Genomic DNA, 288,358 nt, shown 5'->3' with positions numbered 1-288,358 from the left:
GGGCCCGATACGGAACCAATTCCTATTATCCGGCAGGAGCAGGAAGTGAATCCCGATGGTACCTACCGGTGGAGCTATGAAACTGGTAACGGGATAACGGCGGAAGAGCAAGGTTTTCTCAAAAATCCTGGAACCGAACAGGAAGCGCAGGTATGTCATTGGAATTCAACGAGACATTTATCCGATAGACGGTAAAATTTGTCTGTTACAGTTTTGAAATTTGCTTTCACGCATTAAAAGTATATTATAGTAACATAAAATCTCATAAAGCGGTGCTCCATTCTCAATCTAAAAACAGAAAAGCGTTAAGTACCTACTTTTAAAGTTTCAGAAATGAAAAAGTACCATCTTTACATAACAAATTTATATCTTAGAGATTGTTCAGGAATGAACATTCTACATAAAACGTCCCAGGAATGTAACTATTAACGTATATAGAAAAGTAATTTGTGTTATTCTTTTATTGACAATAGTTTATGCTTTTAGAAAAAACTAAAAGGGTATAAAATATATCTCCCAAATTGTTGACTTGAGTTTATCAATTTGTTGATTTGACTAACCATTGATAAAAGTGATTTCTGCCGCAGTTCAGCAATAAAAGTTTACTTTTATAATTTTCACTACAGCTAAATTTTCGAACAGAAGCTTAATAGCTTTTAAAGTAACAACAAAAATAATCTACTCTGAGGAATAAGGCCATTATAAATATTTTATAAAGTTTTTGTCCTTCCGGTGTTCGGCCACTTGAGGGGGGGGGTGACAAAAACTTTAAATATGATTTGCAATGGCCTAAGGCCATTTTGTTGCATAAAAATATTAGGCTTTGTTAACAACAAAGGTTCTGCCCTAACTAAGAATTTTGTAACAAGCTATCATTTTTTATTAATTTTAACCCATTACTTTTGTGATAAACATACTAAAAAAGTAATAAGCTGTTGCTCTCGCTCAATAAGCTGACCTTCTCGTTCAATTCTGTGCGTAGATAATTACTGAACAACATTTATATTTTCAATAGAAACTACTCTTGTATAACAATGGCGGAGATCATTCGAATTTTCAGAAATCTGAAGAGCAAACCATCTGCCCAATTCCTTCCATTTAATGTGAAAGACTAGATCACACCGATGGGTGAAGTGAAACAGGTTTCAACATGAATGAAGGTCCGTAATGTGCGATACTGATTGCCATCTGTCTTGTTTAAAGTCAACATTTGAACCCACCGAAAGGGTCAAGCTGGTAATGTTTCTGTAAAGATTACCTTCACCTATTTTACTGCAGTCAGCAGCGTTGATGCGTGCTCCATGTGTGTGTGTGGGTGCTCACACTTGGTTTGAATATCATCTCATCTGTCACTTGCCCAATTCAAACTACACCAAAGGATTAACGTACGTAGCAAGCTTCATTTAAGCAATTAACATAAGCTTCAACGACTCGCTTAGAGGAAAGAAATTTTCCAAAAGCTGCACAGCACAAAAGACCATCGCAACGGCTCGTGGGATGCAGATAGTTGCTCAAATTTCGCAACCAAGCCACCAAGACACCGCCGCGTCAGAAGATGCGCGAGATGAAATATTAACCGTGCATTCGCAACGGGCAGATTACACACAGGCCGACAGGAGACGCCGGCCAAGAATATTATTACAGAGGGCCAAAAAGGCCAACCGGTAAGTAATGTCGTCTTTACCAGCCCGACCGGTAACAAGCGCACAAGTGATCCGATCGCAACAGATCGATTGCAAAAGAAATGTTTATTTAATCTCTAGCCTCGCCGGACAATTGGTCACCGTTCCACGCCCGCCCCTCCCCCCAATTCGTCGTCCTGCTCGAAGATCGTCCGGTTGGTAACGATATTCTGAGCAGCAAAATTGTTTTGAAATAAGCGTGAAAATGTGACTGTAATTAATCGAACGTAGCTGCTTTGGGGCACCGGGTGACCCATGAACTGTCGATCGAAGACACACTCGCTGGGTGGAGACGATGCGACACACCAAAACAAGAATGGATAGGCGTGGAACGAGTTTCGATGACCAAGCGGTTCATATTAACACCGAACCGGGTGGTGGTGAATATCTAAAGGTCAAGATTGACATATTTTCTAGATGGCGCATAAATTTATAGAATTTATCAACGGTCACGCACGGTGCCTTTATTTTGTGCATCGCGCGGGCTTACGATGGGAAGCAATAAATATAGCTCCTTGTATGCTTCCAAAATATTTCTACGCTTAGCCGTGGATTAGAATGATCAATACCTTGATGACGAAACAGGGCTGGTTTGGCCGCATGAATGGAAAAGAATTCTTTGATGGTCAGCATCATTTTAATTTATGATAACATTGATTTTATCTCAAGAATTCATAGTCACTGCTTATTATATATCCATCATACGCTGCACTGTAGGCTGTTATTTTAACACTGAATGGCCGTAGATTGACTAGCGATAAGACGATGTTTTGGTAGTGGCTCAAAATAGCTTTACAACATATTGCGTGACAAAGAGTACTATCAAATTTTTTATCAAATTTGTATGCCTTTTGAAACTATCCTAAAATAACTGAATGGATTTGAGGTATAGTGACGGGAGTACATATAAGTTTTTTAATGACCAAGTAGTCACCCAGTTTAGTCATGATGCTTCGCGCATCCTAATACGTGAAACTGAATGCTTGGTGGCATAAATTCTGTATTGAGTCCTGAGAAATTGGTCTGCTCCAAGGTTTATTACGAATACGTTTTACTTGCCGAATGTCCAACCTTGTTTCTTGATTCAACATTATTCTGAGTTTATGTGCTCATTATCTATACCTATAAAAATGGATTTCTGTCTGTCTGCCCGTATGAAGCAGTTTCACGCCAAATCGTCCAAAAAAAGCTGAAATCTGTAATGAACCTCTTTTAATTGGATGAAACTTTACAAACATGTTTGATAGGAGGAAATATGCACCTTCCACAGGTTGCGGAACCACAAATGCCAGCATGGTAGTTGCGCAATCAAGCACAACCCAATATTTCGATTCAGGATGTGGCCAAAACAGGCTAAATTTTTGGTTTATTTTGTGCAAAAACCAATGACATGTTGTGGACTGCACGTGTACAAAGTTCGGATGGCACCGAACTGGACTGACAAACAGAACACACCCTACTAGCACGGTTGTTACAAAATTGTTATGGTAACCGAAATGTGACTAATTTCAGTCGTAATCCGGTTGTTTCAACTAAATGGACCCAAAATGTGCTACTTGGGCGGTGGCCAAAACTCGCGGAAGAAAGCTGTTCACAAAATTGTTCTGTATTGTGATGAATGATGAAACCTACCAGACCCGGTGCCGTGTTTCCTACCGCTACCATCCTTCTGCTTGGTAGTCTGATGCTTCTTGAACGTCTGATTACTTGGGATATGGTCGAATGTTTGATTTCGAATTGTTTACCGCTCTATCGATGAAAAGCATTTGGATTTCGAAGAATATGCTCTTGTTCCACAGATATCACTGTAATCTCTTAATCTATTTTGGTAAAATTCTACCGATATAAACAACATACTTTCAACTATTTTTAATCAAAATTTCTGTTATGTTTAGTCACGTGGCAAAAAGTTACTAACTAATCAGTTTGTCCAGTTTTTTTGAATACATTTTTCAAAATACCCACAACTCAAAAGCGAAACGTTGAATCAATAAGATGTATTCGGATAAGTTATAGGAAATTAAATGTAGTTATTAGAAATTTTATACAAACAGTGGAGCAACTGGAGTAACATACGAAAAAGACATGTTTAATATAAAAAATTAAAATAAATCTACTTTTTTCTCCAAATATCTCGAAAACGGTTGCATTTAGAAAAATAATTGTTATGACCAATTTTGTTGTAAATGACATAAAGAATTGTTATTTGTATTACTAATTCATATATTACTTGAAAAATCCCAAGTTGGAAAAAAATCATGAAAGTCGTTGTCCTACGAAATCCATGAAAGTTGCTCCATCTCAGGATAACTTTTAAAAGCTTGCAAATTATTTCTATTTTTTCCAAAAAAAATTAAAAATGTTCAAAAATGGTATATTTTTGATATTTTATTTCAAGTTTTATTTTCTAAATTTTTGAAAAATTGGTAAAATATTTTTTTCACTGCATATTTTTTCATGTTCAGAAATCAATTTTCTACAACTTGTGCTTAGTCGCTATCAAGGGAGAGATCCAAATAAGCAAACGGGTTGCGTTTCTCCTGAACGTAGACCGATTGCAGTACTGGGAGATAAAAAAGCGAGGTGTTATGGAGGAGGGGGGGGGGAAGAGGCGTAAGGAGTATTATATGAAAAAAGGTTTCGTTTCTGTTCCGTTCTAGGGATTTTCAACGAGCAAACAGATGCATAACTGTTTACGTGGCAGAAGGGGGAGCTGATTGGGATGGCGCCAACAGGGGAGGCGATGATGAACGTGAGTATGAATGTATACCCAACAAACATTTTTGTTGAAAAACAGCTTACAAAGCGCTTGTTACCCAGTAATTAGCTGGACAATGGTTGAATAAACTACTATTCAGAAAAAATGTTTGTTAGGTATTCTGCCATAACTCCGAAACGTCTGGACGGTTGTTCATCAAACTTAGCGTAGATGGTAGACATAGGGGGAGTAGTCGCCAACAAGGGGGGGGTTGGATCTGAACAAGTAAAAAGGGTCACGTTTCTTTTGCATTTAGAACAATAGTACAACTTCTATCGTACAAATAAATGAATAGACAAGTGGCTGAACTACAAGAGAGGATTTATGAAAGGGAGGAATAGGATGGCCATTGACAAGGCGGAGGTTCAAAAATGTAAATAAAGCTTTGTCACGCTTTATAGGGATCACAGAAAAGAAGACAGATATACAAGTGGCCGAGAGTCAACAGGGGAGCTGACAAAGTGTAGACATATTCAAATGAAGAAAAAGAGTTTTGTTTCTTGCATTATGAGATTTTTCGTTACAATAACAGATGTACGAGTTACTGAGAGTCAAAGGGCCCCGAGTAAGATCAAGCAATCAGCTAGCTAGTACAATATAAATGTACTTTGCGTTATTTTGGCAGTATATAAACACTATATGGGTCATTCCATGTCAAGTGACCGAGAAAAAGTTCAAACGTGTAATCAACTTTCACGGATTTGAACCAAATTTCGCCAGATTGTTCGTTTTCGATCAGAAAGCAAAAATCGTAAATTTGGTGCCGATCGGACATTCCCTCGATTAATGGGAGCAACTTCATTTTTAAGGAAAATACCCTTTTTTATCAAAACCTCTTATTTTCTTTTGCTTATACCTCCGGAAATATTGAGTTAATAAAGACACTATTTTCACATTTTCAAAGGAAATCATCCAAGAAATTCGAAAAAGATAATATTTGTGAGCCCCAGTGCTGCCAAACATTTTTAAACTCAATTTGAAAACAAAATTTTCATATTTTTTTGAAACGATGATTCTACAATTGATGAAGGGGCGGTAAGGGAAAGTAATGAAGAAGGATTTTTTTCCGGGAATGAAGGGGAAGGGTGGAAAGGAAGGGGGAGGGGTAAAAGGTAGCTATGCTTAACTAGTTGTCGTTGTGACTCCTATCTTTTGTCCAATGCTGGAAGGTGCATGGGTCGAACCAAGCTGTAATCAGAGATTATAACCGGATTTGAACCCACAACACCTGCCAGGGCGTGTCGCTCACTGGTACCCGTGTACCTTTGAACCACAGAGGCGCTGGACAAAAGAAGTCTGCACAACCCCCCTTATTAACCATAGCGACATGGGTTGGTCTATTTTTAGACACAAATTGTGCCTCTTACTCCACCTACTGTAGAAACCACCGACCGAGAAGTTTTAATCTAACGTGTTTTTACTTTCAGGACGACGACACTATGCAGGCCCTTACGACTTGCAAGGTACTGCGTGTGACGCTGTTCGTCCGAAAGCGTATTAGTCCGCGGTTCTCAGTGCGGTTCTTCGGAGAAAGGCTCCGTTCCTATGACAATTGACCAAACTCGTGACTTTAGTCATGACCTTGAAATGCGGTCAGGTGAAATGTAGGTCATAACTAAAGTTACGAGTTTGGTCAATTGTCATAGGAACGGAGCCTTTCTCCGAAGAACCGTGCTGAGAACCGCGGACTAACACGCTTTCGGACGAACAGCGTCACACGCAGTACCTTGCAAGTCGTAAGGGCCTGCATAGTGTCGTCGTCCTGAAAGTAAAAACACGTTAGATTAAAACTTCTCGGTCGGTGGTTTCTACAGTAGGTGGAGGAAGAGGCACAATTTGTGTCTAAAAATAGACCAACCCATGTCGCTATGGTTAATAAGGGGGGTTGTGCAGACTTCTTTTGTCCAGCGCCTCTGTGGTTCAAAGGTACACGGGTACCAGTGAGCGACACGCCCTGGCAGGTGTTGTGGGTTCAAATCCGGTTATAATCTCTGATTACAGCTTGGTTCGACCCATGCACCTTCCAGCATTGGACAAAAGATAGGAGTCACAACGACAACTAGTTAAGCATAGCTACCTTTTACCCCTCCCCCTTCCTTTCCACCCTTCCCCTTCATTCCCGGAAAAAAATCCTTCTTCATTACTTTCCCTTACCGCCCCTTCATCAATTGTAGAATCATCATTTCAAAAAAATATTAATATATGCCTGACCGCATTTCAAGGTCATGACTAAAGTCACGAGTTTGGTCAAAATTTTCATGTTTCTCTCCATGAAGACAATTTTATCTCAATAATTTCAACTTAATCGTGTTCCGCAGATATTTTTACATAAAAATCACTCAGGTATTCTTTGCCGAACCCGAGATACAGCGTTTTAAAGCAAGCATTTTCCCATTTTTAATGTAAAGCTAAGTGCAGAATAACTATTGTTTTGAAGCAGTAATTCTCTACGCAACGTAAAAATACTTTGGCATTTCGGAAAAGTATTTATACAGTATAACGGGTGGCAACTAAAATTTTGCAATTTTTTCGCGGCCCTTATGCTCAACAACAAACAAGCTCAGAGAGAAATGAGAGTATGTATGTGTTAGCTTTCTTTCTCCTTTTTTTTGTTAATATTTCTTGTTGTGTTTATAGTTGCCCAGTTTTGCTAGAAACGGCGTCGAAACAAGAAGCATTTCGGGAGCGCGTTGTACACTTTTACGAACTGCAACAGAAATCTCGGTAAAAAGTATACGGTACAACATTTAAAAAGCATATATATTGCGGCTTCGACTGTTTACCATATCCTAAGATGCCCAACAACTATTCGCAAGCAAGGTAGTGAAAGATCAGGTAAAATTATGGACGCAGAAGGACATCGTTCTCTTTTTCGTTTCTTAAACAACAAGCCCTCTGGTTTGGCTATCAATTAAGATGCACCAGACGAATGTTTGAAGAAAATTTTGATCCCGTTTCTACAAAAACATCATGCAAATGGACAATACGTGTTTTGGCCGGATAGAGCATCATCGCATTACGCCAGAAAAACACAATCGTTCCTGAATACCCATTCGATCCCATTTTTACCCAAAAACCACGACCCGAAAAATCTGTCTCAGTGCGCCCAATCGAAGATTTGTTCGGGATTTTGAGTTCCTTGGTGTACAAAAATAACTGGAGAGCCACGAATTGCAAACAGTTGATTGTTAGAATCAAGAGATGCATTCGCAAAGTTGACATAACGGCCGTACAACGCTCCTGTTTCGATGTCAAACGAAAGCTTCGCCGAACAGCCGATTACGGACCGTTTTGAAATGTTCACTAATTTTTTTTTTCAACAATGGATAATGTATCTTTAATTTTGGTAAATCAGATCTTTTTCATGTATCTTTGTCTTTTTTTGACAGCTTGAGAAAAAAATTCCAAATTTTAGTTGCCACCCATTATAAAAAGGTTTTTCCTAACACTGTTGCCAACTTTTTAGTTTCCCGCAAGATTTCATTCGCCCTCCCCCCCCCCCCCACCTTTCCACTCTTTCCCCTCCAATCCCAAAAATTTTCATTACTTTCCCCTACCGTCCCGCCATCAATTGTAGAACCATCGTTTCAAAAAAAAAATACCAAGCATTGGACCCAACCGAAAACTGAAAAGTTTTTCGTATGCTTAGCCGTTCTCCACCATACTTGACAAACGTAATTCCTGGCATGAGGGGATGGTCATACCCAGTAACAATTTGGGTTTTATTACACTCTTATGATAGTTTCATAACCAAAATTTGTCATGAAAACCATAATAATAGTACAATAAAATTTACATTTTTGCTTGGGTAAGGGAGATAAAAAGGGGGTCGGCACCAGTCAATGAATGGAGACCCAAATAAGTAAAGTTTTTTGCATTCGAACCGATAACAGTTATACGAGTGACTGAAAAACAAGAAAGTGGGAAGGTCCGAAAAGGAAAAGGGGTACCCAGCCAGCACCAATATGTGTATCATTGCACGAGAATTATCGTAAACATCTCTTAACAAATTCGGAACCGTAAATAGGGCCTAATAAAGCCCACACAACTTGATATTCTATCGTTTATAATGATAGTAGTTGACAAACAGGACTCTCAGCACAAAGTTGTATAGCCGTATGAAGCTGGTCGCGCTTAATTGGATCTTATCGTATAGAAATATCTATATAAGTGTATCGCTTAAAATTATTCCTCAATACGTATTGCGGAGATTCCACCTATTTAGACTCCCACGCGAAAATTATTAGCGTGGTTATTTTCTGCGTGCCCCACACATGTTTGCAATTTAGCGATTTGACTCATCAGTTTTTCATTATTGCCTATCCATTGCACTCCTCCTTTGCTTGACAAGTATATTTTCAATGTATTTGGTAAGTGGAGGATAATTATTATTGAAACTCGTAAAATTGCTGCATGGCACAATATACCACCTTCAAAATGGTACGGATAAGCGGGTTTTGCGCGTCGAATACGATTTTGTTGGATACATGCCAGTACAAGATTCTCATTAGTAATTTAATATACATATGAAATATTATCAATATACATATGAAAATGCCAGCTGGGCAGTAGGGTAGGGGATCCATATTTCGCCATGAGCCATATTTTGCCTGTTTGATGAACCCAAAACCTTATTGCATATTTTTGGTAGACCTAAAAGAAATTATTTGACGAATTGGTAAAATTGATATCCCGTTATCGAAACTTGATCTTCTGTTTTTATACGACCGACTTCGCAGCCAGCTGTTAGAGTACAGAACAATTGCAGGGCCAGTTGCTACGATCCTGTTGACTATAACAGCCTGTCCTAGTCGAGATTCGAACATACGACGACTGGCTCATTAGACCAGTGTCATACCTCAAAGCCAACTGGGAGGTAGGCTCTGCTTAAAATATGGAACAGAAAAAGGCATCCCTTAAATTAATTAACATTAAAATAGATATGGTTTTAAAAGTGCAATACCGATACTAACGCGATATGATACTAACACACATCAAAAACGTTATATTCTAATGCAATAATATTACAACATTCTTTCAAATACTTTAGAAAGGTAAAATAATTCTTAGATGACAAATTATATCCTTTCTTTCGTGAAAGGCGAAAACAAAATCATTATTAATTAAAGAAATGTAGACCTTCCAAGAAAAATCAGACTAAAATTGACATTTTCGCAGTGCTTATGAAGGCTGCTCGTCCAGAACCAATATATATTAATGAAGTGGTGGACGAAGAGGATTCTCTTTATGGAAAAAAAATCGACATGCAAATTTCATGCAGTTCGGTGTTCACGTCACTATCAGCTTGTATTAATTAGCCATATCTTCCTAAATCTATTGTCTATGTCTGAATGAAGCGAGACTGGTATTTTCCTATATTAGGTTGATTGGCAAAGATCGTATCGAAAATGTAGAAGCCTGCCGAAAACGCTATCCCATGTCCTAATATCGAATTAAAATGTCAAGACGCTTGTGACATAGAACTAGGTTATTTTTGAATTTTTGAAAATTCACTGAAAAACGAATAAGTATATTACTAATGAGCCTCCCAGTTGGCTTCGAGGTATAACTCTGGCCTAATAAGCCATCAGGCGTCGTATGTTCGAATCTCAGCTGGGAGAGGCTGTTAGAATCAATAGGATCGAGCAACTGGCCCTGCAACTGTCCTGTACTCTAACAGCCGGCTGCGAAGTCGGTCGTATAAAAACAGAAGGTCAAGTTTCGATAACGGAATGTAGCACCTAGGTTTTACTTTTGGCTTTTCCTTATTATTTTGATTTGGCTGATTGTCAAAAATAGCTGTTACAACAATTTAATGTGCTCAAATCATAGATGTTTGCAGATACTAGAATGATGAGAAAAACAATTAAACATCTAAACAGAAAACCTCTTCTTTCGTAACTTCCAGGTGGCGCAAGGAGAATATTCGTACACCGCACCGGACGGTCAGCTGATTCGGGTGCAGTACATTGCGGACGAGAACGGCTTCCAGCCGATCGGTGACCATCTACCCACGCCGCCGCCCATTCCGCCGGCAATCCAGCGAGCACTGGAGTATCTCGCTAGCCAACCGCCGAGTGACGATGGCTCGAGAAGGTTTTAGCCGTCCCATCGGAAGAACCGCCAGGCAGAAGCATTTAAAAGTGTTCAACTCGTGACATCCATCATAGTCACGATTCTTTCCCGCTTCGGGCACTGGGTTTGCTTGCACCCTTTCCCGCCATGGTTGATTGGTCTGTGCAATCCAGGCCTGCCGATGTTTTTAGACTTAGCAAAAGTGAGAATTCCCTAAATAGAATGACAATAAACCAGATCGAAATTGACACACAAAAGTTGTTGGCGAAATTTCGCCCTTTTGGTAAAGCTCTTAATTCTTGGCCTGGGGCACAACAACGGGATACCATCATCACCGAAAGCAGGTGAAACTTGGTAGCTGGTTTCGAGGATGGATAACCTTCTGCTAAATGTCAGCTGCATGCATTGCTAAACGAAAGACGCTCCCTGCGAGCAACTGTAATTTGGCCGGTTTAACATACGTATGTGATGATACATGTATCCTCATGATGATACATGAGATGACCTTCTCGAACAGTCTGTCGAAATCTTAAAAAGATCTAACTTACGCGCCCTAAAAATTCTGAAAACAAAGAAATAACATCTCCGATTTCACATTATCTTTCCAACCATTTGATCAATTGATATAAAAATTATAATATGCTGTTTCTTGATTATCACAATGTGGGATGGACATTTGCATGTTTAATTTTCTTACCGGCGAATATTTTCAATAACGACAATGACGTGGTTAGATTTATAATGATTTGTCGAAAAAATTTTCTCCTCGTCACTATCACAAATTGATGGGAAGAAAAGAAATTTAATTAAAATATCAATTAGCTTTTCAATATTAGCTTATTTTAATTAGTTTTTTCCGAATTAGGTAACAATTTCTAACGTAACTTTAAATAACCAAGCAAATTTGAAACTGTAGCGAACGAATTTAAATTCAACACAGAGCCCAGGTGTGAAATCGAAAACACGCTCTCAACGCAACAGAAAAAACATATGCTACTGACATTTTATGATCGGACCTGCTGCTGTATCTGATAGGCTTAGAGCATCGATACCCCCACCGCGTGGTCACTATCTGCAGTGTAAATCAGAGTCCCAGTGTTTCGAGCAGAACAAACAAACGACGACGAGAGATTCTGCCAATATGAAAGTATAAGCATACAATTTAAATATCAGACCAATAAAGATGCTAAAATCAAGGTGAGTCTTTTCATCATCAAAATTCTAGCGTTTGCTTCCTCGCGACATCCCACAGTCGCGCTGCCGGCCGTCGCCGTCGCCGCGCCGGTTGTGGCGCTTGAACTCGCGCACAGGTGCAGAGTTGTTCCGCATCGCATCCAAATGTCTCGAACCGAGAAAGAGCTCTCGCATAATCGGGCAGAAACCGCCCGCGTCACACACCACACGTTCATGACACCGGTTGTCTAGCTGATGTCATGCTGGTGAAATAATAATACATGCCTACCTACATGTGTGTTCTGTTGTATCATGAATATAGATTTCGGCAAATTTACAAGAAAACCCAGTGATGTGATGTATGGTACCGGAAACGGAATTGTCTGACGCGATAGATCAATGAAACATCACTAATTGATGGTTGATTTATTTTGACACGTCAGGGGCGAATTGACAAATTGAGCTACCAATTGTGATTTCGATGAATAGTACACTAAAAGGCTGGATTTAGACTAACCAATCAGTGTTGCTTTAACTTATATTTTTTGGGATGGGTCGGCTTTGACCCATCAACCGACTAAAAAGGCGAAAATCCATCCCAAAAAATATAGTTTCATAGTCGATAAGCATTTAAGATTTAACTTTAATTGTGGATCTTTAGTTAGTTTAATCTCTGTTTTCACACCAGATTGATTCTCTTCAGTATCAAAAAACCAGAAGCCACTTTTCATACGCTGGAGTGTACACAAACTACAAGTTGACCCGTCAGGTATCACAGTTTATGGGTTGTATTATTTCGAAACACCGATGGCATTGATCCTTAGTAGTTTTGGTTATAATACGATGTCCATCTTAGATGATCGTGCCATTTCACGTATTACGCTCGTTAAATGTTCACACTTTTTGATATTTGCACCACTTTAACAGCTCTGAACGGGTTTTGCATTTAGTTTAATTAACCATTGGATTATTAATCTGAAAAAAATAAGACTTTGATGTAATGCTGGTGCCACTTTGATGTTTGTTCTCTGTTTAGTTCATAATACAGCAATTCCACAGAAAAAAATTGCTCCGATTTTGTTTATAATAGCTGCAATAGCTGAGTTTTAAAACTATTTAGAAACGGAATGTTTTATTCGGTCCCTAGGGTTCTTAAGACTGAGTTAAATTGATCCCAAAAAACGCGATTTTCACCTACCTTCCCAGTTTTGAATATCTTAACTTTTGAACCTCTTTTGAAGGTATTTTAATGGTATTTTGAAAAAGTTGCTTTCTACGACAAATACTGAGACCAAACTAAAAATTATGCATCAATGCTAACACATTAAAAATACAGTAATGACCCGATTTGGTCACCCCCAGGATGAATTTAGGGATGACACGGACCCGTGACAAAATCGGGTACTTTTTCAATTTTTATTTTTTTGCAGATAACTTAGAACGAACTACATATATTTCATTCTGATCACTTTTAGGACATTTCGCACTTCCTTCTAGCTCTCTGTGGATATTTGTCACCTGTTCACAGCACAGGTCCCACAGGTATGAAAACACGCGTTTGTTAATTGCGCCGAAATGGTTGATTATACTGGTTAACTATGTTCAGAGAAATTTCACAGCCTAAAACGCTCTTTCTTATGGCATGAACGATTCTTTGATTGACCCCCATAAAAGTAAGATAGAAAATTTATTTTTCAAGTAGTAAGAGGTAGAGCAAAACAATGTTCTACAAATTTTTTGAGAAGATTATTATAAAGAACTTTGCCAAAGAAAGTACCGTCTAGCTATTATAGTTGTGGAGATAAGAAACAACTTTTGTGGAAACTCCACGATAATCAACACAATTCTTTTCACAGTGTTTTAACATATTTGACATGTTTGAAAATAATTTTCAAACTAAGCTTTTGATAAGTCAAAAGCGTGACAAAATCGGGTAAAAAACGTGACAAAACCGGGGGTGACAAAATCGGGTCAAAAACGTGACAAAATCGGGGGTGACAAAATCGGGGAGTGACAAAACCGGGTTACCACTGTATTCATATTTTTTGTGTTTTCATGGTAAACACTTCAAATCTCCTGTCTTATTATTGTTTTTTTTAAACCTGAGTGTTTTATGTATAAAAAATAGAGACCTATAATTTTTTTTGGTTTTTAGGGTACCCCGAGCAGAAGCGAAGAGCAAAATAATATAAAAACAATATCAAACTATACTTCAGTTGCAATATTTTGTTATTGAACAGCTATGGAGATACATTGATAACACATTTTGTTATTGAGTAGATATTTAAAACATTGGTTGTAAGTTGAGTGTAATAACTGATTTTGTTATCATATCTTATTATGACCTTAAAATGACATTCGATATATTTAATAAAAAAAATTTTGTTGATTAAAGAGATTTTAAATTATGAATATTTTATGAAATGATTTTTTGATATGTCATATGCTACTGCATTTGTTATTCAATACCTTAATAATACTAAAATATGTTATTCCAAACTCTGAATACAGTTTGCTTTGTTATTCAAATAACATAAGTAATTATTCTTTTGGCCTTAAAGGAGCAAAATTTTGATATTATTTTTTGTTATTTTACCAACTATGTCAGCCAAAACAAGACCAAATTTTGATACGAGTTATTCGATTTCCATAACACATTGTGATATTATTTTGCTCTTCGCTCCTGCTCCGGACATTTTGTAAAGAAAAAGAGTTGCGAAACTGCAATGGAGACGCATGGTGTGTGTGTGTTTACTTACAATGAAACGAATGTTTCTGTCAATAAACCAGATATTTTTGGTTCATATTTGCCAAAAATATCCATTGTCTTTATTGCAAAACACCATGCGTCTTCATTGCATGTCCGCAACTTCTTTCGTTAATAAAAATTTCTCACAAAACCAAAAGAATTATAGGTTTCTGATTTTCAGATATGCATAGAAGAATACTTTCAAAACAAATTATCAAAAAATAGTATTTATGTCTTTATATATGAAAACACAAAAAAGAACCAAATAACGGGTTTATTTATTTTCAAAAAGAAAAGGTACAGCAAGTTTGCACATAATAGAAGTTTTTCTTGTCATAGCGCTCTGTGTTGTATGTGAGAATTACGAACTAGTATGGTGCACCGAGAGATCACCAAAGAGCAATTGATAGACTTCAGTAGATTTTCGGAATGAGAACGCTTATTAAGATTTGTGGGCTATGTTATAGAGTAGGGCGGGTCATAAGTGCGATGTTTTAAGTTGTCATCAATTTTCGTGAGATATAAAGAAGGACAACAACATAATATATTTTATAGTGATGCAGTAACTCAATGTCTTCACATTCAACTATAAATCATCTGCGGTAATAGTGTTTTGCAAAATAAATTCTTCTTTCTTCTGATCAAGTGCAGATTCGCACTTTTACTCCACTAGCGGGGCAAAAGTGCGAATACCGCGGGGCAAAAGTTCGAAGCTAGAATCTACGAAATTAGCCCAGCAGTAGCTAACAAAAGCATATAATCTTCAATCTGCGTTATGTTTCGGTAACGGATATTCTCAATTTGCACTTTTTCTATTTTGCGCTGGTGTATTGCAGCCTCCGTTAGATCGAAACTTTTCCAAACGTTTGTTTTTTGTTTCATCAGCGGAAACACATTGTTTTTCTTCGGCCAACATCTGTAGAGCACACAGTTTTGTGCAGATATTTCATTTCTAGTATCTGTAATATAGTGCCCAAAGCTGTATATAATTAGCTATACATTTTTGCCTCGTCGTCCATGAATCGCACTTTTGCCCCGTCCGTGAATCGAACTTTTACCCCGCTAGGCGCATGACGGGGTTAGAATAAATTACGGAAAAGCGAAATATATTTTGTAAATTATTTTCGACGTATTTTCATAACAGATATGTGAGTGATGTAAAACGCTGCTACAAATTTTCAACAAGTAATTTCCTCCTGTTGATATCGTATTTGCCGTATAACGAAAAATTACATTAAAACCGCCCTAAAATAACATTTGCATATAACTCAGCAACTATGCTTCGTAAGCAACCAAAGTTTACGTTAGATTCAAACTGTCAAAGTAGGTACCCATCCATGCGAATGTAGAAAATTTACTCGGAATCTGCACCGATAAATCATGAAATCGCACTTTTACCCGCATCGCACTTTTACCCCTCAGTTCTCTATGCTTTTTCTGCAGCACATACCATCGGCTCTTGAATCAGCAGTGGAATTTAGAGAGACATCTAGGCCGGTGACAAGAAGAGTTTAAATGAGCTGAGAGCTATTTGTGGTCTTCGGTGCAGGCAGAATCGTACCAGTAAAATCTACAGATTATCTCCGTTCCTGGACGACCAAGAAGTTCTACGCATGAACAGCCGCTTGTGATGGCACCATGTGCAATCTACAACCTTAAATATCCCATAGTTCTGCCGTGTGAGCACCATTTGACGGATTTGCTTATAGATGCCTACCATCACAAGTTTTTACATGGAAACCGAGAAACCGTTGTGAACGAGCTCAAGCAGCGGTTCCGTCGCTGAGAAGTATCAATATTGCAAGATTAGGAAGTGTCTAGGGGACCAGGATAAGTTCGAATTGGGCGAAGTGTCGTAAAAGGGTAGACAGTTCTATTTACTTGTTTGTCCATACGAGCAGTCCACCTGAAGGTCTCCTGGACAGCCTGGATAATATATTGTCGAAGTCCTACAAGCTGGTGATCCATCGCTTCATCGCTCGCCGAGGGGCCTTGTGAGAAATCAGCACCGACAATGGCACGAATATCCTGGGTGCTAGCCGTGAGTTGCGAGCAGAATTCTAAGACATGCATCAGAATCTGGCCGACACATTCACCAATGCGAATACTAAGTGGGTTTTCAACTCGTCGTCAGCTCCACACTTCGGAGGGAGTTGGGAGCTACTAGTGCGGAGTGTCAAAACAGAGCTCAACTGCCTGTCCAGATCACGGAATCCAGACGACGAGACGCCATCGACGATTCTCGTAGAAACAGAGTCAATCGTGAACTCACGACCTTTGATATGCGTCTCGGTTCTACCTAGCGATCAAGAGGCACTCACCTCTAATCACTTCATCCTTTTGTGCTGTGATTGAGTACAGCCAGGGCTTGTTGAGCGAGTGATGTGCTACGTGCGCGTTTCGTCCTTTCGAATCGCGCGAGAGTCCTCTCGAATCGCGCAGACGGTTGCGGCAAGGGGATGGACTGTCCTGTATGCTATTCAATATCGTTTTTGAAGGTGTGATCCGGCGAGCGGGCATCGAAACGAGAGGAACGATCTTCAGCAAGAGTAGCCAACTCCTAGCCTTCGCAGACGACCTCGACATCATTACTAGAAATCTTGGGACGGCGGAGGCAATCTACGCCAGATTAAAAACGGAGGCTAGGATGATAGGATTACAAATCAATGTGTCGAAAACCAAATATATGGTAGGAAGAGGCTCCAGAGAAAACATCCTTTGCCTCGCACGGACAGTGACTATGAGTGGTTGATGAGTTCGTATATTTGGGATCTCTGGTAACCGCCGAGTAAGGAGATCCAACGACGCATTCAAGCTGGAAATTGAGTCTACTTTTCCCTCCGCAGGATGCTTCGATCTGGAAGCATGCTCCGCCGCACAAAGCTGATGATGTGCAAAAGGCTAATCAGACCAGTAATACTCTACGGACTTAGGACAGTAATTTTGCTTACGGAGGACGCACGTGCGCCAGCCGTATTTGAACGAAAGGTGTTGCGGACTATTTTTGGCGGAGTACAAACGAAAACCCGAGTGAATGATTATAACAAACATATAACAAAAAAATATCTCAATTAGATAGAAATAACACAATTTGTTATATTTTTGATCAGACCAAATAATGAGACTAACAGAATTATTACAAGTTTTGTTCTTATATCAAAATTTGTTATTATTTTGTTACAGAGCAATTTCAGCTTGTTCCAGCTTGCAAACTGTTTGTCTCGACTATTTTTGATTGCAATGAAGTTTATTAATACATTACAATCACGCACCGAATCATTTTACATGAAATATATTTTTTCGTCAAGAGTAACTTTTAAAAAGAGCGTATTTAGAAATGAGATTATTTTGTTCAAAAAATTATATCTCGAAAACTATTTATTTTATGAAAATGACGTCAAAGGAAAAGTTGTAGTAAATTCAGTGTATTTTCAGTAAACAATTACACTGAAAGAAAAAGCTTTGCAAATACGTAATAAAAATAATAAATTGTGAATTATCTCAAAACATGTCTTTTTTTGAAGATTTTTTAAAGCGCAAATAATGCTCTAAAATCTGGTAAAGAGCTCAAATTATGTCATATAAACTATTTTCTTAGGTCGTTCTCAAATTATTGCAAATTTAAAAGCTAAAAATCACGTATTGGGGTACGCGAAGTGTTTGAGATATATTCGACCTTCACGGATTTGAACCAAATTTTGTCAGATTGTTTGTTTTAGGTCAGAATGTAAAAATCCTAAGTGGTGCTGGTTGGTCCTACCCATGATTATGCGAACAACAACTAGCAACATGTCGCATTCTACATATTGCTAAAAAATTGTCTAATCTAAATGCACCTGAAGAAAGATACTCAATGCAGTAACACGCCGCTCCTGTCAAGTCACGCTTGGGGAACCTCTTGCAGTTTATTACTAGAAAGTAAAGAACGTATTGACAGAAGTCTTTATATAAATAACCTAAAGAGTTATTTTTGAATGTCATTGTAGAATTTCATATATGAGAGAACCAGTTTGTTTAGTTAATGGCATGTAGTTGGAGAATGTCTCGTTTAGTCACACTTATATTTTATTGCTAGATGCTTGAAACTGAACATAACTGAGCAAAACAACATATAAAATATGGATGGACGTTAAAATAAAATCTTATCTTTTATAATCTCGGTATATGTATGTTTACAAAGTTCAAAAGTAGTAAAAATTTTCTCCAAACCTTTGCCAACAAAACAAAAAAATTGTCTAAATAAGTCGCATAATTACTGAGAAACAGTTTCTTCTACACATCATTTATTTATTTATTTATTTATTTACTTTATAATGGGGCTTTCAGCCGTACACATCATTTAAATAATTAAGTTCATGGTTGTTTTTAAACTTTTCTGTGGTTGAATTCTGCTAAAATGAGCAGAAAAGTCTACAGACTCGAAAACTGAAACATAAGAGTCATTGCAAAAAATCTTGATAGCATTATTTTCTTATATGGTCGGTGTTAAATCACACCGGACTAAGCTACATTTTACTCTAATCAGATTACATGACTGTTGCAAACAGCTAAAGATATGGAATGATTTCGAATGATTGATAGCTGTAAACTACACAGCAGCAGCAAACTTTGAATGCGTTTTTCTCGAAATCAGAGTTTGTCAGTTGGTTTGGTCTGACATAACACCGATCATATATGGACGTTTTTAAGTCAAACCGAACATAGCGACAAAACGCGTTCCAAGTTTGTTGCTCTGTATGGTTAATACCTATCAATCGTTCGAAATCATCTGATAACTGTGGCTGTTTGCAACATTTATGTATGTAGTCTGATAAAAGTAAAATGCAGCTTAGAAAATTGTTGAATGCTAGCTGTCATTAACTCATTTTTTTGAATTTGCGACTTGGTCCAGTCTGATTTAACACCGACCATATTTGATGGCAATTCGTGCAACATTCTTAAAGTGGCGCAACACTGATAAAACGGATTCGATTTCTTCGTCTTCTTGATATCGGCTTTGGAGTGAACGCTTATAATCTATTTATAGACACCTCGCAGCAAAAACTGACAACCCCGAATGAGCTATCGGCCAAATCATATAAGCATTTAACCTTCCTTCATTTAAGAGTAGTTCTGGCACAAAGGTTAAGACTGTTGCATTCTGTGCGATGTGTCGTGAGTTCAATCCCGGTCGAGGCCGGAGCGATTTTTGAAAGTGTATGAAAGTTTTTTTCTGTGCTATTTGTGAATGTTCCTGATAATAGTTGTGCTATTTTTGGCAATTTAGCCGAAATAAAATGTCGATATAGCAGATAAAGGCAAAGAAGTTTTTGTTACGTTTTAACAAAATTATAACAAAACCTGTTACAAACATCGTAACAAATTTTGATATAATTTTGTTCAAAATATAACAAATTTTGTTACATTTTTGCTACTGCTGCTAAGAAGTTCTGATAGAATTTTTGATATTTTAACTACTTACGAGACCAAAATTATAACAAATCATGTTAAAAATACCGTCATAACATAATATCATGATTTGTTATAATTTTGTTATGTTTGTCTGATCGGGAAGCGGAGAGTGGCGGAGGCGTATGAATCACGAGCTACAGGCACTGCTTGGAGAGATTCCCATTGTACACCTGGTGAAACTTGGGAGACTACAGTGGGCCGGCCACGTCGCAAGGATGCCGGACGACTGTGCAATGAAATCCGTTCTTTTCAAGAACCCCACCGGCATCAGGAATAGAGGGGCTTAACGTGCTAGATGGCTCGACCAGGTTGAAGCCGACTTGCGTGTGTCGAGACGCGCAACAAATTGGCGATGAGTAGTCCAAGACTGAGTACAATGGAGAGGAATTTTTGAAACGGCAAGAGCCACCCCGGCTCTCGGCTGCTAAAGTAAGTAAAGTAAGGGTTTTCAAAGGAAATGACAAAAATTAGCCGCTAGCATAGATTTAGTTGCCATATTGGACTTTATCATAACATCGCCTTTCTCGCTTTAAACACCCCAACCGATTTTAAATTCAAAATCACCATTGCAAGGTTGTGAAAAATGCTATATGAAACATTCTTCAAATTAAGCGTGTACGAAACAAACAGTTTCTGTAGCAAAGTTTACAATTTTAGTATAATAGGGAATTAATTGGTTAATCGGGTTAAATCCTCCGCACATAAAAAGTGATGAACGTTTTTCACAGCATTCTTTCTCAGCGTTCAGTTGGTGGGCTCATGCTGAAAACGGCGCTTCACTATACATAACACAGCACAAAATTTTCACTGCTCAAACATTTCGTAAATACAGGGATTTCGATTGTCACTTATAATTTTTTTTTCGTGAATTCACTATCAATAGTAGAATTAAACGGAAAAATGTCCGCTTTACTCATCCAATAGATATTTAATCACAGATGACGAAAAGCGCATTAAAAATTATCAAACACGTATACGAACTTAAGCTAGTGGTTAAAACAAACGCATTGAAATATTAACTTGAAAAGGTTTCCAAAAACTTGTTTGGCAATTTTTATGATCTTAGTTTCCAAAAAATACAGGTTTTATTTTTTCTCAAGTAGTTTGAATTTGAGCAGGGATCCTAATAAGAATTTTTCAAATGAGAAAATTGCAAATGATTACCAATACGTCACAAAATATTTCTTATGCTTTGATTTACTTGTCTTCTTACCACACTCTCTATCTGAGCACTATTTGATGGGTCTTGTCTTCTTCTGCTGCGGGATACTGCCCATTATTTCCTTCGCTATTGCTAGACTCTATTTAATAAAAGTAGCTAGGATATCGTTTCCCGTACCCACTAAATAAAAGTGTATAACCTTTTTAGCTTAAAAAATAACAGATAGTTTTGGTCCTGGGCATCACAATAACAATATGATATTTGTTTAATTTTCATATCCAAACCATAGCAGTCCCGATTTATTCGAATTTACGCGATTCATGCAAGAAGTACTGTTCAATTATATAGACCATAGTATACTTAAGAATTATACATTATACAGTCGAAATATGTCGGAAAACGGTAAGTTGATTACACAATGAATCCAGTAGGAAATACCCTAAATCCTAATTCCTAGCAGTGTTACAAATTATTAAAGTATCTAACGCAATACGTTTAAAAACATCATCTTGAAAAATACCTCCAAACGTCCAATTTTTCGAAAGGAGAATTGCAAAATTATATCCGAGAATGGCCAATATTTTATTCAATCTGAATTGCACCACCACGCCGGCGAAAATTGAAAAAAATCCTTCACGCACCGTTTGCCGTACAGTTTTAAAGGTGAATATATTCCGAATTCGCCACAACAAGCCGGCTGAAAGAACTTCGGATTCGGACTCTTCTGTTTAATAACGACTGAAGCCGACAGTCGCGTCGCCGGAGAAATCATCTAAGCAGCTTCTTCAGTTTTTTCGACATCAAGGCAAAATCATCGTATTTTCACTGATTCGTCGGTCCAGTGGTGTGTTGTTCTTCGACAAAGCTTTCTGTTTTGCACATTTATAACTTCATACGTGCTTGCTTCTGTTCGTCACAACCGATCAAGAACAACAGGAACAAAATGGTGAAGGAGGACACAAACGAGTTAGACATCCGTCAACGAACCAGACCGACAGAAGAGATAAGTTTTCATCTAGCCGGTTTACCATGTACAAATCATCTTCCAAATCGTGTCTTTGGAGCACGGGATTGATATAAATAGTGCATTCTTGGGAATCATTTTTCAGTAACGCTGCTATCAACGTCCCGAAAACTGTGTTCCTCGTGCCACAAAACAGTGCTCTCTATAAACATGAACCAAGTGGGTATTTCCGGTTGAATTAGGACTGCATATCAATTTAGTGTTTTAAACGTGTTCAATAATGCTGTTATCGGTCTTATTGCAGATTGTGTGTGCTTTAGTGCTGGCGCTGGTCTGCGTCGTGTCCGCTAACAAGGATGCTGCCGTAGTACGAAACGATGCTGAAATCAACGTCGATGGATCGTATCAATATGCCTATGAAACCTCAAACGGAATCACTGCCGAGGAACAGGGTAGCCTTAAGAATGTCGGTTCTGAACAAGCTCAGGTAAGCTAGTGCATTGAAAGTGGCAAGATAAATTCTGCAGGAAAATCTCCCTCCGTAGGTCGCCCAGGGTCAATTCTCTTACACCGCCCCAGAGGGAACCAAAATCACCCTGCGTTATGTTGCCGATGAAAACGGATTCCAACCCCAAGGTGATCATTTGCCCACTCCACCACCAATCCCAGAACAGATCCTCAAAGCACTGCGAGTTCTAGCGGCAAACCGAAAGTAAACATAGGTTCATAATTAAAAACCACAAATTTCTGTACAAAATCAAAAATCCTAGTCGCTTAATGTGAGTCATCTGAACTTTGAAATACAACAACATATAGCATAAACAAGCAACAAAAGCGGTTCGTTACTTTTCCCTTGCCCAGCTCTTTTGATTCCAGCCATTCATCCATCCATAAACTCCATAAGCATCGCGTGAGATGCACATAATGAAAAAGAGATAAAAAATTGTTGTCACTTTTGCTTTCGTTCGAAATGTTCGTCACACAACTCCGAGCACCCGTTAGGGCGGCATTCGCTCGAGGCTATGAACTTGACTTTGAGCATCGTCTGTGCCCTGCTCTGCTGAGCCCGTTGAACCGGTCTTGGTCGCAAAGCAATGTGATGCAGATTTTTTCTCCTCTGGCCGGCATACGGTGGATTATGTATCGCACGCCGACCTATACAGAGTAGCAATAGGTAGCAGGTACGAATCGCAGAATACAGATACAATGGTTCATCAGCGTTACGTAATATGATGCTGCAGAAGGGTAAGAGATGCCATGGGCGATTTGGATACCGGTAATAATTTTCGGAAGACCTGTTAGTTTAGTTGGGATGTACGTTAATTAGTAATTTTTGGACCCAGATTTTAATCCGCTTGTTTGTTGTTAATGTTAATGTGTTTAACACATTTGGCGGATATTTTCTGCACCTGAGTTTTAATGCAGTTTTAGAAACGTAAAAATTATTTTACTTACACATAGCCCCACTGAAAATTGGAGCAAGAATGAGACACAATGACTGTGAAAAAACTAATAATATCCGCTTTAGATTGCAAACTTTCTTTCAACCCAGTCCAAATAATATAAAACTCTTTTACTTACTTTTCCCGAAACAAAATTGAGAATTCACACAAAACAGGTTTTTGTGAAATTGAAACAGTGAAAAGAAGTATTTGGTACAGTTGTATAATCTATTCTGACAACCATTTAATTGCATTTCATTCGTTAATCAAGAATTTAGATTAAAATTTCCATCTCAATCAGGTTTTCTGATTTTTAATCGACAACGACTCAATAGCAGAATCCATAGTGAACGAAATACCTCCACTGATTCTGAAGGAAAGGGAAACGCATGGTTATTTTCTAATTTATTTTATGTATGAAAAATACTGAACTCACGGAGTGATTTCATATTCAAAACGATTTCCATCATTGGTTCTACACTTCACCTTCCGAACTAGGCACCCAATTTCAACTTCGCAGTATCTTCAATTAAACAAAATAAAAGTGAAGGACTGCCTTTAACCTTCATGACAGATCTAAAATAATTATAGCAATTTAGCTGACATACTGCCTACTGAGCACTATTCTTAAGCTCGATAATGTATATTAACTTGTCACCAAGACGTTTAGTGAGGTATGTATATCATCAACATTTAATGTTTTATTATCGCAGCATTTTTATTGAACTTAAATTAGTGATGTTCTCGGCACGACCATCTCGTCTAAGGAAGGTATAGCATATATTCATTCGAGTTCTCAGAAGCGCTTTTAGCTCAGTGAATACAATAAATTTTCCAAAATCATTATCCAGAAACATTTGCAACACAATCCATATGCTCCAATCAACCTTGATCCGATCTATATAGCAGCCTTATATAGATCCGTGTTCGTTTGTTCGCTCGCTTTCCAGATGCAAATATGCTGGATCGGGATCTCCACCCGCGGGAGAACGAAACTTACCGAAAACCTGATTTTTATAACCACAAAGTCGACGTAAATTTCACCCGTCTTGGAATCAATTCATGCATTTTGCTATTTATACGCGTAAGCATAATGATACATAAGAGGATTTTGGGGTTTTTATTGACGAAACGGCAAAATGAAACACGAAATGAATGAAATCCGTGCCTGCTGCTAAGAACGTCAGACCGACTGAGAGAAACACGAAATACTGCGCTAACTGGTTGGAATCAACTTTTTTTCTGCGAAAGTTCAAAGTTGTCATGTGGAAAACAGGTTGCATCCTGCGAAAATATATCACTTTTGTTTATAAACTTGATTGAGACTTCGTTTACTCACTTACACGTCCTATGTTTACATATTTGCGTATCGAATGCAAATTTTTTCGATGCATCAGAAATGCTCAGTTTATTTGCAGTATAGTACAGAACCTATCTATTTTTTCTAAGAAAATTACATGCCATGCAATTACCTGAAATTATATTGTCTTCTCCATTGCATTGGAAGAACCAGCGAGTATTTCTAGGAAGGGCTCATTTATGAGCCCCTCATTTTTACGATTATTTTATTTGTCTAGCATATTCTAATTAAATGCAATTTACTACATGTAATCTTGTTGAAGTGATGCAAATGAATATTGTACTCGAATCCGTGACGCATTGCCAATCAAAAGGCTAAAGAATTGAAAATATTGAATTGAAAATATCATAGAATCTGCCGTACATTAAAAAATGAGCTCAAGGTCAAACCACAGACAAACAGACATAACTCTTGGAAGAAAAATCAACAAACATTATCGTACCTCACATTTAGCCTGAACACTAGCACCATCTATGATCGACATTCCCAAATATCAAATAGCAACATGGGTATCCCTCGAAGTAGCAAGTATTTTTAATGGGGAATTCCCCTTCTTTCGTCAAAAAGCGCCACTTTGACCAAAACGGAGACATTCCCAACTAAGCGCAAATTTGAAATGACGGTTTAATTGGTACGAAGAATGGAAAACGAATGTTATGTCTGCTTGTCTGTGATCAAACCTTACAAGTTCCAAAAGGCACATGAGCATTTCCAGCTCAACTAGCAAAACGGGTTGTCTGGACTATTTTTGACAAAAAAAGGTGGCTAAACAGTGAGGATCCGGCAAAAGACACCCGAAACGAATCTAATGGAGAATACACTTTGTTACCGTTGTCAAACGATAATTTATGCAATTTAGGAATCACTGATTCGAGCAATTCCAAAACCCAGAAAGTCCTTGACACCTTGACTAGGATCTCCGAGCACACCGTAAATCTGCACTACGCGATCAGAAATATTTACGCGATACATTCCCCTAAACAAATCATAAGCAGCAATCTCGTTCACTTGCTTAACGATCTTGACTCGTCTTGAAACTGGATATCTAAAATTTCGGTTGCGGCTCTCCGATGTAGCTTGCTCTCTCGAGAAATTTGCTTAAGATCCAAAGGTTTTAATTTGGGCAGGAAAACACAACCCACGGTTTGGTCGACTTCTCTGGGGAGAGCTTGACGCAAGGGACTGGCTCTTGTGACGTGAGTTTTTATATCTGTACTTGTACCAAAGTGCGAGTTGGATTAACCAGAGTAATGAGAGTAATCAAATACTTATGGCAGATCGGAAAGATCCATTTGACTCATATTGAATGCGAAACACATACACGAGGAAGTTAAATATACCCACCAGCACAACTGCAAAAAAGATACTTAACTGAATGAGCATCCGCTGGGACGTGCTACGTCTACCTCTTACTTGTGCGAAACCAGATTAAGCGTCCGAGTCACAGCAAACTAAACACCAGTTTAGTACTCGTTACAGCACAAATAACAGAGAACTGTAACTTCTTATAGCAACAGCAAATGCTCATCAATCTAATCTAATCTAATCTAATTCAAAATTAATTTTGTGCTCTGCTGATTGTCTAGAAAGTTGCGGTCTTCGGGAAAGTTACTCAAATGACCGTCAGTTTCCAGGTGGTATGCAAAATAGTGTGAAATTGACTCCCTACGTAGCGCTAGCATATATGTAATACAGTAATGTTCCGATTTTGTCAGCCCCATGTTGAATTTTGGGCTGACAAAATCGGGAAATATTTTTTTTTTTCGAACATTTTTTCAAAATTCAAGACTTAAGACCTTGCAATATCGAAGACTTCTACTAAAAATTAAATTTTAACCCTCAATTGATCAACCGATTGCTCAACGCAATCTAATTAACTGGGCACAGCACACTGGTCCAGACCATTTTTGGGGCGCATTAGAGCTTTGAGACGGAAAGCTGGGTTTTAGGTTTATGGAACCTTCGGAAGAGAGTCTTAAAATCAAAAGCTCTATCGCCCAGCGAAATTCAAATTTTGATTAATCCCCCTAAAAGTGCACTAAAAAATTTATTTTTCTTTAACTTTTATTTTGTTTAACTTTTGTGCTTTTAAGCATAATTTATAAAACTTTTCAACCTGCTTGAAACTATTCTGATTCTCTGGGGAGAGTTTTTGAATAAAATAATGCCTTGCGAGTGATTTGGGGTAAAAATTTGGGCACCCAGGTAACCAATAAGCATTACCAATGCTATTTACATGCAAACCAATAAGCATTTAAGTAACCTTAATTGCTACTTAAATGCTACTTTGGCAAAATATACAATTACTTTACTGCTAACCCTCTTATAATGCTGACAGTGCTTGTTACCAGCTGATTACCGTCAAGAAGATTTAAAATAGAATTTTGCATGCTAATTTACAATAGCTACGCATTCAAAAAGCAAATATACAGCAGCGTGCTGTATAAAACGCCAGATATGCTAATAAACGATTGATTTACTGCTTATGGTAATGCTTATTGGTTACCTGGGCATTTTTAAAGTAAAAGTTCTATAGTTCCTAAACAAGCAAAGATAGTGGTATACTATATTCAGCAATGTTGTGTATTTTTACTATTTGTACAACTTTGTAAAACAGGAAAAAGTCATACAAAAACAGCTAAAATAGAAAAACTGATTTTATTGTCAATTGCAAGGAAAATTGTACCATCCAAAGTGCGATATCGCTCATAAAAGTGCTATCTTAGCTTAAATTATTTCGGTATCTTCGGCGCACTTTTTCGTTATCTTCCAAGCAACAAGTGCGCCGAAGAGACCGAAACGATTTAAGCTAAAATAGCACTTTTATGAGCGATTGCGCACTTATTGATTGGACAATTTTCCTTGCAATTGACACTAATGATTTTTCATTTATGAGAAATACGATTTTTCTATCTCTGCTTAGGAGCTACAAGGTTACTGTCTTCAGCAAAATTGCTTGTAATAATATGCTGTAAAACTCTGCAAAACACTTCAATGTGTTATTTTGAAACTGAAGATAAATAAATTTTTTATTGCACTTTTAGGCGGATTAATCAAAATTTGAATTGCGCTGGACGATAGAACTTTTAATTTTAAGAAACTCTTCCGAAGGTTCCATAACCCTAAAGCCAAATTTTCTCGCTCAAAGCTAATGCGTACCATAAAAGGTTCAGGACCAGTATGCTGTGCCCGGTTCATTGAGCTTTCGGTTGACCAATTGAGGGTTAAAATTTAATTTTAAGTAGAAGCTTTCGATATTGCAAGATCATGAGTCTTGAATTTTGAAATAAAAACTTTGAAAAAATAATTTCCCTATTTTGTCAGCCCAAAATTCAACGTGGGGCTGACAAAATCGGAACATTACTGTATACCTCTATCTTCGCTTACTTAGGAACTGCAGAACTTTTAATATAAAAATAACCTAATTTTGACCCCGAATTACTCGCACGAAGGCATAATTTTATTCAAAAACTCTCCCAGGGAATCAGAATAGCTTCAAGCAGACTGAAAAGTTTTAAATCACATGAATTAAGAGCACAAAAGTTAAACAAAATTTATAGGCTGATAAAATCGGGATAAAAAACTGATAAAATCGCGGGTAGACAAAATCGAGAGCTGACAAAATCGGAACAATCCTGTATTCTTACACAGGCTGTATCTTGCGCTGCTGACTATCTAGAAAGTTGCGGTCTTCGGGAAGGTTATTCAAATGACTATCATCTTCAAGATGGTATGAATTGTCGCACTACGTATATATAATATTCTTATACAGGCCTCACTATACTCCGCAGCCCAAAAACAGTCTCTATAAGAATATTGCATATACGCTAGCGCCTGATCAAATACATAGATAGATCAAAATAATGGTCGCAGTGGTCAAACCTTTCGACAAAAAAAATACGCTAGCGCCACGTAGTGAGACAATTCTGCACTATTTCCATACCATCCTGAAGGTGGCAGTCATTTGAATGACCTTACCGAAGACCGCAACTTTCTAGATAATCAACAGCGCAAGACATAGCTTAGACAGGAATATTACATGTACGCTACGCCACGTACTGAGAAAATTTCGAAATACTTCAATCCAACGAAAAACCCTTGATATACTGCACAAGTTTGTCGAAGAGAACAACGTTCTATACCGTCAGGATCACGAGTTATACCATGTTGGAACCAATTAAAATTCCCGTATGAGCCGTTCCGAGTTATAATGGTCTATTGACCATTTAAATCAAAAATGACATTTTTGGATAAATCGTATCTTTTTGCACAGATGTACTCTGAAAACTACGAAAATTTCAAAAAAGTAGGTTTTCAACCTGCTTTTTGTCATGTTGAATTTTTGGTTTGCAACAGAATGATCTTTCTGTTCCGCATTATAGTGGTCTATGTACATGAGACTTGTTAATAATCGATATTCAACCATTTTTGATATCAAAACTACGTTGGAATACAATATTTGACTTCTGCTCGTTAAACCCTTTCATCTGATGCCCATATTGTGGGAATTTTGCAATATTTCCATTTTCATTTTCAAAAAAAAAAACGGAAGTCGCCATCTTTTAGTCCAAATTGGCGTCGGGACACCATATTCCTTATCCAGACGTCATATTCTTACACCAATACCCTTTTTATAAGGGTTGGTATCACATTTACAAATCTCATTGACCACTATGTTGCGGAACGTTTTGGGGATCGCAGATCAATTATATATGAATTCAGAGTGGTCTATGTACATTGGTGTGAATAAATCGCATATTTTGACAAAAGTTGGGATTTTTATGCATTCTCAAGGTGAATCACTTTATACCCTGCACATTAGAATACTTGGTTTGGAGAAAATAATTGAGTTGATTTTTTTATATAGTTTTTTAGACAAATGCGTCTCCTGTAAAATTTACTAAATGGTCAATAGACCACTGTAATTCGGAACGGCTCATATACTACCTAGACTCCATTAAGACGGTTTCCATTAAGACCGTCCCTATTAGTGTTCTTATTGGAGTAATTGCTGTATTTAAGAAGTATTTAATATTTTGTAGGCATATCCTACAAGGATTTATTTCCCAAAATACCAAATGGCGGAGGTTGAGTACTAAAGGATTAATGTTTCTCCAAAAATAACTCTTTGCATGCTCTAGAAAGTCGATTATATTCGATTCAGTCACGATTATATTTGTAACTATTGTCACCACTCATTGCATATCAATATTAATATCCTCCCGACTGGATTAAATAGACCTACGGATTCGCCATCATCTTGAGAACAACTTAATTGAATCATATTTTCCACGATAAAATTAGCATTGCTCGGTGACAAATTGCCCATCTGTTTTTCAAGCCGGTTCTCGGATCTGTTGGTGGAATGGAGGTATAGTGCTGACATCAAGACCTCACCACCGTATGTTCGAACCGTCACCAGTAAGAGTATCAAGATTATCGGACTATCCTAGACATTTTTTCCATTTAGCTGTTATATTTAATTAAACATTTCTGATTGACAAAAACAAGTGTCGAGTGCCATAACACACATCGTTTACCCGTCGTTAAAATTAAGCAAGATGCGTACACCGGAGACTGGATGCACATTACACCATGTGTTAATTCTGTAACAGTAGTACACACCCAAAGATGTCGGTACGGATCTTCAATTAACCAGTAGCGCTGTGCGATAGAGTAATGATTTGCAATTGCTGCTACTCCATGACGAGTATATAAAAGAAAGACATTTCTACAGGAAATTACAATCAGTCTGGCTATTGATTAGAAACGACTTTAATTTGACCGAATTCTAACGTCATCGTGCGCTTAGTGATAGACAGTGATTCGATAGTGAAAATGAAGCTGGTTTCGGTAAGATTTTTTTGCTATACAACGACTGAGCTGAACATAAAGTGTGAATTCAATTGCAGGCTGCTTTTCTGATTACGGTTGCTCTCTCTGTAGTGCTGGCGCAAAATGATGGAAGATATAGACCACCAACGACAACTTCTACCGTGCGTCCGTTTACCAGATACAGACCATATCGACCGTACGATCCTTTTAATCAGCTAGGTCGCTATCAGGGTCGAAACGATGGTCGCTACGTGGGTGGGAATGATGGGCGCTATTACGGGGGTAACGATGGGCGCTACATTCCCGGAAATGATGGAAGGTATGTACACTTGGACGGAAAATATCAGCATGTAGGTGATGGGGATCGCGGCAAGTATAAACACGTAGTGGGTCCTTCCGGGTCTAACGCTGGGAAACAAGGCTCCTCCGGAGGTGGAAATGGGGCGGCAGCTAGCGGTGATGGTGCCAATATAAGCCCAGCTCCAACTTCTGCTGCACCTCCTGTTCCAACAACAGCGTTCATTGCCACCACTCCAGTACCAGTGTTGGCAAAACGAGTTCAGCAAAAAATAACTCCTCGCTTGGGTGACGCAGATGGGTGGAAAATCATTCGATTGGAAAATAATGTTCGCAAGGATGGTTACAATTACGTGTAAGTAAACTAATTAAAAATTGTAACACTTGAAACATACTTATATCTTATTAGATTTGAAACCGAGAATGGCATCAACGCCGAAGAATCGGGCCGAATCGAAAGTGACGGCCAAGGATCCGAGGGACTGCGCTCGCAGGGATTCTATGAGTACGTTGGCGACGATGGGCAGGTGTATCGGGTAGACTACGTTGCTGATACTAACGGATTTTTACCACAAGGCGATCACATTCCAAAGGTGCCACCGGCGATCGAAAAACTGCTACAATATTTGGCCAGTCAACCGAAGAAATAGTGAATTAGTGAATTAACGAAAAATGAAAAAAGTGCATGCTTTCAAACAGACTTGTTCTCAACTAACCGGTGTAGAGTAGTATAACAGTTATAAGAGTAACGCTACTCACAGAAAATCCCTGAAAGTAGGCAGAAAAGTGTATACTACATTAAACATCGCTTTTGTTTATCCTTCAGCACTTCATTTTCCAAAACGATAAAATGAAAATATTTTTTGTAAAAATATGTTAAAAGAGAACTAATTTGTAATCCAGTACCATTTGTATAATATTACAAATGTTTATGGACGAGTATACGAAGTATATTATCTATGAATATTACTGTCAATTATACAAGCATAAAAAATAGTATGAGAGAAAATTTATTTCATCGACACCAAATTCGATTACTTTGTATTTTATGCCAATCAGCCGCAGTGAATTCTAAGCCGGTTTAGAACGTAAATCACCCAATTATATTTACAAAAACACATGTAACATAATCATCAGTAATTCAATTACAATAAACTAAAATTGTCTTTATTTTTACAGAATCACATTTATAGATTCAAAATCGTTTCAAAACAAAAATTTACTAAAATGGAAGACTTTCTAGTTTTTTTTTAATAAAATGTTTATGCTCTTAAATTATGCCGAAAATAAACGTTTCTATGTATTAACGATATAATAATGTTTTACAACAATATTTCTAACATCCTTACATTTATCCTTAGTGAACTGTTCGTGTAACAATCCGGATAAAATAACCCAAAAAGTATGTACTCGAAGGATAACAAAACAAAACAACCATAACGTTTCTATCCAGTCTATCTTTAGGCGCAAAGCATTGTAAGCTGCTATAGTTTTTGATGAATTAAAATGCATTTCACTTTTGACTCGTCAAGCGCTCGGCGTAAGCATAACCGCGCGTAGTGACAGGAAAACCGGATACACGCTTCATCCCATAGCAGCATTTTTCCGTCGCATTTAGTGGTAGTAACTCAACTAGGACCTGGTCATTAACAGGTTGTAGTGGATAAAACTGTGCTGCTTAGGTGAGTTTGCTGACTAAATGAAACAAAAGAAAATGATTGGAAAGTTTACGATCAGTTTAGTATTGGACTGGTCAGTTTGTTGACGTTTGTTAACGGCTATATAATAAACTGTCTTACATTAAGTGGGTTTTAGAGTTGATAAGCTGAGTTGATTAGTCGTGATGTGCGCTTCAGGGTTGTCAAGCCGCTCTTTAGAGGTACGAAGCCATCGACTTCTGAACCCTTAATAACTATTGCCAGTAGTTAAAATTATCAGTTGATACTCATAGAATTGAATATCAACTCGCTCCCTATGTAGCTGATATTTATCAGCATGAAAATCAATTTCAATATCCAGTCACGATATTATTGGAACAGATAATCATTATTCCATCTCTAAAACTGAATATCAAATATCAGTATCAATGAATTCGAAAAGAAAAATGATAGTATCAAAAATATCAGTTACATCTCGAGGTGTTGATATTTTCACTAAGCGTTGTTTTCACCATAAACGTTTGATTTCAACGCAAACCGCACAAACAGTTATCTCAACTTTAAAGTAAATTGTCATCACAGAGCCTACTGCAATCTGTTGCGTCCCAGTTCACTAGAATATAAATATTCAGTGCAAGGCGTTGAAACTGATATTCATATTCACTGCCGCGTAACTGAAAATGATATTCAGCTCTGACTTTTTTGTAACGTATTATGAATTTTTCGAAACGAATATACAGCAACATCGAAACTCAGCGGCTTGGTTTATCAATGAATTTTTATTCCAGTGATATTCATATTCTTTCTGGAAAAAAGAGTTTTGATATTACATTGACTTAAAATCAATCATTTTGAGTTTCGATAAAGTGATTTTTTCCGGCACTGACTATTGCACCTCCGAAGGAATGATTCTGGCTGTGCATGTCTAGAATTCCTGCTAGCGTCAAAACGGGAGCTATAACTGGTCTGGTAAAGGAATGTTTGCAGCGCGATGGACCGTTTAAGGCCATTGCTTTGACCAACTTGGATACAGACTCGTCTGTTATTACGTTTGTTTTAAACTCGGGATGGATATAAAACTGCGAGACTCTGCACTGAATACGGGGACCTGGCCGCAAGGTCTTCTCTTTAGAGAGTTTGAAGATGTCGTCCCAAAAAAACTATTAGGCACCTTCAAACGCTCTCTCGTCACCTATTACCCCACGAATCAGACTAACTCCTGCGATGACTTCGGATCCAGTTGTAGCTCCAGGTTAACCCTGGCAAGTATTAATGTGATCAGTTTCTCACAATCGCTGATAAACATTCTGTTTCCAGTAACCTAAACGTCGCCTCACACGTTGATCTCTCCATCAATCATGGCCCGCTTGACATAGCATACCACTCTAGGCAACTCACCGCATCTCTACCGACATCTGAGGCTATACCGGAATGCAATGATTTAACTAACTAATGGGTTCACTTACGGCTAGACTCGAGCATGCAGACTTACCAGAAATCCCAGGGGGCGGCCTATCTCACCGATTTTAACGATCGTGGCTTTCCCTGGATGCGCGTTTGGCTAAACACGTGACCGTAGCACTGTGGGAGGATGACTTTTGGAGGCGCATCTATAATAGCACCGGATCGCGGCTCGACGGGAGGACGCTTGTCGGTGCCTTTGGACGTTTATCAACGGTTCACACTACGAAACAGCACATCGACGAGAGGATTTCACGAGAGGCGTATACGGCTTACATTCGTGGATTGGCACACCGGAAGATAAACGGATGCTTTGCTTATGGACACTCGGATGGGGGGGATTTAACCGTCGCGCACTACATGGCCACACGGCGTACGAAGGCTCATTTCACTGTACAGGACTTCCACGTACCTCGTCCGGAATGACGGATCGAAGGAAGGGGGGGGGGGGGGGGGCTTTAAACACTTCCAATTTAACTTTTTCACGGGATGATTATGATTATATAAACTTCTAACGAGTTTATCTTGCGGCCACGCACGGCACTCCACGATATAACTATAGCAGGCTTCTCAACCACACTTTACGACCGAAAAGGTAACCGCGTGGCACTTCGAAGCATAGCAGAACAGTGGAGACACGTCCGATCGCTTCGACTAACCGAACAAAAAGCCCCGACTCCTTCCAATAGGCAGGCAACGCCCTCTCGCAGGCTTAGGCAGGACTTCCCAGCGTTACACATCTCCTCTGCTCTCGGTCGACCCGTGTGTTACAGCCAATGGCAACCGCGGCGTCTCGATCGGGAATTTTATCTTAAAAACTAACAATTTTTTTCCTACCTCCTGATATGCAACACAAATACAATTTTTGATGTATTTACTTTACTATGGGACATGGTCACATGTTACAGGGTACGAAACGGGGCTTCCAGGATTCCAGACCAGGCAAGTACAACAATTCCAATAACAATACTTCCGATCACACAGTCCTCGTTTAAAGCTCTGCGCCTGACCCGCATCAGAACTCCAATCCGCTGCCAATTTACTACCAGTACGTGCGTGGACTTCGAGCTAAAATCGATGACTTTTTTATTGCTGTAACAGAGTCGAACTTCGATATAATCGTTTAAACGGAAACCTAGCTTGATGATTAGATTCACTCGCAACAGCCTTTCAGGAGCGCATTTTCCGTCTTTAGAAGTGATCGCAACCAGCAGAACAGCAGAAAATCTCGCGGCGGCGGCGTGTCGATCGCGATCTCCAATAAGCGGATTTTTTTTAGATTATAGTCACTTTAACAGCTTGGGTTTTTTGCAGGGTTGGGATTTGAAACCGGGTCCCCAACATGAGAGGTGCGAATGCTAACCACTACGCCGGGACTGACCCCAATGAGCTGAGTTGCTCCATCGACCCCAACACTCAACCCCAAGCATTTTCAAAATGCTTGAGCAACTATGAACAAAAGTGCTAGTGCCCGGTCATTCTCTGAGCATCGGTCTAATCTATTTAGCCCCCCAGCCGTAAAGACAAGCCCGCCGGTTAGCTCCGGGGTACGATGCTGGCCTAACAAGTCAGTCGTCGTTTGTTCGAATCTCGACTGGGCGGTGTCGCTGTAGAGTTAATAGGATCTTTACACTAGCCCCGCAATTTTCCTCTACTCTAATAACCGGCTGCGAAGTTTGTCGATAAGGAAGGGTCAAGTTCTGAAGGACGTTTATATCCATGGCTTTACTCTGGACGACGCTAGTAGTGTTAGTGAATATATCGAATCAGCTGTAAGTGTGTACTGTGAGCTAGCGTCGAATAACCTAGCGCTGCTGTTCGGTGATTACAACCAGTCCGGTTTGCTTTGGAATGTTCCTGTAAACTTTGCTCTAGCTTCGATTACCAACGCACTCACGTTTCCGCAGTTTGTACTTTGCAGCTCTTTGCAACACCCGTTTTTTAATCGTTTCCTGCTTCCTTGGAACAAATTGCCTCTGCTGTTAGAAACACTCTCAGCGAAGTCGTCAACCTCAACGTTTTTCGTGTAACTGAGGAGAATTCCGAGACTGCCGAAGACTGCCGACTGTCGGTATTCCATCTTGCATCCTGAAAAACTTCTCTACTGTTCTCGTTAGACCTCTTTCTCTATTGTTTAATGCTTCAATCCAGCAGTGTAAGTTTCCTACCCAATGGAGAGATTCAGTTATGTTCCTTGTACATAAAAAGGGGGATATGCGCAACGTCAGAAATTTTCGAGGGATTACATCGTTATACTCTAAAGCACTCGAAATAACCGTGAACGACGCTTTGTTCGCTTGCTGTCAACACTACATTTCTTCAGACTAGCATTATTTATTTCCAAAATGTTCAGTCTCTACAAATCTTGTTGATTTCGTCTCGATCTGTCTGCGAAACATTAATGAAGAAGTGCAAATTGACGCAGTGTACACCGGCCTAAAAGCAGCGTTTGATCGGGTCGATCACAGTATCCTCCTTGCAAGGCTTGAGAACCTGGGAGTTTCTGTACCGTACTGCAAGTGGCTACACCTAACATACCGTGGGATGAGTGTGAGAATCGGGTCAGAGTTTGCCGACTCGTTCTTCAATATCTGCGGCGTACCACAGGAGAGTAACCTTGGACCACTGCTCTTTTCTTTCTTTATAATTGAACTGTCAGCCCTCTTACCACCTGGCTGTCGGCGTTTCTATGTCGACGATGTAAAAAGGTAATCAAAATGGATTCCGACTATGTTAAACTGCAACGCCTAGTGGACAAATTTGCAGATTGGTGCTCCAGCCAATAATCAACTTAGATATATATTTTAAAATCGCTAAGCAGATCCGTGACTCGAACTGTTTTCGTTCATTGATACTATTCACTTGCAAGGTCTATTTTGGAATTCGAATCTGTGATGTGGTATTTTTATCATCAAATTTGGATCGCCAAAATCGAAGCAGTACAGTAAAAAATTGCGGTATACTTTACGCAGTCTTCCATGGCGTGATCCCAGAAACCTACCATCCGTATGAGGAACGTTACCGTTTACATAATTTAGAGACTTATTTAGAGACGTGCCAACAAGTCACGTTCTTGACCAGAATGATTTTGGGAGATATTGAAGAGAAATTATCCGTAAACGTATAAAATTATTCCAAATTACAGCTAAATCGCCGAAACATGCTATTCACCCCTTTGACCTTGGGGTTAATTTGACTCAAAAATTCAAACTGCTATATCTCAGCGTAAACTTGAAACGGATTTCCGAGTTTTTAGATGTTTCAGAAAGATAATTTAATGGACTAAATGATAAAATGTTGAATGGCGACTTGGGGGAGGGGGACTTCTAACAAGGAGGGAAGTAAAAAAAAATCAGAAAAATCGATTTTTTTTTCAAATTTGTGACATTTATACTACCAGTACGCTAACCACCTAGAACGATGACTCCAGGCAACGTAAGTATTTTTTTGTACAGACAGAAGGTCAGTGAAAATGATCGAAATTTGAAAAAAAATCCAAATCATCGCTTTACATCGCCGTAAAACAAAAAGCAATATTCAAATATTTTTCAATCGAATACTACTACATAGTTTGAAAAATCCTGTATATTTACGTCTTTTGACATGCACATAAATGGAGCATCGCAAATCACATAAAATAACGTGTTATTTTACAAAATAAAATATCGTAGCGTGTGTTGCATACCTGTAGGCTAATTTATTACATTTGATTTGATTTGATTTTTGTTACGTGTTCATTAATTTGTTTGCATGTCAGTTAACGTCGAATGTGAGAATTCTTTTTTCGTTCTGTGTATAAATAATAAAATATAGCGGGTTTAAAACTCAAACCGAATAATACTGGATTCGTACCGGTACGCAAAGGACTATCCAAAGACCAGTCGAGAAATGAAGTGGAATTTGATGACTGAATTGGCATAAAAAAACGATGCCAAGAAGCATAATGTCGTTTTGCACACAGTTATATTTCTTTGTTACGGTCCGAATCTAGACTTTTCCGTAGTATGACCTTAACTAAACTTATCTTGCAGCAACTATCGATTTGATTGAAATCTCTCATAACGAATAATCGGAACACAGCTGTTCTCATCGAACTCGAGTTACACCGCTTATCATAGAACTAAAAAACGATATTATTGGCAACCTCAATTTCGTTACTTCTTCATTCTTCTACCACATTATTCGTTTATAGTAAAGAATCTCGTTATGAAAAAAATATGACAAAAATTATTTTACTCGAAAATAAATTGGAAATTTTATGTACATATAAAACTTTTATAATAAAAGCAATCGAAAAATCAAAATACGCTAAAAATAAATGGAACATCTCATCGAATTCCGATCAAACATCACAGTAGGCAATAAATTTATATATGGCAAATTTTATGTAACAAAGAGCATTCCGGGCCGAATGCTTTGAGCTAGCGACCCACCATCGAACTCCGGCGACGAAATTATGTCTAGGTTGTTTGGCCAAGATAAAAATCTACAGTCGTATACCGTTTATCAAGATAATTTCGGATTGATGTTGACCCTTGAAGCTTGTGAGATCAATTTCTCATTTTAACTTCGTAATCTTTTCATAGTGGCTGTTTTCATCACGTAGACGTGTTGATACTGAGTTTTTCGAATATTCGCTATCTGTCGTTTTTTTTGCAAAATCGATGACGAATTTTTCTAGACGCGATAACTTGTCGAATATTTTTTTAAATTGAGAGGATCGCCTATTCGCTGCGCCATGGAGAAATATGACACTCATACTAAGTTGCAATATGACTGAAGGCTTAAGGTTGAAAAACGATGAAGTGCAAAAGCATACAAAACAGCGAAAACGCAGGGAGTTTTTACGATAGAATTTAATTTAAAATATTATTTAAATTCTAAATTAAAAAATGTTTTCTTATATTTTTATGGTAGTATTTACGCCACCCAACCTATTAACCAGGAAATATAGCACATGAAGGTCGCCAGTATAATCACTAAATAAATTATTCAAATAGAGACAAGAAATTGTTATTTCGAAAGTGGCATTTTATGCGTTTTAAGCAATGCACCCGGTGCATGTCTCTCACTGAAATCAATAAAATCGCTCACAGCTCACTTAAATTTAATAATCAAACCATAAAACTGCAGGATCGAACTTCGGTCATTCAAATCAAAACCAATAAAAACGAAGGCATCCATTAAGCGTCAGCTTTCTCGGACTGCAGCAGAAGAAAATTTATTTTAACGACCGATGGTGATATGTCATCGGCTGCGTTGCGAACTTGATCTTGGAAGCGACTTTAGTGAGTGACTACCGCTTCATCGCTCCGCAATGCAGCATCCGGTGAATAATCGAATTCATCCTTCAACTCGTACCCGGAGCAGACCATCCGAAATTGAAAGCGCAGCGCAGCCTTGAGATAAACGTTCTACTGCTGGTCCTATTTGGTAAAAATCGATAAACACCATGTCGAAAGTGATTCCGATCTCCTCTGTGTCGATGCATGGTACCATATGAATTGCATTCTGTGTAGTTCCCAAAGCAAGAGTGAACGACTTTACTAAATTCATGTCCTCCCCGGATGGGCAAACCAAGTGAAGCTCCCACCGTAAAATAAAACGTTAATGTAGTTTTTCAACTACGATATCGATTGGCCGGTGTTGCTGTTTTAAAGTGGTGCGTCGCCAGCATCCAATGCAACTCCGTTGCCAACGTCACGCTGCCTCGACAACTCGTCGTACTCGCCGCTGGAGCAGTACAGTATTTAATAAGAATTTTGCTGCAATCTCAGTTTAGTTTGATTGAAATTACAACAGAATTCAGTAGTAACCAGACCAGACGGTCAGAGAAACGTCCTCGACAGGGTCGCCGAGTGGAATACACGTCAGCAGTAGTTAGAACCTCGCGTCTTCAACGACAAATCAATGATGAAATCCTTACTGGCAACACCTCTGGTGAGTCAAAGCTAATAACGATGGTTGAGTTATGCCTGCGTAGGCTCCCGAATGTCAGAGGTATGCGTTTGATTGAGAAGCGGGATTCCAGATGGATTAGACAGTGCCCGGCCTGTGTGTACGTCTTCGATTGCAAGTTATAGGCTGTTGTGACTCAGTGGAGGAGGAAAGTGCAAAGATAAATTTACTATAGTGAAAGAATCCCGCGAGATTTATTTTACGAGTGAATCCAAGATATGGACAGTTCGCGGGATGCAAATGTGCTGCTAGTGCTGCTGTTACCAAGAGAGTTGTGTGTAACTAGCATAGAAGATACGATAGAAGAGGATAACAAACCGGTGTAAAATGGAAAATACTGTAACTACGCGAGGGGGTGACGCACATCGTTGAATAAGTTGAATCTAGTGTTTCTATATGTCACGAAAAGTGCCCTTCGAAATCATTTATGATTCTATTACTCGAAGTTATGAGTATGATCCGTAATCTATGTGTACAAGGGATAAAGAGTTCCGTATTCTAGGATGTAAGGGAGCAGCAAAACGATCTTTATATTCCAATGAATGTCACTTGATGCTGTATTTAAACAATGATGGACTTGAACTAAGTTTGTTTTTCTATTTTAAATAACACGATAGCCTTAAGCGAGAATTAAACGAGAGCCACTCCTTTCAACAACATTTTCAGCCAAAAAGCCTAAACTAAACTAGTTGCTGCAGCTTACAATTTTTATCTTCTCCTTCACAGCTGAGGCCTTGCTAAATTGATGAGGCCGATAATATTTACGAAGATATACTAATGCATTTGAAAATGCTAACAATTAAATTTAGTTTTCATAAGTGCTGATTATAACAGAATGTCTGCTAACTGGTTTATAGGATACTTAAGATGGATGCGAATCATGAATGCAATTGCATTAAAAACAGTTGAACTCTAGTCAATGCTATGGGAACACTGATGCATGATATAATTTAAAGAGAGCCTTTAGACTAGCTTAGCTATCGATAAGAAACCATTACAACCTTACTGACTAGGTGCCTCCATTGATTCTAATGAAAATGGGGACGCAAGGTTGTTTTACATATCATGTGCTACTCTTTTAATGAACGCAACGATAAAAATATTTATAATCCTAAACGTTCTTTTTTAAATTACTAGATATGTGCCCGAACTTACTCGCGCCTCTTTGTTTCCCAGTGACTTGCATACTTGCTATCGTAACGTAAATTACTATATTGTTGTAAATAAATCCCTCTTTCCTCATTTGGACGATCCTTCTTGTTTGTCAACTACCTAGTTTTGTCCTCAGCCACTTGTAGGGGAAGGGCGGTAAAGACGGACACCCTAAGGTAAAGACTCAATATCTACTCAAATATAACTGTATTGATCCCAATTTTCGTATAAACTGAACCTTTAAGTCTCTGTCTAATAAAGTTACAACGTGTGCTGGAAAATTTCTTCCAAAATTTATGCATTTTTTAATATTATAAACATCATGTATAAATAAGAGTTTCTGCGCATGGGCGGGAAAGACGGACACTTGATATGGGAAAGACGGACACTCGCAAAAAGGTGTCGCGCGTCGTTGAATTATCAGTATTAAGAAAAATTAACATATTTCATAATGTATTTAGGAAAGAATTGGTTTGGGAAACCCCCTTCCCGATCCCCCCTTTGAGCGAGAAAATAGAATGGTTCCCTTCAATATTTTAATTGGTGACGAATTAATCGTTTCTAAAAGTTGGCTCATTCCAACTGTTATATGACTTCTGGTTATTTTTACATATATAATATGGAAGTATTTGCAATGTTAAATCGTTGTTGGGCGTTGTTGTGAACCCATTTTGTTCAAAATCTGTGTGTCCGTCTTTCCCTACCGTTGGGTGTCCGCCTTTCCCGACATGGATACCATTTTTTCAAACTTCAATAACTTTTTACTGAATATTCAAAAATTCACTAGGTTTCCAATGGATATTCAGTGAAAGATCAAACTAACGCAATGTCGTCGGTTTAGCATGAATATGTTGTTTTTTAACGATTTACCAGCTATTTTCTTCACGCACAAAATTACATCGGTTAGCGTATATACGCATTTTTTCTTTGTTTTGCTTATAAATTTGTCAGCTACGCTGCTAAAAATCGGCAGTTTATTTCAAAAGTGTTAATTCAATCTATAGAAACATTTCCCATCATTCATTTGCTTCAAAAAATTATTGTTTATGAAATATGACAAGTGTCCGTCTTTCCCGCAGTGTCCGTCTTTACCGCCCTTCCCCTACATACAGTTGGATTTCGAATTTGGCAACAAATGCGTGTCGCCTATGTCGCCTAAAATCGAGACCCTTTTTCTATATGAAAAAATTTAATGTAAATGCTTTAGAAGTTGACTAAATATCATTAATCAACGATTGCAACCATTTTATGTTTAAAAAGTCCGACAAGAGCTATCCGTCCGGTGCAAATAAGTTATTGACACCCTGCAGTAGGACGGCAATAAAAATATTATTGTTCGAAACCACATAACTTTTTTTCATGAACAGACTCAGGGCATCATTTTTTCGTCATTTAAAGCATGTATGCGGAAACTGTTTGATATTTAAGCATATTTTTGGAAGTGAAATATCTTGTGTTGCCAAAAACGAATACTTTTGTTGCCAAAATCGAGGCATGCCAAAATCGAACAATGCCAAAATCGAACCATGCCAAAATCGAAATCCAACTGTAATATGTTTTCTTTCTGGAAATCCCAATAAAAAAGATACAACAAAAAACAACAAATTTAAATCAACAAGAAAATCAATATCAGCAGATACACTGTGTAGAAATCAATACAAAACCAGTTCCAGATTATAGAAAACAATATACATAAATCTCCAGTAATATGTAATTTTTCTGTAGTATTTTTACATTATTTCTGTAATTTTGGTGCCATTTTAATGTTCTTTTCATATTATTTTTGTAAATTTTTGTCATTGTATTATTTTAAAGTAATTTTAACGTAATTTGTATAATCTTTGTGAATCATTTTTGTACCTTTTTTTCTATTTATCATCTCTGTGCCTTGCGCCATTTTATTGCTATTTTAATAGTATTTTCTCATCATTTCTTTTATTTGTTTTTAGTTTTATGTAGTTTTCATGCCAATTTTACGTTACCATTTTTGTCTCATTTTTGTACCACATTTTTATTTGTATATTGTTTGTGTCATTTTATGAATCATTTTAGTTCTTTAGTATGGTCCCCTTTATATGTTATTTTTATTATTAAATTCATTTAAATATCATAATTTAAAAGCTCGACTATTTCCTGCAATGAAACGAATATTATTAGTTCGCCTTTGCCAAAACTATTCGTTTCATTACAGATAAATTCAAAACGTCTCACTTTACTTTACTTACTGGGAGCAAAATTGACTTTTCCCAGTATTGACAAACATATAGATCAACAGTATTCGCTGTTTTTGACTATAATTGTAATTTGTTTTCAGTAAAACGAAAAAACGTGCACAGAAAATCAGTATACAGAAATCGAAGCTCTATGATTCTGATATATTGCATAACGCTTTTGATCCAGCAAGACAAATCGAAAAAGTTCGAGAAGTTGCAAGGGATCACAATCTACCGTACAGTACAGTTCCGCGTTATTTTTGGAAACCACCCAAAACTAATAATCAAGGATCAAATACTTTTCTTCTTCCTGAATTTACTTACTGTACTTAGTTGGCTTGGCTGGTAAATGGCTTGGTAATGCGTACCATCGGTGCCTTGTGCACTGGGCATAAAATAGACCCCACAGTGGTTCATAGCCTCTTACCTAGCAACTCCTACCCCAACCTCCTCGTGGTACCAGCCGGGATACGAGCAACCTCGGGTGGAGATCGGGTAACCAACCCCGGTGGAAACCAAGGTCGTATGCTGACAGGGGGGGGGAGGGCTCCTTCGAGCTACGTTGGCCCTCCGGCGATACTGTGGGGTTTGTTGCGGGCTTTGCAAGCCTGAACCACTAAAAAAACCAAAGCAATGGACTCCGTAAGTAATAATAATAACTCTAATCGGAACAATCGGCAAAGACCCAGGCGACGAAAACGGACTAACGATTGGAAATTAGGAACATGGAACTGTCGGTCTCTAAATTTCCTCGGAAGTACCCACGTGCTTTCTAAAGAAGTGAAGAGCCGCAAGTTCGACATCGTAGCGCTGCAGGAGGTATGCTGGAAAGGAACGATGGTACGTACGTATAGAGATGGTCATACCATCTACCAGAGCTGCGGCAATACACACGAGCTGGGCACAGCTTTTATAGTGATGGGCGAGATGCAGAAGCGGGTGATCGGGTGGTGGCCGATCAACCCCCGAATGTGCAGATTAAGAATCAAGGGCCGATTCTTCAATATAAGCATAATTAACGTGCACAGCCCTCACCTCGGAAGTACCGATAATGACAAAGACGAATTCTACGCGCAGTTGGAGCGTGAATACGACCGCTGCCCAAGACATGATGTCAAAATTATCATCGGGGACTGTAATGCTCAGGTTGGTCAGGAGGAGGAATTCAAACCGGTGATTGGACGGTTCAGCGCTCACCCGCAAACGAACGAAAACGGCCTAAGACTTGTCGACTTCGCCGCCTCCAAGAACATGGCCATACGTAGTACCTTCTTCCAGCATAACCTCTACCATCGGTACACCTGGAGATCACCCAACCAAACAGAATCACAAATCGACCACGTTCTGATAGATGGTCGGCACTTTTCAGACATTATCGACGTCAGAACCTATCCGGGCGCTAACATTGATTCGGACCACTACCTAGTGATGGTAAGGATACGTCAAAAACTATCGGTTGTGAACAACATACGATACCGCCGCCCGCCACGGTATAATCTAGCGCGACTGAAGCAACCAGAGGTCGCCGAAAACTACGCGTTATCTCTCGAAACCGCGCTGCCGGAAGAGGGAGAGCTGGATGAAGCCCCTCTTGAAGACTGTTGGAATGCCGTGAAAACAGCCATTAACAGCGTAGCGGAGAACGTCCTAGGCAGTGTGGCACCGAATCGACGTAACGAATGGTTTGACGAGGAATGCCAGCAGATATTGGATGAGAAGAACGCAGCGCGGGTACAAATGCTGCGTAGAGCCACCCGTCAGAATGTGGAGCGATACAAACAGAAGCGGAGGCAGCAAACCCGACTCTTCAAGGAAAAGAAGCGCCACCAAGAGGAGAAGGAGTGCGAAGAACTCGAACAGCTGTACCGCTTTCACGACACACGGAAGTTCTATCAGAAACTCAACGGATCTCGCAAAGGCTTCGTGCCGCGGGCCGAAATGTGCAGAGATAAAGATGGAGGTATCTTGACTGATGACCGTGCGGTGATCGAAAGGTGGAAGCAGCACTACGATGAACACCTGAATGGCGTGCAGGCGGAAGACCATGATAGCGGAGGAAGTGACCACATTGGTGCAGCAAGCGACGAAGATGTGCCACCCCCATCGATAAGGGAAGTTAAAGAAGCCATCCAGCGGCTGAAGAACAACAAAGCAGCGGGAAAGGATGGCATTGGAGCGGAACTTATTAAAATGGGCCCGGACAAGTTGGCCGGCTGTCTGCATCAATTGATTGTCAAGATTTGGGATACGGAACGACTACCGGAGGAGTGGAAAGACGGGGTTATCTGCCCTATCTACAAGAAAGGTGATAAGCTGGATTGTGAGAACTACCGAGCCATCACTATCCTGAATGCCGCCTACAAAGTGCTGTCCCAAGTCCTCTTTCATCGACTATCGCCAATAGCCAATAGATTTGTGGGAAGTTACCAGGCCGGCTTCATGGAGGGTCGGTCTACAACAGACCAAATCTTCACCCTGCGGCAGATCCTCCAGAAGTGCCGCGAATTCCGAGTCCCCACGCACCACCTGTTCATCGATTTCAAAGCCGCATATGATAGCGTAAACCGACAAGAGCTATGGAAAATTTTGGACGAAAACGGCTTTCCGGGTAAGCTTACTAGACTTATCATGGCTACGATGGATGGGATCCAGTGCTGTGTGAGAATCTCGGGTGGATTGTCGGACCCATTCGAATCTCGCAGGGGACTTCGACAAGGAGATGGTCTTTCCTGCCTGCTATTCAACATTGCGCTTGAAGGTGTTATAAGGCGAGCGGCGATCGAAATGCGGGGCACGATTTTCAACAAATCCAGTCAATTTATCTGCTTTGCTGACGACGTGGATGCTGTCGGCAGAACATTTGAGGCGGTGGAAGATCAGTACACCAGACTGAAACGCGAAGCAGAGAAGATTGGATTGCAGATAAATACGTCTAAAACGAAGTATATGCTGGCGGGCGGGACCGAGCGCGACAGGGCTCGCTTGGGCAGCACCGTGGTAATCGACGGGGATGAGTTCGAGGTAGTCGACGAGTTCGTATACCTTGGCTCGCTGGCAACAGAGGACAACAATACCAGCCGTGAGATTAAAAGACGTATTATCAGCGGAAGTCGGGCCTACTACGGACTCCACAAACACTTGCGGTCGAACAATCTGAGCCCCCGTACAAAGTGCACACTGTACAAAACGCTAATTAGACCGGTTGTCCTCTACGGGCACGAAACGTGGACATTGCTAGAAGAGGACCTACGAGCACTCGGAGTTTTCGAACGGCGGGTGCTAAGAACCATCTTTGGCGGAGTGCAAGAGAACGGTGTATGGAGGCGAAGAATGAACCACGAGCTCGCGCGTCTCTACGGCGAACCAAGTATTCAGAAAGTGGTTAAAGCTGGACGGATACGTTGGGCAGGACATGTTGCTAGAATGCCGGACAACTATCCTGCAAAAATGGTTTTCGCATCAAATCCGGTAGGAACAAGACGAAGAGGGGCACAGCGAGCGAGGTGGCAAGACCAGGTGGAGCGAGATCTGGCGAGCACTGGGTGCCCGCGGAACTGGAGATCAGTTGCCATGGACCGAAACAGATGGAGAAATTATACTGCGCAGGCCTTGTCATAAGACGTTAGGCCAATTAAGTAAGTACTTAGTTGGCTTGCTGTTCTAAGATAAAGCCTGATGATCAATGTTTCTCCAATGCACTCGGTTGTGGGCCAACGCTCTTCAATTTCTCAGACTCGCTCCACCTAATCTAACCATCTTGCTCGCTGCGCCCTTATTCCTACCGGATGTGAGCCAAATACCAGCTTTGTAGGGTAGTTGTCCGGCATTCTTGCAACATGCCCTGCCTATCGTATCCGTTTAGCTTAGGCCGCCTTTTGCATACTTGGTTTGCCATAGAGACCATCACTTTGATGAAGCCCTCTGCGTGACTCGAATGAACTTGACATTCCACTCGAAATCCGAACACAGCACTGAGTACCATCCATCTTCCATTGAGTCAGTTTAATGAGCTTCCTGAAGAAGAAGCTAAAATTGAATCTAAACTCAACTCACTCAGACACACACACACACACACACACACACACACACACACACACACACACACACACACACACACACACACACACACACACACACACACACACACACACACACACACACACACACACACACACACACACACACACACACACACACACACACACACACACACACACACACACACACACACACACACACACACACACACACACACACACACACACACACACACACACACACACACACACACACACACACAAATAAAACCTATGTTGTTTTACTGACCCATAATACTGGGAACATTGGCCCATAATTCTGACCAGGTTTAAAAGTGGCCCATAATACTGGGAATGGAATATGCTCACATTTGGTTGTTCTGCAAAAAAGTGTGTAATTTTTGAACAAGATTGCCTACAGAACATCAAACTATGGTATATTTATAACCAATTAAGTTATAAATAATCTGTAAATTATTTAAATCTGTGTTTCTACCGATAATTTTGTAGCAGCATCATGCTTAACTGGTCCGTAATACTGGTATGACTGTATAAGACTTTATTGTGATGATAGTCACCTTTCTTTCCACGTTTGCTCTTCGTATTGCACCTTCCAAGGTAATGTTGAGTAGCAGGTTAGGCGTGGTACACTAATTACGAAACGCAAAAATTTTTTGACCCCCTTCCTCCCCTATGTAACAATAAGTAACGCTGGCATAGTCCCCCTTTAAATTAAGTAACGTTAACTAAACCTACCCCCCCCCCCCCCCCCATATTAAGTTTGAGTTTTGCAAACTCAAGAAACGCATCGATTCTACATTCCTATCAAAACTACTATGATCAGAATGTCAATTCTGAATTCTGATCAAACTGTATGATTTAACACAACCAAGTCTGAGTTCAGAACAAAATTTATGATCAAAATGGATTCGATCAAGTGGAAATCAAGAGTAAAATAGAGTTACACAGCTGAAACAGCAATTAGGTATCACCCCATGTTGCATGTTGGGCCAAACGGTTTTCAACTGCTCAGATTTATTCAGAATTTTTTCAATTTGATAAATTTGTTACGTAACTCTTCTTAAGACTCCCCCTCCCCCCTACGTAACAAAAAGTAACGCTAGCTTGTCCTCCCCACCCTCCGCTCTGAGCGTTACGTAATTTGTGCACGAAGCCTTGGTGAGTGCATCCCCGTGCTTCAATCCTTCCAACGTCATGAAAGCGGCTGAGGTCTCACCCGCTATATTCAGCGTCACATGAATCAGCGTAATTAGTTTCTTTGGAAAACCATGCTCTAGCATTATCTGTCACAACTAATTTCGTTTGAATGAATCGTACGCCGCCTTAAAATCCACAAACAGAGGAGTGTGCATGTTGTACTCCCGCCTACCACCTTTCTCGCAGATGTTTCAATGGCACCATAGAGGCGCCTTCACTACCCACTTATATCTTCCCTTTCTTCCAGTTATTCTACGATTCGTTTATCAGGGTTTCTGGCGTATTTCGTTGGCACTTCATCTTCAGTCAACCGCAGAATGTCCTCTTAGAGCGAGCATTTGTTCGATAACCTTACGCGAATCTTACAAACGACGAGACAGTGGTCAGAGTCAATATTTGGTCCCCGGCCATACAACGACGACAACTGAAAAGTGTCGACCGTCAATCAAGGACCGATCTGAGAGCTAGAATCACCGCGGCGAAATTTATGAGTCTTAGACCGTTATCATTGTTCGACGGATGAAGGCTGTCTTCCAATGACAGGACGGAATAATTCCTCCCTTCCGATAGGCGCATTGGCATCTCCGATGACGATTTTAATGTCATATTTTAACCTTTCGTTACTCGCGCCAGCTAACTTTTTCCATCGATTAAAAGATATGGGTCTGCGGATCAACTTTGCTGAAAATAGTTATTTTCTTTTTTGCTGGAATCCCGAGTTATACCGAGATAAAGTTAACGGTTCACAGACATTGTACAAAATACAACAGCGCGAATAACGGAGGGTCAAGCACTCTCCATAGGTCTTCTCGAGTCTGTCGTAGAACTCGTTCTTCATCATCGAATTTATCATTTGTTGGTGCGTTAGCGTTTATTAGGCTGTAGTTGAAGAATTTCCCCCAATTCTCAACACACATATATGGTCACCTACGAGCCTCTACCGGATAACTCGTTGCTTTTGCTTTTCCAACACGACGAAACCGACTCCATGTTCTGCTTTTCTACTGCCACTGCAGTAGATGTGGTACTTGAGAGAAATGTTTGCAAACAGGGTTTACTGCGCGAAACTCCTCTTCTCCGGTATTTGGCCATCGAACTTCCTGAATAGCAGCGATATCCACTCCAAGTTCATGTAGCTCTCAGGCTAGCAAGCCAGCTCGTACCGGATCATGTAGAGTTCGAACATTCCAGGTACCAAATTCCCAATCGTTATCCGTAAATCGTTTATTTTTTCTTAGCCGTGTCTTAGCTATGCCGATTGATCCGTTCCATTTGCATTTTTCGTGGGAAACGAGAGTTTCGATATACACCTACATCCTGGGTCTTCCATCTTAGGTATAACTTGCAGGATACAGCATTTCATATGCAGCAGCTCGCTCCGAGACAGACGCTGTTCGAGCCGCCCCTCACCCGTGGAATAGGTGTTCAAGTATAAATGTGAAGAAAGCCGCGTATTTGGGAATTTCGGATAGAAAGCCACACATCTCATCTTATTTCTTAAAATACTCATTACCCAAGCTTCGATCAGCGGATCACCCAGCTGAAGATTCTTATTAGTTTTGCTTTATTCGGTGATTATTCTGATTTATATACCTTTATTCAGATTTTCATATACCGTAAGCGCACCTAATTCTGCGCATGGTTCTTACTTCTGCGCACCGTATGATTTTCCTCAAAAATCATTGCATTCTCAAATGAATAGCTCTATGTATACAATGTGACACATATATATTCGAACAAAAATCATTTTATGCTTGCAGCGACATATACAATTAATACAATAAAATTAAGACAATGTGTGTGTGGCATCATGACTTAAGTCAAGTAAGTAGTATCATTTTCGTATTTTGTCTCGTTCGGTGTGCACGTACCAGAGTTTGAGTTACGGTCGTTGATAATAAATAAATTGTTAAACAGTGCTACATGCGGCACTATTTTTCGTGACCTCAACCATCACGGTATAAAAAGAAGATATGTATGCTATACACTAAAAGGATTTGGCGAGATGGAATCTGTTGAAACCCGTAAAAAACCGAAAGAAAAGAAAGTGTTTGAACTGCAGAGGTCAAAAAGGTTGTTCGAGAATGAATTCGTCGTAGTTGCGACCGGTCCGCACGGAAAATATCAGTTCAGCTGAATATCAAAAGGAACACTCTTCGTCGAATTTTGAAAATGGATCTGGATATGAAAGCATTCCAAAAAAATAAAATCCATGGTTTAACGGCAGCAACAAAACAAAAACGGCAGAAAAAATGAAAACTGCTGCTCTGTCGGCACGGTATTTCAGAAGTGATCTATTCTGAAGAGAAATTGTTTGCTCTTCAAACACCGCATCATGCTCAAAATGATCGGTTGTGGTCGGTTTCGATCATGGACGTTCCAAAGCATAAACGGAATGTACCAAAATTACCAAAATTCATCAACGGTCATGGTATGGGGAATCAAAAAAGGGAAACTTCCTCTTGTATTTATTGACAGAGGTGTGAAAGTTAATGCAAAATACTATCTGGAAATGGTCTTGGAACAAAATTTAATACCTTACGTTCGGGGAATGTATTCGATTCGTATCCCATTCGATTTTTGTAAATGGGGTACATGCAGCAGAAGCTTAAGGGTTATAAATATCATAATTTGGATGAATTTAAGTTAGTTAGGTCATTGCAAATCATATTTAAAGTTTTTGTCACCCCCCCCCCCCCTTTTCCCAGAAATGGAAATTCGAACAATGGAATTTCCGAAAATAGTCCAAAAAAGTTTTTCTTCGTTTTTGTCTTTTTTCGTATATTTTTGTATAGAAAATAATAACGTGTATATTATAAGCAAGAATAGATTCGGTTTTCACGTTTAAACCTTAAATGAAAATTCTTAAAATCCATGTTTTTTTTTTGCTCGATTAAAAAATTCACTTTGTTTTTTTCGCTCCCCCCCCCCCTTCAGTGGCCGAACACCGCACTATGGGGGATTTCCATACAACCAGGCGGACAAAAATATTTTCGAATTTTTTCTAGGATTTTTGATGTTTGTCTAGTTGATATGATTAAAATATGTTGTTAGAGTACATTTGCAAACATTTCACGAACATATTTTGAAAAGGGTTTAACTGTTTACCTTTGTCATATGTGAAAAATTAATATGGGTCATTCCATCTCAAACGTACACAAGGTTTGGATTCGACCATCAGCGATTTCAACCAAAATTGGCATAATTGTTCATTCCGACCCCACAGCCAATTTCCCTAAGTTTTACACCGATTGACCAATCCCCCTAGCAGTGGCGCTAATTCCTTTTTACAGATTTTCAAAAAAAGTTTTAAATATCTATGCAATAGTTTGATGTGAAGACATGCCAATATACTTTTTCTATGGGGGTTTGCCCGCGCAATCGAATAATGTTATCAGTTTTTATCTAGTTTGTCAACATCATACATTCTTATGCAATTTAAAACGAAAAATGCGAATATCTCAAAACATCCCAATTTTATTTTCAAATAAATATACTTGAAATGTTCGCCAGAAAATTCTACATAAGAATCATTTAACTAGAAAAAACAATATTGGTAGTTTGGGAGATATGGCGTTTTAAATATCTGGGGCATGCGTTATTCTATCTGAATTGTTAGTAAAAGTATGTTTAAACACGTTTACCAGAAGCTTTCGGACATTTTCATGACTAAATAATGTATTTTAATGAAAAAGACGCATTTTCAACATAGAATCAACATAATAAATTTTGATATTGTTAATGTTGATGTTGAATATAATGCATTGTCATGTCGACTAATGTGGTATTTCACTTTTGAGATTATTCGAAAGTTCGAAGTAATTTCGAAACTTGAAAATTGCTTTATTAACACTTCAATGCACTACGGGAGAAACTAATTGCTTAATTGTCATCGGAAATTATCAAGTTTTGCTGATTTTCCCCTATTTTTAACAATATTTTAACTTATCAGGTCAGTTAAGTTATTCATTCGTCCCACATAAGCTTTGTAAGATTTACCGAAATTGGTCCATAAGTTCAGCAGATCTAGAACATATGTTGGCCACACTGGCCATCATGAACGCACCTTTCGTTAATCATGTAGCTTAATTGACAGTACACTGAGAGGTATGCGTCACAAATCGGTGAGTAAACAATAACAAAGAAAACTAAGTGTAAAACAGCAAAAGGAATTTACTACGATTACCTTGTGAATAGTTAAACTAGGTCTATTTAATTACTATTTAATACCTGAAACTTACGACTAAGCTAAAAAGGTATTCTATTTCGCAGAGTGGCGCATGGTGGCACGTAATTCTTTCATAAATTGATAGTATATACCTTAGATTTAACCCAGAAGGAGGAATTAATCTGGAGATATTTGGATAAAAAAAGTTCTCGACAAACAAAGCAGAAATTTCTCTTATTTTTTCATATTTTTCTTCTTCTCATGCTTTTTATCACTATTATTTTTACACTAGCCGTCTAAACCATCTATTTTCGGAAAGCTCATTTCATTACCTTTCTAATGATATATAATACATAAGATTTAATTTTGGAAATAGTGTTCAAAAATTGATTTGAAACTAAACGTATTTTAATGGCAAAAAGCGTATATATCATATCGTTTTTCAACTTTGACAGCCTCTATCTCAGAAACAAAATCGACTAGAGACTTGCTATTTTGGATTTTTCTTAATTAAAGTGTTTGCTATCAATAGAAAATTTCATTAGGCGGATTAGTGAAAGTCAGTTTTCTGATTTTTGTCCGCCTGATATCTCATAGTGCACCGGAAGGGCAAAAACTTTATAAAATATTTGTAATGGCCTTATCTATAAGATATGGGATGATATTCGGATGGAAATAGTGCGTGCCGCGTGTAACGACTTTAAAAAATGTTTGAAGTGTGTTATCCAGGCAAAAGATGATTCAATAGAGTGTTTGTTGCGTTCTGTATCTATGGGTACACAATTTCTAAAAGTAAAATTCGAAATTCAGCCTTTATTTATAAAAATATATCACTTTGTTTTTATTCGAATACATATGTGTCACACTGTACATAAAGATAGGATTATATTCCTAAATGTCTTAATTATGATAAAAATTTACAGAAAATAGTAAATTTTGACTGAAATGTGGACTGCGCAGAATCTGGTGTGTTTACGGTACTGGTTTCCCAATAATTGCCAGGTTGTGTAGTAGGAAATAGAGAAAATGCAACTACCACGCAGGTTCGTCTATTTGGCTCCATTAGAAGACCGATGACTTAGGATTTTCGCTCATAAAACTTTGTTGGATATTTCTAAAATGTTCTAGTTCAAGTAAATGGACTGAAGAAAAAAACTTGAGTTTTGAAATTCGATACGGAAACAAATCGATTAATTTATTACGATTTATATGTTAAAACTGGTAAAATGTCTTTGTTGTTTTCAGTGGCGACTCGTGGGGGTTTAGCTTACCTGTTCAACCAGTGAAAAATACAAATTAATACGCAGCTTTTTTATTATCGCATTTCTATATTTTAATCATAAAACAAACATTACGGGTTTTCACCGTAGCGCTTGCCATGTTTCGTAAACGGTGTATTTCGTGTATATACTCCCGCAATTCGCATTGCAGTTCCAGTTTCTATGGAGATAGAACTGTTATGCGAGTAGTGGCAGTATTAGTATGCAATACTCCGTATTCGCAACATAGCAAGCGCTACGTGAATATCCCTATTTATTTAAATAGCAACGGAATACGACGGTTTACTTTACCAGCAAACTCGTCTCTGAATTTTAATGACGAACCGAAAACTTTTCATTCAATTTACCTATTGAACCAAATTCAAGAATTACCACCTTACTGCGATGCGCGCACATCACACGCACCACAAGCAATATACGTAAGTTGTTCAATGCTAAAAATGAACGAGTTAATGAGAAAATTTTGCGAATAATGCATGCCAAATCGCCAACCGCGCTCTATTTTCAAATCCCCTTCGTACCAACACATTATTCCTGGTGCTAATCTCTAAAGCAACGTTCAAACGTCGTGTTGAAGGTTTGGTTCATTAGCTTCCTAACTAAATAACATATGGAATCAAAGCGCGTGGCATGAGGATATGTGGTAGTAAGTTGTTCAATGCTGAAGATGAACGAGACAATAAAGCGCCCGCGCTTTCGAGTAAAAGCTGTGTCACATTCTCTTTTTATCTCCTTCGTACCAACACATTGTTCCTGGTACTAATTCAGTATCAAGAATCAATACCAGGAATAATGCGTTGGTATGCTTGTGCTTTGAGATCTCGACAGAAACGTTCAAATGTCGTGTTGAACGGTTTGCTCATCAGCTTCGTAACTAAACTAAATTCGTATTGCATTGCATATGCGTCGGTGCAAACGAAATTTGGTCGGGCTGAATTTTGTTTGCCTGTCCTATGAACAGGTTGAACATGCGGACGAGTCGCCACTGGTTGTTTTTGTTTAGAGCAGAACATCATAATCAAACATGATTTATATGACATTTCGAACCAACCGCACCGGTCATTAGAGGCAACGAAAACCGCATCACCGAGGATATCCCTTTGAAACGAATCATCGCCTTTTGTTCCATGAGAAATAAAAAGATTCATCGGAAGATGAACATTTATTTTAATTTGACCTCTACCTCTGCATATGAATAAGGCAATCAATTATCGGTAAAATGGTTCGAACGGCACGTTATTCTCGTTAACAAAAAGATTTGTGCTTTCCAGATTCACGTTTGTCGTTCACTCAGATATTATTGTATTTGTTACTGAAACTGAATCTACAATATAGTCGTTACAGTTTGACTCACAAACGATTACGCAATGATTCTATAAGAGAAATTCTTTCTGCAAGATATTTAATGAAACTTTGACATGTGATCTTTGCAGCTTGCTGCATTTATACTCGCAACGGCACCACAAACCGCAGCACGAGCAGCAGATGATGGAAAGTACAACAAACGAAAGTATGTTAGTGGAAACCATGGGAAATATGTGCGCACCAACGAAGGTAGGTTACCAGCTCGCAGTACGATTAATGTAGCTAAACACACACGCTGAATTGGTCAGCACTACATTAACTGTGTGAATTGGATGTTCTCTGATTGGCGCTATGTAGGTATGAATTTTCTTACAATGCATTGTCTTGTTGTTCTGCAAAAATTGGACAAATCTTTTCGGAGAATTCTGGAGAAACAAACACAGACAAAAATTAAATGTTAATACGAACTGCAAATTATACAAATTACCACCCGGTTTTGACACAGGAAACCATTAATCACATCACTGGCAAATTTTTTTATTGGAGAGTCAAACGAGATTTATGTCGACCACTTTTTTAACATTTGCCATTGTGCCGTTGCAGGTGACTATGTAGAAGATTTGGATCGCTACCGCTATGTTCACTACGACGATGGCGACCGGGGGCGCTACATCCATGTGCACATCCCGTACGACGGTGGATACGGTAACTACGAAGGGGGGCACGAACCCTTCCGTAATCCTCCGTACGATGCCACAGGGTTGTACGCGTATGTGCAAAGACCGAAAAATGACACTTGCCTGCGGATGATAGAACAATACTTTAACACTTGCAGCGATTTCAACGTAGACGGAAATCCGTTCAGGGCCAGCGAGTACGACATCAAGAAACCCTCTCTGTACCTGGAGTATGGGACGCCATATGCGGAGTTCAACTACGGAGCATCGACACGCCGGGAAAAGCAGTCGGCACGCTCGGCAGAACCAGACCCGCGTGTGTCCAAATTTCCGGGCCTAACGTACCTTCCAGCCTTAGAATCTCCCACTGAGCATAAAAATCCGAACGAATTTGTTAGAAAACAGCAAAAACTTGTCCCACCAGTTGGCAGTTTACCAGTAACGAGTCCTCGTACGGACGAAACAAAGCTTCGCCTTATCACGGAAGCTTCCGAGTCCACTTTCAGCACCACATCGGCATATCGTGGTAGTGCAACCCCTGCGTCAATCACGTTTACGTCACTTGCCGGGGCAAAACAATCCACCGAACAGCAGTTACAGCAATGTCGAGCAGAACTGGAGGAAACCCGACGAACATTAGACCGCAGCGTAGCATAGGGCGATCTCGATAAGAAATTTTTAAGTCAAAACACAGGTTTGAATGTGAACTAGAAAATGGAATGTTTGTGGAAAAGTTCGAACAAAAGAAAACGATTAATTTATGTTCATGTAGGTTGACAGTTTTGTCTGCAAGTTTCGAAAGTATTAATAGTAGAGTAGATGTATTTATTCCCTACCATGTACTTATTAAATAAACAATGACGATATTTGTGTTAATTTTTACGGCCGAAACGCACAAATCATAGTTTACATTAAAATTAAGTTTTAAAAATGTTCACCGGTACCAAAATTCGAATTTTTAACAACTAAACAAAAAAGCTTATCAAGACTGCAACAGGACTGCAACGACTTTAGCAAACGATACTAAATTGTTGCAAGTTCCTGTCATACTCCACTCACGATTATAATACTTAAAAAACTGAAAGATCATTTCTATTTCAACATTAGGACATGCTTCGTGGAAGTAAACTATCCATCCACCACCATTCATAATTAGCTACTCACGACATGCACGATTTTTTGAGGCACGATAATTACAAATAACCGCGTGTTTCTTCAATCAGCATTGATAAGAATCAAACTGTAAGGAATCATCCTTCATTTTATTCCGGTACAATATTTTGCATTGATTAAATTGTACTTCATTTAAGAGTTTTTTTATTGGTTAAATTGCATTTAATTTCCAATCAGATTCTGTAACTTATATAGCGCCTATCAAAAAAAATGGAATCCAGACGTCCTTATGCACTTCTAGGTCTTCAAAAGGTACTCTAACAGCATGTACTGGTAAACAAAAATAGACATTCGAGCGATAAGGGCTAGACATACGTAAAACACAACACGATAAATTGCACCTTCAACCCGTTAAATCAAAAACACCACGCGGCACCCGATATAGCCGAAAATCTTCAGTCCTTTCCCTTGAGAACGTGTTAACTTAATATTTAATATATGCACCTTCAAAGATATTTTTACTCATCTCGTCTTCTGCAGCGAATATTTCATTATTGTCCCTTTATATTGTATTTCATCGCATTGCCCAGTGCCAAACAAACGGTTATTGTTCAAAATACCGGTTAGGTGCAAGCGTGATGCTTACTTTTAATTCCATTCCATTAGCGCTATCGCTCAAATTACTGCTAATCTAAACGTTTTACACATTTTCGATTTCAAACTAAATACCCCATCATCTTCGCATGCCTGCTATTGGAATGCAAAAGAATGGAAAAGAAATTAGTCTGACTGATAGGTATGGTATGGTGTTTGGACCGGTTTTCGGTCCTTAGGTTTCAACCCTGAAAAATGTCATCACATTACACACTCTGCCTTTACTATACCATAAGAGTAGGTAACAGAAAGTCGATCCACGTTTTCCACACTAATACAACGCGATCAACTATCCGGGATGTAACCCTGACGCGGAAGACGCCCAAACGCCAGGTGAAAATTTTTCAAGGTAGACTAGACTGGAGAGTTTGTGCGATTTTTGCATATATAGGTAGTTATACGTATTATCAATTTTACGTCAGCCAATTTACAGTCAATTAAAAGTTCAACAGCGGACCAACAAATCCTGCAGAATCATTCCATCAATCTCGTTCTACCCACCAACCTAAACAATGCAACCTGATATGGTGACAGAAGCGAAACTGTTTCATAAACAAAACTTTTATTGTTCTAAACTATAGCACTAATCCGTTTCATACGTGTAGGTATAACCGGACCAAAAGTTTCATGGTCAATTGGGGAGTTTCTAGCTCGGCTAGAATTCTGATTTTTTGTGTGATTTAGTTTTTCGAAAACGACAGGAGGGCGAATGAACGGAGATTCTATTAGCATAATTTATGCTCCAGTAAATCGATGCAAAGTCGGTAAGCTTTGGTATGCATCGGGAGTTTTCGATTCAGATTATCGATTCCCTCCCTCATCAGGTTTTTAAAGATCAACCAATAAACTAGTTGCGGTGTTGTCCGAATGATTTGTGGTGTTATTTTCATATATCATTTTTCCACGTGAGCTTTACCGGTTCTACCGACGTGCCACGCGTTAGTTTTTATGGGTAGCTGTTTGCGTTTATTTTTTACTTTAGATTTGTATACCTACTTGATACTTTATCAAAATCCTATTTTTATAACGATATCCTCTTGATTTAATGAACTGCCGGTCGTGGACGCAGACGATTTTTGTGTAAAATAGATCCAATTGAACCCGCAAAAATATAATAGGGAAGAGCAAGGAAAGGTTGCTCAAATTGCACAAAGAATCTTCAAAATTATAGTAAGAATTAGATGCGGACTACGTCCATTGCGAGTCAATTTGGGGGAGGAATGTTTGTCCGACACGGCCTTCAAATACGACCACCAAAGGAAAATTGGTTGTTTTTGCAACGAGCGAGGCACTACAGCAAACGATGCTGAACTACCATAGGAAACCACAGTCGGTATATAAGCAACCCGCTTAAATTTATTTGGCTGGTAACCGGCTGGGTAATACGTACCATCGGTGCCTTGCGCACTGGGCATAAAATAGACCCCACAGTGGTTCACAGCCTCTTACCCAGCAAATCCTACCCCTACCTCCTCATGGTACCAGCCGGGATACGAGCAACGTCGATGAAGATCGGGTAACCAACCCCGGTGGCACTCAAGGTCGTATGCTGATAGGGGACGAGGGCTCCTTCGAGCTACGTTGGCCCTTCGGCGATACTGAGAAGCTGGTTGCGGGCTTGGCAAGCCTGAACCACTAGAAAATCAAACCAATGGACTCCGTAAGTAATAATAACTCTAACCGGAACAATTCGCAAAGACCCAGCTGACGAAAACGGACTAACGATTGGCAATTTTAGGAACATGAAACTGTCGGTCTCTAAATTACCTCGGAAGTACCCACGTGCTTTCTTAAGAAGTGAAGAGCCGCAAGTTCGACATCGTAGCACTGCAGGAGGTATGCTAGAAAGGAACGATGGTCATACCATCTACCAGGGCTGCAGCAATACACACGAACTGGGCACAGCTTTTATAGTGATGGGCGAGATGCAGAGGCGGTGGCCAATCAACCTCCGAATGTAGGGAATGTTAGCCAAATGACAAAAACGGGTGTAAAGTTTTCTAAAAAGCTGTAAATGCACAAAACGTAAACAAGATTGGAACACATAAAAATACGACACGTGTTTTTATGAATTGCTGTTGATAATAACTGTTTCATTTAGTTCATCATGATGAAAACGGCGATTTTTGATAAATTCCAACATGGCGACCAAATTCAAGATAGCCTCACAGCACAGATAATAAACAGTTTGCTCACTTTATAGCCGATATTGCAAAAATAAAAACAAAGAACAGAATACGGACACGTGGACAAAAGATATCTTGATGATACCACAATAGATCAACATACTGGTCGCAGTGGTAATGTCCATTCAAAAAAGGTTAATCAGTTTAAAATTGCTTGTACCGCCATCCGGGGTGAGATTGTGCCACGGGGGTGAGATTGTGCCAAAAACCAAAAATGTTTATTTGTGAAAATTTATTATATCTATAGAAAGTGGTGACCTAAATGATGATGAACATAACATATTTATTCATAACTTAGAATGGAACACAGATAATATTAGCAAACTATTTAGCCTAAACAGGGTTTCAAAGTTCGCGTTCAAAAATACTCGGAAATAACGCTTGTAAATAATGTCCCGCATAAACCAACCCAAACAAGAAATCGCATCAACTTGCTATTTTGAAGGTATATAAACTAATCATTTACAATGTATTGAAAGATTATTATGCGTTGGATAAGTTTTGATTACGAAAATAATATTTTTCGAAACTTTGTACTTTTCGAGCTTCACGGGGGTGAGATTGTGCCAAACCATAATGATCGATCCAATTTGTGGATTTCACATACACAACAAAAATACGTCAATATACAGCAGTACACTCACATTCATTACTATTGAGCACAAGGTTTTGACAGATTAGATTGCATCATCCATTTTGGAGCAAATAGCATCGTAGGTCTGCTAAATAATTTAAACTAATTTTTACTTTTTCTTTGAAATTTTCAGATGCTTTGAATACACACTCTAATATAAGACGAATATATTATACTGTCTATAAACTGCCAGTTTTAAGGATGGGGGAGGGGGTGGTATAGGCCATAAGTTCTTCGGCCGCGGGTTCTCGAACGAAGTAATGGTATCTTTGGTTAAATAATCAAATAGGTATGCCCCCCTTAGGACACACCCCTTCATATATCTCCCCCTTGTTACCCCTAGAAACGCTACTGGCTATATAAAGGCTGTTCATTGACTACGAGCTCAGTTTTAGTTATTTCAGACCTCCCCGGGTTATTTTCGTTCATACTTTTTGTATGATGCGTTGTTTTTGTCCGACCCCCTGCCTCTAATAATCCACTTAGTTCATGGACGGCTTCATATGAACTATTTTATACTGATATTTATGTGTATTGTTCATAAACATGCTAATGTTCATTGTTTATGTTTTTAGCTTAACTTTATGTTTGTGGCACAATGTCACCCCCTAGATGGGGTGAGATTGTGCCAAAGTTCATGCACTTCCAGTAAATTTAGGTTTCATTGTAACTAAACCATCTCTACGGTAGTTGTTAATTGAACAATACTACTAATATTGACAGGTTTGAAATCAACTTAGTTCCTAAATTGTATGTATACTGAGCTAAAGAACAAAACCATATGCTTTTTTGGCACAATCTCGCCCCGAATGACGGTACCTAAAGCTAGTAGGTACTCTTTTCAACGGCAAAAAAACCTATGCCTATGTGCCTATGTGTTACCCTTTTTTGAAACAAAAAAGGGTATCATATAGGCCAAAATTGACAATTTATGTTGTCATTTCTGTTATTTTCTTGCAGGATTATACATACTAATTCCGTATCTTGATTGATGAATATGCCAGACTAAATCCTGGAAGAGAATTTCATGGCTGCAATCTTGATATTGAAAACAGATATAAACGGATGACACTGTCATTGATTACAATCGACGAAAATGCTGGTATAAGCAGAGTTAAACCAGAATGAAAAGATTGTGAATTGTGATAGATTTAAGTCACAAGCAGCAAAACTGCGCTCGAAAGATGCTGCTAAAAGAATCAGTCTTTATTGTGTTTGCTGATTCATATTAGTATTATGGTTAAAAGCTTTAAAATTCAGAATGTCAAATAACCGCATCAATTATATATGAATAAATTACCGTACGTTCCATAAAGCAGAGCAGATACAGGTCATCTTCCGGCTTGTATGCGATATAGAACCAAGGTGATACCACAGACAACCAGACCGAAGTGTTGAAGAGAATCCGGCAAAAGGTATCCCAACACATTTCGAATATACGTTGTGCTCGCGGGAGCTCATAATTGAAAAAAAAAGTTTTGAACTACTTTATAGTGACAGTCAAGAATGCAAAGATTTTTTCCCTAAACTGAAATATTACTTGTGCAACTTTTTACAAGTTAAGAGGTTATATACAGTTAGGAGGCTAAAAAAGTGGATTTTTCTAGAATTTTTCTAGAAAAAACTCTTTAATTGATTAAAGTAAAAATTTGTATACATCTTACAGCAGCTTTTGGGTGTATTTTAACATATTTTGTTTTTGAAAAAAGTTATTTAAATAGCTGCTATAGTTAATCTCCTAGAACTCTTCTAAAATAATGAGTCTTGCGGTGAGCACGATATCTTTGGACTGAATCATCGCAAATCGAAAAACCAAAAAGGAATCGGTGATAAAATATATTATCCATAGATTGATCGAAGGATTTAGCAATCTAATCATTTTTGACGAAATGGCGGCTTGTTAAACATAAAAAATCGATTTTTGGGGCAAATTTTGCCCCTAAATCTATACCTATAAAGAAGGATTTCTGTCTGTCTGTCCGTATGTTCCTTATAGAATCGAAAACTACTGAACCAATCGGCATGAAAATATGCATGTAGAGGTTTTTTGGGGCCAGGAAAGGTTTTAGTGATGGTTAGAAACCCCTCCCCCCACTAAGAGGGGGGGCTCCCATACAAATGAAACACAAATTTCTGCATAATTCGACAACAAGCATAATTTAAACAAGCAAATAGAACAAAATTTGGCATGTGAGTATTTTCGGTGACAAGAATTTATTCTATGGTCAATTGAGACCCCTCCCCTCTTTATAAGGGGAATTATAACTCCTCTCCTCTTTAAAAGGGGGGGCTTCCATACAAATTTCCTCATAACTCGAGAACTAATCGAGCAAATGGAACCAAATTTGGCATGTGAAGGTTTTCGAGGGCAAGAATATTTTCTATAGTAAATTAGGATCCCTCCCCACTTTAAGAGGGGGGGCTCCTGTACCAAAGAAACACAATTTTCCTCATAACTCGAGAAGTAATTAAGCAAATGGAACCAAATTTGGCATGTGGGTGTTTTTGGAGACAACAATTTTTTCTATGATAAATTGGGACCCCTCCCCGTTTTAGGAGGGGGGGATCCTATACACATGAAATACAAATTTCCTCATAACTGAAGAACTAATCAAGCAAATGGAACAAAATTTGGCATGTGAAAGTTTTCGAGGGCAAGAATGTTTTCTATGGTAAATAAGGACCCCTCCCTACTTTAAGAGGGGGGGGGGGGGCTCCTATACAAACGAAATACAAAATTCCGCATAACTCGAGAACTAATCAAGCAAATGGAACAAAATTTAGCACGTGGGTGTATTTGGAGACAAAATTTTTTTCTATGATGAATTGGGACCCCTCCCCACTTTAGGAAGGGGGGCTCCTATACAAATGAAATGCAAATTTCCTCATAACTCGAGAATTAATCAAGCAAATGGAACCAAATTCGGCATGTGAAAGTTTTCTAGGGCATGAATATTTTCTATGGTGAATTAGAACCCCTCCCTACTTTAAAAGGAGGGGCTCCTATACAAACGAAATACAAATTTCCTCATAATTCGAGAACTAATCGAGCAAATGGAACCAAATTTGACACTTGGGTGTTTTTGGAGACAAAATTTTTTTCTATGATGAACTGGGACCCCTCCTCACTTTAGGAGGGGGGGCTCCTATACAAATGAAATACAAATTTCCTCATAACTCGAGAGCTAATCAAGCAAATGAAACCAAATTCGGCATGTGAAAGTTTTCTAGGGCATGAATATTTTCTATGGTGAATTAGAACCCCTCCCTACTTTAAAAGGAGGGGCTCCTATACAAACGAAATACGAATTTCCTCATAATTCGAGAACTAATCAAACAAATGGAACCAAATTTGACACGTGGGTGTTTTTAGAGACAAAATTTTTTTCTATGATGAACTGGGACCCCTACCCAGTTTAGAAGGGGGGGCTCCGATACAAATGAAATACAAATTTCCTCATAACTCGAGAACTAATCAAGCAAATGGAACCAAATTTGGCACGTGGGTGTTTTTGGAGACAAAAATTTTTTCTATGATGAATTGGGACCCCTACCCAGTTTAGGAGGGGGGGCTCCGATACAAATGAAATACAAATTTCCTCATAACTCGAGAACTAATCAAGCAAATAGAACCAAATTTGGCATGTGGAGGTTTTTGGAGGTAAAAATATTTTCTATGGTGAATTAGGACCCCTCTCCGCTTTAAGCGAGTGGGCTTCTACACAAATGAAACACAAATTTCCTCATAATTCGAGAACTAATCAAGCAAATGGAACCAAATTTGGCATGTGGGAGTTTTAGATGGCAGAAATTTTGTCTATGGTGAATTACGACCCCTTCCCCTTTTAAGAGGGGAGCTCCCATACAAATGAAATTCAAATTTCCTTATAACTTGAGAACTAATCAAGCAAATGGAACCAAATTTGGCATGTGGGAGATTTTGGAGTCTTGAATTTATTTTACGATAGTTAGAGACCTCTCACCCCTGTGGTAGGGGGATATTGACTCTCATACAAATAAAACAGAAATTTTTACGAAACTCAAAAACTAATCGAACTCGAGAAATTCGAGACTTCCATAAAACATTAGTCAATACAAGACCACAAAAATTATCTATAGTAACACTAGATCATTCAGGACGAGACGGTCGCGAGTGTTGCCGCTGACCCGCCGTCGGAAGCGCCCCCAGTGGGCTTGCAAAACTCGAGATTGTGACAAAGATCATCCGAGATTCATGATTTATGTACAACACAGGTTAATTTGTGGCAATACGAAGTTTGTCGGGTTAGCTAGTTGTCCATAAAATAAAAAAAATATCAATCGGTAAGGAAAAACTTTCGATTAATCTGTAGAATATATCCTTAGAATACTTCTGTCAAAATTTGAAGTGATTCGGTTCAGCCGTTTTCGAGAAATCTTGCTCACCAACTTTTAAAACACGGTTTTGAGAAACGCGCGTTCAAAGTTTCGCGTTTCTTCTGCAATCGCTCTGACACGTCTTTACAAATATGCGTTTAACTTCGTTAATATTTGCCGGATTGGTATGAAATTTTCTGTGTGCATACTTAAATATATATGCACTACGAAAATGATATAAACAGAAAATCGAATTTTCGAAAATTCTAACTGTATATAACCCCTTAAATAAATAACAAAAACATACACTGAAGTCGCTTTTTACGCGGTTTGTTTTTTACGCGTCTATGTTTACGCGAATTTCGGAATTTACACGGTTTTTTACGCGAATTTTGGAATTCACGCGGTTTTTTTACGCGGAACATATCCTTCGCGTAAAAAGCGACTTGAGCGTAATTTACAAAAAATCGCTTGAAATCGATATCATCTGAATAATATGCATGTACGTTATAAATGAATCAAATTGCAGTGTATACATAAGGGGCGTTCCCAGCAAATATTTGTAGAGGAGTGGGGCTTCTCAAAAAAAATCTGACATAACCAAACTTTAATAAGTTAATTTAAAAAATTGGGATCTACTGTTAATCGAAAGCTTTTTCAGTCGAAATTGAGAATAAATAAATAAATAAATCAACAACACATAAACAAACATTTAAATTTTAATTTGCGGGTACGGTTTACTGTTGGGCTTGGACTTGCCCTTAGACTAGGGTTTGCCTTAGTTTTGGCTTGGGCTTCAGATCTGGCGTTACTTGATTTGAGCCTCACCTTGGATCTGAAGTTCAGCTTAAATATGGATTTAGTTTTGGACTTAGACTTAGACGTAGACTTAACCTTGGTTATGCGGTTAATGGTCGATCTCCATCCGTTCAGCCAGGCGCATAATATAGCAAAATCAAATGTGTCGCTTATACGAATGTCTTCCCAGCAACAACATCTAGGCACATTACCTCTGATGGGGGTCCAACTTAGATTAAGGAAAAACAACTACTGAAGAGATGAGACTATAACGTAGACCTTGTTCGATGAATTCCAAATTCAGAACATTCCATTCTTGTCGAAATGTCACCTATATGAGATAATTATTTATTCACATCAACGCTTGCTACATTTGCATGCGTCTGTCTCGAAACAGATGTCGATTAAAAATTTAAAAAAACCATTTTTGAAAGTAGCTTGACGAAATAAAACACTGTCTTTGCAGAAATTGTAGATTAATGATGGGTCTGTTTCCAAAAAAAGTGTATAGAGATCGAATCATGTAAACTCAATTTTCCCAAAAAGAACATTTTTTATATTTTTATTGTTCAAGAACTTAAAGTTCAGGTAATTTGAAAACTTTTGTGGTATTTCTCGTCTGGGTGTTTGAAAACCAACAATATTTGAAAGTATCTACTGCAACATTGTAATTTTTTAATGATCAAATTTTTCAAATAATTCAAATTTTGTATAGATCAGATACTTTTGTATTTGTTTTAGAGTAAATAATATTTGCATAAAGACATCTTATGTACAACTCTTTCTTAGAAGTCCTGAAGAAGTCCAAACATGGATCGAAACGTTGGTGTGAATAGATACAAATACGTCCAGTAAAATTCCTTGACTGTATAGCCAAAATACCAAGCAGTTGATGTAAAACACCAGTCGACAAAGGACAAATGATCAACATAAACTTTTAAGTTCCTCGTTGCAACAAATTTTTATGGAGCAATCTTGATGACGCCGGTTTTGGATATGTGTACATACTTACAACAAATTAATTCTCTCACAAATTATATCTCTATTTGTTACTTACAACAACCTATAATACATTTAAGATATCCGTTTGGACTAGTCGATAACTATTTAAGATATCTACAAACTAGATCGATTTGTAACAAAACTAGATATATTCCTGAAGTGTTCGACGCGAGTTTGTTATAAATAATTTCACCCACTACCGAAACAAAATTAATACGTTACTTTGTTTTGCCTTTCCCCTATTTTTAGCATGATATATCCTGGCCAATGTCCGAACAATTTTTATTACCTTTCATTTTTTAGCTAACAGTCTCCTTGCTGAGTTTGGATGGTAGTAAAAAACCGGAAGAAATATGGGTGTCGTAATCGAGAGTATTAAAATATCAATAATACTAAGATTTTCGGTCTTTAATAAGAGCAAAATTAAATCACACAGTTTCGGAACACAAACAAGTCGGATTGCAAAAAGTAAAGTGAAAATTTCATTTACTGCTGCAACTTTCTCACATACTCAAGCGCTCGCAAAATGGCCTCTGGGATTGGTGGAGGGGTGGGCAGATGGGCACCTTGTGGAACGAATCCGTTCTCATCGGCGGTGTAATCGACGCGGTATTTCACGCCGTCAGTGCCAACGTATTCGTAGAAACCCTTGGCACGGAGCAGCTCATTGTCAGTATCGCGATTTTCGATACGTCCAGATTCGGCGATCTGAGATTCCTGCTCGGTCAGATACCGGTAGAAGTAACCATCCTGATTGTACTGCTTAACTTGCTCCTTGATGCGATCCCATCCCAAGCCGCTGCCCGAGGAGGATTTGCTGGGCGAGAGTGATCCACTGCTTGATCCCAGCTTGGGAGCTACTAAACCGGATCCTAGTCCTGCTACTGAGAGAGTTTTTCAATGATTATGCTCCGGAAAACACATTTTAAATAAACTTACCATTAACAGATCCAGATCCAGCTCCTAACCGAGAGCCCACTCCTGAACCTGTGGCTAATTAAAAACTAGTCAAATGAATTGTTTAGGTACAATTTGCTTAACTTACCTGATACTTTTCCGGCTCCCGAACCAGCTCCTTTTCCTGCTCCTGATCCACCACCAAATCCGGATCCCTTTCCTGCACCTGATCCGAATCCAGAACCTAGGGAAGAGAGATCTGTATATTTTTTTGTCATTGAATTTATTGTGGCTACTCGAATTACCACTGCCGACTCCTCCACCGGATCCAGCTCCACCGCGACCACCGCTACCACCGACACGTCCTCCTTGGCCGCCGAAGCCTCCAGCTCCTCCTTGTCCACCCACACCATATTTGCTATCTCTGCATTTCAATTTTTTATACACTTCAGTACACAAACTAAAAATTCGAATGATTGCAGATTACTCACACGTAAGGAACATATTTGCCGCTATATTGTCCTGATCCATCAGGACGATATGCTCCACTGTTATCTGGCCGATACTTTCCATCATTCCATTTGCCTTGGTAGAGCTCCGGGTAATAACGCCCGTCGCTCCCTCGCAGCTCTTGCCCCTGGGCGAGCGCACAACCCAAAACCGCCAACTGTAATACACACAATTTCGCTTTGCATAAGTATCACATCCTGCCATATATCCTTCACAATCACAAATTGACACTTCAATGTTCGAATATTACTTCACTAAATTATTAACTTTTTAACTGATTTTTTTTCCTCCTGGTTTATTACATTCACTATCGATACTCACCAAAATTACAAATTTCATCGTTTTGTTAGTTGATATCGTTAGCAGTACAAACTAGAATATTCGATCTCTGCCGAAAGCTTGATCCAAGCTCCACCAAGGCAGAACTAAATGCAGTATCCTCTCAACTACGTAACGGCTTTTATAGTGCGACATTAGAACACTGTAATCGCGAGCTCCTTCCTTTCCGTTCGGAAAGTCTTCGGCATGGATCGTCGCTTCTTCCTGCTCATCCTATGCACAAACAACCCGAAAAAAACTTGTTTAGCCCCGTCGCACGTTCAATGCTAAAACATCACGCGAGAAGGTTCACGCGGCTAAACAGTGGAGTGACAACTTTCAGCTTGAATGCGGATGATATAATTTAGAGAGAAAAAAACATACTGATCTGCTTCTAGATCCCATTCGGCTTAACCCCATCGTCACCCGTGGCAAGCATTCTATGCCTACCAATAAAACCGAAGTATGGACTAACGAAGCGGCTTCTTCGGTTCATTTTTCTTATTTATTTCCAAATGGTAATTTTTGAATTTTGCATATTATCAGAAGTCTTGCTCTAGAAGTTCGTGACAAAACATGGCAAAAATTAGGATGACAAGAAAAACTAATCAATTAAATGAAACTGTTGAAAAGCCTATTGGCAATGTAAATAAGACTGTCAGAGTCAGATATGAGCGATCATCAATTTCGTTGGTTTTTGAAATCATTTTAGAAATTGGGATGACGCTTTTTTGGTATTTTCGTGGCATCGATCTGAGAGGCCACATCTAAATCATTTTAAGTCCGTGCTGTCCGTGGGCGGCAATTTGGCGATCTTCGGAATAGATTAGGTTTGTGAATAACTTAAAACCTTGGACTGAAAGCTGTAGTGAAACCATCGAATAAATCGTTTTCCAAGAGCTGTGAACTTTAATATTTTTAACCATTGTATTCCGTTATTTACATTGATTCAAAACTTGATAATAAAAGCAACTTTGAGGTTACTCATAAATTATTGCTTAACTCTTCGCAACAAATACAATTTTCCATTCATGATTCATTCATAGAGCCAGTCTAGAAAGGGTATTGCCTCTGCGTAAAATATTTCTCGAAAGCAGCATCCCACATTGAGCACATAAAGTTCTAAATACAAGGATTAACTTTCGTCATCGGGTACCAATTGTCTACTCTACATTGTTTGCAGGATGCTCATCTTTTTTCGTCGCTTTGTCGTTTGTATTGGGTCAAAGCCACCTCGCCCTCGACGGGCGATGAAAACCTGTTCCTTCTGAGCAGTCAAACCTGATCTCATTTCAATCATCATAAATGATGCTGACCATCAACACACAGATGCTGTCATTCGTCAAAAATTAAATCGAAATGCGATACATCCGATACGGATACACGATGGGTGGCTGGTGTGACGGATAGGAGTGGGTGTTTGAGGACGAGCTTAACAACGCCTGCTGGTCTGAAGAGCAAATATTCGCTTGGGGCATAAATTTTAGGATAGCTCAGACTCGCCCAACCAGTATTATTTAGCTTCGAAGTCCCCAACACGATGTTAGTCTATGTGTTACAGTAAAGTTCGACATCGGAATATTCAAAAGGTAGGTAGGCGAAGCAAAAACTGAGTGGCGGGATAAGACCGGCGACCATCGGTCTAAATAGAATAAATTTTAAACTGGTAATTTTGGACCACTCTACCGAAACTCTACAGGCAGTGCATAGTAACAAACTATCAAAATAATCATAAAAAAAATCTTATTTTTTCGCGAATCAGACGATGGCACGATTCAGCTCGTGACGATCTAATTCATTTCTGAATAGAAAATCACATTCTGGTGCCACCGCAGCGAGCGCAGCGATAACGTTTCCATTGACTGAATTGTTTTCCTTGGGAAAAATGCGGATTAAGGAAGGCGACGTTGATAATAGTGTGCAAAAAAGGCTATAAAATGAAAATCATCAGTCTGGGGTAGGACCGTTCATTTTGGGCATAGCACAAATTGCGCCATTCATCGGGTGCGCAGAATGATTATTAATTTTTCGAACAATCATTCTTCGCCTTTCAATGAACATATTTCCATTGCCCATTTGAAATCCTTTGAAAAATATTATAATTATTACAATTTATTTTAAAGCACGATAAAAATATGAAAACTGTAAAATTAAATGTTAAAAAAATAGTAGGTTGGACTGAAGCAATATAGCCACGTACAAATTGTCGTAATTATTAAATTAGAAGATATATGTGGATGAGTTTCCAAATGTGGTGAAAAAATATTGAAAAATACAAAAAATACGGTACTAAAAATGATACAGACAATCTAGGGGTTAAAATATTCTCTCATAAAACCGGAATTCAATTATTAAAAGAGACGAAAATTTACTTCTAATTCTACTTTGCTAGTAGAGTAAACTAAACCCAGCCAACGTTTTCGTACGTATATCAAAGTAACAAATAAGAAATATGTACCGATATATATCTAAAAAATTGCATTAGTTGCACCAGCATATGCGTACTACTTTGGAGGCGATATACGTACTGCAGATTATGTGTAAACAATTCACATTCGTTAGTACATATTTGTATACGATGAGATTCGACTTAACATGATTAGCGCCATAATGCTATGCAACTCTATGATGAAATTAATTATTTTAATCCAAAACATCCCGATCAGATGATTGTAACAACAATATTAAAGAATTGTAGCTCAAGTTGATACTTCTATCAAACTTTGTTATAAATGTGATAGAAAAACTTACGACACACAAAATGTTCTACCAAGATTCTATCTCGTTACTTATAACATGCTTTATTACAATTTGGTTACAGCAGGACAAAATACTGATTTTTGTAACTCATTTTGATATAAACTAGATCAAATTATATCATAACTTGATATATTTGTGATATGCCTAGAGCAAATTTTGTTACAATTTTTGTTATTTTAACTACTAATGAGACCAAGTTTATAACAAAACAGAAAGAAGATTTTGTTAGAAAAAACTTGTTGTTTAGAACTTATCCTGTTATAAATTTGATATTTTTATTTGATCGGGATGTTTTGTAAAGTGGATTAATTTTAAAATAAGGGACTAAATTTGAAATCATTGCTTATAAACTGAGAATTGATCATAAAAAATAAAAGTATTTCAAGTTTATTTTAGAACATAAAGGTTGTTACGATAAAATTTGGTAAACGTAAATTGATTAAAGTAATGAGGCTCTGTAGGTGTTCTTGGGCACCACCTGAACCTTGTTGGCGGTAATCCATGGCTTTTGTTCCGTAAGGACAGAATGCCAAATCCAACCAAAACAGCACGGAACAAACGTGTCAGGAAAGGCAGCGACTGCTTTTGCAGATACTCCTTCCCATATATTTTCTGCTTGACAAGACAGTCCCAATTGTAACGAAAATGTCGCTTTTGAAGTACATGTGCAGACAGCTTGTCAAACCAGACATTTCTTAGCGAACTTTAACAGTTTCATATGCTTGAACATATCTGCCACCTTTTTGTTCTTCTATTTGGCTTATGAAACTTCTGTCCAAAACGCTGCTTGTAAGTAGTATTTGAAGGATATAAATATTTGGTTGAATCCAATCTCGACTTTTGTTCTTGCTCTTTCATCATTTGATATTAGTTTTTGTTTTTCCGTCTTTGATCTTTCATTTTTCATGTTTTGGTTGGTTCGTCTATTGTTTTTAGTTTTACTCTGTTCTCTGTCACCTTTTCCTGTCGCCATCTTATCGTTTATCGTTGTCTAAAACAACTAACATGTATTAGTTGTTTCTCGTTTATTTAATGTCTACCTTTCTGGCATCTTTACATCATCGTCTTGTCTTTTTGTCTCGTTTAGCGATTTGTTGTCATTTGTGCCGTTTCTCTTGATGGCGCCTTTTTGTTGCCATTTTCACGTATCTTGTGAAAAAGGCTTATGTGCAAATAAGAGATTCTCTTCGTGTCTCCTCTTTTACGCCTATCACATCGAAATAATGCATTCGAATGCAATTTTTCTTAATCACTAGCTAGCTAATAATGCCAGCAACCGTTTTATGCAAAATTATTCCAATCAAGTACATTTGCATCGCCATGATAAGCGGAAGAGAGAAGATACGAAGGGAATCTTTCATTTACAGATAAGCCCTTTTCGCATGTTGCTCTAAAATTGAATTCTTTTTTGCCATTTTTTATCGTTGGTTTGCTTTTTTCATTTTCTCTTCATCGAGTGTATCCCATTAGGCACACGGACGGTAGGCATACAAACGTTAGACATAATGGACATTAGGCATAATGAACGTTAAGCTTAATGGACAACCGGCATAATGGACAACCGGCATAATGGACGATAGGTATAACGGATGATAGACATAATGGACGCTAGGTATAATGGGCGGCAGGTATAATGGACAATAGACATAATGGGCGGTAGGCATAATGGACGTTAGGCATAATGGACGTTAGGTACAGTGGATGACAGGCATAATGGAAAATTGGTATAATGTGCCGAAAGCATAATGTATGGTAGGCATAATGGAAGTTACCCAAGCAACAATGTATGTTTTATTATACTTTTATGGCAGTTTCCAAGACCAATTTTGGTTTTAAATGCCATGACAAGAGTGTAATAAAACTCAAATTGTAACTTTGGTAGGCAACCTACTGTTGGCTTGCAACAGTTTCAATCGACTTAGTTTAAAAAAGCATTAATTATGTGGTGAATCGGATTACCTACGAATCAATGGCCGAATCACGCATAACCTAAACTCAATTGGATGGAATATTAAATGATAAATGGTATAGCAGATCTAATAGAATCACAATAGCCGAGTGTTCGACCTACGCAAATGTTGGATATATACTGCCTTTACTCGCTGTCGCTCGGTCGGACTCAACTAAGGAATACCCCTACTATTCAGTAAACCTAGAAAAATGCATGCACCACAATAGAGGTGATTTCTTCGGGAGACTCATCAATCATATATGCTTTACTATTTGCACTACAAATAAATACGGCGCCAGAATAAAATGCTTTTTTTCTTTTATCATTTGATATTGACCAAACTCGTGATTTTAGTCATGACCTTGAAATGCGGTCAGGCATGTATTAATATTTTTTTTGAAATGATGATTCTACAATTGATGAAGGCCTCTATGGTTTAAAGGTACACGGGTACCAGCGAGCCACACGCCCTGGCAGGTGTTGTAGGTTCAAATCCGGTTATAATCTCTGATTATAGCTTGGTTCGACCCATGCACCTTCCAGCATTGGACAAAAGATAAGAGTCACAACGACAACTTGTTAAGCGTAGCTACCTATTACCCCCCCCCCCTCCTTTCCACTCTTTCCCCTCCATACCCAAAAAATGCTTCATTACTTTCCCTTACCGTCCCTTCATCAATTGTAGAATCATCGTTTCAAAAAAAATATCATTTGATAGTTTTCTCAAACATACGTTAATATCTTTTAATTATTTTGATAATAGCTTAACCAGTTTAACTTTGACCGTAAAAACATTATTTTTATCATTTTTTATCATTCATTATTTGAGAAAATACTTTTCGGCGAGATCTAGCCAAAATTTGGCTTTTCGAGATTCTGCCAAATACAAATTTGGTCTTCGGCGAGCTGTTGAAATCCGGCCATTTGTATTTAGGCTATTTGTTATTCGGCCGGTATCAGCCCGGCGAGTGAATGCGAGGGCTAGGCAAAACTAGCAAGAATCGGTAAACCTAGGAAAGCGAATAAACCCGGACCGATGTGGGTTTTACGGGGGAGGGCTGTCCTCCACAGTAGAGATGGTCGGGTAGCGGAAAATTTGCCCGAAACCCGCACCCGTACCCGTACCCGCCGGGTTCGGGTCGGGTTCGGGTATTGAAAAAAAATAATTTGCGGGTTCGGGTCGGGTACGGGTTCTTAATTTTTGTTTTTGAAACCGGGTATGGGTCGGGTCGGGTATCTCTATTGACGACATTTAACACTAAAGATGGTCGGGTACCCGGGCCCGTCCCGTACCCGTCGGGTTGCGGTCGGGTTTGGGTATCAAAAATAATAAACTTGCGGGTTCGGGTCGGGTACGGGTTTTCAATTTTTTCCTTGATCGGGTACGGGTCGGGTTCGGGTATTCAAATATTCATACCCGACCATCTCTACTCCACAGTGGCCGGCACTTTCAACGGCGGGTCGCACTGGCAACATTCGCGGGCTGGGGCCGTCTCGCCCTGAATCATCTCTGAAAAGTCATTAAACATTTGGGTTATTCCACGGGAAATTTACAGTCAAATTTTTTTTTCTCTTCGGAATATTTTTTTACATTCTTTGTTCAAAAAAAATCGACACGTATTTTTGTATTTCGATGTTACTGTTGGAATTCGCAAGATATGATTTTTTAAAGTATTGTAATCCGAAAAAATCACTATTTTTTAAATACTGATTGTAAACATAGTTTGTAATATCAAAAAATGACTTTCTACCAGTTGTGTTCACTATTCCACAAGCTTTCAAAATTGGTATACCATACCTCCTCTCGATTGTTTTTCAATAGTTAAATAGTGCATTTTTATAAACAATTGCAATTTTTTCAAAGTTGGAACTTTTTTTTCTCGATTTTTTTTACTTTAAAATATTTGTTCATCTTTCTCGAAGAAATACGCAAAATTTGGAAATGGAGAAATGAAAACTCTAGAAGCTATGAATTTTTATATCGATGCGCGCACGTTAATGCAAACGAGCGGACGAACGCGCGTGCTTCAACGACACGTTACACTTAATAGCATCAAAGGCGGCCTCGTTATGAAGCTGCCCGTGGTTTAGAACATCGATTGAGCATCACCGCTCGCTTCACATTAACACACGCGCTGAGTCTTTTTTCAACGTCTTTTCATCATATTTTTATCGTCTCTTGTTTTTTCATCGTTTCGCCGTTTTTTCTTTTGTTGTCTTTTTATATTTTTTTTTTGCCATTTCATCGTCGTCCTCTTAGTTGTCAAGACAACAACAATTTAATCATTTTACTGCCTTTCCATCGTTCTTTTGATGCCTTTCTGTCGTATATGCGTCATCTAGTCATCTTCTTTTTTCCATAATCTTCAGTTAGCAGTTGTTGTCTTTTTAATGCTTTCAAACGTCGTTTAATTAAACTTACGATAGTTTTGTCTTTTTACCTTTGTTATACAATATAACAAAGGTTTAGGAATTGGTCGAAAAACACGAAGTCGATCTGAGGCCCGGAGGGCCGTGTCACATATACCAATCGATCAGGTTCGACGAATGAGCAATGTCTGTGTGTGTGTGTGTGTGTGTGTGTGTGTGTGTGTGTGTGTGTGTGTGTGTGTGTGTGTGTGTGTGTGTGTGTGTGTGTGTGTGTGTGTGTGTGTGTGTGTGTGTGTGTGTGTGTGTGTGTGTGTGTGTGTGTGTGTGTGTGTGTGTGTGTGTGTGTGTGTGTGTGTGTGTGTGTGTGTGTGTGTGTGTGTGTGTGTGTGTGTGTGTGTGTGTGTGTGTGTGTGTGTGTGTGTGTGTGTGTGTGTGTGTGTGTGTGTGTGTGTGTGTGTGTGTGTATGTGTGTATGTGTGTGCGCTTCAATTTTCAATCGCCTATTTCTCGGAGATGGCTGAACCGATTCGTCTGCTATAACTTTTGTTTGAAAGGTATTTTTACCTAGTATATCACTATTAAATGGTTTCGTGGTCTGACTTTTAGTTTGAAAGTTATAAGCAAAAATGTGAAAATTACGTGACACGATTTTCTCCGGAACCACATAACCGATTTCATCGATCTTAATACCAAATAAAAGCTCTTACTATTGCTAAACTTCACACCAATTTTTATTGAAAACAAACAAGTGATTTAAAAGTTATGCTTAAAAAACCAGTTTGACAAGGTTCAAATGATCGCCTGTTTCTCAGAGATGGCCAAACCGATTTACGTGCTATTAGTTTCATTTGGCAGGTAATATAGCCGGATAGATCACTATTGAATGGTTTTTTGATTGGATGTTTAATTTGAAAGTTATGAGTAATTCAATACACCACACCAATATTAACAATAATTTATAATGATTTTAACCAAGAAAAATAACCTAATTTCAATTATTTTAATATCAAACGAGAGGTTTTCACACTACGAATATATATGCAAAATTTCATAAGAATTGGTTTTACCGGTCAAAAGATATTAACCCTCGAACACTCGCGCCAACTTTTATAACACAGTTACTCGCGCGCACAATAGCCCAAAACCAAAGAAAACGTGCGCACTAGAGTTTTGACTAGGAAAACTTGGTTTTAAGTTTATCGAACCTTTGGAAGAGTTTCTTGAAATTGAAAGCTCTATCGTCTGGTAGAATTTGAATTTTGATTAATCCCCCTAAAAGTGAAATAAAAAAATTATTTTCCTTCAGTTTCAATATAACACATTGATGTGTTCTGCAAAGTTTAGAGCATATTATTACAAGAAATTTTGCTGAAGACAGTAACCTTCTATCTCTTCAACGAAGAGATCTTATTTATTGTATATGAATTTGAAAAATCAGTTTTTCTATTTTAGCTCTTTTTGTAGTTGTTGTATGACTTTTTCATGTATTACAAAGTTGTATAAATAATGAAAATACACAACTTTGCTGAACATAGTATAGGGTATTGTCGTTATCGTCGGGCCACTGTTATGGTCGGACCATCTCGATTTTACAGTTCTAGTAACTCATGATATCTATGATACTACCATTGTAAAACTTCTTACTGTGATAGCTAACTTTTCACAATATTGTGAGTTTCAATTGTGTATTCAAAACTCTCGTACTGAATTCAGTAACTAAATCTTACAAAAAAAGTTTTCCAGGCGCAATGAACTTTTCTTCAAGAAATGATTCATAAAATGCAATTATCGAGATTAATTTTGAAAATGTATGAAGTGTGTTGTGCTGCACACGAAGACCATAGAAAAATCCCCTTCAGTAAGGTTTTGGGAAGGTTAAGGTGAAATACTAGAAAAGCGCTATTTGTAAAGGTCGGGCCACTTGAGTAATCATGCTTAGGCCACCATAATTTTAAGCGCAGAAGCGCAATAATCGCTAGAGAATGTCAGTCACGTAAAATGTGATGGAATAAAGCAAAATTAATACGATAAAAACCTAGACTTTTGTTGATTTTTTCATTATAGTTGTACACTTCGGAAAAGGCGATTGTAACAATATTGATTTTACAAGATCGCCGAAATTTCGCAAAAATGCAATTAAAAATAGGATTGGCGAATAAGGTAAATGCTTATTTTATTTTGTAAGAACAACAAGTGATAGTGTCCAGTATATACATTACATTATTAGTAAAAATAGGATATTTGTACCTATATGAGCCGTTGTTCACGGAATTCATTCTTTCTATGTCTCTATATAGAATTTCAATACATAAGACATTAGTTATAAGATTTTCTGCGGTGGCCAAACCTGTACAACATGGCCCGACTATGACAACATTTTTTGTCTTTACGTAAATGTCTATAACTTTTTTATTTTTCACGTAATCAGTTCAAAACTTTCCATAAATATACCTTATTCTTAGACCTTTGCAACGATGTATTTTGATTTCCAAAATTCTTTTTGAAACGAAATTTATGGGCGAATTCCAAAACGTGGCCCAACCACGACGACACTCCCCTACCTCTATGTTTCCTTGTTTACGAACTGTAGAACTTTGATTATAAAAAATACCCTGATTTTGACCCCGAATTACTCGACTACCAACAGACGGATACATTTTAAACATTTTACATTTGCTGGTAGTTTTGCTGCACACAGACACCATTTTTCCATATGAAGAAACGAAAGAAAATTCCAGTTGGGGCCAATTGCGGTACACCTCACATGCTACTTGCTTCGTTTCTGTGATGTCGGTTTATGCTAATCTATTTTCCTAACAATTTAAAGTAATAATGCATTGAATAATTCTGACATTTTGCTCATAACAAGTTTATTGAAGAATATACGTTAGTATATACGTAATATACGATTTGTAACTATATAACAATATGGCATTCAAAAACCTACATATGGTGTACAAAATACAACAACGTGAGTAACCGCAGGTTAATAAAAATTGATGAAATTTATTCGAGAAAACTTTATTGTTGTGAATCAAATAGAATGGCAATACAGGAAATTATGCATAGTTCAAAAACCTATAAACTAGACCTTTACTACGCAATGTATATGTTAAAGAATAATATTTCATCTTACAACTTACTTTTACTTGCACTTACCCTCATTAGTAACAACTTACACAACAATTTCATGAGAAAAGGAACTATCAAAATTTATAAGTGCTTCTATTTGGTTCAAATTTTGTAAACTTATTCAATTTCCAAACATTTCATGTAAACCAAACGTGTCGATTTCTATCTCAAATAGCAAGTAAGACCGTATAACAAAGGTTCCTTTCACCACTAGGTGGATTAAATCAGGTTTTTTGGTGCTGTTTTGGAATTTTTTCCTTGCCTTTTCATTGTTTTTTCATGTTATATCCATCACTTGTTAATCTGCTTGGTATCCTTTCGCCGTCTCTTTATTGTCTGTCTTCATATTTTAGAACTGTCGAAATTACGGATCATGGTAACTCCCTTTATTTCTCCATTTTAGTTGCTAACAATGGTATTTTAAAAGTTTTTTCAATAAGAAAACCGGTTGATTATGTTGTAAAGCGCAAACATTAATGAGTGACAAAAGTTTAAAAGTTGGTAGGTTCTTCGTCAGCATTCTAGCATCAATCTGAATACGGTGGAAGGTCCTTAGAATTACGTCATGGTAGCTGTCGTCGTAAAGCACTTGTTTGTTTTGAAATCAAACATACAAGTCACGTCCCACTTTACATGAGTATGATTAATTTCAAACATTTTTGATTGTTCAGTTTTTCGCAGGTGCTTTTACTCCGTTTGCATTCGGCTTAACTCGTCCAGAAAAAACAAGTGAGTGTTTCTTAAATAAAGACTTAAAACATCAAAGTATAGACTAAACATAAGCAAACAATTTGTAGTCGAAGAAAAATTGTTGCTGAGTGATACAATAATTGTCTCCAGTACTTCTTTGTGCACTATTTAATCACTCATTTTCAGACTACATGTGGCGATCTTACTCCGTGTCACCCCTAGAGAACGAGCTGTTTTGCATTTTTCATTCGAATACTAAACAGATGATTCGAATGGCGTTTAAAAACGCATGAAAAATCGAAGCCTGTCGGTTCGAGATCGCATTCTTTTCCAGCGAATTTGCATAAGTATTTGTGGATGAATTGATTCGGTCGGATTTTAGATCGTCCGGACCGGGCAAGTTTGCGCTGCCTGCGGCACATGGCCGGCAGAGAATCTAGTTTAGAGTGGCGAAATTTAAAATTAAAATTTTCAAGATTCACTTTCATCACGAACCTTCAACCCGGAAGATAACGCAAAACTCGTTTCTCTAAGGTGACTGAGTATTCCAATTTCCAACCGTTCTGAACAGTCGCCATCCAGCCAGCAGCGAAGACAATCGACGGCGTCTAACGAACCGGGAGGGGACATAATACCATATTTTATGGTCCAAGGGCACAGCATTAGAATAGCTATGAATGCAAATTGTGGAGTTCATACATATGAATGAAAAATGTAGAGTTTTCACACAAAAGAAAGCAGGTTTGTACCTCATTAGTACAAACGGATAATACTTAACTTGATTGTAACTTTGAATTCAGGTTTTATTTTACAGAAATATATGTCTTTTAACAAAGGCACAATATTGTGTTTCAAAAGAAGAATAGCTTTAAAAAATACTGTTACAGTTAACAACAAACAAATAAACATTGGAATTTCTTTGTCATTACTTTTTTATGTCAACAACCTTTTCCTTTGCAGGTTCATGTTGCACTACTTAATGCCGATTTATTGACTATATGTATGCGGATTGGTTTTAATAGACATTTTAAAATGATTTAATAGGATATTGCAGCAAGGCCTAGGTTGTTAACGTTTAGCTTAGGGGAAACGTGGAACTACTGATTTTAATTCAACGGACTTCGCAGCCAGCTGTTAGAATGCTGTACAATTTTGTGGATTTTTTTGACTTTAACTGCCTTTCCCTGTGCCGTACTTGGAGGACAACTAGTAGGATACATAACCAATGTTGGCGATGCTCATCAATAGACATTACCATGATTTTTTTCGTTTGATCCTGTTCAATACCTACCCAGAATAAGTATTTTATCTATTCAAGCTTCGAAACAATTCAAACTAATATTTATAGTCACGTAAATAACGAATTTACTCTCCACCAAACCACTCATTGGTACAAAGTACAGTCCTCGAACAACATACCGCGAGCGTTAAAAAATCACCAGCCTCAGTCAGATATGCTTCAATGGTACGGTAAAGCGTAATAAAATGCAAAGCTTTCAACGTTAAATGCATGTACGAAACAATGCAAATTTAGTTATAAGGTTCGCCTTTTCGGCGCTTGAATATATTAGAAAGCCTTCCATGTAGAGAAGCGCATACCTATTACTCCCGCCATATTCTTCGGCGATAATAAACTGGAATTTTGTCGCAGCGCGATCATGACCTACACAAACCTAATAGCGCCCTTTACCCTGAACAACAGATGTAGATATCTGAATGAAGTCCCCTCGAAGTGTATAATTAAATTAACACGAAAACGGCTAAGAGGTCTCTCTTCGACAATGTCGTGCAAGAAAAAAAAGTTGTCAAGGTTTATATATTCCGAAAACTAGGTTTCAGTAAACTTTGGTTCTGAATTCTTATTTTTATTCAAATTGTAGAATGGAAACCCAACATTTTGATTAAATACATACCAGATTTCTATCTCTTTGTACTATTATTCAGTATCAAAAATTCATTTTGAATCGTGGGTTATATGGTTTAACATTACTATGGCGGCCAAGTAAAAAAAACTGAAATAATATGCATGCATTTTTAAGATAAAGCAACCAGAAAGTTAGTTTAAAATTGTCGATTCTTCGAATAAAATTTTCATTTTTTTGTGGATCTTTCATCTACTAACGTTCACGATTTGAAAAGGGAAATGATGCCTAGTCATAAACATTATCATCCTCTGGAATTTAAAGATCGAGTTCATTGTAAAACATTCACACCGCGTTATTTGTTTTATATTAAGTTTGTTACCATTGTATATATCTTCCACTAATTTTATCTTGCAGTACATATTTCGTTCCAGAACTGGCACACACTTCGGTTGAAGACACTAAATCAATCGAACGTATTCTTTGTTCGCAATAAATTTATTTTTAGTTTATTGGAAACTTCATTTGCATACTAATTGTGCCCACGACGGAAGCGACTTCTCCCAGGACTCCGTCGACCCGGTTGGCTAATGAACCGGCGCCACTGGTTGTGATTAGTTGCGACAGAAGGCGGAACTCAGAGTTTTTTTAAACTTAGAAAACCTTTTCGATGTCAGCTGGAATTCAAAAGTGTGAGACGATAGAATGATGCTCATTCTACAGTCATCGAATTAAAATCATTGCTTGTGAGTTTCTCAAAGCTTTAGAACAGATGGATTTTCCTCTATCGTGCAAGCTGTTGTTAAGGTGAAATTAGTCGTCATCGATTCTGCCAAGTTCAAAAGCAGTTTTATTGTTTAAAACAAAAATTCTGTTCATGATAATATATTTGCTGTGTTCAGATTGGCAAGAAGAATGTAGTATTTACATTTTTATAAACAGAATCCCGCTTTGGCCCGAAAAACTGCTTCCGAAATTGGGCTTTCCGACAAAAGTGTAGTGACTGCTATTTTCCCGTTAAAGCAATCAGCGGGGTTGTGTACAAGACACGACCGCATGGTTGACGTACAACTGCGTTGGTCTCGGAGCGAAAATTATAATGGCAGCAGCTAACGTACGACCAAGCTGCGCACACCCAACTCTTCAATGCAAATATTTTGAGAAAACAATGCCAAATATTTTAGCTTTAGGGCAAAAGAAATTTACGATTCGCTGTAGGGTAACCAAATGCAAGTATCCAAATTATGTACGGCTGCTGATGGGGTCCAAAATAGGTTGGTTACCCTATTCCACTAGATTCATAGAAATATATCCAATCGATTGCAACAAAAACCTTCAAAATAAATTGGGAAATTACCAAATCAAAATTTAAAAGGTTTCATCTGTGATTTTTCAATTCGAATATGTCGATTCAATTCTTCAATGAAAAATTTTAACAATACTGATTATGACTGATTGACCTTGAAATGCTTAGTGGTGGCGATGAAATTAGCATAAACCTAATTTTTGACGATCGAACCAGCCTAATATGTGCCCTTTGATTTGGGAATTTCGTTTGAACTCTTCCATGACAAATTTTGATAGCCCTAATTGACTAACCGATTTTGGACCCCATCTGTAGCTATACATAATTTGGACACTCAAATACAGCAAAATCAAATGAAAGTGTCTAAATTATGGTGGTGATTGGTGAAAGACTAGATTATGCATAATGTCATACCTACGCGTACCTGTGAAAATAAAGTAAACCCCATAGTGGTTCCCAGCCTTTTATCCAGGAACTCCTATCCCTACCTCCTCGTGGTACCAGCAGGAACCTTAGCGGAGATCGGGTGATCAACACCGGTGGAAAATAAGGTCGTATTCCGACAGGGAAGGAGGAACTCATGCCATGCGTCTTGAGCGTCTTTTCCCATGACTCTTGATGGCTTGACGATTCCGCAACCCAGCCCACGAATGTAGGAGCGGTTCACGACAGCGTCTGATCCGAAGCGGGCGGATGAATTAAGACATGTGTTGTCGTGGCACTACAGATGAGATGGGAGCTCCATCACGAGACTTGGTAACGAGGCCCTTGCAAGGGAACCCACGAACTACGAACTTACTACTACGAACAATCAAGGAACAATCCTACGAACAATCAAGGAAATCCGACTCGGAGCAATCGGCATGGACGAAATAAGGACATGGAATGGATGCTTGTCACCTGGTACTACAAAACATTGAGTTTTGTGGGTTAGAACCCCGAGAGATCTGCACCATGGCACTAAAGGAGATCTGTCGCAAAGGCAAAAAAGTGCGAAAGATCGCTGACGCAAGGCCCAATTTTACCACAACGGTGGAGCAACCAACGAGCTAAAAATTGACTTTGTAGTTATGGGCAGAAGGCAGGATCGCGTGATGGACTGGAAGGCCATAAACGAGAGGATGTGTATGTTGAGAATAAAAGGCCGTTGCTTCAACTACAGCTGTTCGCCACCTGACACCACGATCGTCATCGGCAATATGAACCCCCAGCTCAAAATGGAAGTGTTGTATACACCAGTGATTGAGTCCCATAACCTGTACAACGACACGAACGATAACGGACAGCGATGCATCATTTTTATTTCGAATGTTTGGATCATCGTTCAATTGTATGTCTGGATTTAGTTGATTTTTTTTCGGTGAAGGAATGAAACAGTATCAGATTTTCTGCGCTACGCGTTTCAGCCTACTATGTATATTGCATTCAACCATCTTCGAACGCAAGAAAACACGTCTTAATCCTACGAGTGTTTCATACTACTTTGCATCAGCTTTGCGGCTTTCCAAGGCCTGGTGATTAGAAACACTTTCTTTCTCTGCAAAGATATCCATAAAACCACTTGGAGATCATCTGACAAACCCAAATGAACATTGTCAGCACTATAATGTTATATATTCTTTCGATCAGTTAGCCGAACCCTTTAATATAAATTGTATAACTCACCGCTTGACGGTACTCAATCTATGCTAGATCTCATTGGAGAGTTTCTATTGTATAAAACGAGTTAGAATAAAGAACTGGTAGTTTATTCCAGTTAGTGTTACCGTAACTGCAGCATCTCTTATATTACTCTTCACGTTGAAGATTCCCCCGATTAATCATACATAACAGTGACGACGATAAGGATATAATTTTTTTAAAAGTGATTACAAAAGTGCGTGCAAAGAAAAAGTGATACCGGCAAAATTTTGTAGAAAAGCTAATTCGCGCCCAGTGAGATTTTTATCAAAAGCGGTTATTGTCTGGGTCGCGTGAATTCAACGATATTGTGTGATATAAAACAAAGCGTTTTTATTCAATAATACAATAGGGATTATTAATTGCGCTTTGTTTAAACATTTATTAACCTTTGTTAAGTAAAATCCATTTTGTACTAAAGCGTGGGTTGACTAAGCTTTGTATAGTCGCTTTTAAAGGTTTAATAGTCATCATTTAGTTCGATCTCACCCCGAAAGTTAATTCGCTACTTGAGTAATACCGAAAATCAAAAATAATCGCGTGAAATTTATTCACAGTGCGAAAGGTAGCGTGCTGAGTAGCTATATGTAATTCCGGTGGCCAATAATTCCGAGTGAAAGCTAGTAAAAAAAAAATAAGTAGTGAAATCTGGTAAAAACGCAGTGAAAATTTTAAAAGAGCAGATAATTACAGTGACACGCGGCAAGATTTTTTTTAACGCCATCGCCAAGTACAGTATAATTCTATAAGCCGATATAGTGAATCCGCAAAGGAGGTGAAATCGCTCACCAGCATTTTTGGTATTCGTTTTCGCTGGAGAAGCAGCAGTTGGAGAGGCAGCAGATTGCTATCAATATTCGCCAGAGGAAAGAGCGAACAGCACAGAACAGTAAGCAATCAAGGTCACGTAAGTCGTTCCAATTTTATTAATTGTTTTTTTTTCCTTTTCACCTCTCACATAAGTTAATATTTCGCTATAAAATGTCTTTGATTGGGTCTGTTGATCACTATATCAGAGGATCAAGCTTCAGTAGCTATTTAGAGCGTTTAGGTTTTCTTTATCAATTAAACAATGTGCCAGAAGAAAGGAAACGCAGTTTGTTCATTACTCTTAGTGGAACAGTGGTATTCGATGAACTTAAATTGCTTTATCCCGGACAAGATTTAAACACAATCAGCTATGATGAAATGGTCAACCGGCTCAAAGAGCGTTTTGATAAGACAGAGCCAAATATGATGTATCGATATAAGTTTCACAATAGAGATCAGGGCATCGAGGAATCGGCGGAAAACTATATCCTTGCTATTAAGCTTCTTGGTGAAAATTGTGGCTTTGGGGAACATAAAACAGAGGCGATAAAAGATAGAATTATATTAGGTTTGCGTAATGAAGAGTTAAAGAAAAAATTACTTATGAAAGATGGCTTAACGTTGGAAGAGGTTGAACAAGTGGTAGTGAGAACCGAATTGGCTAATTTGAGAGCAAGATTTCTAGGCGATGATGCTGGGCGAGTTTTGTCTGTGAGGCATAGATTGGGCGGCAGATCGACTGAGTATCGCAATAACGGCGGTCAACGATGCAGACCGTATGTCAGGTTTCGGGATCGAAGTCGGAGTCGTAGTCGCAGTGGTAATAGGAATTATAATTTCAACCGACATTCGCATAACATAAAAACAAACATAAAAGTTAATTTTATGAAATGCAAATTTTTTGTAAATATACTACCTTATTTGGGTTATTTATTAACTGACAAAGGCATTTTACCCTCACCTGATAAATTACAAACAATTAAAGAAGCAAAAACTCCAAACAATACTTCTGAACTTAAGGCATATCTAGGGTTAATTAATTTTTATGGAAAATTTGTCCCTCACTTATCTACCAAGCTAGTTCCATTGTATAGATTATTGAAAAAGAATGTTAAATTCGTGTGGGACGATAGTTGCCAAAAATGTTTTGAGGATAGCAAAGAGTCTTTACTGAAAGCAAATCTATTGGAATATTACGATCCTTTAAAGCCATTGATAGTCGTTTCTGATGCTTGCAATTATGGCTTGGGTGGAGTTTTAGCCCATGTCATTGATGGCAAAGAACGACCTATTAGTTTCACATCATTTTCCTTAAACAATGCACAAAAATCGTATCCCATTTTACACCTTGAGGCCTTAGCTTTAGTGTCGACGGTAAAGAAATTTCATAAATATTTGTTCGGTCAGAAGTTTACTGTATTTACTGACCATAAACCGTTACTAGGGATTTTCGGAAAAGAGGGCAAAAATCAATTGTGTGTAACTAGATTGCAAAGGTACACAATGGAATTATCTATTTACCAATTTGATATAAAATACAGACCTGCATCTCAGATGGGAAACGCAGACTTTTGCTCCCGTTTTCCCCTGAGTGACCCTGTTCCAAAAGGCTTAGATTTTTGTGAAATAAACAACATTAATTTCTTTAATGAAATTCCTTTGGATTATTTAGCTATTGCTAAAGAGACGATGAATGACGAGCTTCTTGCGAAAATTAAGCATTTCATAGAAAATGGTTGGTCGGATAAACCTGATAAACGTTGGAAGACTATTTATTCTCTAAAAGATGGTTTAGAGTTATTGAATGGGTGTTTGTTATACCAAGATAGAGTTTTCATACCATTTTCTATGCGCAATCGTGTTCTCAATCTTCTCCATGCCAATCATAGCGGCATCGTGAAGATGAAGCAGATGGCCAGACGATGTTTGTTTTGGTTAGGGATTAACGGTGATATAGAGAAATTCGTAAAACAATGTCAAGTTTGTATGACAACGACTGTAAACCCAAGAAAGTGCACACCTTCTTCTTGGATACCTACTACACGTCCTTTTAGCAGGATTCATGCGGATTTTTTTTATTTCGACCATAAGCATTTTTTACTTGTGGTTGATAGTTATTCCAAATGGCTTGAGATTGATTTGATGAAATATGGCACTGATGCAAGCAAGGTAATTAGGAAATTTACAATGATTTTCGCAAGGTTTGGTCTTCCGGACGTATTAGTCTCGGACGGAGGACCCCCGTTTAATTCAGGAATCTTTATTTCATTTATGGAAAGGCAGGGAAATCAGGTTATGAAAAGTCCTGCTTATAATCCTAATAGTAACGGACAAGCAGAACGAATGGTAAGGGTAGTAAAGGAGGTATTTAAAAAGTTTATTTTAGACTCTCAGACGAAATCATTACCGATTGAAGATAGAATAACATATTTTTTGATTAATTACCGTAATACTTACTCAACTTCCAAGGACGGTTTACCTTCGGAGAAAATTTTAAGTTACAAACCCAAAATACTGCTAGACTTGCTACATCCAAAGAGTAATTTTAGGTATTTTTTAGAAAAGCCTCATGATAAGAGCAAATCCACAAATTTAGGTCCAGTTTACGATGCGCCTGTTAACGATCCATTTTCTAATTTAACTTTAGGTGATAAAATATTGTACAAAAATCCTAACAAAACAGACAGTCAAAGATGGATCGAAGCTAAATTTGTGAAAAGGATCTCTGTTAATGTTTTCTCAATATCTCTTTCAAGATCAACTGTTAACGCGCACAGAAGTCAACTTAAATTGGTGGAGAGGAACAAACCTAGTACGGCGATAAGTATACCAATGCAGCGCAGTAAACGTCTACGAGAAATTTCTGATACAGAAGCAGAAGCTTCCAATGCTCGAGGCATGGACGGTGAAATTACTAACAACCGCAAGCGTTTAAAGCGCAGATTACGACGTCCTCGGAGTCCTATCGTCACGCGATCTAAATCGCGATCGAATTATCCAGTTGTACAGTGAATTTACGGAATATTATACAAGCAAAATAATTTAATATGAAATGTTAAATTTTCGGAATATTGTATGTGCAAAATATTTAATTTAAAAATGTTAAATTTTCAATTATTATTGTACGATTAGCTGAATCAGAATATACTCTGCGTTAATATTAATTGTAATTGAAAAAATAATTACGTTATGTTAATTCTTACAATAGAGAAGATAGAAAGGTTGTCATCGACTAAAAGGGGGAGAATTGTTATATATTCTTTCGATCAGTTAGCCGAACCCTTTAATATAAATTGTATAACTCACCGCTTGACGGTACTCAATCTATGCTAGATCTCATTGGAGAGTTTCTATTGTATAAAACGAGTTAGAATAAAGAACTGGTAGTTTATTCCAGTTAGTGTTACCGTAACTGCAGCATCTCTTATATTACTCTTCACGTTGAAGATTCCCCCGATTAATCATACATAACATATAAGAGGATGAGCAATAAAGTAGCTGTATATTTTCCCAAAGTAGTTTTTAAGTAGCATTTAAGGTGAATTAAACGCTATTGGCTTGCATTTGAATAGCATTGGTAATGTTTATTGGTTACCTGGGAAGGTGACGGTTTATGCTGCATGCTGTTCAACATCGCTTTTGACGGGGTGATCTGAGGAGCGGGCATCGAAACGACAGACACGATTTCCCCAAAGGAAATCAACTCCTAGACTTTGCAGGTGTCTTTGATATTATAACCAGGAACTTTGCGTCGGTGTATGCATTCAACGCCAGACTGAAAGTGAAGGCTAGGATAATTGGACTTGGAATTCGAAGTATTTAGTTTTATTCATCGAAGACCAAATACATGAAAGGAAAAGGTTCGCAGGAGACAAATGCGCGCCAACCACGGATGCTTCAGTCATCATTGACGGCGACGAACTAGAAGTGGTAGATGAGTTCGTGTATTTGGAATCGGTGGAGACCGCGGACAGCGGACTAATAAGGAGATCCAGCGGCGCATTCAAGCTGGAAGTCGAGCCTACTTTCTCCTCCGCAACACGCTTCACAGGAGCATACGCTGCCACACAAAACTGACTTTGTACAGAACGCTAATCATACCGGTAGACCTCTACGGACTTGAAACAGTAACTTTGCTTACGGAGAACACACGTGCACTTGCCGTATTTGAACGAAAAATTTTACGTACTATGTTTGGCCGTTTACAGACGGATAGCGGAGAGTGGCATAGGCGTATGAACCACGAGTTACAGGCACTACTTAGAGAAATTCCCATCGTACACCTGGCGAAAGTTGAACGACTATGGTGGGCCGGCCGGTCGCAAGGATGCTGGACGACTGTGCAGTGAAATACGTTCTCTTCACCTACCCTGGTTCTGTGCTGGTGAAGTAAGTAAGTTGAGGACCTTGGTCGTGGACCAGAATGGTTTTGACTGAGGTAGAATCTATTGGAGCTTTTGCTGAAATTCTTTGTTCTTCAGTTCTTGAATTCGCTTCTGGATTACCCTAGAGAGGTTTGTCATGGTCTTTGTTTGCCGCTCGCCAGTTCGTTGGTATTGGCACCGGAGTATATTGCACTACCACACCAGACGATTGATAGTAGAATCCATTTGGAGAAAGGTGCACACCTGACGTTGTTGAACAGGGACCGCACATTTCTGGACTACAGCAATCGCTCGCTGGCGGGATTCCAGGCTTTGGTCGATCTGATCCGGCGTATCCAGAGGTTATTCGGAATCGATTTTGTCGTCGATGATTCACTGTAACTCAATCCAGTTGGCATGATAGTAGTTTCGCCGAGACCGATTGTCCACCAAAATGGTAAAGGCAGTAAGCTTCTACACCGCTGGGTAGTGGTTGAAAGACAGTTCTTCTTAGACTTTCGGTACTGGTGAGCCACGTTAGTTAGAAAGGAGTGCATAATAGAGGGATATAGTGGTGGGCAGCTTCGAAATCTTCCGCCAGGATGGTTCCGTAGTGATTTATTCTTCGTTTGCCCCACACTTCATGCAGAGATTGAGGTCACCGACAATAATGTACTTCGCCCGCTGGCGCGTCAGCTTGACCAAATTGGATGGTAGTGTCCTTTCGTACCAGTTTACAGATTTCTTCTCGTTTGACCAATATAAACCTCTTTGCAATGTGTACGACTGATTTCACAAATCCTTGTTTTTCTGTGTTCCTCAATCGGGTCCATAATTGCTCCCAACTTGCTTTTGGGCTGGTTGTTTTCGCTGGTATAAACTGACCTCGATTCCGATTTTTTTTCAATTTTTTGGTGGACAAGGCTTGTAATGTTTTCATCGTATTCTACTGCCACTCTCTTTAGTTCTGGTGTCGTTAGTGATTTTTGTAATACTAATCTTTGATCCAGGAGATCTCTCTTCCGATGTGCTGATGCACCCAAAAACATTTTCGGATTTGCTTCGAAATCTACAAAAATTGTAATACTCAGTAAGGTATCGTAGATCCAGAAAATAGCAAATGGCAGAAAAATTAATTTCAGCAACAAAACTATACAAACCATCACTTTCCAAGCACAGATTACTGCTCCTCCGCTTATGTCACGGAAATGATTTTTGTGTTATTATGATAAGGTATAATCAGATGTGGATCCACTCTGGTAAATGCGATCAGGTTATATCATCGAAATACAATGCAAATATGTCCAATCCATATACTTTAATCCACGTATTCACGTAGAACATTTCTAACCTCACAATTTTAATATAATTCTATCGTGCTATTTTAAAATGCGTTCATGATCATTCATGCAAAAATTTAAATTTTTGTACACGAAAAAAGTTGAGAACTTTTTCCCATTGGTATCAAATGCAGTAAAATACTCAAGATTACTTGCCTTGACTTGTTACCTAATCACAAATCAGGTCTTCAACAGACTATGCAGGCAATTGTTAGTATATAGAACTACAGCGAGCCCAACGCTACCATTATATTGGCTCCACTTCCCTTCGCTAAGACAAGCATAAACTGTCCAAAAAAAATCATAGGATTCCAACTTTTATCGTATACAAATATATTTATTTTTAGTCCGTGATCGGGTTAAAATGTTAGCCACATTTTTCATGTGGTCTGTATGTATCAAAAATACAGCATTCACGCGGTAGCTGAAAGCGCCATTCTCTAGAAATAAGCTAACAAATAGCAGAAAAATGCAAATTCTCTAATCGTCTTCTGCGGTAGATCAGCTAAAGAATGGTAGAGAAAAATCGTCGACAAAAAACTATCGACGATGTGATCTGTCGACGAGGACGACTCCAATCGGAAACTAATAGCCACTTTAATGCACGCGATGCACGAAACTCTTGCTCTGCTGTGTGGTGATCTGCCCAAAACGATGTGATTTCGGTTTTGCTATTTGCTCCATTCCAAATCGGATGTCTCGTAAAATGATGACCCATTGAAAAAAAATTGGACCACAACCCCTCAAAATAAAAAAACGCAGCAGATGCCGACTCATGCCCAAATTTGGGACCTAAAACACAAAAAACGATGACGAATGATTTATTTCCTTTCAATTATTACGATGATAGTGTAAGTGGGTCCATTCCTTGTTTAGTAATATGAACTCTTCTCGTGTTTTTTACAACCACGAGCACCAATAAACTTTAGTTGCTTCAAAATTAGCTCTCGTTAACCCAAAACATAATCACGTTATGTCTACGTTTTGGATTGACCAAATTGGCAACGGATTTTTTTCCGATGCTGCGTCAATATATTCTAATATAGTATAGTATTGAAACAATTTAAAGTACCCAACTTCTCTGAACCCTCTTGTCTGACCACCAGGTACATATCTACTCATATCGAATTTCACGGGCTCCAGATTTTTTACTGTTCCTTTTGAAATATCGTTAAAAGGCTTCAGATGCTCGTTATTTTTTACGTAAGTTAAAACGTTTATATAGACATTTTTATCTTTATTACCGGGTATTGAGGCTGCTCGAATTTAACCGGATTTTTGGTCAGTCAATCTAGGGTTAAACATATGGAAATCACAAAACTTCCAAATTCGCATTTTGCGCCAATGATCGTTAAATCCTTTTGAATAGCCTGAATTGGCGAGGATCATTCCCCTTCTCTATAATCGTCTGACATTTATTTCTTAAGAACCAGTCGTCGCATGCGCTGTTCTTAGTAAGTTATATTCACTAATTAATGTCAGCGGAAGCAGCCAACCCAGTGAAACCAGCCAATATTTTATACCCACTCTTCTATAATTCATATATTTCGATAGCTGTTCAACCTGCAGAGTTCCAATCGAAATCTCTTAACGTTAGTGCAACCAATAAGGTCATAAATAATACATAGATCCTCAGTCCTCGAACGAATAGCTCTAGCTTACTGGCAATTTGCAATTTTGTTGATAACATTTGGTAATGGCTCGAACCCGCCCGCCTTTAGCCTCTATTGATAAGGAACCACATCAATGGGAGCTGCTGCGAACGAGAAAAGGAGCAGCAAGAAAAAAATACTCGCGAAATCAGCGGAAGGTCAACGAGCGTGAGAAATACCTGTTGGCTCGGTCGTATCAAAAGTTGGTCCAGCGCAGCGCATCGGCCAATTTTAATATCCTAGCGGAGAGGCGATATTGGGCACAATCTTACCATCGTAAATTCACACCGAGCGGTCGATCTGTGCCGCGAATGACGGTCACATGTTGGTTTAATGGTCTTTCTTCTGCCGACAGTGTAAATGTTATTTTCGATCACTTTTATAGGATTTTTCTCTTTTCGGTTATTTTGTCAACCGAACACACTAATCTGAATAAACGAGTGACTTTTTGTTTATCGGTCATAAAAGAAAAATAACTAATCTGAATTAGTTTATATTTCTGTATAAGAAACTCGTTCGATTCTAAATGCCAAGGTCGACCGCTTTTCTGATACGGTTTTCTGACTTTGTGTTTGAAGGAAAACCGAAACGGTGTGATATCGACTATTTTGGCTAGAAGATGGAAACGAATTTTGCCAAGCAGAGACTCCAGCGTGTGCGAAGACACGGAACTGCCAGAAGATGAGCTTCGACGTTCACCACGCCAAGATGTTCTAATATTTCTTGTAGAGTTGTCTGCTTAACGCATTGTTGTACCTGCTTTTTACAATACGATTAGTTATACGACGCCCGGATTGGCTGACCTAATACTAAATTTATAGTTTCGAAGCAATTTAACTGTGCATAATTGGATTCAAAAATCTTCAGCGCTCATCTTTAGCGTATACAACATATGTCCGCACCGGCCCTTATTTGAATTGTAAAATAGTTTATGCAAATTTTTCATCCGGTTGAAGTCGTTTTCCTACTCCGTAAGGTTTTCTAGTTTAGCTAGCAGCTTAGCTTTGAAAATTTCGGTTTCATCGGATGGAAGCTGGCTGCTAAACTGTATCGCTACATACGCTATAACCGGTGCACACTGGGAACCAAGATAAAGGTGGTCGAAACTAAATAATTCCACTGGTTTCAAATTGAACATTGCTTCTTCTGAAATACTGTATTGCTGTTACTTATTTCACACTTAACAGGCTATTCTTTGAAACTATGTAATTATTTTATGATAATATAATTTTTAGTTAGTACCGGATTTTGCCCGCACCGGCACCACCGTGCGCAGCACGCATCGACGAGCAATGTCATCGAGATGAATTTATCATGTTCAAACTATGCATCTGCTAATGAAACTATCACAAAATATTCATTATTCAAATTGTATGCTGAAACGAAACCCAAATTGCTATCGCTGCTATTAATGTTCTGTGAAGTTCGCGATGGTGTATCAAAAATGTATGGATCCCGCGGCGGCATAATCGATAACCTTTTCGAACCCTTTTAACTATTTACATCAAGTTTCCGTTATCGATTTGTTGACCCTTGTCGTATATGGTAGAGCACACTTCAATCAATCCGTAGCTGTTTTACCCGGTTTCGCTCTCTGCTCTGTTTTTGCTTTTCCGCAATTCATTCTATCGCTCGCTTTGAAATTCCATAGACAATGGGGCAAACGTATCGAGTTTCGTTGAATGCTTTAAACTAAAAATAGAAAATAGATACATTATTTAAAAAACTCTTCCATTAGTGAACGGAGCCATGAAAAAAAAACTCTGCGGTTAACCGCAGCTTAGTCCCGTTTGTGAAAAAACGAACATTAGGATTCGGTTTCTATTGTTATTTTGAGCTTTATCTCAATTAGAGTGCTCATTTTAGTTGTATTATTCTCATTGCCGAAATATAGGCTTTCTCACAGATTTGATATATATTTTAGACCACATTGATAAAACCTCTCTGATCATTGGTTTTATGTCAGAATCGTGAGTGAAACTGGTTTTTGGGTGCATTCTACGAAAAAAGCAACTGCAAGATAGTTACACTATAACATTTTCAGAAACTTGAGCGATAGTCGACAAGGCCGGAATGTGGCCTAAATAAATTTCAAGGAATTCTTCTGTGCTGCTACTAATATCAACCAGAACCTGATTAAGAAATGGAGGCAGCCACCGTGCTTAGGAAAATCTGCATCAGGCATATCGTTTCTAAGGCAGAAAGCTGCGATATTCGTCGATGCTTTATATGTAGGGGGATTAGGGACATAATGAGCACCCTAACTTGTTGACTGATTTAAGCACCCAAAATGACAGAATTTTTAAAGTGTCGTCATTGCAAAACATACATTCACTATCGATAATTAAAGGCATACTGTTAATGATGTTACAAAATGGGTACTTTCGTAGAAAAGAGAGGTGCCCATTTCGCCCCGTGTGCTCATTATGCCCCCAATCCCCCCATATTGATATGAAGCGAGCCAGTTTATTTTCGACAACTGACGTAGATTCTGATTAAGATTGACTGTATTCAATAAAGTATGAGAACTGAAATAACTAAAAGAATAAAAGCAGTTTTGCTTAAAATTGTTCTACGGGCTTTTGGAGAAAACAACAGTATTTTTATACGTGAGCTTTGATAATGCTTAGAAACGGATAAAACATTATTGTTATATTTTCGATTGCTTAGAAACATATTTCCCGAAACCGGCCGGTTTAAAAGGTAAACTATCCATTTTGTAAGAACTAAGTATTGGTGTTGTGTCCCGTTCACTAAATATTGAGTTACCGGTTCTTACGTTAGCATAAAAAAAGTTTTTGTAGTGTTATCAAAATTTTATTTGATACATATCCGCTTTAGGTTATTCAGCCGAGAGCCGGGGTGGCTCTTGCCGTATCAAGAATTCCTCTCCATTGTACTCGGTCCTGGGCTACTCGTCGCCAATTCGTTGCGCGTCTCGACACACGCAAGTCGACTTCAACCTGGTCGAGCCATCTAGCACGTTGAGCCCCTCTATTCCTGGTGCCGGTGGGGTTCTTGAAGAGAACGGATTTCACGTGGCCGGCCCACCATAGTCTCCCAACTTTCACCAGGTGTACGATGGGAATCTCTCCAAGCAGTGCCTGTAGCTCGTGATTCATACGCCTCCGCCACTCTCCGCTTTCCGTCTGTATTCCGCCAAAAATAGTCCGCAACACCTTTCGTTCCAAAACGGCAAGTGCACGTATGTCTTCCGTAAGTAAAGTTACTGTCTCAAGTCCGTAGAGGACTACCGGTCTGATTAGCGTTTTGTACATCGTCAGCTTTGTGCGGCGGCGTATGCTCCTTGATCGAAACGTCTTGCGAAGGGAAAAGTAGCCTCGATTTCCAGCTTGAATGCGTCGTTGGATCTTCTTGCTCGTATTATTGTCGGCGGTGACCAGAGAGCCCAAATATAAGAACTCATCAACCACTTCCAGTTCATTGCCGTCAATAGTCACTGTCCGTGGGAGGCAAACGTTACTTTCTCGGGAGCCTCTTCCTACCATATATTTGGTTTTCAACGCATTAATTTGTAACCCTATCTTCCTAGCCTCCGTTTTTAGTCTGGCGTAGATTACCTCCGCCGTCCCACGGTTTCTAGTGATGATGTCGAGGTCGTCTGCAAAGGCTAGGAGTTGGCTACTCTTACTGAAGATCGTTCCCCTCGTTTCGATGCCCGCTCGCCGGATCACACTTTCAATAGCGATATTGAATAACATACAGGACAGTCCATCCCCTTGCCGTAACCCTCTGCGCGATTCGAACGGGCTTGAGAGTGTCCCCGAAACGTGCATGTAGCACATCACTCGTTCCAGAGTAACTTTGATCAGCCGCGTCAGTTTGTCCGGAAAACCGTACTCGTGCATTATCTGCCATAGCTGTTCGCGTTCAACGGTATCGTATGCTGCTCTGAAATCCACGAAAATATGATGCGTGGGCACGTTGTACTCTCGACATTTCTGAAGGATTTGTCGGAGAGTAAAAATTTGATCCGTAGTAACACGGGCCCCCATGAAGCCCGGCTGATACTGCCCTACGAATTCTCTTGCTATTGGGGATAGACGACGCAGCAAAATCTGGGAGAGCACCTTGTAGGCGGCGTTGACCAGCGTAATGCCGCGGTAGTTACAGCAGTCTAGCCGGTCGCCCTTTTTGTAGATGTATCCGCTTTAGCGTCACGGATTTTTCTGGGCTTTCGTCAGATTTTTTCTTTATGATTTTTTTAAATTTCTTTGACTCTCAATCATCGTGTTTCTATGCACTGTGACATAACAACGAACGCAAAATTTTTCACTTTCTAACCAACGCAACTGTATTGCACTGTATTGCATTACTGAATTAAACAACTGATAACTGATAAAAATATAGATGTTGATTACTTGCCATAATTTTGTTGTTTTTAATTTTGACATAGAACTACGTCTTGCAGAAAGAAAGCAGAAAATTACAATCTAAAAGATGAAAAGCTTTCAAGTTTTAAAAGCTTATCGCTCATTCATTTCCTGACGAATTCTCAAGATTTTCACTCAGAATTGATCAGAATGTTTTCAATTAATTGATTTGCAAGGAAAAGAAAATCGTATAGTTGCCAGGTGATGAAATTTGATGATAAGTGAAAAGGTGTAAATATCTAATCGTTTTTGACCATTGACTTCTTAAACACAGATGTTGAAATATACGAACAAACTTCACACGTGAGATGATATACAAACAGATATATAGGGTCATTCTTCTTATGACACGGTTCCCTGCATGGCGCGGTTGCAACTCGCAATAAGGAAACAAATAGCATGGACCACCATAGAACGGAACCGATCAGGATTGGGCAGCATCAAAACGTTGGAATTAGTTCCAATTGTAAGCCAAAGCAGACAAATATATATGTAATGAAGAATTATTTGGAAGTAACTTTTTACGTGATTCATACGCCGTGAAACGCTGAAAGAAGAGCTTGATTGTAGCCCTTTGCGAAGAGTAAAGTAGGCCCGATTTCCCACTTGAATGTGTCGCTGGATTTCCTTACTAGTGTTGTTGTTCGCAGTTACCAGCGATCCGTAATACACGAACTCATCTACTACTCCTAGTTCGTCGCCATCCATGGGAGGCGCGCGTTTGTTTCTGTTGGACCTCTTTCTGTCATGTATTTGGTCTTCATCGCATTTATTTTTAGTTCAAGCCTCCTAGACTTCGCTTTCAGTCTGGCATAGGTTGCCTCCGCCGTCGCAATGCTTCTGGCTATCAAAGTCACCTGCAAATCCTAGAATTTGGCTACCCTTAGTGAAAATCGTGCCTCTCGTTTCGATGCCCGCTCGTCGGATCACGCCCTCAATGTTGAGCGATGCTGAGCAGCATGCAGGATCAGCCCATCACCTTGTCTCAAAGGGACTCGAGAGTGTCCCCAAAATGCGCACGAAACACATCACTCGATCCAATGTAACTCGGATCAGTCGCGTCAGTTTATCTGGAAAACGGTGTTCGTGCATTATCTGCATTCGCTGATCTAGATCGACTGTATCGTATACTGCTTTGAAATCAATAAAGATGTGTTGCGTGGGCACGTTGTACTCCCGACATTTCTGCAAGATCTACCGGTGACAGCCGGCGGTGACAGCTATCGGTGACAGCCGGCGTAACAGGATCAGTGTAGAGCCGTTGCCCGCGTTTCTCGATCATATTTATAAAGGTCTGCCGGTAGGAGGTCCTTACCCGTTCTCAATTTTCGTTTGACTACTTGGAGATCAGGTGCTAGGACATTATTATCTTACATGGGCAATCCCATGTTATCTTACGTTTCGCGTTCTTGTGCAATTTCGCCATTAAGATGATCATCGAAGAACTGCTTCTATCTCGCGCTCGTTGGTGATTAGATCCTCTCCCTCGTCCGTACACCCCTGGTGAATGACCAATTAGTAAAAACTACATAAAAAAATAATAATAATAGTCGTCCCTACACATATCAGGTTTTAGTGTGTAACCCTTACGAGATTAGTTCACATTCTTGTAAAACTTGCACCTGTCATTAGCTCAAAACAGTTGTTCTAATTCTTCACGATCTCTGTCCTTCTTTTTTCGCGTGATCTACTGGTTCCTAGCTCTTCGGCATTTGGTCAAGTTCTTCCTAGTGGCAATGTTCAGATGATAATTTTTTCAAGCAATTTACTATCTCTCCACCGCTTGTTGTATTTTCCGAGGTTCTTCACCAAATGCCTCCGATGACCAAACGTATTCTGCCGCAACCGTCTACGAGGCTTAAATCACCTGACTTCTCGGAAGAAGGCAGTGCCTTATCTAATATTCGCGTGTATATCTCGGCAGAATGCGGGTTATATGGCTGCCTGATATTCAGCCGAGGAGGACGGCTTTGACGTGTCTGGTATACGGTTGACTGTTGAGAGCGCACATGCACTGCTACTAGGTGATGGTTAGAGTTACTATACGCACCCCGTAGGGGACATTGGTTAATTCTACGTTGGTCAGGTGATTTCCAAGTGGCTGTATCGATATCTTTGCGTGGGAAAAAGGTACCACGGATCACCAGGCCTTGAGAAACTGCAAAGTTTATACATCGTTGGCCCTTATCGTTCGTGTCGTTGTGCAGGCTATGGAATCCTTTCACCGGTCTATACATTTCTTTCCTACCGACCTGGGCGTTCCCCAGCTAGCACCAACTCGTATATCAATATACGAAAATTATCGTAAATATCTCTTAACAAATTCGAAATCGTAACTAAAGCTTGATAAAGTGGGCCCAACTTGATTTTCTATCGTATATAATGATAATAACTGACATTCATACGTTTTTCAGTACAAAATTGTATAGCAGTACGAAGCGAGTAGCGCTTAATCGGATATCATCGTGTATAAATACTTATATAGTCGTAACGCTTAAAATTATTCCTAATCACGGATATCGCCTCGAAAATTATTCGCGATCTAGGAGTTATAATCGACTCGAAGCTGAGGTTTAACAAGCACATAAGCCTAATTACTGCCAAAGCTTACATAGTTCTTGGTTTCGTGCGGCGACATGCTTCTGGATTCACGGACGTTTATTGCCTCAAGACACTGTATTGCTCGCATATCCGAAGCATTTTGGAGTATGCATCCCCTGTTTGGGCGCCTTCGCAAATAACGTAATCCCTTGTGATTGAGCGTATCCAGAAGAAATTTTTGCGATTCGCCTTGCGTCAGCTGCCTTGGAATGACCCAATTAACCTTCCAAGTTATCCAGAACGTTGTCAGTTGATTAACCTGGAGATACTCTCAGCCAGTCGAGTCAAACAGAGGCGGCTTTTTGTCGTTGATCTCATAACAGGAAACGTTAAATGCTCCTGGGGCAGATGCGATGGAATGTACCTCCTCGGCGGCTTCGTAATCCGCCATTATTTGTAATTCCGTTTCACAGAACAAACTACGGCTATGGTAATTGTTTTAGTTTTTGTTTATTGTCCCTTTTATGACTATTTAGACTACTGTGATAATCATTGAGTGCACCGTACCGCATTTTGCACTGTTAATCTGACACTAGAGTGGCTATTAGTTTGATCTACTAATGTGTTTGACTTCTTTTTCCTTCTTCCTCTTCTTTTTCACTTCATTTTCTTTGAGCGAAATCGTGTGCGAGATTCGACTGTGATAATCGTGTAAATCGGGTTAGTCTAAATAGGGGTAAATGTCACAATATGGTCTTTCAATGATGTTTGTAATGTGTTTGATTTCACGATGTCTAGAAATGTGTTTAGTGTTAGAACGTGGTACGACGTAGTCGGAGATGGTACATAAATATAAAAAAAATATAAAAATAGTACGGGCATATTTTGCCCGTACTATTTTTATATTTCTGTATATCTGTACGTAATGCTGATTTTTATCTTTTATCTATACCTATAAAAATGAATTTCTGTCTGTCTGTCTGTCCGTATGTCCATTATAGACTCGGAAACTACTGAACCGATCGGCGTGGCCCCCTAAAGGGGGGCTCCTACCCAAATGAAACACAAATTTCAGCATAACTCGAACTAATCAAGCAAATGGAACCAAATTTGGCATGTGGGGGTTTTTGAAGGCAAGATTTTTTTTCTATGGTGAATTGATACCTTTCCCCTTTTTAGAAGGGGGGGCTCCCATTCAAATGAAAAACAAATTTCCTCATAACTCGAGAACTAATCAAGCAAATGAAGCCAAATTTGGCATGTGGGGTTTGTAGGAGGCAGGAATTTTTTCTATGGCGAATTATGAACGATCTCCCCTTTAAAAAATTCAAATAAAATACAAATTTCCTCATAACTCGAGAGCTAATCAAGCAAATGGAACCAAATTTGGTATGTAAGGGAATTTGGAGGCATGAATTTATTTTTTGATGGTTTGAGATCCCTCACCCCTGTGGTAGGGGGAAAAGGATCTCAAACAAAAAAAAACATAAAGTTTTACTGAACTCAAAAACTAATCAAACTCGAGAAATTTTAGACTCTTTCATAAAATATTAGTCAATAACAAGTCCACCAAAAACTATCTATAGTAACACTAGATGATGAAGGACGAGACGGCCACAGGCACCCCCCGCAGAAAACACCACTGTATAGGTCAGTTTGTGTTCCTAGGTGTACTGACCTCTATTACTTTCCTTCAGTTGAGTCCAAACAAGCGACTGCGAGTGACACGAGGATCACCCCTGCGAAATGGTACATTCCACAAAAAGGTTTTCCGTGAAATGGTACATTCCGCGAGGTCCGGTAGAACCGATTCCGGATGTTCCGGAACTTCCAGATCGGCTCATAGTACATCTAAATGTGAATTAAACAGCTCGTGTTGAAAAATCCTGTCATTTGATACCCCAGTTGCCATATTTTCGAAGAGAATTCCAAATGACCACTTTTGAGTTCCGATAGAACCGACGGATGTTTCAAAGTGTGGGGGGTAAACCAGCGCTCTACAGGATAGTATAAAAGTCATTATTAGTGACTACAAATAAAATGGATAACTTTTGCGCTGCTAGACTAGATTTCTAGATTTCAAGATAAAACTAGATTTCTAGTTTTATTTCATCTGAATCTAGATCTAGATCTAGATCATCTAGAAAGGCCAAAAAAGTCCAAGAGAGAAAATGACTATTAAACTCAGAATCGCTCCAAGCTCCTTAGAATGGTCAAAGAAGACCAAAAAAGAAAGTGATTCCAAATTAAGTTCAGAATCGCTCTAGTCCCGTTAGAAAGGCCAAAAAGTCCAAAAGAGAAAATGAAAATTAAACTCAGAATCGCTCTAAACCCCTTGAAACACTTTCTCACTAACTGTGAGACTGAGGACTCCTGCATTAATACATTGGCATCTGATATGTCTTGAGCGAGCGAGTGGGCGGAAATGTGACATTATCAAATGACAAGTGTAACGCGTTTGCGCTAAATTTGCGTTTCGTGTGATGACTCTGGAGCTATAATAATTTAGGGTGCAACCTCCTATTGTTGTCTCTGGTTTCCGCCTAATTTTGTTTATTGTAACACCCTTAGAAAGGCCAAAAATGTCCATAAGAAAAAATGATCCCAAATAGCAGAATAGCACTAAACCCCTCCGAAAGACCCGCCCGCACAGTTGCTTCGTGGTACGATGCTAGCCTAACACGTCAGTCGAAGTATGTCCGATTCTCGGCTGGGCGGTGCTGCTCCAGAGTTAATTGGATTTTTGCACTAGCCCCGAAGTTTTCCTGTACTCTAATAACCGGCTGCGAAGTCTGTCGATAAAGAAGGGTTAAGTTCTGAAGGATATTTATACCCACGACTTTGCGTTGCCCTTCGAAAGACACGAAAAGAAAATGTTCCCAAATTAAGCTCAGAATCGCTGTCTGAAGTTTTTAGAGCGTCTTAGTAGAATACGAAACCTAAAATTAAAAAAGGAGAAAACTTATCCAATTTAATTCTACTATGTATATTTTATTCACGACAGATACGTATTTCGCCTAAGACTTGCAGGCTTCCTCAGTGTCTGTTTCCGAACTACGAAAAGTTGGATAAGTTTTCTACTTTTTTAATTTCAGGTCAGAATCGCTCTAAATCCCTTAGAAAGGCCAGAAACTACCACATGCAACTTGGTAGTGCCACCGCTCTGGTAAAACTGGGCCTTTGCGCCGTGGATCTTGCAATCCTTTTCTCCTTTGCGATGCCAAACCAAATTTTATCTCCTGCAGAACTGCGATGCCGAGTTCCGAGCAGCACCCGATCCCCACCTGCGAAATTTATAAACTTACAGTTCCATGTACCGAGTGTCCATTCGTCGTCCTTGTTTCGTCGCCTCGATCGATGCCGAATATTCCGATTATTTGCTTCTACCCGATCCGATCCTTATTTGGTTACCCATTATTCACTAAAATTGCTTGTATCCCGTGACGGTAGAATGGGGATACAAAATTTGAACAAAATCGAATTTGAACAAATTTCTATAAAGTATTATTTAGGGAGCCACTTAGTTTATGGAAAAATAGAGAAAAATTCATATAAAATGAATTTGACGCGATGTTTTTAAGAAGTTTTCTGTCATACTTTCTTGTTTTGAATATGAAGTCTTGAGTTTCCCATACATTTTGTATGGAAGACAAAAAATTAATCTTCAACACTTCAATTGTGCGAAATTAGAAAAATAACACAACACAAATAATTTTTACCAAATGAGCTTCTACAAATTGTCAGACTAATTCAGACAGCAGCTTGAAATATTTCATTATTGTATAGAAATTTTCCTTCTTATAAAACATAGATAAGGTGCATAAAGCATAGTTCAAACTACGAAGAAATATTCGCAGCAATAAAAAAAACTAGAAAAAAAGCAAAACCCTGTCGTTCCGTAGCATCATAGTTCAAAGCTATGTTGGCTGAAACTCATAAATTATTTAAAAAATATAAGTGATGCCCTTCAAATTTTCAACAAAAGGGCTAATAACCTAATACCAGGTTTACCACTTAGTTGACCACACAGCAACATCTGCTAAAAAAAAATAAGCATTTCCAGCTGAGGCAGGGCACGATTCAATAAATTCAGCTCAAATCCTTATTGAAACAAAATACCTGCCAATATATTCCGTCTGCATCGGTTTCCGGTTTTGGACTGTGATGCGGATAGAGCGCAGCCAAAGCTTGCCTAATGGCGGTTCATTTTGAATACTCAGAATTAAACAATGATGTAATTCGACACGGTCTATCATGGTGTTATGAGATGCTTAGCGCCTAATTTATTATGAACGCCATTATTAGTATTATGTTTTAATAACGATCGTATTCACATACTAATGAACGACAGAAGCGATCACCGGCTAAGTACCTGCATTAGACATTTTCAAATCAAGCTATGATAAATCGCTTCTCATATGCTTTGCTTTATTAAGCATATTTTATGCTGCTACTCAGCGTAGTAAATTACAGAAATTAATTATAATCGTATCCGAATGTAGCACTGCTGTAGCAAGAAAATTTATTACTTACCAATTTGTTCAGAAGTTTCTTCTTATTCTTCTTTTGGAAGCAGGCTTCAGCGCCAAGATCGATCGTAGATTTTAACTCATTAACAACTGTCGCGAGCAGCAACGTCACGTTACATGCTTTCGAACAGGTCCGGCGGCGGTGCCATCAGCGGCCGCTCTGATTTGTTTTATCACCTAAAGATGCTTCGCGCCACCGCCCGGTGACCTTGATCCAGGCACGATCCAACACTGCCGCGTAGGCCCCACTACGCGTGTTGCTGATACTGCGAATTGGACAGGAGGGGGTTTCTTTCGTATGCCATGCTTCGCTGATACTGCATCTAAGCTACTGATTTTTGGTGGAACCGGCCGAATATATCGCCCCTTTACTGTTTCAAGGTATAATGGTGGTGCTTCTTCTGTGAAATGTCCTGACTACAACCTACCGTTAGCTAGAAGAGTTACAGCGGTACCGTTTTAATTCAACTAGCAGTGCTCTCTGTTTAGTTCTCTCAGTTTTACTAACAACCATCTATCGAATTTGTAGGAAGAACACTCTATCATATAGACCTTTCAATTTAAAACCTACACAGTTAAAAACGATCTCAACGACCGGAGAAGAATCGTTTGCCTAATCTGGTTCAACTTGGATTATAGCGCTTTTCTTCACTAACGAAAAACAGATTTATGGCAAAACTAAATCTAGAGAGAGGAGTAGGATGTTGAATTTTAAACTTCTTAAGCTTTCCATTTTTCCAGCTATATAAAGTGGAGCATTCTTCAAGTAGCATACATCATTTGACCGACTTCCATCGGAACGGTGAATCTTCAAGTTCTAGAAGTGCGCGGTTATCCAAGAACAAAAATTCGCTACTCAAGTGTTTCAAAAATGAAGAGTTTAATTGTGGTAAGCAGAGTTTCTAATTATTAGTGAAGCCTATTGCATAAACTGTGTGACCAGTCACAGCAGGATAACAAAGAACAATTCTAAAATTAAATAGCTGTTAAAACTGGTGTATTCTTAGTGGAAGTTATCAACCAATTTAACAAAAATATTACACAAACTGTTTCGAAGCAAAGTGTTAAGTGGCTGACACCAAATAAGTTGTTGTTAAATTCTATGGACAAATTCAGCGAAAACAGTGCGAATATATCCAGGATTCAGAACCGTATCGTCTTTTCAGTTCTCGTTGCTTTGCGGTAGCTGCATTCTCGCTCAGAACTTCAATGATGGAAAGTATTACCCGGAACTGTATGCGAGCAAATTCGACGATGGCAAATATCGAGGAGATAACACTGGCGCCTACAAGGGCGGACAATTCACCGGAGCTGGCGGTTCAGGCGGCAAAGGTAGCTCCGGCTTCGGAAGCGGCAGCGGTCTAGGAGGCGGCAGCAGCTTTGGAGGTATGGTAGCCATGATTCTGTTTTCTTATTTCAAGTATAAAACTTAGGAAATTGTGTATTCTAATTCTTAAAAAGACACCCCCATATGACATTAACTAACTGGCTTTAATAAAAACTTACAGGATCCAGCTTTGGCGGTAGTGGCTTCGGAGGCGGCAGTGGTGGATCAGGTAAGACATGTTATTATTCTATACATTTGTACAATCAAAAGTTTAAAATTTTTACAAAGTTTCAAATTTTAATTTTTGAAGTTTCACAATTCTAAACGAGGGTTGTATTTTTCTATAGTTACAGTACTTGGATCTGGCCAAGGAGGCGGTTTCAGCGCCACCGCAGGAGCAGGTAAGACATCTAAAGAATTGATTTTTGATAAATTCACTTGCAACGACATTGTTGTTTAATATTGCATGATTTTAAAATATTTTCAACTCTTACAATGAATAATTTCAGGATTTGGTTCAGGAGGCAGTGGATTCGGAGCTGGTAAGTCCTTCATATTTTTCTAAATCTGTGCTGTTAGTTTAATATTGTTGAAATAATTCGCAAAATCGTCAAATTAAAATTTCAATAGATGTACAAAATTTCTCCATTTTTTTTTTAATTTAAGGATCCGGCAGTGGTGGATTTGGCGGTGGCAACGCCTTCGGAAGCGGAGGATCCGGTACGTGCCCGACTTTAGTTTTAAGTTTATTATAAAATATGATTTTTTCCCGTATTATAAATGAATATCTCTTTGATCTAAAATTGCAGCATTTGGTGCTGGAGGTGCTGGTGGTGCTGGTAGCCGTTTCGGAGGTAGCAGTGGTAGCTCTGCCGGTCAAATTCAAACCCTGGTTGATGAACGGGACCTGAACGAAAATGGATACAAGTACAAGTTCCAAACCGAAAATGACATCAATGTCGAACAGACCGGTGTCGTCGATGCCAGCCAACCCGACAGCCCGCTGCTGCGTGTGACCGGTTTCTACGAATTTACCGCCGATGATGGTGTCAAATACCGCGTGGATTACACTGCCGATGAAAATGGATTCGTCGGTACTGGTGCCCATCTGCCAACACCTCCTCCAATTCCAGAGGAAATCCTGCGGTCGCTGCAACTGCTGAGTCAGGGCAAAAAGTAGATCAGCAAAAGTTTTACATTTAGTATAGCACATGTGACCAAACTCTGTGTTCTTAATTGCTAAGAGCAACAAACGAATAATATATCTGGAAAATATGTACTCTCGAAACAGTATAGACGTGCCATTTACAATATCCAAGCAATAAAGCGACAGATATAAAAAGACAGTAATCAGAGTGTTTCTATTTGGCGGGATTATTTTTAATTTTTATCTTCAGAGCCGAAGGCGCGTGATTTCTGATCACCGCACCGTTAGAAAGCTCAAACCACTTTGAAAGCTACAGTTCCCGGTTGTTTCACTGATTTGCTACTAGGTGGCTCCAGCCAAACTGTTATATTGATCGAAGCCGGTAATAGTAACAAAGCTTTAATAACATAAGCGAAAGATCACTCGTATTCCAGTCTCCAAAACCAAATGGATTAGAATATTCGTGAATTATTTGATCGAAAACAATGTGAAGTATGAAAATCAAACTTATCAAATACATTGAAAATGTGCTTATCAAGCAAGAAGGGATATAGTTGGGAGGCAACGACGAAAAACTGATGGTTGAAATTTCTGAATTGCAAACGTCTATGGGACACGCAGAGAATAATCAAGCCAATAAATAAATTTTCGCGTGGGAGTCTCTGCAATACTGCCTAGATCCTTAAATTTATACTCGCTGGATATAATTTTGATATGTAATCTCAAGTGTAATCTTACGAGAGTGAGATACGGTGGCAACTTTTCTATTAACGCTCTAACGGGTAAGAACGTCTGTAGACGGCCTTAGCTTTTGGAGCTCCAGAGCCACATACGAAATTTGTCTTGAATTGACAATATGAGAAATATGTTCAGAACAGATTTCCTGACATTTTGATATCAATATCACAACATGCGTTTAAAAGTTATCACTTGTCAAAAACAAAAATTCCGAAAAATTCCGAAAAATTATGGTGCGAATATAGTAATGTTCCGATTTTGTCTGCCCCAGATTTTGTCAGCTCCCGATTTTATCAGCTTTTTATCCCGATTTTGTCAGCCGATATATTTTGTTTAACTTTTGTGCTTTTAAACATGATTTATAAAACTTTCCAGCCTGCTTGAAACTATTCTGATTCTCTGGGTATTGTTTTCTGAATAAAATGATGCCTTCTTGCCAAGGGCGTAGCGACGGGGGGGGGGGGTTTGGGGGTTCAAACCCTCCCCCAGGAGAAAATTTGTTATACTTTTAAGCTTGAATTTTCACAGCCAGCTGTTGCTTAGAGCACAGGAAAATGTACGGGGCTGATTGTACGATCCCCGTCGGCGTCGTGAACTTAGAGCCGGGGTGGTTTGTGCTGTTTTAAGCCCCATTTAATGCGATCTTGGGTTACTCGTCGCCCATTTTCCAGGTATCTCTAAAGTCGCAGTTTTTTACTTAAAAAATAAAAAAATGTCGCTTTAGACCTGGACGAGCCATCTCGCACGTTGAGTCGCTCTGTGCCAGTGTCGGTGGGGTTGTTGTATAGAACCATTTTCCTTACGACGTGACTGGTTCACTGTAGTTTACTGACTTTCGCCAAATGTACGTTGGTAACCTTCCCGAGCAGTGTATGTTGCCCTTGATTCATGCACCTCCGCTACTCTTCGCTTTCAGCTTGTACTTCGTCAAATGTCGTCCGTAAAGGCGCGTAAGTCCTCCGTGAGCATGGTCTATCGGTCTAATAGGGGGTTTGTACATTGTCAGGTTCCTAAGGTGGCTTTGCGCAGCGTTTGGCGAAGCTCAAAGTAGGCCCGTTGTCCTGCTTGAATATGCCGCTGGATCTCCTTTTTTGTATTGTTATCCGTGGCTACCAGCGATCTCACATACACGAGCTCATCTACGACTTCTGGTTCGTCGCCGTCAACGATTACCGTTCGCGAAAAAAGCACGTTCGTCTCATTTGGTCCGCGTTGAATCAGACCAGACTAAATCGCAAAATTTAAAAGAATGAGTTTATGACAGCAAACGTTCAAGAATTTTCTAAACTACATTTTACTCTAATAAGACTACATAAATGGTGCAAACAGTAAGTGTTATGAGATGATTTCGAACAATTGATAGCTACAAACCATACAGAGCAGCAAACTTTGAACGCATTTTTCTCGAAATAAGATTTTTGTCACTTGGCTCGGTCTGACTTAACAGCGATCATTTGAGCTATTATCATTCATGTATTAGGTATTCGACGCGTTGATTTAAAGCCCAATCCTGCTAGGCTCCGCCGTCAGTCTAGCACAGATGGTCGGTGCTAAGTCAGACCGAACCAAGTGACAAAAATCTGATTTCGTGAAAAACGAAGTGAAAGTTTGCTGCTGCTGTGTAGTATAAAGCTATCGATCGTTCGAAACCATTTCAAATCTCTGGCTGTTTGCAACGTTTGTTTGATCTTATTAGAGTAAAATGTAGCTTACGAAATTCTTAATCGTTTGCTGTCATTAACTTATTATTTTAAATTTTGCGACTTTGTCCGGTCTGATTTAACACCAACCAGATGGCCTTCGTCGTGGCAAAGTTTCTGTCACCTGCTTAGCCACCTGGCAAAGTCATCTGCTTAGCCAAGAAGTTTGCTACATTTACTGAGAATCATACCTCTCTTTTCGAAATCTGATCGTTAGATCACCTTTCGAGCGATGTTGAGATTCATACAGCATAAGTTGTTCTTCAGCACTCTCGCTGCATTTTGAAGAGACTCAGTTCTATGGATTTTAACAGCCTCTTCCAGCCGAGATTCGAACATACTACGTACCTCAATGCCAGCTGGGAAGCCATAACTTTAACTCTGTTATTTCAATTTGATTTTTTGTGATGAGCAAAGCAAAGCCGTGGGATTAAACGTCCTTTCTAAGACTTGATCCCTCTTCATCGACAGACTTCGCAGTCGGCTACTACAGTACAGGACAGTTACCGAGTTAGTACAAAAATCCTACTGACTCTATCTAGCAGCACCGCCTAGCCGAGATTCGAACATGCGATGACTGGTTTGTTAGACCAGCATCGTACCTCGAAACCAACTAAGCGGCATTTGTCTGATGCAGAACACTCAATTTCAACCAAAATAGTTTTTAACTGAAAATAATACTCCATTTCCTGAATAAGCTGCTTACGGTTAGGCTATGTCAGATTTGTTTTGGTAAACCCCCCCCCCCCCCCCAAGAACTTTTCTGGCTACGCCCATGCTTCTTGCGAGTAATCCGGGGTCAAAATTAGGGTATTTTTTATAGAAAAAGTTCCATAGTTCCTAAACAAGTAAAGATAGAGGTATACTATTTCCAGCAATGTTGTGTATTTTTACTATTTATACAACTTTGTAAAACACAAAAAAGTCATACAACAACTACAAAAACAGCTAAAATAGAAAAACTGATTTTAACGATTTCTCATTTATAACAAATAGGATTTTTCTATATTTGCTGAAGAAATGGAAGGTTACTATTTTAGGCAAAATTTCTTGTAAGAATATGCTGTGAAACTTTACAAAACACATCAATGTGTTATATTGAAACTGAAGAAAAATAATTATTTTATTGCACTTTTAGGGGGATTAATCAAAATTTTAATTCCGCTGGATGATAGAACTTTTAATTTTAAGAAAGTCTTCCAAAGGTTCCATAAACCTAAAACTAAAATTTCTAGTAGAAGTCTTCGATATTGCAAGGTCTTAAGTCTTGAATTTTGAAGTTTCCCCATTTTGTCAGCCCAAAATTCAACACGGGGCTGACTAAATCGGAACATTACTGTATTCCCTTTTTTACTTTTGAGGAAAAAGAACATCTAGCACAAAATGTTCTACCACAAATGTTGTCTATAAATGCTTTATTTCAATTTTGTGATAAATTTGAACTGAAAAAATATTTGGGTAGAGCGTTAGGTATTAAAAACAAAAAAGAGAAATTGGACTTTTTCATACCTGACGGTCCTCCAGATATTTTTCAATATTTTTCAATTCAGATATTTTTCAATGAAAATCAACACTCGAGTTTCTTTTGAGTGTACTTTTATGCCAAGGTAGTGATTTGCATGATCGCATCGCTTTTACGATGTTGCCCGTTAGAGGGTTAAGCTAAATAACCTTAAGTAAAAGAATTGTTAAACTCGACATTTTCAACAAGTTAGGGTCCATTTTATGGTTAACAATGCGATATGACGCCATTAGTGAACCCTTTTCATGCAAAATACACTAGAATTCGTTATCCTATTGGAAACCACATTAAAGAAAAACGGACTACTACTACTACTACTACTACTACTACTACTACTACTACTACTACTACTACTACTACTACTACTACTACTACTACTACTACTACTACTACTACTACTACTACTACTACTACTACTACTACTACTACTACTACTACTACTACTACTACTACTACTACTACTACTACTACTACTACTACTACTACTACTACTACTACTACTACTACTACTACTACTACTACTACTACTACTACTACTACTACTACTACTACTACTACTACTACTACTACTACTACTACTACTACTACTACTACTACTACTACTACTACTACTACTACTACTACTACTACTACTACTACTACTACTACTACTACTACTACTACTACTACTACTACTACTACTACTACTACTACTACTACTACTACTACTACTACTACTACTACTACTACTACTACTACTACTACTACTACTACTACTACTACTACTACTACTACTACTACTACTACTACTACTACTACTACTACTACTACTACTACTACTACTACTACTACTACTACTACTACTACTACTACTACTACTACTACTACTACTACTACTACTACTACTACTACTACTACTACTACTACTACTACTACTACTACTACTACTACTACTACTACTACTACTACTACTACTACTACTACTACTACTACTACTACTACTACTACTACTACTACTACTACTACTACTACTACTACTACTACTACTACTACTACTACTACTACTACTACTACTACTACTACTACTACTACTACTACTACTACTACTACTACTACTACTACTACTACTACTACTACTACTACTACTACTACTACTACTACTACTACTACTACTACTACTACTACTACTACTACTACTACTACTACTACTACTACTACTACTACTACTACTACTACTACTACTACTACTACTACTACTACTACTACTACTACTACTACTACTACTACTACTACTACTACTACTACTACTACTACTACTACTACTACTACTACTACTACTACTACTACTACTACTACTACTACTACTACTACTACTACTACTACTACTACTACTACTACTACTACTACTACTACTACTACTACTACTACGTGTAAAAAGAGACTTGATTGTACAATATTAGGACACATGCAGCAAAATCAAATGGAAGTCACCAAATTATGTACAACTGCACTTTGGTTGATTACCCTACAGGTCAAAAATTATTTGGGAATAGTGACTGGGAAGTTTTGTTCTGCCAGCCACATTCACAAATGTTGGTGCCGTTCGATTACGATTCATTGCGATCGATTCAAATATTCTTATCCGGCATCCGAGCATGAGAAAACAAATTTGTTTGACACATTCTTGGCCTAGGAAAGCCAACCTCATTTCCGATACGAAATTTATGAGCTTCCAGAAAGATGGTAAAAAGTAGTTTCTAGCGATTGCCAACGTTAAAAATACCAAAATTTCGAAATAATATTGACTAATTTAAATGAAAATTCACATACTTATCTTGATGATAGCTCAGTTCAGTAAAACTGACAAAACATCAGACTCAGAAGAGAAATTGATTGCGCACTTACAAAATTTCATTACTATCATATTTTCCCCCTATTCATTTCTGCGTACCATCTGTTTGTTGAAATCAAAACATGGCACTCGGTTGATCCAGTTGAAAATGCGTCTCAATTTCAATAACGCCTAAAATCTTTTTAACTAGTTAGGTCGTTTATAAAGGATTCGGAGCGGATGTGAGTTACTAGAATCACGTCGTTCGATGCCAAGTGACTTCAGCATGGAATTATTCTCAGAAAAACTAACAGCGATAAAGATAGAGTTTAAACAATACACTATAAACTATTTCTACCCAAATTTTCAAGAGAAAATACTTAGGGGGTAATTTTCTACAGTATTTTTTCCGTGATGCAATGTGATGTGGGACACCTTTTAGATGCCCTTACATTTTATGACAAGGCCTGCATAGCGTAATTCCTCTATCTAATTCGGTCCATGGCACCTGATCTTCAGTTCTGCGAGCGCCCAGTGCTCCACGGAGCCGGCCTGATAACTTCCCATGAATTCGCAAGGGCTATTGGCGACAGCGAACGGAAGATGATTTGGGAAAGCAAAGCTCTTTGTAGGTGTCACTCAGGATAGTGATCGCTTATCGTTTTTAAAAACAAATAATAGAAATAAAAAGGAAATTTTCATCTTCCTCAATTTACAGATTCTATTAGGATTTGCATAGAGGAAACATGAGCTAAAAACCAAGCACAGTCTGAAATGCTAAGCTGGCAACGTTAAAAGATATAAGCGCTTAGTCATAATGAAAATACATCTAAATTTTCAGTCAAATCGAAAAAGGTCGCTTCAGCTAGATATGCTTACAAAAATTAACTTTGCAGTGCGGTGCCCGGCCAACAATTTATAATAGACATGAATTGTTGTTACTACATGCGAAATATAGTTAGCTGAGCGGAATATAGTTAGCTGAGCGGAATATAGTTAGCTTTTAGTCCATCTCTTTTGAAAGAGAGTTTCTTCACTTTGTTGATGCTCGTCACCTAAGCCAACGGCGTAAACACTCCATTAAGTGGTAATAATCGCCAGAAGCGATTCTCACCGGCTACAGATTAAACAGGAGATTCAGTCAGAGACTGTCAAATTAGCAAATTGAGCTCTTGCTTCACAAAGATAGGAGAGGTAACTGTGAGAAAATAGGGGTTTTGGTTGGTTGGTTGACTGGTTGACATTTTGGAAAGCTGCAATTCTATTTTATTTTATTTATAGGTACAAAGCTTGGAAATTCTTGTACTCGTGTACCGTCACGCAATATATGAACCTGCTGTTAATACAAATGACGGAGGTTGTTACGTTGTCACCGGCGCCAATGAAAGTGAAACTGATAGTGCTAATGAATGGAATGAACGAATGAAATATGATCCATATACATATGGAATATGTGGTTAGAATTCAAGTCATGTGATGCACTGAAAAATAAACGTGTATTTTTTATTCTACAAATAGGTATAGGTAAGCTCTGTTATCAACAAAAATTATCTTGACGAGCAACAATGTTCATACTCTACTCTTTTAACGATCTGAAACCTCGCAAAATTGTGTTCGGATAACCGCGCACGGTAATAAATTTCCTTACTTTAGTGTCCACTTTAATTTGATTATTCCTTCCAACTATAGGTCAAAATGCTACACAACAGTGTAATCATCCAACGCGCAGATGTCAAACTTAATGTCAGGTTTCTAGCTCGTGCCTGAGCGGTGCATCTATTCGATAAACGGCCGGCGACGCGCAGATAGGTCAGTTCTGCAACAACACACAATAAAACTTAAACGATGATGATGAATCAAAGGATAGCAAGATAGATCCCACAGAGGGAATAGAAAAGTTACCGACAATTAAATTTTCATCACTTTCCTCTGCCTTACTGCTCTTTTATGAGCGGGGGGAGTTGGACACAGTGCCAGAATATAAAGCAAACTATTATTTAATTGATTAGGATCAATTTTTATTTTTTATTTTTTGTCATTCTAACAGATTTGACTTCTCTAAACAATGAACTACAATATAGGAAATTCTCCGATACTAGAACAAACCCAGACCCAGACTTCTTTTTCACAGCAGTGAGTCTGCGGTCCAAAAACCAGTTCGCTATTTAGTACTGTTACCGGTAGCCGCAACAGTGCGCGAGTGCTAAATCATACTGAATAGGGCTACCACACCGGCGGCGGCGCGGCTGATGTATGGAAATTCGTCTTGAAATGGTTACATTTGTATATTATATTACTGATGAATAAGTACTGCACTGCGCAACAGGAAGGGGACGGGAGGGTAGCGAGAGAAAAGTCTCAGTCTAGTCGCGTGGCCTGCCTATCATCGCGGATCGGATCATCTCATACGGCGGACGGTTGGCGCAGGGAACTCGAAACGCCGCGCCGACGAGGCAGATGGGAACTCGAACGTCTATAAATACAGTAGATAAAGTTCTATTCTTTCATTAGATTTTACTATCAGCTGGCGTTTGGAAGAGCACAGAAGCTGTGCCGGAAACGAGCAGGAAACGCGGGTGTTGATTGAAAGTAGTAATAGTGATTTTTTAGCAACAGTCAAATTATCAACAATATGAAATTTGTAAGTAAAAGCGGCTTAGTGATACATTGAGTGGGACTGAAAGTGAAAGTATTTTTTGATGTTTTGGAAAATATAACTAAAATACGCGAATTTCATCGATATTAATTACGGGTGATAGTGTTGGGGACCCCGAACGAAAAAAAACAATAAATATGCATATTTCCTATAGTAAAAGTATGTAAGTGATGCGTAATATTGTCATTCAAAACAAGTTTTAACTGCGTTCCGCAAAAATTTGTTAGAATTACTGACTGAGTCAATTTTGCTGATACATCTTGATGACTGAATATAAGCAGAATCATACATATATTGTACTTCAATGCTGATCAACAAAACTATTATACCAAAATCTTCGAACTAATCTGGAATCAAACTCATCGTTTTTATAAGTGTATAAATTATTCAGCCGAAACGGTTTTCTGTCAATATTTGGACAGCAACGTGGAGCCTCAAAAGATTATGGTTGTGATATAAATTTTCCGAATGTGATATTAAGAAGAAAATTATATTAGTTAGTTATTTAACATCCTGAATGAAATGTATAAAACACTCACAGTGTTACTTTAATTAGTTGAAATACGGAACACTTTTCAGAAATATTATGTCCAAGAAATACAAATGAGAAATGATAAATGTCTGCATTCAATGCATTCCCTTAAACGTTTTATAATTTTCTTATAGGACGATTTTCCCTTATACTGAAATACTGTGGTGAAGTAGCTGTTAAACGCTAAACGTGCGCGTGTCGTAACAAGAACTCATATGAAATTCACTCAGTCCTAGGCTACTCATCGTAAATCCCTTGAGCGAACACTCAATAACCAGCTTCGATCTGGTCGTACCTCCAGCAGGTTGAATTCCTCTATTTCTAGTGCCGGTTAGGTCTGATATTTTCGCGACGTAGCTGGCCTACCGTAGCGAAATCAGACTTTTGTCAAGTGTACGATGGAAATCTCTTCAAGGAATGCCAGCAGCTCGTGGTTCATACGCCTGCTTGCGCCACTCTTTGCTTCCCGTTTGAACTATGTCTTCTGTAGACAAAGTAATAGTCTCTATTTTGTTGCATTCCGTAATTTTCCGCATTGAAGAAGGTAAGAAGTACCTTAAACCTTAGTGGTGGTGACCTTCTTTAATCTGAACCCCAGTATTTTGAATGTGTTCAAATTTGCTGGTGTGCCCAGGCGTGGGGCCAATTTCCAGTTTAAAGTTCAGCTTCAAGCAAAATTTGAAAATTTTATTTTTAGTCCAATTTGAGGTATAATTGCAAGCAAACTAACGGGACTAACGTCATACCCAACTCCAAGTCTAAGTTCGAGCCCATCTTAAGTACATTTTCAAGTTCTAATTTCAGTCCGGTTCCTAGTTCAAATTGAAGTAATATTTTAGGCTCAAATTAAGTCGAATACCAAGTCCAATTTCAGGTTCAATTTTATGCCTGGTTTCAAGTTTAGTTTAGTTTAGAAAAATTTTGAGCTTTGATTTTTGAATTATAAAGTTCAACATTTTGTTTACAAATTTTGACATTTGATTTGCGGCTTGCGACTCTTGACATTTTACTTTTGACCTTTGAATATTAACTTTTAACTTTTGACTTCTGTTCTGACTTAGACTTTTGGCTTTTGAAACTTACCTTTTATCTTTTGAAATTCGTCTATTGACTTTGACATTTAAATTTTGACTTTTGGCTTTTGAATTTTTACTCTTAATTTTCGATTTTTAGTTTTTAACTTCGACTCTTAAACTCTTGATTTTTAATCTTAGACTTTTGTCTTCCACCTTTTGATTACTCATTTTTGACTTAAGAAGGTCTCATTACAGACAGCGTGACATTCCCTCCCAGTATGTTCTCGTTTTTATGATCATGGGTGTGGGGATTGAATGCCCCTGGTACAGAATATCGGTTATCCCAGCTTCAGAACATGCCTCGCGCAATATACCATCTCGGCAGCGATACACTGTGCGGCCGATGCGACGAACTGTCTGAACAGCTCGGTGCATCATCGTGTCGGAAATCATCGGCGTCGTCTAACTAGATTCCGACAGCGTTCAAAGACCTGACTGCTGAGCACCACAGTCGCATTCAGTTGGCTAAACAATCAAGACTTGGGCGATTCTTTGTGGCTGCAATTTAGACTTTGCACAATAGGGATAAATCGCATTATAAGATTGAGATAAACTCGATTTGTTATTTGGGTTGCTTCGAGATCTTTTCTATTGATTGTATCAGTCGCTCCCAGTTTCCGCCAAAGTACAGAGTAGCTGGCGGGTTTTATGTCCACTTAACATACGACTCCACAAATTATTCAATTGATTTTACGCTTAATACTGGCTACACTTATTGACAGCCGTGGTTCTCGTTTCAATGCCTGGTCGACGAAACACACTCTCTATGGCGATTTTAGATAAAATACAAGATAGCCCATCCCCTTGCCGCAGCCCTTAGCGCGATTCTAAAAGACTCGATAGTGCCCCTGAAACGCACACGTAGCATTCGTTCCGGAGCAGAAATCCTTTTTCGCGCATTATCTGCCATAGCTATTCACAATCAACTGTATCATATGCTGCTCTGAAATCTACAAAAATATGATGCGTTGGCACCTTATACTATCAACATTTCCGAAGAATTTAGCGAAATATGATGATAATTCACTTGGTAGTCAAAACCCTAGCGCAATATTTTTGCGCCCTTGGCGAAGACCCGGTTAAGCACACCCTTGTTTCTTAAATCGGCGTATTCCAGATTCTGAACCTGCGCTAAATTCTGTACCACAGTTTTATCAGATTTCGTTGCAAATTTTGTTCCAAATTTTGTAACAAATTTTGAAACAGATTGGGACTAGATTCTGCACCAGATTTTGGACCACATATTTGAACAGATTTTTGGCCACATTTTCTGCACCAGATTCTTGGTCCAAAATCTGGTGCAGAAGATGTGGCCAAAAATCTGTTTGAACCAGTTTTCGGACCTGAACCATATTTTGGACCTGGATTGCAAGCTGCATTTTTTATCGACTTTTTTTTGAGATTTTAAGACAGATTTGGTTTTGATTCTTGACCAAATTTTGATCCACATTTTTGATCAGATTCTTTTACCAGGTCTGAAATTAGATTTTAGATCCAGATTCTAGGCCTGGGCTAGACCACGTTCTGGACGAGATTCTGGACCTGGATCAGATTATGGACCTAGACTAGATTGCTTTCATTTATATCAACTTTTGTTCCAGAATTCCAACATTTTGTTCTATAATAGCTTATCAAGCATTTGTTCCACGGGAATTAGCTGTACAATATAAGTTATTCTTAAACAAAACTGTTTGCAGGGTAGATTCTGTGCCAGACTTGGGAGCACATTTTTGATTAGATTTTGGCCATATTTTCGTCCAGATTCTGAATCTGAACCAAATTTTGAACATCCAACAAAGTCTGGGCCAGATTTTGGACCACATTTCTATCTTTTGTTCAGATTTTTGATCAAAAGTGGGACCCGATTTTGAACCACACACTGGATCAAGATCAGATTTAGAGCCTGGGCCAGATTCTGAAGCATATCTTTTAACAGATTTTAGATCAAATTTTAGACCAGATTCTCAAATTGGACCAAATTATAAACCAGATTTTGGACAATATTTATGATCAGATTTTAAACCAGCAACCAAATCTTGGATCAGACTCTGAACCTGGACTATATCGTGAATCACATTTTTGATGAAATTTTGTTTCAGATTTTGAAACGGATTTGGGCTAGATGGTGGACTATGTTTCGGACCACATTTTTTCAGGTTTAAGATCAGATTCTAGACCTGGTACCAGATCATCGTAGCGTAACACTGTTGCGGCCTTGGCAAAGACGCGATTCGGTGTCCTCCCCTCGTTTCTTAAAACAGTCATACATGATCCGTATAACTCCCCAATATTTCGCTCCACCCGAGTATCTTACTTTTGGCGCCCCTTAGAGCTGTTGCCCTTAGGAGGGTGACAATTGCACGCTACGGCACTGTTTGTAGTAACACGGACCCCCGTAAAGCTCGCTCGATATTATCCTACGAGTTCTTTTACTATTAGAAACAGACGATGTAATAAGATCTGGGAGAGCGGTGTTGGCGGTGTTGATTAGCGTAATGCCTCGGTAATTACAGCTAAACGATCTCCTTTCTTGTAGATGGAATAAACCACTCCTTCGATCTACCATGCGGTAATGTCTCTTGTAGCCAAATTCTGGAAATTATCCACTGGAGTACGTCGCTGTTGGTCGCTTTTCCTAGTTAGAGAGATCTGCCACGGCATGCTGGAAGGCGATCAGTTGCTGCGAAACTCTTCGAAACTGGAAACCGTGATGCTGCACTCGTTTTGCGGGTTCTCCCAAGTTATCTTTCGTTCCGTTCCAGATCGTATCGATCTGTCGACCACCGCATGCTGGCTTAGGTGATCAGGTTTCCTTTCTCGTCCCCAGCACATATTAGATTTCAGTGCATAGTCCTTACGAGATAGGTTCAGCAAAGCCTAGGTGCTACATTCCGTTATCGAAACTTGACCTTCTGTTTTTACACGACAGACTTCGCAGCCAGCTGTTAGAGTACAGCACAATTGCAGGGCCAGTTACTACGATCTTATTGACTCTAACAGCCTCTCCCAGCCGAGGTTCGAACATACGACGACTGGTTTATTAGGCCAGCGGCATACCTCGAAGCCAACTGGGAGGCAGCCTGGAATAGTTATTCCAATTCTTCAGGATCTGATACTTTTTCCATCACTAGAACGCAATCAACTCGTTCCGCGCTCGACGATACATAGCTCCATCGTTCACTGGTATCCCCCATTAAACCAGTCATTTTGCGCACTCGGAATACCTTCAATTCAATTCCTGCTCTGTGAACTGAGATCATTAGTGGAGTCCTTCGTCGGCGAGTTACTCAACAAGCTGCGGTAGTACAACTTGGAGACTCCTTACGTGTTTATGAGCTTTACGGCTGCGTACGATTCAGTCAAACGAAATGCGCTAGATAATGCTAGAGCATGGTTTTCCGACCAAACTAGTTAAGCTGATTCGTGAGACGGTGAAAGGATCCAAATCATGTGTCAGAATAACGGGAGAGACCTCAGCCGCTCTCGTGACGTTGGATGGAGGAAAGGAATGCATACTCTAACATTCTATTCCTTGGAAGCCTTGGAAGGTATATTTCGAAGAGCAAACGTGGAAAGAAACGGAACTACCATCACGAAATTTCACATGCTTCTTAGTTTTACGAATAACGAGGATTATCGAAAACAACTGTAGAGTAGTGGAAGAATAAGCTTAAAATTGGAAGCGGCGAGATTGGGACTTACCATTAACTCCGCCAAAACGAAATATATGGTTGCTGGCAGAGAACGTGGGATTCCAAATAATGTAGATTACAAATTCGCTCAAAACTGCAGCCTTCAGATTCTTCCGGTGCACATTTATGGATATAAATCATGGATACTAAAGGAAGCTGATCGACGAGTATTTGGGGTGTTTAAGCATAGAATTTTATGATCAACACTTGATATCAAAATGGAAGATGGAATGTGGCGCAGTCGCATGAACCACGAGCTATATCAAGTATACAAATATGCTGATATAGTGAAGGTAGTACGATGTGAGCTGCGATGTGCACAGTCCAACGTAGTGGGCAAAGTGCCCAATAAAAGAGTTGCCAAAACTATTTTCAGCATAGAACCCCCCCGGTCTGGAAAGATGCACGTTCAGCTGATTTGCGAGGGGGTTGAAAAACGGCAGCCCAAAGGCCTACATGAATACTGATTGCTTATAAAAGATTGCGAATAATTCTTCCACTTTCGAAAATGTTCACTCGTGAGATACGGTGACTGATCTTAGATTACGTTGCGAAGTGTGAAAGTCCACAAGCGACCCCTCTTTAACCCTAGAGCGGTCGCGCTAGTGTACTGAGTACACGCGTTTTCGAAAAACGCGAAAAAATCATCGAAATTGTAATCAAATCACTCCAGGTTTTGGTTGTATTCGAAGATCTACTCTTCCTCTTTCTAATGATGCCAAAATATAGAAAAAAGAAATAAAAAAAGTGGTCGAAAGATGCTTGTAAAAATGGTGTGTCCGCGCGCGTGTACTCAGTACACCAGCGCGACCACTAACGTAACTTTTTTGAAATGAAAAAAGTTACGCAAGCGGTCGCGTCGTGTACTGAGTACACGGCGGGCAATAACTCAAGTTTGTGAATAGTTAGAAGGTTGCGACTTTCGACAAAGTTGTTTATCTAGTTAAGACACATCCCGTGATATACAACAAAATTCGGAACTGATTCGCTAGATGGCGCTAGATGAAGCAATTAAATTCATTTAAGAATATTTTAAAACCGTAATGAGCTAAAAGGTTACTATTTACTACAAAGTTGTTTGTAAAGCCAAGACGCATTTGGTAACGAACTCTGAAGTTTGGAACTAGTCCGCTAGATGGAGTATACGGTGAAATTTAATTCATTTGGCGATATTTCCGAACCATGACGAGATAGAAGGTTGATGTTTTCTATAAAGTTTTTATAAGATACTTCCGATGATAGTCAATAAAACTCGGAATTAAGTCAATAGTAGGTGGAGATGATGAGAAAATCAAATTCTTTTCGGAATATTGCGGAACCATGATGACATAGAACACTGCTGTTCGCTACAAAGTGGTTTCTGTAGTCAAAACACGTTAGATAACGTATCGTTGTCCTTTTCATCATCGATTGCGTTGTCAATTCCAGTCAATCAACAGCTATTTTTATGGTTTCCTGAAAGAAGCAATTGATACGTATTGCTTCAACTTTTATCAAAAGACAAGATGAAGAGCACAGACTGATCAAAATGCTTTTGACGAAGTAATTTCGTCGTCTGCATCGTCTATATAGAAATATCACCAGACAAGATTCCTGGAAACCCGTGCTGCGTTTCCATCACATTCTTAAAAAAATATTTTAGAGTGTTTGAGTCCCTATTCTTCCCAGGGTCGCTAATAGGTTTATTCGAAAACCTGGCAAACACGAATAAATGTCAAAATCTGGCGATCAATTTGACCGATGGGGAGGACTTTTTCGGGAAATGTCTTGCCAGTTTTGATCAACGCCGGTACAAAATGTTGTCTGAAATTAGGAGCGATGACTCCTTTGCAGAACGGAGAAACAAAAATCTGGCAAAAATCTGGGACATTACCAAATATCTGGAAGATTTAGAACTTTGTCTGGCATGCAATAAAAAATCTGGTAAAATCTAGATTTATCAGCAAAGCAAAACCATGCATGGATATAAACGTCCTTCAGAACTTGATCCTTCTTTATCGATAGATATCGCTGCCGGTTATTAGAGTACAGGAAAATCACTGGGCTAGTGCAAAGATCCTATTAACTCTGAAGCGGCACCGCTCAGTCGAGACTCGAACATACGACGAGTGGCTTGTTGGGCCAGCAACGTATCCCGGAGTTAACTTGGCAGACAGGCATAATGGCAACGTTGATGCTTGCAATTATTAACGTGTGCGTGATGATAAAACCAAAGCTATTTGTTTTGCTAACGCGACAACACGACTGAAGTGCACTCTCTTGATACTCATTTCAAAACAGCTTGCTTTTTTCATTGGGCTCGAATTCTTTACTCTTTCCTTGTATTACGTGTGTGTTATTTCCTGTATGATATAAGTAACCGTAATAAGGATATTATAGAATTGTTAGGAATCTAATGTACATTTTTCATTCTCATTATCATAGCAGGAAATAAAACAAACAAATGCTCGTTTTGTATTGTTTTGTGGTAAGTGTCAACATAATTCTAACATTCTAATGTTTAAAGCATTACCTCAACATACCATAGCAAGCTTCCCTAATAACATACTCATTATAAAACTGTACAACTAATTGTTATACAACTAATGTGAGTCATTAATAAATTGATTTAAATAAAAGTATCGTAAGTTTGCTACTTGGGTAAGTTGAATAAGTATCATGTATCCCTAGGTGATATGTGCATTATTCAGTTTGTCAACATTGTCGATGATTCACAAACTCTGTTTTGGGAAAATCGTCAAAAGAATACTATTTACAAACATTTTGGTGTTCTTTTCCAGACCAGATAAGCCATTTTACCGTTTATTCGACATAAGCTGAGATATCGCAAAAAGAAATATGATTTTACCAACTGCGACATCTAGCGGGACAGTTCTGAATTTGACCGATCATTTTCAAATTCGTCTTGTCTAGACACACAACTTTGTCAAAAACCGCCACTTTCTATCGTATCATGGTCATGAGATATCATCATAAGATTATAATTTGACCACGCACGCCACCTACTGAGACAGTTTCAAACTTTGTTATGAATTTCCAAATGTGTCTTGTTCGAACAAATAACTTTGTAGAACACAATAACAGTCTATCTCGTCACGACTCTGATATATTCCAAAAAAAACTCAATATGCTCGTTATAAGCGCCATCTACCGTATCAGTTCCGAATTTTGTTATCCGCAGTCAGATTGATCTCGTCCAGATAAACAACTTTGCCAAAGACAGCAATCGTCTATCTCTTCTCAGTCCCGAGATATTAGAGATTCTAGTATCGAGATTCTAGAATCATTTGTTTTGGTCGCCATTTGCGCCATCTAGCGGATCAGTTTTCAAACTTTATTGTTCGTTTCCAGATGCGTCTTAAATTGATAAACAACTTTTTCGAAAACCGCAACCTTCTATTTCATGTCAGTCCTGAGATATAGGCAGTATTATTCGCCGTGTACTCAGTACACGACGCGACCGCTTATGTAACTTTTTTTAACGCGACCGCTCTAAGGTTAACAGAATCGACTTTAGCATTAATGACTTTACCATTTACCGATTTTACTTGACTACTAAACGGTACTTTACCGATTTTTCCATTTACCACAAACTCCGCTTGGTGAATTTTACGTTTTGATATTCTATTGAATCGAGGTCAAATAGATGGTACCGATCCGAGTGCGATGGGAACTTCCCAGAATTACGCCATGGCAGATGTCGCAAAACAAGCCGGATTAATTTTATCTGCATTCGTTCAATGCGCAGGTTTCACGTTAGTTGCTCAGAACACCAGTCCTCAAGCAGCGGTCGAACAAGTTTGCAATATAATGATTTCAGGCAGATGTAGTTCTTTGAAGTCCCGTTAAATATTTTAAATTATATGCTTATTCTTTGCTGTTTAAAAATAACATAAAATGTTTACAAACATCATCGAAAGTCATCGATATTACGAAATTTGCAGCCAATAGTAAACCTTAAAACTTCTCTTGTAATTCTCGATACAGCCACAAAAGTGAACACAGAAATCCACATCTTCCCAGTAAATACCGAAAAATCATCCTTTATTACTCGAAAGTTGGCCAAGTTGAAAGTAAAATGAAGCTTGATGAATATTATGACAAAAATATTTTACAGCCTTACTATAATTATTATATTGCTCATATACTTCTTCGACACCAAACAAAATATTTACACGGTTATCATTTTTCAGAAACTAATCATACTGATGGCATGCATGTCAGCCGCCTTCGCAGCACCACAGCGGACAGAAGCCGAAGCTGAAATTGTGGCCCAAGACAGCAATATCGATCCGGATGGTTCTTATCAGTACAGGTGCGAAGTAACAACGTAAAATCGACAAAATGCTGATCACTAGTTAGCTATCTATGAGTACCTAGTAACTATGATGACTGCGGGCGGGTCAGCCAACCCAGAGTCAATTATCATGCAAATTAGATACGAACGTTGCTTTTCTCATGTAGCCTGAACTATACTGAGATAAACGCATGAGCTCAGCAAACGCGCATTCGTTATCATCTTCCACATCGCATAAAAAAAACAAAACACTCTTCAATTTCAATAGCCTAGAGACAAGGCGGTAGCTAACAACTCTCATCTATTAATTATCTCAGGAAACTCATAAATTATCTATTGTTTTTATTTAAAGTGTCGGTTGCTCAACCCAGCAATTATCCAATCTCGGTCGATGGAACAAATTGAACAATATTAGAAATTAGTTTAGACATTTGCCGACATTGACCTATATTATCTACATTTTCTAGCTACGAAACTGCCAACGGAATTCGGGGCCAGGAGCAGGGAACGCTGAAGCGGGCAAGCAGTGCGGACACAAGTGATGTTATCATTGCGTCCGGTTCCATCAGCTACACCGCCCCCGACGGTCAGGTCATTACGCTGAACTATTCCGCCGACGATGAGAATGGTTTCCAACCTCAAGGAGACCACTTACCGACACCGCCACCGATTCCGCCGCAGATTCAGAAAGCTCTGGACTATTTGGCCAGCCTACCGCCGGCGAATCGAAAACGACGTTAGACGGCCGACCGTTACGAAGACCCCCCGCCACCGAAAACTGATCGTAGGACCTCACCCACCTGGGCCAAGCTCTAGCAAACGCAAGCGATGGCTAATACTCAAATACTAGTTATATTGTTTAGGATAATTACCGATAAATCACTAACTGTTTGTTGAATGCAAGGCGAACTTATCTGGAACTAGATAATAATGTCGCAACAAGTGAAATTTCGTGTTCAAAGTGCTTTTGCCAAATATGTAGCTCATGTTAATTATTGAGAAGAACGAAGAATATTATTGTTGCATTACCACTGATCAAAGGCGTTAATAAAATCGCATCTGAAAAAGTAGAGGTTTGTCTGTTTATACATTTGGTACACTCATATCTATTTGGGTGGTATTACAATTGCTTCTATTGCAGTTGTTGTTTGAAGTTCAGTCTCATTCTGTCATGTTTAAAAAATTTGCCAAACTAGGAATCTATACAGCAATTCCACCAAAAAGGGAGTTACTAAATTTTTAAAGTGCTCCCAATTTATTAAAACTTTGTGTAGGGGAGCAACGGCTACGATGAGACACAACGTATTGGAACCAGGGCCTTTAATTATCACCGAATTTCAAACAAAACAGAAAATCTTTTTTCTTAGCATACATTGTTTTTTGTGCCTCTGAGTTTCGTATGTACAACTGCACAGTGATTTTCATCATAGCATACAAGTTCAATATATCGTGAAAATAGAACGGGAGTAAGTGATTTTCAAACCCAGAAGGTGATATTCACTTCAGGAAAAAAACAATTTTAAATGCAGTAAATGAAAAGAAAAATCTTATGTCCAACAGGTGAACGCAATAGATGCTAAATAACAACATAAATTTTTTTATTGATTTTCACTGCTCAAACGTGAATATCAGTTTGTTACAATATCACAGGGCGTTGATATTCTATATTCTCGTGCATGAAGTTCATGCTTGCTGTATATAGTTATTATGTACGTTTGATCAAAGCAAGCAGATTTTCAACGTAAGGTAGACTGATAATCCAGAAGTTTGAACGTTATGCTGATGAATATTAACAGTACTGATTGGAACAAAAATTTTTTTGTTTTGTTGATAGTAGCTTGGTAAAGACTTTTATAATTTTTGAGGTTTGTAAACGAAACACAGCTTGAGAAAAACGAAAAAGATGGCTGAAAAAATAAAATCCTGTCTTATTTTTCTTTTTTCTCTGGCTGTGTTACGTTTACAAACCTCAAAAGTTATAAAAGTCTTTGCCAAGCTACTACCAACAAAACAAAAAAAAAGTTTGTTCCAATACGTTGTATAGTTGCCGAGAAAAGGTACATACAGTTTGAAAATCGTGGTTTTCCAGGAGCGGCGTTTTATTCCGCCGAAGTTGTTCCACGCCGCACTGAAATGCTTATGTGTATGATCGTGGTCGGATCATTACAAATTTAGTATCAAAATAAGCCCCCTTGTGTCCCCTTAAACCATATTTTTGGGTAATAAAGAATAATTTAGAAGTCGTGCTATTTATTGTATCTATAAAGCAAACCATACATTATTGTTGGGTATGATTGAAAGTTCCGATTATTTTCATATATACATTTATACTCATATAAAAGACAAATCCTGGACATCTGACTTTTAACTTACACTTCAGAATTCATTTACAATCAATCCCTATGGATTAATTTGCAATTGAACACAACAAAAATTTCAAAACAATCTGCATGGCGCAAGATTTGTCTCAGTGTCACTCACGTCTCTGGGTCTCACCGTAGCCAATAGGAATGTTTTTTGAAAAATAGTGAACTAGCGGAGTTAACAAACAGTTCTATTGTCACATTTTTTCATATGTAAACTGTTATTACTATGTGATGCAATGCAGTAATTTAAATTTAATGTGTATTTTGCTGTTGAAAATCACTTGAAAATGATTGCAAAAGAATTTACTTTGACCCCCTAAAACTAATTTTTATTGATCAATATATTAAAAAATCAACAAAAAATTTTCAAACTACATTATGCGATGTAAGTACACAAACTTTACTTTTCATGAAAATATCATGGATCTTGAATGTTTTATGTATCTTGTATGTTTTATGTATCTTGAATGTTTTCAATGGGAATATTGACTCACTGTTCCTGTTGTCTCACTGTTGATTACTCTCAGAGCCATGAGCGCTTTGGCACTCCCTCGTTTCTTAAATCGGTGTTGTTTCCGATAAGATTTTAAGCCACCAACCAGATTCTGAACCTTCACTAAAATCTGGACCACATTTTTTATCAGATTTTGTTCCAAATTTTGTAACAGATTTGAACTAGATTTAGGACTACACTTTTTGACTTTTTGATCAGATTTTGAGTCAAATTGTGAACCTGGAGCAGATTTTAGGCTACAGTTTTTTAATCAGTTTTTAAACCACCAGCCAGATCAGAGTTTTGAACCAGATTCCAGACCCGTACTAAATTGCGAACCGCATTTTTTTTATCAACTTTACTTTCAGATTTTAGAATAGATTTTGAACCACTTTTTAGATCAGATTTGAACCTGATTTTAAATAAGATTTTTGACCACACTTTTTATCACTTTTTGGGCCTCATTTTTTATCGGATTTTGGATCAGATTCTGGTCGTGAACAAGATCTTGGAGCTGCACCAAATTCTAGATCAGATTTTGGACCATATTTTTATCAGATTTGGGCTAAATTTTGGATGATGTTTCGGAAAACATTTTTCATCAAATTTTAAACTAGATTCTAAACCAGGACCAGTTTTTGGACCCTTACCCGATTTTGGACCAATTTATTATCAGACTTTGGACCAGATTTAGCCAGACCAAATTTGGGTCAAGATTTCGGAATTGGAAGGGATTATAAACCAGATTTTGGGGCACATTTTTTATCAGATTTTAATCTACTAACCATATTTTAGATTACGTTCTGCCATAGATTCTGGTCTTAGACTGTATTTTGGACCTGGACTACTTTGCGGACCACATTTTTTATCAAATTTTATACTAGATGTGTAACAATTTTTGGAACAGATTTGAACTAGATTTTGGACCAGATTTTGAGCCACATTTTTAATGAGATTTTGGCCATATTTTGGACTTGAACTAGATGTTGGATCTCCATCAGATTCTGGGCCAGATTTTTGACCAAATTTTTATCAAATCTGGACCAGATTTTGGATCATATTTTGGACCACATTGTTTATCAGATTTTGAATCAGATGTGGAACCAGATTTTGAACCACATACTAGACCAAGACCAGATTCTGGAGCACATTTTTAATCCGATTTTGGTCCAAATTTTAGATCAAACTTGGAACCAGATTCTCAAACTGGGCCAGATTATAAACTAGATTTTGAATTACATATTTGATCAGACTTTGGACCACATTTTTGACCAGATTTTGAGCCCGCAACCGGATTTTGGATCAGATTTTAAACGAGGTTCTGGACCTGGACCATATTTTGAAACTACTATATCGACCATATCGTGTACTACTTTTTTAATCAAATTTTGTTTCAGATTTTGGAACAGATTTGTATTAGATTGTGGACCATATTTGGGTCCACATTTTTATTAGGTTTTGGATTAGATTGTAGATTGGGGCGAACCAACCAACGGTTGAAAGCCCCTTCAAATAGTAAATGAATAAATAAATACAGTCAACTTTCGCTAATTGCACTAAGCTCTTAGCCCACTTAGTAAAAGACTTTCGTTAATTGGGCTGAGCTGTCGAAACCGAGGGATACATCGTTTGTTTTTGTCGAAATCGTCGCAGAAAGGTTTATAAAAAATATATACCCTTATTAAACACAGAGCCAAAGTGAAACTTTATCTTTTCGCTGTTGAAATTTATTTCTAGATTTTTAACAAGCAAACAGTAGAATTTCATACTACAATGTTAACATATATTAGCATTTTTAACTGTTTCGCCGTGAATGAATGGGACGGTCAAGCTTAAAAATGATCAGATAACGATATGATGCAACTGTATTCCATTTAATTAATTTTAATATTTTCTCTATAAATTATTTTCTGTATTTGAAATAATGCATTCAAGAGCCCCACGGAAGCAAAAATACACTGTCAGAAATGACGTTTGACTTCGTTTTAGGTGGGATATAGGCCAATTAACGGGAGCCCGATTAAAACGTAGCCCACTTAAAGATAGCCCAACGAACGAAAGTTGACTGTAGATTGTAGACCTGGATCCAGTGCGTCGTAGCGTGACATTGTGGCGGCTTTAGCGAAGACACGATTGGTTCGTACAATTCTCAGTATCCAGTACTCGCTACACTCGAGAGTGCCTTACTGAGGTTCAGACCGTTTTTCGCGCCCCTAGTGCTAGCACCCTTGGCGGGACCAGTCTGGCCAACTGCACGCTACGGCGGTGACAACACTCCCCTACTTGTAACTTCTCTGAAAATTTTGGACCTGTATTTTAATATTTGATGCTCGGGATGCTTCTGTCTAAGTGAGGGTAGTCTGAGAAGTCGGGATTTTTGTTTTTCTTTTTTAGAAACGTATAACTTTTGAACCACTGAACCAATTCTAATGATTTTTTCAGAGACGAACTAGCAGCAGGCTGAAAGCTTCTGAAAACGTTTTGCAACCAAATAAAAAACATTTTAATAAGCTTTTTTGGAGAAATATAGAACTGAAACTTCAAATTATAATGATGACAAAAATACAGAAAATGTTCATTTTTTGTGTTTGTAGACCAAAAGGAGGTCTCATATTCTAGAAAAGTATAATTTTTAGTTAACAAGATATAAGTTACTCCGGGGTAAGTGGGACCTAAAAATTGTATAGTTACGGTTTATTCGTCCGTATAACCTACACCTATGATTATTTTAAAATTCCACATGTGTGTATAATGTGTAATGTGTAATGTGTGTAATTCCACAAATATGTAGTTCAAAATCTAGTGCAGCAAAGAAACTCTTCAGTAGTATCACCTTCAAGGTTTAATTACAAAAAAGGACAATCGATTTACGTCAAATAAACAACGTGAAAATCCCAACAACGAACGATGGTCAAAAATTAAATAGTCCCAAATCATGTACAAAATCGGTTCTAAAAGTTATCTTCTAAAACTTATTATCATCATCATCATCATTATTATGCAATCTGTCTTCAATCGACACCATCGATTCAATCGACTCAGAGATAAGTATATTTGGCTTTCATTTGTAAATTACTGGCAGGATCGCTGCTATTTACTCTTGTCTTAATACTTGCGCCAATAAGTAATAATTTCATTTTCGCGAGTACTAAAAAACTTGTGCCAACTGGAACACTAACTTCGTATCTTTCATTCTTTCAACAAGAGTTCTATTCAAAGAGAAAATTTCTGAATCTTTGCACTTCAGAGATGGTAAATTATACCAAAATTCTGTCTAATTGATACTCTGTGTAACTTCAGCAGCTCAAATTGATCACAAAGGTGCTGTGTATAGTCGTTAATACTTATTTCAAAATATCTTAAAATTTCGAATTTCGAATATTTACACTTTTAACTCAAATATATCACACATTATAGAATCTTTGGTTCATCGAACCTGAAATTATAGTTCATAATCACAGACATTTCATATTTTATAGTTGTTAAACAGAAACAAGACCATGGAGAAGCATAATGAAGATCAGACGTATCACACACAAATTACGCGCACATCCTTTATTTCTAAACAACATCACTAATAGAACCTAAGCATTTAATGTATGCACTTTTCAGCTAAAACTTTCGCTTGTTCTCTTTCTGCGGTGGCAGTGTTGCAAGATATGCCAACGCCCTGGCAATTGGCGCAGGCACGGGTGGTGGTGTTGGAAGATGTTCCGCTGACGGGCGATATCCGTTTTCATCTGCCGTGTACGACACACTGTAAGTCTTTCCATCATCACCCTGTAAAAATATTCGAATAGCTATCATGTGAAAATAATTTTTTTAACTTGTTTTTTCAATGGGACCTGATAGGTATACTGTCCTTGCGACGCGGTACCGGCTTGGTTATTCACAAAAATTTGCTGGCCATCCTGGGCTGCTCGCGTTCCATCACCACCTTCGTAACTACAATTCAAAAGCATGATAAAGCGCAATCTTTCCAGCTAAGACACTTTTGATACCTGTATCTAAACTTTCCGTCCACTTCTAAAACATTTTCATGTGCAATTATAGGAATATCTTTGAACTTTGGAGTAGGTCTTGTTTGGCCATTAACGATTAGTATCATAGCGAGCAAAATTAGCACTTTGGTCATTGTAAATCCTTTCACTTTTCCTGTAATTGCTTTTTCGGAATGTGACCTATCTTCAATTATCCACTTTGCCGTAGTTTTAGTACCGAACAGTTAAAAACTCAACTCCAAACTGTGCCCCGCGATGGACTTAATTCATATTTATATATAACCGACATGCCAAAACATGCCACATAAAAGGGAGTTTTACAGTCCATGCCCAGACAAATTTCAATTCCGAAGGGCTCCGGACAAATGGCAGCTCATTCGTGAGTTCTATTTGATTACCAAGTCGAGATTTTTCGCCATCGAAGCCGTTGCAAATTCATCGGAGGTACCATTGCCTGTGTCTGTATACTGATCGTGAGGCTGCACAGCTAGAGATTTCTGTATGATTACCTGGCAAACTCTCCCACCCAATTAGTCGCGATTTTCATTTCGTTTTATTAGCTATCCCTCCGTTATGGGCTGTTGAATGCCCGTGCCCTACTAGTACCCAGCTGGTGGTCGACAGATTTTGCGCAATCCTGCTGGACAAACCCTGCTTCCACGTTACAACCTGAGCAGTCCGGCGCTGTTTGTGTTCCAAATGTTAAATTTCCAAAAATACTCAACCTCGAACAAATCAATTCGCAAAGTTTGCCTATGCTAATCTCCTCTACATTCGAATATTTCATGCCTCGATGCAGTCAATTGAGATGCACATAGCGAAATTAAGTCACCAGTTTGGAGCGAAGATTTCCTTATCGTATTTTCGAACCCGCAGCCTCAGCTGAGCTGTACATGCGCATCGAAATGTGGAGGCCACCCGGTTTATGTTTGTAGATTGACATCTACCTGCACACCGTTTACGGGTTGCTCCTACAAAAATGCTTTGCCGAAGTTCGGAAACCGAGAAGTTTATCAAAAATCTGCTAAAATATTGAACTATTTTATTCCCTTTTTTTATTGTACTGGCAATGGTTTAGAAATAGTGCGACACTTCTAGTTAACGGAACACTTAGCGACTCTTGCAGTACCACCCTAACAGTTAAAACCTTTTCAACGAAATATTGCGCCTCAGCAGTTCATGTACCGATATCACTGACCCATCCTCAATTGCCGCGGGTTCGGTAGATCGCTTTTCTCGAACCGCTATTGACCGCCACCGACGCCACCACCACCGCTGCTAGGGGAAGACTGTCCAGAACGCACCGGGGTGGGGTAGAATGGCCCATGCTATTAATTGTTTAAAAACGCGGAAACTATTTGGCAAATTTTTGAATGCGCATTTTATTTTGGTGTAAAACAAGCTAATTCATAATTGTGTAGAATGTAAATGCATCAAACATAGCCACATCCAATAAAATCAAGCGATTATTCGCGATCTCATTCCACATGTAAGAAATCACGGTTTTCTCTTAAGCTTTTACCACTAGTTGGTATGCACATTTCATAATAAATACAGTCTATCTAATTGATATACTGTCATACTCGACGATTCATCACAAAAAAGGCATTAACTAGGCATGTTTTTCACATATATTGCAAAAAACTTCAAAATACAAAACAGGGGTAGAATGCATCACAGCGGGATCGAACAGTTATAAAATATTTTTAATTTGCAGTACATCTTTTGTTTCGGATTATTTATTAAAAATGTAGCAATAATATGTATTGTATAGGACTTAGAATTTGCCTTAAACCTAATTGTACATTGTTTAACTTACAATATTTCATCACACATCAGTTGGAGAAAAGTAGATGATTAAATTTTATTGCCAATTATGTGGAGATATGAACCCATTATATCCCAGCAAACAACCGTATGTAACAAACGCTATAACGAACGCTTCCACTATTTCGGCAGCCTAGTTTTAGGAGTTTATACAACACGTGATTAAATGTAAATTTTCTGGTTGCGTATAACGCCTAGCTGGGCAAACTTGGTGCGTTTTGTCCACGGGCTTTGGCGTTCTGCCCCACATAATGATTTTGACTCTTGCCAAAAATCGTCAAAAATAACAAAAAATACTGGTTTTTGTTAGGAAATTTCACCTGGAGTAAGTGTAAAAAAGATCCCAAAGGCTTCTATAAGTTGAAAAACGTGGAACAAACACGCCGTTGCTCTGCAAAATGATGTTTTGCTTAAGCGGTGCATTCTGCATCACTTTACCCTACGCTTTATTGACAATCTCGGCAGTCCACCACCGGTCGGTCGGTGGTGCTTTGGGATGATGCCTAGAGAGATCGGAGGTAAACAGAGGACGCTTACTAAATATGTGTGAACTGAATGACGAAAATCCAAACAAATATCGCATATTCCACCTTACTATTATCGTACCGACTACTATAGTAGACCGGGTGACACTCCGTAGCTTGGGATTTTTTGTGACTCCTGGCTCAATCGCTAGACAAGTGTACATACGCACCCGTCATATATAAAGCAAACCAAAACCGATCCGAAGTCACAGTGTACCATTTGGGTTATCTAAGAAACATTCGTGCCATAAACGTAGTTTAGAACCACAATAAACAAACATGAAAGTGATCATTGCAGTTCTAATTCTAGCGGTAGCTTTCTCCCAAGCCGCACCTCAAGGCCGTACCGCCGATGCCGACACTCCAATCGTTAGTCAAACGTCCGATATTCAACCAGATGGAAGCTTTAGCTATGCGTAAGCATAAACCTACAATCGTAAAATGTAAACAGCTTATCAAATGTGCTTTTATTGCAGATTCGAGACTGGTAACGGCATCAAGGTCGAAGACCAGGGTACCATCAAACGGGTACGTGTTCCAAAGACGGACGAAACGGGACGTCAGCTCGGCGAGGAAGAGGTTCCTGTTTCGGTACAAACCGGCTCGTTCCAATACACCGCTCCGGACGGCCAAATCTACACACTCAGGTACCTACACCCCATCAGGGGACCTCCAATCAGGTCCAATGTTATCATATTTCAGACACGAGATCCATGCAGCACAGCTAACTAACGGTGTTTGGTTTTCCTTGTATGCTTTGATAGGTACATTGCCGACGAAAACGGATTCCAGCCGCAGGGTGATCATCTTCCAGTAGCGCCAGTTGCCTAGTTTAATTAGCTCCATGACAATGACAACATAATCCACCTGTATGGTGTACAGCAAACTAAACCGCAAACTGTATCACAACGGAAAGTATATTTATTACTGCAAATAAAACATATACGGTGGAAATCGATCCTTCGTCGTCATCGTTTGCATAATGTCTCACTCAACATTCAGAACTCAAGCATATGCGTGCCATACGAGCAGGTGACAATTAATCCGAGAGTGGATTATGCTACTTCAATTATATGAAAACGAGCCTTCAACAGACCAATGAAGCACAGAAAAACATATTGCCGTCATAGATAAACCACTCGACCATAACGAGCTAATTTCGAGCAGTTTTGCAGTTAGTTCCCATAAGAAAATTATTGATTTAAAGATATTTTGAATGATTTTTGCAACATTTCGTTAACTTATCATGCAACATTTTAGAATAATTGTGTGTCACCAAACCTAAAGCCTTTGTTACTGGTTCGTTGCGAGAGTATTTTTCTCATGTTTTAAACTGGTAAAAATTAACATAACAAAATTGCGAAAGTTAGTTACTTCACCTTAATTCATGCAAAAAAAATAGTACATAAAAAACGGCATGATTCATTTCAATATTAATTATTTTTGGAGATACGTGAGAAGTAAAAATTACTGTATCCCACGTAAAGGAAAGCAAAAGGTTAGGAAAACCAAAGATCAGACAATTTCAAGCTTAGCAGCTACTAGCACGGTTGTTACAATGCAGTTGTAGTAACCGAATTATGGCTAATTTCAGTCGTAATCCGGTTGCTTCAACTGAATGGACCTAAAGTGTGCTACTTGGGTTAGTCGTCATCAATTCTGCCTATTTCAAAACCAGTTTTTTTATTTGTGACAAAGATTCTGTTCATGAAAATATATTTGCTGTGTTCAGATTGGTAAGAAGAATGCAGTATTTACATTTTAAAAACAGAATTCCGCTTTTGAGCCTAAAAACTGCTTCCGAAATTAGGCTTTCTGACGTAAAGTTAATGACTGCTAATTTCTTGTTAAAATGATTCTATGATTGTTGTGTTATGATTCGTCTGATTTTAAACGCCTTTCAGACTTGATCCTTCTTCGTCCTCGTTCGACAGACTTGGTAGCCTGTTGTTAGGGAGCAGAATAATTACGGGGCTAATGCAACAATCCTACTTAACTCAGGCAGCATCACCCGGCCTGGATTTGAACATACGACGATTGGCTTATTAGACCATTGTGCATCCTTGCATACCTATCAATGCCGACGCCGGCCACGTCCGAATGCGGGTCCTGGCAGAATGGGTTGGGAAGGAATGTTAGTCCAATACTTGTTGCTATTCAAGACCAGGCAATCTTGTGCATCTTCACAAGTATTTCGGGAAAGGAATGGTTGTTAGTAGAAGGGGCGCTAGATAAAGAACCATCTTAATGGATGATGTAATCTGTTGAAAGCTACGCGTGATTTCGGTGTGGTTTGGTTGAAACAAGTACCGAAGTTTCTTAGCACCGACTAACTCGAACGTTCGATTATTTCATTCAAGTACATGCTACAGATATCGAAAACTGTTTAGACGAAACAACCACTGCAACTACCACGAACTGTATCAATATGCTTCAATACAGCATCATGTAAAACACAAATGGAAAACCAACTACTTGTCTTAGGCTCCCGCTTACTTTACTTTTTCGACGACAATCCACCAAACGAATCTGGGCCGTATTTAGGGGTCGTCTCCACGCTGCTCGGTCTTAGGCTACCACTCTCCAGTTACATCCCCAGTTCCATCCCCAGGAAATGGGATCTGCCTCGATGTCGACGGCCTTTATCGGGTTAGTCTCTGAGATTTGAAATACGAATAATTTGTTTAAAATGTTCAGTCCATTGTTAGAGTTGTTCTGCACGGTCATGCAAGAGCTGGCTCTGTTCTTTGGTGGCATCTTAGAATTCATATTGATACCGCAAAGGCGACGATAAATGTCGCACAACAGGCAGATACCACCATTGTCGGAGATGAGGGTGAGTTAGTTGGTTCCGTTAGATAACCATACTCAATCATATTCCGCTATAACCCGTTTCGCTTTATTGAATCATACGCTGCCTTGAAGCCTATAAGCAGATGCTGGGTTTGCCAGAGAATTCGTTTGTAATCTTGTAAGCGAACCAGCCACAAGTTGAAAGTTTCTTTATTAGAGATTCCAAATAGGTCTACATTAGAAACAAAAAGATGACCAAGGAAGTGTCTTCATTTTACTTCCCGCAGCACTGTTTTATAGTTTTTTATCAAACGTGGGCTTAAGGGGACATAAACCACTAAAACTTTTGAAAATTCCATTTTTTTATTTCAGATTTTGATTCTGTGGTCTTTTCCGCCTATTTTGATACTAGTTTTGTAATGATCCGACCACGGGAAGTGGCCCAAAAACGATCATACACATAAGCATTACAGTGCGGCGTAGAACAACCTCGACGGAATGAAATGCCGCTCCTGAAAAACCACGATTTTCAAACTTTATGTACCTACCTTTTTCCCTGAAACTACATAACGTATTGGAACAATTTTTTTTTGTTTTGTTGGTAAGAGCTCGGTAAAGACTTTTATAACTTTTGAGTTTTGTAAACGAAAAAAGAAAATGAAGATTGAGTTTTGCTTGAGGAAAAAGAAAATGAAGAGAAAATTTTATTTTTTTAGCCATCTTTTTTTCTGTTTCGTTTTTCTCAAGTTGTACTTCGTTTCCAAAACTCAAAAGTTATAAAAGTCTTCGCCAAGCTCTTACCAACAAAACAAAAAAAGTTTGTCCCAATATGTTGTGTAGTTTCTGAGAAAAAGGTACATAAAGATTGTAAATCGTGGTTTTTCAGAAGCGACATTTTATTCCGTCGAGGTTGTTCCACGCCGCACTGGAATGCTTAGGTGTATGATCGTTTTTCGGCCACTTCCCGTGGTCGGATCATTACAAAATTAGTATCAAAATACGCGAAAAAGACCGCAGAATCAAAATCTGAAATAAAAAATTAGTGAGTCCTTCAAAAATTTTAGTCGTTTATGTCTCCTTAAAAGATTTAAGGGTAATTTTTCAGAAACAAAATATTTTCAGCTCGAATTTCGAATGTGTGAAATATGCTAAAAATGTTTATTTCAGAATTCAACTTAATTCGAGGGAGACACTTCGCAATAGACCAAATGTTTACCTTAATACAAATTTTGCATAAATTCCGAGAATTCTCTGAAATAGGAAGAAAAACTATAAAGCAGCGCTGTCGAGAAAAAATTGAAATCAGTTTCTTGCTCCAATGTAAGGACAATCAACATGGAATTGGAATCTCTAATAAAAAGGCTTTAGGGTTAATAAACTAGTGTAATTGGTTACACGAGCGAGCGAAAAGGCGTTCAACAACGACTTAATTGGATTGAACGGCTCGTTGAAAGTAATTTGTAAAATAACACATCGTCCAGCAAGATTAATTTCAATTGCGTCATAACTCGTATGACAAGTATAATGGCCTTACATTACATATGTATACCTCATGCTACTTGCGGCATCATGCTGGACACTGACGCAACGGATTTCCGTTCCCCTCTGCTACTCATGGGGCTTCGAAATTAATCTCTTTATTAAAAAAATATAAAACTACCGGAAATAACACAGTTAGAGGCAGCGATGCCACTATTGCCAGATATCTAACATGCTTAAAATGGAGCTATTATTTTCTCCGGAGTATTTTATTTTATTTTACATAACATCTATGGAGTACTTTAAATTTCAGAAACATTAGTAGAACCAGAACTCATAGGAACTAAAATAATTGGTTAATCCCAAATTTATGCGTGTCAAATACCTGGCAATAGCGGCATCTCCGGTCAAAGGTCTTCCCGGCGTGCGAAACGGATCAATTAACTGAAGAACTGAAGAAAATTTGCCGAACCTTAACTTTGCACTATGCTAGCCTGGACTCTAGGAAAGGATGATGGTTTGTTGGAAAAGACGAAAAAGCGCAGAAAAAGCGGATGAAGTGATATCTTCTAGGATGCATTAAAAATTCTTGTCTCCTGGTGCCCGGATGCCCTGAAATAACACGCTAAGATTTTAATAAAGGTTATTTCTTGGACAATAAATTTTCCGAAAACGCTCACTATTCTTGCCTTAAACTCTAATTTTGCCCGACTACAGTAAAGGATTTTGTTACGAGCTTATGCTTATGAACGGAAAAGTAGAAAGACAGGTAATGTTTCTATCAGCGATAGATTTGCACATATATACTAACTGGTTTACATGAGTTCATTGTTCTCAATAGCGCAAAATAGTTTTTAAGCTACCTAGCTACATATATGACGATACCGAAAAGCTTGCACTAGTTCATTCAGAACCGTTACAGTTCCTTGCGAACCATAACAGTTCCTCCTACATAATTTGAGGTATTTTTCCCACTTCCTCAAAAATTTGTTAATTTCCCGGCAGTATTTGTTTCTTTTTCCTGAATTATTCTTTAGTTTAAACAACGCTCTAATTGAAATAAGCAATTTGAATAAGCATCTTGATCCGTGCACAATTTCTACACACATCTGTAAATCCAAATACTGTCTTTAGGACTTTTCTGTCCTTTATTCTAGTTGTAATTTCGAATTCGCCCAAATTACATTACAGTACCACCAACGATTAACGCAGCAGTATTAGATCACTACTACGTTATACGTTCCTTTCCATTTCACTTGGTTACAACACCCATAGTCATCGTTCACTGACCGAGTAGCTTATGTATAGACCTAAAGGAAAGACCTACCGCCAAGAAAAAACATAACCTTGGAGGAGAAACACCACGACCCACCGCACCGGTGCGGCCAACTATTTAGCCATGATGATAGCTCTCTTCTAAATATCGTGTATGCCATAAGGTCTGATCAATATCCAAAGAGCCAGCAGCTAGTTCGGGTGTGTACGAATTTATGTAACGCTCTGATGATTTTCCCGGAATGCAGCAGTGGAAATCAACCGCGCGAGCCCTGCTGGATACTAGGTATAAGATTTATTACCAACCATACAATTCGCACTTTTTCAGCATACCAGCAAACAGGTTGGCCGATCTTCCGTGCATCGACACAGATACTGACAGAGAGGTGTGATAATCGATGACCGAATCGAAGCATCGATTATACAACCATTTGTTATGCCTGATTTGTTTACATTTATGTGCGAAACATCTCTTACCAGATCAGACAGAAACGATTATCGATACGCGAAAGCATGCGCAAAAAATACGCTGTAAACCGCTGCCAATATTCAAGTTCATCGTTTTGTGCCATCCCAAAACCGCAAAATAACCAGTTTAGGGTGGTGAATATGCCCATTATGTTATGACTGAACCGGGTTGAAAACATTTCTTGTCGATTTGTGTATGATGATGGGACCTACTCTAACGCCAGAGTCAGACGTCCGCAATCTTCTGCGCGCGGTCAGCAGTCACGAAGTTTCCTTCGTGAAGTGGGCTAATTTTGCAAAACGCCATAACGTGTAAAAAAGGCAACTGACTGCATTCATTTTTCTTAATCATACCGTTGAACCGCCTTGCTTTTGATGGAAAATTTTATTCGAAGGGGTGCCATTCTGCTTTCATCATTTCCCATACTTGCAATTCATTACGAATGACTCGGGATTGCCGTTGCTTGTAATCTGTGCAGTTGTATCTTACAACCGTCGTAGTATCTCGCAAAGGCTTTGTTCCAATTTCCCAGCCACAAGTAATCAGTCATCGGAGTCAACCGGCCCAGTTAAGCACCATCAACAGTGCAACGACATCAATCTCTAGACTCGTGGTGGGCGGCGAACCTGTTTTTCTCAGCCAGCCAAAGCCGTTGATGGACGCTGCTGAAGCGGTCTCAAGCGGCGGCGTTGTTGGTCGCATTCATAACATTCTACACTGTGCCGTGGCTCGTAGATCGTGCTGATGCTGCTGTCGTCGTCGTCGCCGTTGGGAGACCAGCAATTTGGGAAGCGCAAATGTCAGCAGGAATCGACAACGCCAATCAGAAAAGGTTACATTGTCAAACATCATCTCGACATGAAATCAAAACGAGATTATTCGATTGTCGATCGTCGGAAGATGGCAAGGTCCATCTTGCAGCTCTTTCTCGGTGCGATGCGACCACTTGAGCCCGCAAACAATGAACGTAAAATCATCGACCCGTTCAATGTATGATCCTAATCAAATCTAAAACGCATTTGTCGCACACAACCGGTACTTATGTGGGTACCTACCTATTAGATGACTATGCCACTGCTGAAGGCACCTTGAAGGCGTATGAAGCAAATGCTTTTGGAGGACTGCAGCAGTCGTCTTAGATGGTTAAGATGTAACTTTTTCAGTTGCTTAGTTCTAGGTAAAACGGCAATATTTACCAATCACCAGTTCGGCAAGTCCGAAAGAAGCGTCTGTTTTTTTCATATCGACGGATGGCGGAGTAGAAATCGTAACGCGGTGCTCCAAAGTTGAAGCTTACTTGAATATGGCTCTTTCCTAAGTTACGTGACGCAAAAGTTGTGAATTCTGTTTTGATCAAAACAATCAGTGATAATTTTGATTATTGCCTGCTGGTCCAGCAAACCACTCAACAGGAGGGTCACGGAAGAATAACTGATTGTAAACTGGAACAGGATTCTTCTGAATTTCGATTAGGTTAAATTTATGTAAACAAGTGTTAACCGATTAAGTTGAAGTTTATGTAAACAAGTGTGTTATTTTTGCGATAAGTTAACTATTGCGTACTGATCCAAATCTAATGTCAAGTCCAATCATGATCAACTTAAGCTCAGTTTCAAGTTCAAATTCAAAACCGGTTTTAAGTCCAATTTCCAATTCAATTTGATTTTCCATTTCAATCTAAAATTTCAAGTCAAAATTAGGCCAAATTTAAGTACAGCTTCAAATTTTTAAGTCCAACTTCAACTCCGTTTCCAAGACCAACTCATCCAATTGCAAATCCATTTACAAATCCAATTTCAAGTTTATTTCAAGTCCAATTTAAGTACATTTTCGAGTCCGATATTAAATTCGGTTTCAAGTCAAATTTTTAGTTTAAATGGAAATCTATTCAATTCTAATTTCTAGTGCATTTTCAGTCCAATTTCTAGCTCACTTTCATGCCCAAATGTTAGTACAATTTGAAGTCTAGTTTTCACGTCTAGTTTTAAGTCCAATTTAAAATTCAATTTCAATCAAATTTAAAGTCCTGTTTCAAGTAAAACCTCAATTTAATTACGACTGTTATATTTTCGATTCTGACATTCAACTTTTGAGTTGCAAATTTTAATATATGATTAGCGATATTTGAGTCTTGACATTGTGTTTTTGACTGTTGACTTTTGACATTGTATTTTAGACTTTTGAATACAGTTGGATTTCGATTTTGGCATGGTTCGATTTAGGCATGCCTCGAATTTGGCAACAAAAGTATCCGTTTTTGGCAACACAAGATATTTTTACTTCCAAAAATATGCTTAAATATCAATCAGTTTCTGCATACAATCAAGGTGTTTTTTAATCGAGCACAAAAAATATGGATTTTAGGCATTTTTACTTTACTAGTTTTTTTACACGGTTTGTTTTTTCGATTATTAAGAACCGGGCAACTCAGGGGACCATTCATTTAGGCCATTGCAAATTGGCTTTAAAAATCGGGGGGCAAAAAAATAATTTGTAGGACACGAGTTAATTTTTTTTTTATAAAGTCAATCGTCTGTGGGCTCTATAGCCTGCTAAACTCGAAAAATGAGTGAACGATGTGAGTTTACACTTCTAGCATGAAATAGAAATGGAAATTCAAACAGCGGAATTTCCGAAAATCGGCCAAAAAAATTATCTTTCGTTTTTGCCTTTTTTTTCGTAGATTTTTGCATGGAAATTAATGACGTATATATTAAAAGCAAGAATAGAGTTGGTTTTCACGTTTGAACTTAAAATAAAAATGCCTGAAATCCAAATTTTTTTTGCTCGATTAAAAAATTCACTTTGTTTTTTTTTCGCCCCCCCCCCTTTCAGTGGCCCACCATCGGAGGGACAGAAACTTTTTAAAATATTTGTAATGGCTTAATCTTCGATTTTGGGGTTTCTCCTAAATATCGAAATTGTTTACTTTTGAATTTCGCATTTGATTTTGATTTTAACCTTAACAATTGATTTAAGACTTCAAACTTTTGTCTTTTGATCTTTTACGTATGACTTACTTTGGATTTTACACTGCGAACTTTTGATTTTTGACTTTAAACTTTGGACTTCGGACTTTGGGCTTTTGACTTTTGACTTTTGACTATTGACTTTTGACTTTTGACTTTTGACTTTTGACTTTTGACTTTTGACTTTTGACTTTTGATTTTTGACTTTTGACTTTTGACTTTTGACTTTTGACTTTTGACTTTTGACTTTTGACTTTTGACTTTTGACTTTTGACTTTTGACTTTTGACTTTTGACTTTTGACTTTTGACTTTTGACTTTTGACTTTTGACTTTTGACTTTTGACTTTTGACTTTTGACTTTTGACTTTTGACTTTTGACTTTTGACTTTTGACTTTTGACTTTTGACTTTTGACTTTTGACTTTTGACTTTTGACTTTTGACTTTTGACTTTTAACTTTTGACTTTTGACTTTTGACTTTTGACTTTTGACTTTTGACTTTTGACTTTTGACTTTTGACTTTTGACTTTTGACTTTTGACTTTTGACTTTTGACTTTTGACCAGGGATTGAAAAAAATCGCTTCTAGCGATCAAGATCATAGGAGCGATCAGATTCAGATTCATTGACATCACTACTTACAAGCGACAAACACTTTGTCGCGATACGCACAGATTATGACAAACCTCATGTCAGATCATGTTCATTGCATGATTGCGTCGAGAAATATAACAGATACAGACGATTGGTTGTGTGCATCGCATGAATCGCAGTACAAACAACATGTGTGACCTTTTTTCTCGCAGCTAGGTAAAATGTAGCACTATGATCGACTGCTGAGACTGTTTAGAGAACAAAATCTTGTGACCAACGCTAAAGATTCACTGTTTGTCATGGTCTGTACGGATCGTGATCTGTGCGTGTGGCGATAACTCATAGATTTTATCAAAATCACTGATCTTCCATCCCTGCTTTTGACTTTTGACTTTTGACTTTTGACTTTTGACTTTGGCTTTTGACTTTTGACTTTTGACTTTTGACTTTTGACTTTTGACTTTTGACTTTTGACTTTTGACTTTTAACTTTTAACTTTTAACTTTTAACTTTTAACTTTTAACTTTTAACTTTTAACTTTTGACTTTCGACTTTCGACTTTCGACTTTTGACTTTTGACTTTTGACTTTCGACTTTTGACTTTTGACTTTTGACTTTTGACTTTTGACTTTTGACTTTTAACTTTTGAATTTTGACTTTTGACTTTTGATTATTGACTTTTGACTTTTGGCTTTTGACTTTTGCTTTTGACTTTTAGACTTTTTTTGATTTTTATATTTTTAGTTTTGACTTTCGATTTTTGGCTTTCAAACTTTGACTCTGGCTGTTGATTTTTAAGTGTTAACTTTCGTCTTTAGTATTTGATTTTTGACTTTTCTTTTTCTATTTTTGATATTTTTATTTTAGTTTTGGCGTTTGGTTTTTGACTTTTGACGTTTGGTTTTTGACTTTTGACGTTTGGTTTTTGACTTTTGACGTTTGGTTTTTGACTTTTGACGTTTGGTTTTTGACTTTTGACGTTTTACTTTTAAATTGAAACTTTTCAATTTGATTCTGACTTGACTGTTAATGTCTAATTGCCCTTTTGTCTATTCAATACATACTGCCATTTAATTTGACTTTTGGTTCTCTACTTTTAATGTTTAATTTTTCACTTCTGTCTTTCAACTAAAATTCTGACTTTTTAGTTTTCAGCATTGAAGCATTTCGAAGCCTAGTTCATGTTCCATTTTCAATCCTAAATCATGCCCACTTATTAGATCAATTTAAAGCCTCAATTCGAGCCCGATTTCACAGTTCATGAGTCAAATTCGAGTTTTGATTCCAATTCGAGTCTAATGTCAAGTTCAATTTTAGGTCCAACTAGCTGAGTGCCCGATCTTACTCGAGGCCCCTTTGTCTCCCAATAAAAAAAATCCATTTCTTGCAAGAAACAAACCCACTTTTTCTCATTTGGTTTGAATGTCAAGCCCTTTTTATAATTTGGACCTATCCCTCCCACTTGGTAGAGGCCGTCCGTTTTACTAATCTTATGACCAACCTCTTAAGCCAACAAACGTGAATGCCAAGTTTGATGGAGAAAGGTTCATACCTTCCGGAGTTATGGTGGAACATACATACTCAGTCACGTTCACATTTATATACCTAGAACAACATTTCAATAAATTCTAATTTCAAGTCCACTGATGAGTGCAGGGTGGGGCGGGTGTCCCAAAATTTCAATACAATTTAATGTAAAAAAATTCTCTTGATGTAACTCAGAAATTCGTAGTTCTTAATCTAATCGGTCAGCAGGTTTGCAATTGGTAAATTAGCAAAACAATAGAGCAAAAATAAATCCGTCATCACTACAATCACTTGACTTCTCCAGAATAAAACATGCTTTAAAAAGGTTGGTATTTATCCCACCATTGATTTATGTCTGGGCTTTTTTATTTTAGCGTTTACGTGCTTTTCATCCCCTCCCCCCTCTTTTATCAATGGCCACCCCCACCCCTTCGTCAACCCCCGCTCTTGTCATCCCAGCGACAGGCACATCTGTTATCGAACCGGACATTCGCATAATGCATCCTGTTTTCTTTATCTGGACCTCCCCTGCGTTTCAATTTATTTCCTCAATTCTTCAAAAATGCTTCAAATTTTTGAATTCGTTGTTGTTGTTTAATTTTATCCCAGTGTTTTATCAAAATTTTTCAAATTTCTCTCCAGAAGTCTCAAATTTGCTTTACAATTTTCAAAAGTATAGGAATATAAAAATAAAAGCAACATAAACTAAACTTGGATTAAATTTATAAAAATAAAGCAGATATCAGTAAGTCAGAAACTTTGAAATAGAATAAGAGTAAGTCAGAAATATAATCTACGAATCAATATTTGAAGATTTTCTTCATTTTGTTTAAATTTTTCCAGATTTCGATTTGATAGAAAAGATTCAGTGCAGGACAACCTTATTCAAAGACTATCATTAAACCATTTGTTTCTATTCCACTAACCCACTTCACAAAAATAAAAAAACGATCGTAAATGTTATTTATTTCAATAGCGAACATAAAATTAACCGCTCGTAATGTAATTTACTCTAAATAGTAGTAAAACTTTCCATACTTTCTAAACTGTTATGCAGTAATTTGCGTAGAATCGTGTTCCATATTGTGTATATAACTCTCTATGTTACGAAAGCTATGATAGCAAGAGATTTCACTGGAAAGTTGAGACAGTATTTTTATGCTATTGTGCAGTATTGCTACATTTTATACGCAACATAATATGGTATGCCCCTACGCCTCATAGAATCATACAATCTGTCCCAACATGAGCATTGAAACTCGATTCTAACTTGTCACCGCTAGCTAGCAACCAACGCAATTGCAGCACCGTACCGAAAGTTTTTTATTACCTATCGATTTTCCCCGTAAAAACACTTGTAAACAAAACGACATATCGAAAGAATATCAAATGTGAATCCAATCAATTTTCAAAATGATCACCACTGTAAACACCGAGTCGCAGCCTCGCACAACATGGCATAACGCCACACAGCTGACTCACGCCGATGGAGCCCAACGGAACAGAGGGAGCGGCGGCAATGGCACACAACCCGCTGCAGAAACATAAAAAAATATCATCTCCGCTAGATTGACCAGCATAAGCCAGGCGAAAAAGCATCCAACCGGCTCGAGCAATGCCGGGAAATGGCTCCTCTGGGGTGGCTGGCTGGCTGCCTCTGCTTGCTAGGCTGGCTGGTTTGGTCTCGGAGTGAGGGAAAGGAAGCTTACAGTACCTACCTATGGCGCACTATCCAAACGAGTAGAGACTCGGGTGCCCATACCAATCACTCGGCGGTCCGTCCGACCTAGAGAGGTAAAAAAAATCAAAAACTGCATCACTTTTAGACGCTTGCTATATAAAGACCCATCATCGGGGATCTCTGGTCGCAGTTTGGATCTTACTTTCTTTCCCTGTACATAGTGTTTAAGTTCGCTACGGTTTTTTTTTGTTATTAGCGCGAAAAGTGACATTTTGAAAACGTGATCCGCTAGATAAGACAAACCAAAGGTGCGTGATCTCAAGGAAAAATACCGACCATGAAGTTTCTGGTAAGTGCAGTTACATAAGATTTGTGTTCAGTGCAATTTACTGTGAATGACCTTTAAGAGTGACCTGGAAATTCTATAGAAGAAGGCATGGTAAACGACGGTACCTTTGCCGCAGTGGTCTTGAACTGCAATATATCATACTGCTCCAGCACACAAAAGCCGTCAAGTAGTTGAACGCCTGTCTGTGTTTTCGGTTGAGCTTGGTGTGCAACGGGTTTGTCGCTGTCGTTGGTGCCTTCGAAGTTCTGCGGTATCTTTCTTTTTGCATCAATGGGCTAGGCCCTCCGCGCAGTCTCGTGATTCATGATTTAGCAATACAAAAGCTCCACCAGCCAACGATTACCTAATACCCAGCCCAGTCGTCGGCCGAAAGCCGAGGGCGGCTTATAGTGTGGCATGGATGACTTCTAGATGGGCGCTGTTCAGAAAATATCAAATGTCGGTATCTTTCAAGGTGCGGTCGGGCGGTAGAAGACGCGCGCGAGCGCGGTTAGTTGATGATGGTAATTCAAACCAAGCGTCAATACTGGTTTTACCTTTGCAGTCGTTGTCGAAGTAGTACGTATTTACTACTCCTAAGAGGGGACGAAGGATGCGTGTGCACTGAAAGAGAATGGTTGAAATCAAAAGGCACGAATGTATGTGATAAATGGGCCATAAAGTAAGAAGCTTCAATGAGTGTTCGCTTTCCTTTTCAACCGTACGTTGCTGTTGATCTCAGTATTGGGAGTTGGAAATGCTGATTGCCACCCTATCTGCGGGAGGAAGAAAGATAGAGTTCTAAGAAACTTGTGTACGTACGGAGAGAATGTGTTCATTTGAGTGAGTAATGACTTGGGATCGAATGCAATTGTTAATCGTTTTACGGATCATGAAAGCGTTTTCGTTGTACAAACAGTTTCCATTGAAGCTGTATTTATTGGTACATAAATTTTGGATAAAATATTGAGAGAGAATGTCAGGTGAATTAATTACGAAATACACTTTTAATCGCTCAGATGTGCACACACGTCTATTTGCTCACTATTTCAAAGCTAACAGATCGATGTTTGTGATTTTATTCTAAAAAAATAATAGAAGAGTAAAGTATAGGCGTGGTAGATGAGCCAATCCTCGATAAGCCGCACAGAGGTTAGCTATTTGGATTTCACATATCGCCAGGAGAGATTCACATCCGTTCCAATATGATTTAGCAAAATTCTGATTACGATTACACATTCAGAAGTTGAAACGGGACTATAAATGGGACATATAATGGATCAGGCAATGGAACATAAAATGGGACAGGAAATGTGACTTAAAACCGGACATGAAATTGGACTAGAAATTATACTTAAAATGGGACTTAAATGAGATTTGAAATTAGATAGGGTTTATTTCTAATTCCCGTCGTAATAAGTAAAGCCATTCTAATTTTCATCATTTGTTGGATGGATTTAATGAATACTCCAAAAGTTCTTGTGCTGATTTGACTAAAACACACTTACCTTCCGATCCGTGAACTTTGAAATCACTGAAAAGCGATTATTAAAGCAAATTATTGAAATTACGCAAATTACTTCATTTCTAAAATTCGTCGTACCGTTTTAAAATCCGTCCATCAAAATTTTTCATCGTCCGAACTAAAAATCACAACAATGTTTACGAAACTCATGTGCATTTATTTGTGTAGGGCGGCATGACAAATGTTCTTCTGCAAAATTTCTGCAGGTCAGGCAAGTTTTCCTGGCTGTAGAATAACGACAATGCCTTGCGTGAGTTATTTTCATTTATGAATGACGGAAATTAAAACGATTAGTCGACATTTTCTTCTTCGTCGCACGAAAAAACGTAGGAAATTTGGCTGGTAGGACTTCTTTAATGATAAAAAGCATTTAAATAGATCTCAGCTCACTTTGATTGATCGCGTATGATAGACAGCAAACTAAAATATTAGGGAATAACTAGTTTTGCATTGTGTGTCATAAAAATGCTGATATGTTTAATAATTTGTGTTGGATAGGACGCGAATAGGCAATTACGACGAAGCAGTAACATACCCTACGTAAATTAACCTGAATTTGGAATAATTGGGACAGGATTTACTTTAAATTGAATCAGAAATTTTTCTTCAAATTGAACTTGGAATTGAAGTTGAAATGGGACACGACTTTGTAAATTTGGAGTTCAAATTGAACGTGAAAAATGTCATAGAATTTAACCTTAATTATGCTGAAGTTAAAATATAACTTGAAATTAATTTTAATCATCAGTGTCTGTTTCTAGGGCAGTGTCGGAGTTCAAAAACAGACACTGATGATGCCTGCAAGTCGTAGGTGAAATACGTATCTGTTGTGAATAAAGTTAATAGTGGAATTCAATCGTGAAAAAGTTTTTCTTAGATTTTAATAGATGCCATTGGTCAATCTGTATCTGGAATCAACGTTTAGGCCTCTTTTCTCAGCATCTTGCCTAGTATATCCACCCAGATAACACAAGATCGTAATAGAAAGTGCACATTAAGTCGTATGCATGTCAATTTTACATTGGAATTGCATAATGATTAGAGTATGTCAAGGCGAAGTGTAAAATAAGTTGTTTTGCGATCGTGCGTGTCGTCATATACAACTTATTGCTGTGAGTTGTATAGCAGTATTGATGACTGTAACATTTAGTTATATCTTAATAGTATATTGAGGATTATTAAGTTGCGTGTTCCAAAAATTGTTGTATAGAATGCAAGATAGAATTATCAAAATTTTTGCACGTATATTGCCTCCACTTTGGTACTTATATTTTGTTATGTGGTGTGAAATATAACTTTTTCGTGCGGATATGATTTCGTATCTCTCAGTTGCAACCGAAATATACAAACCAAATTGTTAACTGGGCGCCTGCCCGGTAAAATCTTGGTCGCACGCTGACGGAAAAGAAAGAATCATCAACATTGTGCCAATGTCGCGTTTAACAAATAGGGCACACTAAGTTACAGGAGTCAAAAATTTAGCACGCAGAAAAATAGCACACGGAATTTGATCATGGAATTTTTGGATCAAAAAAGGTTTGGAACATAGCTTGATGAACAAAATGACTCCAATTAATTCGGCTGAGGGCTGCCACTCTCCAATTAATTAAAGAGAGGGTATTCGCCGCGCCAATTGGTCTAGCAATCCTCCTCGCTGTGCCGCTAGTAGTCTTTCGCCTACCGGATTTGAAGTGTGACGACCCCCTGGTCGACGCGCCTCACTTTCTGTGGCGGCTCAACATATCTGGCAACTCAGGCGTAGCAAGTGTCATCATCGGCAAGAAAGTAAACAATCGGCAGGAAAATAGTGGAAAGTGAATAACATGCGGTGCAGATAATTTTACTTATAACTAAATAATATTTGGTGGCTACATGCTAGAACTAAAATACTTATCTATTAATGCTTAAAGTGCTTAAAACTACTTAGATACTAAATTACATTCTAGTGCTTAAATGCTAGGTAAATATACTAACTTATCATGCAAACTAAATCGAACCTAATGAAAAATCGTTCTCTAGGTTACGTATATTCTATGTAATGATTGCAGTAGGCTAGTGTTGATGCTTAACCGAATTAACTTGTGCATACAACTAGTACCGGTAGGACATTTGACCATAACATGCAAGATTGAAATAAATATATTAAAATTATTTATATAGAATGCAAGATAGAGGACGCGAAAGATAGTGAACAGATTGTAGCAAAACGGGATAGAAAGACGTCAGAAGAGGAAGAATCATAAGAGAGAAGAAGTAAATTAGAAACACTAAACGTAAGTGGAAACAATTAAATTAAAATAATCCTATATATTTTCTATATAAACTGTATTTGCATATATAGGAAGTTTTTATCGTCGTAGTCAATATAATACACGATTAAAAACTTGGAATTTGGTTTCATTCGTTGATTGTACATCAACATTGAAGCCAACGCGTTTCTCTCAGGATAATTGTTTACACTGTAAAGTTTTACACAGTAAAATTCAAGGTCACCATATAATGATTTCGGCGACTTCAATTTCCCACATAGATCTTTAATAAACAAAACGAATAGCAAAGGCCCCAAGATGCTGCCTTACGGTACACCGGACTGAATCTGGAACGATTCATGTTACCTGAAGTTGCGCCAAATCATACTGAGCTGTACTAAAAGCGCGCAGTCTTATGAAAAAGAGCTCAGTCAAGGACTTCTGCAAAAGCGTTAAGCAGCGCAGGGGAAGATGCCAAGTACCATTAAATTGGTTGAGAGGAATCGACGTAATGAGAGGTTTATGGTTTAACAAAGAATACGAGACGGTTTAGGAGTGCCCAGGTATAGACATGGTGCGGGCCAAATCATATCGACCAAATCCACAACATGCTCGAAGCATTACAACTAAACTGAGTGACCTCTGTGTCATCAAAAAATTTACTCATAAGTCCACCATTCCTCAAATCAGTCCACGGGCCCCACGAACGGTCTCGAAGGGCCACAGTTTAGACATCACTTTTTAGACAATAAAAACGCAACACGGGCGTTGACAGGGGAGTCGTCAAACGTAATGACAGAAACGAAGACAGCGAATCCACTTTTTACGACAAACAAAACCTAGAAGAAATTTAATGCAAGAGAATGGAATTGCTGTATTATTCACAGTTCCGCAAAAATGATGTTTACCTCGAATCCGTCCGATGTTGCATGAGGCAATGATGCATAGCGGATTATAAGGTTAGACCAAGTGGAACAATATCTACGAGTTGTGGGGCATTCAAGACGACTCATACTCTCACGCGTGAGTAGAATCGAGAGCGAAGATGACGAAGAAAAGAAAAAGTAATGCAAAATTTGTATCCCAATGCGCCACCAGCCTCAAAGGCAGCTGATTCCTCACGAGTTTTTGACACACGAATAAGCTATGCAGAAAGACGATGTGAGGATGTGCGTGCGCGAGTGGGTGGGTAGCAGAATGTCAAGAAAACGTAAAAAATGAAGTTTTGGGTTGTAAAATGTTAATTTTCACTTCAATATTTAAAATGGTCTGGCAAAAAAGGGCCGACCTGGACCGATGTGATCTCAATGAATTTCGGTGGCTAATATATTACTAAATATCTATACAAAATTTGATTTGCTGCTTTTGAACAGTTTCTACGTAATTGATATTTGAAAAAGCATAATGTTTTAGAAAAAATGCCTTTAGCTTCAGAACCCAAGGAGATAGCGAGTTGATTTCTTCAAACAAAATTTGTGTTTTTGATGGATGTAAAAATTCTCAGAAAGCATGGTTTGTGAGAAATAAACACGAAAGGAGATAAAGAGGAAAAACCGATTTTTTAGGTCCACCACGAGTAAAAAACTTTAAATTGCTCCAGCTCTCAACGAAAAAAGGTAGGATTGTAATTTCTTCGGCAAAGTTGCTTAAAATTTAATGTTATTTATTTTTGCTTAACATTTTACTCAGCTAACTTAAGTCATAAAAAAGTTTATATTTTGAACTCACTAACTATGATGGCCACCTTAATGTCATATACACCAAAACATACGAAAGTTGAAATAATATTCTAACTAACTAACTAGACCTACTACCTAGAACTAACGGTTTCAACGTAATTACTTTTGCCTATCTGAATTTGGGTTTCATCCCACAACCTGCGTGTGCGGTGTAAGCGTTGAATGTTATGTTTCTCATATTCTTTCGCATGTGAGTAGCCATCGCTGACATCTCGCTGGATTCGCAACATTAAGCAAAACGTTGTAACACAGGTGAAATCCGTGAAATCCTGTCGGTCAGCTCATCCACATAAGTAAATATGAGCAAAATCAAACGTTAACTGAAAACTCCGGTTTGAACATCACATCTTTCGCAAACCTACAAAATCATACCTCACCATCTTGAAACGCTTGGTTATATCGGTCTTGGTACCATCATCCAACGTTGTCTGGCTGCCAAGATGTTGAAAGGGTATGGGTCCAGGAAAATCAAGAATCTATAAATTACGCCGTTTCTATAATCTATGATCTATCTAGCAAGTGACTTTGAAGATGTATAATAATTAAAAGCTTTTAAGGTGTACAATAATCCAAACTTCATTTTTTAATTCATTTCAGATCATTACAATACTACTCGCCTCCGCTTACGCATATCCCCAGCACAATAACAACAACAACAACAACAATATCAATCATAACCAGAACAATAACTACGATCAGCAACAGTTCGACAAACGGATCGGATCACATGAAACTACAACGTGGATTCCTATTTTGAAATACAACAAAGAACAAGGAGAGGATGGAAGCTACAAAACTGAGTAAGTGTTCTCTATATAGGGTGAATGATTTGTTTTCTGTCCTTCCTGACAATTCAATTCATTTCATTTCTAGATACCAAACCGGCAACAATATTGTCCACGAAGAGTCCGGATACCTGAAAGATTTCTCCGAGGCCCATCCGAACGGAGTGCTGGTCCAGCAGGGTGCCTACTCGTACGAGGCACCGGACGGTCAGATCATTCACGTGCAGTACACCGCCGACGAGCGAGGTTTCCGGGTGACCGGAGACCACCTGCCGACCGAACCGCCGATTCCGGAGGGAATCCGCAAGGGTCTGGAGGAGATTTACGCTGGCATCAAGCGTCGTGAGGAAGAATACAAGTCAAATCCGAAGTATGCGGAAACAGCCGCACAGCGGGCCGAACTCGATTACAACGGACAGTATTATCAGCAGTAGCGAATTAACAACTTAACAGCATGACTCAGCGACAGGAGCTAGTAATTAGTGGCAAACATAGTCTTATTGCTAAAGTGCATTTTTGTATGTATTTATACTAATTTTAATCCGCCCAATACTCCACCTGATCTTAAAGTTAGAGCCGACCTGTTCTCGGAAGCTGTTCCGAGAGCGTAACGATTAGAAGATGTTGCGTAAAAAGACTGTGATTTTCCATTGTCCGGCTTTATATTCATCTGGTAGCTAAATGTAAGAGAATGGAATAAATGTTTGATAACAAGCATCAGATGGTGACCAGCCTTCAGTTTTTATCAAACTTCACATTACTTCACAAAGAATAATTCCGATCTTATCGATTCTAGCCCATTTCTCCCAGCTTTGTTGAAGCGACGTATTTTTTTATTAAGCAACGAAAACTTACTCAAGTTCGAAACACGATTCTGAAAATTAAAACTCCGATTTTGCTTCAAGCTCTAAAGGGCAGCCATACTCCCACTGGAAATGTGTGTGGCAATAAATGTTTACGGATGAGAATCTTGGTGTGGCCCAGAAAATGCTGTGTGTCTCTGTAGCGTGTGCAACTCACGCAACTGGGTATACGAATGATATAGCAGACAGCATATTGAAGGTTACGGTAAGTAGCACAAACGACGGCGTGGTACAATGCAATAACCATATTCGGCATATTCATAAAGGTTGTATCCCTCTTAACAAATCCGGAACAAGTAAGATGCGAGCATTGATGAAATCACCAGATCAACTAGATATGACTCATTTGCTCAAGCAACGTACCGATTGTACAGCATCCGTAGTAACTGTAATATTTAGAGTCAGACGCATTCGAACAGTCAGTGGTAATCTAGGATCAAATTAAACTCCAACCGACTTTTCAAATCCATTTTCCCATCAAGTATTGAACACAGAATTTTACGCACAAAAACCCCAAAACACTCGTCAATCAGTGATCTCCAGAACAAACTACGAGACTTTAGTTGGCTACGTAAAAAGCCCAGTTCGGGGCTGGGTAGCTCCCAGTCTCACTGCTTCCCAATTAAACGACCTAAATGCCTCTTCTTTGTGGTTGATTCTGACGATATCGATATCTTCCGCAAAACCAAGAAGCATGTGAAATTTTGTGATTAAAGTTCCGTGTCTTCCACATTTGCTCTTCTTATTGCACCTTCCAAGGCAATGTTGAATTGCAAATTAGAAAGTGCATCCCCTTGCTTCAGTCTACCCAACGTCACGAAAGCGGTTGAAGTCTCATCTGCTATTCTAAAATATGACTTTGGCCCATCCAGCTTTGCACGGATCAGCTCAACTAACTTCGTTAGAAAATCACGTATTGAAACAGAACCTATAGAATTACTTTTCTCGGCTCATTTCGTTTGAATGAATCGTATGCCGCCTTGAAGTCCACAAACAGATGATTAGTCTGGATATTGTACTCCCGGAACTTGTCTAGTAACTGACGCAAGTTAAATATATCATCCGTTGTGGAGTAACTATTAGCTTGATACTCGCCAACGAAGAACTCCGTTAACGCTGTCAGTCTACAGAACATGCTACACTCGTCAGTTTTAAACAATATGGCAAATAAGGTCATCCAACCACCAAATCCTGACCATGATCCGGTGGATTGCTTCATACAGCCACTCACTTATCATTTCTAGAAGTTCAACAGATATACCGTCCTTCATAGCAGCTTTGCCATTTTTCAGCTCACGAATTGCCTTTTTAAACTCCTCCTGTGTTGGTGTTGGTGGCCCTACAGTTTAGCCATTGCTCACGTGTGGCCATAGTGAACATGCGACTCCTGGTATGATTGTTCTCATCTGTCCATCTCTAGAATTCGGATTCAAACCACTGTCATCCTCGCGTCGTGCCTACCACGACTCTCATAGTTGTTTCAATGGCACAATGGACCGCTAAACGTTGAAAGGCAACTGTCAAAGCGAGCCTTCGTCCCATTTGAAAGCCTTGCCGCCACGACGAGTTAATTGTCAAATTCAATATTTGGCCCCTGAAAAGATCGCACTTTCCAAATATTCAGATATGGAAAGGAGGTGCTCAAAATGGCCATACTCCTAAGCACTTAAAAGTTTGTGAGTCTCAGACCGAAATAATGATTATCGACATATGAAAGCTCCATCTTCCAGTGATAGGACGGAAGAATTCTACCCTCCCGTCCTGCGCACTTGCAACTCCGATGATAATTTTCCATTTTATTTTAGGCATTCTCCGCTCGAGCCAAGCGTAGAAATTGTTCCTAACATCATGGAATTTACCATTTGTCGGTACGTAAAAACGTGATTAGACTGTAGTTGAAGAGCTTGCCATTAATTCTCAACACAAATTTACGGTCACCTACCGCCTTTACCGGATAACATACTGCCTGTTTTTCAACACTGCGAAATCGACTCTACGTTCTGCCTTTCTACCGCCATTGTACTAAAAAGAAGTGCATGCTTTAGGTTTTACTGCAAGCGAACTTACTGAATAGCTGTAATCTCCACTCCGGGTCGGTGTAGCTCTCGAGCAAGCAAGCCAGCTTGTACCGATTCACGGAGAGCTCGACCATTCCTAGTACCGAGTTTCCAATTGTTATCCATTAGTCGTTTCCTTTTTCTTTGCCGTGTCCTATACCGATTGATCCGATCCTTAATTCCATTTCGTGTAGTATCGGTATGTATATGAGAGCATCGGTACACTACCTTACCAGTGTCGTGATACCTACATCCCGCTGAATGATCTGCCATCTTAGGTATAGCACGTGGGATAAAGCATTTTATATTTAGCTAGCTCGATTGGGCCGGCCCTCACCCGGGGAACAGGCGCTCTAATTCGTACCCTTAGTTTAGCTAATCCATCTATTAGTATAACCAGGTTTGGCCATCAATCATCATCGTTTGATTTAAATCTGCAAGAAGGTTTGAGGGTAGGGGCTTGAGAAAGCTATATTTAACGGTCCTTCCAAGTAACTCAATTTTATGGTGAGAAGTTTACATTTGAATGAAATAGAGCAATCATTTTTACCAGCAATCGACACACTGCACTATGTGTACGACTAAAACTTAATTTTCAGAAACGCAATACAGGGATACCTCGATATAAGACAATTTATAATTTCAAAAAGTTATCTTGTATCGAAATAGAGCTTACTAATTTGCGATTGTGTTGGTGGTTTGTTTTCCCCCCGTTTGAAAAACGTCATGGAAAAACCAACAGCAGCAGCAACAAATCGCGTGTACGTATACGCGGCATAGTGTGCGTACGGTAGCTGTCAGCAAACTCAATTGTCTTATATCGAAACATGATTTAAAAAAAATTGCATTAGTAGTCGCCAATTTTGCTCTGTGTTGTGTGTTTACGTTTTTGAAACTATTTATTATAGTTTGAGCTATTTTGAGTTTTTTTTAGAATTTTTAGGGTTATTTTGAAACAATGAACATCTTCATGGCGCCGATGGAAGTTAGCTCTGGTATCGTTATTAGCTATGTCAAAGGGATTTGTTCGATATAAGACAAAAATTATCGTATATCGAATTGTCTGATATCGAGGTTATCTTATATTGAGGTATTCCTGTAATAACATTAGGAGGAATATTAAGATGTGTAGTATATTAACAGAAAACAACGTTTATCGAGTCGGTTACTTTTATTCTTCTGCATCTTTCCTCTACATTTTCTCTACAGTGCTGCCAAGTTATCAAGATTACAACATATCTCCCTTATTTTACAGAAAAGTTATTTAGTAAATATTATTTAGTGTTACAAATTCAATCGAGGCAGTAATCGTCGAATCGCTTGGGTCGCATTGAGGGTCGTTGTGGTCTCATCATCTTGGTAACTTCTCCGCGGGGTTCTCCTTCTACAGTCGAGTTGAGCCGACCTACTGATGTGAAAGCCGGTGTTTCTTGTAGCTCGTCCTCAGTTACAGATGGTCGTATCAAAGGTCTCACATGGGAAGTATTTCGCTTATATGTTTGACCTTCTGGTGTCTCCAAGGTTAGGCTATTACCATGTCTTTCGATCACTTTTGCTGGCACAGGAAGAAATTTTGCTGCAAGTTTATTCTGAGGTATCATGTTCTTCACTAAGACATCGTCTCCAACCGCTACTAATGATTCTCTTGCACCGACCTTAAGATCTCGATATTGTTTTGTATTGTATTTTGTTGTTCTATCCCTATCGCGCATTTCTTCATCCTCTAAACAGTCCATTTGTAGATGGGGGATCAGATCGCGAAACCTTCTCCCAAACATTAACTGCGCTGGTGGAATTCCTGTCACAGTATGTGGAGTTAGAGAATACATATAAAGATATTCCTGGATTGCTTCATGCCAGTTTGTACCTTTTTGTTTACTTATTTTTAGAATTTTCATCAACGGACGATTCTGTCTTTCGACTTCCCCATTAGCGCTGGGATAATAAGGCGTAGTATGAGTCAGTTTGATTCCATGATCGACACAGTAGTCCACCATTTCTTGGCTTGAAAAGTTCCTTGCATTATCAAATGTCAGTACCTGTGGAAGACCCATTCTTGTGAAGGTTTGTCTCAAGAACCGAATCACATCATGCGAGGTAGTTCTTTTCATGGGTTCTGCCAAAACGTATCTGCTGTAGTGGTCGATCAATACGAATATGTAGCTATCATCCGGTAACGGCCCAAGGAAATCTCCAGAAAGGTGAACCCAAGGAGCAGCAGGCAAATCTCGAATACATAACGGTTCTGGCTTCTCGAATGGTGCAACTAATTGACAATCGAAACACTGTTTGCATATTTTCTCCGCGTCAGTATCCATACCAGGCCACCAAACAGCAACTCTCATTCTACGCTTCATTTTTTCACGGCCTGGGTGTCCAATATGAGCTAACGTAAGAACTGTTTGTCGCAGTTGAACTGGAACAACAATTCTGGATCCTCTCAACAATACTTCGTTTGCAAAGCATAATTCACTTTTGAATGGAGCGTACCGTTTTAATTCACCTTCCCATTTGTCGTCCTGCAATGCCTGCTTCACTTGTTGTATCTCTTTGTCCTCCCGAGAAAACTGTATAACTTCACTCATAGTGGTTGCTGTTGGTCTGCTAACCTCCACGATAGCACAGAGAGCCGCTTCTGATCTTTTATCATACGTCTTGTCCTCTGTTTGTTTTGGAAGCCGTGATAACGGGTCTGCCACATTGTTGTTTCCTGGAATGTGTACCATTCGATAACGGTAACTCTGCATTCTTAATACCCAGCGTTCCTGTCGCTTGTTTGGTGTCGATTTTTCGTTAAATATATTTAACAATGGCTTATGATCAGTTAGTATTGTAAACTGAAGACCCGTCAAATACATCTGAAACCTGTCACAAGCCCAAGCAACGCCTAAAGCCTCTTTATCAATAGTCGAGTATTTTCGCTCTGTCTGGGATAAAGTCTTGCTTGCATAACTAATCACACGGGGCTCGTTGTGTGTGACTTGTACCAGCACGGCACCTAATCCGTTATCGCTCGCGTCAGTGATTAGTATCGTTTTGTTCCGCGGATTGTAGTATCCCAGATGCTGAGGATTAGCAAGCGCTGCTTTGAGTCTTTCAAATGCCCGCAGTCTCTCTGTTGTCCACTTAAATTTAGCACCTTTAACAGTCATTTGTCGCAACGATGTTGATATTTCCGAAAGGTTTGGAATGAACTTGCCTACGTAGTTCACTAAACCGAGAAAACTTCGCATTTCGCTCGCAGATTGTGGCTGCCTAAACGACTGTATCGCATTAACCTTATTGTTCATCGGGAGTATACCATGTTCCGATAATGTGTGACCCATGAAATCTACAGATTTCCTTCCAAACTCGCATTTCTTGATATTCACCGTTAATCCATATTCGGCGAGCCGCTGCAAAACTAGTTTTACGCTGATATCATGCTCCTGCCTCGTCGTTGCGAAAACGAGAATATCGTCGATAAAAACACGCACGTTTTTCAATCCCTTCAATACTCGTTCTATTTCTCGCTGAAATATTTCAGCGGCACAGTTCATACCAAACATGAGCCTCTTGTATCTGTAATATGCATTCGGAGTCACGAAGGTAGTTATTTCGCGAGAGTCGGGGTCTAATTCGATTTGGTGAAACGCCTTTACCAGGTCGATTTTGCTAAAGAACTTGCACCCGCTCAGGTGAGGCATTATCTCATCGAATGTTGGTAACGGATGTCTCTCGGGGATTATAGCTTTATTGGCCATGCGCATATCAACACATAGCCGAACATTTTTTCCACAGTCCTTCGGAGTAACTACTAAAGGTGATGCCCATGTAATCTTAAGGGGCGCGGGCTCAATTATATCCTGCTGTAGCAGGTCATTCAGTTTTTCTTCGACAATATCTAGTAACGGAATTGGTAAACGTCTTGCAGGCTGCTGAACAGGCAGAACATCAGTGTTGATTTTTAATTTTACTTGTAGATTCTTCAGTTTTCCCACTTCCAGGTCTGCCTTATCCCGAACGCAAAATACTTCACCGTATATCTTTAAAACATTTAATTCTAAAGCCGTGGATTTGCTCAGCAAGCTGGCGCCTTCCATATTTTTAACGACGTATATTTCATGAAATACCTTTTTTGCTCGGGTCGCTATATCCGCCTTGAATATTTTATGAACTTTTATCTTACCGTCACCATATACCCGAAGAAATTTACGCGTTTTCCGAACCTCGCTATATTTGCATCCTTGTAGTTTTAGCCGGCGCCATGTACCCCGGCTGATAACATTAACGTGGGCTCCAGAATCTACGATCCAGTCAATTTTAACTCCACCTGTATAGCACGTTATCTTGTCGTGTTTAGTGCCCGTAGCGTAAACTTGTTGTACATCGTCGTCACTATCGTCACTACTGAGATCGCCGCCTTTAGCACCAACCTCGTCTCCGGAATCCTGGCATTGCCATACTCTTTTCGCTTTCTGCTGTTTTGTTTTACGGTTTTCTGGTTTTGTTCTGCACATTTTTCTAAAATGTCCCACTATTTTACAAGAATCACAAATTTTATTCTTGGCGGGGCAATTTTTATCATTTGCAAAGTGCCCGATATTTCCACATCGAAAACATTTTTCATTCTTTTTCGCTTTTCTGATTTGATTCACACTACTTTGTTCCACTGGATCAAAACTTTTTTTCATGTCTGCTCTGTTTCTATTTACTGTTTCCAAAACGCGTGCCTCTTGTACGATCTCTTCTACTGTCATGAGTTTCTTTTTAATAATCGCCTCCCGCAGATTGTCAGAGAGACTATTATCGAACACTTGCTCAGTAATCCTCATATCCAGTGCATTACCGTACTCACACAAACGTCCTTGTTCGCGGAGACGAGCGACAAACTTCTCTACGGATTCGTCTTCTGCTTGTTTGATTTTTCGAAAAAGATAACGATCGTAGGGAGTATTGGAGAAGGGTGCGAAATGAGCATCAAGTAACTTTATTGCCTCACGGAAAATATCTGACCCAGCCGGTGGCGCTTCATCGTTTCCTGGTATATCGTAAAAAATATCTTGTATATGCGCTCCGCCGTAATGCAACAAATATGCCTTTTTTCTGGAAGCAAGAGCAACGCAATTCACTTCGAGGTATAATTCTAATGATCGCTTCCACTTTTTCCAGCGTGTTCCTATAGATGAGGTATCAGTAGTGTCAAATGGTAGTAACGTTGGCTTGTTGTTTTCCATTTTGCTTCGATTTTGGTACACTCTCTGTAAACTGACGCAATATCACGAACAATCTTCTTTTCCGGATTTGCTTTGTTCCCCTTTTTCAGCACCACTCCTGCTGTCCTTGTCACCTGACTAAAAGTGATGCACGAACGAACTCGCCAAATTTTGTCCGCTTGATTTCCTACGAGAAAATCACGTCTTCGTCCCGGAAATCCACATATATTGACTCAAATCTACTTCCATTCGATTTACAGAGTCTTTTACACGAGTTTATACACTTTTCCCAGCTTCTCGTCGCCAAAAATGTAGTATATTAACAGAAAACAACGTTTATCGAGTCGGTTACTTTTATTCTTCTGCATCTTTCCTCTACATTTTCTCTACAGTGCTGCCAAGTTATCAAGATTACAACAAGATGAATTAAAGTTAAAAATTGATAATAATATCAAAGATGTATTTTTTTTTTCAAAAGTTTAATGAATGACATGTTCATGTGGTTATTTATTGAAAACTTTACCTTATTTCGAAGTGAAATATTTCAGAACCGACCGTACCAGTCGTACCTTTGGCGGTAAAGTGCTCTAGTAGGATTTACAGTACATCTGAAAATTTATTGATTAATTAATGATTATAGAACGTGTTGGTGCTTGATTATTTTATGTAATTTATGTTTAATTTCCTCCGAAATGACGTACTGGTGAACTGCTTATCCTCGCGGCACTGATTCACACTGATTTCTGATTCACGCAAGCAAAGCACGTTCACGAAGGTTTTCAAACCAACTGACAGCCTGTCAGCGTCATCAAGCATAACCGGTAGGTGATGCGAGATCTTCTAATTTATCTGCAAATGTAACAACTTTTACAAAGCTTACAATACTTTAAAAAATTAAGATATTCCACGTTAAGAATGAATGGAATGATGACTCAAACTCTAGTTATTTTAGTTACAGATGTTTTAAAAGTTTCCGTCACTTAATGCATCACGACCATTAATAAGTTTTGGTCATCACCGTCAGCACAGTAATCGATGTCGATTTTCTAGTAGTTCGACAATCTGGCATCACTGAGCGACACGCTCCTCGTGCTGCAATTTTTTTCGCTTATGTCTAGTAGTCTCTTCCGTCATCGAAATCAGACGCGAATGTTTCGCTAGTTCGTTATGTAGTTTGTTTCTAGTCCTTATATAATATGTTAAGCGAACTTGACCCATTTAGTGACAGTAAGTTGTTCGTCAACGCTCGAAAATGTTGTTCTTGACGAGAAGCACCGTAAGTGGTCTGAAACTGTGTTCCTGTGCTGCAACCAAAGTATTATATGGACGATTCCTCAGTAATCAACAAGCAACGATAGTTACGGAAGTAGGCAAAAGGTCTCCACTCGATTTGGTGGAGGACAAAATTGCTCGGCAGGAAATCCAACCCGATCCTCATCAAAAACGGATCACCGAGGCCTTGCAGATTGTGTACGACAGTATTCAAAGGTACAGCCCTCCTGAACCAGTCAGCGGATTTGGAAAATGGTTCAGTTTCAAGAATTCGGAAAAAGTTCAAGCACCCAAGGGCTTATACATCTATGGTAGTGTTGGTGGAGGTAAAACCATGCTGATGGATTTGTTCTACGATTGCTGTGAGGTGAGCGATGCTTCTGGTTTGGGAGCGGGAGGGGATGTAATCAAACAGCGTCGCATGACACGCGTGATGACGGAACACAGCTGATGACGCGCGCTCTTTTTTTATCATCAACAGATAAATCGCAAAAGAAGAGTACACTTTAATTCATTCATGACGGACGTTCATACGAAAATACACGAGATCAAATCGAAACAAGTTCGTGATGTTAGCAGTACTAAGCCGCAGCCGTTCGATCCTATCAAACCGGTAGCAGAACTTATCAGTGCAGATTCCTGGTTGATTTGTTTTGACGAGTTTCAGGTAAGAATTCCACAAGGGGAGTGTCTTTCAATTTGCTTTGCTGAGATATCTGCTAAGTCATGATGATCATTTAATTACAAAATTTGGACGTAAAAGTAGTAAAGAGATTAACAACTCGTAGTTAATAAGAATAAATTACAACTGATTTCGTCAAAGTTAGGAATATTCTTTATTTACGCTAACAATTTGAAGGATGCTCTCTTTCGGTTCTATTTGCGCTGATTAAATTCACCCGAGTTAATAAACACCTATCACGCGAAATGTTTATCAACTTGAATAAAAGTGCATCTTTCCTTGGCACAGGTCACCGACATAGCAGATGCAATGATCCTGAAGCGGCTGTTTACGTACCTTTTCGATAGCGGAGTAATCGTGGTAGCAACAAGCAACCGGGCTCCCGATGATCTATATAAAAACGGTTTACAGCGGAGTAATTTTGTCCCCTTTATTGGAGTCCTGAAGTCGCACTGTAATGTGATCACTCTAGATAGTGGAGTCGATTACCGGACGGCGACTTTAAAGGGCGAAGGGACGCACTACTTCGTGTATGTTATATTTGCATAGTGTAATATAGTTTAATTAACAAGCTCAAATTCTAGCAAAACTCAAATGGATGCAACTGCAGCTATGGACAAGCTGTTTAAAGTTCTGTGCTCACAGGAAAATGATATGATCCGACCGAAGACTTTCACTCACTTTGGGCGAAACATAACATTTGCCAAAACCTGTGGACAGGTTTTGGATAGTACTTTTGCGGAATTATGTGATAGGGTAATGTGCTATCGCTTTTAATAAAGTTTATTTATTATTTTATTTCTATTTCCTTTAGCCTCTGGGTGCGTCGGACTACCTTCAAATAGCGCAGTTCTTCCACACTGTACTGATACGAGATATTCCGCAGCTAAATTTGAAACTGAAATCACAAACTAGACGATTTATTACTCTGATCGATACGCTGTATGATAATCGGATTAGGGTAGGTTTAAATTTGAAATTTATCATTACAGTATGCTGCTTATGTGCTGAGAGTAGAGTCAGTTATAGTATAGTTAACATAGGTTGCGTCACCGTAGAATTTATTGCTTAATTAGTTGGTATTTTGAAAGCAGCTTGTCAGAATCTTAACTTAGCGTAAACATTTTAAACAAGATTTTAATTTCTTACGTCATTTTCAGCTGGTAGTGTCATCGGACGTACCGTACAAACATCTATTTTCTAACGAAGTTCCCGACGACTTACATACCTCCGACGAGCATCGCATGTTGATGGATGATCTAAAAATCACCAAAGATTCCCATGATGCTAGCTCGAACATATTCACCGGTGAAGAGGAATTGTTTGCATTCGAGAGAACAGTGTCACGTCTTGCCGAAATGCAATCTGCCGAATATTGGTCTCTATGGGAAAAGCACCGGTAAAGATCCGCTGTTGTAGTAAATAGATGTTAAGACGTACTTAAACACAGCAAAAAAACTAGGTGCACAAATTAAATTTCGCTTGTTAATGAAGATAAATCAAATCGACTTAGATAGATGCATGTAAATATATTTATTTGAAACACGAAATACATTACATTTTAAAAATGAAGTTTTGCGATTTGAAATATTTCACTCCACATCATCCTATTTTGTTAAGAAGCTAGCAGCACTGCCAATCTGACAGCATATTTCTATCCACGAATCCGAAAGAAATCGGTTTTGTTTCTTCCTTTCTTCTGTTTTGCGTGCGTTGTGCAGTTGTGCTGTGTACTGTGTTGCGGTGCAGGTGATTGTTATCAATTGTTATCAGTACTTACTCGGTAGAACCTGGTAGCTGGCAGAACAACATTCCATATTTTAGTACAAATAAACTACCTCGAAGGACAGAATATCATGATTGTTAACCAAGAAATACCATTTGGTAAGCGTTCTTTTATTGCAAAAGTTTAAAAACCTTTATTCTACCGCAACGATTTCCAGATGCGTCATGCCTCGAAAAAGTTTACGTTAATCTACGCAGCGTCGAACGTTCGGTTGACCTGCTAACATCTTCGCTTATCAAACGGCAATCGTCGGCTGAGTTGCTAAAGTGGACACTGAAAGCACTCAGCCTGACGGACCTGACAACACTCAGCGGCGATGATACAAGGGCAAATGTGGAACGATTATGTTTCCGAGCTGCCTATCCGTTTCCGGAAAGGCTAACGGATCCGAAGTTGTACGGCAAGATTCACACGGCTGCCGTTTGTGTGTATCCTAGCAGAGTAGGTGATGCACACGAATCACTCAAGACATTGGAGAAATTGGACGAAATTCAAATCGCGGCAGGTAAGTTTCCACAAGTAAATATTACCATCGGGAGTACAAAGAGGCCAATGAATGAAACAATACTTACGGACAGAAATGTTCAACAACAAACAACTCGTTTATTGACTACTCATAAAAAAGATTTGGTAGTAGCACGCTGTTCCGAGGTGGGAGGATGACAGGCGTTTCTATTTATCAACTTATTTTGATTTTATTCGTGTAATTCTCGCGCGTTTTATATCTTGATGTAGTAATCTCCCGGTGAGGTAGGGATGCAAAATCCAAATATGAAAAGTGAAAAAGTGGTCAGTTTTTGGACGCGTATAACTTTATTTCCTAATACCTAGATTAACAGAATGTTGACATCAATGTATCAGAAATTCTATGTGTTTCGCATCATGCGTCTAAAAGGACGGAGAACGGAATATTTTTGTTTGGTTAACCTGGGGCTAACATCGACTATGAATAGCTCCCGTGAGGTAAACTAGTTTGACTTGAATTTTTTTCAAGACTTGAAGCAAAAAATTGTATTGATTGTATTGTATAAATTGTATTGGTCCGGATGAAGTTCCAGCGTTATTTATCAAATTTAACACAATGTTTTTTCTGTTTCGTTACGAAATATCTTCAACTATGCATTCGCTACGGTGCGGATAATTTTCCTGTGATTGTAAAAGTTATCCCACAAGCTTGATGATACAACGTAGGTCAGTAGTTACAGACCAATATCTACTTTTTTTTTGTCGGAAGATTTGACCACTGCGACCATTATTTTGATCCATTGTGGTAACTTATCTATATCTACTTTATCAGTGCTAAGCAAAGTACTCGAAAAACTTGATAAGCAGAAAGAGAAAGTTTTTAACCCTTTATAAGGCAGTGGCAACTATATTGCCACCAACGAAAAACATTGTTTTTGCTTTTCTAACAATATCGTTTTAGCATATTATGTACTCAATATGTTCTGATAGCCTTTGGCAACATTCTCAATGTTTTTAAATCGCTGAATTTGTAAAAATGGTAATTTACGAACCACTTTTATGAAAACAAGTCTTGGTTTTTGAGTGTCAACAGTAAATTTGGTTTAAATTCGTAGAAAAACCATTAAATTGGAAACTTTTTGGATGGTAATATTCAGTTTACGGCGTTTTGTAATAGATTATGTGGATTTATCCAAAAACTTAGAACCAATATTCGAGAACATGTTTTTTGGGCTTAACGGGCAGCGGCAAACATATTGCCACCAACGTTTTGCGCTAGACGGGCAGTGGCAACTATATTGCCACCAATTTTTTCAAGTTTTCCAGCAATTTTTCCAGCAAAAAAAGCTAAATGTTAATGAATACTTCGTATAGTTGTAGATTTAAATGGTAGCTCTTGATCAGTTTCTTAAAAGTGATCCTGCGAGAGGTTGGCAAAAATATTGCCACCAACGTTTTACACCAGACAGGCAGCGGCAACTATGTTGCCACCAATGTTTTGCTCTAAACAGGCAGTGGCAACTATATTGCCACCAACGTTTTGCACCAGACGGGCAGTGGCAAACATATTGCCACCAACATTTTGCGCTAGACGGGCAGTGGCAACTATATTGCCACCAATTTTTTCAAGTTTTTCAGCAATTTTCTCATCAAAAAGAATATAAATGGGTTCTACCGAATGTTAACATTGTGTTTCGCTAAAGTTTGTGTTAATTCCACGCGTAGTTGCCACGGCCTTATAAAGGGTTAAAAGTCATGGGGTTTTATGTAGTCATCAATATGGTCTCCGCTTCGGGTCACACTGAATTCAAATAATACGAACATGCATTATGCCGGCCGACGGTATAGTAGGTCGTAAAAAGTTGGATGCAGTGCTAAAAGCAGCATTCGATCGAGTTAATTGCGACATCCTGCTTGCTTAAATTTTACGCTAAAAAGTGAAATCGTTCTTGTGTGACATAGTTTTACAAGTGAAGCGTGGATCGGACTTTTCATCTGTATTTTCAAACAAATCTGGGGTACCCTCTAACCATTATATTTTTCAATGACACCTACTCCCTTCGAATACGCCTTTAATCGGCTAGTGTTAAGCAAAGTTGAATACGTTAATGAGCTTGGTGTTATCTTGGACCGAAAGATGGCATTTGACAGGCACCGAACGGCATTGTGTCAAGAACAAATAAACAACTTGGATTCATCGCCAAAATAGAACGGAACTTCAAGGATCCTTGGTCCCTAAAAACCTTGAACACGTCGTATACTCGAAAATGTTTGCATGGTTTGGACTCCGCATTAACTCGTATGGAACTTGCGAATTGATTGTGTACAGAGATTTGACGGGGCTGCCTTAGCGTGCCTTGCCACCTTATCTGGATCGTTGCCGTTTACTTGGACTAGACACATTCGAACGAACTACAAAAGGCCTTACTGGTGGTAAAAGTGCCCAACGGTGAAAAAGATTCTCTGAAGCTGATCTATTATGAACTTTCGCACATCATAACGTATACTGAGACCCTCTTTGATGCTTGTAAACAGTTTCACCGGATAACCTTGGGCTCTTTTTAACTTGATCAATAGATTCGCTAGAACCAGTTCATTTCAATTATATTATTAAGACTCTTTGTCAGATGATTTATAACAAACAAATAAACAAAATTACCTTCGAAATGGTTTGGAAAGTGGAAACCTTCAAGTATCTTGGTCTTCATTCGCGCTGATTTATTCAAGCCAGAATTTTCTTGATATGCTAACTCTGCAATAACGTACTAGTATCACCAGTATCTGACTCCAACCAAAAATAGATAAAGTTCAGTGCACTAAGCTAAATCGCACTTTTCAGTTGCGACCGGTTTTCCTTCCGGGCAATATCCTCTGCATTCTCGACTGCAGGAAATCGAATATGCCATCGGGCAGGGTGCAACCGAAATCGACATCGTTGTTGACCGAAGTCTTGTACTGCGGAACGATTGGGCACAACTATACGATGAAATCGTCAGCATGCGGAAAGCTTGCGGTGATAAGGCACATTTGAAAACTATCCTGGGCATAGGAGAATGCGGAACTATGGTTAATGTAAGATGCCGTTTAGGTTTTCAACTAGTTCCTTCCAATTAATAATTTGTTTGTTGTAGGTCTACAAGGCATCGATGGTGGCAATGATGGCTGGTTCGGATTTCATTAAAACTTCAACCGGTAAGGAGGCCGTCAATGCTACATTACCCGTAGGATTGGTGATGATTCGTGCCATCCAGGAGTTCTATAGATTAACCGGCAAGAAAATTGGCCTCAAACCGGCCGGTGGTGTTCGCACGGTCAAGGATGCTGTAGCTTGGATAATAATGATTCAGGAAACTTTGGGTGATGAATGGTTAACACCGGAACTGTTTCGTTTCGGGGCGTCCGGTTTGCTGGACGATATTGAAAAACAATATTACAATCTCTCGAAAAAATCAAAATAATAGTTGTTTAAAGATTTAGTATAAACAGTGTCTTTATTCGAATTTGTACAATACAATAAAAATAAATAACTAGAAGAGTACACACGCTCAATTCTCGATCCGAAAGCCTTTCTCAGGTGATGAACTGTATTTCACGATACGGAGCTTTCCATTTTTCATAACGTAACCATAATGACCTTGTACGTTCCCGTCATTGTCCCGTTCTTCTACGTGAAACTGCCGATTCTTCCTGTGAGGAATAAATAATAATGGAATGAAGTTCGTTGAAATTGTCTATTAGCTCGAAATACCAGCATGCCACAAATTGCTACCAAACACCACATACACCATCGTGCCACCATTAGTATCACAATGCAAGCCACCTTTACCCTTTACCCGTGTCATATCCATACGCATAACTGGTTGGACCTTTATGGCCATGCAGTTGAAAATCAACACGAGCACCTTCATTTTCACTCGGCAGTCTCCTGGTATTTTCGTCCATCCGTCGTTGATTGCTGGGAAAGAATTCCCCGGTGTTCAGCTTGAGTTTCTTAGGTGCTCCAGTCGCTTCCTTATCGGCATCAGCTTGCGTTAACCACGCCGAAGCCAGCAGCTTATCCAGATCTAGTCCATCCAAGAAATATTCTTCGTCGATTTCTCCCTGTTCGCTATTTAGTTTAGACTTATCATTTTCAATCTTTTCCACGTTTTCGTAGTTTTTAATGTTAACTAGTTTCTGATTGGGGATGTATTTCTTTCCCTTAGTTTTCTTTGGTTTTTCAGCGTAGTAATTCGGTTCCTTCTGCTCTACGGGCGGCGGAAGCAGCGGTTCGGTTAGATCATCCTGTCGGGGGCTATAGGAGCCGTATGATGTCTTTTGGGGAGATTCTGCTGACCCGCCGGGCGAATCGATCTCCCCAGCTGCGAAAAAATCCAACAGTTTTTCAAACTCGTCCTGCTCCTGGGGAACAACACGTATCCGGTACTGAGACTTGCCGGCATCCTTCTGTGCCGGGGTGGCTTCCGTAGTGGAGCTCGATGCAGCACCGAACACGCGCTCGTCACGGCCCGCAGTCAGAGCTTTCGGTTTGCTAACCTTCACCGGCTGCGCGTGGGATTGTAGAATGGCACTAAAGAGGCATAATGCCAGCTGCAATGATGGAATGAAGAGAGAAATGTTGTGAAAGTTGTATTTAAATTGTTTATTGTTTTGCAGTTCGAATAGCGTATTTCACAAATTAGAATGTCGGGAATTAAAATAGAAATGAAAAGTAATGAACCAGCATCGTGGTACTAGTCGAGATAGACGAGTAACCTCAATGGAGATCGGATAAGCAACTCAGGAGGAAACCAGGATCGTACGCTGATAGAGAACGAGAGCTCATTCGATCATTGTTGGTTCTCCGGCTTATCACCTCCCAGTTAGCTGCGTTAGTTGGCAAGGAATGCTGCTAATGTAACAAGCCAGTCGTCATTTGTTCGAATCGGCGCTGTTGCCTAGATTCAATAAGATCGTTGCATCAGCCTCGTAATCGTCCTATGCTCTACAGTCGGTTGCGAAGTCTGTCGATAAAGAAGGGTCAATTCTTAAAATGCGAGACAGGTTGTTGGTGCCGCAGGCCTTGCAAGCTACATCCATGAAAAATCAATGTATGCAATGAACAAAGGATAAGAAAATTCGGACTAGAACCATCGGAATAGACTCATGCGACGAAAACGGACCGCGGATTGGAAACTCGGGACGTAGAACTACCGGTCTTTCAACTCGTAAGGGCACACTCTAGTGCTTTGTATTGAAGAACCGCAAGTACAACGTAGCGCGTAGCACTGCAAGAGACGTGCTGAGAAGGCTCAACGATACGATACGATAGCGTTGGCTCGGACCAGTACCTAGTGATGGTTAAGACGCGCCTAGAACTCTCCGTTGTGAAAAACATTTGAAGCCTTGATTAAATCCCACGCAACTCGCTGTAACTTGCCTTGCCGGTAGACTAGACGAAGCCCCTCTCGAGCACTGTTGGTATACCACCGAAACAGTTATTAACAGTGAGTGTAGCAGAGAGCATTTTGGACACGTGGCGCGGTCAACGAAACATCTGTCATGACAATGAGTTTAAGAGAATGGTCGGCGAGGAAGAGATGCGCATTGTCACTCGTCAGAACGTGGAAAGACAAAGACAGAAGGTGATGAAGCGAACCCAAATCATTCGAGAGAAAAAGCGCAGTATGGAAAAACAGGAGTATTAGAGTTGGTGCCGCTACAACGTTCTCAGGAAACGTGAAAATTCTACCAGAAACTGTGTGCATCCCGCCAAGACTTTGTGCCACGAGCTGAAATGTGTCGGGGTAAGAATGGCAGCATCGTGACGGACGATCGTGACGTGACCGATAGGTGTCAGTGCTTCGATGAACACCTGAATAGCACCCGAGATGAGAACTATAGCGCTGGAGACAGCAATTTCGATGGAAGAGACACCAGCCCCAACAATAATGTTAACAATAAAAGATAATGGCGTCCTCAAGCAGCTGAAGATAACAATAAATCGACTGGGAAAGATGGCATCGGAGCGGATCTTATTGTGTGGGACCAGAAAAATTGATCACTTGTTTACACTGGGTACCGAGTGAATACAGACTTTTCATGCAACGTTGCAAATCGTAAGAGAAGCAAACGATGCCCATTGTTACGCGAGCTAGTGTGAGAAGCATAGCATCCATCGCTCACTTCACTGACGCAAGCGTACGACAAGCAACTGCTGACGCTGTATGCATACATTCTGCTTCCTACACACTCTTGAGCGCACAGCTTCATAGCGTCTTTCTAAACAGCCCGTTCACGAGACCAACAGCCCTTGAGTGCGAGCGGTGAACAAGGATATATGGATACAAATTTTTTTCTTTGTCTTACACCCTCGCTTACACATGCGGGAAAGAGTACGGAGCCTCACGAGCGATGAGCTATTACCTGCTGACATGCAGTGACGAGCGAGAGCGACGACCGTGGCTAATAGCTTAGTCGAAAAACTCGTCGAAGTGCATGAGAAAATTTGAAAGAAAGCCCAAAAGAGATTATCATGCAAGTGTGTTCGTTAGAACGAGAACGCGCGTGTAAGAAAATTTGACCACACGAGTACGGGCCTCGCAACACTGACTATTTGTTCGTTGACTTCAAAGTTGCATATGACCACCATAGACCATCGACCGAAAAAGCTATCGGAAATTCAAAATAGCACTACAAAGTGTTTTGAACCGACCGGATATTAACACGCGGAGTACAATCTTAAACAAATCTGGTCGATTTGTCTGCCTTACCGATTACATAGACATTATCGGCACAACATCTATGGCGATGGCTGAAACAGTACGTGAAGCAATGTTGTGAATCGAGCGAGAAGTCAACCATGTATACTTACACGCGAAAGAGTATGAGAAACATAGCATTCAACGTTTACGCCACACACGCAGGCGTAAAAGAAACAGCCGCCGGTGCTGTGTGCAGACATTCTGCCACTCACACAGTCGCGCACGCGCATCCTTACTTCGTCTTTCTGCATAGCTTCTTCCCGAGTCAAAAAAAAAACTCGCGGGCTGCCCGTGAGGCTGGTGGCGCACTGGGATACAAATTTTTCATTACTGTTTCTTCTTCATGTTCGCCCTCAATTCTACTCACGGGCGGGAGTGCGAGCCGTCGTGGGTAATCGGTATCAGCAGATCGGGCTGCAACGACAAGCGACGACTGGAGCTGTTAGCTAAATACAGACTCGCAAAAATTCGCTGCAATGCATGAAGAAACAAGAGCGGGAGTTTTAAAGCGAATGCTTACGCCGTCGTATTCGTCAGAATAAGTTCGCGTGTATGAGAAAATTAGACCACACGAGTGGATTAACCCCCCCTAGTTACGCCAATGGTTATTTTTACTCGCGAGCAATTTATCTGCTGGGTACATAATTCAAAGAGTTTCGAAATTCATAATTTGATGAATGTGCGACCCTGACCCTCTATTAGACAACGTTTCTCCACAGCAGCTGGATCGATTTGATCTATTTTGGATTCAATTGGAAGTGCTGATGTAACTCAATTTAATGAGATCATTATCAATATTTTTTAATCTTTCGTTATTGATCTGATATTTAGTTTAAAACAAAAACTTCCTCTGTTTTTTCTGCGACCAACTTAGCAACTATTCAGTGGGTCGTTGGAGTTGATGTTTAGAAAAATACCAACACTTACAACTGAAAAATTTTGCATCCAGACAATTTCTGATTTCCGGACCAAAATTGAACTGTAACCAGAACAAACACAAATCATACTGAACCACAATTCGACTTTGAAAATAGTTTTGGTTCTAATGTCGTTAAACCTAAATAAACCTACGTTTAATTCGTTTTCGGAGGAGAGACCATCAATACCCTGAATTTTTACCGAAATAATTGCATACTAGTCTAATAAACTAATTATTTAAAGAAACTCGACTGACTACGTTCGGTAGCAACACCGCCCGATAACGCGAATTTCTGTTTTATAGCAGGCGTCAAGAATTATCGAGGTGTATTTATCCGGATCAGCGAAAATTTTTAGAATCATTATGTTCCATGAATGGAATGCGTCTATATAGTACAGTCAACTTTCGTTCGTTGGGCTATCTTTAACTGGGCTACGTTTTAATCGGGCTCCAGTTAATTGGGCTATAGCCCATCTAAAACGAAGTCAAACGTCATTTCTGACAGCGTATTTTTTCTTCCGAGGGGCTCTTGAATATAGTTCTTTTAAGTGTGGAAAATAATTTATATAGCAAAATATTAAAATTAATTGAATGGAACACAATTGCATCATATCGTTTCTGATCCCTTATGAACTTGATCCTCCTATTTTTAGCATCACGGTGAAACAGTTCAAAATGCCAATATATATTAACATTGTAGCATGAAATTCAGCTATTTACTTGTTAAACAATCTAGAACTAAATTTCAACAATGAAAATACTGGGTTCCACTTTGATTCTGTATTTAATATAAGTGTATATTTTTATAAAACTTTCTGCGACGATTTCGACAAAAACAATCAATATATCCCTCGGTTTTGACATCTCAGCCCAATTAACGAAAGTCTTTCACTAAACGCTAAGAGCTTAGTGCAATTAGCAAAAGTTGACTGTAATCGCAAACCACATAACCGAAATGCTTTGGCAGAAAGCCTGCATTTACTAGGAAAATTCGTAGGATACTAGCAATAGCAATTGTTACAATGCAAAAACCAATCAGAATATAAAAAGAGCGATACAATATAATTTTTATCCATGACAGTGAAATGTAATCTATCTTACTCATAAAAATTATTTTTTTGTTCATACCGAAGCTCGAGCGTTATAACACTTTCGGTCACCAAACACTGTCAAAAATTAATGCAATTGTCTAATGATGCCGCAGAGGCCACCCGGTTCAATATTCGATATTCAATATTGACAATTAACCTAGTTTCAGCATCTTTCATTCAAAACAACGGCAAAACGTTGCCGGACTCGTTTTGCAGCCATTTGAATCGATTTCCTTTTCACTATTCGGCACCAATTGCCAATCAACAATCCACCGTACGAAAATTACATCATTAAAACCTTGCAATCGCTGTTTGTTTTTCGTCGAACATTAGAAGCATATTTTGTTGTCTATTACAATGAAATCCATTCAATTACCAGAAGTAAAAACTTCATCTTGCGATTCAGCATCCACTGTTTTCCTTATTACCGCACAATTTCGCCCGCCGTGATACAAATGATTCAACTTCCTGAGCACTGCTGTGTTGTTGTTAAATAAAAGCAATAAACCACACTTAAGCACACTCTAACAACAGCCCCTTTTGAAATGAACCCCGACTACACGTGATCCAATCAGTGAGTGATCAGGCGCTTCCTAGCGCTGCTTGGGGCAGAGAAAATTGTATCCAATATCACTGGCACCGTTCAGTTTTCCAAGTCACAGTCGAATCAGTTCACGAAGCAAACGTCCATCACATTTCACTGGAGACATGTAAATAATCGCACCGATCGTTCATTCTATCCTTCTTATATAGATTAAAAGCCCCACGCGCCGACATCAGTGCCTGCCAGCGCTGCCACTTAGCTCAATGTGCTCGTTGGGTTGGCTAGGCTGGGCTGGGCTGGCTGGGGGAGGTTCGCCTCTTGGCTTACCGTACCCGCTCAGCTCGGTTGAAGCTTTTCGCGGGCGCTACTCATGCCCCTAGTAGAGGAAGCAGAGGTACAAGCGGCTACACTTGAGCCGATTATTTTGATGTTTTTCGCACGCTCCGAGAAAAATGCATGCCTCTTAAGAGCAGTAGAGGTAGAGCAAGAGAAAGAGAGAAAATGGTACTAGTTTTCGAGACAGAAAAATAAATTGTTAGATGAATTTTGTTTGGAAAACACGCACCGGGATGTTGTTTCCTGTTTACAGATAGTTGTGCTTGGTCCTAAACCAAATGAGAATAATCCGTTGAAATCTAATCTTTTTAGACAAAATTCATATAATCTGAGAAAGATTAGCATCGTTTTTTACGCTTGGCTGGACCGGCAAGAGAAATGTCGTGTTCGACGACAGTTACAACAAGGATGCTTCGGCTTTGAAAATTACGGGTTTTCATTTTATCCCATTTTTGGAGCCTAATCTTCATCCCGTTAATATCTCCACCCCCTTTCTATATTCTCAACCGTCTCAAAAAGCAACGTTTTATATTTTTCCCATATTAGCATTACCATCATATTTTTCCATAGTGCGAAAAAGAAAACATATTCAACTAAAACCAGCAACAAATCTGTGATGCAATCTAACTCGCTGGATTTATCATCTAAATCAACCCAAAACCCGTTCGAGCTGATTGAGAAATAAAACCATGCGCCTGTCATGTGTCATCCTGAGGAAGCTTTTGGTGATAACGAGCATGAATATCTTTTCCTCCCGTGCCAGTGACTGCATCGAACCATTCGCTAAGCAGTAAGCACCTAGCTGTTGCTCCATGATGCAGCTGCATCACACATGGGGCGATACGTCATTCGCGGCGAACGCGAACGAATGTGCAAGCATCTGATCTCAGCACGGAAGGCTGGCCAGGAAAATGCGGTTACCGATGATTACACCGGTTAACAAGCTGGTGAAAATAAAAGTAATGAGAAAAATGAATGCAATCGCTGCTTTTACTCTCTTTTCCCCAATTGCATAATCGTGATCGTTGTCGTCGATGTCTTTTACGACGACGCGAGTGCCGTGCGGGTCTGCTACCGGCAGGGCGTTTAATTGCAACGGATCAATCCGCTATGGTGGCTGCCCGTTGGAGTAGAGTTTTTCCGGCGACATATCTAGGCCATTATGTCGACGCTCTGGGAACAGGATTTGTTCAACCGAATAAATTACAGGTGAACACCATAGCTCTTCAGTCTAAGACCTACCTGTAAGGCGAGCAAAGTTGTAGGCTGTACCTATCCTAGCTAAGGAAGTACTTTGCAGGGTAGCAGCAGTCGGTGGCTGACGAGTTTGAAAACAGGTTCAGGGTTTGCAATGATAGGTTTTTCACGCGATGTGGAAATAGGTGGCCTGCTTACAACGAAGAGAGCAAGCCGTTGCGCAATACGCAGACTTTTACCAGATTAGGAGTCGTCATACTCTAGGTTTACTGTTATTACTGCTACGATTTCAACGAACCAACCGGCAACGGCGGGCGGAGGTGTGTAATGAAGCTATAAACACATAGGCAAGTTAGTTGGTCAGAAGAAATGGGGTACTTTTACTTTTCTCAGCGGTAGGTTGCCTCGTATTTGGTGCAACACAAGAAATGTAAAGAATGCTGTATTGCACAGATAGCAGATAGTATCATAATTACATGTGTTGTAATAATATTTTATCTGCCAATCACATTTTAGATGATATGTAATTTCTTGGTGGTTATACAACCGCATGATGCTGCGTGCGTAAATTTCTACACCACATAATAATTTAACATTTTTTAATGTTATCGTCGAGCAAAAAAAATTCACTAGAGGCAACGCAAGGTAAACGAATTAAATTACTTTCGTTTACGCAGCCTAACCTCTTAGTTTGTTGTGTAGAAAAGAAATAATTTCTGAACCCTACTTAGACTCCTTCGCTGAAGTGAGTCTAAATACGCGATTTAATGTTACACAATGTTTTAGACGCCATGCCTCTTATTCATACTTCTTATTAAAGTAACTTTAACCCGTATTAACATTAAGGTATAAGAATAGAAAAGAAAATGCTTTCTATTTACTCTATTTTCTGTACTTGATATTTAGAATACGCGCATGGATATCATTACTAATTAGTCACGTCACCAATGCATTCTTTGGACGGACGTCGTCCGATAATTCGCAAAACCAACCTTTTACGACTGCACGACGTTGCGCGTTAATTTTTTGTTGAGAAATTGTTCACCTTGTATACCAGAGATGGTATACAAAATCCGAGAATTCAACTTGCAAGTTCGCCATCACAGACTTAAAGGCGACGTACGATTTAGTTGAGCGAAATGTCATCAGAACACCAATTCTTAATTCTTTTTTTTCATGTGTGGACTCATTACTGCGACCTGTATAGTTGATCTGTTGTGATACCGCCCGGGTGTTTGCTGTATGACCTGCACTGCATTTCTTTTTGCTATAATCGCTATTGAGTGAGCGATATGCTTATTTTAAATTGTATGCGTGCTTGCGTGTATTGGGGTTTACCCTTCCTTCAAAGCTTGATCAACTTTACCCGCTTATTCCTCGCTGCCAGTACTATCCCATATTATAGCCGTCCCTGGCGAGGACTCGTACCTCTGACCAGTACACTTGACTATAGGAGGGACATTTGCACTGTCAGGAGGTTTCAGTGGATAAATATAAAGAATTCAGCATGAAGGAAGGATATATGGAGGGGCCTGAGAATAAACCCATGCTAAAGTCACTTGACATCGAATGGCTTGATTCTACAAAGATTCGAACTCACGACCACTCGCTTGTCAAAGCAGAGTCGGTGACCTTGCGGCTACGGAGCCCCCCCCCCCGCAGTTTCCTTAATAGCTGTGCAGGTTCTGTACTAACTATTATCGAGAGGTGTTGGCATAGTGTCGTCGCTTCAAGCCGCTGTGCGTAGTTAAGCCACAGAGAACAGACTACCAGGTAATTGACGAGAAGTGTGTAAAAGGTTTTTATGTAACTAACGAGTAATTCTACGCTGAACCAACCCTCGAGCTGTAGTAGTAGTAGTAGTAGTAGTAGTAGTAGTAGTAGTAGTAGTAGTAGTAGTAGTAGTAGTAGTAGTAGTAGTAGTAGTAGTAGTAGTAGTAGTAGTAGTAGTAGTAGTAGTAGTAGTAGTAGTAGTAGTAGTAGTAGTAGTAGTAGTAGTAGTAGTAGTAGTAGTAGTAGTAGTAGTAGTAGTAGTAGTAGTAGTAGTAGTAGTAGTAGTAGTAGTAGTAGTAGTAGTAGTAGTAGTAGTAGTAGTAGTAGTAGTAGTAGTAGTAGTAGTAGTAGTAGTAGTAGTAGTAGTAGTAGTAGTAGTAGTAGTAGTAGTAGTAGTAGTAGTAGTAGTAGTAGTAGTAGTAGTAGTAGTAGTAGTAGTAGTAGTAGTAGTAGTAGTAGTAGTAGTAGTAGTAGTAGTAGTAGTAGTAGTAGTAGTAGTAGTAGTAGTAGTAGTAGTAGTAGTAGTAGTAGTAGTAGTAGTAGTAGTAGTAGTAGTAGTAGTAGTAGTAGTAGTAGTAGTAGTAGTAGTAGTAGTAGTAGTAGTAGTAGTAGTAGTAGTAGTAGTAGTAGTAGTAGTAGTAGTAGTAGTAGTAGTAGTAGTAGTAGTAGTAGTAGTAGTAGTAGTAGTAGTAGTAGTAGTAGTAGTAGTAGTAGTAGTAGTAGTAGTAGTAGTAGTAGTAGTAGTAGTAGTAGTAGTAGTAGTAGTAGTAGTAGTAGTAGTAGTAGTAGTAGTAGTAGTAGTAGTAGTAGTAGTAGTAGTAGTAGTAGTAGTAGTAGTAGTAGTAGTAGTAGTAGTAGTAGTAGTAGTAGTAGTAGTAGTAGTAGTAGTAGTAGTAGTAGTAGTAGTAGTAGTAGTAGTAGTAGTAGTAGTAGTAGTAGTAGTAGTAGTAGTAGTAGTAGTAGTAGTAGTAGTAGTAGTAGTAGTAGTAGTAGTAGTAGTAGTAGTAGTAGTAGTAGTAGTAGTAGTAGTAGTAGTAGTAGTAGTAGTAGTAGTAGTAGTAGTAGTAGTAGTAGTAGTAGTAGTAGTAGTAGTAGTAGTAGTAGTAGTAGTAGTAGTAGTAGTAGTAGTAGTAGTAGTAGTAGTAGTAGTAGTAGTAGTAGTAGTAGTAGTAGTAGTAGTAGTAGTAGTAGTAGTAGTAGTAGTAGTAGTAGTAGTAGTAGTAGTAGTAGTAGTAGTAGTAGTAGTAGTAGTAGTAGTAGTAGTAGTAGTAGTAGTAGGCACTTGTGCGCATTCCGGGGTTATAAGAGTCGCCTTCCAGCATTAGGATCCTTCCATGTAATAATCAATTTCGCTGTACCAACTTTAACCCACGTGATGATTTGTTTGTTTTGAATTGAGAAGTGCCATATTTGCTTCAGACCTTAAGGATTCAGGTTGGCAATCCACTCCATCATCCAGCCTTCCACATTTATGATATCAATAATAATACTGTCAACAATATGATATTGAAATGAAATGCGGTATATATGGTAAAAATAGAACAATCTCACCAGCAGTCCTTCGTATGGAATAGAGTAGCGTCCTTTGAGGTTCCGTAAGTGCTTCTAATAGTTAATTTCATTTTTCATTCTGGTATTCATGTGCAGTATTAAGATTCGTTTTGGTCAAAGTTTTTACTATATATCAGGAGATGCTTGATAAGCTAAAACGAAAAACTACAAGCCCTAAGGGTTGTACGAAAGGGTGACGTAGGACTATATCAGATCATTAGATCAAGGACTAATGTAAACTGCACTTATGGCATATGTATGTTTATAAGAATCTGTTAGTGTCATTGTTTAATTGAATTTTTAAAAGAGAAGAATGAAATATTTAAATTCAATTCTTTATTGATTGCAATGGTCGCTTTGAAAATACGTGGACGGGGGTTCATAAGTACAAGGCCTGCAACCAATCAGGCATAGAGATTTCTTTTAAAAATCACTTGTGTGCATCATAGAGTTTGAAATGGCAATGAATGAGCAGCCCGCAGATTATTGTATTGAATACGATTATGCGTAGTTTGGCATGTTTCAATAGTCTTACTTTAACTCGCTTGTGGCCTTTAAAAGGGCCATTGGTTACAAATAACATTAAAGCCAAAGCACGTTCATCGCAAATATGATGTGCCATTCGAATGTCCTTCTCATGTGACATGAATGGCAACAGGCACGTAAGTTAACGGCGTCGATTCACTGTCTTTTGTTCCGAAAATGTTTTACTACTTTTACAGCTTACTGCTTGTTACATAGCAGAAAATATGGCTCATGCGCAAAAACGTCTGTTTTATTTGTATGAGCGTCCTTATCCTCATCCAATAACCCCATGTCAAATTTGGTTCCATTTGCTTGATTAGTTCTCGAGTTATGAGGAAATTTGGGTTTCATTTATGTGGGAGTCCCCCCTCTTAGAAGTAGAAGGGGTCTCAGTACACCATAGAAAGAAATTTTACCTCCAAAAACCCCCACATGCCAAATTTGGTTTCTTTTGCTTGATTAATGCTTGAGTTATGAAGAAATTTGTATATTATTTGTATGGGAGCCACCCCCTCCTAAAGAAGGGAGGGGCTCAATACACAATAGAAAAAATTCTTGCCTTCTGAAACCACCACATGCCAATGCCAAATTTGGTTCCATTTGCTTGGTTAGTTCTAGAGTTATGAAGAAATTTGTATTTCATTTGCATGGAAGTCCCACCCCCCTCTTAGAAAGGGAAAGGGTCTCAGTACACCATAGAAAAAAAATCCTGCCTTCTGAAACCTCCACACGCCAAATTTGGTTCCATTTGCTTGATTAGTTCTCGAGTTTTGAGGGAATTTGTCTCTCATTTGTATGGGAGCCCCCCCTCTTATGCCCTCCTTAAAATTGGTCTCTAGCTCCCCCCATAAAATTGCTGGTCATTCTATCTATCCAACGAGATATAAATTGTTCAGTTTCGTTCAGTAGTTTAGTAGTTATTAGCATTTGAAATCTTTCATTCCAACGTTACACTTCTATTTTCATTTTCACAAAGTGCTACCCAGTCCCAGTATAGTAAACAAAGACGTAGTCCTACGTCAAAAAATAATTAAAATAGCCTATTAGCTAGGCTGTGTGGCTCCGTCGTCTGCCCAAAACCGCGGTTTTGAGACCAGGCAGCCGGGAACCACCCAGCATCGCACCTCCTAGCTTGGCTACTCAATAGAGTATTACCAGGTATTGCCACGTGGAGGCGCTAGGTAGGGGCTTGGGATGGCTAGAGCTATATTGGACGCTCCTCATTTGCCTTCCCCATTTCATACCCTGAACCACCCCTCGAGCTGTAAGTGGCAAACTAAAACTTAAAAACGCTACTATGTAACTCCAGCACAAAGTAATATTGGTAACGGTGCATGCATATTTTTTTATGCGTTTGGCAAACTATACATGGAGGGCGCCACCGGCAGATTTTACACACAAAAAATCGATTGCTTTCTTCGAGCCTGTTAATCTGTTCTCTGTAGTTAAGCCATTGAACTTTGCTGGCTCTGCCACGTCTGACATACAATAGACAGTTCAGTTTTGAACGCATGCATATCGCCACTAACCGTGGACCCCCGTTCGTTTGACCGTTTTTAAACTGAACACTTTTTAATTTGAACCCCGCTGGTTTGCACGATGTGCAAATTAAAAATGGTTCAAATGTCATTCTCAATATGGCATCATTTGCTTTCGCAGACAATGCACATAAACACGATTTGTTTGTACTGATCTAGCTTGTTTAATCCTAGTTTAATCAGTTGCACATTTCGTTTCCCAACGATTACGATAGAAATCCGATCGGAGAATAACATATTCGCTGCTTGGACTAAATCAAACCACCAAAACAATAACAAAGAGCAGGGCGGCCAATTCATACAAGTTTTAGCATATTTAGGGTTGCTAGTTGTTCAAATGAAAAACGAACCCCGTTAGTTTGCATGAGGAATCGTTCAAACGAACGGGGGTCCAGTGTAGTGATCCAAATGGCTGTTTAGATATCATTGCGACGGAAGCAGGTCCTTCGGGCTACCAGTCTTCAAAAACTTGCATATATTTGCCAGGGCAAGTACTAGAGAGTGATAATGGCCTGACGTACGAAGCTCGTTAGAAGCTAGAAAGGACAATTCGAGTACCTAATAGGCTAAGGAAAACTACAGATATTTGAAAGCAAGAAAGAGATAATTAGCTTGGCGTTAAAACACAGACGCAGAAGTGGAAAAGAACAATCAGGGTAGTAAACTTTCAAAAAAGTAAATAAGACAAAAAATGTAAGACAGAATAAGTTAAAAATTGGCTACATAAATCTATAAGAATTTGTTTGTTGTTGGATAATAGCATATTGAGCGTTTGTTCCACGCTAATTAACTGTACAATTGTTGAATCAGAGGTACAACCCAAGCAGCAACCCAACAAATATTCTTGTTGAATAACAGCTTATCAAGCGCTTGTTATCCGGTAATTAGCTATACAAGGGTTAAATAAGCTACAAATCAACAAAAATGTTTGTTGGGAAGACGCACCGAGTACACGTAGATTTTTGCATTACGACTCCCAAATATCTGTCAATATATCGTCGGAGTTGGAAATAGATTCTTCGAGTTACATTTTTTGGAATGTACACATTCAGGTATTAGTTGTTAATGGGGGTGTTGACGCAAACGACTAAAAGAGCTGTTCATCTAATCTTCGCAAATCTCTTTATAATTTGTACTGCTGGAGACAAATTGGGTCGGCATAACATAGTTGCAGTTGGATAATTAAATCATACCATTTTCACCAGCTTTTTACCAACTTCATTGCAGTTGAATTGGTGTAGATATTTTTGACTACGTCGCAATAAATATTACAATACCATTGTGCATTAATTCATATTACTCTACTACCCACAAACCAACATTAACGCGGCATAGCATTCCTAATAAGGTACAACGAATTTCCATCGCACATCGCGCGTGATTTCCCGTTTACCCATAGAGAACCAACAGTTGAGAAATTAGTACAAAATATCGAATACAATCCGGTAGAAAGATGTTCGCTGGTCTGTTTCAGATGCAGCTGCACACTGTTCCGTCGACTGCGTAGCTAATTATGATACCGAATTGCAATGATCTGGTTGCACAATATATTTTCTGCAACGTAATATTAACGCCGCTGCATTCGTTTTGTTTCCTGCTTCTTGGATCTTACCTTGCCCATAACTGGCTGACCGACTGAATGCCGCACGAGCGCCCACGAGTCAACGATTTTTTTTTATCGCCGAAAGGGGGGCGAGTTGCATCTGCAGCTTCACAACACAACTGGCGGGTCAGACAGCACCGGCTGGAGAATAAGCAATTCATTCGCGCATAAACTGAGAAGAAATTTAATCAGCTGATTCCGACTCGAGCTTTTCCCGTGTTTCTTTGAACATGACAATCGCACTATGGTTAGCGCATGATATGCATTTTCGCTTTTCTGCTCTACCCGGTAGAGTTAGTGATACCTGACAACGATCTGTGCATAATGGCAGTCATCTGGAAACTGTGTAGTTGAATATCAAGATCAAGTTTATGTCATTTTTATCAACTCTTGTACGTCGTGAACAATAGGGACGTACGAGCTGAATTAGGCAAATATCCGGAAAATAAAAAGCTATTCCTCCTTAGATCGTTACAGAGCCAAAAAAAAAATTCAAACATCGAAAATGACTCAAGATCTAAGGCGGAAAATCTACCTCTAAATACGGCACTGATCATAGGATGCAAATCTGACTATCAATGGTTCAGTAATTTTGCAAGGTGCCGGATAATGGTTACATTACGTTGAGCATTTTGCTGCCGTGTTAACTCACATCAAAGGTAGAGATGTAATTAAACTTACTCTTACTTTCTTTGTTAGTGTAAGCTATATGACAATTACGATCAATTTCGACATCACGATTAATATCTGCTTGCTATTCATCACGATTAATATCTGCTTGCTATTATTATCCACGGCGGATTTCAATTTTGCAATAGATTCACCCAAGGTTTCAAAGAAACTGTTGTACAATGAACACTAACGCTCATTTAACTGGATTTATGGTTGAACATATGGGCAAACAAGCGTATTACTTAGCTTAGACCTGCGCTGAAAACCAGCGAACCGAACACAAGCAAATTGTCTCAATGGGCTTAATTTTGATTATGGTTCAGCTTACATAAGGACGCCAACCTGTGACCCTTTCGGAGAAGTACTGTCGGTTGATTGTGAAATTTGTTCAAATTTTGCTATTATCAAATGAAATAATAGATAAAGCTGCTCGACTACATGAATTAAATTAAAAAGTTTTTTTTTTCTATTTAGCGACTTGCATGCATCTTCTTGTGAGTTTTAACATAGTGTCCAAAGCATCTTTTTAAGCGCTTCTAAACTTAATGTTTAGACGTTTGCCAATAGTCATAAAACAGCAGACAAACAGCTTTTCGTGTTTATGGATCGTACCGAAACTGGAGCACGCACTGTTTATTCCATGACCGAATCGGTTTCATAAGCCCATCACACCCCGTGGTGTGAAGCCTCACTTTATAGGGCAGCTGACTTAATGGCTAGGCAGTTGTGTATAACACGAGCATTTACACAGCTGATTGCAAAATTCAACAGCTTCGCCTTGGCAAGGGCGATGTCCAAACATGAACTATATCAATTATTAATTGGCGTAAGTTACTGTAATGTATGCCTGATCGATTATAGCACAGTGCTTGCACTTGAAAACACGTAATGATTACATTCTTCTGTGCCATCAAAAGAAAAAGATACATAGTTGAGCCGAGTGTCAAGCAAAAAAGTCTTAGCGGTACATTCCAGCGAAAGATGGCCTTTGCTGTTTTGTTTGACAGACCTCGCAACCAACTGTTAGTGTTCAGGACAATTGCGGGGCTAGTGTTACGATTCATTGCTATTGACTCCAACAGTCTCTCCCCTCGAGGCTAACTGAGAAGTCGAATATCATTTTAGTCGAGTCTTCTAGTTTCGCAATTTAATAATAACGGGTAAGGCCAGTAGACGGCCTTCACTTCTAGAGTCTCAAAGCCACACCTGAAATTTGTTTTTAATGGACAAGATGAAGAATGTGTTTATTGCCTGGTCAGAGCACATTAAATGTTTTTGACATTTTGCCACCTAAACTGTAATATTCAAAAGCAATTATTATGATCAAAATATTGCTAAATGCAAGAGAATTTTTACCATCGAAAATAGACAATCGCTCATAAAAGTTCTATTTTAGAGTGAATCGTTTCGGTGTAATTGGCGCACTTATTGTTAGGAATGTAACGAAAAAGCGCACAGAAGATATCGAAACGAACCAATCTAAAATAGCACTTGTATAAGCGATTGAGTACTTTTGATGGTAAAATTTTTCTTGCAACTAGCAATAAAAGTTACGAAAACATATTCATTGTGTTCTAATAAGCGGAATGAACGAAGTGAAAATAGTTTCATGAATAAAATATTTATTTGGAACATAAAAACTGCTCTTCCAAAAAATGAACGACGCCTATTTGTATCTTAAAGAGTCTGTAACAATACTTGACATTACTTACATATCCTTGCGAAATTTCCCCAATTTACTCGGTTGTGCCTTTTGAATGCTGGGTTCGCCATAGAGTTGGGCGAGTTCAAGGTCCTCTGCCTCCACAATCCGTTTGCTTGACGGGAACTCCGCCGAAAATCGTTCTTAGCATTCATCTTTCGAAAACTCCGAGCATTCGCAGGTGCTCCTTGAGCATTGTCGACGTTTTATGCCCGTAGAGAACAACCGGTCTAAAGAACGTCTTGTACAGGGTACACTTTGAACGGGGGCTTAGTTTGTTCAACCGCAATTACTTGTGAAGCCCGATTTCTAGTGAGCACGACTTCCGCCGATAATACGCCGCTGGTATCATCCGCTGTTACCAGTGAGCCAAGGTAGACAAATCCGTCAACTACCTCAAACTCATCGCCGTCAATCGTTACACTACTGCCCAAGCGGCGTCGATCCGTCTTGGGTTCTCCATCCAGCATGTAGTTTGTTTTAGATGTATTTACCTTCAACCTACGCACTTTAATCTGGTGTACTGTTCAGCCCTTACCACAGTTTTTCTACCGGTAACATCCATGCCATAGGCAAAGCAGACGAATTGACTAGATTTGTTGAAGATCATGCCCAACATGTTGATATCCGTTCGATTCATAACGCTTTGTAGCGCGATTTAGAACAGCAGGCAGGACAGACCATCAACTTGATGAAACCGTCTGTGTGATTCAGGGGAACTCGACAACCCACCCAAAATCCGAACACAGCGCTGTGTTCCATAGTACATTGAATCAGATTAATCAGTTTTCTAGAGAAGCCGTTCTCGATCATGGTTTTCCATAGATTTCTGCGGTCGATGATATCATATGTAGCTTTGAAGTCAACTAACAAATGGTTCGTGGGAATTGTGCATTCACGGCCATTTTGGAGGATATGTGCAGTTTACATATTTGATTCTGTGCTGATCACTCGTCAACGTAGCTGAGTTGATAAATTCCCAGAAATCTGTTCGTAATTGGTGATAGTTGGAAAAAACTGATTTGAGATAGCTTTTTGTAGGGGCATTGAGAACGGCAATCGCACGATAGTTCTTACAGACTAACCTTTCTTTTAAATCGGACATCTTTCCACTCCGGTAACTGTTCTGTATCTAAAATTCCAATCTAAAATTCTAGTTGGGGCTGGCACTTCTTCCATGCTTGTTACTCCATCGTCCGAGTCAACGTTAGCGCTTTGATAGGATGTGTTTATGATGCCTGATCATTCGAAAATGGATTGGCCACCACCCAATGACCCGTTTCCGCATCTCTCATTATGAAAGCAATATCCAGCACATATTGCCGCAGCTCTGGTAGTAGTTAGCATATCCATCGCTGAACGTACCTACTGTTGAGCTCTATTCTATCAGCAAACCTTCTGCAGAGCTACGACGTCGAATTTTCGGCTCCTTAATACGTCAGAGAGCATTCGATAGAAATTGGCAGTTCCACGTCCCAAAATTTCCAATCCATATAGTCCTTCATCGTCGAATGGGTCTATTCCGATTGTTCCAGTCCGAATTTTTTGTTCCTTATTCATGCGTCGCCGTCACCCCATCGTATCGCCGAAGGGTTAATGATGCTCCTAGCTTCTAGACCGTTATGAGTCTTAAATCAAAATCATCATTCTGTAGTGCTTATTGATATTTATTAAAGCAGCATATCAGAATGTTACAAAAATATAAATACTCCTAGTATTATCATTTCCCCTTGCACAGTGGCAAAGTACCTATAAGCCAAGCTGAAGTCTTTTGGTTATAGTTTGCAATATTAACACCTCCACACTTAATTCTAGACAATCAAAAGCACGCCATATTATTCCTAATCTCCTCAAACAGCTTTCGTTCGATTGCTGGTCGAATGATTCGATCATTCGGAACGTTAACACTAACGTACACCTGTTTCTTCAGCTTCCTGGCTAGCTTTTGAGCAAGTTCCTCCGATCCACAGCCGACCAGCGAGCCCAGGATTGAGGTAGTTAGGATTTCGCTGTCCGCAGACATAGGCATAGCCATTGCCAGTTCGTCGAAGTTTTCAGCGTTATTCTCACCAATGTAGATGAATACCGAGTTGTTCATTTTTAAAACACGAACGTTGTAGCTGTTGTCGCAAACCTCCACGCTGCACAAATGTGTGGTAAAGTTTGATGGTATGGCAGAAGTCATGGCGAAGCTAAAAATAATACACATTTTATTAAAAGATGAAGATTCTTGAACGCATTACAACTCACAATGAACACAAACCAAATCCAAACACATCCAAAGCTAATTTAAAGAGTTAATTGCAAAACCGACAAAACCCAATGGTTGTAACAAAATAGTTACTTCTTCTTCTTTAGTTGTGGACCCTAAAGCACCACTTCGCTGGATCGGTAACCAGGACCATAATATTCAACCAAAATAGTTACAATAAATGTAATGTAAACATAAATTCAGTCTTGTCCAGAGATGCCATATTTTCTAAAAAAAATGTCTGCAACTGCTCGAAACCCGAAAAAATCGAGCAGTTTTCCGGCTACTCGAATTTTCTGGTTTAAAAATAATCTGCGAAAATCTGCACACTTTTTTAGGAAGTCTGTGAAAGTTTAAAGAGCTTCGAACAAAAATCTGCACCAAAACAATAAAAGTCAGAAAAACTGCAAATATCTGCAAATTTATAATGATCTGCAAGACCGTTCCAAAAATCTGCAATTTGCAGACAAATCTGCAAATCTGGTATCCCTGGTCTTGTCGAAAACCAAACGTCAAATACAGTTAGTGACTTGACAGTGACAGTAACAGAATCGACAGAAGGCTAGTACATATAACCGACACCAATAACCATTTGGCGCTGTTCTCTGTTAAGAGGGAGGCCTTTACCTTTGTTATGGCTGAATTTATAAATCAGTATTGTTATCTATGAAACTCAGGCCGACTGGTTTTGTTCAGATTAGTCACAAGCTTCGAGACGAATTCGTTTGACCATTCAAAATTTGATTGAAATATAAATTAACAGTATAATGTGTTTCAACTCCTTTGAAAGCATAGCTCTAAATTATGTTTCGGTGCGTTTCTAAAAACAGTTGATAGTATTTTGAACTGAAACATCGAAACTTTTTACCACAGAGAACAGACATCCATTCAGGAACAAATTTTTCGGGAATTCTTGGATAAAATTTCAAATTAAAATCACCTAATATGCTAGCAACACCACCACTATAGTTTCCCAACTAAATGGTTCTTTTGATTTGCACACTGACAACCTTTGGCTCCTCTGGCACTAGTATATATGGGCTATATGCGTTATGCTAGCGCCAGAAGCTAGCTGTTGTGAGTTTAGTGTAGAAATTTATGCGCCTTTAGCGACACCATCACTATAGTTTCCCAACTAATTTGGCATAAGTTTTCTCCAAGTGGGGACCTTTCGCTTGGATGTCTGTTCTCTGTGTTTTTACTTTGAAAGTGCAAAACATGAAATCAGATATTTTAACGATGTTTAAGGCAGAAAAGATTAAAACCAAGTTTAGCATTTTATGATTACAAAGCCGAAAAATGCTCCATTGAGTGAACTATCAGTCTTTGAAAAAGTTTGGTTTTCAAAACACTTTAGGCACTAGCTCAAACAATTCTGTAAGTGAATACTTTCGCTACAAATTCTATCTAGAATCCATTTCCATGTGACTCACAAAATACAAAAAATGAGCAATGTTAGATCTTGTTTCGTAGATGAAGTTACATCTTATTTCGTAGAAATTAAATACGTTCCACGAGTAGTTGTTGTTTTATAGTGACGCTTTTCCGGAAAATTTCGATAAACGAGCCGCCCTTAAAGAGTTAAACTAGAATATTATGCCTTTCTTCCCACGTAACATTTTTGTTGTATAATAGCTTATCAAGCACTCGTTCCACGGGAATTAGCTGTACAATAGTTTAATAAGCTTTTAGACAACAAAAATGTTACTTGGGTGGACAAAGACAGAATTATGAATTCTATTATTTGATAGTGCTCCAAAATATTTTTCAATCCATTTTAAAACATTGAAATTTAAATCGTAATCTTTACAATCATTAACTTAATGTGGCAATAAAAAGCGGTTGATGTTTTATTTGGATTAGGTTATTATTTTATGTCAAGTTAAATCAATTACATCAACTAATCATGATATTCTTTTCGAACGACATCAATGAAAATCAACTGTTAAAGTAACGGACAATTGCAAGGCTCGTTCTACAATGACATGCGATGAGTAGTTTGTTAGACCAGGGTCGTACCTCGAGACCAACCAAAAGGCTTGGTTTGGTAAGCAAACTAAAAATTAGAATGTAACTGAATTTATCTTCTCAATCACAGTCACTTCAAACGGAATCTGAATTGACTCCAACCAAATATAAATTTATTCCATTGTAAATACATTTCATTAAATCAATTATTTCTCAATTGAATGAAAGAGTGAAATTTCGCCAACAAAGAGAATGAAGTAGGTAATTTTCCGCGAAACGTTGGTTAATAAAACGCATTTTCCTCCTTGGCCGATTCCGCGGAAACGTTCAGCTCCGCATGTGGAAGGCGCTGTTGTTGACGATGGATCCTTTCTTCAACAATTTCACCATTCATCTCGGCCCCAAACTCAACCGTCATCTTTATTACGCCGCTTTTCAATTGAATCGATCCGAATCGCGCCGAATTATGGCATCTACCTTCGCAGGTTCATTTGAGCATACATCCTGATGGAGCACAGCCGAGAAAGCGACGAGCAAAATACGGTCTCCTTTCGGGGGAAAGGCGCGTTTTCAAGCGAATCCTTTTAATTTTCCTCATCTCGTAGCGCACAAACCGGCACCAAAGGGAAAAGTTGCTTTCGCTGTGGACAGCCTCCTTGCAAGTACAATAGCATGATTCTCTGTTCGTTCTATGTTAAAGTAAAATGGCTTTTCATAGCAATGGTAAACTTTTCCCGCTCTAAGGAAGGAGTTGGTATTATTGTATTTGCTTCAACAGAAGATGTCTTGCAGTGAAAGAATTCAATCTTGCTTCTTGAACTGTACTCCTCTGTTCTTAGAAGCTGGCAGGGTAGTGAATCGAAAATTGGGGTTCAGCTTGTGGAATGTAGAGAATTTCCTTTCAGCATAATTTGAATAAAGATGGAGGTTTATAAATTACCTAACCTGTTCAAGCGAACGAACAGCATGGAATTACTGAAAAGTACAATTGCTGTTGTGCTTGAATATTGCTTGAATCATCAAAATTATTTTAGAATATGTTAAGAATTCGAACCTAAATGTGTTTATTTGGAAATAACCATTGCATTTCACGTCAAGCAATTATTGTAATTAGAAATTTGAAGAGACTCAACGGAACAAGATTGTTCCAGAGTGCAACCAACAGTGTAAAATCTGAACAAACACGTTTTCTACCGGTACCAATCATTGCGAATTACTAATCAATAGCGGTTAACTTGAAAGTGCCTCCAGTTTCATTACCCCGTACACTAAATGTAATAAACGCAGAATCATTCCTAACCGTAAGGCGGTGACATTGCTTGCTCGAATAAAACAATTAAATGCAAATTGAGCGGTTTACGTTGTTCTGTAAAAAAGTTATCGATTTTTAAACACAGCCATCTATCATTCGAGCACGGTAAACATTCCTTGTCGAGAAGCAGCGGGCCGACAGTAGTGCATGAAACGAGTGGAAGAAGGATTTTCGCTTAATGGAGTCCTGCTTAAAGAAGACGACCGTCTCGTTTCACGAATCCAATTGAAAACGCCGGTCATGTCTTCGTAACAACCGCAGCAGCAGCAGCAGCAAGCAAGCAAATAGACATGATGCGGTGAGATAAACGACGCACAGAGTAAAAGAAAAGACGGATGTAATCAAAAGGATTGTCTCCAAGAAATAAACGGTAGTAAATGACTGCTGCAAAAATTAGTTGGGGAAATGTCCAGCACGAATAGCGCTCGTAAATAGTTGGTGGTTTATTTCATTAATTGAGCAAACCAATGACGAGTTGGTAATCGATGAATCAGTACGTAATTTGTTAATAAATTTTCAAATCTTTACAAAATAACAAATTTATACATGTCTAACATTACCCGGGAGATTGTATTATGCGCATTTTTGTACTTCAAAAAGTTAAATTAAATACTACTTCTTCTCTTCTCTTCTTCTGTTTCAAGTTACTTGAAATCCTGTGAAATAGGTAATATGTTAAAATGTTGAATTTAGTCTATATGCTTGATTCTTAAACCAAACTATAGAGAAATATGAAGTACAGTTGGATTTCGAATTTGGTACGATTCGATTTTGGTATGCCTCGATTGATTGTGGCAACAAAAGTATTCGTTTTTGGCAACACAAGATATTTCACTTTCAAAAATATGCTTAAATATCAATCAGTTTCCGCATACATCCTTTAAATGACGAAAAAATGATGCCCTCAGTATATTCATGAAAAAAAGTTATGTGATTTCGAACAATACAATTTTTATTGCCGTAGGACTACGTCTTACCGCATGGTGTCAATGACTTATTTGTACCGGACGGATTGCTCTTGGCGGACTTTTTAAACAACAAATGATTTCAATCGTTGATTAATGATATTTAGTCAATTTCTAAAGCATTTACATTCAATTTTTCACATAAAAAAGGGTCTCGATTTTGGCAACATAGGTGACACGCATTTGTTGCCAAATTCGAAATCCTACTGTACAATTAATTTTTAGAGCAAATTTAAGAGTGCTGTGATTGGTTTCCCTGAACTTAACTTGGGTAAACTCAGAGTCTGTACAAAGGTTTTTTTCTGTTACACAAGCTTACAGGCACCTTCCAGTCTAACACTTTTCTGGCAGACCCAGAGATTGTTCTACCAGCTTTCGGGAACCGTTAATATCCCCACTCTATTTTAATGTAGTCAATTTTATACACAAAGTTATTTGTGTTTTATATTTCGGAAACATTAAAAAGCATTAAGCGGAAACATTAAGAGCTTAAAACATTCGTCAATTCGGAAATAATTTCCTAAAACAATGTCCAATTTCATTTTTATACACGAAGTTATTTGTGTTTTTTATCTTGGAAACATAACCTTGAACTTGATACATTCGTTAAATTGTAAATAATTTCCTGAGACGCTAATTTTTCAATGATCACAAATAATTTGCATAATTTGTTCAATAATGACTCGCAACTTGTCAGTTTATTAAAAGAATCGAATTTTGCATAAACTTCAAAAATGGGAAGCTTATTTATATTTTAACTAGCGACCTAGAGCCACTACGATTGTGGGCTAGGAAATTATGAGGGCTCTTCCAATGTTTTCAGCCACGCAGATATTCAATCTACCTCGGCAACTCTAACGTGCCTCTTCATCAACTCTTCATTGCACGCCCGTTAATACACAAGGAACTTCTGCACAGCATCTTCTCGATGTTCGGTTAGTTGATAGCCCAAGTAACAATTTTGTTATATAATAGCTTATTAAACTATTGCACAGCTAATTCCCGTGGTACAAGTGCTTGATAAGCTATTATACAACAAAAATGTTACTTGGGAGAGGCTTTAAAAATTTCCGAACACCAAGATATTTTATCTCGAGAACCCGTTCAATGATTTAACCGTGAATTTCTACATCAACGTGTTGTTTTAAACGGTTGCGCGATATTATCATATATTTGGTTTTGCCAGTAATCATTCTACAGTTGTTTGAAATTTTACCATCTACTCAAAGAGCGCAATTCTAGTGTATTATGGCATTATCGAGATTTCTAGCTGCAATGCACCATAAAGTATAGCGAAAAACGATTGATGTCCCAGAAACGTAAGACTTGTTTCATGTCATTAATGTACATAATAAATTAAATGGGCCTTATACACTACCCTGAAGTGCACCTAGAGTATTTCTCGCGGGACCTGGGATGAAATCATAAAAAAATGTCTTTTAAAATCTGTCACATGACTCATCTTCTATTATTTATATCGTTCGTTGCTTCGTTTTTTTATTGGTGCTGGCTTCCCACTGTATCACCGTAGGACCAACGTAGCTCGAAAAAACCCTGTCAGTATACGATTATTCCTGTCAGTATACAACCTTGGTTTCCAGCGGGGTGGGTTATCCGATCTTCATCAATGTTGCACGTAGGTGCGGATAGGAGCTGCAAGATAAGAGTTTGACGAAAAATGTTTTGGCAAAGCCATGGGTATAAACGTCTTTTAGAATATGACCCTTCTTCATCGACAGACCTCACAGCCGGTTATTAGAGTACTGGCCAATTACGGGGCTAGTGCAATAATCCTACTGACTCTATAGCAGCACCGCCCAATCGAGATTCGAACATACGACGACTTGCTTATTGGGCTAGCATCATACTCCGAAGCTGGGTGGGCCTAAAAAATAGTTGAATTCGAATTTTTCTAAGACTTTCTAAATGCGGGCAGCTTTTTAAATAGTCTTCGTCGGGGTTTGGAAAGTAATTCACACTTCAAAAAAAATCTGTAGATTTACGTCTTGTGACATGCATATGAATGGAACATCGCATATAAAATAATGTGTTATTTCACAATATGAAATATCGTAGCGTGTGTTGCCTACATGTAGGTTTATTTATTACATTTACTGCCATAAACGCATAACAGTCCCATATTACTTTTCACCATTTTTGAGATAAACCTGGGAATCATCTTTAAATTACTTATTTCAATACTTGTTTCAATATTTCAAACAGAAAAGCTATGTTTGTTCCCAAAATGTTGAAAAAAATATTAAACTATGTCAGTACCATATTACAAATAAACGCATAACAGTCACAGTAGCGAAAATATATGAATAAGCAATAGATTTTAGAAATTCCTGAACCGATTTAACTGCAACAACTACCAAACGACAATTTTATGGCCTACAAGAACACTGTTGAAGAAAATTTGGAGCGGATAGACGGTTCCGAAGCTATAGTCGGAACAAGTTCCGGAATATATGGAACTTGAACCACCTTGAAACACAATAATTCCATTGAACGACACCTCTAAGTACTCGAATTTGCAAAACTAGACCATTGGTAGTTATATAAATTGTTCAAGACGTCATTGACCATATCTAACCACATATCCGGAAATGCTCCGGATACGCCTACCGGGATCAGTTTCTGAATAGAACTAAAATACAACATGTGACATCTCTAAGTACGCGAGAGTGCAAAACTAGCTCAAAATAGTTCATTTGTCGTCATATAATATGTCCAGGATCACATTGGTCACACTCGGACACGTTCTGGGAGTGTTTCTGACACAGGAAAGCGACCAGTTTCTGAGTTGAACAAAACCCCTTATGCGACCCCACGATGGCAAATTGCAAATAAAAGCAGAAAATGCTAGGAACTGGAAATTTATCTTCAGAGTTATCCTTGCTCCCGTAAAATTTCAAATAGTTCTGTACAGACATTTGAAGCAGTTGAATTAAACGTGCACGTGAATTATCAAAACAACAACGGCACGTGGTCGTGAAAATACTCCACCGGCAGTCACCGGTTCACCGGCAATGCAAGGATCAAGGCATGCTGTGAGTGTGACTGTTATGCGTTTATTCTTGCTTATTCAAGCACAAATAAACACATATCAGTAACTTCGGTAGTTTTTATAAGTTTTGGAACAAATTGTAGGTCACTTGTGAACAAATTGCTTGTAAAAGTATTCTATAGTGTACATTCAAGTAATATTATGATGATTTGGACGATTTGTTTCCAAAATTTACTCAATATTAAAGAAAAAATGTAGCGGTTTCAAATGCGTTTTTCACCGCTGCAAGTTTTTGCATAGGTGACTGTCTTCCATTAATGGGCAGTTTAGCTGACGCAAAAATTTTACTTAATATCTTAAACTGTTTAAATTATTTACGTTTTATTTAATGGATAAATATATGTGATTTTTTTTACTTGTTCATTAATTTACATCCGTTTCAGTTTACGTCAAATTTGAGATTCATTTTCTCGTTCAGTGTATAGCTGCCCATAGAACGAAAAATTGAATTTGATATTAGAAATAAACTGAAATGCATATAAATTAACGAACACGCAACAAAAATTACATACATTTTTCCATTAAATAAAACGTAAATAGCCTAAACCGTTTTTAAGATATATTTTAACATCAAGCCAAATGTAATAAAAGAAGCCTATGTGTATGCAACACACGTGATAAAATTGTATATTGAAAAATAACACGTAATATTATATAATTTGCGATGTTCCATTTATGTGCATGTCTGAAGACGTAGGGTAAAGTGGTGCAGAATGCACCGCTTAAGCAAAACATCATTTTGCAACGGCATGTTTGTTCCACGTTTTTCAACTTCTAGAAGACTTTGGTATCTTTTTTACACTTACTCCTGGTGAAATTTCCTAACAAAAACCAGTATTTTTTGTTATTTTTGACGATTTTTGGCAAGAGACAAATCATTATGTGAGGCAGAACGCCAAAGCCCGTGGACAAAACGCACCAAGTTTGCCCAGCTAGGCGTTAAACGCAACCAAAACATTTACATTCAATAACGTGTTGTATAAACTCCTAAAACTAGGCTGCCGAAATGGCGGAAGCGTTCGTTATAGCGTTTGTTACAAACGCTTGTTTGCTGAGATACAATGGGTTCATAGCTCAACATAATTGGCAAAATATTTTATAACTGTTCGATCCCGCTGTGATGCATTGTACCCCTGTTTTGTATTTTGAAGTTTTTTGCAATATATGTGAAAAACATGCCTAGTTAATGCCGTTTTTGTGATGAATCATCGAGTATGACAGTATATCAATTAGATAGACTGTATTTATTATGAAATTTTCATACCGACTAGTGGTAAAAGCTTACCACTAGCTTAAAAGAAAACCGTGATTTCTTACATGTGGAATGAGATCGCGGATAATCGCTTGATTTTATTGGATGTGGCTATGTTTGATGCTTTTACATTCTACACAATTATGAATTAGCTTGTTTTACACCAAAATAAAATGCGCATTCATAATTTTACCAAATAGTTGATGGGTTTTTTACGTATATTCCCCATCTCTGGGTAATGATGATATTCTGTCTGTGATCTGTGAACGATAGTATTATTTATTAGGTCAGCTGCAACCAGTTGACGAAACGATAAAGTTAAAGTTTTAATTAGTCAACATAATGTTTTTGACGCTAGGTTCCTTTTGGCTGGGCTCCAGTCACATGTAGAGTGCGAAATGTCTTTAAAATGGTCCTTAAATGCAAAATTATATCACGGTAGATTATGTTGAACTTGCACGGTAAATGATCATTGCATCGAGAATTCTACAAAAACGGTAATTTTGTATGCTCAGTTCCAATAGATTATTCTTAGTCCCGATAATTGTCAAAAAAAATTAGCGAATAGGACGGTATTCCATGGACCGCCGCGGCGCGCCGCTATCAGCAACAGTAAATACCTTTTTAACGGCAGAACATTCGTTTTATCGAGGGCCTGTAAAATTTATTTGATAAATAACAATTACAGATTCTTGCGAAAGAAATTTGTTTTGACTAATCACTTTAAGTTAACTTTTGTTGATCAATCGATGAAGTTTACTGAGGTCATTCGTTGAGCATTTTGACGCAAGGCAGCTTCAACCTGGTCAACCTGGACCTGGTTCTTGAAGAGAAAGGATTTTACTGAACAGTCGTCCGGCACCCTTGCGACGTGGATGGTCCAACGTAGTCTCCCAACTTTTGCCAGGTTTACGTTGGGCATCTCTTCAAATAGTGCATGCAACCCGTTCCGTTCAACACCTTTCGTTCAAATACGGCTAATGTACGTATGTTCTCGTAAGCAAGGCTGCTGTACCCAGTTAGCATTTTCATATGTATAAAAAAAGTAAAAATCAGCATTACGTACAGATATACGTGCTAAATAAATCGTATTTCATGCGCAAAATTGGCATATCCGTACTATTTTGGAGGCGATATACGTGATTACGAATAATTTTGAGCGTTACGACTATATAAGTATTTATGTACGATAATATCCGAGTCGCTCCGTACTACTCTGCGATTTTGTGCTGAAATTCGTATGTATGTCAGTCATTATCATTATATATGACAGAAAATCAACTTGATCCCACTTTATCCAGCTTTAGTTACGATTTTGAGTTTGTTAGGAGATATTTACGATAGTTTTCGTACATTGATATACGAGTTGGTGCTAGCTGGGTATCAAGTCCATAGAGGACTACAGGTTTGATTAGCCTTTGTACATCTTCAGCTTTGTGCGGCGGCGTATGCTCATTGATCAAAGCGACTTGTGGAGGAAAAAGTAGGCTCGACTTCCAGCTTGAATGTGTCGTTTAATCTCCTTACTATTATTGTTATCTGCGGTGAATAGAGATCCCAAATGAATGAACTCATCAACCATTTCCAGTTCATCGCCGTCAATAGTCACTGACCGACTTGGTATTCGACGCCTCGATTTGAAACCCAATCCTCCAAGCATCCGTTTTTAATCTAGCGTAGATTGCCTCCGCCGTCCCAAGGCTTCCCAAGCCTTGGGGGTCCCAAGTAATGATGTCGAGGTTGTCTGCAAAGGCTAGAAGTTGGGTACTTTTGCTGAAGATCGTTCCTCTCGTTTCGATGCCCGCTCGCCAGATCACACCTTCAATAACAATGATAAATAACATACAGGACAGTCCATCCCTTGCCGCAACCCGCTGCGCGATTAGAAGGCAGTCGAAAGTTCTCCGGAAACACGCATGAAGTACATCACTCATCAGTTAGTACAGCCGCATCAGTTAGTCTGGGAAATTGTTCTCGTGCATTATTTGCCATAGCCGTTCGCGCTCGACTGTATCATGTGCTGCTCTGAAATCTTCGAAAATTTGATGGGTGGGCACGTTATACTCTCGACACTTCTGGTGGATTTGTCGAAGATTCAAAATTTGATTCCCAGTAGCATATGCCCCCACAAAGCCCGCCTGATACTGTTCTACCAATTTTCTTACTATCGGGGATAGACGACGTAACAAAATCTGGTAAAGCACCCTACAGGCGGCGTTGACCAGCAATTACAGCAATCGAACCGTTCTCCATTTTTTGTAGATGGGACAAACCTCACCTTCCATCCACTTGCTAGCTGTTCTTGGTCATTTTGGTAGCATTCTGCTCGAAGTCGGTCGTTTCCGGTGGCTATGTTGTTCTTCCGCTGACCGATTTCTCGCCGGAAATCTTCGGGATCGGGAATCGGCACGCTGTTATCATTTGTAGACACTCCTAAGTTAACTTCCGTTGCGTCTCCTTCGCCGTTGAGATATTCATCGCAGAACTGCTTCCACCTGTTGACCAGCTCGCGCTCGTTTGTGACCAGATTTCCCTCCTCGTCCTTACATATATCAGACACTTTTTCCTCCTCAGGGTCGTGGTCAACTCATTCTGCGTTCGTCACCTATTGAAAACAGCTTTAATGTGTCGCGAATAGCAAATTAAGTCGTAATTTTATGACTTTTTACCAGACCGTTTTGATCGGGAAAACTGGTCAGTTTTTTAATTTTTTCACTATCGCGTGGTCCTGCCGGTTAGTTTGCTGCAGTTACCTACCACCCGGTCCTGAATACCCGGATTTTTTTTATCATAAACCAACTTACTTTTTAAGCACATATTTTGGTGCTAAAGTAAAATGTAAAATGGACAGACATGAAGTAAAATGGCATAAGAATCTGTGTGGTTTATATGCCCATTGTAAGAAATAGGTTATATGTTGTGGTTTTTATGTTCATTTTATATTAATATGTTTTCTCCTCACTTTTCTTAGCAGTCTATTGAATAAAAAACCAGGAGCAGAGATGCACATATATTTCGAGCCGCTATCTATATTACTGTGATTTGTATAATTTTTCAAATAGCAGCATATTGACAACTAATCAAGAATCATCAATAAACTAGGTCACAATGAAAACATCGATTTATACCGCAGAATTTTCAACAGTTTTCATCGATTTTCCAGCAGCATTTTTTATTGACTTTCCTAAAATTCCACCGATCACCATTGGTTTTTTTCTCTCTTTTCATCCCAGACAGACGCGTTTCACATACCAGAAAAATCAACACACGTAGTGTTCTAGTATTTTGCCGTTAAGGGAAAAATCTATAATCACACAAATGGGAGCAAAGACTACCCACAGTAAGGAGAAACAAATAGAAAAAATTCGAACCTTGCACAAAACCTTTTTAATAGAGTTTGAAAATAGTAAAAGAGCGAGCAATCAGCGAAAGTACATAAACCGAAAATAATCTTCCATTGCAATTTTCTTCCACCCTTCAATTCACCCAATAACTCCCACTTGCGGCATCGGCGGCAACAGCCATTGCCAAATACCACACATTGGCTTGCATCAGTGGAGCGGGGCAGCACTCTAGGTTGCAATGAAACGAACACAAAAAAAAAGTAATAATAAAGGTTGTACTACTGCTCACTGAATGACGCGATATCTGCAACTTACTTATCCACCCAAACCTAACCTATGCAGACACACATACACAATTACATTCATTGCCTAACGCTGAACGCTCTGGCAGTTTAACTCGATAAACTCGATCTCTCAGTTCACGACGACTCAATCAAGTCGATTTCAGTCTAAGTTCACTGCGAGGAAACAAGCACCGTGCCACCGTGACCGTGATTTCACTACTACCAGCAAGCACACCAAGAAGCACACAAAGAAGCATAACGTGGAAAACCAACCTTTCGAAAATGCGCATGAGCAGAGCTGTGTGTACAGGAAAATTGGATCTAGGGTGGGTGAAAAACATGGCAAATTTAGTTTTCATTGGTTCAATTTCATTATTTCAACAGCAATCGTAAATTTTGAGTAGAACATTTTGTTCTTTTACTCTTTTACTACTCTCATTCTTCTGTGTTCTTCCATCTGCTATTCTACCCTTGTGCTCTTCCACTTTTGTACTGTTTTACTCTTGTGTTCTTCTACTCTTCTACTCTACTTGTGCTCTTGACTCTTGTGCTTGTTCACTTTTGTGCTTTTCGATTCTTGTACTTTTCGAGTCTTGCGCTCATCTAATGCTCATCTATTTCTGTGATCTTCAACTCTTGAGCACCACTACTCTTATACTTTCCCACTCTTGTGCTTTTCTATTCTTATGACATCGGCTCTTGTACTCCTCTACTCTAGTGCTTTTCGACTCTTTTGCTTTTCAATTCTTGCGCTTTCCTACTCTTGCGCTCTCTCACGCTTGTGCTCTGGTATTCATGTGATCTTAGACTCTTGTGCTCTGCTACTCTTGAGCTCTTCTACTCTTGTGCTCTCCCTCTCTTGTGCTCTTCTATTCTTGTGATCTTCGCCCCTTGTTCTTTTCTACTTTTGTGCTTTTCGAGTCTTGCGCTCTTCTACTCTTGTGCTTTACCAGACTTGTGGTTCTTCTATTCTTGTGCTTCTTGTACTATTGTTCTTTTCTAGTCTCGTGGTCGTCTACTTTTGTGGTCTACTATTCTTATGCTGTTCAGCTCTTGTGCACTTTTACTTTTGCACTGCTCTACTCTTGTACTGTTCTGTTCTTGTACTCTTTGAATTTTGTACTACTCTACTCCAACACTTGTACTCTTCCACTCCTGTATTCTTAGACTATTGTGCTCTTGGATTCTTGTGCTCTTCTATTTTCGTACACGTCAACCCTTGTGACATTTTGATTTTGATCCTTATATTTTCCTATTCTTTCGTTCTAAATGTCTTCCTCATTTTTCAAATAAATAAGGAAAAACAATATTAGTCAGGCTATATCATTTTTATTAAACCACCCTAGTGTAACAAATCCCTCATAGAGTATCGCAAATGCACTTTTCATTCAGTTTTAATTCTTCTTCATTTTCGTTGTCGGCACAGTTTGTCAGAGTGTTAGTACAACTGCAGCAACAGAAGCAGCAGCAGCTTGAAAGGAATTGAAATAACTTCATTTTCCAACACGTATCAAACAAACTGTATATCTGTATATCAGCAATATAATGTAGGTAGGCGGAGCTTGCAATCATTACTCGCTCTAGCAGGCCACGCCTTCCACTGACTGCATGCACCGTATAGCTTTTCGAACCGGTTTCGGTTTCGATTACACTAACACATGACAAATCCGACAGGAAAATCCCCTTCCTCGCGCTTTGGTTGGCTGGCTGGTTGGCTGTGTGTCGCTGAATAGCTGCACGAACTGGTTTAGCGAGAATCTCCAACCTAAAGCAGACAGCTCGAAATTCTTCTGTTTCAGTTGATTTTTCGGTTCAGCAACACGCGCGCGTTCGGGCTAACGTGGTGTTACTACGCACCGACCAAGTGGCTGAATTTGTATTGTTATTATCGGTGTCGTCGTCGATATTCATCCTGCCGTTTTGCGGATGCAGTTTTTTTATCGGTTTTTTGACAGTTGACCAAAAATTCCGTTCATGTCGGAACTGGCGTTCGATTGTACGTTTTTTGTTCGGATGATCGGACGTTCGGGGCGCAGCCGGCTCGCTTGAAAGAAAATGGTGTCATTGCGCTAGTGACGGAATCAACCCGAACCCGAAAGGCTTATGCTTAATTGAGAAGCGAAAAAGTTATGCGGTGTTGAGACTGAGAAAAGTTTCACTGTAAGATCATGCCACGATGAGTGATTAATGGTGTGTTTGACATTGAGCCAGGTGCTAAAGTATATGCCATGAAAATTTTCCAGTTTATATTCGCATAGTGACTTCAACGTGCTCTAACATAAAATCAGTGATTTATGGTCAGTTGTTTGTCGAGTGGTTTTCACATTTACTCCATATACGTTTAAGCCAAACAGAATCATAGCGACAACGTTGGCAACACCCTGCTTATAAATAAGGTTCTCTTCGGATTCAATTACAAGTGATCATGACAAATTCAAACACCTTCCGTCGTATTAAAAGGGATTTCCGATTGATTGAAGCGAGAGTGGTTCAATACTCGGTAATTAAATTTAGAACAGAGTCGACTTGAATAGCGTGCGTTCGACGTAACGCTACTGCTGTGGTTGTCAGAGGATAAACTGTGATAGCATTTGGTTGCGCAATAAAGATGTAATTTAAAAGACATCAAAAACATCATTTTAGGAGGAACGCGCGAAGCTTTCTTCGTCATTAGTGAAACGTATCCCCGCTTGACCTGGCGTTAACTCGTGTTTGAATACGTGTGTGCGTGTATGTTTGTGTGGATCGTGAGAAATGTGCTAGAAATGCTGCGAATTTCAATTACTGCTTGTGGACCGTTTTTTTTGTAAACCCAACATTCTGCGACTATTCGAAGATCGTCAACACTGCAAAGCAGCATCTCAGCGAAGAAATATAACACGTCCGGCGGACGGCAGGTCATAACTCAATTAAGATAATTGGATTTCGGAATGCACGACCGTCGAATGAGAATCTGCCGGCAGACACAGAAATGTCGGAAAGGTGACCCGTTGATCTTTAGATGGCATGTTTGAAATAGTGGAAGTTTTTTCACCGTGTCTACAGTTCGAATACGACACCCTGACGAACCTAGCTTCCGAGCTGACCCTTTATCGTTCCTTTCTGTCACGAAAACTACGCACAAGTCGGTGGATTGGAATTGTTTGATGAGATTCGTCTATTTTCTGCGTTCGATTTTTTTCGCATGATTGACATTCACCAAATTTCGGTTAGATAATATGATTCACAGTTTAGAAATATCAGACTTGTGTCCAAACTCTAATCTGTGACTGTGACTAATCTGTGTGGATCACTTGGAAGAAAAGGCGTGAAGAGAAAAGAGCGAAAAGTTGAGCAAGAGAGATCACCGAAGCAACGCTTATTAAGTTTGTATAAAAAGTAAAGCGGATAAACAGGCACGTTATACAAACTTTATTTTATGTGACTTCTGCGGGGTTGGGATTTGAACCCAGGTCCTCGGCGTGAGAGGTGTGAATGCTAACCACTACGCCGGGACTGACCCCATTTATACAAACTTAATAAGCGTTGCTTCAAAGACCCTCCCTTACCCAAATCCTTTGTTTCATTACTTTATTTTGCCGTTTTTTCCGTCGATTGTAAAAATCTGCCCTGACAGTGTGGTAAAAAGCTTAAAAATTAGAAGTTTTATTTCTGATAATAGAAGGACGTGTAGAAAAACAATTTCATTCTCGTTTTGTTATTATTAAATTGGAAACAAAACACAAATTGAGCCAAAATTTAAGTTTAAGAGATAAGCATTCGATTAAAAAAAACCCGAAATAACAAGCCTAAAAATAAAAACTTAAATGAAGTAAAATAACATACGACATCATTGAGAGAACACTGCAACAATATAAAGGTATTTTGAAAAATAGAGATAAAATATAGCGGAAAGTTCAACCCGAAAAACGTCGATAAAATCGAATAAACGTTGTGGTGGCGGCGATTATCCCAAATCAACATAACTGAGATAAGAAATTTAAAAAAAATGACAAAAAACAGATGCAAAATGCAAGCACAAAGTCTAGCTAAACTATCAACACAAAATTAGCTAAAAAATTAAAAACAAAAAGACTGAAATGACGATAAGATCAAATTTACTATCTGTAGATTCACTTGTTTTATATCAAAAAGTGGTTGATAATCTTTTTCATAAATTTTATCTTTTGATAATGATAATTTAATTACTTCTAGATGGGTTGGGCATCGAAAATATTCAATCAATTACACCAATTTCCACCGGGCAAGTGACTCATTCAAACGTTTCCTCGGTATGATTTATCAGCATGCTCAGGGGCTGATTCCCGAAGCACGTACCTACGCTCTAAGCACTTGGTAATAATGCCACCACCGCAGCCACCGTCGGCGTGCGTTGTCGTCATCTACCGTCGGTGTGGTGCGGTGCGTGGTGGCCGTCAGCAGGTTGTGATTCCTACTAATTAGTATTCACCTCCCGTCGCAGTACGATTTCCGTTAAAGACAGCACCACTTGCGTTCGACTGGGTTCGTATTGCGAACGTCACCGGGCGAGCAGCCCGGTACACACGACGTGTAATCGGTGTAATATCCCGCTGCTGCTGTCCTGCTTGCAGAGGCTGTTGGGTTTTGTTGTCTGGAAATGGTTTTTCCCTTCGCATGTCACAGGCGATGCTGTTTTGCTTAGGTTTTTTTACTCAGTCTTGTTCGCTTCGCAAATGATGCTCCAACTAGGACACAAACAAAAACGAAACAATTTCTTTCACCGAGATTCAAACCACTACTGCTGAGAAATTGTCGGTTCAAAAAAAAAAACATCGAAACAAGACAACATGATTGCGGGTTCTAATTAGCATATACAATTTTATGCGAGTTTAATTGTTCTATATTTTACCCACTTTCAACGTAGCCGGCTGCCGGGTGTTGTGTTAAGTCGTCCTCATGATTCTGTTGGGCTAATTACAATGGACACAGCGATCATTATATCCCACAAAGTAGACGCGTTACGACGCCGTCAATGGCATTATAAACTGTTTTATTAAACAGCTTTATTCCATCGTAGCTCGCCTTGATACGGATCAACTGACTCAGAATAACTGCCGTAACATTGTGTTTATCAGAAGAACCGTGACCAGTGACAGCAAAAAGTGTTAAAATTAATCTTTTCGCATAACCAGCAACAAAAAGCTTAATACAGTGCTTCATTAATCAACTAAATAATATAAAGTTGTGAGAACACGCGTGATTTGCTCCAGCAAACGGCAGCGCACCGTCTCTGGAAAACGCTGCCAAGGAAAACGAGAAGAAATTAAAAACCGCCGAGCTTGCCCATCATGCCCCCAGAGCCGCGAACCGCAGCTGGACGAAGAAACGCAGAAGAAACGATTTGAAATTTTAAATCAGAACTCGTTTTTCAAAGTAATATTTTTTATACGGCCATTCCGCGGTTCACCATCGGCCACGGAAGCTTACCGCAGAACGTGTTGAGAAGTGTGAATAAATAAAACTGCCAAGCCAGCGACGATCGTCGACGGTTGATGGTTTTGAGTGATTTGAAGACCCCTTGGCGGTGACAGCTGTTGAAAAGTGCGCGAATTGTGATTGCCGGTAACGAAAGAGGAAAAACACCATTGCTAATTAGTGCTGTGCTAGTAGGTACTGTGTGCAGTACGATAGCGCAAACATTCACTTGCCCGGCGAAGAGGCCCTCCTCGGTGCAAGCTGAAAATCTGCGACCGACCGAAGCTTGCTCAGCTCGGTTGCTCGGGTCGTTCGGTTCGCGACAATGGCAGTGTCCTGCCCGGAAGTTATGTACGGAGCATACTACCCATACCTGTACGGCCGTGCCGGACCTAGTCGACCCTTCTACCAGTATGAGCGGGTAAGTTCCATAAGTAAAATTACAGGATTAGGAGTAAACAAATTCCAATGTCTGAAAAGTTGAAACTTTTCCGTTGGAATTGATTAACCCCATTTACCAGACACCACGACTAAAATATACATATGTACATACCTATATTTAAGAGATGACCATACATTGCGTATTTTCTTTTAAGTGAATAATCAAACCAAAATGCAGTGGCGACTCGTAGGGGTTTAGCTTACCTGTTCAACCAGCGAAAAATACAAATTAATACGCAACCTTTTTTATTATCGCATTTCTATATTTTAATCATAAAACAAACAATAGGGACATTCACGTAGCGCTTGCTATGTTGCGTAAACGGTGTATATTGTATATGTACTGCCGCAATTTGCATTGCAGTTCCGGTTTCTATGGAGATGGAACTGTTATGCAAGTAGCGGCAGTATAAATACATACTCCGTATACGCAACATAGCAAGCGCTACTATTTACATAACAATGGAATACGACGGTTTACTTTACCAGCAAATTTGTCTCTGAATTTTAACTACGAACCGAATACTTTTCGTTCAATTTACCTATTGAACCAAATTCAAGAATAACCACCTTACTGCGATGCGCGCACAAGCCCACACCACATGCACTACAAGCAATACGCGTAATTTTTTATCTCCTTCGTACCAACACATTGTTCCTGGTGCTAATTCAGTATCAAGAACCAACACCAGGAATAATGTGTTGGTAGGCTTGTGCATTGAGATCTCTAAAGCAACGTTCAAACGTTGTGTTGAACGTTTTGCTCATCAGCTTCGTAACTAAGCTAAATTCGTATTGCATATTCATCGGTGAAAACGAAATCATGAACGAGTGATGAAAACAATTTTGTCGGGCTGAATTTTGTTGCCTGTCCTATGAACAGATTGAACATGCGGACGAGTCGCCACTGCCAAAATGTCGTTGATTCTGCCAGTGAAAAAGTAACATTTTTCGCATTCTAACTACATAATTCTAACAAGATAATGATGAAGAATTTTCGAAAAAAAATGATAATCACTGTAACAAACTAAAGAATAATTTATTGGCATAACCATAGACCAGCTGTATAAGAAAACGAAACTAAATTCAAATAGTTCCGCTTAGCCTTTGACCAGAAATACAAAAATGGATTTTTTTTATTATAGTCAGTTTTACAGCTTGGGATATTCGTGACTTCTGCGGGGTTGGGTTTTGAACCCGGGTCCTCGACGTGAGAGGCGATTGATCCCAAGGAAAATCTTATTACTGCTGATTGTAAGCAAAATTGTACCATCCAAAGTGCGCAATCGCTCATAAAAGTGCGCTATTTAGCTTAAATCGTTTCGGTCTTTTTGGCGCACTTATTGCTTGGAATGTAACGAAAAAGTGCGCCGAAGATACCGAAACGATTTAATGTAAAATAGCACTTTTATGAGTGATTGCTCACTTTGGATGGTACAATTTTCCTTGCAATCAGCAATATTGCCCCATTGGCAAATCCATGATCCAATCCATGATCAATGAGATACATACAAGAGTGGTGATGTAAAAGAAGCAGACATTTTTAATAGTGTTAACAGAATGGAAAATCGACCGGCCACGACCAAGCGTGCCAAAAAAAACTCCATTATTTGATGCGGTTTGTTTTGTTTGTTAGGTAGTTTGACGTGTATTTCTGATTTTTCACTCTTCTTCTTCTACACATTTTGATACTCCATTGGGATAGTGTCACTGGCTTCTGGTTGTAGGACAAAATACACCAACAAATTCAATTGTGCAGTGCCAACACATTCAATGCATTATAACGCTAATATTACATAGGTACTCAGACTGAATATTATTTCTTGGTGAAAACATTCTGCGAATTATGACCTTCAGTGTCCCTTTTTTCCCTAAGTTGGCAACCACACCGTGGTAGAGTTTAAGGTGAAATTAGTCGTCATCGATTCTGCCAATTTCACAAGCAGTTTTTTTGTTTGACACAAAAATTCTGTTCATGAGAATATATTCGCTGTGTTCAGATTGGCAAGAAAAATGTAGTACATTTACATTTTTTATAAGCAGAATCCCGCTTTTGGGCCTAAAAACTGCTTCCGAATTTGGGCTTTCCGACGAAAAGTTAATGACTGCTAGTTTCCCGTTAATAGTCAGTCAAAGAGATAAATCGAAATTGATGGGACAATTGGAAGCTCTATTGCAACAAAATAGATCTCACTAGCAGCCTTTATTGATATTGAAGAATCATTTGACAATACTTCGCATTATTTAATTGAAAAAGCCACGAGAAAACACTGGGTTGAATTACAAAGCAATCAGTTGAATTTTACCATGTTTGCTAATCGAGAAATTGCTGTCCAGGTTGGAAGCACGCCCCAAACGAGGAAAACAACTACAGTTGGATTTCGAATTTGGCAACAAATGCGTGTCGCCTATGTTGCCAAAAACGAAACCGTGCCAAAATCGAGACCCTTTTTTGATATGAAAAAATTGAATGTAAATGCGTTAGAAATTGAGTAAATATTATTAATCAACTATTGCAATCGTTTTATGCTTGAAAAGTCCCCCAAGAGCCATCCGTCCGGTGCAAGTAAGTTTTTCGCAACCAGCGGTAAGACGTAGTCCTACGGCAATAAAAATATTATTGTTCGAAACATTCTATAACAGCATACTTTTGTTCATGAACACACTGAGGGCATCATTTTTCCGTCATTTAAAGCATGTATGCGGAAATTGACTGATATTCAAGCATATTTTTGTAAGGGAAATATTTTGTGTTGCCAAAAACGGATACTTTTGTTGCCAAAATCGAGGCATGCCAAAAACGAACCATGCCAAATTCGAAACCCTACTGGATTCCTTCGCCCAAGAGGAAATATATTAATTCGGAATTACAGAAGTACAAAAATACAAATGTCCGCTGGGGTAAAGCAATTGGGCATAATATTAGGTTAAATGCACATATTGAGTACGTAATAAATAACGCCGCTAGTGCTCTATAAGTGTGTAACCAATCCAATGCTAAAAACCGGTACCTTAGGCCCAACATTATACACTGGATGTAGAATAATTCATCTATTTTGGCCAGTGCATTTCGTGTACTCTATTTCGGATATTTACTGCAAAATCAAATGAAAGTGTTTAAAATAAAGTACACGTTACGCACCGTCCAAAATAGGTAGACCACCCTATCTAACGGTAATCAGAGAGGGTATGCTATGCTTCTCTAGTATGGTGCCCTAAAACGTCAGAAAATTTAATACAAATCCAGCTTGACTAAGTGCACAGACAGATCTGTGCGATGTGGAGCTATGAGAAATAGTCCAACAAAAAGCTTCAGATGAAATTTTACACCTCCTTCCTTACACTTTATCAGATAATAGAGTGAACCACCTATTTTGGACAGTCAGTTACGCATACTTTATTCTGGACTTTCACGACAAGTTCAATTGAAGTGTTCAAAATGAAATACGTGTCAAAATGGATGAATTAAGTGAAAATAAATGGACATTTCAGGCAAACTAAACAATTATGTATTCATATATGTTATTCTTGTTGACTTTTTCGTTGAGAAATAAGAACTAAAATGTTTTCAGCGGACATTTCGACTTACTAGGGTAACCAACCTATTTTGGACCCCTTCAGCAGCTGTACATAATTTGGACACTTCCATTTGATTTTGCTGTAAGTGTCTAAATTATGTACAGCTGTTGAGGGGGTTCAAAATACGTTGGTTACCCTATGCTTTAATCATTTACTACGCGTTGAACATCTATTTTCACTGGAGTAGATAAGGAGAATTTGGGACATTGTAAAAGCGACCAGACCCCTCTCCACTTAACAACTTTTTCCCAATTAGTTCTGTTAAAACGTCACGGCAGTAGAATATGTTCGGTTCAACTATCGACTCGACTGAACAAGTCTCCATTTTGTTTATTCAGCGTCGAACATGTTGATATGTGTTAGTATGATTGCTAGTTTGTCAGTTACTCGTATTCTTTTGCTGCGTATGGCCATACTACCAAGCAAACGAATGTACGAACTACGATAAAGGAGATCTCAAAACACGCAACGACAAGATATTTTGGAATACAAAAAATTAAATAAGGTGGAGAGGGTACTACAAAAAGCTAATATCGAAAATGATCGAGAGACATACCAAAAAATATACAAAGATGTCCAAAAATAGACCGAAAACAGACACTGATGAAACCTGTAAGTCGTAGGCGAAATACGTATCTGTCGCGAATAAATATAAATAGACACATTCCAGCGTTACGGGACACCATGCCCACCACGCAAATCAGTTCTTTTTTATTTAACCAAATCCAAGTAAAGTTCCCTTAGGTCACCAATTTTACAAGCTATTTGTCAAAAATTTGTTTAAACAGGAACCAATTTGCACAGTAAAAATAGTTACTAATTGTGTCCCGTAACGCTGAAATGTGTCAATAGTAGAATTTAATTTGGAAAAGTTTTCTTTTTATTTAATTTCAAAGCAAATGGTGTCATCTTTGCAATGAGAGATGACTCCTAAAACCGAATAAATTTGTTAATCCATCAAAAACATATGAATGCATTAAAGCAGGTATTATAAAATACTAGCTGACCCGACAAACTTCGTATTGCCACAAATTAACCTGTTTTGTACATAAATCATGAATCTCGGATGATCTTTGTCACTATCTCGAGTTTTGCAAGCCCCCCAGTGGGCGGCGCTTCCGACGGCGGGTCACCGGCAACTCGCGACCGGCTCGTCCTGAATGATCTAGTGTTACTATAGATAGTTTTTGTGGTCTTGTTATTGATTAATGTTTTATGGAAGAGTCTCGAATTTCTCGAGTTGGATTAGTTTTTGAGTTTCGCAAAAATTTCTGTTTTATTTGTATGAGAGTCCATATCCCCCTACCACAGGGGTGAGAGGTCTCTAACTATCATAAAATAAATTCAAGACTCAAAAATCTCCTACATGCTAAATTTGGTTCCATTTGCTTGATTAGTACTCAAATTATAAGGAAATTTGTATTTCATTTGTATGGGAGCCCACCCTCTTAAAAGGGAAAGGGGTCGTAATACACCACAGAAAAAAAATTCTGCCATCTAAAACTCTCACATGCCAAATTTGGTTCCATTTGCTTGATTAGTTCTAAAGTTATGAGCAAATTTGTATTTCGTTTGAATGGGAGCCCCCCCCCTCCTAAAAAGGTAAGAAGTCCTAATTCATAATGGGAAAAATGGTTGCCTCCAAATCACCCACATGCCAAATATGGTTCCATTTGCTTGATTAGTTCTCGAATTATGAGGAAATTTGTATTTCATTTGTGTAGAAGCCCCCCCCTCTTGAAGTGTGGAAGGATCCTAATTCACCGTAGAAAATATTTTTGCCTACAAAAACCTCCACATGCCGAATTTGGTTCTATTTGCTTGATTAGTTCTCGAGTTATGGGGAAATTTGTATTTCATTTGTATTGGAGCCCCCCCTCCTAATGTGGGAAGAGGTCCTAATTCATCACAGAAAAAATTCTTGCCTCCAAAAACACCTACACGCCAAATTTGGTTCCATTTGCTGGATTAGTTCTCGAGTTATGAGGAAATTTGTATTTCGTTTGTATAGGACCCCCCCTCCTAAAGTGGGGAGGGGTCTCAATTCATCATTGAAAAAAAAATTGTCTCCAAAAACACACATGTGCCAAATTTGGTTCAATTCGCTTGATTAGTTCTCGAGTTATGCAGAAATTTGTGTTTCATTTGTATGGGAGCCCCCCCTCTTAGTGGGGGGAGGGGTCTCTAACCATCACTAAAACCTTTCCTGGCCCCAAAAACCTCTACATGCAAATTTTCACGCCGATTGGTTCAGTAGTTTTTGATTCTATAAGGAACACAGGACAGACAGACAGACAGACAGACAGACAGACAGACAGACAGACAGACAGACAGAAATCCTTCTTTATAGGTATAGATTTATAAGGCCATTACAAATATTTTATAAAGTTTTTGTCCTTCCGGTGTTCGGCCACTGAAGGGGGGGGGGGGGGGGCGAAAAAAAAACAAAGTGAATTTTTTAATCGAGCAAAAAAAACATGGATTTTAAGAATTTTTATTTAAGGAGACTCATTTTTCGAGTTTTTCAGACTGTAGAGCCCACAAACAATTGATTTTATAAAAAGAAATTTGACTCATATCCTACAAATTATTTTTTTGGCCTCCGATTTTTCAAGTCAATTTCCAATTGGAATATCGAATATTCAAAACACAAAAAAGCGGATATTTCCTTATGATTAGGCTTATACAAATTTGAAAAAAAGTTTATGTCCTGGTCTCAAAACATTGTTGAAGGGGGGGGGGGGGGTCAAGAAAAAAATAATAACATTAAACCTTCAATAACCAAACAAAAGGGAAGAAACCAGCGTTTATTATTCCATATTATTAAAATTTTAATACAAATATTTTGTACAGTACTTAAATTTTAGTTCAAGCCTTTCAAACTTCAAAATTTTCCGACCCAAGCACATAAAGTAAGCATCCTGGTAGAGATGAAGCAGTTTGATAATAGTGGAGCGCCACAGGATCACCTTAGAGAGCCACAAACGTATAACTTGATCTTCATTTGAATTTTGTTTTGAACCAGGGGCGGACTGGCCCACCGGGCAACCGGGCAAATACCCGGTGGGCCCCAGTAAAAATTTCGTTGTTACACAAAATGAGATTTTCCAAATTTTTTATTTCAGCTAAACTCTTTCTACGACTCACGAATGTTCAATTCCTGGGGCCCCATGATTCATGAAATCAACCGATTTGATGATTGAAAATTCAGCTTCAAATGGGACTGTTGGGGCCCCGAACTTTAAACCAAAATTTATACTTCAATTAAACTTTTTCTATGACTCACGAATGTTCGATTGCTGGGGCCCCATGATTCATGAAATCATTTAAGTTGAGCTGTTGGGGTCCAAGCTCCGAAAATATTACCAGCTTCAATTCTGAGTATTTAAAAGTAGAATTAGTATTTCATCCGCAGTTATTTGACTACTTATAAATATTGAACTGTCGGCTTAAGCTCCATACTCAGTTTACTTCAGTGGCGACGGTCCATTATCGATCCTGTGCCGAATGAATATTGGTCCTACCTTTCTTCAAACCCCTCGAACACCAGCTGAACGCGCATCATCCTCGATAGCGCACATCTATAAGTACGATGTCTACTCCGAAGTCTACGGCCTCTTCTTGATTCTCTGCTTAAAATAATTTTGGCTACTCTTTCGACGGGCCTTCTAGACCATCCTTTACAGCAACCTTACCGTTTTTCAGCTCACTGATTGCTCTTTTGACCTCCTCCTGTGTTGGTGGCTCCACAGTTTGGCCTTCGCTCAAAATTCTTATCCTGTAGCTGCTGATCTTCGTGTTTACTTCTCTATTCAACAGCGTCTGAAAATACTCTTCCACCTGGCTGCTACCGTCGTTTGGTCAGTAAGCAGGTTGCCAGCACTATCATTGCACATCACAGGCATGGCAAAATTCTTGCACCTGACCGTTTTGTGGAAACTCCGTGTGTCGTTGCTGACGAACCTCTCCTCTGGACTGGCGAGCACGTGCTCTTCGTACTGGCGTCTTTAGACGGTGGGTTCTTTTTTCCGCAGCACTACCAGGATGAACCAAAAAGATTCGCGCAGAGTCTCGGGCATTCCTCACATTGCAATCGTGTGAAAAAATTCTAGGATTCGCACAGAATACCTTGCTTATAGAAGCATGATTCTTATAGGAGAATCCAAGAGTTGAATCCCAGGGATAGCTATAACTCGGCACGGGAATCGCCTGCACTATGAACTGTTCTGTTCTGACGTGTAGACGCAGTAAGCTACTCATATATATTGAACTATTGACATCATATCATTTATCACGCAAATCAAATCAAATGTTCACGCTGCGGCAGATCCTCCAAAAGGTCCATGAATAGAGAATTCAACGGATAATTATTTCATTGATTTCAAAGTTGCGTATGATACATTCGACCGTAAAATCATGGCCATTCTAACCTCGCAGGGGACTTTATCAACGTAATGGTTCCTCATGTGGGCTGTTCAACATGCCGTTACAGGATGTTATCAAAGGAGCAACACACAGGCACAATCTTCAGCAAATCTAGTTAGTTCGTCTGTTTTCCCAATAAAATGGATATTGTCGATAGAACAGCATCTGGGGTGGTGGCTGAACAAACTAAAACTCAAAGCAGCGAAGATTGGGTTGAAGAAAAATGCGTCAAAACTAAAGTACCGTGAACCGCTAATATGACGCACATGCTAAAAGCTGGTAACTCGGTCCTAATAACGACTGAGTTTGTTTTGTTTCGAGCATCGAGCCGCTATGCTGTCCGTTCTCCCGATACTCGACACTCGACAGTGCCTGAGTCGAGTTGAGTTGCACGACATGACTTACAAAATAGAACCCATATTCATTCGATTTACTGTCCTTGTAACGCTGATGTCTTTTGAGTAGATGTCTTTTTGTGTGTTAATTTACTATCATGAGAATATTGCAAACTGGGGCCCCTAATATCAAAGGTCCGGTGGGCCCTTTGGCTCCCAGCCCCCCCCCCCTGTTTTGAATCTCTGTGCCACTCGGTTAGTTACCTTGCTTTTTTAATAATCGAAATCCTGGTCACTTACTAGTTCAGAACTCGGTAACCACGACATAGTATCGTAATCTAACCATAGTGTGAAAATGGCAGTTTAGGACCCTGCCACTTTATTACTTGGAACACTTATGCTGTGCTATCAACATGTTTTAAGAAAACAAATCTCTGAAGCTATTCACGTTTCTTGGTTAACCTTTTAGCCATGAATATCAGGACTCTCCTTTGTATATTAAGGATGCATACCGTTTCGAATATTTCAAATTTCGAACAGTTCAGTGACATCCTGCATGCTGCATGCGTCCAATGAATGGTAAAAACTGTATCGTTGAGTTTTACGTCCTCTACCTCCAAAATTAGAGTAGTTACTTGGACATTACGGAGTAAAACGACCAATTTTAAGCCCCGAAAAATTGTGTTTCTATTTTTATCTTATCTAGTACCTTTGATGGAAAAAAATAATCCCACTGCAATTCAAAAATCGGAATCTCCGTCAAAAGCGGTACCAAATTTCACTAACATATTGTTTAATTGATTGTTGCCTCCATCTAATTCTTTTAAAACAAGGTAAATTAAAATGGAATCAAGCCGAAAGTCTGATTGCAAGCACCCCAATTTTAGACGTCGGGAGATTCAGCACAATAGTTGCCTGTGACTTGCAGCAGAATCAGAAAGCTTAGTTGGTGAAAGAAAGTTGATCGAGACTAACGAGATAACTATAACTTGGCACATATTGGATAATTTAGAGATGTAAACTCATTGAACTGTGAAAAAAATTCGCTTGTTACTAAAAAATGCAACAGACTAATATGACACTTTATTTTTTGCCCCTTCACATTTCGAATATTTTCAAAGGGGGGGGGGGGGGGGGGTGACATAAACTTTTGTTCAAATTTGTATAAGCCTTATTGTGAAACAAAATAAAAGCTAAAAAAATTCGTAGTACCTATTCAACACACTTGTCTCTGTGACAGAATCAGTGAATTTATCCATTTGGACTAGAATTAATCTAATTCTAAACGCATTTCATTGTGCCCGTTAACACTATTGCCAAATCGACTCAATCGAAGTAAGCCACAATCAACTCCATCAAAAGTTTTCACTCTGCAATTCAAGATGTCCTCCCAGGAAGATGAGTCCTCGAAACGAACAGTTTCTGAAGAATCTGTATCGCAAGTGCAGCAGTTCGAAGAATTGAAGGCGAAATTTCTTGCCATACTGGAGGACCGGTTTTTCGGAAATCTAAAACATGATTGGCGACGAAGCACGGCGGACGATGAACAACGAACTGATTCGCTACCTTCATACCATAGCTTAAGCAGCGGCAGTGGTAGTTATCTAATTCTAGATGGCAAAAGAGTATCCTTCGATTGGTTCCGGATGGCATTAGGGAAACCACTCCCGAAGCTAGAAACAAAAATTGAGCCCGTTTCAATCGCTCCGGAAGAACGAATATCCGAAATCTTCGATAATCCCTACACAGTTAGAGCTCCAGAGGAAATGACAGCCAAAGCTGAGGCTGGTGATCGGTTTCACACTCACAAATCCCGAGCCAGGGAAGGAATGCGCAGTAGATTACTGGTGAAAGATGTTGCATTCGAAGAGGAAACGTTAGGTTACAAAAGAAAGCACCAATCAAAGCTCGCTACCCAAATGGATGCTCACTATCGCAACGAGATAAGCTATCGACCACGCATCCGCAATTTTATGCGCGTTGACGCCATTCATAGGCTACGGGACAACTCTAGAAAACAATTCGAGACGTATTATCGAAAGGAGTATTTATTGAAGAAAACGGAAGTTGAAAAAGTGGAAAAACAGTGTCACAAAGATCTACACGAACGATGCGCGGAATTGATTCAGGCCATCAGAGTATTTCGTCAGCAACGCTTCAGTTCATCAATGCGAGTTCTGGATAAAGTTAAGCCCTGCTACGAAGAGACCGCACGCTGGGAGGCGAAGTACCGAGAATGGCAACAGAAAATGGTGGCGCTATGGAACAAAGTTATACAGTTGGAAAGTATATGGAGCAGACGAATTAAATATCAAAATTTCTTATATTTGATAATGCCGAAGTCGTGGCGAGAGAAATACGATTGGATACATATGGATGAGGAAGGAAAATTGGAAGGATATCCGGAATCTATAGCGAAACGTGATAGTGTTAATCTAAGAAAACTAGAAGCTAAAAATGATATTTGGGCGGTGAAGGAATTTTTCGAAAAAGAATATCGGGAAAAAGAAAAACCAGTACATGCAGCCTATGAAGATGTCGAAAGTTTGATGAAAGGTATCGCTGAGTTAGACGTCAACTCGTTAACCTTGCTCAGTCGACTTAATCTGCTCAGTTGGATAAAAATTGAAGCTGCCAAAAAGGCCGAAGAAGTACGACAACAGTATGAGAAAACAATTCAGAATTTGCGATATTCTATAGCAGACCTGGTGCAGAAAGAATCAAGCTATCATAAGCGTTCAGCTGAATTGAAGCAACAGTGTATTGGACTTTCCGGAGAGCCACTTAGAGTATGTGTAGGAAACCAACGAAGCCGATCGATTGAAACTCTCCTTTTCGTACTATATAAACAACTTCTACCACCAGGACAACGCGAAAATGCATTGAAATTTTCCGGTACTGAAAGTTTCAGCTACGTATTTAATGCAATAATACAGCTACTGGGTAGTTTCGATAGGATTCCACCTAAACTATTGGCTTCTGTGGAAAAACAGGTTCGATTCAAGCGCAAAGTACAACTCCGTATTGCTCAACGCGCAGCTGAGGAAGATCATCGACACCAACTGATGGCCGTACAATTGAAGAGAAGTCTTGCTCCAAGATATGTGCGACCGCCAAGAACTGGTAAACTGCCTCGATCCAGACTCAAGAAAAAGCCAGTGCAGGTGGTGATGATACCACCGGTCGTGACTAAATTAGATAAAGTTTTTAAAAAGGCATTCGGAGCGGATGCCGTCATGACACAGAAGGAACGAAATAATTTGGAAATTGATTTAGCTTTTCGAAATTACGGTGCTGTTCAGTTTGATCATTTTCTGCGAAGCATTGGTTACGAACCGGAGCGCGATTTCGTTGCGCAAGTACAGCAGCGCGATGGACCGGAAACTAACTTCTTCAAACGGGTGGAACTAATCCCGAAAGTGATGCAACGGATGACCAGATGGGACGCTATACAGGCAAAAGTGAAGGAAAGGTTGATTCAACGGATTTCCGAAACGTTCGAGCCGTAAGGCTTAATGCATTTTTTAAATAATAAATGATTTTCTATTAAATATGCTATATTTTTCATTTCCAAGTATTTTTCTTCGACTATCGATGATTTATTTTTTTCTGATTGGAAATTTGGGCTTCAACAACAAAAGTAACATAGAATAATTGTAATTTGTAGTACATATGTTAATCATGCGCTTGTGTAGAAATACTGAAAACGGTGGTGTGGAACTTTAAAAAAATCCAACACCAACCGTTACATTCAGTTACTCACAAGTTTTTAATCAACCAAGCACATCTTTACACAATTCCTAGAATCAAAGATTGTAATTTTCCACCCAAATGCACACTGCATATCGTAATCGACACATTAGCAAACAATAAACCATTGTAAGCAAGTAAGTCCGTTTTGTGCTGTTATCGTCTAGGCCTGCCACGCCACTGCTGCAGAGGTGGTTGGAAAGAAAAATGCACACTTTCGGAAGACTATCCGTCATAATTAGCAGCAATTATGCCGTTCGCCGGTACAACCTTTACGTTGCACTCACCATTTATCGGTGTAATGAGAGCATAAATATAGTCAGTCGTCCCTCTAGGAAAAATGGCTTCCATCAGTCAAAATGGCGATTTCAACCCGTCATTTGTACCTGTTTTACCAGGGGGAATATACACTCCCATCTCATCACCATCAGCCGATGGAAATATTAATATTAAATATGCTCATTAAATATTAATTACTGCGCAGCTAACAACGCATAGCTACCCGCAAAGGTGAGAAAAGTAAGCCCCTGAAAATTCTACTTTGGATTATGATTCGGATTCGTTGAACAAACAGTTGGACTGCCCTACCTAACAGCCAATTTAATCACGTTTTAATTCAGCACCGCTGAATAAAATTATGAACTCCAGAATTAATTGATCTCGTTCAATTTCCCATCAGGTGCCCGGTGGAGTGAAATTAATTAAATTTAATGAACGACTCTTGGGGACGCAAAATTCTCTCATCGCACACCGACCGCAAAAGCCAACTCAACTCCAACAGCCAGTGCCGTGGGCTCCGCGTGAAGTCGATCCAACTCCGAAAAGTGAAAAATCAACACGCGAACAGAAGATGCCGCAAATAGCACGTTCGCATTAGTGACGCTGATTTACGTGAAATTATAGCTCTCGAAATAGCGTACTCGATCGACGTTTATAGATAAAATAATTACTGCACACCCCAGCAGAACGGCGATGCGGAGCTGCTGCGGCGTGATGCTCGACCGAGTCAGTAAAACAACATTTATTAAATTTTTCGTTTCGTTATAGTATTTCAATAAAAATTCCTTCGACTGCAAATAAAGTATCGCTCGAACACGAATACGCATACACACTCGCACTCGCACACCCAGCCTCGCTGGTGGTTGATGCAGTGCAGCAGTACTGCCTCATTGCGCCAGACACTCCACTGACTGACCAAAAAGTGCATGCTGCCTGCAGTGTGCATTACATATACCTACACCGCAAGTTCACCGGAGTAACCGTAAGAAGTGTTGTTTTGAAAAACATAGAAATGCCAAGCATGATATAGAGCCACTTGCGTTTCACTTTTTGCGTTAACTTATTGTTATATAACAATATTAATAGTCATATTATTGAATTTTTTGCGCAATTTACAGCTGTCAGGATGTCTGTTTAATTTTTTTATTTATATTTTTATATTCATGATATTCATTTTTTCATTAATTTATCACTCATTATTTATCAATTCATTCATTTGAATCGATATATCGACCAACATTTTAATGTTTTAGTGAGCACTCACAGGTGATATACGAACTGTTAATGCATCCAGAAAAATGTCTTGTTTTGGTGCCGTTTTGTAGTCGAGTTTGCAACCTAGGTCGTGTAATTTGGCACCTCTAAACTACTCTTGACGTTGGAAGCTATGGATGTAAAGGACAGTTACGGGCTAGTGCAACAATCCTACTGGCTCTATATAGCAGCAGCACGTAGCCGAGTGGAACATACGACGACTGGCCTGTTAGACCAGGATTGTACCACAAAGCTAACTGGGCGGAAGGAGAGGGATTACTTCAAGCTTAATCCGAAGCTTTCGACTCGGGACGTGGCCAAGAAGGTCAATTTTTCCGTCTGGTTCGTCCAACAGACAATGAAGCGGACCGGACAGCATGTCTTCAAGGTAAGGAATGCGCCTGACCGAACCTATAAACATAATGCGGTGGCCAAATCCCGCGCCAGAAAGCTGTACCGCGAGTAGTTGGTGCAGCCAAAATACATCGTAATGGACGACAAGACGTATATTAAAACATACTCCAAGCAGATCCCCGCCCTGGAGTTTTTCGTCGCTAAGTCCCGACTCGATGCTGCTGAGAAGTTCCAGAAGAAGAAGGTTAATAAATTTGCTAGAAGTACCTACTTGGTGTGGCAGGCGATCTGTGGGCGCGACAAATTTAGTAAGCAGTACATAACGACCGGCACCATCAACGGTCAAATATATAAAAAAGAATGCTTACAGAAGGCTCAAAGGTACATTAGTACCAGTGAACCACATGCCCTGGCGGGTGTTGTAGGTTCAAATCCGGTTATAATCTCAGATTATAGCGTGGTTCGACCCATGCACCTTCCAGCATTGGACAAAAAGTAGGAGTCACAACGACTACTTGTTAAGCGTAGCTACTAATAGACCCCCTCCCCCCCCCCCTGCCGCCTTCCGGCTCTTTCTCCTTCACTCTAAAATTTCATTACTTTCTTCTACCATTCCTTCGTCCATTGTAAAAGAACTACCGTTCCAAAAAAATTTATTTTATATGCCTGACCTTATTTCAAGGTCAAAACTAAAACACGAGGTTGATTTTCCAGAAGCGCCTGTTGCCCTTCCTCCGGTCATATGATGGAGACAATCTGTTTTGGCCAAATCTGGCATTGTATCATTACGCGAAACCACTGATGAAGTGGTACGAAGTCAACAATGTTGTGTTTGACCGAAAAAAGTTCATTTTTTTAATGCATACGTTACTGCATACGTGCCTCCCAGTTGGCTTCGAGGTATGACGCTGGCCTTATAAGCCAGTCGTCGTATTTTCGAATCTCGGCTGGGAGAGGCTGTTGGAATCAATAGGATCGTAGCAACTGGCCCTGCAAATGTCCTGTATTCTAACAGCTGGCTGCGAAGTCTGTCGTATAAAAACAGAAAGTCAAGTTTCGATAACGGAATGTAGCACCTAGGCTTTACGTTACTGCAATTAACCAAGGATATAGCGCCTTATTTTGCCCTCTGAAACTAGATTAGTCTTCCAAAAATATTGCGGTCGAGCAGACTAAGTCCCCGTGCAAAGTGCACCTTGTACAAGACGCTTATAAGACCGGTTGTCCACTACCGGCATGAAACATGGACAATGCTCAAGGAGAACCTACAAGTGCTTGGAGTTTTCGAACGCCGCGTCCTAAGAACGATCTTCGGCGGCGTACAGGAGAACGGTGTATGGAGGCGGAGGATGAACCATGAACTCGCACAGCTCTATGGCGAACCCAGTATCCAAAAGGTGGCTAAAGCCGGACGGATACGATGGGTAGGTCATGTTGCACGAATGCCGGACAACTACCCTGCAAAGATGGTGTTTGTCTCAAATCCACTAAAAACAAGACGGCCAGGAGCGCAGCGAGCAAGATGGTTAGACCAGGTTGAGCGAGATCTGGCGGAGAGTGTTCGGTATCCAAGGAATTGGAGAGCCCACAACCGAGTTATATGGAGAAACCTTGTTCAACAGGCTTTGTCTTAGGACGGTAAGCCATTTAAGTAAGTAGGTAACTACCAAAAATATTAGTTGAATATAACACTTGACAACAATCGTGTGGTTCAATGATTGCCTAAAACTACAGTTGAAAGGTTAAGAACTGAAAACCACACGCACCTCTTAACTTGGTTACTCAATTATACAAATTGAAGTATTTCCAGGTATAACCACTTGGAGGCACTTAGAAGGGGCTTGGGATGGCTAGAGCAAGGGATGTTTCGATCACTTTGACTGAGTTTTGTTTCATTTGAGAGTACCGCCTCAGCCGAGCAAAACTTGCTAAAGTAATGTATGGGACATTTGTAAAACTGGTTATTATCTACAATTTTGCTAAATGAAGTTTTGCTGTATCTTTTGTAGTTACAGCACTACAATGCTAGTCACTCTTTAGTGACTAAATAAACGTTCATTTAGTTACAAAAGAGGTACTAGCATTGTAGAACCGTAACTACAAAGATACAGCAAAACTTTATTCAGCAAAATTGAAGATAATAACTAGTTCTACAAATATCCAATATATCACTTTAACAAATTTTGCTCGGCTGAGACGGTACTGTCAAATTATAAGCTTTTGCCTCGGAAAGCCGCAGCAACCCAGAAGGGGAAGCTGCCAAAGCTCCGACTCCTGGTCTGGGAGTCAAGGAGTGGGCACGGAAGGCCTCTTTTGCTTCCGAGTCCCAGGGCGTTGTGGTTACGGAGGAGATTTCGGGTGTGTGGACTGACCTGACAAAACGTACCTTTCCGAAATTTGATTCACTCGAAATATGGACGGCGGGGCTGGTGAGTCGGCGGTGTTCTAGCCGGTTATCCGGACGGGCTGCGAGGTTAAAAAGTCTCGTATCGTGGTTCGTCTTCGAAGAGGCCGGACATAACGTGGCGGCCTGAGGGCGTCTGTGGAAATTGGATACGGTATGCTGCAGGATGATCTCCAACCGGTCGTAAACCGGATGGCGTACGATGACAACTCGCTGAATTATGGGTATATGCGTGCAGACTGGAGATTCGCAAATGAAAGATCACACTAGGCATCCGAACAGGACCAAGCTGCCGAATTACTGGTGAATGCCGGGGCAACATCGATAAATGATGATGATGACGGAATGACGTTTTCCGGGACCTCGTGCTGACTACGTGATTCACAATGGAGGATCACACTTTTCATTCCGTCGACTGGCTGGCTTTCGATTCGCCGTAGGACAACTATACCAGCTCGTGTGACTAACTGCTCGTTTCACTAGATGTCAAACGATCTGTTCGCTATTGCGACTCGATCAGCACTCCCGAGCTGCGCCTCGTTTCGCCAGCTCGAGATCGGCTTTTCGGTAAAACTCTCCACACAGCCGACTTCCTGGCTCAATTCAACAGTTCAGTGGAATGGTTCGCCGCCGCGCCCTCTGCATGTCGAAATGCCAAACGTGTCGTATTGACCACCCAATCCAATCCGATATTAAGTTATCTGTACATAATTAGGGCCCTACATTGCCACACAAAATAAAGTTACCGACGAACGGTAACAGAATGAATAAAAATTGAGTCAAAGTGATCGAACCATCCTTGGCTAGAGCTATGTTGGGCGCTTTTTATTAGTTGCCATCCCCATTTCATACGCTTAACGGCCCGATCAGCCCGATTTAGCAAAACTCAAATTGTTTACGGAAAACTAGCAGTCATTAACTTTTCGTCGGAGAGTCCAATTTCGGAAGCAGTTTTTGGGCCCAAAAGCTCCTTGCCAATCTGAACACAGCGAATGTATATTCACGAACAAAATTTTTGTTTCAAACAAAAAAACTGCTTTTAAATTTTGCAGAATCAATGACGACTAATTTCACCTTAACCAAATTGCTAAGACAATCAAATGAGTATTTAAATCCAATTTATAGAAGACACCTAGCCTCTAGGAGGCCGTTTTGAAATTTTTGTCAGCTTTTTTGATTTCGGACCACTCTGCGCTGTGCAATTTATTGGTACATTCTACCCCTCTTTTGTGTTTTAAAGTTCTTGGCAATTTATGTGAAAAATATGCGTAGTCAATACTGTTTTTGTGATGTATAATGGATAGTACTCCAAAAAATTGACAGCCCTGCATGAAGGAGAATATAAAATGCATTCAGCGCATACATTTTTACCCCTAATGGTATTCTTTTATCTGTCAGCCCATGGACATGACTACTGAGCGGCTGACAGTGTTTATCTTTCTCAGTTTTCTATTCTTCAAAACAATTCATTCATTGTAGTGCTGAATGATTGCTCGACTAACGTGTTTGTCAATTTTCTTGCTCTTGTCTGATATTTTAAATCTCAAAGTTTAGTTTTTAAAAAGCTTTTTAAAATGAACCAAAGCCTGGCTGACGAAAATTGATTAAATTTCGGAGCAATGTTTACGTTTATTGTGATTTAGTTTGCCGTTGTCGAAATGATTCACATTTGATTTCATTCACTATTATCGAGAATGGATGAATGTAGAGAACAACACGAACACGAACGCAAGTGTTTGCACAAATTGAATATGAGATTTCTAAGCACTGATCATGGAATATGATAGTCTTTTAATTAGATAGGGTGTATTTATTTTTTGAAATTTGCATACTGGCTGGTGCTAAATGTTTATGACAAAATCATAATTTTTTACTTGTGGAATACTGTGAAATAAATTGGCTTACGCATACGTTTCATCGTCGAGCAAGTTACATCCCTTGCGTTTCGTCAGTACCTGGTCGTATAGTTGAGATAATCCGGATTTTGGCCACTGTTTATTGTTTGAGGCTTCGATTGGGTTATCTGCTTGCTCGGTAACACTTGTTGCCTTACCGGAGAAGGTTTCGCCGCACAGCACAGCGGTCAGCAACCACGATTGACGATCAAGGGTTGCACTCCGACGCTTGGATTATACTTTACGGGCAGTCATCTGGGACGAAACAAAAAGATTTGAACGGAAACTGCGGGTTTCCTCGCATAGGAATTGTGAGCAATAATTCTGCAAAAGATATGGACAGAAGGCCTTGCTTATACCACCAGGATTCTTATATGAGAATCCAACAGTTGAATCCTCGGGGTACATAGGTACATTCGGCAAAGGAATCGCCTTCATTATAAATCAAGAATCCTTTGGATTGTAAAAGCAGAAATCTTAGGTGTGTTAGTATGGGGTGTGTTTTTCCTTGTAATCCTCAATCCCTTGTGCCAATGTACCTTTACACATCTGTTTACCAGGTACTTGTTTACAAACAAAACCCCGATAGCGGCGATGCCCAAGTAACAAAGTTCATTTTAAGATGCACTTGAAGAGGTTTCCAGCATTTTCTTCTTAAAACCGATCATAAATCTTATAATTCTACAAAATTGCGATAAAACAGTCATAAAACCCTTATAAAACTAGGGAGGCCCACACTAAAGAAGGTTCTCAAGAATAATTCCAAAGGTCCTTTTAAAACTTGTAATTTTTATCGATACCTATTTATAGTGACTTTCAAGAGTCGCTTGAAACTAAAAGAAAACCGCCACAAGTGTTGCTGATTTTATGGTTGTCTTCTCAAAGAACGCTTGCAAGACAACATACACTTTTTGCAGCATTAAAGTTTTTAATTGACTGATAGCTATAAGAAAAAAAAGCATTCACAGATATTACTTTTCCAAAATGGATATAAATGAAAATTGAAAATAAAAATGGTAACAAAAGCAGCTGCTTTGTTATTCATAAATAAAAAAAAATTCATGCCACGCTCAGTTTGTCGATGTTTTGTGACATGAAAGTTATAAAATTTTAACGCGGCGCTTATTTTTGCTAGATTATTGAAAAATATAATTAATAAAAAAAATTCAATAGTTTCATCAAAAAGTTGATAGCTACCAAATTTTTAACAAATTGCGGCGAAAAGCCTTTTATATGTTCAAACATTTATTTAAAAAGATAAGATCACTTATGGTATTGCAAAACACTATATTTATAAACGCCCATATGCAATTGGCTACAATTTCAAAAGCAGTCAAAACAGTCCTGTTCGCCATTTTTTCAATGGTTTTATCTAAATCAACCAGAAAGCGATTCTTAGACTAACATTTCTTGCACAAGACAAAGAAAACTTTTCCAAGAGGGCAAAAAGTTCATCTATACTTATTGCATTCTTGAAGAAGACAAGCTGCGCTTGCCTAAGAATTGTTAAAATTACTTAAGGGAACCAAGCTTTTCGCAACCATTCTAGTATAAACAAAGAAAACGTCAACGACGTGTCGATGTGCTGATGTGCTGGAGATTCATATACTTCCCCTTAGCGCGATAATTTCAAAGTATAGCAGACATGTTGATTGTCAATATAAATTGATTTTCAAAATTAAAAGAGGACTGCACGACAGTACCATGCGGAAAATTTATTCTACAGAATTTTTTATACACTTTGATGATAACGATCGCTTTTACAAAATACGCTTTAATTGCTTCGATCCCTTCAATCATTTTCCAAACAAAGATACTAACTAGTGATATAGAGGTCACAACTCTAAAGGAAACCCGCACCGTCTCCGGCAAAACACAATCGAACCAAATTTATCTAATTACGTACAAATCTACCACTGATAAATCATCACCGGCACCGTCATTCCCCAGCTCTGCTGCCCTCGTCATTCATTTTGTGACTCCGCTGATTGTTTATATGAAAGAGTTTTCAAAATATTGGGCCGATTTTTGCTTAATTTCCGTTTGAAAGATCCATATTTCTTCAATTTTCTCCTGGTTCAGCCATCCGTTTTGACAGATCAGTTGTTTACGCTACAATGTTCTTTCTTAAGAGTATGATTTCTCTTTCAAGAATACACGGTTTTAAGAGAGTTTTATGGCAGTATTGTTGAGATAAACCAATCTTGCAGAAGAATGTCATAAATTTTTGTCAAATCTATTGCTAAACTTTAAGGAGCGTCGTTTTTAAGCATAAATCAAGTATCCCTTAAAATTGCTTATAAGGTGAATTACACTTATTGATAATACAGTTTTATGCGTGTTTCTTCAAGTCTCTTTCAGTCATACTTCAGAAATATTAATCAAATAAGATAAAATTCACTTGGGGAAAAACATTATAAAATCTGATACACTTAGCAATGCTTTGATAAAACTACTATAAGAAATGAATAAGACCAATTGGCTTTTGGATTGTTACTTGGGTGGTCGGATATGCAAGCACTTGACAGTGTTTAGTTTGTAGCAAAAAAGCAAAGTTTTAGGTTTAAACGCAATCTAAGACTTAACCCTTTTGGTCGACAAACTTCGTAGCCGTAGCTTCTCAGGTGCTTAGCAGATTTCCCTACTCGTAAAAAAAGACTTCGCAGCCGGCTGCTAGAGTACAGGGCAATTTTAGGGCTAGTGCAATGGTCCTACTGACTCTATCAAGAAAGCACCCTCTTGCCGAGATATAAACATACGACGACTGGCTTGTTAGACCAGCATCGTACCTCGAAGCAAACAGGATGGTTACCACCGTATAATGCAGCTAAAATAAAATTACCCAGCTTTACGGTAACGGAACATGTGATCCAGTGAATTTCATACGTTCACTAACCAGTAGTGCTGTATGCATAAATACGTTTGGTACGCGTCGTGCGTCGGTAAAACCGCAGCGGGACTACCCATACTTAAATTGTTCCATTTTCGACGCACCTTCTAAGTGGTAGTGGCTGCCCCGTGGCACGGTCAACGTGTTTTTCCGACCACCCGTTGCGATATCGAAAGCCTACCTTCCCTTTCCCCCCTTCGAAAGGAGTGTAGCACCACCACCGCTGATACTACTAAGCACTTGAACACGACTCACTTATTCGTGTAATTCAGAAGCTCACCAGGCCATAACCATCACCGTACCGTAGAGGAGATGGAGAAGTGTAATAGAAAACAGCCGCGTACAATCTTCCACGATGGAGCAATAAAGAAAAAAAGCTGCGAATAATTTATGATACTATTCTGTTAATGCCATTAGATAACACCATATGTTTGAGGAGTATCGATGCAGAAAAATATATACTGCTCATACTTTATGAGCCGGTTTTTTATTTTGGTAGATATTAAAATAAAGTCTCATAATATTCTCAAGACACTGTTTCGCAAATTATTTTGCATCTCAACTGCCAACATAATTGGCGATACATTATAATCAATATAACTCAGTATAAATGCACCCTCCACACCCGAAAGGTATCTAATCCTACCATGAATTGCCTGAGAAATCTCGATTTGGTCTTGGTTGACAACTTCGCTCGAATGCGCACACACAGCTACGACAAAAGAAATTTATCGACTCTACCACGGGTAGTAGTAACCTGTAGTAGCGAGCAAAATAAGGATCGAAGTACGATAGTGTAATTTTCCTTCTCCGTTTTCACGTGCTTGCCTCGCATTTGGCTCCCGCTAAAGTTTCACATTGCCACAGCAAATCCGACCGGCCTCGACCGACAAAACTGTATTGAGCCGCCATTCCGTAAAATTCTGTCTTTATCGAGATTTTCTCAAACTTTGTAGTTGTACCATTCCCGAAACCAACAGTGACCAACCACCGACCGGTCGACCGACGGTATGCCAGGATGCCTCCAATGCAGACTTCGGCGGCAATGACTTTCCGGTTTTTTTTCTCTCTCTCATCTTTTGCGGCGATTCTACCAGCCGGCCTGCCGATCCGAACTGGATTACAGCGCGAAAGAACTGTCGAGCGTGTTAAGCGGGATACTTAAGCTTTCCGCCGCTGCCCCGAGCGTCTGTCCTTTTGGTACCAACACCGCACATACTGGATAATTGGGCGTTAAGACAATTGGAATTCCTTTATAAATAACCGCGCGCGCGTTTAAGATAAATCATCAGCCGATTATTAGTTTATTTTATTCCCGGTCATTAATTTTGCGCCTTTCGACACTTGCCGGACGAGGGCGTGCGAAAGAGCTTTCTGCTGCCGCTGCTGTTGCTGGTCCGAAGAGTCCGCACATGAATTGGTCGCTACAACCGTCGGGGTTCTTCATATGGTACGGCGGTCATCGCGGGAAACCAGCCACACTGCTGCAGTGGTGGGGATTGTCAGTTGTCAATAGATTGGATATGAATGGAACAAAATTCCAGGTGCGCCAGGTGGTAACGAGGCTCAAACGTTAAATTTATGGATCCATTCTCAGGCCCAACGGACAGTTTGTGAACACTTTATTATAACGTTTGAAAAAATTCCTAGCTGTTGCAGTTTTGGAAATTCTGAAATGTGAAAGTTTCAATTGTTTGACTCTAAATAAAACATAAATACAGCATTTGCGAAGTTAAACTTCTAATAACCCGCTAATGTGTTCAACATTTCTTTTCATTAATTCTGTTTTTAAATTAATATTATTATGTGTAAAGTATTTACACATCTTCCGCTAGATCTATATCTCAAATCACAAACAGACTGTCACATGAGCACATTCGAGACGGCAGTTAAAACTTGACAGCTGTTAGTCTCGACTTTACTATCGAAACAGCTGACACAGTATAGGGCTTCATTTGCGGTGCACATAGATTAAGTGATTATTAATGCGTCGATCACCAATCAATCCATCCACCGGGCAACTGTAGCAGCCAAAGTAATCAAAATTTCTAATGAGAAATAACTACACCGTAAGCGATAACATCTCTGTGCACGCTACCGGAATAATCGCTTCAATGATGATGGCCCACATTCAAGTTCCGCCATCTATTGATACGTCAACGTTTGAAATCTTTTTCACGATCGTCCCCGAACGCGCGCACATGTTGGCCGTTCATTGAGGATTAATTCCTCGTAATTTATTAGCATTAAAACTGGTCTTACGTACGTACGTAAACCCACCTGCATGCGGTGCATTACCCACTCTGAACTCTGGTGACCAAAGTCAACGTCGGTGATTCTGATTGCAGCCACTGAATGATGCACAATGCACGCGATGAAGGTTGTCCATGTGATGTCTCGACGCGCGGTAATCAAAGGGATAAAAAAGTTAAGGAACAGGTTCGTTACTTTTCCATCGAAATCGCACGCACTCTCAGAGGAAGTGTCTCCAGTGTTCCAGCAAAATACGATACACGTAGCGTTCACTCCCGGTTTCTGCGCCGCAGTGCGTACAAATCCATTCAGAAAACACTTCTCGGAACCGTATTACCAGCATTGCAGCAGTTGCAGCACGTTAGACGTGATCCAATGTCCACGTTGGAAAATCAGACTTGGCTCGCTGGCGGGATACAGTATTCAACGCCACATGGGGGCTTTTCTTGCACCAACGGGTCTGCTCGGTGTTTGCAGGCTCTAAAACAAATTGTCAGCAGCTTATTAAATTAATAAAAATTATAAAGCTGCGACATGATGTGATGATTACTGTTAGTGTGGGTTTTCGTGTCTTTTTTGCTTGTGTCTGGCTGCTATGAAAACAGCTCCGCAGGTGACTACCATTTGCAGTTAATGCACAGGTGGAAAAACAAACAATTGCCGGGTTTAATTGTGAGCCATAAATCATATAAGGTATCGGACTAGGATTGGTTTCCTTCTGTGAAATGCACTGCACTGCAGAGCGGTATATTTGATAAACAATTTTAATTTATGAGAATCACATTAAACCAAATGCAGTTCTACCATCGTAGCCATCGAGCGCAAGGAATTAGAAATGAGGCAAAACTGGACGGAAATGTTCTCTCCGGCAGTTATGCTACCGGCAATTGATTCTTAGCTAACTTCGTCATAAGTAAAAATAAAAAAAACTTTTTATTTAGATTTTATTTTTAAAGTGAATTATAAGTTCTAATTTTCTGATATGAGCATCAGAAAAATCGAAAAAAAAGTTCTTACAATTTTACACAAAATTATACCTTATTTTGGCGAAATATGGAACAAAATTTCACATGAATATCAATTCAGTTAAAAAAAAGTAGAAACAACTCAAGTCAATTTTGGAAAGAAAGCTTCAAGCAGGTTTTAATGGAGGCGCGTGGTTTTTATATTAATCATAATTTTGTTAACGTTTTTTAAATAGATGATTTGAAATATTTTATGAGTAATTCTCGTTGAAACGGAGCCAATACTTTTTTTTTTTTTTTTTTTTTTTTTTTTTTTTTTATCAAAATTTTTATTTGCAAGTTGTTTTATAAATAAAATATTTACACAAAGGTTTTATATGGCAATTTCAAAGTTAAACTTCAATTCTCCTATATCTATTCTATCATTGCAGTTATCAATGAAGGCTATATAAACAATCAAAATCTTGAAAATCTTTGTTCTTGTAGATACTGATATTCCATCCAGTGTTGGCCGCAGCAGATCCTCACAATTGAAGGAACATTGACCACCAGTTAGTGAGCTTAGTTTTCGTTTGAGTGTAATAAACGCATTCCGTACTCTTGGGCAGAGGAAGTATTTGTGCTGAATGGTTTCAATGGCCGTGCTCTCACAGTGAGTGCATTGGTCTCCATCTGTGCGTCCCATAATATTCATTAGCCGTCGATGTGGGACTTTTTGGTTCACCCACATGTAGAGTGCACTGCGTTGCGAAGGCGTAAGCTTCCGAGAAGCTATATTTCTCCATATTCGGGGCCAGTAGGTTCCTGGGTTTGCTATTTCCACTTTTGGTCTATCGGTGGTTTCCAGGAAGAAGCGATGGATAAGAACAGCGGTAGGGTTTTGGCGGATTTGAAAGGGAAGGTTTGAATAATTATTTAGGATTTGCTTGAGACAGGGAAGGTCGCTGATTAAGTTCAGGCGAGTGGGATTTTCTTGGGCAATGTAAGAACTATAGTAGGGAAGAGATCCAATCTCACGTAGATGGCGATTTATAAGTAGCGCTTTGCACTTCATCGCCGGGATATGCAGTTTAAGGCCTCCATCTTCTCTGTTGCGAGCTAACTGATGCATCGGAACAGTCGCGCAAGCACCTCGGAAAAGATAAGTCCTCATGGTAGCAGTTAGTTTTGCAACGTGTGCTGCCGTTGGTTGTAAGTTTGCTGCTATATACCACATCTTGGAGGACAGGAAAGTATTGAGTAGTGTAACTTTTTGATACAGTGATAAGCAGCGTAAAGAGTGTAGCCACACCAGTCGGGAAAAATTGGTCACAAGTGCATCCCAGTTTAGCTTTACCATCACTCGCACCGAGTTGGCAAACATCAATACTGACACGAGGTCTTCAAATATTGTATTGAACTTTTGTACATAATTAGTTGAAAGTGGTTAAAAAATTAGAATTACACTGTTATTACCTCGAAACAGTGGAGCCCACGTTCGCTAAGGGGCCCGACAATTTTAAAATAAGTTGAATTTTTAGCAAACCTTGAGATCCATTTCATGTGATATCTCCTAAATTTGCAACGAAACAACTAATAAATGGCATGGTTCAGTAAAGGAGAAGAACAAGACTTTCAAATGGAGTAAAATTTCTTTATGGTCATCTTGGATTTGGTCGCCATATTGGATTTCATAAAAAAATCGCCGTTTTCGCCTAGAGCCCCCCAGATGTTAGATTCACTAACAGAAAAATAGCGATGTGCCGGGGGATCGGTTTAGAAGACATATCCCACTTCACAGACAGACAGACATAACACTCTCTCCCCCATTCTTCGCATGCTTTAACACTCATTTCAAATTTATTGTCGGTTGGAAATGACTCCATATTCGTTAAAGTAGCGCTTTTTAACGAAAGGATGGGAATTACCCATAAAAAACTTGCTTGTACGAGGGCTAATCCTGTTATAAGTTAATATTACGGAATTTCGTTCATAGATGGATTCAGGGAGAATGTATGTACAATAATTTTTGTTGGTTTTTCTTCGAAGAGTTATGCCTGTTTGTCTGCGCTTAAAGGTTCTACCAGCGGGGTGGTGTGGCTGTCAAACCACATACATTGTCCATGTCCCACTCATTGGTTTTGGTACTTTTGGTTCTGGTGCCTACTTAAAGGTTTATTCGTTTTAAGACTACACTCAATCCTCGCTAATATGAAAAACACCTCGTTCAGATCAGGCGAATTCATTTTTAATCTGAATATTTGGTAACTCTATTCATGTTTACATACGTGTAAGGTGCGCACCCTATGAACTTGATGTTTTGATTTGACAAAAACAAACGTTTTGAAAACATGTCGAATATGCGCGAATTCTTAACATCCAGATTGTAGAAGAGGAAATTGGTTCGACAGTTTCAACTAAAATGGCTTATTTAGAGTGCTGGAGAGAGATAAGTTGTATATGAGCTATATTGTCGAAGTTACTGAGCAAGAGGAAATGTATTAAGATTTTTTGCTTTTTTTTCAATTTGCCCGGTCCACTTAACCGTCAACTGAGTATGACGCTTGATCAGTTTTTAATGTGAACGCATTCATACCAACGGGGTTCAGATTAAAAATGTTCAGATTGAAGAAGGTCATTCCAGCGGGGGTTCACGGTACAGAAGCTAATTAGAAAGCAGTTGAACACAGCCTTTAAGCTATAAGTTAACTAATATTAGCTGTTATTTTCGGTATACTGGCTGGTTCCAAGTTGTCGCCGTTCATGGATGTTTAGTCCGCAAAATTTTGACAATTTCACACCCCTGGGTTACACAAGAAAAAAATTACACCACGGAAGAAACACTGTAGAAAATTACTCATTAGGTATTTTCTATTGAAAATTTGAGTAGAAGTAGTCTAGAGTGTATTGTTTACACTCTTTTTTATCGCGGTCAGTTTTTCGAACATTGGAAAAGCAGCAAAAGCAACGTCGCGAATTTATTTTGCGCAAGCACCTGGAAAACCCTCAACTCTCTCATCATGAATGATGAAACTTACGTCAAGGCGAACTTCCGGCAGCTTCAGGGGCCACTGTACTTCACCGCCCAGCACAAGTTTGATGATCCAGAGGAAGTTGGATGCAGAAACTTTCAAAGTTTGCCAAGAAATACATGATTTGGTCAAGAAATAAATCTGTGACAAACGGAGTGTGCCGTTCGTAACTACCGGGACTGTAAACGGGCAGATATACCTCAAGAAGTGTCTACAAAAGCGTCTGCTGCCTCTTTTGAACCAACTCGAGGGCCCTACGATCTTCTGACCGGATCTACCTTCGTGCCAATATTTAAAGGATGCATTGGAGTGGTACGAAGCCAGCGGAGTCACTTTCGTACCCAAGGGCATGGACGCCTCCAACGCACCGGAACTAAGGCCCATCGAAAAATACTAGGCTATTATGAAGCAGGCACTACGGAAGCATTCCAAGGAGGTAAAGTCTGAGGAAGACATAAGCATAAGCATAGGATACCGCCCGTGTGCTGCTACTCCGTTATTGACCAGGACTGATGAAAATTGCAAAATGATGGCTGGAAAAAGCATACTTGAGACAGCACGCTATTTTTCATTGTGCAACCTTATCAGGTCCCAGCATGCTGATCAATACCGACGCCGGCCACGTCCGAATGCGGGTCCTGGTGGGATGGAAAGGAATGTTAGTCCAATACTTGTTGCTACTAAAGACCAGGGAATCTTCTGCATCTTCACAAGTATTTCGGGAAAGGAATTGCTGTTAGTAGATGGGCGGAGCTAGATGGATGATGTAAGTATGTAAGCATCAGTCATATGAGACTAACCTGGATATTCGAAAATTTTCTTGTAAAGTCAGTAACTACGAAAATTAAGATATAAAAAATACCTTTTTAACAAATTTAATACAATACCAATGGTGCTTATATACAATCATAATTTAATTTATATCGAAAAATACTATACTAGGTGAAGTCTGAAGAAGACATGAAGAAAAAGTGCATTTCCGTACAGATGAAGCTGCAGCTAGGTTATACAAAACTTTTTGAGTGGAATTAAGCGTAAGGTGCGAGCATACGGTTATGGTACTGAAGCTGAATGAAACAAATATGCCAAAAGCTTATTAATGGGTTATCTTTTGTTGTCTGAAAGTTTGAAAAGGATCGGACAATTAGGTAATTTTCTACAGCGTTTCTTCCGTGGTGCAATTTGATGTGGGACACCCTTTATTCATCAGTTGGCCGTAACTTCGTGATGTTGGCCATATTATATTTCCTCGGAACCATAATAACGCAATTATCGTTGTGCCACTGTTTAGTCACGTTTGAATAGTGGCAGCTTGTTTAATTGGCGTAAAAAAGTAACCAAACTCATGGTACTCCAAAAACGCGCAAACTGTTCAATTACTTTTCAGTCTATAGGGTAAGGAACGAGTTAAGCAGTGTTACCTATTTTAATCAGTTGAACATAAATGATCCGAAAATGCACTTTTTTATTCATATTTTCAAAATCTTTTGATAGGATCATCTTCACAAATCACTTATCCATACATTTGATTCACACAAACACAATTTACTGGGTTTCCGACAAGAAATATGATGAATTAAAAATTGTTGTCCAAAAACGTACATTTTTCAGCTGCTCTTCAGCAATCGCCACCTCGCTACTAACGAATTCATCAAATTTTCAGCACTGATTACAACCACTCTGAAAGTCAAGCACTCAATTGTCACATACCATATTATTCAGTCTCTTTTTTTTCTATTATCTAAGGCTTTGTCACTAGCCAAAAGTTTTATTATTTTCTAACAAAACTGAAAACAAATTCTGAATTGACGGAACCTGTTCCCCACTAGCAGCAGCTGCAGCACAACTGATGAACTATCGTGTTGCCAAGACACTGTTTCGGTTCTGGAAATAAGAATTTTAAGTTTGAAATTAACTGAAACCTCCTATGACGAAAACGTGGTTCAATACTTTCAAGAGAAATGTATGTTCATAATTAATTTTTCTTTAATAAAAACAACACAAAAGACAGCTTTTTCAATAATTTTCGAAGATTTTCTCAGTGATTTAATAAAGCAACGATGTGTTTCAATGTTATTTGCTTTGACAACACTGTTCAGTCGGATCGTTTGTACTGCTATATGTTTACCTCTTTTGTTCTCCCACCATCCTTATGAACAGCGAGTGTGACGTCAAACTCGCAGTTTCCCATAAGAACACCAGAGAATAAAAGAGACGACGAATACCGTTTGCCGAACGGTGCGGTGAGTGTATGCCCCGATAAACAATTTAGACAGATGGCATTTTACGCATCTATGCCGATTCGCTATGCCGATTACGCATCAGATGCCGATTAGTAGGTCGCGGATAGGAACGCGAACTTACTGAATAGGGGGAAAAGTTCGAGGGATTTTTTAACGGGACGTAAAAAAATTCAGATTTCAGGATTGCTTAAAATAGTACCTTGCGGGTGAAAATGGGTTCGGTGTGTTCAAAATTAGTTCCGCCGCTCCAACTTTTAAAGCGAAAAATCAAAAGTTTAGCTCAACAATAGTGTCTTCCAATGGTAACAGCTTGAAGAACCAAAGATAGCAAGAAGATTGGTATGCTGATATCCCCCACTTAGTCAACCCATCGCTTGTAATAAGGTAAAACAATCAGTGACCCGCTTAGACTGCTTAAAACTAGTTCTTTACCCTAGATGCAGATTGCTTGCAAAATGTGGAGCTTTTCCGGCAACCTCGACGTTTTTTATTTTATATGCTTCAGGTGTACTCTATCGATTAAACAAATGGGGCCCTGTAGCCATCGAGTCTGCCTTGATAAGCTAATGGTCGTGAATGCTAATGTTAGTAAAATCCATTCCATTTGATGTACCGTGATTTTAGCATGGGTTTATTCACAGGCCCCTCCATATCATTTCTGCAGCTACCAACAGTGAAACCTAAAGGGTAAAACACGGAAATTTAAGCACGGATAATAAGCAGTTCGCTCACTTTATAACAATACTGCAAAAAGAACGAAGTGCGGAATACAGGACGAAGGTGGAATGAGTTGACCACCATCCTGAGGAGCGCCAGAAGGAGGACGGAACTCGCGAGGAGTTAGAACAGCTATTCCGGACTCATGAGACACGCACGTTCTATGAGAAGGTGAACCAATCTCGTAAAGGATATATACCGAAGCCTTATATGTATAGGGACGAAGAGGGAAACTTAGTCACAAACGAGCGCGAGGTAATCGACAGGCGGACACAGTTTTTCGATGAGCATCTAAACAGCGATACAACAGAAGGAGAAGCAACGGTAGTTAACCTAAAAGTGCCTGCAAATGATACCAGCGCGTCGACTTCCGATCTCGAAGAGATCCGGCAAGAAATCGGTCATCTGAAGAACAACACAGCCGCCGGAAATGACCGACTCCCGACAGAACTCTACAAATACAGCAAAGAACCGTTAGCAATGACAGTTCACTGGATAATTTCAAGAATTTGGGTGGAAAAGAGGAGGAGCGGATGGAACGTGTGGTTTATCCCATCTACAGAAAGGGTGATCGCCTAGATTGTTTTAATTACCGCGGTATTACGCTGATCAACGCTGCCAACAAGGTGCTCTCCCAGATTTTGTTACGTCGTCTATCCCCAATAGCAAGCGTATTCGTAGGGTAGTACCAGGTGGGTTTTATGGGGGTCCGTGCTACTACTGAATTTACACTTTCTGACAAATCCTCCAGAAATGTCAGGAATACAACGTGCCCACTTTTCCAACGGCAAATCTTAGTTGGTTTCTGTACACCCTTGTTGCTAGATTTTTATTGAAAACCATAAAACGTGAAGCCAAAAGGTGAAGCCATACTCAAGCATGGCTAATAAGCAATTCGCAAAATCAATAGCGATATTACAAAAAAAATAAAGTGCGGAATATAGAAAAAACACCAGAATGATATCACAATAGATCAACATACTGGTCGCAGTGGTGATAATAATACAGCAGTCTCCCGAATTAGGCGGTGGGTGGTGCTGAACGCCTAGGGCGATTTTTTAGTTGCATATTAAGTAATAAAGCTGATTTTTGGTACATTGTTAGTATCAGGTATAACCTAGTCAACTGTCAAAAATCTACTTTATTTGTTAATGGGGAGCTGAGATATCACAATAGGCGTACAGCACAACCCATCACCTGATTCAAGGGATTCCTGTATACAGTTCTTTTTTGTTTCCTTTGGTTCGTAGCTTCGTGAAGCATCGAAATCGTTTTGCATCCGCACGATATATGTTGCATCCACCTGAAGTGCATCCTTTAGTTTTGATGCCAAATTTGGTTACCAATATTGGTCACCCATATTGGTTCTATCTCCCAAATTACATTTCTATTTCCACTAAGCTCATTCTTATCTAAACTGCAAAAAGGATATATCCTTGACTGTTGTACAATTATCAGTTATAAATGCATTATAATACTAGAAGAGAATATATTATTGACTTGGGAGGTGCGGGGTCGTGCGGTTTTCAGTTCCTAACCTCACAAATGTAGTTTTAGGCAACCATTAAACCACGCTACTTTATTCTCAAGTATTATATGATTTAAACTAATATTTTTGGCAAACTTATCTATTTTCAGAGAGTGAAATAAGGCGCTATATCCTTGGCCAATTGCAGCCTGGCTTCTGGTCTAAATGCCATTAGTTCATCCCTGAAGATCCGGAGTATTACTTAACCTTTATTAGCAAAGATACTCCCAACGTCTGCAAATAAATCATAATCAATGTATATTGGAAGCGTTTGGTACGGGAGGTCCACGCTTACTTCCTTCCCCTTGATTTCAAGGAGTTTAATGGAATTAAGTATTTTTTCTGGTTCCACTTGATTCGTTGAAATTCTCTGTGCGGTACATGCTGCGCAGTTGGCCTGGTCGTTGACAAGAAAAATGATTGATTCAAGTAATCGTCATTTTCCAGGATGCCTTCAAAAATTGGCTGCGTTAGTGTGAAATTAGAGATTAGATTAGATTATTGTGAGAACTTGTCCACACAACTGAGGGTTGTATCAAACCCTCTCCAAAGAATTTGCTCCTTCTATGATAAAGTGCTACGCAGTTTTCGTTTCGCATTCGTTATAGAATACCTTATTGGGACAATTCCATTAGTCAACTAGTGGAAATCACTCATGTTAATAGTGATACGACACCTTGACGTGGCTTACAGTAAATAGGGGCCCGCCACAATAGATCAAATTACTGGTCGCAGTGGCGAATGTACCCAACAGAGAGAAAAAATACGTGAATAATACCCGAATCGAGCCTCCCAGTTGACCTCTAGATACGACGCTGGTCTAACAAGCCAGTCGTCGTATATTCGAATCTCAACTGGGAGAGGATTTTAGCCTGGCTTCATTTCCGGTTTTGTGCTCAGTAGATGCTCATTTCACTACAGCGCCTCAGCGAAACGGAACTCGAAAAAGTAGTGTAAAGGGCAATTGTAGAGTTAATTATTAGCTACAATATTGTTGAAGAAAGTAAAGCTTTATCTTTTGTATTTACGGCGGTATGGGGCTGCTACCCCGTTGGTATCGAAATGAGCAGCCCCATAACGCCGTAAATACAAAAGGTAAAACTGTACTTTCTTCAACAATATTCTAGATAATATTTAACTCTACAATTGCGCTTTACTCCATTTCTTCGAATTCTGTTTCATTGAGCCGCAGTAGTCAAATGAGCATCTACTGAGCAAAAAACCGAAAATGAAGCCTAATTGTAGCACTAACCCCGTAATAATCCTGTTCTCTAACAGCTGACTGCGAAGTCTGTCAAATAAAAACAGAAGATCAAGTTTCGAAAACGGAATGTAATATCTGGGCTTTACTTTACTTGAAGTTGTTTTTCTTTTTTTTTTCAAACAGATTTATTTCCAGAAGAGAACATCTTTTAGTTTTAAACTTACAGTAATAGAATGAAATGAAATTCAAAATAAAATTTATATGTAATTCAACAAGTTTTGATTGACCTTCATTTACAATATATTAGTACGAATGAATGTCTATCGCATATATATCACAAATCCAGGCATGGCTAAATAAATAAATATTTGCCCAATAAAATTATTCAAAAATTTTAGTTTGGGCGGTAATTTTTACCGCTGCCACTGGTTTAAAAACCTGTTCATTTAGTCCAGCTAATGTACGCTGTTACTATTGGATATCGAAAGATAAATTGTTTCCAAAATTCATACCGTGTTTCTATCAATTTTATCTTTAATACTCGTACATCATCAATTTTGCGTACGAACCCGCAGAACACAGCTGGCAAGTGGCCACATGCGGAGATCGGTATCCCATCTGGTAGCACAAATGTTCATTTTTTTCTCTCGGAACACAACTATCCGAAAACTATCCGGTAGCTCCGCTCGAGCCGAGTTCATCGCACCACCGATATGGAGCTGATTGGGATTCTTCGAATTGTACATTGAAATGCTCGCAGTGATTAATACATTGTTAACAGTTGGACGCTACGAGTATTGATTTTGATTGATACTGATACGAGTATGCTTTTGATTGGTATCGATCACTGACTAGCTCGCGAGTAGCATGCGGCTGAAATTCCAATAGATTCACTCTTTATATGGTCAGATTGTGATCTCCTAGTTTTTTTTATTTGGTTCAACAAAACTAAGATTTTCGGTTATAATTTATCTGATAACATCTACTAGTGAGCTCGGTATCAACCCAGGGTGATATATTGAAAACTTTTACCAGCCTAAAATATTGATCGCGTCCTGTCGTGACTCGTGGAAATACTGCTAGCCGAAAGCCCATGTCGGGAACAATCCAAAGTATGCGCAAAACTATTCCTACGATGGGGGATTTGACCCAAAAGGAGCTGCTACCTAGTCGAGCGGAAAATAAGTATTACATACCTGCGACCAGCACATGCATCTCTAGCCGAGCAAGTAACCGACGACCGTCAGTCAATGTCCCGTCGCGCGTCAAGTTAACCATCGACCCGTCGCGTCGTTGTCGCGTCGAAATGCATACCTGATAGAAGCCGGCGGCAGAGAGGCACTGTGCTACGAGCAGCAAGCGACAGCGTTGAATCAAGCATGTGTTGAGGAATGCAATTCATAAAATACTTGAGGAAGTTTTTGTACAAAGACATCGAATCATTTCCATGCAATATGCTATCACTATTTACTTCGCAAAGATTATCGTGTGAGGTGCGAATAGGTCGATAAAATTAGTTTTTGCCACTGAAGTTATTTTATTTAATTTCCAAGTTTTTGCCAACTAAAATTTTTCAGGATACAAAGCGAAATGTTAAAAAATTGTTTTCATTTTCTGTGACAAACTTGAGCTATTTGGCTGAAAATGTGCAAATTATTATTCCAATCATATACTACAAAGTACAATTTAAATATATTTAAATACGCATTTGTCTTCAATTGATGGGAGATCCTTTTTTATTTCAGTTCAACCAAGACCTCTATTCGTCATCGGGCGTCCCGCTGGCGGCATCATCCAGTACATCCGCCGGTTCTCATTCGCCCTGCAGCCCCCTACTTCCACCGTCGATATCCTCGAACGTAGTGGCGGCTGCGGCAGCCCAAACCTCGACACTCTCTGCCTCTACATCTAACACTACGATACCAACAATTCCTCTGGGCGCACTCCAGAGGCACCTTACCAAAGAGGAAGACATCAGCACGGCCCGAAGTGATACGGAAGGTAAGTTAACTGAGCCCGAAAAAAGGCAAGAGCCAGTCAACGGTTTCCAAAGTCAATTTTTATTATTTATTGTCATTTGTAACCCGATGATGGATACCGTTTGGAGGACAATTTATTTATCATGAGGTTTTTTTTATCGAAGTCCTCACTGTCGATGACTGTCTTTGAGTATGAAAACAAACCCGAAAACAGGTGGAAACCGATGTCACATCAGCATGCTCCTGCTGCTTATCGCACACATGACACTGTTCAGCGGTTATGTTTGCTTAACGCATTTTGAATTCGGCTTCCGAAAAGCGTAAAGCAAATTGAATAATAAAACCCTTTCATCGCTGCGCTCTGCGGTCATCCCGTATCAGCAGCAAACGCACGGAAGCTCATAAATGATTAAATTATTAACCCCTATCTCCGGAAGGGGGTCGATAAAACATCTGTAGGACTGTCCTGGCCACAGATAAATATGACGGTGAACATAATTTATTGGACACCATTAAAATGATTATGGTAACCTTGTAAACACGAGCTAAATTAATGAATGCATTTATGCATATGCATTTTTAGTAATGGGTAATGAAACTGTCAATTAAAGTTTTTAATTTTTAATAAGAAGCCGGTACGTAATTCACATATGAAACATTTTAATTCCTATCCTTATTCTTATTCCTATTCCTATTCCTATTTGTATTATTATTCTTATTCTTATTCTTATTCTTATTCTTATTCTTATTCTTATTCTTATTCTTATTCTTATTCTTATTCTTATTCTTATTCTTATTCTTATTCTTATTCTTATTCTTATTCTTATTCTTATTCCTATTCCTATTCCTATTCCTATTCCTATTCCTATTCCTATTCCTATTCCTATTCCTATTCCTATTCCTATTCCTATTCCTATTCCTATTCCTATTCCTATTCCTATTCCTATTCCTATTCCTATTCCTATTCTTATTCCTATTCGTATTCCTATTCCTTTTCTTATTCTTTTTCCTATTCCTATTCTTATTCCCATTTAATTACAACTTTGCAACCGATTCTGTCAGACTATCGCAGACTCCTATCTAAAGATAGTATCCAATTTGCACCGTTAGCGCTGATTGAATGTTACCAGACATAATTAATTCAATCAAATATGTGATACGAACTGCGCTCATTAATAGCGGATAATTAATTGGACTTTAGCAATAATTCCAACCTGATTGCTTGCCTCTATTCATCATCAGGTACCATCCCGGGAGCCCACAACGACAGCTCCTGCTCGTCGGGACCGGATTCGCCAAACAACCTGCACCAGGATGGAAGCGGGGCTGCCGGAGGAGCAGGCGGCGGCGGTGGTGGCAGTGGGGAAACATCCGGCGGTGGGGGCCGAGCGCAGTACTTATCCGCCACTTGCGTAGTGGTTACCCATTATTCTGGCGATGCGGCCAGTGTGGTGGACGAACACTTCTCTAGAGCATTAAATTTTAGCGATAAAAATAACAAAGGTAAGTGGGAAATAAACAGAACGTGTCAATAAAATTGAATATGTATTCCACTTCGGGAAGTGTCATTAATGATGGTACGAGCAAGAGTGCGTGTTGGTCCGCCCCCCGGTCGTTACAAAAGTTGACTCCCCTCGGTGCTTGAAAGGCGAGTGACAATATTGTGTTTAACCGTGGTAATTAGCTTTTATGCCTTCTTAACCCGAAAGACATAAAAATAAATCACAGAAAAAGGAAATACCCCTAGTGGTTTCGGTTGTTGTTCAAAGGGCTGAAATAATGCAACAGAATTAGGAACATCTGTTTATTCATATCAAAAACTTTTATGCTATGATTATTAAGAAACATAATGCAGCGGAAGTTTGCAAATTTACTCTTCAACTTTGGCAGTATTCTATTTTATCCCAAAATTTTCACCTTTCAGTGACTGCCGGGCACAATTTCCGTGCAACTAATTTGTATCCTAATAAATCATTCCCCGTGGCGGCTGTGTCGACATCATAAATATTAACAATAATAAAGTTTCCAAAACTTGTATCTCATCGGGATCATCGCTGGTTAGCCTTTCTTGGGGTTCGCTTCAAAATTCTGTCAACAAACACGGAAAGATACCGTTTCGGCACTCTGTTTTTGACTGTACGAACGAGAACACAAAACCAAACAAAGAATCCATGAAAATCGATAAACATAATTGACTTCACCCGTGTACGGCGGGAAAGACTGCTCAACGGGTTCAGCCGGATCGGATAAACAGGACGATCAATTACGGTGGGAGAAAAGTGAGTAATCGCTCAGCGATCAATTTATGAGCCCCGCCGAAGTGTAATAGCCCTTTCGGCCTTACGACCGAGGCGACCTTTTTTATGTTTTTACTATGTTTCCCTGTTTCCCCCGTGCGTCGTCGGCTGGAATCTTTACCGCTAATACATATTCATACTGCGGAGAGATGTTCGGTAGCACCTTGTTGAGGTATAAATAGGATTTTAAAAATAAAACCAAACTATAAAGATGTCAAATCAGCTAAAATATATGTACGCCTCCGAAACGCATGACCGGGTTGGAAGGAACCCGTCTGTTTACGTTAGTATGAAGAAGAACAATGTTTCACGGTAGCAGAAAACATTTTTCGTATTAATTTAATTGAGATAGATTTAATTAATGAAAATCACAAAAAAAAACAGCAGCATACTATTTAGAAATTTCAAAGTATGTTGCTTAACTTTTGAACCAGGCGCCAACATGACAATCCGCGTTTAAAATTAACTTCAAAGTGCTCCTTCCGAAAAATTCCTTTTTAGGAATACTCGGCCTAATATGTGCCGTCTAGCAAAGACTAATAAATTAATTAGCCGCTAACGAGCTCATCCATGTAAAAGAAGCAATTCCGTATTTCGTATTTTTCACTACACAAAAAAAAAAAAACGAAAAAAAATTGGCCTATCATTTGTGAGTACAAAACAAATGAATGCAAGAAAGAATTATTTCGTCTTCAAATGGTGCTGAATCATTCATCTGACAGACAGCAGCCAGACAGGGCAGATGCGGAAAAAATATTTATCTTGCTTTGTTCCTGGGAGGGAAAAACTCTCGGAGGATGCGAATTTCTCAGCTTGCACGAAATTAGGCGTTCGAAAATTTGTTAGCCCGAAGCAACACTTTCGTACCAACGAACGACACCACCAAATCATCATCGTGCGACAAAAAAAATGGTTAAGCTCGACGGCGGCGTCGCGCGTTATAGCCGCACAAACACTGCCAAAACACATGCTGCTCGTGATTTCCGTCGTAAATCATAGACCATTAAAATGCGTCCTACCAGATTCGTCGGCATTAATCATCTTAATTTAAATTTAAATGACGGCATTTAATCCAGTTTTCAGTGTGTAACACGAGTTAGTGGCTATGCCACTGCGTTGCCAATACGTTATTATATTTTATTAATTTCCTTGCCACATTACGTGTTCAAATAACAACAAAAGACCAGCAAAGTTATCATAAGCGCAAGACTTCAAAATTTTAAATTAGAATAATGCCAATTAGATGAATAGTGCAAATTGTGCACTAACCGAGTGCCACATTAGTGTAAAGAATTTTAATTTTATTACAGAACAAACACGATTACCCAACATATCTAGGGTACGTTCGGCGGAAGCGTTTAAGCATTACCGCTCAAAGCATTTGAGTGGAAAAACATGAAAATATTTTTATGCATCACTCGAAGAGGCAAATTTGCTGCTCGTCTTTCACAGCCCCATCACACATTGGACGTCGTCCGGGAAGCAAACGACGGGGAACGATGTATGTACGCTGAGGACGGTCATAACTCATTTGCATTTGGTCTGGTAACAGTTTAATATATGGCACACTGCACGCTGCCTCGTAGTCTTCAACCAACTGTGCAGAAGAAAGAAAAAGAGGGCGAGAGTGTTGCTGTAATGACTATACCACCGGTGAAATATTAGTTGCTTTTTTGCAACGAACTATTTCCTAGGAATGAAATCAAAATCACTTCTCAAAATCGTGTCATTTATGTCCGAGAGTGCTTTCGACTAAAAATTAATTGTATTGCTATAACTAGAAAATATTTTGAATTTCCTGCATTTTTATGCTTGATCAACTGTGGTATTTATACAAGTGTTTTCTCTATTCTACAATTAATTTTTTTCGGATTACCTACGAATGGCCGAATCACGAATGGCCGAAATAACAAATGGCATAATATACCTAATGGGCGAATTACAAAAGGCCGAAACACGAGGGGCCGAATGTCATATTTGGCCAAAAATATTCACGGCCTTCAACTTGCACAAAAAATTGGGTACATGCTGTCCTTACCCGCTACCGCTCGTTCGGACTTAACTAAAGGATAATCATCTAGGAAACATTTGCTATTGACACGGTAAATAGGTCTTGCATCTTATAATGATCGTAAATCATTTGCGCTTAAGGGAAGAAAGAACTTTCAATCGTCCAAATCCTATAGTAAATAGTTGTGTTGCTTATTGTGTTTTTTGTTTGATTAAAGCTATCTGTTAATTGCCTGTCAATTTAAGTTTTTTATTGAATAGTGATTCGGCTTTTCGCGTTTCGGCCTTCTGTGACTGTTGTTGAAATGCGGCCATTTGTGTTTCAACCATTCGGTACCAGGCCTTTTTTCACAGTATCGGCATTAGGTAGGCGATCTTCGTTATAATATTACTACCCATGCTTGTACCGTTCTGATTCAAATTTCGAACACTTAAGCTATGCAGAAACTTTCTTCAAAGAAAAATGTTCGAAAACATCTTTATTCTACTCCCATAAATGGTTTAGTATTATGACTATTCAATTATGTTTGTGTTAATATTTTAAAAATGAGGATAAAATGTTACTGTAAATTAAATTTACAATTGAAAAACACTAAAATACTGCTGTTCGGTTTTGATTCAAACTTCGAACACTTTCATGGTCGACATTCAAAGCTCGAATATTTCAGTGTCAGACATCGAACACTTGTATTACTTTGAAAAGTATTAATGTTTTTAGTGTCATTCAACTTAAATAAGTAAAATTTCATCCTTTTCCTAAACACTGTCTTTTTAAATCCACCTAACAGTATGATTTAAAATTTTCACACAATAATTAGTGTTAATCCGTACTTCTGTAGTCAATTGCTAATATTTTCAAACTCTATGTACCACATCTAAAGCAAGTTAACTTTGTACAGCTTTACAATGCAGATAATTCATTTTCTCGAAGAAAATCCGAAAAAACCGGATATTATTCGTGGGTGTTCGAAGTTTGAATCACACCTCAAAACGTGATTCAAACTTCGAACACTTTTTATTTATCTAATTTCTTTGAAATAATGCATGAAACATTCTATTTTAACTATGCTTTAGTACATATATAACTTGCACTTACATAATAATCGCGAAGTGGGAAGGTAAATGTTCTAAAATCGGTAAAATAATGCAAACGGAAAAACGGCTACTTTTGCACGAAACGCTAAGAGTATGCGAACGAAGTTAAAATCTGAGTTGTCACTTTTTTCCAGCGCCTGCTGATTTCTTACAAGGAGTCCTACAGTTCATTGCCATGCCTCACCGGATAGAGGACATTCTAACGAACACGGTGGTGTACAATAAGCATAATATTTTATCATATTAACGATATTAACGAGCATTTGATTCTGAAGTGTTCGAAGTTTGAGACTGTTTTAAGTTTGAATCAGAACGGTAAATGGTTTTTCACATTAATTTTTTTTTAACTTATTTTTACGAAATATCAAACTCGCTTCTAGCATCAGAAAGCGGAAACTAGCCCCAATTTGCTATAATTAATGTACGGATTTTTGTAATAAAGGTAGGCCTTACAATAGACGAAGGAAATGGTGGAAGAAAGGATGAAACAAAGGCGTGTATAGTATCCTTAAAGTAGGACAAGACAAAAGAGCGGAAAATTAGATGACAACAATGATAATAATGGAAAACTAACTGATAGTAATTTGATTAGCTTTACCAGGCTTATTAAGTTCGAAGCCCGTTATATTTCGCCAAGCTAGGAGTTTCACAGATTAGAGACGGTTTTGGTCCGAGCCTACCAGCGGATTCGAACCGAAAGGGCCATACCTAGGTCGAAGCACGATTCAAATTCTGAGAATTTACAGACCCACAATCGGTTTATGGATTGTTCGACAGCACGGTTGGGAGCGGGTGGACTGTATGTTTTAATTCCCTCCATCAGCGCAGATTACCGGGTGGGATGTCTCGTAGTCCTTGGGGAATTGCCTGTCCTAGGCAATTAAGGCCTAAAGTAGTTTCCTTTGGGGCGTCTTCGCGCCGGTGGAGATGATCGGGCGGGTTCTCGGGATACAAATACACCACATATTTATATACTAGACTAACTATATTTACACTTAAAAATAAAAAATTAGAAAACTTATCCAATTTAATTCTACTATGTGTATTTTATTCAATGACAGATACGTATTTCGCCTACGACTTGCAGGCTTCCTCAGTGTCTGTTTTCGAAAACAGACACTGAGGAAGCCTGCAAGTCGTAGGCGAAATACGTATCTGCCATTGAATAAAATACACATAGTAGAATTAAATTGGATAAGTTTTCTTATTTTTTATTTTTAGGTTTCGTATTCTACTAAGACGCTCCAAAAACTTCAGTATATTTACACTTAACAGAGATACATATTTAATTATAGGCACAGACAGCACGACGGCTGCTGGCGGATTAAAGACGCGGACTGACTAAGCATGTCGCTTAGTGCCTTATATAATCTATGACAAACAATGTCCATTTCAATTTTCGATCCGCAATTGTCGTGGGTTATGAGGACTTATTTTTAATAATACCTTACAATGCCATCTTGTTGGCTGGTGCGCTAAGCCAGCAGCGTCACTTCACTGCGGGTAAAGTGAGCCCTCCATTAATGCGGTTTGTACTCCCCAACATGGATTGCAAGGCAGTACACGATTCAGTAAAGCGAAATTAATTACGGCGGATAAGCATTGAACATGATTTTTCAACAACACTAATTAAGCTGATGCGTGCCGCCCTTAATGGTTCCAGGTTCCACGTAAAACATCAAAATAGCGGATGAGATGTCGGATTCGTTTTTAACGTTGAATTTATTTGAAGCAAGTTGTCGAATCACAGATCATTACGAAATCTCACTTGCTTCTTGGTTTTAGGTGGATGACATCAATATCATCGGCGTTAAACGTAGAGCCATGCAAGAGGTTTTCAGGCCCATTAAAAGAGAAGCTGCGAGGATTGGACTCATCAAACATTCTACGAAAACAAAGAACACAGATTTTCGTGATTACACAAAGCATAAAACCTGAAGGAGAGCGACTCCTTCCGGGCTAATTTACGGGCTAAATAAAGTTTTACGACAAGGTGAACCAAACAGAACCTCTCAGTTGGCCTCGATGTATGATGCTAGCATAATAAACCAGTCGTCGTATGTTCGAATTCCGACTGAGAAAGCTGTTAGAGTCAATAGGATCGTAGCAACTAACCCTGCAATTATCCTGCACTCTAACAGCTGGCTACGAAGTCTGTTGTATAAAAACATAAGGTCAAGTTTCGATAACGGAATGTAGCACCTAGGCTTTGCTTTTTAAACCAAACTCGTAAGGGCTACACACCGAAACTTGACACGTGTAGGGAAGGGAGAGAATCTAATCACAAACAAGTGCGAAGTGGTAGAAAGGTGGAAGCAAAAAAAAGCTGTGGGATTAAATGTCTTTCTAAGACTTGACCCTTCTTTATCGACAGACTTCGCGGTGGGCTATTGAAGTACAGGACAGATACGGGGCTAGTGCAAAAATCCTACTGACTCTATCTAACAGCACCGTCTTGCCGAGATTCGAACATACGACGACTAGCTTGTCAGACCAGCATCGGACCTCAAAGCAAACTGGGCGGCTAAAGGTGGAAGCAGTTCTTCCTTGAACATCTTAACGGCGATATAACAGGAGGAGGAGTGGATGGAAGGTGTGGTTTGTCCCATCTACAAAAAAGAATGATCGGCTGATGCAATTACCGCGACATGACATTACGCTGTTCAACACCGCCTACAAGGTGCGCTCCCACATTTTGTTACGCCCTCTAAGTCTATCCCCAATAACAAGTGAAATTCGTAGAGTAGTATCAGGCGGGCTTTACTGAGGTCCATGCTAATACGGACTAAATTTTTACTCTCCGAAAAATCCTCCAGAAATGTTTGGAATACAACGTGCCCACGCATTAATTTTTTGGTGGGCTTCAGGGCAGCATACGACACAGTCGAGCGCGAACAGCTATGGCTGATAACTGCCTTCGACGAACAGTCACTATTGACGGCGATGAACTGGAAGTAGTTGATGAGTTCGTATATTTGTGATTTCTGGTCACCGCCAACAACGATACGTGTAAGGAGATTCAACGGTGCATACAAGCGGTGCATAGAAAGTCGCATCTACTTTTCCCTCCGCAAGACGCTTCGATCCAGGAGCATACGTCGCGTGTACAAAACGGTTATCAGACCAATAGTCCTTGAGTAGACAGACTTGAGACAGTAACTTGTCTTACAGAAGACATAGGGCTTGAAATGGAACATGGAATTCACTTGAAATACACTGACTTTAAACTGAACTGAATTCAGAATTAAAGTTGAATCTAGAATCTGGGAAACACGATGGGAATTGGGATTTTTTCGCGCAAATTTTACGCATTGAGAGAAAAATGTAAATTTAGTTTTCAAGTCGAATTAAAAAATATTTGCCAGCTCTGCCGCTAAAAACTGGTATTTTTTCCTTGTGTGAATGTGAAAACAATTTTAAATTCATCATATTTCTTGTCGAAAGCACAGTAAATTGTATTTGTATCAATTACATCTATGGTTAAGTGATTCAAGATGATGTTCTTATCAAAAGTTTATGGAAATATGAACAGAATACTGTATTTCAAGCTCATTTATATTCAACTGAAAATAAGCGACCCCTGATTAATCCGTTCCTTACCCTGTAAGCAAAAATAAATAAGAGGATTTCATAAAAAGGAGTCTTTTCTTTTGGAAAGGGAAAATCCAATCGGCACCAAAATTAGGGTTTTTTCTTGCTGACCTGAAACGAGCAATCTGGCAAAATTTGGTTGAAATACGAGATGGTCCATTACACAGGCTCGGACATTACGCGTGGAATGACCCATATTATACATTTTTACTACCAATAATTTTACTTGCATTCACGAGTTGGAACTTGAGCAACTAATTGCTAGTTCGACTCAAAAGTTTGGTACGGCTAAAATGATGGTTTAGTCATTGTGTTAACGTCAATACGCTGCGACAGCTCTCGTTAAGATTTTCTCCTTACTTCTGTTGTGTTCGTAATTTAAATACAATTTCCCACGGATTATCGGCGGCGAATAATTGAACAACAAAAAGCACGACAAAGCAAAATACGCGAACGACCTTGTATCCTTTTACCCACATTGAATTTGGAAATATCTTTTTTCTCGACTTCTTTCTCACACCAACAACAGTCCAACAAAGCAGTTCAGTTCGGTGAACAAATTATTTCACAACACTCATTGGAACAACGCCGGTCCGGCGATAGAGAATCTTCCGATTAATGCCCAATTGGAAAGAATTGAGCCGGCTTGGACGGTTTGGAATCTTCGAAGGGAACCCTGGGAATGAGACGGAGAATTGCTCAGCTACAGCAGGCAGTCGACTGACAGCAACTTTTCTTGTTCACGCAATAATCTCGATTTGTGATTTACTACCGAACAGAACTGCCCCAACCATCTCCCGAGCTTGCCGTACAAAAGAACGGTCAAAAAGCGAAGCAACTATAGGGTGGTTAAAGAAATCCGCCGGCGGCAGCAGGCATGATTGTCACGAGAGAGAAAAAAAGTCACAGAACTACACAGCAAAGTGGAACCGATTCCTACGGTTCGATTTCCCTGTGGACGCGGCACAGTCTAAACGGCAAAAAAACGACATTATATGGTAGTAATCGAATTGTGGAATCCCAATCGAAGTGGATTCTTCGGCAAGCAAAAAAAAACTGCGCAGCACTGAGAAGAGCATAAAGATTTATGCTGCCAATAAGGGCTGTGATCCGGCATTCGTAGAGAGCCAATTCCGAGCAGGGAAATAAGTCGAAGCGAAAAGGGCAGTTTCGGAAAAAATAGCCGCACCGAACATGGCAGCATTAAATGGCCCTCCGAAAGGTTGCTGAATTCCAAGTGTATATAGAGACTGCGTACTTAGCTGTTTCAGGGAAGAGATGCAAAACTTCGAGTGAACTGCTGTGCTGAGTTTAGTCGACTTACACGATTCCAATAGAGTTTAATTCACTCGTAAATGCAACAATTAATGGAAGCCGGGTCTTGCGATGGAATTTAATTAATTTTATTTTAGTGGAAAACTTTGCTTAAAAGTTGACAAAGTAGTGGATACATATAAATATATTGATAAGGTATAAAACATGAAAAATAAAGTACATTAGCATTCTCAGAATTGGCAAAGTCGATGAAAATAGTTCAATCATATCCTCGGTTCATATTTAGGTTCAATTTTCTTTTTTAGTAAAACTGTGCTGCAGTAATTTATTATTCCTGCGCGCCGTTTTTGTTAACCAGTTTGTGTGATCGCCGCCTTTTTGACACGATCAGATGGCTGCAGAGCGGCTCGATTGCCGTCGTACAAGCGTATCGGAATACATCTCGGTTCGCATGTCGTATGCGGTGAAGTTACGCGCTGTAAGAAGCTTCTTTACAGACATTAGTGCATACGACACGGTAACGAGTAAGGAAAACACATCTCGATGGAGGAGGACTATTATTTTCCTGACAGTAAAGGGTGGGGAAGTGTAATTTATGGTGACTTCCCACATTGTCGTTGTCGCTGATCCTGGAGATGTTGAGAGTTATGCGCTCCAACTGTATTTACACAAATTGTACGGTTCGTTGCCGCAGGGCCATTTCATTCAGTGTACACTTTTCTAGCAGTCTAATGAATCACGGCGTTTACTTTAAATCACAGCGTTTGAGGTAATTTTACTTTTTAGGCGACTCAGACCCTTTAATGAAATAAAAAGGCTGCCCCATGACATTAGTGAACAGACACAAGTCATTCGCATTTTCAATTACACGCCCTACTATTTTCCGCAGTAATCGCGAAACAAGCTGCACATGTAAAATATATACATCATTAGCGTCATTATAATCGCATTTAATTAATCTGAAAGTGCAATTTATTCATTTGCGGCTTGGGATGAAAGGATCACTCACCGTGGCATCAGTGAATGGGAATGATAATTAAAATATTAATTAGCATAAGCATAATTCAAAGTGACACTCGACGTGTCACCGGCGGTAACATTGGACGCCACACCACCGACCGGTGTGTTTGGTGTGGAGAGAAACCATCCACACCGGTGACACTACTGGTGACACTTGACAAGTTGTGATCATCTTCATTTCAGTGAAAGATGACGATTTCTTAGCGTACAAGGGTGGGAACGTTTACACCTTCCGAGCGAAGACTGTTTGCAGAGATATGACACTCCTCGTCGTTTGTAAGCGACGAATGAAAGTTTGTAATATGTCAGAGTTGCTGAAAAAAGACCACATATTTCAGGGCAGTTCGTTGGTGGATTGTCTCAAAATAATTCAACGTAGTGAAGATTTCATAACCAATGAATCTTACATAAATTGTTGTACCCTCTTCACTTTATTCGTATTTTTAGCACCAGATTTACCCATCGTTGATATACTTTTTACTGTTAAAGAACCTTACATAACATGACTTAGTTGATAGAAGGGACGAAATAGGAATCTAATAAACCATCAGACAATGAAATGAAGCCGAATGGACACGAGACTACTTACTACTAAACATAGCATCGCATAGTATAGCACAGGCAACCGTACACACCATGGGTGGCTGATATGGTGTACCCATAAGTACACCATACACCTAATCATGTCCTTACGATTGTAGAAATGAGTTCGTTAGTTGAACACCTACTTTAAGAGGATGCGCAAAAACTCACGCAATCTTCATAGATGTTCATGTACCCAGTAATATACGACATGAATATAATAATGGACAAAAATAGAACAATCTTTAAGCAATCCGTCGAATGAAATATAATTGCGTCATTTGAGTTCCCATGATGAGCTAAAACAAAACAAATCATTAGAATAATATATTAAGCTTACTTGGCCGTGTGGTTCAGCCGTCTGCTCAAAATCGCAGTTTTGAAATCAGGCAGCCAGGAACCACGCAGCATCGCACCTCCTAGCGTAGCTACTCAATAGAGCATTACCGGGTACGGCCGCGTTGAGGCGCTAGGTAGTGGCTTGATATGGCAAGAGCTGTATTGGTCGCTTTCTTGTTTGCCTTCCCCATTAAATTGGATCCCTTTACCACTAAGTGGATTAAATCGGGTTCTTTTTTAATTTGACTTGGCTGAGGTGTTAAAGTCAAATAAGTTAAAAAGCATGACAATCCGGCCCACAACATGCAAATTTTTCACAACACTCCGATAATAATAATCGAGTCATTTGGTAAGCGAATACTGTACGTATACGTATAGATATATCAGGAATAATAGTAGTCCACTCATTCTATTCTGACTGACTGACTGACCGTACAGAACAGCTTAAGCGATGGACTGAACATTTTGAACAACTCTTGCGAGTTTCAAATGTCAGCGACCACCAACAAAACCAGCAGCGTATGACGCCTACAGTTCGTCGAATTAATCGCGTCAACTCGGAGGCGCCATCGCTGGATGAAATTGTACTAGCCATCAAGAGAATGAAATCCAATAGAGCGCCAGGGATAGACTGTATTTCAGCCGAAATTCTCAAAGCTGACTCATCTTTGTCAATCCAGATAATGCATCAGCTTTTCAGCAACATATGGGAAACCGCAACTTTTTCGGTGGACTGGATGCAGGGCATATTGGTCAAAGTCCCTCAGAAAGGATACCTAACTGAATGCGGTAACTGGCGTGGCATCACGTTGCTCTGTATTACTCTCAAAGTATTCTGTAAGGTAATCCTATATTGGAGCAGATCAACGAATTTCAGGACTCTCTTCTGCTGGTGTTCGTTGACTTCGAAAAGGCATTCGAGAGACTCAACCACGAAAACATCTGGAGCGCAGTTAGGCGTAGAGGGGTTCCAGATAAGCTAGTCCATCTCATCGAGGCTCAGTACGAGGCGTTCTCGTGCAAGGTTTTGCACGACGGCGTCTTGTCCGACCCCATAAGGGTTACTGCTGGCGTGAGACTGCTGCATTTTATCACCGCTTCTGTTTCTCATCGTTATGGATGAGATATTAGTTGGAGCAATTGACAGTAGACCAAATCGAGGATTGCCTTGGAATCCTCTAACGATGGAGCAGCTAAATGACCTCGACCTAGTCGACGACATTGTCTTGCTCGCACAACGCCGAAACGATATGCAGAGCAAGTTAGACGACCTCTCCGAGAGCTCCCAGGCAGCTGGTCTCACAGTCAATGTAGCGAAAACTAAGTCTATGGTAGTGAACACTGACAATTCCACCAACTTTACAGTAGCGGGACAACAAGTTGAGCAGGTAGCCGTCTTTCAATATCTTGGTAGCCAAACAACGCCCGATGGTGGTACCAAGACTGATATAGCCACACGGATCAGGAAGGCCAGGGGTGCCTTTGCAGGTCTGCGAAACATTTGGCGCTCAAACCAGATCACTCTACGTACGAAAACCCGAATCTTTAATTCAAACGTGAAATCCGTACTGCTGTATGCCTGTAATTCGTTAACGTAGGTGGAAGTGGATCGGACACACCTTGAGGAAAGGAGCGAACGAGGTTTGCAGAGAAGCACTCGACTGGAATCCACAAGGACAACGTAGAAGGGGCTGACCCAGAGGCTCATGGCGACGGAGCTTAGCAAACGACATCCGGCCTGTATTATTATTATTATTATTATTATTATTATTATTATTATTATTATTATTATTATTATTATTATTATTATTATTATTATTATTATTATTATTATTATAGAGTTTTGGCACTTCTCAGCAAAAATGCTGGAAACTTTCACCTACCCTCGGGCTTCTTTATGCCAAGAGGGGTTAGGCTCTGTGGTTCTCATTCATATTTTTTTTTGTTGTTACGTCTGCTCCAGCTGTGTTTAATTGTGGTGATTCAGGAACCTCCTCGTAATATTACAGGTTTCAAGAACCACCGCTTTTTGGATATTGTCCAAATTTTTTTGGAGCTCTAGCTCTTCCAGGGAACGTTGTAGGCTACAGGGCACTACTCCGGTGGCTGAGATGACCACCGGAACTATACGTACGCCCTCAAGGTGCCACATCTGCTTTAACTCCTCGGCCAAGTCGTGGTATTTCGTTATTTTGGCCGAGAATGTTGACTGGACATTGCGATCCAGCGGTACAGCGATGTCTATGAGGGTAACGTGCTTCCTCCTTTTGTCGTAGATCACAACGTCAGGACGATTGGCACGTATAAGGACGTCCGTAATAATCTCACGATCCCAGTACAACTTTATGCAGCTATTTTCCAGAACCGGGCTAGGCAGGTACTTATAGTAGGGTACGTAACAGTTTACCAAGTTGTGCTTCAAGGCGAGTTGCTGGTGCACAATCTTGGCAACTGCATTGTGGCGTCCTAGGTAAGCCGTTTCGGCTAAGGCTGGACAGCCTGCAATCACATGCTCGATCGTTTCCCCTACTGAATTGCACTTTCGACAACGGTCTTCTATATCTTCGTGCAATATGTACCTGCGGTAGTTCTTCGTCGTAATAACCCGATCCTGAATGGCTACCATGAAGCCTTCCGTCTCCGAAAAGAGATCACCTCGCACCAACCACGCATTCGATGCCACTTTGTCTATATGCGCTTGCTCTAATTGATGGGGGTGCGTCCCATGTAGTTCCTTTGCTTTCCACGTTTCGACCTTTTCTGGTACGGTTTTTAGGTCGCAGTTCAGCTGGTAATGCTCCTGCGCCAGATGCAGGGCGCTGAACCCGTGGTCTGCTTCACAGACAGTGCGGTAGACAACATGACGAGTCTGACTATCTATGAAATATCTCCGCAACTGCTCGATCTGGGATACGCATAGCGCTTGGATGTCAGTGACACCTCTTCCTCCTTCCATGCGTGGTAAGGTGATTCTTTCGACTGCCGATCTTGGGTGGTGCGAACGGTGCTTGGTTAGCGATACTCGCAAGGTACGTTCAATCGCTTCCAAATCCGTTTTGGTCCATTTAACCACCCCGAAGCTGTATGTCAACAAAGGCACGGCAAACGTGTTTATCGCCTTTACTTTGTTGCCGGCAGAGAGGAGTGATTTCAAAATACGGTTGACACGATACAGGAACCGTTCCTGCAGTTCTTTCCTGATAGTCGTGTGGTGAATACCTTTCAGTTGCAGGAATCCCAGGTATTTGTACGATTCACCTTCAATCATACTTCGAATTTCCTCCCTTTCGTTGATGCGGAAACTTTCAGCGTCCATTACTTTACCCCGATGGATATTTACGAGACGACATTTGTCGACGCCAAGCTCCATCCGAATATCGTTGCTGAACGTTGTCACCAGCTGCAAGAGATGACGCAGCTTCTCCATAGTTTCCGCAAACAGCTTCAGATCGTCCATATAGAAGGTGTGGGTAATTATTGTACTCGTTGTCCCACTTTTCAATTGGTAGCCATAGCTGCTTCGGTTAAGTGCTTTGCTGAGGGGGTTCATCGCAAGGCAAAACCATAGCGGACTGAATGTATCGCCTTGGAAAATCCCCCTTTTTATGCTGAGAGTTCTGGATCGTAACACCTCTATCCCGTCGGTAGTGTGGAGTGAAGTGTTCCACATTCCCATTGCGTGCTTCATTAACCTGATGATGCCACCGTCTATTTTATACAATTCTAGTACCTTAATTAGATACGAGTGGGGTACTGAATCGTATGCCTTCTTGTAGTCGATGTACGCCATACTGAGGTTTCGCCTATTTCGGTTTGCCTGTCCCACAATGACTGCATCGATGATGACTTGGTCTTTACAGCCTTGTGTGTTTTTACGGCATCCTTTTTGTTCTTCAGTCATCACTCCATTTGCATCGCAATGGTACTGCACCTTTTGGGTGATTACCGACGAGAGCACCTTGTACAGGCTTGAAAGACATGTTATTGGCCTGTACTTGGCGGGATTAGTTGTGTTCCGATCTTTGGGTAGAAGATAGGTTACCCCTTTAGTGATGAATTCTGGCAGCTCCTGGGGGTTTCTTAGTACCGTGTTGAAGCATTCCGCCATCCGCCCATGGATTGCAGAGAACTTTTTATACCAAAAATTGTGCACAAAATCTGGTCCTGGTGCGGCCCAATTCCTGGTATACCGTGTAGCCTCATGGATATCCTCGGCGGTCACTGCTACGGGGGCCATGCGTTCAATTTCACCACTGCCTTCTTCCTCTTCTACCAACCACATCGCATTATTGTTGTGTTGAGCGGGGTTCTCCCATATATTGGCCCAAAACTGTGTAATTTCGCCAAGTTCTGGGAGTCCCTCGCTGTAATCGGTTTTGTTATTGCTGATGTGGTTATAGAACTCCTTTTCGTTAGTGTTGAACATCCGGTTTTGTTGTTTCCGCTTTGAACATTCAACATAACGTCGCATCCGTTTAGCAAGAGCACTTAACCTTTGTACATGGGTGTCGAGGATCTCAGTGATGTTGAGTTCACTGAGATTTAGGAGCTCTGCGGGCTTGACGATTTCTTTCACCTGACGAACCAGCCTTCCTGATCGGTTTCCCCTCTTGTATTGTGTTAACCGACCTATCTTCACCCTCAACGATGCTATCCTAGATTCTAGTCGTAGCATCCATGCGGGTTTTCGTGTTTGGGGGCGTACATGGGCCTCACCATTACCTGGGGGGAAGGTCCGTACTCCCATAGTTCTCACAACGGCTACAGCTGCGGAATACACTATACATTGCAGTTCCTCAAGGTTCTCAGCGGTTTCAGTATACAGTGGCAAAACATCCTCGTTAAGGATTCTTACTGCATTCGTTAGCCGGAAGGAATATTGCAGCTTTGGTATCCGGTGTCGGGATAAGGGGTCTGTTCCCCGAAATTGTGTAACCGCTGCGTTCATTTCGAAAGCTAGTTCGTCAAGTAATTGTTGTCGTTGTTGGTCCATTGTTAGTTCTGGAGCATGCAATGATGGTTCCTCCACTGACATGTTTATGGATGCAGTCGATTCCCGCCGTGCTGCATCGTGCCCAACAGAACTCCTACTCGACACATCGCTCGATCTGTTCCCTGTACTCCCTAGTTCCCTTTGCACTTCCAGCTTGATGCTGTCTAACTCGGCGGTAGTGAGCATGTTGTTTGTCAATATTGCTCGTCGTCGGGTGTACAGCTTATTCCGGTCAAGCTGGTTGGCAAATCGAGGGAACCGCTCATTGAACATGTCCAGCATTCTAGGCCTGCCGGACATATCCGTCTCCAACCTCGTGCAAACGTAGTAGCAGCGGATCACATACATGTTCATCTCCCTCGTCCACATGATCCGCTGCCGTTGGCGGCCTGCCAAGGTGAGCGACTGACGTCGGTCAGCCGTAGCAACATTAGCAGGTGCAGCATTGCCTTGGTGGTGTCTGTTGCTGCTTCTTCGGTTTCGCGTTCGGTGTACGGGCTGAGCCCGTTGACTGGAAGGTCGCTCTTGCACCACGTCTTCCTCCAGCCGCTGGCCGCTCGCTCTGTCCCCCGTTCCAGGACCAGCTCCAGTAGGGGCTCCCTCCTCGGGCGATCGCATTATTATTCTATTCCGTAAATTGTACTCCATATTGGGTTGACTTTTCTTTCCGGAAGTCTAACCGGCTAGTGAGGTCATGGGCTAAGGCACTTATAGCGGCACCTACTCGCTTTGTCAGGACTGGCGTTCAGGTATTGTGGTTTTTCATGGAAACTAAACAGAGCCCACTGTTGAGCCCCACCACACCCATAGACCATCCCCGCTGCTTGTCCGGGATTGCTTATTTAATTCGCAACTAACCATTATATCTAATGGCCGTTAGTTATCCGCAACCTACAACCCGCTCGGCCGCTTGCAGCTAAGCGCCGTTGAGTCCTCACCTCCTCGAACGGTACCGAGTTATTATTATTATTATTATTATTATTATTATTATTATTATTATTATTATTATTATTATTATTATTATTATTATTATTATTATTATTATTATTATTATTATTATTATTATTATTATTATTATTATTATTATTATTATTATTATTATTATTATTATTATTATTATTATTATTATTATTATTATTATTATTATTATTATTATTATTATTATTATTATTATTATTATTATTATTATTATTATTATTATTATTATTATTATTATTATTATTATTATTATTATTATTATTATTATTATTATTATTATTATTATTATTATTATTATTATTATTATTATTATTATTATTATTATTATTATTATTATTATTATTATTATTATTATTATTATTATTATTATTATTATTATTATTATTATTATTATTATTATTATTATTATTATTATTATTATTATTATTATTATTATTATTATTATTATTATTATTATTATTATTATTATTATTATTATTATTATTATTATTATTATTATTATTATTATTATTATTATTATTATTATTATTATTATTATTATTATTATTATTATTATTATTATTATTATTATTATTATTATTATTATTATTATTATTATTATTATTATTATTATTATTATTATTATTATTATTATTATTATTATTATTATTATTATTATTATTATTATTATTATTATTATTATTATTATTATTATTATTATTATTATTATTATTATTATTATTATTATTATTATTATTATTATTATTATTATTATTATTATTATTATTATTATTATTATTATTATTATTATTATTATAGAGTTTTGGCACTTCTCAGCAAAAATGCTGGAAACTTTCACCTACCCTCGGGCTTCTTTATGCCAAGAGGGGTTAGGCTCTGTGGTTCTCATTCACATTTTTTTTTTGTTGTTACGTCTGCTCCAGCTGTGTTTAATTGTGGTGATTCAGGAACCTCCTCGTAATATTACAGGTTTCAAGAACCACCGCTTTTTGGATATTGTCCAAATTTTTTTGGAGCTCTAGCTCTTCCAGGGAACGTTGTAGGCTACAGGGCACTACTCCGGTGGCTGAGATGACCACCGGAACTATACGTACGCCCTCAAGGTGCCACATCTGCTTTAACTCCTCGGCCAAGTCGTGGTATTTCGTTATTTTGGCCGAGAATGTTGACTGGACATTGCGATCCAGCGATACAGCGATGTCTATGAGGGTAACGTGCTTCCTCCTTTTGTCGTAGATCACAACGTCAGGACGATTGGCACGTATAAGGACGTCCGTAATAATCTCACGATCCCAGTACAACTTTATGCAGCTATAACAGTTTACCAAGTTGTGCTTCAAGGCGAGTTGCTGGTGCACAATCTTGGCAACTGCATTGTGGCGTCCTAGGTAAGCCGTTTCGGCTAAGGCTGGACAGCCTGCAATCACATGCTCGATCGTTTCCCCTACTGAATTGCACTTTCGACAACGGTCTTCTATATCTTCGTGCAATATGTACCTGCGGTAGTTCTTCGTCGTAATAACCCGATCCTGAATGGCTACCATGAAGCCTTCCGTCTCCGAAAAGAGATCACCTCGCACCAACCACGCATTCGATGCCACTTTGTCTATATGCGCTTGCTCTAATTGATGGGGGTGCGTCCCATGTAGTTCCTTTGCTTTCCACGTTTCGACCTTTTCTGGTACGGTTTTTAGGTCGCAGTTCAGCTGGTAATGCTCCTGCGCCAGATGCAGGGCGCTGAACCCGTGGTCTGCTTCACAGACAGTGCGGTAGACAACATGACGAGTCTGACTATCTATGAAATATCTCCGCAACTGCTCGATCTGGGATACGCATAGCGCTTGGATGTCAGTGACACCTCTTCCTCCTTCCATGCGTGGTAAGGTGATTCTTTCGACTGCCGATCTTGGGTGGTGCGAACGGTGCTTGGTTAGCGATACTCGCAAGGTACGTTCAATCGCTTCCAAATCCGTTTTGGTCCATTTAACCACCCCGAAGCTGTATGTCAACAAAGGCACGGCAAACGTGTTTATCGCCTTTACTTTGTTGCCGGCAGAGAGGAGTGATTTCAAAATACGGTTGACACGATACAGGAACCGTTCCTGCAGTTCTTTCCTGATAGTCGTGTGGTGAATACCTTTCAGTTGCAGGAATCCCAGGTATTTGTACGATTCACCTTCAATCATACTTCGAATTTCCTCCCTTTCGTTGATGCGGAAACTTTCAGCGTCCATTACTTTACCCCGATGGATATTTACGAGACGACATTTGTCGACGCCAAGCTCCATCCGAATATCGTTGCTGAACGTTGTCACCAGCTGCAAGAGATGACGCAGCTTCTCCATAGTTTCCGCAAACAGCTTCAGATCGTCCATATAGAAGGTGTGGGTAATTATTGTACTCGTTGTCCCACTTTTCAATTGGTAGCCATAGCTGCTTCGGTTAAGTGCTTTGCTGAGGGGGTTCATCGCAAGGCAAAACCATAGCGGACTGAATGTATCGCCTTGGAAAATCCCCCTTTTTATGCTGAGAGTTCTGGATCGTAACACCTCTATCCCGTCGGTAGTGTGGAGTGAAGTGTTCCACATTCCCATTGCGTGCTTCATTAACCTGATGATGCCACCGTCTATTTTATACAATTCTAGTACCTTAATTAGATACGAGTGGGGTACTGAATCGTATGCCTTCTTGTAGTCGATGTACGCCATACTGAGGTTTCGCCTATTTCGGTTTGCCTGTCCCACAATGACTGCATCGATGATGACTTGGTCTTTACAGCCTTGTGTGTTTTTACGGCATCCTTTTTGTTCTTCAGTCATCACTCCATTTGCATCGCAATGGTACTGCACCTTTTGGGTGATTACCGACGAGAGCACCTTGTACAGGCTTGAAAGACATGTTATTGGCCTGTACTTGGCGGGATTAGTTGTGTTCCGATCTTTGGGTAGAAGATAGGTTACCCCTTTAGTGATGAATTCTGGCAGCTCCTGGGGGTTTCTTAGTACCGTGTTGAAGCATTCCGCCATCCGCCCATGGATTGCAGAGAACTTTTTATACCAAAAATTGTGCACAAAATCTGGTCCTGGTGCGGCCCAATTCCTGGTATACCGTGTAGCCTCATGGATATCCTCGGCGGTCACTGCTACGGGGGCCATGCGTTCAATTTCACCACTGCCTTCTTCCTCTTCTACCAACCACATCGCATTATTGTTGTGTTGAGTGGGGTTCTCCCATATATTGGCCCAAAACTGTGTAATTTCGCCAAGTTCTGGGAGTCCCTCGCTGTAATCGGTTTTGTTATTGCTGATGTGGTTATAGAACTCCTTTTCGTTAGTGTTGAACATCCGGTTTTGTTGTTTCCGCTTTGAACATTCAACATAACGTCGCATCCGTTTAGCAAGAGCACTTAACCTTTGTACATGGGTGTCGAGGATCTCAGTGATGTTGAGTTCACTGAGATTTAGGAGCTCTGCGGGCTTGACGATTTCTTTCACCTGACGAACCAGCCTTCCTGATCGGTTTCCCCTCTTGTATTGTGTTAACCGACCTATCTTCACCCTCAACGATGCTATCCTAGATTCTAGTCGTAGCATCCATGCGGGTTTTCGTGTTTGGGGGCGTACATGGGCCTCACCATTACCTGGGGGGAAGGTCCGTACTCCCATAGTTCTCACAACGGCTACAGCTGCGGAATACATAGTTCTCACAACGGCTACAGCTGCGGAATACACTATACATTGCAGTTCCTCAAGGTTCTCAGCGGTTTCAGTATACAGTGGCAAAACATCCTCGTTAAGGATTCTTACTGCATTCGTTAGCCGGAAGGAATATTGCAGCTTTGGTATCCGGTGTCGGGATAAGGGGTCTGTTCCCCGAAATTGTGTAACCGCTGCGTTCATTTCGAAAGCTAGTTCGTCAAGTAATTGTTGTCGTTGTTGGTCCATTGTTAGTTCTGGAGCATGCAATGATGGTTCCTCCACTGACATGTTTATGGATGCAGTCGATTCCCGCCGTGCTGCATCGTGCCCAACAGAACTCCTACTCGACACATCGCTCGATCTGTTCCCTGTACTCCCTAGTTCCCTTTGCACTTCCAGCTTGATGCTGTCTAACTCGGCGGTAGTGAGCATGTTGTTTGTCAATATTGCTCGTCGTCGGGTGTACAGCTTATTCCGGTCAAGCTGGTTGGCAAATCGAGGGAACCGCTCATTGAACATGTCCAGCATTCTAGGCCTGCCGGACATATCCGTCTCCAACCTCGTGCAAACGTAGTAGCAGCGGATCACATACATGTTCATCTCCCTCGTCCACATGATCCGCTGCCGTTGGCGGCCTGCCAAGGTGAGCGACTGACGTCGGTCAGCCGTAGCAACATTAGCAGGTGCAGCATTGCCTTGGTGGTGTCTGTTGCTGCTTCTTCGGTTTCGCGTTCGGTGTACGGGCTGAGCCCGTTGACTGGAAGGTCGCTCTTGCACCACGTCTTCCTCCAGCCGCTGGCCGCTCGCTCTGTCCCCCGTTCCAGGACCAGCTCCAGTAGGGGCTCCCTCCTCGGGCGATCGCATTATTATTCTATTCCGTAAATTGTACTCCATATTGGGTTGACTTTTCTTTCCGGAAGTCTAACCGGCTAGTGAGGTCATGGGCTAAGGCACTTATAGCGGCACCTACTCGCTTTGTCAGGACTGGCGTTCAGGTATTGTGGTTTTTCATGGAAACTAAACAGAGCCCACTGTTGAGCCCCACCACACCCATAGACCATCCCCGCTGCTTGTCCGGGATTGCTTATTTAATTCGCAACTAACCATTATATCTAATGGCCGTTAGTTATCCGCAACCTACAACCCGCTCGGCCGCTTGCAGCTAAGCGCCGTTGAGTCCTCACCTCCTCGAACGGTACCGAGTTATTATTATTATTATTATTATTATTATTATTATTATTATTATTATTATTATTATTATTATTATTATTATTATTATTATTATTATTATTATTATTATTATTATTATTATTATTATTATTATTATTATTATTATTATTATTATTATTATTATTATTATTATTATTATTATTATTATTATTATTATTATTATTATTATTATTATTATTATTATTATTATTATTATTATTATTATTATTATTATTATTATTATTATTATTATTATTATTATTATTATTATTATTATTATTATTATTATTATTATTATTATTATTATTATTATTATTATTATTATTATTATTATTATTATTATTATTATTATTATTATTATTATTATTATTATTATTATTATTATTATTATTATTATTATTATTATTATTATTATTATTATTATTATTATTATTATTATTATTATTATTATTATTATTATTATTATTATTATTATTATTATTATTATTATTATTATTATTATTATTATTATTATTATTATTATTATTATTATTATTATTATTATTATTATTATTATTATTATTATTATTATTATTATTATTATTATTATTATTATTATTATTATTATTATTATTATTATTATTATTATTATTATTATTATTATTATTATTATTATTATTATTATTATTATTATTATTATTATTATTATTATTATTATTATTATTATTATTATTATTATTATTATTATTATTATTATTATTATTATTATTATTATTATTATTATTATTATTATTATTATTATTATTATTATTATTATTATTATTATTATTATTATTATTATTATTATTATTATTATTATTATTATTATTATTATTATTATTATTATTATTATTATTATTATTATTATTATTATTATTATTATTATTATTATTATTATTATTATTATTATTATTATTATTATTATTATTATTATTATTATTATTATTATTATTATTATTATTATTATTATTATTATTATTATTATTATTATTATTATTATTATTATTATTATTATTATTATTATTATTATTATTATTATTATTATTATTATTATTATTATTATTATTATTATTATTATTATTATTATTATTATTATTATTATTATTATTATTATTATTATTATTATTATTATTATTATTATTATTTATTTATTTATCTTAATTCCAACCGACCATAATGGTCTAAATGAAACATTGTGGCTGGGAAAAGCCACTTTGAGTAGAAATAACTATTCATCCTCAAAGCGGCATAAAAACCCAGCATCTTTTAACAGCACAAATTACAAAATATAAAATAATTACAAATTACAGAATTACAACGTAAATTACATAAACAAACTGTCAAAAATTAAAATCATGTCGACTATTGTAAGTAACAGCCATACGCCGGACTGGTTCATTCAGACCATAATTGGTACGCCGTGTTCCTACTCGTAGAAGCTCTTGGTGTCGTTGAGGTCGGAAAGGGCAATGCAACTGAAGCGAAGAAAGTATAGATGGATAGTCATACACTCCAGCTAGAATTTTATGTACCATCGTGGCAATGATGTTTTTCCGTCGTTGTTCCAGCGAAGTGACACCGATTAACAAGCAAAGGTCCTCATAGGGTGGAAGATCGTCCGGATTTCTCCACGGTAATGTGCGACATACACTCCGAACGAAGCGTTTTTGGATGCTCTCAATTCGCCTAGACCAAAACTCAAATTACGGATCCCATACAACACAGCTTGTTTCAAGTATTGATCGCACCAGTGAACAGTATAGTGCACGCCATGTACCTGGATCCCGAAACTCTCTTCCAATTCTTATGACAAGTCCCAGTCCCAGTTGGCGATTAGCTTTGTTGATTATCATATCATAGTGCTGTCGGAAAGTTAACCGATCACCTAGCACGACGCCGAGATCAGTTACAACATTACTACGAAACAGAAGCTGGCCGCAGATGTAGTAGTCATGAATCAGTGTTTGCTTTTTGCGAGAGAAACTAATAACTGAACATTTGGGGATGCTAATCGTCATATAGTTACAATCGCACCACTCCGCAAACATGTTGATCAGATCTTGCAATCTCAGGCAGTCCACTTGTGTACGAACGGTCGTGTAAATTTTAGTGTCGTCAGCATAAAACAATCGTGTGCAAGGTGGTAGTAGTCGGGATAAATCATTTATAAATAACGAAAATAGTAAACGTCCTAGAGTGCTACCCTGGGGTACTCCTGAACCATTTCCGAACCAGTCAGACAAACATGCACCTAATTTCACAGCCATTTTGCGGTTTTGTAGATAAGAGGCAAGCCATGTTACAAAAGTTGCTGAAGCTCCCAGTTTATCAAGCTTAGCTAGTAGAATACCATGATCGACCCGGTCAAATGCTGCTTTCAGGTCATTGTAAACGGCGTCAACCTGATCTAGCTGGTCCATAGTCCGCAAACACAAAGAAGTAAAATCGAGCAAATTTGTAGAAACCGATCTACCTGGAAAAAATCCATGCTGCGATGTGGATATATAGTTTTTCACGCGAAAGAAAAGATAATTGTAAACAATTGTTTCCAAAATCTTCGAGCAAGCACAAAGAGACGCAATTCCTCGATAGTTTTTCACGTTACGCTTATCACCTTTCTTGAAAACCGGAAACATGAAAGACGAATTCCAATGACTAGGAAATTGCTGGCTTTGCAGAAAGAGATTGAATATTGCAGCTGTAGACGAGAACCTGTCCTAGCGACAGGTAAAAGCCATGGCGGGTAACCGTCAGTAGTGGAGATCTCTGACTTCATCCCTTTGTTCTGTCGGACCGGTGGACATGGACACATAAGTGAGTAAGTAAACTCATTCTATTCAGGAAGGACCCTACCACGAAATATACCAGGTCGAAATATAATGGATTTTCGTGATTTTTTTCGGATGTTGGAATTAAATTTAAGTGGTAGGATATTCTGGTTATTGGCTTAGCTATATTTGAAGATGTATTTTGTATTTTTTGGGTGCAAAAATAGTTATTAGTATGCTGTTGGCAGTTGTGCGATGCTCACTAGAAAGCAGTTCGTTGGCGGCGGAACGTGCCGGAACCAACAGATTATCGAAGAATGGATTTCAATGTTGATTTTTAAACTGGAGGTCGATATCAAAAATATAACGTACCGATTTTTAAAGATTCAAACAATGAAAAATGGTGGCCATTTTTCGTCGAAAATCACCAATTGAGAGAACATAGTTAATAGTCTATGTTCTCTCAATTGGTGATTTTCGACGAAAACAGCTAGGTACATAAGAATATAGATATTTTTTACACGCTGAGATTTTTTTTAAATCAACCCATTAGATTTTGAGATACACCTACCACCAGCTAAAAAATGGTTTAGAGAAAAACGCGTTTAAAGACTTTCCGGAGTAGGGTCCCCCTTAAGTCACGAGCCACGAAAACATAAACCAATTTCTGCGAACGCCGCTTCCACTTGGAACGATTGGTCTGGTTGCAAATAGAATAGAAAATGTTTGTCTTGTTGAAATTATCCAACACAAAACCCAAAAAACATACAAAACAGGAAGGAAGCGCCTTCGATTCTTTAAACGCTGTGCTTGTGATTAACAAGGTGTCTCCATTTAGTCTAAAAACGGGGGCGCCGGTTGACTGTAGCTCCTAGACAATGCTAAAAATGACGAAAACTAATAACCTTTCAATTCTCATTATCTGGGCTTCATTAAACAACAAAAGTCTCCGCGTCTCAGGTGGTGTCAACCACGACTTAATAAATTAACATATTTTAAGCAACTTAAATCACCATGACAGCGTAGAGTAACATTTTGTTGATCTTAGTAACCTATACTGTGCGCCAAAATTCCAGTTTTGCAACGAATTTGTTTTTCAAACCGTAAAAAAACGCTAAAGGATGAATCGCTACATTGGACTCGATAAACTTGGGAAAGCTTTAGATCTTATTCGAGAAAACGGCGGTATACGTGCGTGTCTGAGAAAATTGTACCGTATGAGCACGTTGAAGACCGGCTATCTGGTAGGTGAGGATAAGTATGGCAATAGGTACTACGAAAATCGAACGCAGTTCTTCGGCCGGGATCGTTGGGTAGAGTATGCACCACATTTTGGCGAATCGTACGATGCATCTCAACTGCCGGCGGAGTGGTTCGGTTGGATGCACCATAGTACCGATAGGCCACCGAATCGGGATGGAAAACGTCCAAAATATCCGTGGATGCTTGATCACAGTGAAAATCCATCCGGAACTAAGCATGCCTATATGCCGTATTCAACTACCATTCCAAAGGTTGAAGCTTGGGATCCGTCGAAAAAATCACCGAAAAAGAAGCAATAACTATAAGATTTCAATTCCAATTAATATAATGTTATAAATAAATCGACAACTTTTCCGCAATCTAGACAAGTCTTCTGAGTATTTATAACTGCACGTTCCGCAAATGCACTGCCGACACGTAAATGGATGAGGCGTGTACGAAGCGCGCTGAAAATGGTTGACATTTTAGCGAGCTCTACTAAATAGATGCAAAGATCTCCGCAAACAACGCGAGAAGATTTCGCGTTTGACCGCGAATGTTTGGTATGAGCAGCCTGCCGGCGCTACCGCTGCTGCGTCTTATTGAGCTCAACAACCGTATCGTGGAATGCTTTGGCTTCGGGTGAGGCAACCGAAATATCTGAAAATGTTTATTTATTCGACGAATTTCTCCGCTAAATTTAATGTCACTGTTAAAAAGATCAATTACGAAGACGAAAATTTTGAGTTGAAAAAACAATCATCGCACAACACGCTGGGATTGGAGTTGACACCGTCAGTTTTATGTTGCGATTGTGGTGCTGCCCCGGCAAATTCATCCGTATTCCCTCAAAGCGTGCGAGCACGCGCGGCTGCTCAACAGCCGCGTCACGAGCGATAACGTTATTTCAAATATTTGCACTGCTCAGATGCATGAAATAGTCAAAATATCTGGGTCTGTTTTTTCACTTTTTTTTTTGCTTCACTCTTACCGATCTGGGCCCCATTCCTACCGGTTGATGTCCACATCAGCATCGCACAATAGTAGTCGGAGAGTGGATTTTTGATGCCAGCGAATTTCATGAATGAGCAAGCGCTGTGTAAATTATCCGTGTAAACTATCCGAGGAATTCTACAACACAAACACATCTCACATGCCTGCCGGGTTGACCACAGGAAGTACCGTCGGCACCGGTCATTAATTCACTAGCCGGACTCCTCGGAAAAAGTGAGCAAGGCTAACCGGTGGCCGGTTGAACAATTGCTGTCATCGTAGCCATTATCACCTAGTTTATTGAGTCGTACCCTAATTACTAGAATAGTCTTTATGAAGTACGCTTGCGAAGATTGCCCTAATTGAACGGGCAAATCCTATCTAGCGAAGGTGATTCGTGGCTCGTGCATACTAACGGAAAATCAGTCCATCTTATGTGTAGCGGAGCACAGTAATTAGCACAGTAATGTTTATTTCAATAGAGTACAATTATTTTTTGGCAAGAACACAATTAAATTACGCTTCAGAAAAAGTTACCAACACTAGAATGATACCTAATAACTGAAAAAGAAAACATGAATGTGGTACTCGACATGAGAAAGTTATTTTTTGCAAAGTTTGCGATTTTTAAGATTGAGCTTTTTAGTATAATGTTCATGTTGTTCTTTGCTGTAGCAATTGTTATTGCAATTAGAAATAACTTTAAAGTTCATTAATCTTGACGGTAGATTTGCCATTCAGCTAGGAACTTTAAACGAACCGCTTAACGAGCGGACAAATTGAATTTCATCTGCTAGCTGTTTTTGCTTTGTTTTAAAATATTTTTAATGGTTCGTCTAAAACGACAATTGTCAGAAGAATACGCATTTTACTACCTTTGCTTCATCATTAATTTTTCTTGAAGCAATAAAACCAGAAATAAACAAATCCGTCGTTGTAAGTGATTTAAATAACTGCAGACAACTGAAAACAAAAGTTTCGTTCTGCCAGCTTGAACTTTTGCACACAGAGCGAAAACAATAAACCTTGCTTCTGTTCTGTGAAATGGTAATAAATAAAAGTTAAATTTCTCACTGAACATTGCGCAATGAACATTTGCTTGTCTAAATGCTAGGAATTTATTCGAGTGAATTTTTTTTCGGTCACACGAACAGACACACACAGTGTTCGTCTTTGGTACACCAAGAAAAATCACGCAAATAGAAGTTTGAACCTGCCTGTTTTTCTGACATGGGTTCTTTATTGATATAGTTTTCCTACTGACTCGGATACATAAGACACACAGCCAGTTTCTTTGATCACCACATAATGGATTTAAACAGCTACCGATTTTACGCTAAAATAAACCGATTGACAGAAGGAGAAACCGTTTGTGGAAGAACGGTGCCGGTAATCAGAAGAAATTTCTCTCTCCAACCGGAGGAAGGAACTTCCTTAAGACTGAACTCCAGCGCTGGGCATCATGTACGATAAACTTCCCTTGCCAGTAAGGATGGTTTTCAAAATGAACTCTTTAATTACTTGTGTGCTGTGAGTCGAGTGAGTTAACTCAGACAAACTAAGATGTATATTTTGTACTAAGGTTTCTATAATAAGCAGTAATGATGTGATAAATTTTTGACGGTACCATATTGCTGATCGCAATGAAATAACTAACGAATCACATAATATATGTATTATAATTTAGGCGTTGTTGTACTTTACCAAAACTTTCAACTTTCGTCAAATAGTAGATTTCTATCCTATTGCCCTGACAAAAAAGAACATCAAACACACAAAACAATCGTACAATGAGAAAGTCCGAAGGACACAAGCTTGAACAGCAACGTTGGCTCCCAGCGAACGGACTGGCAAATTTGCCAATCTCGAGCAGTTTGCAATCACAACTATGTTCAACTTCTCAACCAACAAACGGTCATCTTTTGCATCGTCCGCCGCCATGATTTTGTCCAAATTGCCCCGACTCTTTTGATCTGCACCGCTTACCAGTAAGGAACTTTACCTTTTCTTGCTAACTCCCGAATCCAACCCCCCGACTCGAACCTCCCCAGCCCCAACAAAACCCCGCATGAAACCGTTTGAACAAGCATCAAGCGCTCGCTTTTCCCGCCGTTTGTATCTCTCCGATTCGTCGGAATTCTGTTTTCCTTTCGTATTCGTGCTTGTACAACTTTTTGCACCCACTCCTGCTACTTCAGCAGGATGCTGAAAGGTTACAGCTTCCAACTCTTGGAAATCGATTAAATGTTATTGTTATTTCATTTGGTGTTGGCTGAACTGGGAAACTCGAAACGACCCTCTCTGTTCAACAACAACAACAACAACGCCGATCTGCTACGTATGGCAAACCAGATCGGTTCAACTTGCTTTTTACTGTCTTCATTTCGTGACTTATGCTGAGTTTTCGGCAGAACATACATAAAGAGCACTACATAATGGAACATCGATTTCAGTGGACAAGATTGTTGGAAAATGTCACTCATCAGGTTTGTGCAACGTACTGTAAATAAGATTCGTGGAAAACATCATTTGGACTTGAAAGTGGAATTACATCGACTATTTAAATACTCAGTTAAACGGTTCTCGAATTTACCGAAATATTTTCTTTCTTTTTTGTCTTTTCTTCGTCCCAGAAGGTTACAGTTCCATGTCGAGTAGAAATTTTCCTCCCTCTTTCTGGAATAGCAACTACGTTCATCCTACTCCTGCGCCTACACACCACCAGGTAAGACTAGATTCTGGCGTTACAAATAATCACAAGCGGTACGCTAAAATAACAAACATCGGTCTCGCTCGTTACAGGTTTCCGACCTCTACTCGACCGACGGGGGTTACTCGACGGATCCGTGGCACGCGGCCCACTACGGTTCATATGCCCACGCAGCGCACGCACATGCCGCCCACGCGCACGCCTACCACCACAATATGGCGCAGTATGGCAGCTTACTGAGGTTACCACAGCAATACGGACACACGTCTAGGTATGGAGTAATTTTTCTTTAATCTAATACTTTATAATATATCCACTTTGTGATAAAAATGAATTAAACAAATTGTTTCGGCAGGCTTCACCACGACCAGCAAGCGGCACACGCCCTGGAAAGTGCAGCAGCGTATTCTAGTTATCCCACAATGGCAGGTATGTAGATAAAAACAATATTGTGTATAATATTTTTATATATATTTGAAAACAAACGTCATCACTCTGCCATATTGTTATCAATAGGGTGTTTGCAGAGTGCATATGTATTGGTGATCTGTTGGGCAGGCAAAAGTGACAGCTCCATATAAAACACACGGGCTGGGAAGAGCAAAATTTTTTAAATGATTTGTTTTCTTCATTTAAAACAGACATTACAAATTGCTTCATACATATGGCAAGGTAATATATCTGTTTACTAAATAAAAAAATTATTTTCAACAAATAAGCTAAGACGCGGTAGCAATGATCAAAAATGTAACTATGACCTAAATTAGCGGGATAAAATTAAACAAATATCAATAGCCAGCAGTTGCTTTCGGCTAAGAAAGCAATTTATTATGCTAAAACCAATTTTATATTCCGTTACTTTCAACTTAGCCTATGCCGCATATTGCTACAAAAAAACAGTATATTTGGGACACCGATTTAACGCGAATTCACCTAAATCCTAGTTACCAAAAGTCAGCATATATTTCAGGGAACATTTGTCGGTTACCTTGACTATTAGTTGCTTTAAAATGATAAATAATTTTAGAAAAAATGATAATTTTATCCAGCACGTTTTTGCTGCATCGAATAGGAAAATATGCAATGTGTGCCCAACAGATGTCTTGCATGTGTGTGTAGCAAAAGCCCTATCCAGCTTTTTACGCGCTATAATGGTGGCCGCTATAAATTGCGTTCGTAATATGCTAACAATCTTTTTGACAACTCTGCATACATCAAATCTGGCACTCTTCTCTTGCAACACTACCGTGCTCTTTCTTTCGTTTACGTCAAAGAAGGAAAGCAAAACTGTGCGAAATGTAAACAAAACTATTGCCTTCCTTCTTTTGCGTATACGAAAGAAAGAGCAACACTGCCGTACAGGAGAAGAGTGCCTAGTTTTGATGTATGCAGAGTTGTCAAAAAGATTGTTCACATATTACGAACACAATTTATAGCGTCCGCCATTATAGCGCGTAAAAAGCTGGATAGGATATCAACCATAACTCAGTGCCCAGTAAAATAGGGATGTCCAATAAAAATGATTCGCCTCATCAATTAAGGCCGTGAATTCTGAATTACTCGAAATTTCTTGGGGAAGAACGAATATAGGAAGTATACGCAAGAAAAATGGAATGTCTGAAATTCAATTTAAGAAATGTAAAAACACCCTGCCAAGCATACGCAATACTTGTAATTCAAAACGATATAAAAAGTGATACAGAAAGCTTCTGGAGATTTGTCAACAGTGAAAGGAAGAGTAGAAGCAAAGCTTTCCAAATCAAGTAGGCAGTCATAACATCATCGGGTCGAGACCGCCAGGTGTCGCTCAGCTTTTTCAAATCGAAATCCCGGCAGAGAGTAACAACGAAAACTGCCCTTACCAGGAAAATATTACGATGGAGTCTATTACTTTCACTGAAGAGCAAATTCGGCACGGCCTGTAACCCTTGATCCATTCAAGTCGGTTGGAATTCCTAACAAGCATTTAAAAACTTGTTGTAACTGACTGGTTCATCCGTAAACCAATCTGTTTAAGGGAATATAAACGACTAAAAATTTTGAAAAATCATAATTTTTTTTATGAAATTTTGATTCTGCAGTCTTTTCCGCTTATTTTGATACTAAATTTGTAATGATCCGATCACGAGAAGTGGCCGAAAAACGATCATACGCATAAGCATTCCAGTGCGGCGTGGAACAACTTCAGCGAAATAAAACGCCGCTCCTGTAAAACCACGATTTTCAAAGTTTATGTACCTTTTTCTCGGAAACTACACAACGTATTGGAACAAACATTTTGTTGTTTTGTTGGAAGTAGCTTGGCAAAGACTTTTATAACTTTTGAGGTTTGTAAACGAAACACAGCTTGAGAAAAATGAAAAAGAAGAAGAAAAGATGGCTGAAAAAACAAAATTTTGCCTTCTTTTTCTTTTTTCTCTGGCGGTGTTTCGTTTACAAACCTCAAAAGTTATAAAAGTCTTTGCCAAGCTACTACCAACAAAACAAAAAAAAGTTTGTTCCAATATTTTGTGTAGTTTCTGAGAAAAAGGTACATAAAGTTTGATCGTGTTTTTCCAAGAGCGGTGTTTTATTCTGCCGAAGTTGTTCCACGCTGCACTGGAATGCTTATGTGAATGATCGTTTTTCCGCCACTTCCCGTGGTCGGATTATTACAAATTTAGTATCAAAATAAGTGGAAAAGACTGCAGAATCAAAATCTGTAATAAAAAAATAACGATTTTTTCAAAATTTTTAGTCGTTTATGTCCCCTTAATGCAGCTCTAGTATCAAGACGCTTTATCAACTCATGGAAACTTTTGGTTGATGAGGCGTTGACCGTTGTCGCGCACACTGGTATTGGAAAAGAAAAACATTGAGGAGATAGATCCATAGATTTTTCACCGGAACCTTAGGCTGTAACATCAGGGATACCGCAAGGCGGTCATTTAGGACCACTTTTGTTAATTCTGTTACTGAATGAATTGTCTACCGTAATTGACAATGCTTTCATATGAATTTACACTTGCGATGTGAAACTATTCTATCTAAAAAGAAAAAGAAAGGAGAATTGCTTAAAGCTTCAAAGCGATCTGCAAACTTTGTGGTGTTTCTGCTCTACGCTTACTAGAGCTTACAAATAAATCACGTAAAATGTGCTACAATAACGTATACACGTTGCTCGAATCCAATAGTATTCACTTATTACTTGGATGGAAACTTAATAAAAAGTCTAAGCCTAACTTTAAACGACTGCGTTAGTATGCTGGTTTCTGAGTGTCTTTTACAGTAATATTTTGCAGCCGAAATAGATGATTTGTGTACAATAAATATATGAGTTTGGTACTGTTAAGACTAGAATTTGCGAGCGTCGCACAATGGGCAAAAACGTAATCTCGTAATCTCGTAAAACGTGAGCTCGTAATCTCAATAATTAGAAGTCGCTAATTTGGAATCTTGCAAGATATCTATTCCTATGTACAAAATGCAAGGAATGATTAGTGATGGTACCATCTCCCATCTTGTGCAGACTTCTGGAAGTGGTCCATTCTGCCTTTTTATTCCCAAAAACCACGATAAAAGGTAATTAAATAATATAGAAACTTCTTTGTCGCCCGTGAAATGAACGCAAATAGCTTCCAAATGCTGTCCAAACAGCAGAAGAATCATATTCCTTCCATTCTATACTGTGCCTCTGTGCCATTCGCCTCTAAATACATAGTAAAACTTAATTATCGAATAAAACTAATTCAAAGGCCGGGGTAATAACTTTGGAGAATAACTAAAAACAATAAAAATAGTTCGATGTAAGGTTTCAATAACTTGATTGGTTTGATTTTTATGCATGATTTTTAAACAAATTATTGTATTTCGCAATTCGTAAAAGCGATGGACTGAACATTTTGAACAACTCTTCCGAGTTTCAAATGTCAGAGACCAACAAAACCAGCAGCGTACGACGCCTACAGTTCGTCGAATTAATCGCGTCAACTCGGAGGCGCCATCGCTGGATGAAATTGTAGCCAAGAGTATGAAATCCAATAGAGCGCCAGGGATAGATCGTATTTCAGCCGAAATGCTCAAAGCTGACCCATCTTTGTCAGCCCAGATGATGCATCAGCTTTTCAGCAATATTTGGGAAACCGCAACTTTTCCGGTGGACTGGATGCAGGGCATATTGGTCCCTAAGTCCCTAAGAAAGGAGACCTAACGGAATGCGGTAACTGGCGTGGCATCACGTTGCTCTGTATTACTCTCAAAGTACTCTGTAAGGTAATCCTCAACCGGATCCAGGAGAAGATCGACGCTACTCTCCGGCGGCAGCAAGCTGGATTCCGTGCTGGCCGATCATGTGTAGACCATATCACAACGCTCCGCATTATATTGGAGCAGATCAACGAATTCCAGGACTCTCTTCTGCTGGTGTTCGTTGACTTCGAAAAGGCGTTCGACCGACTCAATCACGAAAACATCTGGGGCGCACTTAGGCGTAGAGGAGTTCCAGATAAGCTAGTCCATCTCATCGAGGCTCAGTACGAGGCGTTCTCGTGCAAGGTTTTGCACGACGGCGTCTTGTCCGACCCCATAAGGGTTACTGCTGACGTGAGACAGGGCTGCATTTTATCACCGCTTCTGTTTCTCATCGTTATGGTTGAGATATTAGTTGGAGCAATTGACAGTAGACCAAATCGAGGATTGCCTTGAAATCCTCTAACGATGGAGCAGCTAAATGACCTCGACCTAGCCGACGACATTGTCTTGCTCGCACAACGCCGAAACGATATGCAGAGCAAGTTAGACGACCTCTCCGAGAGCTCCCAGGCAGCAGGTCTCACAGTCAATGTAGCGAAAACTAAGTCTATGGTAGTGAACACTGACAATTCCACCAACTTTACAGTAGCGGGACAACAAGTTGAGCAGGTAGCCGTCTTTCAATATCTTGGTAGCCAAACAACGCCCGATGGTGGTACCAAGACTGATATAGCCACACGGATCAGGAAGGCCAGGGGTGCCTTTGCAGGTCTGCGAAACATTTGGCGCTCAAACCAGATCACTCTACGTACGAAAACCCGAATCTTTAATTCAAACGTTAAATCCGTACTGCTGTATGCCTGCGAAACGTGGTGCGTCTCAACGGAGACAACGCAAAAACTGCAGGTATTCATTAACCGGTGCCTGCGATATATTATTCGTGCCTGGTGGCCTGATAATTGGATATCCAATGAGGAACTCCATCGTCGGTGTCATCAACGGCCGATAGCCACAGAAATTCGTGAGCGTAGGTGGAAGTGGATCAGACACACCTCGAGGAAAGGAGCGAACGAGGTTTGCAGAGCAGCACTCGACTGGAATCCACAAGGACAGCGTAGAAGAGGCAGACCCAGAGGCTCATGGAGACGGAGCTTAGCCAACGACATCCGGGCTGTAGACGAGAACCTGTCCTGGCGACAGGTAAAAGCCATGGCGGGTAACCGTCAGCAGTGGAGATCTCTGATTTCATCCCTTTGTTCTGCCGGACCGGCGGACATGGACACATAAGTAAGTAAGTAAAAGCAATTCGTAAATGGTATATTCTATATTCGTTGCTATATTCAGCAAAGTTACCCATTTTAGTGTTTTCTACAATTTTTCTGAAGAAAAAAAATTTTGTGGACGTATTCAAAAAAACACAAGTTTGTATCATCCTGATAGGTGAATTTATGATCACCCTAGTAGTTTAAAAAGATGCGCTGTATTTTATTGATAAACCTCTCTAAAGACACCATTGTTCAAAAATTACGCATTTTTACGTAATGGCAAATGAACGTGTTTTTGTGGATCTAGGAGAGAATCAGGCAAAACGGACCGATTGTGAATTCATCACGGTGCGAAATCAACGGCATTCAACTCTTCTGATGTTATTCAAATGAATTAGTGCTATTCAAGTTTATTCCTCGGCCTTTGAGTTAGTTTTAATCGCTTTAATTAGGCTGTACTATGTATTATTGTAGGGTGAATTGGGTAAAACGGACTACTCTTGAATTTCGCACAGAATGGAATGGATGGGGTATAATTCTTCTGATGTTTTGACAATAATTGGAAACTGTTTGTGTCCATTTCATGGGTGGCAAATAAGTTTTTATAATGTTTAATTAGCTTTTAACATGATTTTTAAGCATAATAGAGCGAAATGGACGTCTTCCCAAGGTCTGGACAAGATAAGACTAGCACCAATCGATTCCTTGCATTTTTTACATAGGAATAGGTATCTTGTAAGATTTCAAACCAGTGGCTTCCAATTATTGGGATTACGAGCTTGTTTTTTCCCATTGTGCGTTGTGTGGAGGCCAATGTACGTTACCAGGGTCGTTAAATGTACTGGTTGGTGACAAAAATTTGGAGACATTTGCCATTTTTTTTGCAACATGGTAGTAGTACACAAGCACCAAAAAGAAAAGCTAGTACGACGAACACATTTTTTGTTCTACGTGTCGTACACCCTTCGGAATGGTAAAGAATTTATTGGAGCCCCACTTGTTTTATTTTCTTTTGCTGTTGCGCACGTTAGCACAACATACAGCTTTCCCCCAAACAACGCGGTTATCTATAAGAACGTGGGTTTCATGGGGGTCCGTGCTACTATGGATCTAATTTTCATGTTTTGGTGGATTTAAAGGCAACTTCGGATACAATCGAGCACGAAGAGCTACGATAGAGCTCCTTAAAGTCGCACAGAGGGTTACCGCAAGTGGATGGATTATCCTGTTATAGGACACCTCTGTGTTATTCTATATCGCTATTGAAGAAGTGATTCGGTGATCGGGCATCAAATCATTAGCAAAAGTATCCAACTCCTAGCCTTTACTGACGTCCTTGACGCTATGACTTATGCGACGGCAAAGGCAATCTACCCTAGACCTAGAATAGAGGCTATATGAGGGTTAGGCTGAAAATCAAAGCATCGAAAACCGATGGTGTTAACCACTTAGTTAAGCAAAAAAAGAAAATTTGATCTTCTTGCCATATTTATCTCTTTGTTCATAATTACGTTATTAAAATCGGTTAGCAGGCAATAAGTGTCATAACGTAAGATTGCAATTCTAAATAATGTAGGATCGAAACAATTCCCAATATGTAGAGAAAATTTCCCCATGCACAATTACAACTCTACGGCTCATTCGCTTAGATATTCACATCAAACAACGGCAAAGTTCACTATGTTCAATCACTTGAAAGGCATTCCCTCTCCTGGCATCACCGAATGAGACATGAGACGATGACGGAGAGATTCCTATCGCGCGATGTTCGTCAATCTTCTTGCCGTTGATAGTATAGTACGCTCATGATGTTTGATACATTCGATGATTTGTCGGTCCATCGCATCCCACATACGGGTCGTTTCGCCGCCGCCGCGCCGCCGTCAGACATTCCCGGCATGTGTTCCACCTCGAGATGCCGCCCCGCTATCACGTACATACCTACTGTGTCCCGATTCCGCCGCGGCAAATCACGTTTTAGACAAAGATCGGCGATGGTGACGCCGCGACAGCGGAATGTAGATTTGACAATACATATTTTGAAGATTCAACTTGTTTTGGACGAGTTTTTCCGTTCGTTTTCCGACCGGACTGATTCATCGCGGCCGCTTTGTCTTCGCGGGAAAGATTCGTCATATCTTCTGGTGTCGTTTATTGGATTTAAAATTTTTGCACAATCGAAGCGGCATTGTTCCGCGGCAGAGAAAATCGATTTAAATTTTGGCCAATAAAAAAAACTATTTAGAAACCATGTCTGTTAGCATTTTTCGCTATTCTGCAGTCTCAAAGACTGGTTCTAAACACCACAATAACCCGTATGGTGTACGATGCACGATTTTGTTCCATTACGCAGTGAGAACGGTCAGTGAGGCATTAATTACTTAGAACAAGTCAGAATTCTAACGACGATCAGCAGACGAAAAGGCACAGTAGCATTCTAAGCAAACATCAAATCAAGAGAATGGAATTCGAAGAATCTGATTTCGAAGCGCGCGATATCCAGCAGGAGCAGGCGAAGGACACAGAATTAAAATGATAAAAAACTGTCATTTCAGATCACATTCTGGAACAAAACAGTGCGGACAAGCCGTACATTCCGGCTGCGACTACTGTCCTGTTGATTTTTGCTTTTGCTGTGTGTTTCCCCGTCGGTAGTCGGGCGCAGCGGCTGCGGCGGCGATGTGTTGAATTGAATCTGGCAAATAAATACTGGAAGCTCTTCGATATCAAAAATGAGTGATGATTGCGGTAAATTATTGCTTCTGTCTTGATGATAATCAAACGAATTGATGGAAAGCGGTGCAATTAATTTGCACGGTCTGATGAATGTCGCAGGGCCATACACTTACGAGAACGAAAAACGCGTTAAAGTAATGTATTTTGTAGTGACTTACTACAAGTTGCGATGCCAGACAAAGAAAAGCGTATAACAGTAACGCCATGAAAAAAGTATTATCGAAAATTGTCTTGATTTTGTTCAAATTTTTTGTACTTCTTTAGGAAATTTAAAACTAGTGTTTTTTAATAGACTTTTTTTCCTAAGTTCAAAAGATATATAAAAATACTAAGCGATTTATGTGCATTCTAGATTATGTAATGTTATTGTATAATTCTATTACATTTGTTACACCTGTTTGACCCTATTCTTTGAAAATCTGGTTTTAAAATTTCATCGAAATCGAGTTGTCTTCATTCACTAATAAACAATGGTCATTCCTAATAGAGATACGTTCAGACCGGTATGATTTTAGAATTAAATGAAGGGTATTTTAATTAACTTTTTAGTAATATTGGCTTATTTCTTTATAAGTGCAGGAAGATAAAAAAGAAAAAAGATAAGAAATAAAGTGGCGATAACGGAATGGAGACCCATAGTGTTTTGTTTGGCTTTGTCATAAATATTCATTTCTTACAGGTAAAAACCAAATGCCATGCGTCTCCATTGCATTATTATCATTTCTTTCTTTAAAAACTCGATTCATTCCACCTGGTGGAAGGGACCTTGGTTATACTATCTTATTCGTCATTTGATATGGGCATTTCCAGCTCAAATATTATTTTTGATTGGAATGAAGTTTTGCGGATATGTTGGATACCACTCAAGGATTCATTTTCCATTAAACATCATTTCTTCGCCAAGAATAACTTTTCAAAAGAACGTGTTTGAAAATGAGATTATTTTTTTTAACTATATCTTGTAACTATTTATTTGATCGAAATGCCATCAAAGGAAAAGTTGTGGGAAATCAGAGGTATTTTCAGAAAAATTACACTGAAAGAAAAATCTTCTCAAAATCTTCATAAAATGTCAATTTTCTCAAAATATCCGCTCCTGTTTGCCTTATTTTTTTAAAGGTAGCTTAAATAATGCCCTAAAATCTGGTAAAGAGCTACCTATGGATCCTCCTTCTCATATTTTTTGTAAAACTAACAAAACCAAATTCTATACGCATCATTTTGAACTCAATTCTTATATAAACTGTTTCTTAGGCCCAGCCGTTTTCAAGTTATTGCAAATGCGAAATCTAAAAATTATGTATTAGAGTCAATTCATGCAAAGTATCCGATCACTGTATAATCGACCTTGACGGATTTGAACCAAATTTTGTCAGATTGTTCGTTTTAGGTCAGAAAGCAAAAATCCTAAACTTGGTGCTAATTGGTACTTCCCGCGATTAATGGTAGTACCTCCTTTTTAGCAGGATAGACCGGTTTTGTCAAACATTTTTATTTTCATTTGCTTATAGATAAATATGGAAATATTAGGTTTAGAAAGAGACCATTTTAACACTTTCACACTCCAATTAGAATCAAAAATAGTCGTTAAGAAAATGGTTTTTAGCATTTTGAGCTGGAAATGCTCATTTAAAAATCGACACATTTTCGGAACTTAATTCAACTCTCGGGTATTTTTTCAAATAGACCTATGTGACAATGAGAGATTGTCTTCGCGTCTCCTCTCTTTCGTTTTTTACGGCGATACTAATGCATTTTAATACATCAGCTTTGCATGAATCGGTTGCCGGAATCGAGTTAGCTAAATGTTTTGAAACTTTTCTTTAAATTGCATTTATATTCTCGTAATAGTCGGAAGAGAGGGACACCAAAGAGAATCTCTCATTGTCACTTAGGTCTATTTGAAAAATTACCCGAGAACTGTTTGTTAAGACCGTGTTTGTTATCATCCATATGCATCTTAGCGATAAACAATCTTCAGAATATATTTTAACCTACTAACTAAATAGCTTTGTAGAACATTTGAAAGCAACAAAAAAATCGTGTGCACAGTTTTTGAGCAGAATTGATTTTAAAGGGAATTCTTTAAACAAATCATTATAGCTCGCAACCAGTAAGAGACAGATTGTTACTATGTGCAGCAAATTTGATTATTTTAGTGTGTTCTACCATTTTTGTGAAGTCATTATATTTTATTGGGCGCATTTAAAAAAACAAAAATGTATGTCACCCTAATAAGAGGATTTACGGTCACCCTGATAGTGTAAGAAAATGTGCTATATTAATTAATAAACTGCTCCAAAGAAACACCAGTTGAAAAATTACACATTTTTACACTATTTACTATGTTACCGCGTTTTTGAGGTTTATTCCCATTGATTCATATAAGTAGTTTTCTTGAATAAATTTCATCAATCATTTTTAAATAGGTATCTTTTGACCGCTAAAACCAATTTTTTATGAAATTTCGCAGATATATTCGCAGTGTTAAAATCTCTCGTTTGATGCCAAAATAATTAAAAATAGATAAACGGGATTTACGGTGTTTATGTTTACATGATTTTGATGTATACGGATCATATTCTTCGCGTAAAAAACTAGTTGGAGACGACTTGTACATTCCATTTTGGGTTGAGTTTTAAATGCTTATAATTTATGGACGGAATAGCAAAATTTTTGCATCAAACAAGCAGAAATTTTTCCTATGAATTGCACGTGCACGTGCAACATGCACGTATACTAAAAAGTGAATATTGATGACTAGTGGCATCGGCGTGCATTACCACCTGTCCTACCTTGACCTTCTGTACCAAGTAACATATAGAGTAGGGCGGGGCATAAGTGCGATGTTTGAAGATGTCATCAATCTACGTGAGATATAAAGATGGACAACAACACAATTTATTTTATAGTGATGCAGTAACTCAATGTCTTCACATTCAACTATAAATCATATGCGGTAATAGTGTTTTGCAAAATAAATGCTTCTTTCTTCTGATCAAGTGCTGATTCGCACTTTTACCCCACTAGCGGGGCAAAAGTTCGAATACCGCGGGGCAAAAGTTCGAAGCTAGAATCCATGAAATTAGCCCAGCAGTAGCTAACAGAACCATATTATCTTCAATCTACGTTATGTGTCGGTAAGGAATATTCTCAATTTTCACCTTTTCTAGTTTGCGCTGGTGTATTGCAGCCTCCGTTAGATCGAGACTTTTCCAAACGTTTGTTTTCTGTTTCATCAGCGGAAACACATTGTTTTTCTTCGGCCAACATCTGTAGAGCACACAGTTTTCTACAGATCTTTCATTTCTAGTATCTGTAGTATAGTGCCTAAGGCTTCATATAATTAGTTATGTATTTTTGCCTCGTCCATGAATCGCACTTTTGCCCCGTCCGTGAATCGAACTTTTACCCCGCTAGGCACTTGACGGGGTTAGATTAAATTACGGAAAACTGAAATATATTTTGTAAATTATTTTCGCCGTATTTTCAAAACAGATATGTGAGTGATCTAAAACGCTGGTATAGATTTTCAACAAGTAATATCCTCCTGTTGATATCGTATTTGCCGTATAACGAAAAATTACATCAAAACCGCTCTAAAATAACATTTGCTCATAACTCAGCAACTATGCTTCGTAAGCAACCAAAGTTTACGTTAGATACAAGCTGTCAAAGTAGTCACCCATCCATGCCAATGTAAAAAATTTACTCGGAATCTGCACCGATAAATCATTGAATCGCACTTTTACCCGCATCGTACTTTTACCCCTCCTTACTCTATAGTTCGATTTCATTTGAGTATTTTACCGAGCCAAACTAGCACACAATCCTGCTATTGTTACAAAGCAGTTCTGACAACCAATATATGACTAATTTCAGTCATAAATAAGTTGCTTTAACAAGAAGTTCCAAAAGTGCGGTTCATTCGCTAGCAGCCCTGCGGAGCTGGAGTTTTCGTTGCAGACCGAATAAGGCTTTTTCTATTATTAGTGAGAAGATGTAAACTCTCGATAAGTCTTCTCCGCGATTTGTCAGCATCGGACTAACTAATAAGGATCAATCTTCGTACGTAGAATGACATACAAGTACGCAAACAAATTTAACGTGTCATTCTTCTTTCAACACCATGTCCTGTCGTTTGTAACTCGGGCTGAAAAGGAAGCAGAACAGAATTCGACAAAGCAGTATTGAACAACATAACCCTAACGACGAGAATCAAGTACTATTACTCCTGAAAATCGCTTTTGAAGGTGTGATTCGGCGAGCGAGTATCGAAACGGAGGAACGATTTTCAGCAAGAGTAACTAACTCCTAGCCTTCGCAGACGACCTCGATATCATTGCTAGAAAACTTAAGACAGCGGAGGCAATCTACGCCAGAATGAAAACGGAGGCTAGGAGGATTGGGTTACAAATCAATGCATCGAAAACCAAATATATGGTAGGAAAAGGCTTCAGAGAAAGCAACGTTCGCTTCCACGGACAGTAACTATTGACGACAATGGTTGATGAATTCGTATATTCGAAATCTCTGGTCACCACCGACGATAATACGAGTAAGGAGATCCAATGACGCATTCAAGTTGAAAATCGAGCCTACTTTGAACTCCGCAAGACGCTTCGATCAAGAAGCATACGCCACTGCACAAAGCTGACGATGTACAAAACGCTTATCAGACCGGTAGTCCTGTACGGACTTGAGACAGTCCTTACGACTTTGGTTACGGAAGACATACGTGCACTTGCCGTATTTGAACGAAAGGTTTTGCGGGCTATTTTTAGCGGAGTACAAACGGATAGCAGAAAGTGGCGTGTGCAGGACCACAACTTGAAGAAATTTCTATCGTACACCTGGCTAAAGTTGTGAGATAAAGGTGGGCCGGTCACGTCGCAAGGATGCCGGACGACTCTCCAGTGAAATCCGTTCTCTTCAAGAACCTCACCGGCACCAGTAATAGGGGGCCCAGGTCGAAGCAGCCTTGCATGTTCCGAGACGGATTGGCAACGAGTAGCCGAGGATCGAGTACAATGGAGAGGAATTCTTGATACGGCATCGTCTTTGCTTTCCAAACAAAGAAAGGCGAAACTCCTTCCATTTTCGCCGCGCTTCTCGATTACAACTTCGAGATCCGTTCGAAAAGAGCTCACACATACGAGTGAATTTTATAATTAGATAACCTCGGTCCATTCCGGGGTTCTCGTCGACGGTCACACCTTCTCCAAACCGTTTCAGGACCTTTCACACCGTAGATTTGCGTGGATAATTCAACAGTTCAGCCAATCCACGAACGGAATTCTGTTTGTTTGCAGAATCCGTTCTTTGTATTTAACCTGCATTTGCTCGTTCAGTCTTTTTTTTCAAATCTTATTGATAAATTTTACTGTTTTTGAATTAGGATGTTACCTAATGAATAAACTAGTGTGCACGCTACTTTTATCTGTTTTGTTAGAACAGTAAACTGCAAGTGTTATTAATACGGTATATATAACTAGGTGTTTGCAACGAATCGCTATTCTTTATGAATATTTCACTATTGACTTTAGTCAAATTAGTCGGTTTGTTTTCTAAATGTCACCTTCTTTCTGTAGAAAAATAAAATAAAAGTTTGTTTCCCAACTGAAAAGAAAACAATGGCCGGCATAGCCAAAAAGTTTAATCCAATAATTTTCAATATAGTACAATTTTTGTTCTAGACGTATGTAGACGGATACTATAAACACAACGTTGAATTGGCCCAGTTGGAAAATTAAACACCACTTCTATGCCATACAGAAAGGAATGAAGTTAAATTACCTCCCGTATTCAGGGAAAGCATATCGTTTTCCCTACACTTTGTTATGCTGTACGAGATTAAAGCCAGTCTAGTCTAACTCGCATATGGCAGCAGACATGTTGGAACCCAGGCAGGACACGCCAAGTGAAAAGTTGTCCTTTGTTGAGTTATATTATACAACCCAAGCGTTCATTGTGAAGCAACGGGCAGTGCGAACACCGTCTACGTATAGAGGCGTTGTCCTACCTAGAAGAAAGGATCTCTCGCTGCTGCAGAAGGGACAAACTTTTATTTCATATGTCACATAAATTTTGCGAACGCTTTCTGTTGAGAGTTCCGGGGCTTTGATATTAGTTTTTGCTTCCATCGTCTTGCGTGGTCGTATCGTCGTATAGGACTTTTAACGATGCCTGGTAGGTAAGGCTTGCTCATGGAAATACAATAATTTATTAGATCCTTTACTTGACACTGACAAAAATGGCTCGGACTAACGTAAATCATTGATAAAGCCTCATGCCTGTGCTGCGGGGTGGCTAGATGATTCATGTTATTTTAGCTTATATTGTTCGTTCAGGCATATAACTAATCATAGTCAAATTTAATACCATCCAGGCTTTTGTCGCTCATTTTGTCTTTTCAAATGCAAATTGAACTGTGTATCGTCTCGACTTGTAAGAGACACTTGTAAAGAATGCCATTCCTTACATTTTTTCCTGATTTTACGATTCTAGAGTCATAGGAATTTTGCAATCAACAAAATAACACAATTTTTGTTGTGAATGCAATATGATTTTAATTTGGCTTTTTCTGATACAAAGTAAAATTGACAACAAAAGCCTGTTTGCAACATTATATTTCGTGGCATCGGAGACCAGATTACAAAGAAACGTTGTTATCCAAATCAATGAAACGAGACTCAAATTGACAAATAAAACAAAAATATATTGTAAACTGAAAACATTGGCACATCGATATAATTACCAGTAATTAAACAAATTAATTCCACAAAGTGCCCATTTTTCAACTTAAAAAAACGAGCATGAACAGCGCCACCGGCGGCAACGTGAAATTTTCCTTCAAAACCAAAACCTTTGATCTATAACCGCCCGTACGGAGCATAATTGGTACTGAACATGAATGCTTAGACTGAATCTAATTAAAACAGCACAAAACGCACAGAAAAACGGGCGAATCAGCAGAACCCTCCCTTTTTGCCACGATTTGATGGTAAGAATTTTTGTACCAAACTTTCCTTCGCGTTCGGTTCCCTTCTTTACTGGCTTCCAGCATAGTTGTTTTTCTTGAGAAATCATCGGCTTATGTTCTGAATGACCGCTGCAATTCGTAAGCGAGGGCCGTGCCCTGCTGGTCGACCACAGCGGCAGTGACCAAGCCGCACCGCGGAGCATAGATTACGGACACGCCAATGTGCAATTAATTTACTAAATGAGCATTTCGCTTCCCTGTGCTTGTGCCACGGTCGCACGAAAATGTATGGCCACTATTCTGCCACCTTCAAAGTAACCACTTTTGTTCGAGCCCCACCACTCCGGCCGGACCGCAAAGCCACACGACACGACCGACGAAGGGAGCGGTGTATAATATTATAATTAAAAATAATTTATGGCATCGGTAGCCATCGCTCACGGCCAATCGCATTCGAAGCCTGGGGCCGCACAGTCCGACGGGAAAGACACGCCTTTTTATCACACACAAGTTGCACGACTACTTCTTCGAGAACACATTCTGTGTGCGCCAACACACAGATAACCGTAATATTCTCCTTTTCACCCAAACTACACCATCGGGTTTCTTTGAAGAGTGCATGTAGTGTATAAACGAAACGCACTGGAAACTGCTTGCTGAAGTGTGGGGTATAAGGAGCTGAAGAACGTGCGATGTGGTTCTTCTCGGCTTGATTCGCGCATTTGCTTTACTTTACTTTATAGTTGAGGGAAAAAATCCTGCCGATGGAAATGGAAAACAGTGGTCATGCAACGTTTCGAAATTCTATCTAAATTTAATGAAACTTTACTAAACTAATTTTTTTCCCTTCTTCTGCTTCTTTCTTTTAGGACTCGAAGCACAGGTGCAGGAATCGTCGAAGGATTTGTACTGGTTCTAGATAGTTAGTAAAATTTCGTAAAATAAGCAGGCAGCAGGCATCGAATTATTCGGCTAAAACTATGGGTACAAAATTCGAAACAAAGTCAACTTCAGCCTTTCCGGTGGAGGATGTCAGTGATGTTCGGATCAGCAAAAAAGAAAACCACTGTACGGAAGGATGGAGATGGAGATGGAGATGGAGACTCTCCCGTCTGGCGTCGTTGACGTAGTGAAAATCAAAAGACAAACGTTTCTACAAAAAAAAACAAATGAAGCACTTTGAAGTGATTTTAGTGATATATAAACTAAATAATTTATAATCGTACACTATCTGTTCACGCTATTATTACTGTGTAAACGGAATTTAATAAAATGAAGCAACATTCTTCATTCTTCTGCACCATATACCGCAGGTGATCAGTGATAAAGAGTCGAAGAAGTTTTCGTTCTAGAATGTTTTAGTCGCGCACTCATTTGCTCC

At 39.1% G+C, this 288,358-nt stretch overlaps 14 protein-coding genes across 25 annotated transcripts in view; 9 read left to right on the top strand and 5 right to left on the bottom strand.

Moving 5' to 3' along the window:
• Positions 1–10,543, top strand: part of LOC128740691 (endocuticle structural glycoprotein SgAbd-8-like) — a 10,678-nt gene extending 135 nt beyond the window's left edge. Inside the window, exons 2-3 of the mRNA XM_053836254.1 lie at positions 1–150; positions 10,349–10,543. The exon at positions 1–150 is cut by the window's left edge and continues 48 nt beyond it. Coding sequence (XP_053692229.1) covers positions 1–150; positions 10,349–10,543 — 345 coding nt within the window. The remainder of the gene's footprint in view (positions 151–10,348) is intronic.
• An 11,751-nt stretch (positions 10,544–22,294) lies between these two features.
• LOC128740690 (endocuticle structural glycoprotein SgAbd-2-like) lies at positions 22,295–22,730 on the top strand. The gene is made up of 2 exons (XM_053836253.1): positions 22,295–22,501; positions 22,560–22,730. Exons 1-2 carry the CDS (start codon positions 22,295–22,297, stop codon positions 22,728–22,730), a joined length of 378 nt encoding a protein of 125 aa, XP_053692228.1.
• Positions 22,731–30,515: 7,785 nt separating this feature from the next.
• Positions 30,516–32,176, top strand: LOC128744093 (larval cuticle protein LCP-30). Its single transcript, XM_053840871.1, has 3 exons — positions 30,516–30,669; positions 30,729–31,303; positions 31,358–32,176. The coding sequence occupies exons 1-3, from the start codon at positions 30,655–30,657 to the stop codon at positions 31,596–31,598; spliced, it is 831 nt and encodes a 276-aa protein (XP_053696846.1). The 5' UTR covers positions 30,516–30,654; the 3' UTR covers positions 31,599–32,176.
• Positions 32,177–37,487: 5,311 nt separating this feature from the next.
• Positions 37,488–106,431, top strand: LOC128740689 (uncharacterized). Its single transcript, XM_053836252.1, has 10 exons — positions 37,488–37,502; positions 55,527–55,647; positions 56,002–56,723; positions 104,666–104,813; positions 105,041–105,310; positions 105,433–105,480; positions 105,599–105,652; positions 105,761–105,793; positions 105,918–105,971; positions 106,061–106,431. The coding sequence occupies exons 1-10, from the start codon at positions 37,488–37,490 to the stop codon at positions 106,429–106,431; spliced, it is 1,836 nt and encodes a 611-aa protein (XP_053692227.1).
• LOC128744603 (pupal cuticle protein 36a-like) lies at positions 67,305–68,564 on the bottom strand. Its single transcript, XM_053841736.1, has 6 exons — positions 68,547–68,564; positions 68,207–68,382; positions 68,021–68,139; positions 67,855–67,959; positions 67,758–67,805; positions 67,305–67,699 (listed from the first exon to the last, which is right to left on the bottom strand). The coding sequence occupies exons 1-6, from the start codon at positions 68,562–68,564 to the stop codon at positions 67,305–67,307; spliced, it is 861 nt and encodes a 286-aa protein (XP_053697711.1).
• A 6,873-nt stretch (positions 106,432–113,304) lies between the features above and the next one.
• LOC128740152 (endocuticle structural glycoprotein ABD-4-like) lies at positions 113,305–125,425 on the top strand. Of its 6 annotated transcripts, XM_053835676.1 has the most exons (7): positions 113,316–113,388; positions 113,450–113,624; positions 113,687–113,799; positions 113,858–113,977; positions 114,216–114,809; positions 124,318–124,439; positions 124,889–125,425. In XM_053835676.1, the coding sequence occupies exons 5-7, from the start codon at positions 114,801–114,803 to the stop codon at positions 125,160–125,162; spliced, it is 405 nt and encodes a 134-aa protein (XP_053691651.1). In that variant the 5' UTR covers positions 113,316–113,388; positions 113,450–113,624; positions 113,687–113,799; positions 113,858–113,977; positions 114,216–114,800; the 3' UTR covers positions 125,163–125,425. The 6 variants fall into 6 exon arrangements, with proteins under 6 accessions (XP_053691649.1, XP_053691651.1, XP_053691650.1 ...); XM_053835674.1 differs by having other exon boundaries at positions 113,305–113,392; positions 113,858–114,809; XM_053835675.1 differs by having other exon boundaries at positions 113,450–113,621; positions 113,858–114,809.
• Positions 125,426–130,892: 5,467 nt separating this feature from the next.
• LOC128740687 (endocuticle structural glycoprotein SgAbd-3-like) lies at positions 130,893–131,415 on the bottom strand. Its single transcript, XM_053836251.1, has 3 exons — positions 131,282–131,415; positions 131,126–131,225; positions 130,893–131,060 (listed from the first exon to the last, which is right to left on the bottom strand). Exons 1-3 carry the CDS (start codon positions 131,413–131,415, stop codon positions 130,893–130,895), a joined length of 402 nt encoding a protein of 133 aa, XP_053692226.1.
• Positions 131,416–133,911: 2,496 nt separating this feature from the next.
• Positions 133,912–134,463, top strand: LOC128743580 (cuticle protein CP14.6-like). Its single transcript, XM_053840180.1, has 3 exons — positions 133,912–134,048; positions 134,109–134,279; positions 134,397–134,463. Exons 1-3 carry the CDS (start codon positions 133,912–133,914, stop codon positions 134,461–134,463), a joined length of 375 nt encoding a protein of 124 aa, XP_053696155.1.
• A 22,793-nt stretch (positions 134,464–157,256) lies between these two features.
• On the bottom strand, positions 157,257–161,180 carry LOC128740686 (uncharacterized protein K02A2.6-like). Its single transcript, XM_053836250.1, has one exon. It carries the CDS (start codon positions 161,178–161,180, stop codon positions 157,257–157,259), a length of 3,924 nt encoding a protein of 1,307 aa, XP_053692225.1.
• A 1,134-nt stretch (positions 161,181–162,314) lies between these two features.
• Positions 162,315–164,655, top strand: LOC128742769 (putative ATPase N2B). Its single transcript, XM_053839221.1, has 6 exons — positions 162,315–162,798; positions 162,913–163,098; positions 163,402–163,643; positions 163,698–163,869; positions 163,928–164,074; positions 164,274–164,655. The coding sequence occupies exons 1-6, from the start codon at positions 162,412–162,414 to the stop codon at positions 164,514–164,516; spliced, it is 1,377 nt and encodes a 458-aa protein (XP_053695196.1). The 5' UTR covers positions 162,315–162,411; the 3' UTR covers positions 164,517–164,655.
• A 158-nt stretch (positions 164,656–164,813) lies between these two features.
• On the top strand, positions 164,814–168,896 carry LOC128741303 (deoxyribose-phosphate aldolase). Its single transcript, XM_053837020.1, has 4 exons — positions 164,814–164,997; positions 165,057–165,404; positions 168,204–168,436; positions 168,496–168,896. Exons 1-4 carry the CDS (start codon positions 164,970–164,972, stop codon positions 168,820–168,822), a joined length of 936 nt encoding a protein of 311 aa, XP_053692995.1. The 5' UTR covers positions 164,814–164,969; the 3' UTR covers positions 168,823–168,896.
• LOC128741301 (uncharacterized) lies at positions 168,829–183,258 on the bottom strand. Of its 7 annotated transcripts, none has more exons than XM_053837015.1 (3): positions 183,194–183,258; positions 169,191–169,954; positions 168,829–169,051 (listed from the first exon to the last, which is right to left on the bottom strand). In XM_053837015.1, the coding sequence occupies exons 1-3, from the start codon at positions 183,200–183,202 to the stop codon at positions 168,910–168,912; spliced, it is 915 nt and encodes a 304-aa protein (XP_053692990.1). In that variant the 5' UTR covers positions 183,203–183,258; the 3' UTR covers positions 168,829–168,909. The 7 variants fall into 7 exon arrangements, 6 of the variants coding, with proteins under 6 accessions (XP_053692990.1, XP_053692991.1, XP_053692989.1 ...); XM_053837016.1 differs by lacking the exon at positions 183,194–183,258 and adding an exon at positions 174,494–174,865 and having other exon boundaries at positions 169,215–169,954; XM_053837014.1 differs by lacking the exon at positions 183,194–183,258 and adding an exon at positions 174,494–174,864.
• Positions 183,259–186,805: 3,547 nt separating this feature from the next.
• On the bottom strand, positions 186,806–204,641 carry LOC128740684 (proteasome assembly chaperone 4). Its single transcript, XM_053836246.1, has 3 exons — positions 204,455–204,641; positions 187,809–187,842; positions 186,806–187,750 (listed from the first exon to the last, which is right to left on the bottom strand). Exons 1-3 carry the CDS (start codon positions 204,639–204,641, stop codon positions 187,378–187,380), a joined length of 594 nt encoding a protein of 197 aa, XP_053692221.1. The 3' UTR covers positions 186,806–187,377.
• A 1,124-nt stretch (positions 204,642–205,765) lies between these two features.
• On the top strand, positions 205,766–287,956 carry LOC128741694 (protein vestigial). Its single transcript, XM_053837661.1, has 7 exons — positions 205,766–205,861; positions 240,713–240,968; positions 242,189–242,449; positions 271,688–271,779; positions 271,857–272,035; positions 272,120–272,193; positions 287,847–287,956. The coding sequence occupies exons 1-7, from the start codon at positions 205,766–205,768 to the stop codon at positions 287,894–287,896; spliced, it is 1,008 nt and encodes a 335-aa protein (XP_053693636.1). The 3' UTR covers positions 287,897–287,956.
• The last annotated feature ends 402 nt before the right edge of the window (positions 287,957–288,358 follow it).

This window comes from Sabethes cyaneus, chromosome 3 (genome assembly GCF_943734655.1).
Source record: "Sabethes cyaneus chromosome 3, idSabCyanKW18_F2, whole genome shotgun sequence".
In the NCBI taxonomy this organism is placed as follows: Eukaryota; Metazoa; Arthropoda; class Insecta; order Diptera; family Culicidae; genus Sabethes; species Sabethes cyaneus.
Note: the sequence above shows the minus strand (reverse complement) of the source record. Positions and strands in the feature narration are given on the sequence as shown.

Excerpts from the sequence above, each read along its gene's own strand:
- LOC128740690 (XM_053836253.1), top strand. The coding sequence starts at position 22,295 with ATGCTGTTATCGGTCTTATTGCAGATTGTGTGTGCTTTAGTGCTGGCG. Across the intron at positions 22,502-22,559 it reads TCGGTTCTGAACAAGCTCAG|GTCGCCCAGGGTCAATTCTC; the intron begins GTAAGCTAGTGC and ends CTCCCTCCGTAG.
- LOC128744093 (XM_053840871.1), top strand. Across the intron at positions 31,304-31,357 it reads AAGGATGGTTACAATTACGT|ATTTGAAACCGAGAATGGCA; the intron begins GTAAGTAAACTA and ends ATATCTTATTAG.
- LOC128740689 (XM_053836252.1), top strand. Across the intron at positions 104,814-105,040 it reads AAATGAAGAGTTTAATTGTG|CGAAAACAGTGCGAATATAT; the intron begins GTAAGCAGAGTT and ends GGACAAATTCAG. Across the intron at positions 105,311-105,432 it reads AGGCGGCAGCAGCTTTGGAG|GATCCAGCTTTGGCGGTAGT; the intron begins GTATGGTAGCCA and ends AAAAACTTACAG.
- LOC128744603 (XM_053841736.1), bottom strand. Across the intron at positions 67,960-68,020 it reads CGGTGGAGGAGTCGGCAGTG|GTTCTGGATTCGGATCAGGT; the intron begins GTAATTCGAGTA and ends TCTCTTCCCTAG. Across the intron at positions 67,806-67,854 it reads AAAAGTATCAGGTAAGTTAA|GTTCAGGAGTGGGCTCTCGG; the intron begins GCAAATTGTACC and ends AATTAGCCACAG.
- LOC128740152 (XM_053835674.1), top strand. Across the intron at positions 124,440-124,888 it reads GATGGTTCTTATCAGTACAG|CTACGAAACTGCCAACGGAA; the intron begins GTGCGAAGTAAC and ends TACATTTTCTAG.
- LOC128740687 (XM_053836251.1), bottom strand. The coding sequence starts at position 131,415 with ATGACCAAAGTGCTAATTTTGCTCGCTATGATACTAATCGTTAATGGC. Across the intron at positions 131,226-131,281 it reads GACGGAAAGTTTAGATACAG|TTACGAAGGTGGTGATGGAA; the intron begins GTATCAAAAGTG and ends TTTGAATTGTAG. Across the intron at positions 131,061-131,125 it reads AAGGACAGTATACCTATCAG|GGTGATGATGGAAAGACTTA; the intron begins GTCCCATTGAAA and ends ATATTTTTACAG.
- LOC128743580 (XM_053840180.1), top strand. The coding sequence starts at position 133,912 with ATGAAAGTGATCATTGCAGTTCTAATTCTAGCGGTAGCTTTCTCCCAA. Across the intron at positions 134,049-134,108 it reads GATGGAAGCTTTAGCTATGC|ATTCGAGACTGGTAACGGCA; the intron begins GTAAGCATAAAC and ends CTTTTATTGCAG. Across the intron at positions 134,280-134,396 it reads GGCCAAATCTACACACTCAG|GTACATTGCCGACGAAAACG; the intron begins GTACCTACACCC and ends ATGCTTTGATAG.
- LOC128740686 (XM_053836250.1), bottom strand. The coding sequence starts at position 161,180 with ATGGAAAACAACAAGCCAACGTTACTACCATTTGACACTACTGATACC.
- LOC128742769 (XM_053839221.1), top strand. The coding sequence starts at position 162,412 with ATGTTGTTCTTGACGAGAAGCACCGTAAGTGGTCTGAAACTGTGTTCC. Across the intron at positions 163,870-163,927 it reads TTGCGGAATTATGTGATAGG|CCTCTGGGTGCGTCGGACTA; the intron begins GTAATGTGCTAT and ends TATTTCCTTTAG. Across the intron at positions 164,075-164,273 it reads TGTATGATAATCGGATTAGG|CTGGTAGTGTCATCGGACGT; the intron begins GTAGGTTTAAAT and ends CGTCATTTTCAG.
- LOC128741303 (XM_053837020.1), top strand. The coding sequence starts at position 164,970 with ATGATTGTTAACCAAGAAATACCATTTG. Across the intron at positions 164,998-165,056 it reads TAACCAAGAAATACCATTTG|ATGCGTCATGCCTCGAAAAA; the intron begins GTAAGCGTTCTT and ends AACGATTTCCAG. Across the intron at positions 165,405-168,203 it reads CGAAATTCAAATCGCGGCAG|TTGCGACCGGTTTTCCTTCC; the intron begins GTAAGTTTCCAC and ends CGCACTTTTCAG.
- LOC128741301 (XM_053837014.1), bottom strand. The coding sequence starts at position 174,526 with ATGCTGAATCGCAAGATGAAGTTTTTACTTCTG. Across the intron at positions 169,955-174,493 it reads AGATGAAGTTTTTACTTCTG|CTGGCATTATGCCTCTTTAG; the intron begins GTAATTGAATGG and ends CCATCATTGCAG. Across the intron at positions 169,052-169,190 it reads GGATATGACACGGGTAAAGG|GAAGAATCGGCAGTTTCACG; the intron begins GTAAAGGTGGCT and ends TATTCCTCACAG.
- LOC128740684 (XM_053836246.1), bottom strand. The coding sequence starts at position 204,641 with ATGCGAAGGGAAAAACCATTTCCAGACAACAAAACCCAACAGCCTCTG. Across the intron at positions 187,843-204,454 it reads AAATCGTACTGCGACGGGAG|CTTTGGATGTGTTTGGATTT; the intron begins GTGAATACTAAT and ends TCTTTAAATTAG. Across the intron at positions 187,751-187,808 it reads GGATTTGGTTTGTGTTCATT|CTTCGCCATGACTTCTGCCA; the intron begins GTGAGTTGTAAT and ends TATTATTTTTAG.
- LOC128741694 (XM_053837661.1), top strand. The coding sequence starts at position 205,766 with ATGGCAGTGTCCTGCCCGGAAGTTATGTACGGAGCATACTACCCATAC. Across the intron at positions 205,862-240,712 it reads CCTTCTACCAGTATGAGCGG|TTCAACCAAGACCTCTATTC; the intron begins GTAAGTTCCATA and ends TTTTTATTTCAG. Across the intron at positions 272,036-272,119 it reads CAATACGGACACACGTCTAG|GCTTCACCACGACCAGCAAG; the intron begins GTATGGAGTAAT and ends TTGTTTCGGCAG.